This window comes from Strix uralensis, chromosome 3 (genome assembly GCF_047716275.1).
Source record: "Strix uralensis isolate ZFMK-TIS-50842 chromosome 3, bStrUra1, whole genome shotgun sequence".
NCBI classification, from domain to species: domain Eukaryota; kingdom Metazoa; phylum Chordata; class Aves; order Strigiformes; family Strigidae; genus Strix; species Strix uralensis.
This window is the reverse complement of record NC_133974.1, coordinates 72275672-72485020: the sequence shown is the minus strand read 5'-3', so window position 1 is coordinate 72485020 and position 209349 is coordinate 72275672. Positions and strand designations below refer to the sequence as shown.

General features: G+C 37.9%; 1 protein-coding gene across 1 annotated transcript; it reads left to right on the top strand.

The window, feature by feature from the left end:
- Window positions 1-43372: 43372 nt before the first annotated feature.
- On the top strand, window positions 43373-202283 carry ESR1 (estrogen receptor 1). The gene is given in 10 exon segments (XM_074862837.1): window positions 43373-43395; window positions 87379-87883; window positions 119198-119388; window positions 132996-133112; window positions 149461-149796; window positions 173042-173180; window positions 191445-191578; window positions 198312-198495; window positions 199889-200100; window positions 200103-202283. Coding segments are annotated over 9 exon segments (1791 nt in total). The 5' UTR covers window positions 43373-43395; window positions 87379-87446; the 3' UTR covers window positions 200144-202283.
- Window positions 202284-209349: the final 7066 nt, after the last annotated feature.

The window sequence follows — 209349 nt, the reverse complement described above, 5'->3', positions numbered from 1 at the left end:
AGGCATGATGTGTTGGGAATTTAGAGGGTGGAAAAGGATGTAATAATTTTCTAATTCTTCATGAGAGAATACAAGTTTAAAGCTTGTGTTTTGCTGGTTCTATAGGCTCTTCTCTTCTGCTTGAGTTATAACTAAACAACAAAACCAGTTTTCTTCATCCATGTTAATAAATATTATACAAAGCATTTTTTACCATATTTTGCAAGTTAAATAAACTGTATTACAAAATTAGGTCCACTCAGCCCAGATAATACATTCATAACTTTAAGAAATAGTCTCTGAGAGTACCAATTATAAAGTATGCATATTTCATGGTTGTGAGATGATTTCCTAATGTCTGCCAGGAGGCTTAAAATCTCCTGCCATGCTCAGCAGTCCTGTATCCTGCCACCCCGTTGCCAGCAGTGAAGTTCCAGCCCCACAGAAGCCACCAGCAAAGTTCTCCGAATTGCATCAGAGAAGGCAGGCTTTCACATGAAGTTGGTAGTAAAGCCTGATTACTGTCTTGCCTGTTAAGCCAACAGAAAGTAGAATAAATGTTTTCTAATGCCTTTTTTTTTTTTTTTTTTTCCACATGGTGGATCTGTATTTTTTGAAATATTAATGCTAATGTTTATCAAGGAATATGACCTCTTAGCTGATTATTAATATTCTCTGTATTTGCTTTACTTTTGGAAGAGCAGTGACACCTTTGTACGTTTAGCCAAAACAAATGAAAAAAAAAAAGTAAAGAAGTAATTTGACATGAACAAAGTTCAGGTGATTTTTGACGCATGTAATTTTATTAAGCCCTGAACAAAGTTTAAACTGACTTGCAATCTTTTTTTAAGGTTTGTTTCATACAGCATTGAACTTAGTCTTCCTTTTGGGAAAAAAAAATTAGGCTTATGAATGTTTTCAACATTTTTTTCTTTTTTAAACCAAGATGCATTCCACACAAGACAGAGCTGATAGAAACCTGAAAGTGTGTGTTAAAGCTGTGTCAGCAGACACCCCTCTTTCAGCAGATTATTTTTACTAAGGTTTCTATTAATAAAAGATATGGGATTGAGTTTGCTATCTGTTCATAATTACTCTTTTATTGTGGTAAAGGATTCTTGATTTATCAACAGAATACATATTAAAGAGAAAAGTATTGTGAAATCAAAGAATGGTACAGTTACAGGGCTAGATCTTTTTTCTCCAAGTAATAGCTGGACCAGTGCCAATGAAGACAACTTCATTATTTCAGATTGGCAGTGTTAAAAAAGGACAAAACTCAACAAATTAAAATGTTGCAATTGTAGATATTGAAATGACATAATTTACATGCCATAAACATCGTAATAATAAAATCACAAAGCAAATAGAAAAATAAGTGTTATAATGTTAGGAGTGTATTTAAATATATGCAACTGAATTTTTGTCTATACATCATATAATTGATATGTTCTTTGAAACATGGTAGAACTATGATTTCTCAAAGAAATTAAGTACAAAGGCTGAATTAGAATTAGGAAGCATAAAGACAGATCACATTAAATTACTCTTCAACTTATGTAGCTCTAGAGTTTATTATTACTGTATAAAGCAGTTTACTTGCTTTTCTACATTTTTTTTCTGTGTGCATCACCCACATTTTCCTAGGGCTGTTCAGTTACTGGATTATTTTGCACATTATGATGGTGCAAGGGAGGGGAAATATGGATGACTCAAGTCAATAGATTTTAACTAAAAAAAAGCTATGTGGAAAATAAAAAAAAGATAGCTTGCCAGAATAGAAATTGAAAGAATGTTCAAACATAATCCTTTTCAAATGGAAGATTTCAGATTGCTTTGTTCTTCTGTCAAAACAAGGAAGAATCCTCTACAGCAATGTTTTTTTTTCTGGAAGAAAAGGAGGATGAGTTTATTAATTGTACTCATAATTAGTCATGAGTCAGAAATGAAAGATCTACAGAACAAGACAATTTGCTTGAACAAAATAGATGACTCTTCTGACAGTTTTAAAGTCAGCTAATGAGCCGTGAGACAAAGAAGAACACTTCTTTTCAGAAGAGAATAAAGAAAACAGTTGAGATATGCTTTCTTATTTTTTCCCCTGTCACTGCTTACACTTTTGGTAAGTGGGAGAAACAAGAAAAATAAGATTGCAGTGTGGGCAAATGGGGTCCAAACTGTTAACTTCCAAGAGGTTCCAGGTAGAGAAACCAACCGTCAGACAGCTTTTGGTAAAGCTAGGGATGGGACTGGAGTGCAGGAAGTTTAACCAAGCTGGGAGCTGAATAGGATTAGGTCCCTAGATATGTATACATACATAGGTGTTTTCATAAAATGATTATTTGGGCTTTTTTTCCGTAAATGGAATGTTAATGTTTTGGGTGGTGAAGATGTGTGCTTGGTTATAAACCAAACATTCAATTTACTATTAATATTACTTTTAAATAGGCCACTGAATGCAATTTAATGTGGAAAAGGAACCTTGATCTACAAAATATTCCTGCTAGTGACCTTAGTAGTAACAAATGCTCTTTAGGGCGCTGATTGAGAGGGCTGAGTTCATTCCAGAAGAATAAGCTTAGTTTCCCCTTCCAAAATTGGGATGCTGCCTGCTGGGGGCAATTGTTCCTGCCAGGCGGTGCAGGCAACTTCTGACCATGTCCTGTGGGCAGCAGAGCCCACTGCCGAGGGCGGCCTAGGTCTGGGTGTGCTCACGCTGGTGCATGCCATCTGTGTCCCCATCGGTTGCCCAGTCCCCTCCTCAGCCATGACCCTGGCTGGCTGGAATGCTCTACTGCTCATCAGGCTGTGTGCTGGAGTTCTGATTACAAAACAGATGTGCGGTGGTAACTGGGATGCTGGAAGACCTTCCCCAGTGTTACTATGAAGGCAGCAACACACCAGCAGAACTGACTCAGTCCTTTCCCCCTCTGGTCATGTTTTTGTACGGTGAGGAAGAGCATGACCATAGCAGCTCTGTGGGCCATGGCAGGGTGGTAAGGAGAGCCTTGCAAATGGGGCTGTAAATCTGGGCAGATTGAAGAGCCACCTCTGGTCCCAACAGGGAGTGTCTGCAGTCTGACTGATGGTCAGACTCCTTTTGAGCTCAGGCTGGTACAGTGAAGAAGTAAGAAGCACTAAGACAAGTATTTCAAATCATTTCTTCTGTGTATCCTTCATATTGCAGTAACAGTGTAAAAATATGCAGTATAAATTATAAAGTAACAGTATAAATTGGTATGGGCAGCCACTCTGGCTGGCTTCTTGCCCTTAGAGGGGGTCAGAGGCTCACAATTAACAGACATCCCAAAGGACAAGCAGAAATACAGTACTGACAGACAATTCTCAGACCCTTCTTTGTAGTTATTTGTTGTTTTTTCTTAGCCTCCCCATGCTCCATTAAATTTGCTGTCATTAACAATATCTTTCTCACCTTGATCTTTCACAGATCACTTATCTGCAGCAAAATCTCTTTGGCCAGCCCTGTTCTTCATCAAGCGAGGTTTCAAGTCCAGATCCAGTGTCTGCCAGGTTGCGTAGGGCTGCTGGAGAAATCTGTCCATGCTCTTGCTCTGCTGCTGCTTTCTGTCCCTTAGCCCTGGCAGCCTCCTCCTGTGCTACGCACCTCACCTCTAGCCAGGGTGTGATCGGACTTTTGCAGCGTTCCATGCAGTTCAGCAGACACCGAGGAACAGTTCACTTCCTTGTGTAAGACTGCAGAGTCTTTAAGACTGCTGCAGACACTTGAAGATGCTTCATACCCCTTTTAGGTGGTTTTCTGGAGCTGCTGAGGTGGGGGTGGTAAGTATGCTCTTGTGTGGGGAGGAGAAAGAGCAGAAAGGTTTTGGTCACCCTAAAGGGATCCTATGAAATAGCAGCCTATGGCAGGCGTATGACCACAAGGAGACAGATATGTACTGCTGATTCATGGTAGGGGAGGTGGAGCTGCAAGAATAAGAAGGAATAATACAAGGGTAAAATGATGGCAGCAGACAAACAAGACAGGTGCAGGTAGAGATGTTTAAGAAGAAGCCTGCAATAATTTTTAGAGCAGAAGTATATGGCCATCAGCATAGATGAAGGAATCCTGCAGGTTATGGCATAAAAGTCCCCTAGAGCTTTCCTGGGAGATCAGTCCAAGCCACGCTGTGCGGAAAAGTGCTAGACTAGCGCTGAGCTTATCACAATCACAGAATCACAGAATCATCAAGGTTGGAAAAGACCTTGAAGATCGTCTAGTCCAACCATTAACCTAACACTGACTGTTCTCAACTACACCATATCCCTAAGCGCTATGTCAACCCAACTCTTAAACACCTCCAGGGATGGGGACTCCACCACCTCCCTGGGCAGCCCATTCCAGCACCTAACAACCCGTTCTGTAAAGAAATGCTTCCCAATATCCAGTCTAAACCTTCCCTGGTGCAACTTGAGGCCATTACCTCTTGTCCTATTACTTATTACTTGGTTAAAGAGACTCATCCCCAGCTCTCTGCAACCTCCTTTCAGGTAGTTGTAGAGGGCGATGAGGTCTCCCCTCAGCCTCCTCTTCTCCAGACTAAACAACCCCAGTTCCCTCAGCCGTTCCTCGTACGACATGTGCTCCAGACCCTTCACCAGCTTTGTTGCCCTTCTTTGGACACGCTCGAGTAATTCCATGTCCTTTTTGTAGTGAGGGGCCCAAAACTGAACACAGTAATCGAGGTGTGGCCTCACCAGTGCCGAGTACAGGGGCAAGATCACTTCCCTGTCCCTGCTGGCCACGCTATTTCTGATGCAAGCCAGGATGCCATTGGCCTTCTTGGCCACCTGGGCACACTGCTGGCTCATGTTCAGCCGGCTGTCAATCAACACCCCCAGGTCCCTCTCTGACTGGCAGCTCTCCAGCCACTCCTCCCCAAGCCTGTAGCGCTGCTGGGGGTTGTTGTGGCCCAAGTGCAGAACCCGGCATTTGGCCTTATTGAAACTCCTACAGTTGGCCTTAGCCCATCGCTCCAGCCTGTCCAGATCTCTCTGCAGAGCCTCCCTACCCTCGAGCAGATCAACACTCCCACCCAACTTGGTGTCATCTGCAAACTTACTGAGGGTGCACTCGATCCCCTCGTCTAGATCATCAATAAAGATGTTAAACAGGAGTGGCCCCAAAACCGAGCCCTGGGGGACACCACTCGTGACCGGCCGCCCACTGGATTTAACTCCATTCACCACAACTCTTTGGGCCCGGCCATCCAGCCAGTTTTTTACCCAGCGAAGCATGTGCCCATCCAAGCCACGAGCAGCCAGTTTCACCAGGAGAATGCTGTGGGAAACGGTGTCAAAGACCTTACTGAAGTCAAGGTAAACAACATCCACAGCCTTTCCCTCATCCAATAAGCATAATATCCAATAATATCAATGTCTTATCATTTTGATATTGTTTGGTGTTACAGATGTTTAGAGTAATACTTCTATGGTGTCACTTCAGCATGTGACACCACTAGCTAGGTCTCGCTGCCTTTGAGTACATGGATTAAGAACAGTTGAACAGAGAACAGACAACATTGTTGGAGAGTGTCCAGCAGGAATGGAGAAGTAGTGTGGCTCATATAGTATTTAGGGATCCACAGTTGATGGCATTTAGCTGCCTGAGGTTTTGTGGAAGGAGGTGGGGACAGAGAGTATTTGAGATGCATCTCACAAAGTCATGGAGCTAAAATGGATTGATTCAAGTGACTAAAAATATGCTTGAAGATGACTTCCCTTTTTTTTTTATTAACAACTATTCATCTCAACAGTTCAAGACATCAGGCTCTGGAGAGCATAAGGAATCAGAATAAATATTTGAAAAAGCAACCAGTAAACAGAGATGGATTTAGACTAATGACCTAAAGAGAAAATAATATCATGGGTTCAGAGTTGCACAGACTAATTCTTTGCTGATAAATCTTAATTGCTAGGCTTTATAAACTTCTTCTGACTTGTGGATGAGCTTCAGAATAGAAACAAGAGGGGCCATCTGCCCTTGGAAATCTGCCCATGCTGTAGAGGGAAAAAGGGAAGCTGGAGCAAGGGGAAGGGTTGACAAAATGCTTGAGGACTGCTGCCCAGCTGGTTTTAGAATCAAGGTAAGTAAGCTTCCTTTCAGTCTCATGAACCATTACGAATGGCAATGCCTGCGTCAGCAAGTGACAGAGATCCAGAATCCCCCCAGTTAGAATAACATTTTTTTATAACAGCTTTTTTATTCTTAAGCAGTGTGCTTTCAAATACTTCTAATATCGTTCTTTATAGTGGCTTCCTGGCCTGAAAGTCAAAAAAGAGGTTGTATTTCTCCAAAACGTTCCCTCTGTGGTTTTCCTCAGAAATTCTTGACTGTTTTGGGAGTTCAGTTTATATATGTGTCTGTAGCACTAGTATCCTTGCCTGTAATGCAATGTGATGCTTTGCTTTTATTTACAGGAGGAGTGAAGTCTTCTGCGCCAGCTGACAGAATTTATTAATTTGAAAATTCAAGCCAAAATGGTTCAGTCCTTCCTAAGAACAAGACTAATGGAAAATCCATAATTTGCCTATATCCATAAATAAAAATCTGGCAATTTGGAGCAATTCAGGCCAGAGTAAAAAAATGACCTTCTTTATAATGGATGTTCCTGGCTGCTCTGGGCCAGAGGAAAGGTTGACACATCTCTCTGCTCCCAGTGCTCTCTTCACTTGAAACAAGTGGGAGTGGAAGGAGTGGTCCAGCTCAAAGCCACAAAGGAAAAGAGACAGACTTGGGAAAGAGCTAGTTATGGCAGGTTTTACAGAGAAGAGAAATGAAGTGGCATGGGAGAGATACAGAAAAGGTGGGCTGTGAGTTAAAAAAAAAAGGGAGAGGTATGAGTAGCTGGGTAGGGATGTGGGAATGAGCGTTCAGGAGAGTTGAAGCTTGGGAAGTGAGTGGCAGGTAGCAGTGAGGATGGGAGCAGTTTGGAGCTTCCTCGTCATAGACCGGGATGAAGGAAAGGGGGGAAACCAAGGGAGGGAGACTGAGGCTGTTGAGGGTAGTAAGGGGAAAACCCAGGAATGGTGTCAGAAAATCAGCACTCAGATGTCCGAATGAAGAAGGAAGAGTGGGAGGAAGCAAGGTAACACAGGATCGAAAAAAAATGTACAAACCAGTATTTTGCTGTGCAGGCACTCTTGCTTTGTGTGCATCACTGCGGTATCCACAAGTGCCTTCTGAGCAGTGATGCATGCTACCAGACTACTGTTTGGCAAGTGCTGTTTGCTTCCTTGTTCACCTCTCACAGGGACTGTCTTGAGTCAAATCTGTTTGCATGAACAGCACTACTCCCAGCATTTCACAGTGCAGTTCTTCCACTGTGCTTATGGGCATGCATTCTGCATACGGGTAAGACTTTAATATATGATTTTTGGAGGTGCAGAGAACCCAGAATGGCTATTACAGATTAGCTGGAGTTATGAGGGCGAATATCCTCTGAAACTTAGGGATGGGAGTTTGAAAAACAGATACAACCGAAACTAAAATGATCTGCTTTCTGCCTCTGGCAGAGTTCAGCAATACTGTCAAAACGAGCGGGGAAGAAAAAGTATGAAGAAAAAGTTGGTTTGAAAATAGTCTAAATGCAAGGGTGAAAAATAAGTTTTTGAAATATAGCAATTTCTAAGACAGAAATAATTCTATTTCTCTAACCTAGCACTTTTCAGCTTCTTTCTTACTATATTTTGAGAAAGTGAGAAATCAATGGGAAATCCCTCCCATTTCTCACAGACACCATCAGAAGTCTTTCACCCATTAATACTCAACAGGTAACTAAGCTACAGTTTCACCTTGTGGTAGCAGGGCACTGTGGTTTGACTCTCTCCAGCAAGGCTTCTGGTCCCTGCCTGCCCTTCACTGCTTGGCCCTTGCAGGAGATGAGTCTCCCAAGGACACAGCTAAAATACCGATGAATCTATTTGGAAACTGCAAAATGTTCAGAAGGTGGCCTTTTCCATGAAAAAGAGTTACCATAAAGAAAAATCACTTTTTCCTCTGGCAGCACTACTGGCTCTTCCCCGTTCCAGTAGTGAGAGAAGGTGTAGAGAAGCAAGAGTAGAAAGACATCACTTTTGGCTTGTGGCCACTGTCTCAGTAAGTTTGTCTAGCTTCAGAAGAATGAAACCCTTCACTGAAGGATCTCCATTCAGTATGTTATAAAGCCCAGAAGATCGGAGCAACTGCAGCTTTGGTAAGCAGCTGAGAGTCCTGTGTCTCCTCCATACAATAGAGAAATTAGTTTTATGGTTTCTAAATGAGACAGGATTTTAAAAGTCTTTTCTATGTGTATTCAATGAAAGATAATTATACCATCACAAAGACTTTATTCAACAAAGCAAACTAGTAAGTTTAATAAATTAATGCTTATATGAAGAAAAAAGTTGCTGGCAATTACCACACATCCTTAACAGCACCAATGGTGTAGTTCATGCAATATACAATTACTGTTTGCACTACTGTTTTGAAAAGGAAAATTTCATGAATACCAAGTATTTTATTGTTCCATTTTACAAATCCCAGTGCTCTAGTAACTAGGTAGGTCCCCTTTGCGATCTCAAATCCTGCAAGTTTGCCAGCTATTTAGTTATAAACATGTTTTATGACTTAGCACTTGTATAGATCAGATTCTGCAAAACTCTCTGAATATCAGAATTATTTTACATTTAGAATGTGTAAGAATATGGAGTTTTTACGTACTTTGGCCTTTATCCCTGTCATAGTTAAACCCCCAAAATGCATTTGCAAGCTATCTTTTTGCCAGAGAAAAAATGTATATTTTTATAATAGGAAAAAGTTTCTTTCTGCTGAAGGCTCCAGTTCAGGAAAGGTTAAGTACTGAAGTTTTTATTCTCTGTTTAAAAGGAAGGTAATTACAGTAGCCCACCCAACTTTAGAAAGTTCTTCAAAATTTTCATAGATGAAGCACTAGAGTACTATGATTTTATATTTGGTTACATAAAAGACTCTATAGTTTGTTGACTTTTTCTTTAGAAAAATTTTATGTTATTTGCTTCTGGTTTTGCTTTTAGCTTACAATAAACTGTAATGACATTTATTTCTAAGTTGGATTGTAATTTTCACATCCCCAAAATTGCAGTCTTTTAATGTTAAAAGAATCCCTGCTTAAGCTGTTCTGAAAAGTCTCTTATAGATGACGACATATTTTCAGCGGTAAATTGAGCTACCTTGGAGAATAAATTTCTCAACACAGTACACTTTAAATAAGTATTTCACAAATGAGACTATGCTTGTCTTAGAGTTGTAATCAGAAGTTAACACTTTTTTTTTTACCACTCCACTGTTTCTCAGCTAGGCAGAGGTTAGTGACCTTGTTACTCAATGTTAAACAGAAAAAGCTCTCTCATGCTAACATTCATATGTTATCATGTGATTGAACACATGATAGCATGTGTTCGTATGATATCATGTGAGTCAACAACTGTAGCAGTGGTACAACTTCCTAAACTTCTGCCATTCATTCTTGTGCTTTGGGAAGCTGGAATTGTGTTCCTGGAGAAGAATAAAGGTTTACAAGGGACTTGGGTGTGACCCTAGCCAATATTTTCCTTTTAACCACCTTGATTACTTTTTGAGAACCTACTATGAGAGTAGCTCTCTAACTAATGAACACCATGGTAATGCACTCTTTAATCAGTGCCTATCCTGCAGACCTTAAGTGCAGGTTTAGCACCATTGCCCATATGTAAATTAACATTTTTGTAAAGAAAAGTGTCAGAATACAAGAATATGATGATGTGATGAACAGAAAATACACACGTTGTCCATGAAATAATAGTCGTATTGATGATGATAACAAAATGATAATGCTGTCTTATTTCTAATAAACACATTTACTTGCAAATGTTTTGACAATAATTTACTAATAGCTACAAATATAATTAGACTATTAAACTGCAGTAAAATATATCATTACTAATTACTTGTAATTTATTAATTATTAATAATAAGACTATGCTCCAACATAGTACTTTCTATGGCAGGATCTCAGAATGCTTGAGAAAGGACTGCTGGCCCATTGCTTCTGTCTTTACAGACAGAGAAACTACAACAAAGTGAAGTAACTTGGTGGAAAATGCAGCAAAGCGCAAGGCAGACAGATCGCTGCATTCTCTGATTCTGTGCTGGTGCTGAGCCGCACATCTGTGCTGCATCTGGGCCTGATACTTCACTGCTTTTCCTGGGTTCCTTTTTCGGCTGCATTTCCTGACATGGAATTATTACAGAGCACAGATCTTCCTGCAGTACAATTAAACCTCCAATTTAACAATTGCTAAAGGAACTACACATTTGTTTCACTGAAACAAGGTGCATTTCTTGATGAAACATGAAAAGCAGTTCAGCTGAGTTACAGACTGAATGACATCACTTAAATGTCAGTCTGTTTGATAGACCATGTAGAAAGGGGATTGGAATTATGCAGGGATTTCATATAGCAATTTTAATATTGCTTTCACCCTCCCTTGTAAAATAGCTGAAAATTGTTGTCATAAATATTTGTAATTAATCCTAAATAGGTGGTGTTTATCAACATCAGTAGGCCCAGAAGAATTAGAAATATAAACAGGAGATATGATAAAATCCAGTTTATAAAAAAATAGTATTTATGCTTCTGAGAAGAAAACTGAAACAGGATTCACAGTTTAGTGAAAAGAATTTTTTTGTCACAGGCAAGAAATTGGAGACAAAATGATAGATAAATATAATTTCTAAAATAGCAAACAGATATTGGTGAATTTCATACCATGTAAAAAGTGACTCAGTAACCATTGGTAAGTGTAAAGAGTCTGCAATATATCTGAAACAAGTATAAGCTTACATAATGAGATCTCAGACAAATATCAGGAAAAAGTTACAGGCAATCTGAAATTGTCTGCAGAAAATTTTGGAAAGCTTCATATTTATATGCAGAAGCACCCTCAAAGGAAGCAGAAGCAAGTTTACATTTCATAGTGGTTTACAGGCTATGCCCAGCAAAGAAGAGGTTAATTCAGGCAGCAATTAATGACCAGATGATAATGGGCCAAGCAGCTGTGTATAAAAGAACCAGAAGAGGAGAGTGAAGGAATAGAAGCAAAATGCATTAGAAGACATACAAAGCAAGGGGACCTGTTCTTCAGAGGGAAGGGAAAGATGCTCTGTGATGTGAGGAGGGCAGTGGTGGGTCGGACAGTGCAGGTGAGCCTTGCTCCCATGCTGGGATGTGCCACTCCTGGAGCAATCTGCTTATAACCCACATTAGGGGACTTTGAATTTATAATTAAGAGTAGTTAAAATATCACAATCTCAGATCTCCTGATCACCTCAGAATATATTGGGGTTTGCCTTTCCTGGAAGCTTACTGTAATTTTCCAGCTGGGCATGCTGGTTTTCACAGTTTCACATGAGAAACAACATAACTTTAATATATGGGCTCTGAAAAAACTGCAAAAGACCCAGCACGTCCAATTTAAAGAAGAGGTTACATCTTTCACCCCAAAATATGTCTATAAAAAAAAGAAGAGCTGTAAAAGCCCTGAAGTATCAGCAAGCAGGAGGTAAGTGAATACTGATTCCTTTAATAAGCGCTGTGGGGTGGGTGAGGACAGTTAGCTTGAGGGATCAGGACACTGGTGGCATAAAGGTGGGCAATGGGGGAATGGGACCAGACTGCAAAGTGGTCAAAAGTGATGCTGGTGTAGAAGACCCACCCGAATTACTGAAGTCTCCTAATGGATATACTGTATATTCCTTATATACATCCAGTCACGTGATGGTCATTGTTTTCTAATACATAACGATTCCTGGTCATGATACTGTGGTGTGTGCTCATCAAAGAAGATACGGTGATGTTTGCCATACTGAGCTCAGTTACAGTCAATGCACATGTAAAATCAATTATATGGTGTTTTATTATTTTTGAAATCCAGATAAAATGCCTGCTTGAAATAAAAGACATTTTTCAGTGATTTGTGGTGCCTTAAAATGTTTTCATCCTCCCACTGAAGGCAATTCATTCAGTAATGATCAGTTCTTGTTTCTCTTTAAAAGACTAGTAGTAGAGGAATGGCAACAGCTTGCAAAAAGGCTGTTAAAGAGCATACTGGTAGGCCAGTAACAAACAGACAGAAGAGGAGGGGCTTATTTACTGAAATGGTCATTAGGCTGGGAAAATGTGTCACATGAACTCATGCTAGTAGTTGTGATCGAGATGTGACAGGACTATCAGTGGGACAGATATGTACACGCCTGGAGAGAATCTGATCATTCCTGTCACAAGAAAGGGACTGGAGTAAATGGATTTCAGTTTTTTTTCCACCCAGAAGCACATAATTATGTATTAGAGATCTGTCTAAGGTTGGTAATATTTTCAACAATATAAATAGCTATAGCTGCATTTTGCCATATTGTTTCTATCCTCAGCTTTGCAGTTAGAAGCTATAGTTCAGTATTTTATTTATAGTTATTTTTAAAGTCTTACTCATAACAGAGTAACACTTCAGCTTCTTAAAGAGCTACAAGATAAGATGACAAATTAAAAATTAAGGAAAATATATTCTAGCAATAAGAAGTTAAATATCTGGGCTATTGTGGAAATTCTTATTTAACTGCTTCTAAGCATTCTTCCTCCTGCTCAGAAGTCTAGGTAGTGCAAAACAAGTGAAATAAAAAATCCCTTAAGTTTCCAAGTGCAGTTTCTTTAACGCATTATATGTGTACCTCTATGTTTTAGGCTGTTACTAAATACTAGCAGGAAACTAAAATGGGTACTTACTGCAGATGTCATATTTTACCGGCTAGGCTAGTGTGAAGAGCTACTGTGAAACAGGGAGACGTGCTACTAATGTAAGGAATAATGTAGGAAGATGAATGCCAGTGCATAACGCAATTTAGGAGGTGGCTGTGTAGGAAAAAGCCTGAGAACGCTTTTACTGGATATGTTTTCAGAGATGGTGCACACATTTGTGGGAATTTTCAACTCAAATAAACTAGCTCACAGGTACCAAGCCAGCATGATGCTATCATTTGGGAAACAGGCAGCAGCTGTCAGTGACACACACAAATTCAGAACAAGTGATGGGAAAATATTGACTGTATAAATAAAGAACAGCCAAAAGGATTGGGAGACAAAACATTACTGGTGCTGTTGCTATCATGCAACAAGACTTGGGGGCTGTTGCCTGACAGTCTCGTGTTGGTACTCCCGAGGATGCTTGGTGCTTCAGAAGGTTGCTGAACTAATTCAATCAGTTGGTCACTATCACAGAACTGCAGGATCAACATATTTTACATGATATATCAACTAGCTGCTTTTTCCACTGCCATCTGGTTTAGATCATCTATCAGATGCAAAGTAAGTGATCCAGGATTGTTAGCCAGCAGTGGCTGGCCTCTTAATGTGTGTATCTCTGGAAAGAGCAACATCCCAAAGAGCTGAAGGCATTCAATCCCAAGGGTAGCAGAATTTGCCTTGTTAAGGCCAGGTGAGTTTAACTTGATGAAAACATTAAACTATGTTACATATCAACATAAGCATCGCAAAGAATTCAGTTGTGGAGTTTTGTTCCTTGTGCCAAGAAAATGTGGTGATTAATAAGAATAGCCCAGTTATTAGTGGAGTAGAAATTTTATTTGAGCAGACTGCATTTTTTAGCTCCTGTTGGAAATAGCCCGCAGGACTGCGTTCTATTTATAGCTTTGGAATAAATTTTCTGAGTTCAGTTATTGATTTAAATTTAATTTTATTGCCAGCAATTTAGCTAAATACCAAGATAAAGAAACTTGATTCTAGCAACAACCACAAAAGGGTATTGAACTGAAATAGGGCCTGATATATTGTTAAACAATTAACATTTTTATTCTGGGGCCAAGAAATATGCATTTGCCTTTAACAGAATGACCGACCAAATTGCTGTCAGTCAGCCAATCTGATAAAGGTCAACTATTGAAAACCCAGTCTGTCAGTACACAAACTAAGTGACCTGGGTAGTCATAAGTTCATTTGTTGTTTTGAAAGGAAACCACACTATTTTCATAGATGCATCTGTTGTGCATCAATTACAAAACCTTTAATGAAATTTTGTGGTGGAAGTATTAATATCAACTTCCCTAGTGATAATTCTTCTTCACAGGGGGTTCTTCTGGTATCTTGACAGCACAAACCTTGTTTAAATAAAACGATATGCTTTAACCCCTTTAAAATGTTGTTTACTTTTACTTTAGTCAAACAACTCTTCCCAACAGTAAAACTGGCTGAATAAAACTGATAGGGGCAGAAAAGAGGAATATGGAGACTATTTCTAAGATAGGCAATTATTTTATGTGGAGGCTTACACTTCAGATTATAGAATAAAACTTTAACTGATTTTTGTTTACCTAAACTTGGAAAGATTTTAAACTGGTTGAATACTCTATAGAGAGTTGACCTAGGAAACAGAACTGTGGGACCTGCCACAGTGGAGCCGATCGATACTGTCTCATGGCTGGTGCTTACTGAAGGAAAGGGCCAGTGCTGGGCGCCACAGATGGGGAACAGTTGTAGAGTAACTTTCCTACGCAGGGGAGTTTGCACAAGAATAGCTTCTAAGTACAAAGAAATTCCCTCATGTTCTTGGTTAGGAGTTGATTTATTTATCACGGTCTTTTCTTAAAAGGGATATAAGCAAGAATTAAAAAAATGTCATCCTCTAAATGTGATTGCCTGCGATACCATCAGCTGGACACATGTTTAACTCCAGAGTCAGCTTGAATAGTTGCATCACCACGCTGATCCAAATCTCTCCATTCCTTGTCTGCCCTGAGGGAGTATCTTGTGTCTGTTGCTGCGTTCCTCATACCAGGGAACAAATAGTATTTCAAGATGTCTGTAGTTCTTGTTTTTGTAGAAGTTTCAGGAACACAGATCCCAGTAAAACTATTGTGCAAACTAGATGTTCTGTCTTAATAGGTAAATAATGTACTTTTTTTTTTTAACATCCATTTTTCTTTTATCAAGTACCAGAAAAGTACAAAACAGTTATTTGAAAGAGTGAAGCTGTCCCACTACTATGCTGTGGGTGTCTTTAGCCACGTCTTTTTGTCCTCTTTCTTTCCACAGTTCTGTCATCTGTTATCTGCAGTCACTTCTTTTCTAAGGATGATGGTTTTACACCCATGTTCTCCCTTTCAAATATAAGTGAAAACCACTGTCATGATTTACTCTGTCTTTAAGATAGGATATAATAATCTTTTAATAGAGATGGGAATTTTCATGTGTGGCTTCATAGAATAAATTACATAAATGCTGTGTGAAAGCACTGCACAAAAATCCTTATTAGTAATGTTGAATATATCTGCTTACATGATTCTTATAAATAAATATGGTTACTGAAAATGCCTGCTAATTATTCCATTGCTCAAATGGTGCCAGTTTCAGCAGCTTGAAAATACAAGTTTATTCTTGTTTGTTAAATCCTGATTTTGTGCTTTTTTTTAATTTTCTGCTTCTGTTCCCTTATTAAGCTGGAGACCAGCAGAAGTATTTCTGGTTTATGTTCTTGTATACATATGTGTGGCACTGAGAGAATAGTGTGTGTGAAGCTACAGTTTTATCTAAGGAGATGTCAGCTTCTCAAGTGGTTTGACAGAAGTCAAGCTGGCAGTATTTTGGGGCCTTAAGCCTACAGTATTAGCCATCACATCAGTCTCTTCCAATCTCTTTCAATCTCAAAGAGGGCGTTTGTCTGGCAGCTGGCTCTACGCCAGTTTTCTGCCATCTGATAGACCTTTGGGGTTTTGTGGCACCTTTCTTTCCCATCTTGGTCATTAGTGTCACCAAGGTGATATGAGGAGCGAAGCTGAATGTTGGCATCATGATTCCTATCCCACAAGGGCTTGCCCCATGTGGCTGTGAAGGAAGGGCTTAGTTGCACTGATCCATCGAGAATCTGGTTCCTTGGACTAACACATCTTTCCAATTGCAATCATATCTCCCTCACCAATCCCAGAGGTTCAGGAACGTGTGGCCTCCCCAAAATATCCTGAAGAAAAAACAGCAACAGTGCAGAAGCTACTAATGACACATTTTTTTAGTCTGATTTCTGGTTTTCTTCTGAGTGTGAGTGCATGTGTGTGTGTGTAAGAGTGATGATGGCTGTTACACACTTTTTGGAATCTGAAAAGGGACAAGAAGCAGACAATTTTGGCCTGAAATCAGCAAATATTAGTGCCTGCTTATGGTGTGGAGTATGGTCAGTTACAAACCCTGGACTTCAATCCTGTTTTTATGTTTCATGGCCCCTGTATCTTTTGTGCATATACTCTGAGCAGTTTTAAAATGTGTTTTCCATAGCTGATCTATATTTCAGTGTAGTTAGATATGTTAGTCTTCAGTCAGAGCGTAGTTGTTGAAGAGCAGAAAGAACTACAGAAACAATCTAAAAAAGTTCAGAAAGAAGAAACATCAAAAATATATTGCTATACCGTTTGTCTGTGTCCTGCATACTTGGAGAATATTCATATATATATATATATATACACACACATGTATGTGAAACCGTAGAGCAGGGAGACTGATTATCAGCTGCCTGCATGGTGTAGTCACATTTGAAATGGGTCAGGTCTGAATACACTTACCAGTGATGCAAAAAACCAACCAGTTTGGGAAAGATTAAACAGTTTGACAAATATGGCTCTCAACTGTGACTTGGGGCAGGGGATGAAAATTTTTGAAAATGAGAAATGTGGTTTGCAAACTTTCCTACACTTTGAGGAAAATGAAGGTCACTCACAGTGAGGATGTGCAATCAACATATAATTGTAAGCATGCAGCAATTCCACATGATTTGAATTGTGTGAATACAATTTCTGAGTCAGAAATATCTAAGAGAAGAACAACTGCTCAGACAACAGAACCAGAAGAAATGGGATGATACTAAAATTTGAAAATGCATTTTGTATATCGAAACAGTTCATGACAATAAGGAGTCTGACAAAACCTGACAATAATTCTCCAAGAAATGGATGGTTTTTAAGGTGGCTTTAGATGTGATTACACAGTAGAGAGAAATCTGAGGTGGAGAAAATTTCTGAGGAAAAGAAGGCAATAGATTTAAATCCATTTTGATGCTAGGAGACTGCACAGGTTGTATAAAAGATATGAAATACTTGTAACTATTGGATCAAAAAAATTCGTTTAAAAAAATTGGCCTGTGCTTTCTTGCTTGTTTTCATTGTGTCTATATTTAAACAATATAAATATTTTTCTGTGTCCTTTTGTGTATCTAACGCAAAGGCCTCAACTTATGCACGACAAAGTGGTTTCTGTTAATTTCTGTAGGGTTATGCTGGGTGATACCAGCCAAATAGGAAGCCATAACTAATAGTTCTCTTTAAAGAACTCTTTTCTCATCTTTGTTCTGCATCACGTAATGTGCACTTATGTCTCAGTTCTGCCTATTATAAAAATAATTGTAGATGATGCTTTCTTAACCCAAGTAAATTGAGGCTGTGACAGCAAGAAATTGTTTAGGGATTTTCAGATGCTGGGGAACCAGAATCCACACTGGTATGTGGGCTTTAGCCCACCAGGTAGCTTCAGGTATCTGGTTTTCAAAGCTTTTGAATAAGTGTTCTCTTTGTGAGAAGACATGGGAGAGGAAGAAATTAAAGTACAGATTTGCAACAATAATCTTGGGGTAGTGACCCTGTTCTAAATAGTTTTCAGGAAAGAGTTAATAAATGGAGGAAGATATACTTTAGTTTTTCTTCCTCACTACCTTCTGAATTTATCTGATATCTGCTCAATGCAAGGTAATATTATTTTGAGACGGACTAGCTATTTCTTGCTCTTTATCCTTTTCACAGAACTAAATCTAATGATTTTTTTTTTTTTTAATAAGGAAAGGAGGAATGAGAGTAAGGAATTAAAAATGTGACTTTAAAAACTTTGTAAAAGGGACATTTACTAGGTCATTTGGGCCAACAGTAATGTCTTGATAACAGAAAAGTTTATCAACACATTAGTGCAATAGAAACGTTTCTATTAATTGTGTAAAAAAAAAAAAAAATAGTAATTGTAGAGCTATTTTTGTCCCACATTAAAGTATTTTCCCTCCACAGTAGTTTTCCCTTGAAACAGTGAAAGGTTCAGTGCATCCATTTTTATGAATTGATTTGATAATTGTCATCTATAACAGCTACATCTGTTGCTCAAGAGGAGCAAAATGAAACTATCAGACAGCAGAGAAGGCAGAAGCAAATTAGATTTTAAAAGTCTACATCAATTCTGATCTCATTTGCACTTTTCAATACAGGTGTTGAAATCTGTTTCTTAACAAGTATATTTTAAAATCAGACTGTGCTCCTTTAAATTGCTTAAATAAGATTTGTGTTACTTTTCTGCTTCACAGACCTCCTCTGAGAAGCAAACTTAAATTGCTTCAGGAAACAGGAGGCAGAAATGGAAACACCATGTGACAGCAGGGAAGGGCCCCACTGACGGAGGAGAGATCATCCCTTCCAGAGTCACTTCGCAGAAACCCCATATTTCTTAGTGTTGGGATGGCAAGGGGTGAAAATAAAATATGTGTTTTCCAGGGGCATAGTAATTGTCTTAAACTGTTTCAGTCCACCTCTGCCAGCCACTGTATGTTCACTTCCAGTATATGATTAGCTCTCAGTAATATTTTTATCTAACTCGAATAACTAAAAAACCCCCCTTGTATGAAACTGTTTCTACACATGAAGATTTATAGTGCTGGGAATAAAAATCATCATCTGGACTTCATTAAGATTTTCCTGGCAAGTAATTAATGCTGAAAGCATGTTTAGATCAAGCATCTCCAATAGCAGCAATGGTAAGTGAGTTCAAAGCAGCTAGTTTTTTAGAAATAGGTCTACATGGTCTCTTCAAGTTTCTGCTAGTTTTTCCAGCCCTCAGCAAGTGGTGGTGCTAGTACCTTATTTTTCATTCACTGTGTTTTCTCATTTCATGGTCATATCAGCCCCTTGGTGACTGCCAATGAGCAGATCTCATCATAGCTGAAAATTCAGGAACATGTGCAAAGAAGCCACCCAAATGGGCAAGAAATTTGAATATTCTCTCTCCTGGCTTTTTGCTTTAAAATGAGAAGACTGCAGGTATGAATCTGTCAAAGTAGGTAATTAATTATTTTTTTTGGTTTGTTTCTGTTCTGATTCATATCTGTCACGTCTTAATTGCATGTCTATATTTATATGTACAGTAAGTCGATGTATGTTTTTCTGTGCTGCACCTATTGTGCATTTGTGTTCTAGACTATGAGAGCAGAACTCTGTCTCAGCCTGCTTTTAGGAGAATTGGACTCTGGAGCAATAATCAGTAAGATGTAGGGTGCCCTTTTCCCAAAGCAGTAATGAGAGCTTATCTACTGTATTCCAAGAAGAATAAATTGTGTACAGCTCCCTGTGAAGTTCCACGTTGCAGAAATACAGTAATTATCACTGGCACCAAAATAATCTTTTACATTGTGCGCTGGGTTGGGGAAGTACCTATGAGATAACCCTACCCTTAGTAATACATAATAAGTATTGTCTAGATTCAAAGTGTGTTTATTGAGTATATCGGAAAATATCTATCAGCTACAGGTTTAGGTCTGGAGAAATTTCCAGAAATTACTGATGACTTAAAACATGTAATGTAGCAGCAAGTGTACAACTACTGTTAATTTTGCCCATTGAAAATTACAAGCTGGAAAAGCCGTTATGAGTTGTTTTGAGAGGTTCATGTTTTATCATTGGCTTGAAATTGTGCTTCTGGCTGTTAGTCACTGGGCTGCCAAAATTCAAGTGGCTTGAAGTGTGGGAGCTATTGGATCTGTAGGGCAATAACGGGAAGGAGGTTATTTTACGGCTGATCTCCCTGCATATGTAGTGTGTTTCCCTATGATAAAGTGGTTATATCAGCCACACCTATTATTAAAGTGGTCTGACGCTTCCCATTACGGACTTTGTTTTCAGATGCTTATAATGTAGTCAAACTATAACTGGCTGAGTTGAAATCTGACTTCTCCTTATTCTGGGGTACATGACTGATGCAGGTCTTTTGGGAAAATTCTAGCTGAAATGCTTCATGTAGAAATGAATCAAAATTAGTACCCCAATTCTTCTTTTTTTTTAAAGTGCGACTAAGAGAAATTGGTTTGCACAGTGAAGATAATCTCTTCTTTGTGGAACTCTAAATGTAGCTGTGGGATCTTTGATCTGCAGGTCATCATTTCATGATCTCATTAGTGGGAGGAGAGTCAGCGTAGGCTTTATATTAATGTAGAAAATGTGGACCCTAATGGATTTTTTCACGTATACTGTGTGGGCTGACAAAGGTATTTTCAAGTCCTGCTTGGCCCTCATTAAAGGAAACTTTCTTGCCTGAGTGCATCCGTGCTTTCTGAGTAGAGACTTGACACTTGGAAGAGAAGTGGCCGTTGGCTAAAGGACAGCATTCCTCTCTGAAATCAGACCAAAAAAGCTATAAGCTGCTTAAAGAACGCATAATTCAAAAATGCTCATGCTTGCTAGATGTTTTCAGCCTTATTCCCTAAAGTTTATCTCTGTGTGCCCAGGCTGGGACAGTGCAGGGCTGAGCAGACCTCTCCTGTAACTGAAGTTCCTGGAGTGTTGCTGGCTATGCTGGCTCTAGACATCACTATGAAGACCAAGAGCTCTTTCTCTTATGTTTTATAAAATTGAAAAGAATAACACAGGAAAGCCTGACCTTGGCTCAGGGACCAAGGCAAGAGACTAGGACAAGCGATCTTGTTGTACAAGACCATGAAATACAAGGACTGGAGGCTTATGGGGCCATGGAAACTGGGTATTGGGGTTACTCTGCTGGGTAAAAGCCCCCAGTATTTAGCAGTCAGGATCAGTTGGACAAAGAGATTAGGGTAAGGAATGAGGAAGAGAGTTAAGGCATAGATAGCCAGAGGCTATTTTACAAGGCTTGAACAGAAGAAGTGGGACTGGCAGGCCATAGAGCTAAGCAGGTGTTTCCCGTGGGACAGACTGGAAAGATGAAAAAAATGAGATGAACTCTGATCAGGTGACTAATCAGTAAAGATCAAAACTGGCTGAGAAAGGCAAAATGGGAAGAGTTAAGTGTGAGGAAGCAGCAGCCTAAGAAAGTCTGTAAGAGAAGGAACAGAAGATGGTTTTTGCCCTGGATCTGTAGTTCTTCACATGAATTGAGGGTGTCAGAAAGCAGCATGTAATTGAAGTTTTGCAAAAGTAAGGGTATTAGTTTGTTTTTCAAACCAAAAAAACTGTACACAACATCTATTTTAAATGTATTAGCAATTCTGTCATGTCAGAAACTCAGAATGAATAGATTCCAGAGATAAAATATCCTGTGCAGCCTTAATTTTGGGCTTGTTTATTTACATTCTGAAAATATTTCTCTTTGTCTAACACATGCACGAAATAGGGGGATTGAATAGTCTGTGAAAGTTCATGTCACAGTTCTTTTAACGTAATTGTAATGCCAACAGCAAAGGATTTTAATAAATAAATCACACTGGCTGGTATTTTCACTAGAGAATTACCAAATAGGCCACCTATATTTAAAACAGGTGGAGGGAAGAAGGTCACAAAACCTCTCTTGTTCTGACCTAAATAGTAAGTCAGATCTTAGAACAACTTATGAACAAAATAATTCTTAAAAATGAGCTGTTGAGTTGGAACCAAGAGGTAAATGAAATTGATGTTAAAAAGTATGTAACAAAGTGGCAATGCAGATGTACAAATGGAAACAATAAAGACAACTGGTTTTGGCTTTGATGTTCCTCTACTTTGAATGCTGGACTTTGCAACTCTGATAATGTTCTTTTAATTCTTGTCTTGGAGGAAATTAGTTGGTTCTCTCCACAAGACAGTCCAGCAATGTTATAGTATGCATGCAGAGTGGATGACAGTGGATCAGCACCCAAGAGTGAAACCGGCAGTCATTGAACTGTCCCTGTAGACATTACCTAAAGGTGTGTAAAAGCTGTGTATAGCTACCATGAGAATTTGAATTAGTACTGCAATGTCTGATGAGTACTTTTTAACCTCAAGACCAGTATTTAATTAAAGCACATTAAAATATGGTGTGGTTTCTTTTCCTCACAATATTGGCAGGTGTGCATATGGTTTTATTTCTTGAATCTGTTTGGAAGAATGAAACATTTGGTGTATCTAATTTTTTTGTAAGTGTTTACCTAGATCTTTATTCTTATTGTTTCTTACTAGGTGGTTTGCATCTGTTTCTGTTAGAAGATTTTGCCTGCTTAATGAGGAAAAATTGAGCTCCCTGGTAGAACAAAATCCTCTCATGTTATCATCTTTACCTGATGCTGGCAGCTTGCACCCAAAGGAGAAGTTTCATGCTTTCATTAAATTAAAGCACCTAACTTGGGTGCCTGTTAGGAATGGTTGCTAGTTGTCTGCTCAATGGAAAGGGTTTCGTTTGTAGTTTGGGACCCACCTCTTTTCACTAATTATATAGGAAGCTGAAAGGAAGCATGCATATCAAGAATAAAGTTACACTGTCAAATTAAAGATCACCAGTGTGATATCTTTTTGGTAGTCATCTGCTAGTGTCTAGTGAGACAGTCTTGTTCACACTTAGCACTGCAGAGCTGTCATGAGAAGGCCTTAATGATGAGCCTTGTTTTCATTAGATACAGCAGCCAGTGCTCATATACTTCTTGCAAAATCAGAGCAAATTCTGCCACAAGCAAATGGAAGATGTGTAATTATAAAAATATAATTTATGAAGAAGTGGAATGGTTATAATTTTGGAGAATATGATGAAACTTGAGTTCCCATTAGGTCATGGTAATTGTAAGGGTAAGCAGAGAGAAACAACAACCCAAAAATATGTTTTAATTGAAACAAAGTTGCGATTATGCCTATTCCTAAGAGCAAATTCTCTTTGCACTGTGCTAAGAGCCCCTTGATCCACTTAGTGATTTAGAAATTTTGAATTCAGAACAAGAGCTTCAATTATGTTATTTCCCCACTTTGTATGCCTTAGACAGAATCAGCAAAAAGTGAATAGGCAAGATTTAATTTTTTCAAACCAAGTAACATACAAATAAAACCATATGACTATGAACAATAGTTCTTGTGTCCTTTTCCTGCTATTTGCAGGTCCATATATTGGTCCTTTGGCTAGCTACCAGAACTCATAAAATGATTCTAGGCAGCTGTGTCCCATTAAAGCCACATGTTACATCAATAAGAAACCATAGAAGTGCAGAGCTGACAGGGATTTTAGAAGATCACATATTTATCTCCATAGACTGGGAAAGGATCAAGCATGCCACCCTGGAAGATATTAAAAGCCCTCAGGGGAGGAGATTCCAGATCTCTTTAGATAGTCTATTTTGGCATTTCTCTCCTCTGACTGTGAGACCATTCTTTGTAATATCCAGCCTAAGTTATTTTGTAAATTTTCTTTCTTATGGTGGACGTTGTAAGCTATTGATTACTGTCCTTTTATAGTGCTCTATTACTTACTGTAAGATCATTGTCATATCTGTTCCCAGCCTCCACTTCAGAGAAAAGTTACCCAATTAGTACAGTCTTTTTTATCTTTTCACCACCTTTCCTGTTTAAATTCTCTAATACTGTTACAGTCCTCTGGATGATGATTTGTTTACATTTTTCTTGAAATTGGATGAAATTAATTCTTCATCTGAGGATCCATCAGTGACAAATATAGCAAATTAATGGCTTGTACTGATACATGGGATGCTCTGACTGCCTAGCCAAATATTGTCTTGTGTTTGTGCATTTTATTTGGTTATGTTCTACAACTTAGTACCTATTAGCTTAGTTTTCTGTAACATAAAATGAATATAGAAATGAATATCTGCCCCTTGGCTGTGGTCAAAATAAAAGGAACTGTAGAACAAACAGGTCTGACTATTAAAAGATCATCTTTTGTTAACTATTTTTGTTAAACAGAATTATGCACCTGCAGGGAGGAACTTTGTTAACAGTGTCTCTTAAGAGTCACAAATTTCTCAGTTTTGATGGTGCTCTGAGATAAAATGGGGAACAATTAAGTAGGTTAAGACTCATCACCCTGAAAACAGATGAATTAAGGGGTATTTGACAGAAATCTGCAAAGTTGTGAGTGTCATTGACTGTTTATCGTTTCAGTACACAAAAGCTAACAGAAGCCAGGTTCAAAACAAACAAGATTTTTATTTTTTTAATGCAGCAGGTGATAGACTTTGGAAGTTCATTGCAAAACATGTTATGGATAATTCACATGTGTGATAGTTCACGCATATTCAAGGGCAAGTGGATAAGTATGTGGAAAAGATTATGTACATGGTTAGTAAGTGGATAAACCAAGGTCAGTAAGTGGATAAACCAGATCCATTTCAGGAAATACCCTGAGAGGAGAATAGCTTGATGGTAGTAATGTACTCAGAAGTATCATATGTACTTGTTCCCCAAGCATCTGATTCTGATCAGTGCTATAGACGAGACATTAGAATAAATGGATCCTCTGAACCAATGGACCAATTTCAGTGCTGTCAGAAACCAAGGCAGTTTCCTAACAGCACTGCCTTTTCACCAGAGGTTTGAAAGTGACTTTTTTTTTTTTTTTCACTTGAGAGGAGAAATACTATCTCTCTTCCAGTGGCACCTCTGTACATTATTTCATCAGGTTCTCTTTTAACCTTCTTTCAGGAGATATTCCAGGGTGAAAGTGTTTGGGCAAACTATGAGTGACATAGAATGAAATCAAATATATTAAATACCATTATGATTTAGTGGAACAGGAAAGAAAAATGTCCCTCCTTCAGAAACAGAGTTAGTATGGTGGTTTAAGAGGTAACAAGAAGTATACACTAAAATTTAAGAAAAACTGAAGAGGATAAAACCCCAAACATATCAGTTTATTCTGTGCAAGCTTTATTTAAACAAAGGACAGCATTTCAGAGTTAGGTGCAACTGTGATACATATACATGTAGGTCCTAATCTGTTCTCCCGAATTTTCTCTGCAAAATACAGATACAGTGATAAAGGAATGGAAGGGAAAGAAGGGAAGACAAGGGAAAGAACATTCTGCTCGAATCAGGAAACTTAGAAAGATTCAAAACTGAAAAGAAAAATTAATGTTTCCCTCTTCACTAGCTAAGATCCTTTCTAATCTGGCTGTATCTTCGTGTATAAATCACTTGTTGAAAAGTGAAACAATATTAAGATAAACTCTCTAAATGAAGGCTGGAAATTGAAACTAGCTTAAAAAAAAAAGAATAATCACAGAAAAAACCCCTTTACCTAGCAAATCATGTCTGGATGGTGCACCAATGGAAGACATCAAATTTGCAGTGAGATCAGTGGCATGTAGCATTACCAAAAAGAGACAACTATGTTTCAGACCTTGGAAAACAGATAGCACTTTAAAGCATTTGTCTGTGCTCATTAAGCTTGTTCATGGGTATGGAGGAGTTGCATACAGAGATTCTTTAAAAAAAAAAATCCAGAGAAAGTAATTTTTGTGTCAGTGGAAACTCAGAGAGGGCAGTAAATTATTCAAAGGAGAATCCTTTTTTTTTTCTGTCTGGCATAAAGGACTAAGAGATTGGGCCTGCCATACAGCACAAGGTAGAATATCCAGACAGAATTTGTGGAAGAGATTATATTTTTAAATTCAGGACAGAAGGAAGAGCTCAGGGTGCCTATTCCTCGTCAATCAGATAAGGGGAAGATTGTTCATGTTTATACAGAGGTTGTGGAAGCTTTCAAATTTAGAACTTGATGTCTAAGAAATAGCAAAGCTGCTCTAGAGAGCTTCAGTGCAAGTTATGTTTTAATCCTGCCTATAACAGAATTAAAACTATTTAAATTCATAATAAAAGTTTTTCCTAGGCCATTTTTTGGTTAAGGAGGAATGTAGTATTGTTTTGAACAAAAAAAAAAGTTAAGAGATGAAAAGCTATTTCAGATGGCTTTAAGTATCTTCAGGCATGTTTTCCATAGGTTTAACTCTTTTTAAGTGTCTGACCTGCTCGAGAGTTGGAAATTCCAGGACATTAGCTGATGACTGCTTTGGAAGACTTCTTCAGAGTCAGGAATATTTCATTAATCCAGAAAGATGATTCCTACCTTTTCCTTTTAATTTCACTGCACCCTTTATATTTATGCTTCTTTTAATGATGCTAAATACATTTTCTTCTTCCTTGGTACCTTTTAGATTTCTGAAGACCACTGAAGTGGTCTTAAACATCACTTACCAAAATGGATTATGTGACTTTTTGTATGTTTCCTTGTAGGTCACCCACGTCAGCACCTTTTTTTTTTTTTTTCTTTCACTGGGAACTTTTCCTTGTCAACATCTTTATGGTAAAAAGGGTTCCCCCAAATTCATATACTGTCTTGATGTCCCACAGTCCTTAACAGAATGTCGCATTGCAGATATCTGTAATATAATGCAGCATTTCTTCAGTTTGTTGCTATGTGTTTCAAAAGATTGAATCCTTCCCCCTACAAGCTCACAGTTCATAGAGGAGCAATGTTTGAGCTGAAAGAGACCAGCTCAGATCACACAGTGAAAACATCTCTTTATTGTCTGTCTCTTGATTTAGCAATTCTTGAGTTAGCAAATTTCTTATAGGTCTTATAGTAGCATGGACTTTCAATGGGCATTATTCAGCTCGTCCAAAAGATGTACTCTCATCAAGGTATTCCCATTATGCCTCAGTGGGTAGCCCCTATCTCCTCCCACCCCTCCGTGTGCCAGGGCACCCTGTGCAGGGTGCAGCCAATGCTGTCAGGCACGTGCTGTCCCCTCTACAGGTAGTACAGGATGCTGCCCTGTTTTTTTTTCTTCTTTTTTTTCTTTTCCTCCCCTATTATTTTCTACTGGGAACACTGACAGTTTGGGGTGAGCAGGTGGTAACCATGGACAAGCTGGGCTGAGTCATCTTTAAACCAAAGGCAAATGGAAGGTGACTGGTGAATTCAAGATATTTTTACCAGCAAGAGGTTAGTATGTCAAGAGGTTAGCGCATGGCTTGCGGGTCTAAGAAGGAACATCACTATGCAGTGGGAAAACTGCAGTGTGCAATTAAGTTATGTCCATTCACACAGGATTTAAAGAAAAACGTTTCTTTTATAAGGCTGGAAGGGCACTAATGCAATAATTAAACAAGCATGCTGTCTTCTCCATCTTGTGGATGTTAAGTATGACATGTCTTAAAACTTACCCTATTACAGATTGCATTCTCTGTTCTTTTCAAATGTTAAATGGTCATAACAATGTAACTATACATAACCTCACTGAATTTGGCAATGTGGCTATCCAGGTCAGCTGGAATTAAGTTATGGTTTTTATAATATATCGAATGTATTTCTTACTGTCACATGATAATTAATTTCTTTCACTAATTTTATAATTGTATTTTTGGAAAGAGTCATGGATTTCTGGCAAGTTTCTTTCATAATTTAATACTGTCTGATTCATACAAACCTATTGCTAGCCAGTAAATATTTTTTTAGTATTGGTTCCATTTTTTGTTTTACAATAAAGATACATTTACAGGAGGATTACCAGAAACACTCTCTTGCCTTTTTTCTTTTTTTGGAAAGGAGTACTTTACTTCTTTTTATCCCTTCTTCTAGTATCTCCCTAGGTATTAATAACTTTTTGAAAAGATTGTTAGCTCTTCTCTACGAGATAATTCCCAGAATTTGCTGTGGGGTTCATTGTCTGCATTCATGTACAGATGTTATAAAATTTCCACTTACCTCCTACTTTCCGGAGAACAAAGGGTCTGCAGCCTTGGGAAAAAAGTTGTCCTGTGCTCTTGGGGAAGCTGAGATCCAGTGCGAGTTTTAGGATGGATTCAGCTGATTACTGCAGTCTCAGCTAGTTTGCTGGGTAGAGGGTCATTATCCCTGAGATGGTAGCTAAAAGGCCAGAGAATATGTAGTGTATTCAACACTGTTGAGGCAGGGTCAGTTGAAGAGCAAACTTGGCTATGATAGTGAACTCTTTAACACCAGGTACTTAAGTATGACTGGTGAAAGAAGTTATGCAGAGTGACTTGAACCTTTTCAGAGTCATTATTTTAGGGGATAGAGTCCACTCTTCAACCACGGTGATCTGCATTCCTAGATACTTTGCATTGGCTTTCAATAAGCCTAAAGTACTAACATCTGTGTATAATGACCAATCTTTAAATCCTCTGCAAATGTTGTCTTGAGATTTTACTTTCCCATCTCTGATGAATAGGTGTGATCAGGTCACTGTAATGTGCACAGATCACTGTGGAAATTTTCTGAGAAGTGTCAAGAAGTGCCAGGTGTCTCTTGAAACTGCTCAGCTGTTACATTAGCAAACCAAAGATTGCTCTGGCTGGCTCAAACTGTGCCCTAGGGTACAATCTATCAAGTGTTTATCTCTAATAGTTGTTGTTTAACGTTATCCTCAATGACTAATGGATTTAAAAATTCTTTGTTACCAGTTATACAAGAACATCATCCTGCTTTTTCTCCTAAGGTGTTCTTCCTAATTATAAATTTTATAATCTCCAATTACATTTGGAAAGCAAACAAAAAAAGTGTCTTTAAATCTGGCAATAACCCATAGGTTTTCCCCTGAAGTCTTCAACTTTTTTTAGCACTTCACTGCACTTTCCTCTCCATACAATTAATTTGTTCCTCTTTGTCATTATTTTCTAGTGCTCCTGGGAGGAGTGGAAGGAAGGGGAGGAGCACAGAACAAGTACTGACATTTTTTTTTTTTCTATTTCAGCTCTTTCTCCTTTCCGCTTAATCTCAAATCCTGTCACATTTCACACAGATGTTTGACCATTAGCTTAAAGTAAACAGAATTCTTTTCATCGTTTTCATTCTTCTTCCTTTTCCTCTTCCTGGTCCCGTCATCACCCTTAGTTCTTTTTCTGATCATGGTGGAGAAAACTCGCACCCTTCATGTTGCTCAGGCCTGGGTGTCAGCTTTGGTTTGGACATCCCTCCTAATGTGCAGTCTAATTCTGAATCACTAATTAAAATGAAATCCTTTAAAAATAAAATGAATAAAAAGTAATTAAGTACATTTAACTTAATCTCTAATCTTCTCCAGGACCTTATACTAGAACATACTGCACACTTACTAGATTTTCAAGCAGATGATGTTTTGTGCTTTCTCCCCACTGAGGGCATCCCTTCCATGCAGGAGGAGTTCCTTGTTCTCAGTGAAATCCAGAAAAGTACTCTGTTGCAGTGCTTTGGGATCTGCCTTAAAATGCCCTCTCCTCTGGGACATTAACCCAAATGTTAACAGCAAGCAAGCACCATATCACTGTCTGTGTGGTACAGCAATGAGAAGACAAAGCTTCTGGTGGGCATCATGAGTGCAAGGGGTCTGGGCTGTCTGCCTTGCCAAGGGGGCAAGATCATAGAATCATTTAGGTTGGAAATGACCTTTAAGAGCAAGTTCAACCATTAACCTAGTACTGCCAAGTTCACCACTAAACCATGTTCCTAAGTGCCACATTTACACATCTTCTAAATACCTCCAGGGATGGTGACTCAACCACTTCTTTGGGCAGCCTGTTCCAGTGCTTGGTAACCCTTCCAATGAAGAAATATTTCCTAATATCCAATCTAAACCTCTCCTATAATGCAACTTGAGGCCATTTCCTCTTATCCTATCGCTTATTACTTGAAAAAAGAGACTGACACCCACCTCACTTACAACCTCCTTTCAGGTAATTGTAGAGGGCGATGAGGTCTCCCCTCAGCTTCCTTTTCTCCAGACTAAACAGCCCCAGTTGCCTCATCTTCTCCTCATAAGACTTGTGCTCAGACCCTTCACCAGCTCTGTTGCCCTTTGGACATGCTCCAGCACCTCAATGTCCTTCTTGTAGTGAGGGCCCCAAAACTGAACACAGTAATCGAGGTTCAGTCTAACCAGGGGGGATGATCACTTCCCTAGTCCTGCTGGCCATACTATTTCTGGTACAAGCCAGGGTGCTATTGGCCTTCTTGACCACCTGGGCACACTGCTGGCTCATATTCAGCCAGCTGTCAACCAACACCCCCAGGTCCTTTTATGCTGAACAGCTTTCCAGCCACTCTTCCCCAAGTCTGTAGCATTGCATGGGGTTGTTGCAATCCAAGTGCTGGACCCAGTACTTCGCCTTGTTGAACTGCATACAATTGGCCTGAGCCCATCGATCCAGCCTGTCCAGATCCCTCTGTGGATTCTTCCTACCCTCAAGCCGATCAATACTCCTGCCCAACTTGGTGTTGTCTGCAAACTTACTGAGGGTGCCCTCAATCCCCTTGTCCAGATCGTTGATAAAAAGATTAATCAGAACTTGCCCCAATACTGAGCCCTGGGGAACACCACTTATGACCAGCTGCCAACTGGATTTAACTCTATTCACCACCACTCTTTGGGCCTGGCCATCCTGCCGATTTTTTACCCAGTGAAGAGTATGCCTGTCCAGGCCATAAGCAGGCAGATTCTCCAGGAGAATGCTGTGGGAAATGGTGTCAAAGACTAGGCAGACAACATCCACAGCCTTTCCCTCATCCACTAAGCAGGCCACCTTGTCATAGAAGAGATCAGGTTAGTCAAACAGGACCCGCCTTTCATAAACCCATGCTGACTGGGCCTGATCATCTGGTTGTCCTGTATGTGCCATGTGATGGCACTCAAGAGGATCTGCTCCATAATGATCTTGGATGAGCCAGAAACAGCCTCTGCCCTCAGTAAGGCTGGGGATGAGGGGTAGCAAAGAGCTGGGAGGATTTGGGGATGCTGGTCAGAGGGGAGCAGGCAGACATATTGGCCCTGAAGGCAGATGACAAGGACTTATTTGGTGTGCTTTGCCCCCTCTAAGAGGGCGAAGGAGGCAGCTCAGGTCGGGAGAGATGTGTAACTAGCAAAGACTGTTCAGACTGCTGATTCTGCAGAAAAATTGAGCAACAATTGAAGGAAACAAAGAGATAGTGTTGGAAAGGTGAGGAAGAGGAAAGCAAGTGGACAAGGGGTTTGAGGAGTACAGTTTGGGAATGAGCTTGAGATGGGATGTGGAGGGACTGGGAGGAGGATAGGACTTCCGGCAGGTGGCAGACACAGAGAGTGTGCTCTGTGGTGAGCTACCTCGTGGGTTACACAATATGGGAACTTTGCTAATTAAAAAAAAGGCAGAGTTGTGTGATTACATTATGTTCCTCTTTTGTTTAAGATGAGCTTCTGTTCTTCACAAATGCAGAGATGTTAGAAAATTTTGCCCAAAAGGTAAAAAAAGTGAAGATAAGTTAAAAAAAACCCAACACACCCAAACCTAGGCCATACCTTTTTTGAAATAAGGCAAGACTTTTGGATATTTAGGATTGGCAGTGATGTGGAATAACAGTTCTGGGGGAAAAACACCCAAAGATTGGGAACATGGAATAATGAGGAGTTTGTTTTAAGGTAAGAAATATACATGAAAGGAAGGAAACAGGGCATAAGGACAGAGTTACATCATCTAACTGTGCTTGCTGAGATGCATGCATCTTGCTCTTTGTTTAGCTCTTTGACCTGTCTGACATATAAACTATGGTAGTATTGGAGAAAGAGCTTATTACTACTACACTAAGTAAGATTTGAAAGGCAGTATTTATGAATTCTGTATGAGTTAGGTAGTAAGGCTGGGCAGCTTGCTGATCTGTAGAGTAACAATTTAGCTAAATAAGTAAGAAGCTCTGAGTTTATGTCCCAGTAACTGCAGCCTGACTGAACTCTATACCTGAGTTTAACCCATAAGGTTACACTTTAAAAAATTTCACATTAGGGCTAACTTAACAGTTTCCCTTTCCTTTTTTTCTCAGTTTTCCTGTGAGTTTAATTTTTAGGCCTTTCCTACCTTTTAGGTAGAATTTAGCCACAGATTTCAGTGCAAACCTGCAAAGGCAAAAGTGAATTACACTGCTTGCTTTGCCAGTGTAAAGGCAGGGCAGCTGCTGCAGCTGCCACAATCACCCATCCAGAAGGGAGGGAATACCTGAGTGGGCAGAGGCTATTGCTGGAGAAAGATCTTGCAGCTGCTACTGACCAGGCTCACCTGGCTATTTTGGCAGCCAAGAAGCATCAAGGCTGGTTATTTAGGGCTCTACATCAGCCTCTCTCTGCCTTATTCTTTCCTTTCCCTTTCCTCTCCTTGCACTTCTGCCCACACACTTATCCTTCCTCTTGCAGAGCTCATTTGCCTGTGTTTCTGAGAAGTCTTCAGGTGCTCTTGTTACAGGCTTAGGTGCAAAAAGCAGATAACCAAATTTGAGAAAAAATGTTTAAATTAAAGGGCAATGTTATGTTTGAAGTAAACATAAGGGTTCACTACCTCTGATAGATTCCTGTGTAAAGATAAGTGAGTCAGGGTTGGTGCTGATTGAGTAAATTTGCCTGAGTTCTGCTTCATTGGATCAGTTTATCACTCAGCAGCCTGGTGGGATTGCTGCATGGACAGAGATGTGTAACAAACCCAGAGCAAGGTGACTATTATATTCCTGAAGCGTAAATTAAGCTATTGGTATTTAATAAGCTTAATAAACTCTTTTCCTCCTTCAATTCACCTTTATTTCAGACACAGAAGTACAAATGAAGAACAAGAATTGCTGCTTTTCTATCAGCAATGACTACTTAGGGCACAAGATGCAAGGAATGTTCTTTGTTTGAGTGTTAAGCATTCATTTCTTCGTTGCAGTGATTGCTTTCTACCACTTAAAGAGTGCGCAGTACCACAAATTTAGAAATCAGTTTGCATGTCCTTGTAAATTTGTCGTATGTTCCTTTTTATTTTTTTGAAGTCTCAAAATAATTGTTTTGATTCATATTTTTATGGAATCTGAAAATGAGAAGATGGTAATTTTTTTAAAAAAGGAGCAATAATAAAAACTAAAAGCAGGTCCTTTTCTTATATCCTGTTTTATTTACATGGAAGTGTCAGATTTTTTCCCATTGTTAATAGAAGAAATGGTTTAAAGATGTATTAAAACAGAGAGTGTTTTTAAGGATAAAGTTGCAGATATTTTCTGCCAAGTTGTTCTGTAAAGTATGGCTGAGAACAGGACAGAAGATCCTTGTTTTATTTATCTTTCTTGTTTCTTTGTCAGGCTTTGGCTTTTTTTGTAGGTTTTCTCAAGAGTGTGTTTACTGAAAAAATAGCATGTTAAGCTAGAGCTAAGAGGGAAGTCCTTGAGTTCCTGTTCTTTTTCCTTGAATAATCTTTCCCAAAGATATATACATATTCTGCCGTGGTTTACAGAAGCTGTATCTGACTCAGGAAGCCTCCATAGATGAAAATAGCTGGAGACTGGCCAAGTATGGGGAGAAATGTCATGGGTGCTTACCTGTTCCTACTCTTCCCTAGACGTATGCTTATGGATGGTTTTGCAGACTTGCTACTGGGCAGTTGTCTGACCTAGTGTACCCTGCCTTGTCTACTGCCTGATGGCCTTTATTTCTTTCAATATGGAGGACAGGGTTTGCTCTCCAGCACTGCTTCTAGAGATGACTCAGGTGTCAGGGTCACTGCAATGGCACATCCCTGGTGTCAAACTGGAAACTCACTTTCTTAGGAAACAGGCACTAACGGGGTTGTGTGTGTGATGCTCAGTTGTTGGTAAATAATTCTGTCTGATCTTGAAAGGGAAAATGAATTAAATGGCTTCAGTAGCCACAATAGCTTCAGTCTATCAATAGGAAGGGTGTGACTGAAGTATTTCATGGCATCATCTGACTGCCAGTATACTGGGCAAATCTTGTCATTACAAATAGGGTTTGGGTCAGGCAATGAGAACATACTCTTAAGAGTTTATTCTGCAGTCTTCAACTGGCTACGGAGAAACCTGGCCTGTTGTGCTTTTAGTTTTTCTCACCTGCGTCCCAAAAGTTTAGATATTGTTTGATACCCAGGGCACAGAGATCTGGGCCCATGGAAGCTACAGGTAGAGACTTAGAGCTTTATTTATGGTTGTGGTCGCCTGTGCTAGCGAACAGACGTGGTGCAGCTGAAGCTGGCAATGCTGTGTTGTCTGAACATCCACAAACGTGAATGTTTGCTGGTTCCTGGTTACCTATGTGCATTTGGCTCCTCATCCCACTTAAGAGAAAGGTTGTTGTCTCAGCTGTGTTTCTGGGTGATAGTATATGCTTCCTCTGTTTCCTCACAGAAGCCACAGGAATCTCTGTATTCGGGGGCAGGGTGGAGTTTGATTGTTTGGCTTGGCGAGCCACAGATTAACCTGTGTGCTGCACCTGTGTGCGCATCACAGCTCATCCCCTCCTTTTGAAGAGGACATAAGCAAGTAGTGAGAGGCAACAATAAATTAGCTGGTCAAAATTACATTCAGTGAATATGAACAAAGTTTTGGAAGGAGAAGAGTAACAAGAGAAGCATGGGAGCTTTCCTTTTTCACTGTTTTCTCAGTTCCTCCATTGAAAACTCAGGCACCACATTTTTTCCACGAATCCTCTTAATGTTCTTTAGCTGCAGACCCTCTTCTCCTTTAACACCCCACTTCTATAATATAAAAATAATAGGGCTGAAAGGGTGTGGATCTGAAGTGGAAGAGGCAGCACATGCCTCATGCCAATGGAAGGAGGCACAGGTTGCTGTTGAAAACTCAACCTCCCCAGGAATAGAGAAAGGGCCCAGGTGGGTGAGGTGCTGTGTCCTGGCTGCTGCACCCATCCTGCCCTGACTGTAAGGGGAGAAGAGCTGGTAGCACTACCAGTAATGCTGAGAAAGAAAGAAAAGAGTTTGGGGACTCCCATACAACCCATAAGCAGGTAAATAAATGGTTTATAAATGCCTATAATTCTGTGACAATCAAAATAATTAAATCCACAGTTTTTTCTGCTGCTTGTTGAAGGTTATGCTATGTGTTGGAGGCTGTGCTGTGTGTTGGTGTATTTATTTTGATCCAGTTATTTTGGAACCTCAAACTATTGTTCATTTTAAACAGATCCTGTCCTCTAAATATTGACCCTGTAGAAGCTAAGTTAAATAATGGCAATAGTAATAGAAATTCCTTTTGACCTAACTGTTGACATTAATGACTAGTGACAATTTCCTTTTCCTAAATACGCAATCTGAGTTGAATGCACTTTACTACTAATATGCTGCTGTATTTCTGGAGTAATTTGTGTTTGTTTTCTAACTCTGCAAGATAGGCAGCTTCTCAAGGATCATCTTCTTGCTGTACATTGTACTAGGTTAACTGCGTGTGTGTTGTAATAGTGTGCATGTAGTATGAAATATTTTAATTCTGTGCCTGATTTATAGTCACATTGTACCTAGAATTAGCTAGCTACTACATTTAGAGAGGCACGAAGTTCATGGCAAAAAACCCCACTGTATTTCTCAAAAGATATTTATAAAATTAATCCCATTTTCAGCAACATTTTTGGTTAAAATTAAAACATAAAAGTATTATGAAAAATCATTAACTTTCTGTTTTGTTGTTTCCATGATAAAATATTTTGATGTTCTGACAGAAAATCAGTTTTAATTTTGAAATTTCTTTAATGATACATAACAGTAAATGCTTTCATTTTTCAAATATTTGACGGTAGCCACTTCCTTTCTGATAAACAAAATGTTTTTGATAATCTGTTGATAGTTTCTTCTTGCACCCTAATGTTTTCAGCATTTCCATGCAGTGGTCGCATTTAAATGAATGAGGGCAGAAGAGAGAAGGGATGTTACTTTTGCTTTTCTCTAGATTTCTCTAGATTTCTCCTACCAAACATGTGACATAGAAAGAAATAATTACTTCTACAGGTCTGTTTTCCGTTGACTTCATTAAGCCTTTTTCAAGAATTAGCTACAAAATCAAAACTAACTGTTATTAAATTTTGCTACTAATATAAAAAGGCAGGTAATCAAATGTGGTCATTATTTGAGTTCCAACTGAAAAATACTTGTGTTGACAACAAACCTTGGTTTTCCCTTACTAATTCAGTGGATGTGTGGGTTAGTACCCCTATTGTTTAACTGGGAATTCTGATGTCCAGTTTAATTAAGATTTGTTATTGTTATCTCTTATAACATCTTTTTATGATTTTCTTATCACTTTACAAATCTTTCATCTTTTAGGCTCTAATTTCCTCTATTTGATCCCTAGGAACAGATGAATTTATATTTTCTTTCTTCCTTTCTTGTTAGAAAATTAGAGGAAAAATATATTTGTTTATTGTATTTTGTTATGATAGCCAAAAAAAAATATGTATACTTTAATCATAATAAATAGGCCTTCAAATTTTGCCTGCTGTGTCTGAGAGAGAAATTTTTGAAGGTAAAAAATCATGTTCTAATCTCTACCAGTGATATTCTTTGCGTATTCTTTGCACATCAGCTTCGCTTAGGCTGATAGATCTTCGCAAATTGCAGTCACATACACTGGATTTTCCATGGGGGTCTTTCTGTAAAGCTCTTAAGTTCTTCATTAAATATGAATATTCTGTGTGAGTAGCTTCCTTAGGATGCTTCTGCATTGTATGGAAGGTTGGGATTGCAGGCTATGTTGATATAACTGAACTAACTTTAAACTGCTGGACAATGTGCAGCCATGGTAGCATGTAGCCTGCTTGGAATTACATATCTAGCGTATCCAGACCCCAAAGCAGATTTTGTCATTTGTGCTGAGTGTCTTTTGTTACTGTGTCTACACTTCTGTCAACACCTGACCTGAATAGTACTATTTTGAGCATGTCTACACAGGTGTAGTGACCATCAGGAAAACAGCCTAATATAGGAAACATAAAGACTGCCAGAAAGCAGTTTTATTTAAAATTCTTAATACATCCCTGTGAAGTTTTATCTAATCCTTTGCTTCTCTCCTTACATTTTATCTTCTTCCAAGATTTTTTGCTTATACATGTTCTCCAGCTGTACATATGCACCTGTAATATCTCTGTTCTTTAATTTCTGCCAATTCCTTTATTGTATCTACCAGGGAATGTCTGAAAAAATGTTCTTTTGATTAGAGATGGCCCATATTAACATGGAGGTATTGAAACAGCTGAAAAGGCCTCAAATTATTACCAGTCTGTCACTCATAACAACATCTGTTTTTTGCAGGAGGTCAACAATGCAGGTTTGAGCTTCATGACTTCAGACAGTTCCTAATATTAGATAGATGTACACAAAAATGGTAGAGAATTTAAAGAAGGTGGATCATCTTTGTCTAAAATTTTAAACTGGTCAACTGGTCTCTTTTCCTGCAACGGTATGCAGTGTTTTATTAACACATTCTCTATTTTTTTTTAATATCTTTTTGAAATGGAGGAATTCCCTGTTAAATCACATACTTCGTGAATGTTAATGAAGATCTAACTCTGTTCTGTAATGTGTATTTCCAGTGTAACATTTTGCTTGCTCAACTTTGTAGACTTTCCCTCCTGTATGTCTTCCGAAGATTGTATGTTTATAACTGTATGAAAACAAGATCTATTTAATCTGTGCTTGGTTGTGTACTCAGATTTTGAAGTACTAAAAAAATCACAGGTGTCTAGTGGCTAAGTGGATAGGCATTTGGGATTTTTTCTTTAGAGTAAAAGTGATTTCTAGATTTGCTAAATCAAATAGGACTGCATTTCCTGGAACATCAGTTTAACACTAGGAAAAGTTTTCACAATTTATACCTAATTGAGTTTCTATGGAAGATAATAAAGTTGATTCTGGTTTGAATTAAAGTCTTGACGGTAAGGGAAAAAAATACTCTGTAGCTGGGCACTTCAGAAGTGAAACCCATACAATGTAAATCATGCTGATTCACCTACTTCAGATACCTCTGCTAAAACCAATACATATTTCTGATTTGCTATTAGGGACTCACAATCCTAGTGTTAGAGGACAGAAAAAGGCGTGTAGAGAGCTTCTGGATACTTGAGGTCATTATAACGTCTATTGAAGGAGAAGGGAATCTGCCCACTGACTTGAATGGACTTCATCTCTCTTAATGCTCAACAGCTGTAACAAGGAAATTAATTTGTTTAACCTTTTGATTTAAACCATTTCTAATATTATGTTTCTAGGAATTGATTTGTTCATATAAATCCTGACCTTTCTTGAACAGATGGTGATAATGATGACAATGAGACTGTTATTGAACATCATATGGGAAATGTGAAGCCCAAATAATATGTTTGATTGCTGGTGATCAAGCAAGAAGCTAATTTGATCACAACGATGTTTTATTTGAATAAATCTCTTCCAACCTGAAGTTTTCTGTAAAAGTTTCAATACTCTTGACCCGACTAGGCTCTTAGATATGTAGTTGCTTGGTGCATACTCTTCTGACAATATTTTTCTGAACATGTTTTTAATGCTGTATTAAAAGCTAAGTTTCAGTTGTACAGAGTCTAAATTGATTAGTAATATTAAGTGACAGAAAAGAAGTAAGGATCTTCCTTATTAAAGAGACTGAATTTGCATGAGTTACAGCAGCAAAATATCTCATGGAATTTCATTGTATCAGAATAACCTAAAGTTAAAGTCCCAGTTACATTTAAAACACTTATGACATATGCATCTTTTTACTTTGTTTAATTTGTTTAAATTGAAAAATAACCTGGTAGCAATCTTCAAAAATAATATGAATTGTAGATCTCTAGTCTTTGCAACAATTTTGTGGAATAGATTGTAGTTGTGACATACTGATGGCTGACACTGCAGGCAGTGGATAATAAATACTATATAACCTGACATTTCACAGCTTTTTGCTCTTAGCAGAAATAAGGACTCCATAAAACTGGCTCGTCTATTGAGAATACTAACTGAAAGGTGTTGGCAAAGCTATTGTCTTTGATGTGTGAAGTATTATTATGTATGTAAACAGATTAAGAAAGATCTCTTATTTCCATTCTCTTCCTACTTACAGCACAAAATTACTCAATTAGTGTTTGTGTTTCTATTAGGGGTTGTTTTATCTGGTAGGGATGAGAATTTAGAATGAATTTTAAACAAGGAGAGTCTTTAGTAGAAGGGAGGGTTAGGTTTTATTATTTTGTTAGAACAGATTGGATATTTTATATCGCTCCTTGGTATCTTCAATCATAGAAGGTCACTAAATGGGTTTAAATATCTTACATGAGGATGGTGTTTCCCAGGAGAACAGTTTGTGAGTAAGATATGTATGTTAGTGTCTAGATCAGATGTATCACCATGTACTAGTAAACTTGGAGATGTGTGTGGTGAATTTAAATAAATTAGGGGGGCCATCTCTTACAGAGGATTATCATTAGGCTCTTAAAAGCCAATTTTAGCACCATGATTACTACAGTTTGTTCAAATGGCTGTGGATTACAGTTATACGCAGGAGAGATTAAAAAACAGTGATATAATTTACTCCTGTTTGTATGTTAGTTAACACTAAAATGTATAGTAGATTTTTGCTTTTTTTTTTTTTTAAACAAGCAGCTCTAAGTGCATAAGGAAGGATGAATATGTTATTGATCTACTTCTATATATTTGTACTGAAATTTCCCACTAACTTTATGGAAAACCGTCACTTTTAGGATATATGGGAACTTGGTGTTAGTAAGATTTAGATTTTTTGCGGGTAGTGAAGAAAACTTGTTTGAGGATGTATTAGTATTGTGAATAGAAATGAGTCCAAATACTGTGTTTAAAAACAGATGTGGAATAACCTGCTGGCCCTGCTATTTCACTTGTTGAGTATTCTATTAATTTATGAAGAAACTCTCAGAAAAATGGTTCAATATAGTCATACCTCTGGGACATAAGTGAGCACAGCTTGAAAAAAATGACTTGGATTCTTCTGGCTCAAGAATTAAGCTGCCTACCTGGAAAGTAAAATAGGGATATATGTTTCTAGCAATTTAAATTGGTAAAACTGTTCTGCACGCTACTTTTAATAGTATTCTTTAACCTTCTATAAATTGATTTTTTTTTTAAAAAAACATAAAGAACTATCAGGGCAGGTCAACATATTAATGTTTGGCCCTATCATACTTTCAGCAGAAATTTTATAAAGTAACAGATGTATATTGGACAGTATTTGAGTAAATAAGTTGAGTATTGAAGTGCAGTATTTGTCAAATTGCTCATTTGATGAATGTCTATTTAAGCAATGTACTACTAAGTGTCAGATCCTGCCCTTGGGTCACAACAACCCCATGCAAAACTATAGGCTTGGGGAAGAGTGGCTGGAAAGCTGCCTGGTGGAAGAGGACCTGAGGATGTCAGTTGACAGTGGACTGAATATGAGCAGGCAGTGTGCCCAGGTGGCCAAGAAGGCCAACAGCATCCCAGCTTGTATCAGAAAGCGTGACCAGCAGGACCAGGGAAGTGATCATCCCCCTGTACTCGGTACTGGCAAGGCTGCACCTCAAATACCGAGTTCAGGTTTGGGCTTCTCACTACAAGAAAGACATTGAGGTGCTGGAGCATGACCAAAGAAGGGCAACAGAGCTGGTGAGGGTCTGAGCACAAGTCTTATGAGGAACGGCTGAGGGAATTGGTGTTATTTAGCCTGGAGAAAAGGAGGCTGAGGGGAGACCTTATTGCTCTCTACAACTACCTGAAAGGAGGTTGTAAGTGAGGTGGGTGTCAGTCTCAAGCAATAGGGCAAGAGGAAATGGCCTCAAGTTGCACCAGGGGAGGTTTAGATTGGATATTAGGAAAAATTTATTCATTGAAAGGGTTGTCAAACACTGGAACAGGCTGCCCAGGGAAGTGGCTGAGTCACCATCCCTGGAGGTATTTAGAAGATGTGTAGATGTGGCACTTAGGAACATGGTTTAGTGGTGGACATGGCAGCGCTAGGTTAATGGTTGGACTCAATAATCTTAAAGGTTTTTTCCATCCTAAATGATTCTATGATTCTATATACATCAGTGTTAAGAAAAATGGGGGAAGTGGGCGTGTAAAATAACACAGACCTGATGCCCTGGTTTCACCTGTGTAAAGAGATGTTCTACTCTGTTCCAAGTATTTTTCACTCTATATTAAGCTTCAGGATTTATTGACATTCTTTCTGTTTTTACCTAAGGCACTTTAATCTGTCTGGTAGATGGTGTACTTCCTCCTTGCCATGCTTTTCCCCCACAATGGTGTATTTCTTTCCCTACTTTATTGTTCCTCTAGCCACTGTCTTTGCCTGTAGGTTTGTATTCCATACAATTTCCATCCCATTGAGTTATTTACACTGGAATATTGTAGCATAGCCCCCCACCCCGTGTCTTTTGCAGCTTTCATAACATCAAACTGAAAAATGAAATGGGGGAATATATGACACAAAACAAGCTGTGTGTTCAGCCACAGAGGCGTTGCCGAGATGATTTGTATTATGTTTGGGATGTACAGTGAGAATACTCTGAGAAAGATATTAGTACCTATCTAGGCCTTCTCTGAAATATGGTGATGCATGCCATTGTTACATTTAAAATTGATTCAAGAGTTGATTTTTTTATCCAGGCTTCTTAAATCAATGAGCAGGATGTAGCTGAAGCCAATTTTCTTTAGTTATTTTTTAAAGAGCTATGACAGAATCCACTGGTTTGTGTGCTTATTTTAGTGCCCCGGTACATCTCTTATTGTGATCAATGGGAGGCTTCCACTGACTTCAGTTCTGCCACATTATCTGCAAAATGGCACAATTTAAGTGATGCAAAGCTTTTCCTAAGAACTCTGATAAAAATCATGTACCTGGCAGAATACTTGGAAGTATCTACATAGTAATATGCACTATGGATCTCGAAATGTATTTTTTTCCAGAAAAAAATAAGGTCCAAGTATTTCAGATTTAGTAGTTTTGGGAAGATTTCCTTTATATTTAAATAATTTAAGGGAACAGCTCTGGTGTATTCTTCTGTTCTACTACTTTGCCTCGTTCATATTTTCTTTCACAACTGTCAATAAGAACAAGGAAGATACAGAGATATTTTTATGCTACCGTGTGTAAGTACTGGGATATGCTGTAGAATAACATAGATCTTGGTTTTGTAATATCGAAGTGTCTGTCTTGATTGAAGATATTCTCTCATTACATATATATTTTGATACATATGTACATGGGGGGGGAAATTTAATCTGAGATTTTACTATTAAGAAAAATTATGTTTGCATTTTTTTAATGCAAAAATAATTTGGTTTCTTGACTCCTCTTCATATTAATTTAATTTTTCTTGCACAGTGGGAGTCTGCTATACAGGATTTTGCATTGCATTCTCTACTTCTGTGTTTATCCAAAAGCCCTTGTGAGCCATTTGCATTGAAGGTGGGCATTTCAATATTTTGCCGTATAAGTGCAAGGTGAGGGTGATTGAATTTAAGGATTAGAACAAGAAATTATTTCCTGTCCTTGTCCTGTTAACATATGCAGCATATTTCTCTTTTCATTGATCACAGTCTTCATACTGCTCTTTCAGTATCTTTCAGTAAAGCCTCCTTCTACAATAACTGTCCTGATGTTCACTAGAAACAAGGAAATGCCTGATATTTTGTAGAACATAAAACTGTAATAATCTAATTTCAAATAAACTAGTAAATGTTGAAAAATTTAACTGTTACAAATGGTAAAGTGTATTTCCTGTAATCCTAACAACAGTATTTTGCTGGAACTTATTTTCTACAAGCTTTACAAAACTGGAAGAGCTGCTCTTCTAACAGGCATAATTAAACAGCAACCTCGAAATCAGACTATATTTTATTGTTGTATAGATCTTGCATTTGGTCACTAATTCATCTGTTCAGCCTTGGATTCTTTGAACTTTGTCTTTATTTATGATTGCAGATTTATGGTGCATGTTTTACTAGTGTATAGGTCTGCAACCATATTTTTTACTTGTGAAACAATTGAAATCAGTCCTTGAAATGTGTTTACAGCTCTCCCAGTTATCTTAAGAGCATATGCTTTTTTAAAAAAAATTGCTTCCTCTCTAGAAACAAACCACTAAAAACCTTAGCCTGAAGATGAAAATGGTTCCAGCGATGGGAGTTTATTTTTAAACTGTAATAGATTTATTTTTAAATATAATAGATCCTATTTTCTTTTAAGGTCTGGTAATTTGTTGAGATTTGTTAGAGCAGTTGCCAGGTTTAGTTACGTACAGACGCAGACTGAGATTTATAGCAGAGAACATTTCCCATGTGTCAAAAAGGTGGCCAATGCCAGGCTGCAAGGTTCAAGGCATTGCCCATTTTTTCATACAGCCTAGGTTCCCATCTAAATTTATCACCTTTTGCTGCTAAGGGCATGTTATTGTGCCCACGATATGTCTTTTCTTGCAAATGTGCTTCTGGTTCAGCTTCCTTGCTCCCGAGACTTTTCTATTTTGGTTCCCTGTGTCATGTGACCCCCCCAGCCAGTGAGAGCCCCGCAGAGGGAATGGCAACAGCCTGCTGGGATCAATGTAAGTCAGAAAAAACTCGTTTTTTTGCAGTTTCTGTCCCTCACACTCAATTTTAAGTGCTGCTTTTACCCTGAACCTTTGCTGGGCACACCTTGTAACACCTGTGGAAAGGCTTAGAAGTTAGGGGGTTTTTTTGTTTTGATTTATTTTTTACTCTAACTTTACTTTTCTTACTATGTTCCTTTTTTCCTGTGTCCTGCTGTGTAGTTGAGAAGCCTAAAAAAGCAACAGAAACCAAACCAAATGCATTCCAGGTGTTGCCTAAAGTACGTTTTAAGTTTAATAAGAAATATTTCAGGTGTAGTAGTACTTTGTTTAATGTGTGCTATAGGTGGTGTAAAAAATCCTACGCTGCAGTTGAGAGAGAATGATGTGATGACCCCCCCCCCCCCCCACCCCGGCCCCTTAGCCAGAATCGATCATTTAGGTAGAAGGACAATAGTAAACATGATCTGAAATCACATGCTGGTGCCTTGGCCGATTGGCTGAGACATAATGGTGAAAGGACTTAAATCAATTAAAGGCCAGTCATGTACGTGAGGCAGTGTGTCATTTTTCTGGTATGAAGTGAAATACTGTATTTTGATCTCAGTCGATGCTGAGCAATACTTACATTATATGATATTGAAATCAAGTGTTTGGTGAAATTTGTCATTTTATTGTAGAGGCTCTTCCTGGTACAAAGTGAGAGTCTTTCTACTTTTTTAAGACAGGCTCTAAACTCAGTAGATAAAATTTATCTGGTAATTACTACTGAATAGTGGTTTTGTCTAATTTAACTATGTTTTTTTTCTCGGATAAATATGATTTTCCAAAAATCCTTCTCCCCCATAGTAGGATATAGGTATGTTTTACTTCCTTTCTATTTATTTGTTTGTTTGGTTTGGTTTCGTTTGGTTTTCTTCTATTTCTCTTTCTTCCAAATTACATATGCTTTCTTTGCAGTTTACTTTTAAGTTTCAAAGGCTTATTTTAAATTTGAATCCCTAAGTGATATGCCTTGATATCATATAAAAGTTTGAGAACAAGGCTTTGTGAAAAAGACGTAATGAAATAAGCTGGAATCTCCTGATTTCCCTTCATGGCCTGTAGCCTGGACCCTGTATTGAATCACTGGGAGGTGCAGAGGCTATTACTGCACTTTATTTTCTCTGTGTTGCTGATCTATACCTTGATGACCAGGCATTAGATGAAGGACTGTTTGAAATCTTTCTTCCCCCCAAAAAAAATCAATTTTGAACAGACACATTTCACTTAATGATTGCACTGAAGTACAAAGAGCAGTGGTGAGGCATGTTAGTTTTTCAGTGCAGTTCCTCTCATCGCCATAGGTGCTGAAAAAAACCTATGTCCCAAATTCTGTTGGTTGTATTGCTGCAGTGTCAGAAGTGCAACAGCATCTATGTGTGAATACCTGACTCAGAAACTGAAAGCAATTCGAAAAAGCCATCCTTATTATGCAAACATGATGAAATTTATTAGCCAATCTTATAGATATTTTTGTTTAAAAATTTGCATTGTTGGGTTTGTTGATAAAGTGAAGCATGTGCAGGATAGAAGATGGTTTATGCTGCTTTTTAAAAAAAATATGTTTCTTCATTAGATGATAAAACAAATACTAACCCAGTGTTGCCTGTTTGCCTTTGCTTCATGAGTTCGTACAATACCGCCATGCACGTTACAGGAATTTTAAGACCTCACCTCAGAGCTGGATGCCCTGTCGCTTCCCACAACTTAATGATAAGGCTTGTGAACATGAGTCCCCAGTTCAAGAAATGTGCTAATCTCTGTGGTAACCAGAGAAATTGCAAAAGGTAAAATACAATGAGTTAAATTAGAGGATCTGTGTTATCGCCTTTTCTTTTTTGCTTACTGGTTTATTTACTTAACTTCATCTGTGCTGATCTGTCATCTTTGTTTCTGGAAGGGAACATAAGAAAATATTAAAAAAAAAAAGGAAAATATTAAAAAAAGGAAAAAAAACCCCAAACAAACCCAAACAGATTTTTTTCACTGTGAAGACAGGCAAACAGTGGCACAGAAGGCACAAAAAAAGGCCCAGAAAGGTTGTGGAGACTCTGTTCTTAGAGATATTCAGAACCCAACTGGACACAGTCCTGAGCGACCTGCTGTGGGTGACTCTGCTTGAGCAGGGGGATTGCGCTAGATGATGGGGACCCCGAGGTCCTTCCCAGCTGCAGCAACCCTGTGAGTCCCTGAGAATTTCCACACCGCAATTTGGAGAGGTAGACAACACTGTTGCTATGGGGGGAGATCAGAAGTCACGTGTGGATTTTAATCTTAGACTGTCACTATCATATTTTAGACCTTGTCATTTTGCTGCCTCAGTTCGGTGATAAATCATTCCTGTGGAGTGTTGGCCATGTGTGTCTTGCTGGCAGTGCCTAATGCTCGCTACCTGAAATGTCACTGAGGAGCAAGCGGCTGCGGACAGTGAGCAGGGTATCTCTTTCACCTCTTCCTCACAGCTAGAGTTCCTTCTCACAGCAGTTTCTAATCCGATGTCTTTTTTGCACTGCCTCCTCAGGCACCACAGTGTAGCACAGTGAGTGGTGGGGAAAGATACTGATGGAAAGAGAATGAGAAAATGAAGAGTAAAATTAATGAGAGTACTGTGGGAAAAGTGTAAGTAGAAAGTGAAGGGGCAGAGCCAATGTGGACTGGGTTCCTACATGTGTCTTGCTACTCAAATCTCACTGTGGAATCTCCAGAAGTTGAGGAAGGGGTACAGGAGGCCACACCAGGGTGTGTGGAAGGAAGGGAGGAAGAAGCAAACCTCATCGGAGCCCTTGGAGGCTACAGAAAAAAGCTAAGCCCCGGTCCTTTATACTGTATGTGTAGATGTACTCTAGAGACCTGGTGAGTGGTGCAAGGAAACATAAGATCATTTGGTAGTAAATAAAATATAAAAATAATGAAAAGTGAAAACAAAAGTTTATTTTTTTATGTATATAAAACATAAAATGCACTTGCTAAACATTAAAGTGTAGAGAGTTCATTTAATACCTTTCATGCTAACATATGAATATAAATTTTAAATAAAAATGGCAAAAGGTAATAACTTGACTTGTGTCGAGGATGTTTTTCTTTATGCCATAATGCTGTAGGTGATGATTTTGCTGTAATATGTTTATCTTGATGAGACATGAATACTTGTCCTGAAAGCTGTTGCTGACACAAACACAAAGAGTATGACTGTAAATAAATTCAGACCGGAGCTGCAAAGGTAATAGGGTCAGCCTTCCAGGGGCAGGGGAGGGGTAAACTCAGACATGTCCCTGTTTGTAAGAGACAGGGTGAGTTGGCAGCAGGTGGTGAAGGCTTGGTAGGAAGAATTACACTCAGTGACTCAGAAGGCCATTTCCATTTCTGTCTAAATAGTGTAATTGGAATTTAAACACCGTATTTTTTCCTTGAGAAGACACAGTTTAAAAATATGACCGTATATTTTTCTCACCATTTTTTTTTATTTTTTTCCTTGTTGGCGGGCAACAACACTGCAGATGAATGTGGAAGAAATTTGTGCAATGCTTTCTTGTAGATGGATATGAGCATTTGACTTTGCAAGAGTAAAATAATCCTCTTTATTAATTTTAGGAAAAAAAAAACACATTCCAAGGTGCCAGTAGCTGTAGCAGTTCAGTCTGGCAGAATTCAGCTGATGCTTGGTAACTAGTCTGAGAAAGAAGATAAAACTGGAGGAAAAGATTTTTAAATAATTATCTGATATAAAACAATTTGCTAGCTCTACAAGATATATTTATTTCTTTTGATTTTTCAGTGGCTAGAATTTGTGTATTATGACTTTTGGACTTTGCAGATCTCTTTGATGTGAAAAAAGCCCTTTTTCATATTGGATGCTAAAAGTAATTTTATTTATAATTTCCCAGACCTATAATTTGGATTATCTCTGCTATTTCTTTTTTCTTTTTTAATAGTTTCTGTTGTTACCATTACTTACTGCAGAAGTTAGATTAACAAACAAAAGGACAGAATTTTGTCAGTTCACCATTTAAGTATGTTCTAGAATCCAAATGATAAAACTTGTTACTTTTTTAAAGCAAAAATAATCGTTGGGTCTGAAAATATCTTTTTGTGGGACTTTGCACTAAAACAATTAGTTATATTTACACATTAATGAAAATATAGAAAAGCCCTACAGGCAATAAAAATACCATTTTTCTTGTGTTTGATTATCTTAAATGGAATAATTAAAGGAGAGTAATCTACAAAGAAATAAATCTGGAATTCTTCAAGTAGATATAAGCTGGTTGTGTCTTTACAAATAAGATCACTGAGATTTTGTTTTGCAGTGATACTGTAGGAATCATTTCATTGCCGGGTCTCATTTTATTGGCATCACCAGTTCTGAAGCAATCGACTTGAATGATATTTGCGGGCTCATCTTGCTATATTGTTATAAATCAGCAACCTGCTTTATTAATTCCAAAATACCATTAATCTCAGACTGTGCTGCTGCTCAGTATGCAAATACGTCCACAACTGATGCCGAACTGTGTCCCCACCATCCCAAGAAATCATTCAATTTCTGCTTGTATTGACTTCCTCTGGATTTGTCCGAAGGGCACTTTCTGTACAGGCATTGTTATCTTGCCTGGACAGTTCTGGATATGAAAACAACCCTGAACTCTTGATTTCATGTGGTCATTAGAGAGCTGATGACACATTTCACGAAAGTAAAGAGTGATAATATTTCTGTCCCAGCCAATCTGATTGTTCTGTTTTGTCAACCTTAATTTAAACTGGACACATTTCTCATAGATTTGCTTCTTGTCCTAATCTGTCATGTATGTTGCTATACCCTGTTGAGCAGCTGCTTTGCACCAAACATGGCTGCATTTCAGTGATGCTTCTGTATTATGTTGGTGTACTAGACCCACAAGAGCTTACACATGCATACACATGCACAGACTTTAAAGCAGGAGATCAAAGGCACTACTTAAATGAAATTTTGTAATTTTATGACATATGAATTGTATGAGTTCATAATTATTTCCTTAATACCTCGTTTTCTTGGGTAGTCTTCCTCCTTAACAAAGCATTTGCTGTTGCTCACTGGCACAGTTCTGTATGCAAAGTGTCCATCACAATGAAAAAGTAAATTTAGGGAAGAAGGAAGGCTGGCACACATGTAACAGAAGAAGATTACTTTCATACTTCCCTTTGGACTTTTGACAAAGAGCTGTCTTTTTAAAAAAATATTGATTTGTTTTCTTCCTTTATTTCTTTTCTCTTGAAACCTAGCAACATGAAGGATATACTTGTAGAAATGCCTTTAAAAATAAACCAGAAAAAGCTAGAGAAAGCTGAGTCAAGAGAGACTCAAGAAACCTTATGGTTTAGATGGTAAGTCAGTTATGATATTTTATTTTATTTTTTAAAAGGAAGGATAGGCATCAGCAACTAATCTTTTTCCCACAGGGATTAAACTGAGGCAAGTAACACAAACCATTCAGCAAATCTGATCTTTGGTAACTTAAATGATTGAAAACTAGACAAAACACTGGACAACTTATCATGGTCAAGGTAAAATTTTTGTGCTTGGGAAATGTATACATTATGAAGTGAGCTCATATCAGCTGCCTGGTTTTATACAACCCTTCAACCCAACCTGCTACCAGTATAAAACAACCAGGGTCTTCTAGTTCTAGTAAATGCTGGGCTGGCTTAGGTCTTCCCCTCCAGGGTTCGGGTAGGACCATGCCTGTCGCACCCTGCTCTCCTGGCGTGACCTTTCTGGTGAGTTTCCAGCCATTGGAGTCCAACCCTGTGAATGTCTGGCAGTGCTGTGGTGGGACAGTAAGAGCGTGGCATCCCAGATGACATACAATGCCAGACGCATGGCTTGAGACTGCCCAAAGAACCAGTCTTCTGTTCAGATCCTAATGGCCCTGTGAGGGGCCAGGGGTGCGTTTGGCACACTTTTGGAGCAGAGATTTCAGTTCAGTTTACCCCAAAAGGAATCTGTTTTTTGTACACCCCAGCTGCTCGCCAATGCTAGGTTTGCGGAAATCACTTCAAACCCTTGCTACAGCTTTGAACGCAACTGATAACATAGACCTTATTTTTATTAACTAATTGCCTTCCTTGTGCTAACTAACTGACGTATCACTAATTTGTTTCAGTGCTGGATCTGCTCTGGCAAGTCAAATAACTGCTTGCAAAATACTGGACCTTCACACTTAAAGCCACCTCTGCTGTCACAGAAACATAATCAAAGGGTAAAGCAGACATTTTGGATAAAAGTGGAATGTTCTTTCTCTCTCAAAAATACTTTAAATCTAATTATGTCTCTAGTGATAAGAGTCCTGTGCGCGTGACTGAGTTACTGAAGGCTTCTTGCACGCAACTCACCTCTGTTGATCTAAAGAGAAGCAGAATCATACAGTTGCATTAAGCAGAAATTTACATGGGCATAGGTAAGACACTAGGACTTGCTTCTGCATAGACACAAGTCATAGTGCATCTGCTACGTAATGGTAAGTTTTTGGTTTAGTTTCATTTATTGAATCCAGCCTAAGTTGGGTGGCTAACCCAGTACTGAACTGTCATAGCAACCAGATTGTGTAATTTGTTCACAGTGCTTACTCACATTTATCTTAAAACCCAGTTAGGCTGTTTTTCCTCTTGTGGACAGGCTGATACAGAGCTTCACCACTCTGGCAGCTGAGAGGCTTATAATTTCCATACTAAATTTGTTTGCAGTGCCAGCTTTCTTTCTTTGGCTTAAGTACCTTTTAGGTCTTGATGTTCATGCCTAATGTATTTATAGGGCGTAGTCAGATTTCCTCTCATCTTTGTTTTTTTTTTCTAGTCTAAATAAGCCAAATTTTTAGCAATTATTTGTTTAATATACTCTTCAACCTTAAGATCTTTACTGAATTCCAGCTGCCATTTCATCACCTACCTTATGTTGTGAAATCCTTTTCCAACTCATTGCAGTTGGCCCTCACGCTTACTACCCTAACATAGTATCATCAGCAAACTTAGTTATATCACTATTCACCCTCTTTTTCAGGTCTCTTATTAAAATATTAAATAACAGGGGCACTAATAGAAAGACTTCCCTTGTGATCTCCCTCTGTGGAAAAAATCCTAACCAGTAATTTTTTTTTTGTGTCCTACCTTTCACTAATTATTTAGTCCCATGGGGCCTGTCTGCAGCATCTCGGTTTCTCTGAGAGCTCTTGGGAGACAGAGCTTGTTGAATTACTTAATTTCTTTTCACATTTGTACTGACTCCAGAATAAAAATCCATGTAGGGAAGCTCCCATGATGACACTTCTCCAAATACTGTATTTCTGGATGTTCTAATTTCGTTCCTTGTAGCAGTTTCTGTTATTTTACTGGGTAGAGATGTCTGGTCACTTGTTCTCAGCTACCTTAGGTTTACCTCTCTCTTCCTCCTTTCCCAAATCCCTTCAAGATTTGACATCCCATTTTGTCTTTTTTTCTGTCCTTTGGTATGAGAACTTCACCCTTGCATTCCTTTAAACCTCACCAGCTGGTCCTGGTGACTTCTTAGTGTTCTCTGTGGATTATTCTATAGCCCTTTTTACTGACACTTTACCTTTCAGACAGATACTTCAACGACCTCCCCTTAAGAAAGGTTCTGTTATTTGACTTTCTCTGAAGCGCTTTGCTATGAGCATGGATGAAAACAATTTATTTTTTCTGTTATAGCTTTATTTTCTCTCAGTGCTTCTTTTACATCTTTATGTTTCAGACCTCTAGACACTGGCAAGCTTCCCGATCTTGATGTACTTTAAAAAAAAAAACCAACCAACAACACAAAAAAAACCCCTTGTAAGTTACTTCTCAACCCTTTTTGGCTTGTCTTATTGCATTTTTACATTTAGTTTGCTAGAGTTTTATTTTCTCTTTTATTGTCCTCATTAAGACACCAATGAGTTTTTTGAAGAGCTGCTTCAAATAAGCTCTTACATTGGTCGTTAGCTATGTTGGTTTTCCATATGTTTGCTCTGTATCACTCAGTACATTCTTTGTACTACCTACAAACATTTTGCTGCTTAGGTTTTTCACATCACTGTGTCTTGCAGTCCATTATGTTGTTCTCCTCTTGGCTTTGATTGCTCTTGACATGTTGATTCTGTGAAGATTTGTGAGGGGGACCTCAGGGAACACATCTCTCTGCTACAGCATTTGCCTTATGGATAATTCCCACAGTACAATCACACAGGGCCTTTACAGTCCTGTTTTCAGAGTTTGTGTGGCTGAAAAGATCTGCTCAAACCATCCTGGCTGACTTACTGTGTAGCACAACCTATAGGACCTCTCCAAATTATTTTCTTTTCGAAATTATGGATAGTTTAGTAAAGCAACTCTTTGCTTCATTGTAAGATTACTTTAAATCAGTCTGGACAAGCACAGAGTAGTTTTTCAATGGGTAATTATCTGTAGTGTTAAAAAGTCCTGTTAGTTTCTGGCCTGTATATGTGTTATTTCAGCAGATGGTGTGTCAGTGACAAATAGAGGCAAATGTGATTCTTCCTGATATTCCATTTTTCCCTATATTACACGAGGTGTATATTACACGAGGTATATTACACGAGGATTGCTCTAACCCTATGGGCACGTGGTGATATTGGCAGCTCCTGAACAGCTGTCTGCTAGTACTTCACATCGTTGTCAGTCGCTTCTCCTCAGGGCAGAGCACTTTGTCTGGCAAAAGGCTTGTTTCCCTTTCCCGCTGCCATATACATGCCTTTATATTTAGCTATAATGGAAATTACACTGCTTCACTGAAGGAAGGTTATAATACATTCCATGTTGTTTCTCTTCATTAAAAGTAGTATTTTTTTTTATTATTATTCTAAATATTGTATTTTTCATCACATCTGGTTAATAAAGCTATTATTCTTGCATTGAGGAAAATACAAAATATAAAAAAATAGTACAGCTGCCAAACATAACCTATGAATTGCAGTAGGACATGCTTGGTTGTTAGTGTTTCTCCGTTGACCACTGCATTTTTAAAAGTCTAATAGACAGTCTTCTTTCATTTTAATATATGACAATTTGTTTTGTTTCATACCTTTACATTAGTCAAATTGTCACACTGTTGTATCAAATGCCTTACAGTAGGCAAAATACACAGTGCTATTGTTCTCATCAGCCAAATATCTTGAATTAATAGTTATTCAGTTAGTTTGAGAGGAATCACTGTATACTTATGTATAATATACTTGTATAACCTTATTGGTTGATATTAATATATTAGTCTCTAATTCTTAATTAAAACCTTGATTTCCCAAACCAGAACAGACTTACTGAATGCTCCTGTAGTTTTTCTGCATTACTGTTACTGAGAATATCGAAGTTTCATTTTAAGAATTGTCTGATGCCAATATTAGGATTCCTTTTTGTTCCCAAAATATTTTAGAAAACTTCCTTCCTTGCCTGAACTGCTGCCTTATTGTTGTGTCCCTTTCAGTTACTAATTTTCTAGAATTGCTGAAATGCCATCTTTATCTGTTTTCAATTTACGAATATACTCTCTGTACATATTTAAGCTTACCATTATGATTTGAGAATCTAAAGTTTTATTATCCCAGACTATTATTAAATTTATAATTTTTCACTTGTTCATCTTCTAAACCAAAGCTGAACCAAATTTTATTTTCCTTTGTATTTTCTGTACCATTGTATTTTGATGAATTATGGCTTTTCCCAACAGCTAGTAAAGTATGCTTAAAAAGTTTTCCAATACCATTCATATTTTCTAGGCAAATGTTTGCTCTCAACTGATTTTAATCCTCGTTGCTTTCATGTTTGCGAAACTGCCCCTTTAAAATTAGAAAGGGGTTGTGTGTACATATATATAACTGATTTGGACTTGATGTTATTTACACCTCGTTGCAGTCAAACTGTTATCAGTTGCATCTATGTAATTACATTTTTGTTAAATGATTATCTATTTTGTCAAATGATATGTAACTTACCCATGTTTGAGAAATTACCGTGTATGATTTATAGGCTATTCAAAGATTCTTTAACATTGAAAACTCATTAGAAAGCACCCTATGACAAGGATGGCTCACATTCTGTGTTTAGTTTCACTCTAGTCTTCTGCTGACCTTTCTTCTTCTTTCTTTAGATATTATTGCTCTTTGATTTGTTACTTTTCTTTCCTTGATTGTTAATTCCTCTGTCTTGCAATATATATCGTTAACTTTATTTGTACTGTGCTTCATATATTTAATAACATACTTGAAGTTAAGAACATAAGAGCTTTTCTGGATCTAGGCCCTAGTCTCTGTTGCTTTCTTTTTTATGACCACTTTTATCTTGCTTTTCACATTCTTGTCACTCATTCTTCTTTTTATATTGTTTCCTTACCTTGTCTACACATCCCACATCTCTCATGCAATTTCCTTTCTTGGCTTCTCTTCTCCTCAGCCTTCCTTTTTCAGTCTTTTCCATCTCTCCCCACAGTTTATGGCTCTGAGCAATGATTTACATTATCAGAGTTACTATTCTTAGCACTGTATTAATTCACAGTGTCATATTAGTATTAAAACAACCTACCTTGGGAAAATATCTGTACTTTGGAAGTGATATGTACATTTAAAAATATTAGGAATGCTGTCACTAACATGCAATTTTTAGTCTTCCTTGTTCTTATTTCTAGTATAACTTCTGGGTTTAATATTGGAATTAAGAAAACTCTGTGGACACAGTGATTGATAATGTTTTCATGACCTGTTCCCTTTCCCTTCATGGAACTGTTGATACTGCTATCCTAAAAAAGCAGACAGTGTGGACATGAAGAAATACTATGGATGAAATGAAGAACCAATACAAAATGCATTCACTGTTCTGCATTGTCAGCGTTCATAGATTCTTGCTAAATCATTGAGACTCATGAACTTTAAGCCATGAACCTTAGCCCTGTTTGGTAAATGAGACACTGACATTGTTTCCTACTTGATGACAGCTTCTTTTCCTTCCACTTCTCCTTCTCTTCTTCCTCTCTTCCCTCTTAGTTCCTCATCTCTTACTCTTCCCTCTCTTCCTCCTAGCAGAGCTGTTCTGTTCATACTAGAATGGCTGTTGAATTGAAATAGCAAAGTCAGTCATCTCTCTAAGTTGCCTGCTAACTTTGGAGGATGTTAGCCTGTTATGGGAGTCCTTAAGTAAAATAAAATAGTTATAAAAGGACATGGTTGGTTGGTTTCAGCAATTTTCTTCACTTTTGCTTGGCAACCAGAACAGGAAAGTTGATTTTCTGTTCTGTGGATGGTATGTATTTGAGCCAACAACTTTGTTGTCTTAGTTGATCCAGATGTTTCAGCCTGTGAGGTAAAGAAACCTCTCCTCTCTGTGTTAGATTTTGTTTTGGTTTTGACCTGTGGGTCAGTTTATAAGGCAATGTAATGCACAATGTAAATAAGACATATGGGCCTCCTCCATCCCGGTGAAGGATTTCTTGCAGTCTGCTGGCAAGTTCATCCTTTCTGCAGAATGTAACATAGCAAATACTTGTAAAGCAAACTTGAAGTAATGTTGCCTGTCTTTGTAGCCTTCTTTGTCCTGGAAGCAGGGGGAAGTGAAGGAAGAATTCACCACCAGCTCAGCTGAACTGCCCCCAACGCTGCTGTAAAGATCCCCCAGTGGTGCATACTCTGGCTTGGCTTAGGCTAGAAGGCATATTCAGCTTTGCTGTTGCAAGTTGTAATGCAGAGGCTGAAGCATTGTTACTTGTGTATTTCCATACTATTTCTCTTCAGCATAAGGTTGCAGTTACCACTTCATGCCTGATTCAGAAGAAAACTCTTTAGTCCCTTTGCTGATGAACTTTCTACTGGCTGACAGTCACTGCTTTTTTCTTCTTGCTTATTTCCTTCTTGTTGTCACTATCTGTTTTATTTTTTGCTCTCTTCAATAAGGAGAGTAGAGAAAGTATTTCAACAAGGGAACAAAACAGAAGTTGTATTTGGGAAGGAAGACCAAAGCATTGCTGAAAATTTAAAGGACAAAATACTTGTAAAAAGGATTTGGTCTAGGGTAATCTGGACAGTTTGGTTAGTTTGGTTGCAACAAACAATTCATGTGTTATTTTGGCCACATATCATGTGATTGGTCTGGGAATAAAGGCTGCACACTGTGCTTGTCCTGACATATTGTGGATGTGCCCACATTAGCAAGTAGTGCAGCAGGACAGCAACAGGCCCAGAAAGCAAGAGAGCTGGTGCTGAGGAACCTCAGCTCCATACTATATGTGCCTCAGGAGATTTTGCTTTGGAGAAGCTGTAGTCTGGTGCTGTGAACTAAAGCAACCCTTAAACTGTAGGACAGCTCCAGGAGAACATCTGGCTTAGTTTCAACCAAAGGCCATCAGCCTTATAAATGATGATGGTTTATTAACTTCTGTATGTGAATAATAGTTTGATAATAGAAATCTCCTTGAGATAGCAAGTGAAAATATATTAAGGACAAAAGCTTGGAAAAAAGGTGCAAATATTTAAGGAGAGGATAATTAACCATCGGAAAAGATGCGATTCTAACTAATTTTCAAGGCAGAGATTATCTTTTAGAAAATCCATTCAGATACACCAGTCATTGTACTAGATTATAATTTATGAAAGTGAGTCATGTACAGGAAGAAGATGAGTTGTCTGACTGCAGTGCAGGACTCAGAAGTGACTTTTCCTGGCTCTGTTTCACATGCACAGGTTGTGCCTAGGTCTTGTTCTTTACTTCTCCTGACCCATTGTCCCCTCACTGTAATTCTGGCTCTGCTGATAATTTCTTTTGTGACTCCCAGGAGCCTTGCCTATTGCCATTTCTTACTTAGGCAGGTGTAGCACTAGGTGACTGTGATATGCCTTTAATTAATTAATGTAGCCAGATTTCCTGAAATCTTCATGCTGCTAGTGCTATAGTAATGCAAAGTCTTGTTGTCCGAGTATTACTTGGCACAGCTGTTCTATTCGCAAACACATCCTTAAATGTTTCAACGTTATATTTTCAGTTTATTTTTATCTTTAAAAGGCTATCTAGTGCTTAAAAGACTTGTTTGGAAAAGAGCTTCTGTATCAAACCTCTCCTCAGATGAAAGCACCCTCTATACACCTTGTGAATTTTTTTATTTCCAGCCATCATTGCTTGTTTATTTTTTTTTTCTTCCTCTCTTCTCTTGCCTGTTCATTTGTCTGTGTACCCCTAACAACATCTTTTACTAATGGAAAAATAGCAATGCTTTCAATAGTCTCACTGTGCTTGAATCAGAAACAGAATTTACTTGACAAAACATCTAGGTTTTCAGTCCCACCATTCCTTCTGTTATCCTGAACATTTAATATTGTGTGGCAGGGTGATCTACAGATTCTTAATTTGTTGTTTTCATAGTTGCTGTTGCAACCTTATTTGGAATTAAGAAGTGGAAAAACAGTCAACTGTACATAGTAGGATCTCTGTCTCTGGACTGGATGAAGAAAGTCTTCCCCATTATATTTTGTATAATTGCATATTATGGATTGCAGACTTCACAGAAATCACTTTGCAGAGTTCATCTATAGAGGCAAAAGGATCACACAATGAAAATTCACTGTTCTTTCATTTTGTTCCTGAGAAATTCTCTGTAAGAATTGCAGTCTCAATTTTTGCATCAACTCCCTTAATTCTGGAGCCCAGGGGGTGCTATAGGTATATGCATTACGATCTATCTAGATTTGGTAGTCAATATAGAAGGCTCATGAAACCTGTTGTATTTTTTATCTTCTTGATGTTCTGAATTATAAGTGTTTCATTTCTTAAAGAAATTACTTCAGTGGCAGAAGGGGTGTGTATGTGTGTGTGCCCTGATTTGGCTTTAGGCAGGTCCTTGGATTTCTAGTGCAATTTGTATGTATATGTATCTTATCTCAGTGAGGGAATGAATAAATGTGGCTCAGGCCTAGGAGGTCAGCCCTGGGAAATGATGAACCTTATACTGATAATATGATCTCTTTTGTTAAGGGGAGAGAACTTGCAGCATAGAATGAAATGGGAAAGAAATATTTTATTTCCCAGATAAAACCTACATATATAAATATGTGTAAATAAAAGAATATATATACTTATGTGTGTGTTTACATATTTTTTTCAAAATCTCCCAACTGTGAAATCAAATTTCCTTAATCAAATCTTTGCTATTTGAAAATAAATTTTATTACATTTCAATATTAGGTAAGACTAAATTATTTGAATTACATATTCTCAAAAGCAGTTTAGTTAATCAAACATCTGTTATTCCTTTTCTCCTGTTCTAACCATTCAGACACATATAAGCAGCAAGGAAGTGTATGAGTCTAATCAGCTTCCGATGAAGTGATAAGATAGTGTACATGAATGTTCATATAGCCTGAGTGCAAAGGACACATCAGTAAATTCACACAGAGCATGTCATATCTGGTTTTGTTTGTGTGTTAGAGTCTCTGATGAACTAATAATTGATTAGACAAATGGTTTGTAGGTAGTAAGACCTGGACCAAGTTTTTTTCAACACCATGTTTTCACTGAAGTGGTTATTTGAGACTGAACAAATTAAATCCTGGACCTCTAGGTTTAAATTACATTTTTATCATAATTTCTGATTTCCTATTCTAATATGCTAAATTATTTTACTGACTGTTGGAAAGCAATACATCTAATTTGAAAAGGCGTCAGTTAAAATAATAATTTATTTTCCACTGCCAATAGTGCAGGATTAAATGCATATATCATTCCTGTCTTCAAGGTAGCACATGAGCATGTTCTGCAAACATGTATAATACCTGCTAGCTTTCTGTGTATACAGTTGTGCATGTATGTATGTCTTTACACAGAGGTTTTTGCAATGTTTTGTTTTTTTCCCGAGGGATCTTGACTTACATGTCTTTCACATGCATTTCAGAGTAATTTCAGGTGTTAGAGGGGTTTGAAATTGACTTTATATTTAAAAAATAATAAAATTAGTTGCTGATAAGAATATCCTTTCACATACTAAATTTAATTTGTCTATTTAAAAATGAATCAACTGCAACCAAAAAGGCTATGGGCACAGTACATGAATGCTGACATTGCACGAAAATAAGTAAGGTGGTGGTTTCACATTATGGGAGTTTATCAATGCTGACTTGAGATCTTCCTGCCCTGCTGCTAGTGATTCTCAGAGAGTTACTGTTCTACCCCTTCTGCAGAGCAGACTCCACTGCCTACTGGACTATACTGTAACCCAGATCAGGGTACAGATCTAAAAAAAATGAGTTAGTGTGTGAAGTGTATGCATATGTTCATTTTAGTCTTGGATCAGAAAACCATGCAACATGTCAACAGTTCTTCTGGTCCCACTGAAATAGTGGCTTAGGTTTAGGAAGGAGCAACCAGAAAATGAAAGGCCAAGAACCCTGTAAGTCAGAAAATAAGCATAATGAAAAGGAAAAAAATCCCACCTTGTGCTCCGGGTAAGCTGGGCAACCTAAAGTCCCGTTGAAGACAGTGCATTAGAAAGGGCTGACCATGGCATTGCAGGTTTAAAGTAGGCAGCAAGAAGGATATGGTCAGCGTTGCATGCTCGATTTGTAAGTCTAACACACATATTTTCTTCACGTATGGGTTTGTCTTTAGTATACTTTTTTCTTTTTTAACCTTTTCAAAAGAAAAACAAAGGTGTAATAATTTTATGAGTAGAGTCCTAGGCTGACAACTGTAGCAATGACAGAAGAAACGGGTGTGAAAGGATTTTGACATGAAGCCATTACCTAAGGTTAGGGAGATTTCCTCTGTTGATCTGTGTAGAAATGATTTGTGTCTGATTTTGCTGGTCATATTGGTGTAAAAGGGGTTTCCAGTGTGCAAACTCTGACCTGTAATGATTGTGCATGTACTTTTTCCCCGAAGGCAATCAGTATTAACTACATTCAGTGCCACAATTTAGCTATCTTTACTCTGAATGAAAGTTGCTTTTTCTAGATCCTTCGTTAGACAAAATATATTATTGTTAATATATCCAAAATTATTTTTCTTTGAAGGACCAACTTTTAAGTCACCACTATATTATCTAAAAGCTAATGCTTTCCGTTATTTGTTACCGTAAGTATCTGAACACAGTATAAATGCGATACTTTCCTGGAGAACTAAACTGCATCATCTGGATATCTTAGTGTTTTGGAGATGTTTTATTTCCTCCTGGTTTGACCCAGGAAGAGAAGAAACTCGACAGAGCAGTTGAAATAGATGCTTGGTGACTGTAGTTTTTTTTCAACTGCAAGTCAAGAGGAAGTTTGGAAGATATTTTTAAAAGAATAGTGTGTTTGTTGTGGTTATTCTGTAAACATTGCTTGCCTTCCTCTTTTCTCTTTCCATTTATTTTTGGAATGCTGTTTTGTATGAGAATAAGGAAAGATTTTTTTTGTCATCCAGTTTGATATTTAATGGCAGATATCACAACACTCCTTAGTGTGTCAGACACCGTCTGTTGGCACATGTTACATCATGTTGCCTGGGAAACAATGTGTTTTCTCCACTGACATTAAAGTATTCTCTTAGCTTTGAAACTGTATTTTAGGAAATCAAAAGCAAAGTATGCATACATGCTTATACTTGATGTCCTCAAGTAGCCACTTCTAAGGATTTAATTCTCTCAATTCACCCTGTGGGTTTTTAATATGACTCTATTTTTATGTCCTTTTGAGACTGTGGACAATTGTGGGGGGCATTTAGAGTTTCATACCTCTGCAGAGATGTTGAATCTAGGCATGCTGAGGTTGCTGTCATAGAAGTGCTCTTCCACCGTGCAAGATTTTTGAATCAAGTCATGCACTACCTCTTTTATTGTGGACTATCTATTTGCTCCATGAAACAATCATTAATGGTGTCTTTTATTTGGTCATTGTATTATATCCTCATACATTTTATTTACCTACATAGCGATAGTTAAAATCTGACATTATTATCACGATTTCTGCATGTGTTGCCTCAGGTCCCTAAGCATATCAGAAACTGTGATCATTTCAGTTGGTAGACACACATCCCTTCCTGATTAGTCTGGTATTTGAATCCTTATAGAGTCTGTGCTACTTTTTTAGGTACTTAGCTCATCTATTTGTTTTGATTAGGCTCTCTTTAACATACAGAACTAGACATTGCAGTTTCATCATCATATTTCTTACGCCTTCCAGCATTCATGCGTAAGCTCATGTACCAACTTTCTTGTTCTCTTGGCACTCTATTTATAAAGTCACAGCTTGTTTGCTGTTGCCTGTTTGATTGCTTCCATCACCTGATACTAGTTGCACTGAATTTGCTTCATCTGTAACAGAGGTGTTACTTTGTATGATGTAGTCTCTTTTCCCGCATTGGGTCCTTTCTTACTTTTTTTGTTTAAAAGCTTACTCATAATCTTCTTTCTTAGTGTTAAGCACCAGCAACTTGGTTCCTGTTTTCTTCAGCTGAAGGCTTCTTTTTTTGAGGAAGCAGCCCTAATTGCTGATGAATCTGAATCTCTGTTCTTTCTGCCATATTATGAAGTAGGTATAAATCTTGGTACTCTACCCGTCTTTCTGATTCTGAGCAGAATACTGCAAGCATTCAGGGAATGCCACCCCTGAAATCCTGGTCCTCAACTTCTTGTATAGGAACTTATATTTTTCCTCTGTCTCAGTTCAGCCTTTCTTAAGATCGTGCATTCATTATCTGCATTGTTCAGACAATATGACAATATATATATGACATTCAATGAATCAGCTCAGAGATTAAAAATGGGTCAAAATGTGAGGGAAGGTTTATCTGCTCTTAAATCTGGTATTATCTTGGGCATTGTGATCTGGTGAAATGGCATTTCATCATCTTGCATGTGGAAATTGGCAAAAGGAAAAAAGAAAGGATCAAACCCATTATTTTCTAGAAAAACTCTCAGACGTTTAAGGAGAACGATATTTAAGTGCATAAAAATATACGTGTTTCCTAACCACCTGATGTCTCAGAAACACTGTTCTGATTTTCCATGGATCCCTGGCTTAGGAGGGATGTTTTAAAAATGCCCTCCCCTTTTATTTTTTTCCTATACTTTTCTAACATGCAAGAACAGCAAATCTCCAGTCACCTTTTTGTATCTTGCAGATAAGTGATAACATGCTATTCAGCATGGGTCTTCTCATTCTGAAATGATTCATTCTTTTCCTACGTGTGTACTCTTAGAAACTTCTTGTTGGTGACATCATCCTATTGCTGCATGAATGTCTGAGATTTTACTACAGTTCACAAGGGTTTACGATAATTTAGGAAAGAGAATAAGCTGGCAAAAGGCCTGAAGGATAAAGGGAAAGCTTGCTAAGGCAAACACGGTCAGAACACCTACAGAGAGAAAATGGAATTACATCACCAATAGCTAACTTGATTCCTATTTAACTTTTCTTATTTCTTTAATTAATCTTGATCCATTTAAAATCTAGAAATAAAAATACAACTGTCTCTTTCCTTAGGTAAGCTTTAGTAACCAAATAGTGACCATAATCCTGTCAAGTTTCTTCCCAATATTACCAGTTCTGCCTACAGTCTATTCATCTTAATGTTTCAATATCTCCTGATACACAGTGACTGTCTTCTTTTTTCATGACTCTTAGATATCACATGTGAAAATAATTTGCCCAAGCTTCTTTCTGAATTCCAGCCAGTTATACAACTAGATATTCTGCACTGATAGATGGGAAGATGGATATATTTTTATCTCCATTTCTACCACTGTCTTACTCATGCAAATAACATGTGTGCTTTCCTGGTTTTAGGGTAATCTGTAGGACTGCCTGAGTAATGGGAAGGAATCCATGTGGGTTCGTCTTGTAAAAACTTGTGGGATAGTGGAAAGTTTGCTGTGGGCTGCTTGGTGCCCTGAGGAGTTAGCCACCGGCAGGGGTATCTGTGGTCTCATTTTTCTCCATCCAATCCCTCTTCTTTGCTTTAATTTAAGTGATGCACTTACTTCCTATTTTCCAGGGAGAAGGTATAACTCTTCTACTAACTCTTATCCTTTGCTCCCTTTCCCCTTTTTTATTGTGTGTGAGAACATACTGCTGAACACTTGGGGAAAAAAGTGATGTGGAAGACAGTTATCAGACACAGGAAGAGAAATTTAGGACAGAGATTAGGTGAGAGAGAAGTAAAATATGGCTTGGGTCAGCATGGACATTTTAAATGATGTCCAGACATCATGGTAGTGAATATAACATAAAAACTTGTGTAGGTAAGTCCAAAAGGATAAGTAGGTGTGGATTTTGCAGGCGTTTTTTGTGGGCTAGATCAGCCCTTTTATTTGCAAGGTGTTTGTGCTCCTGACTCATGGTATGTTCATGGCTGAGCAGACCCCAGTTTGGATCTGTGGCTGTTCTGTTAGCTGTATAAAGGGAGCTCTTATGATGGGTTGCCATTTTGCTTTTCTGTGCTCAAGGGCTCATACAGCTGTGTATTGTTATGCCCCTGATTTCACTTCTCTTAACTTAGCACTTGCCCTTGTTTAATTTTAATCGTAGTGTTCAGTACTGTTTGCAAACATGAAGCAGTTATGTCTTCTGTCCTGTTGAATGTGAGAATGTCATTACGACCGTGGGTCACTTTGGGCTGCCTGTCACCTGTAGCTGTGGAAATGAGTTACTGTAATCAAGACTGGGTTTAGCTGGGCCCTCAGAAATTGAGTCTGTATTGAGTGATACTCGCTTTTGTGGCGTTATTTCTGCCTTTATGATTGTATGCAAGTTTTGCAAAACTTTTTAGCTCCTGGTAATATTCACTTGGAAGTAGTTTGCAGGTTTTGAAAGTTTCCAGAAGAATTTCTTTACACTTGCTTTAGAGAGGATTCTCTCTAGGAAATGGCTCAGGATCTTGTGTGAACGTGTCTGATTTCTACAAAATAAGAAGCTAGAAGGAAGGGTCTTCCTGTGCTCAGAGGAGAACAGTGGTTATAAGGATATATCTGCAAGATTGTATTCTGTGGATGATACAGAGACTTTATGGCATGTTTCCCTCTAGTTTGAGATTTCTCTGGTTTTGGTAAACTGGTTAAAAATACGTCATATAGACTTGCTAATTCTTGGCCATATACTTGGCTTTGTAATGCTATTCTCCTATGTGTTTTCATCAAACGATGTAGAGCATTTCTAAGCTGATAACTCTTGTCCATATACCTGACTTTTAAAAAAATGCTATTCTCCTATGGAGAATGAAGGTAGAACATTTCTAAACTACTTTTCTCACATATGTAAGATGCAGTCTGCTTATACCTTGCTTTCCTATAATCCATGTGATCAAAGACATTTGATTTCATCTCTGAAGCAGAAATAGTATATTAGGCTAAGCAAACAGTTTGATTTGAATGAACTTCAAGAACAAAAGAATGGCTACATTGGGTCAGATCAGATGTTTATGTAGCACAATGTCCTGTCTCCAGCAGTGGTAAAAGTGGATGCATATTTAAGGATATAAGAATAGAATCAATTTAGGATCATTTTTCTCCAAGAATGCTCCTCCAGTATACATCAGTTTGCAGCTCAGAGGCTTCCTGAGTTAGTGGCAGTATCTTTCTTTTCCAATGTATTACTAACAGTGTTAATAAGGGGTGACCTAGAAGACAAATAGGGTAATGAAAATCTGGATGCCATGTTTTAGTGACTGGTAGTCAAGGAAGGTAGAAGATGACAGAAATACCTAGTTTTGAAATGAAGGAAATGATGGCAGTACACTCTGCTGCCCAAAACATGGTTGCAAGAGAAACAAGTTGTGCTGTCGACTAGACCTCTGTGTAAGCTTCATAATACTGTTCTTAATCTGAAATGCTAGAGCTTTGCAACTGAGAAAAATGGTATTGTTGTGGAAAGATATCTATGTATGCAGACATCTGTGAGTGGAGTACATGTGTGTGGTTTTTTTTTTTTTTTTTAATCCTGCCTTAATAAACCACACTCATGAACTGTGAGAATGAAGGTGGCATCTATTTTCAGAGGAGGGAAGTTCCAGGGTCTCCCATGGCAGTTTCTACCTGAGAGACTGTATTTGTCAGAGGCCAGTTAGGCTAGTACACTTGTGCCCATTATCTTTCTCTTAGAATCCATGGATGGCTACCCTGTTTCACTCTAACCCATGAGATCGACATTTCTGCTGACAACTGTTACTGCTACAGTGCTCCAGAATTAATTCAGACATTTATTTTCTTTAAAGAGGCAGTTTCAAAATGGTGCTCACTGGTAAAAAACACTCTTCCAAGTGATATTATACATGATGTTAATTCAACATTGTCATTGGGCAGAAGTATCTGCCAAAACCCACTCAGTGTGTTGAGTGAGAAAAAAGCACAGGCTTCAGTTAATTTCAGACCAACAGTCATCTAATGCAGAAAACACAAAGCTTTCTAATTTCATTGCTCACTCAACAGCTCTGAATCTGCACAAAGTCTTACTCTTCATTCTTTTTTTCATCTCAGACTCTTGGCACATATCCAAATACATTGTCTGACTACCCACCTCTATGAAGCCTATGTTTTTATGCTTGTTAATTTTTGCTTTCTCTTTTGGAAGCACTGGAAAAGGGTACATTGTATAATGTGTTCACTAAGTTTTTTTTAGTTCAAATTTGCTGTTGCTTCAGACCAATATTCTTAGAGGTTGAAATTTATTTATTCTGTACATAGGAGGTTCCTTTTATTCTGTACATAGGAGGTTCCTTTTACAAACCAGATATGTGGTTAGTGAGTGGTTATCTGTCACTTAGCCCCTCCCTGCTCTGTCCAAATGAAGGTTAACATCTATTGTCACTGGAATATACAACTAGCAGAGCCATAGCAAATAGAGTTTCATAGCTAAGTCCTGAAATGATTTCACAAATTTCACAACATTTTCTGTCCTTATATTGATTTTAAAATACATCTTTATGATGTTCAGATTTCCTGCAATACACTGTGATAACATTATCCTAAAACTAAATACTCCAAGACAGCTTTTTCAGTGGTGAAATCAAAGGTAAGCACAGGTTACTTACATCTACCTATTCCTAATTTGGACAGCTGCCCATTTTCCTATACGAAATAGCTCAGCATATTGCTTTTTTTTTTAAATTTATAACCCTACTGCTCCAGGGAATACCACTTTCTGCTTCATCACTTTCCTACAGTGGATCATCCAGAGAACGGTCTACTGTGTTCTGTTTTATGCAAATTTGTCTCTGCTAGGAAATCTAACTGAAATAGTTGTTGTCTTCAGTCGTTTCGTTAAAGCTTTTTATTGGGTGATCCTCCCCACCCTCGTAAAATTACCTTATTCTAATTTAGCTTAAATAACATGGGATTTTATCCTAGAACAACAGTTCCACAGTTATTCTGAGTGGATAATTAAATGTGTCTGAAGGGTTTTTTGTTTGGTTGGGGTTTGTTTTGTTTTGTTTTTGTTTTTTTTTTTCCCCCCCAGAATTTGTATTTCAAATGGTAGTGATTATGATGTATTTTCAGTGAGTGCCAGCTTTTATCTGCTTTTAGACAAATTCCTCCCTTTTGCAGTTTTTCTAGAGAATGTTTTTTTCTAATTCAGATGGACTACTTTTATAACCAATATCGCTAGCTCCAGAGTTGTTTCCTAGTTTTTATTTTTAAGGTCTTAAAAAGTTTTAATTTAAGTTTGAAGCCAAACTACTACTGTCTTCAAAGGGATCAGAACGAATCAGCTTAAAGCAGTGTGCTGTTTCACATATGCTTTCCATTGTCAACCTTGACTTTTACCACTAGTCATAAGTGCTGATTGCAGGAGCATTGTAGCAGTGGTACACTACTTTGTCTGCTGAAAGCATTAATTCTGGACAAATTTTTACATGTTTCAATTAATTCTCTCCTAGTCACTGAGGTATCAATGTGACAATAATACTTCATCATTGTCTTCAAAGTAAAAGCCTGCAAACCTTTCAAAGATTTAGTGAGTTAAGCTAGGAAAGGAGTGTGGTAATTAATTTGCCTATCTACAGTGACTCATAATCAAGTAGAGGCAAATGTATTTGTAGGGAAGTTTGTTCAGCCTGATTGCAAATTCCTTTTTTGTCCCCTTTTCAGTAGGCATTAATTAGCATGCAAGAAACTTTTCATTTATCTAGAAGTTTTGGAGTAGCAGCAGTATTCTTCCATGCAAATATGTTTATTTGTACTGGACTATAGAGTGATCCATCTCCTCCAAAGTAAATAAGCCCTTAGGTTGTTCTCATATTGTCTGTGTGGACCACACCAATGAACTAACTCAAAGTTAGCCCTCTCTAGAGTTGCTGATTGCATCCATAGCACGTGGTGCTGGGACTCATGACACCCATGCAGCACTGAGGCACAGTTAGTTCTCAGTATATTTTATGTCCTGGATAATGAGACGGTTGTATCAGTGTACCTGAGTGATAAGATGTGCAATTTTTGTACCTAGTTGCAGTTGAAGAAGATGCAAGTCATTCTGGGTTCAGGGGAACAGAGCTGCTCTGGAAGGGGAAAACTGAACTGAGTATGTATACATACTGTATATCTGAAGGGAACCCTATAACAAATGGCATTATCACCTGCGCTTGTGTTTCCAGAAACTCAGCAGAATTTGCAATCCTTGCCTGAGCTTGTTGGATCACTCCAGCAGTGATCCCAGGAGTGAGATTAGAAGTACGACACTGCAGCCAGTCAGGGAAGCAGGACCTTGAGCGTCAATCATAGAATGAGCCAAGCGAACGTTGTATTTGCACATTTATTATAATCTCATTCTGTGCCTCAGGAAACAATGGCTCTGGAAAGAGTATTGAGAGACCAAGCAACCGTGATCTACCTATGCAATATGTGACAAAAAGAGCTAATGTAATCCTCGGATGTTGAAACAAGGATACAATGTTGAAAGATTAGGAGAGTGCTCAAAGTATACCAGCACAGAAAACACTGCTTCATTTGTCTATGATTTTATTAGAATGTTGTAAAGTTGAAAAACAGCGCCAAAAAGGACTTGAAATCTGGAACGTCTAAGAGAGTGCAGGATCTGTGATTTATCAACGTTTCAAACCTTGGTACAGCTTTAAGAATTTTCACAAACATTTTGCACATGCTTAAAGATTTTGCTGAACTGTGTTCATGGTCATTACACGGTAGCAATCTCAACCAGTGTCACAACAGGGTAAGAGAGGAAGAGAGAACAGATGGAGCTTAAAAAGTACAGCCAGATTTTAATTGGCACCTTTGAGTAACCACAATGCTACTAAATTATAATGAACTAGAAGTGGATTTGATCTTGCAATAGGTATATTTTGATGATGAACTGGTATGGTTCTGTCCACATTAAGTTTTCTAAACATTCTATTTTTTGTTCCCAAAGTACTATGGCTGCTGGTATCCTTAGACACACTAGGGAAGGCAAGGGTCCAACATTCTTGATGTTGAATCACTTATTCCAACTAGGATTGTAGAAAATGTTATCTGAAATGGTTGCAGAGCTATTGAACTGCACGATGGCTCCCAACGTGGCTGAATGCTGTGGCAATGGACTGATGTTAGTGATTTGCAGATTTTTAGCATTTCTTTTTTTATATTGAGAAAAGCCAGTTATGATTAATAAGTCAAAAATTGTGTCTGGAGTATAGGCAAAAGATATTTTGTAACAATTGCCAAACAATAAAGTGTTATTCTGAATGTAGTACTTCCCTCCCCCCCTTTTTTTTTTTTCTTTTTTCCACTTGTGCATTCAGAATAATGAATATTGTACATGGTAGTTTGCCTGGGGCTCTTTCAATGTACCGGGAGGATTCCTGTATGGAAAATGACTGCTGTTGCTAAGTAGCCACAGAAGAAAATTGCACAATTGGAAAATATGTCTTAGGGGAGAATATTTTTTATTTATTTATTAAACCACTTAGAGTCGCTCTCAGACTATTTTGACTAATCCTACCCCTTCTCAGTGGAGTTGCATATGGTTCAACTGCAGATCCTCTAGTGAAATGCTGACAGATGACTGGATTATTGTACAACGGTATCTTCTATGCTTTCATTTCTGTTTTACAGGAAGCATTTCCGTTGATATTTACTACCTTTGAGCAGCTAAAATAAGATTGTGCAGTTGGCTGGCACAAATATCAACTCAATAGTTTTTGGTTTTCAAAAGTTGCCTTATTTCAGCTCCAGATTTCTTAGTTTTGTTAGAATTTCTTATCCTGAAAAATTACATTGAATGTAGTAGTGGCCTTTGAGTCATACACTTTATTAATGGATGATATTCAATGAGGAAATGCACGTAGATCAACAAACTATAAACCATTATCTCTTTTCTAGGTTTCAGACTGCTCTGTTACTAAATTGGTACGTGTTGAACAAACCCCGCAACTTCCGTGTGTTGTATGAGGAAAACTATTCCTGACATTTAGTGTTTATAAACAGTTCTGAGAACCCTGTTTAGTGCTAGCGTATAAATCACACTGAGAGATTGGGTGGGTTACTACGCACATACAGGATGTATATGATATTAGGACATAGGAAAGTGAAAAATTTTGGATGTGTCAGGCACAAAAGGGTCATGGATGAACGCTTTTTATGAATTACTGAGCCTACTTTAGTGAGGATAAGTAAACAAACTAGCAGCAAGTTAGTCATTGTTTTTCATGGTATTACAGCACTGGAGTACTGTTTTTATGATGTATCAACCAAGGTCTGCAATTGCATGTACAAATATAAAACTAAGGTAAGCTCTGAGTGATGTGGCAGATTCGCTTGAGAATTCTTTTTTTTATCACTCACCAAAATATTAAAGTTATGCTAGTAGTTTACATGTAAAAATAACCATTAGTTGAAAATTTGGCAGGAAGCTAGTCATTAGTGAGGGTAAATATTCTGGTGAAAAATAGTTTCTGTTTTTCAGTTGGAAACTCGTAATTCATGTAAATGTAATACCTTAATCCCTCCACCCAGAAAATATGAGAACATTTTGTAATTGCTTTCCTATGTTTTGAATGAGTTACATGTGTTTGTATCATTGTCATCTAGGACCATAATGAGAATGTGGAGTGCTTTGTTTCTTTGACTTCACGCTTAGATAAGTGTTCAAGGAAGGATGAGTCCAGAGAGGGTTATCAGAAATACAAATCTTGTTTTGATCTAGTGATCTAATGAGCATTTTCCCAGATTCTGTCTCTTTCACAGGCAGAAACTTTGCCTTAATGGTGGCAAGGGATGGCTACGTACCCTGTCCCTGGTAGGTTTCTGAGCCTGCTTTTCTCTCTTGGTGCTATGGACTCTTGTGCATGTATACTTTGCATGAAGCTGTTTGAGGTTAAATAGACCCCAAGAGGAATTGTTAGTCTTCCTGTATTTTTGAGGTTGTACATTACAGGGTTTGTCTAAAACTTATTTTGTGAGTTTTATATGAAAGCAGACTTTGAATAAAGCACAAATAGTTCTGGGAGCAGGATCAAAACACAAGTTTTCATTTTCCCCTGTGAAATTTCTAACCAGCAGGCTAGTCTTGCTTCTAGTCAAATTTTTACCACTTACTTTTAGTGCATTGCTGTAAGTGTTAGACATGCTCAGAGTGCTCCTAAATTGTCCATAGAGAATTTTAGTGCTGTTCTGCCACTTTTTCAGGTCCCAGCCTGCCTTAGTCATGAAACTGGGCACCCAGCTGCTATGGGAGACTTTCAGATAAAGCAGGGAGATGTTTAATGACTTTAGGTTCCTCCAGGGGTCTTCAGAGGTGGTTTGATGGGTCTTTTTTGATCCCAGTTTTGGATTTAATGATGAGAATGGATAGGGACTGGGTGTTAAGTAGTTTTTCCAAAAAGAGAATGACCCCTAGAGCATGCAGTGAAGCTTCAAGAAAACAGGTTTAGAACAAGCAAGAGGAGGTAATTTCCCACACAGTAGGGATTTATGAGATTCCCTGACAAAGGCTGTTATGGATGCAAACAGTTTGTACAGGTTCAAAGGAGAATGAAAACAACTTTAAAGATAGTTCCATTTAGGATTGTGGAATAGACAACTGGATTAGGCTCAGCAAATCCTGTGAGCAGAAAATAGAAGCTAGGAGACTATATAGGAGAAAGCCCATATACTTGTCCTGTTTTTTCTCTTCTGAGCATCCATTTGTAGCCACTGTTGCTGAAGACAAGACTACAGGGCTGTAGAGATACTCACTCTGAACCAGTGTGGCTATTAGATATTTCACATCTCCTCCAGTCCACTTCCAGTCACTTCAGCCTAGTTAGTTGTGCTCTTGTAATTAGTTCTGCAGAGCTATTCAGACAACATTACTGAGTAAAGGTTTCAAATCTAGGTATCAGTTTTCAGCTAGTCAGTGTTTTACTTTTCCACAAAGTGCTACCTTTGTATATCAGGTATTCACATTCCTTCATATACTGAATTTGAATCATGTAAGTTTAGTAGATCTGAGCCTCCTTGGTATCTCCAACACTATGCTTGTGTTCATTTTGGAGAACTGGTAGAGTTCAAATTTTCTTGTAGTTTGGTTTGAATATCCTATCTTTCAGTCAGTTGTAGATGATCAGTAAGTCTCCAAAGAAAATCTAAATCAATATGAATAATTCAATTCAAATCATTGACAGTAGCATGGAAAAGGAAAATTAATGCTTTTATGCTGCCTTTAATTCATGAAATGAAAAAAGACCACAGAAGATAACTCTATGCCAAATTTCAATTTGAACATTATCAAAATTTGCTATTTTTTAAAGTAAAGTGTGTTGATAATACAAGAAGAAAACAAGTTCTGTTTGGAAAGCTAATAATGGATGTATCTATTTCAGAAACCAAAGCATTTTTGAAAATACCTAAGTGTTACTACTTTTTTTTTTTTTTTTTAAGGTAGATAAATAGTACAATCAATTCATGTTTATAAAAGCTGTCTTTAATTTATATGGCGTAAAATTTATAATATATTCAAATAATATATTTGAAATTTATTTGGAGTTCCATATAGGACGTGGTAGTAAAGCAAATACTAGAAGAGACCTTAATGCCAAATGGAAATGCAATCTACATTGCCTGTGTCAGTTTATGAACAGAGTAGGCCACACCTCACCTGAAACTACAAACATGAAAGATATATGTAATAAAAGACAAAGGAAAGCCTTTTATCATGATGATAGATTTTTTAAGGTGAGTGAACTTCTATGAAAAAGTAACGCCTTTGCCTCTGTTTATGGGTAAGCTATACTGGCAAAATATTCTGACTCACCTTTTGCTGTTTGTTTTATAAGTATAAAAAGGGCACAAGTAGAAAGTTTATAGCTTTTTTCCCCCAAAACAGACCTCTCAGAGATATACACACATATGTATGTATAGCTACGGGCCATTGTGCTACTATTGATATACACATATATATACACATACATATACTATATATATAAAAGTACATATATACACACACATACTGTACATGTATGTATGTATATATGTATATCAATAGAAGCACAATAGCCTGTGAGATATAACTGCCAGTTGCCCACACAAAGTTTCTCCAGAAATCATAGGTCTCTTCTAACTACTTGGCTATAAATGCCAGCCTCATGTAGTGTCTTGGGTATCCTAGAGTGACCCAAATGACATGAAATGGCTACTATTTAGGCTACTGAATTGTGCTCAAAAGGACTGTTGTTGAGTGTTACGTGTAACAGATTGTTAGCTCTATGGATTGTATGGTATTTTTTCATGGGCCTGAAGGAACTTCTGTAGTCCCAAAAGCAAGGATTACTAACTTTCCCACTTACCCAGGGAAAGATATAATTTTGAAGCTTTTGCAAGAATATTTGGAAGTCAGTAAAACAAATGTATTATGGATTGGCTTAGGTATTACTCTAAACAGCTTTGATGAAGCCACCCATGCAGGCTGGCTCTCCTCACTCATTTTGTCAGACTTCTTGTCAGTACAAGTCACTGAAGTAACAAAGCCAAAAAATTTGTAGATTCAGAAGTCTACCCATAATATTCACCCAATTCTCTCAGAATCTCAATTCTCTGAGCCTTTCATCATATGCAGGCTTCCCAGACCTTTGTGGTCCTTCTCTGGACCCTCTCCAGCCTGTCCACATCTTTTTGTATAGCGGGGACTAAAACTGAACACAGTATTCCAGGTGTGGCCTGACAACCGCTGAGTAGAGTGGGATGATGACTTCTTTATCTCTGCTGGTGATGCTCTTTGTTGATGCAACCCAGCATCTTGTTGGCTTCCTTTGCTGCTGCAGCACACTGTTCGCTCATACCGAGCTTGTTGTCCACCAGGACACCCAGGTCCCTTTCCGCAGAGCTGCTCCCCAGCCAAGTAGATCCCAGTCTGTGCTGCACTCCTGGATTATGTTTTCCCAGGTGCAAGACCTTACACTTGTCCTTGTTGAACTTCATAAGATTTTTGTTAGCCCACTATTCCAGACTATCCAGGTCTTCCTGCAGGGTGGCTCTCCCTTCCGAAGTGTTCACTTCCCCACTCAGTTTGGTATCGTCAACAAACTTCCTCAGGGCACACTGCATCCCATCATCCAGATATTTTATGAAGATATTAAACAGTATTGGGCCCAATATTGATCCCTGGGGAACCCCACTTGTGATAGATTTCCAGTTTGAAAAAGAGATATTTACTACCACCCTCTGGGTGCAGCCTGTCAGCCAGTTCCCCACCTGCCACACAGATCACTTGTATAGACTGTAACACATCAGTTTTTCTGGTAGGAGGCTGTAGGGAACCGTATCGAAAGCCTTGGAGAAATCCAGGTAGACAATGTCCACTGCTTGCCCCACATCAACTGAGCAGGTTACTTTGTCATAGAAGGTGATCAGGTTTGTTAAGCATGATTTGTCCTTGGTGAATCCGTGCTGGCTTTTCCCAGTGAAGTGCTTCATTTGACTTGTGATAGCCCCCAGGAGGATTCATTCCATAACTTTTCCAGGGATTGAAGTAAGAGTGATGGGCCTATAATTTCTAGAATCCTCCTTTAAGCCCTTCTTGTAGATGGGCATGACATTAGCCTTCTTCCAGGCTGCTGGGACATCCCCCAATCTCCACGATTTCTCAAAGATTATGGAAAGTGGCCCCATAATGACATCAGTCTGTCGGGTGGATAACATCAGGGCCCATTGATTTGTAGGGGTCAAGCTCCTGTAATAGTTTGCATAGCAACTCATCCTTCACTGACGGTGGGTTTGTGTTTGCATTGACCTAGATTTTTGTTCCCAAGGCCTGGGGCCCAACAGTGCTGGTAAAGACAGAGATGAAGAAAGTGTTGAGAACTTCTGCCTTTTCAGTGTTATTGGTGACTAATTCACCTCTCCTGTTTAACAGTGGGCCAATATCTTCCTTGTTTATGCTTGTTGTTTACATACTGAAAGAACCCTTTCTTGTAGTTTTTGACACCTCTGGCCAATTTCAATTCAAGCTGGGCTTTTGCTTTTCTAACTGCATCTCTGTATGCCCCGGCAGTGCCCTTGTAGTTCTCAAGGGGTGTTCATCTGCTTTTCCATCTCTGATACACTTCTCTTCTCGTTTTGAGCAGACTCAGAAGCTCACAGTTAAGCCAAGGGGTTCTCTTGCTCTCCCTACTTCCCTTACCTTTAAAGTGGATGATCTAGTTTTGTGCTTCCAGGAGAGCATTCTTGAAAAACTCCCAGCACTCACTAGTTCCTTTATCCTCCATGGAAGCTTCCAATGCAATCCCTCCCAACCGAACTCTGAGTGGGCTGAGGTTTGCTCTTCTAAAATCTAAAACCTTTGTCTTGGTACTAACCTTCAACATGCTCAGCAGGATCCCAAACTCCACAATATTGTGATCACTGCAGCCAAAGTTATCACTGAGATATTATAAAGCAGCTTTTCTTGGTTTCTGAGCAGCAAGTCCAGCAGTGCCTCATTCTTGGTTGGCATGTCTAACATTTGTATGAGGAAGCAGTTCTCTACACATTCCAGGAACTTGATGGATTATGTGTAAGATGCTGTATTGTTCTTTCAAAAAATGTCTGGGTAGTTGAAGTCACCCATCAGAATCAGGTTCTGTTGATCCAAAGCTTGCTTAAGTCACCCAAATATTGTTTCATTGGCCTTATCATCTTGGTTTGGAGGTCGGTAGCAGATGCCTATTGTAAGATCCCCCTTGGAGATGACCCCTCTGATCTTAACCCAGAGGCGTTCGATAGGGCTTCCATAATCGCTGTAGTTGACTTCTACACATTCAAGGCTCTTCTTAACATAGAGTGCGACTCCTCCACCTTTTCTTCCCTGCCTGTCTTTACAAAACACCCTATAGGTATCCATTGTGATCCTCCAGTCATGTGAGTTGTCCCACCATGTTTCAGTTATTCCTATGATATCATAGCTTTCTGACTGGGTGTGGAGCTCCAGTTCTTCCTGTTTGTTCCCCAGGCTCTGTGCATTGGTATACATACACTTGAGGTAGCTGGTCTTCTGGTTCACATCTTGGGAGGCAGCTAAGGAACATTTGTTGCTGCTCTGGTTGGCCTGGCTTATTCCCCAGCTGGTTGAAATGGTGTAAGCATCGCCACCTTGGACCCCACTCCTGAGTCCTACAGTTTAAAGCCCACCTCACCAAGTTGGCCAGCCTCCTGACAGATTCCCTCCCTCTTCTAGACAGGTAGATCCCATCCCTCTCTAAACAGGTCACAGTCATTGAAGAATGTCCCATTGTCATAAAAACCAAAGCCCTCATGACAGCACCAGCCACGAAGCTAGAAGTTGATTTGCATTATATGTCTATTTTTGACTGCACCCTTTCCTCTAACTGGTAAAGTGGAAGAAAAGATAACTTGGGCACCAATACTTTTCACTTGCATCCCCAGGGCTTGGCAGTCTTTCTTGATCTGCCCAGGTTCTGGCTAGTGGTGTCATTTGTGCCCACATGAAAGTGGCAATGTACCCTGTGCTCTTGACAAGTTGTGGCACTGTGACGAGTATACGAAACTGTGTATTTCACACACCCTTAGGAGTAGGAAACCTATTGCTCTGATGGGTTTCTGAACTTATAGGAGAGTCTGTATTGTAGAAGAACCATTGCATTAAATTATTGACTGCTCTGTTTCAGGAAGACCTCCATCTTGTTGCACAAAACAATGAAAATGGTGGAAGAACAAATAAAGATAGGGGAATGCTGAAATAATAAATAACTTTGACCTTTTTTTTTTTTTTTTTTTATTCTGTTGGCATCCTGTTACTTCCTTTGATCTTCCCTGCCTTAAACAAGCTAATATCTGCCAAAAGAGCGCAACTGTTACTGAATCACTAAGGTCCTATTTGTTCCGCTTGACAGATGACAATGCATTTTTGTCTTTCTACAGAAGCATAGAAGTGACTTTGAAGGCTTTCACCAACCAGAATCCTAGGTTTTTTCCTACCCTGCTTTTCCTTTTTTTTGGATGGGTTTTGATTCTCATCTCTTTGAGACAGAGTGTATTGCAGATGATTGTGACACCATTTTCTGTTTGATGCTGGTTAGACAACACTGAAGTTGTATGATTTTGTTGTTGTTCGTGATTGTTCTGGCAAGAACTGAGGTCTTCATCAGCTGTAACATATATGGATGCTGCCATTACATTATGGCTAGTTTGTGAGTGTCCTTTGCAATTACTTACTTTGTATCTCCCTGATTTCTTGAATGGTTGCTTTTGGTGCTAATTCTTTAGTTCTGTAGAGCTTTCTTGTATTTGTAGTTGTTGAATTGCTTGATAGCTTGATCAAAAGATTTTATATTTAGAGTTTAGAAAATAGACCAATTTTATTAAACAATGCAACCTCATAATGGAAGCAGGAGATACATTATCAGGTCTATTTGAGTTTTGTGAAGAAATGGAGAAACTTTCTTTAAGGGTGTTATTTTCAGTCACTAGTATAAGCCTGGATATTTAAATCTGGGCTATTGAGTAAACATTCTTTATTCTAAGTATACATTGCACTTAGCACAACAAGAACTTAATTTCTGATGGTGATCTTAGGTGCTCCTGAGAACAAATAACAATCGTTATAGAACTGAGTGTTTCTCATTGCTTTTTGGTTCAGATTCCATTGGCCATGCTTGCAGGCTTGTTAAGTCAGTTTTAAAATTGGACTTCTTCTTTGGAGTAAGGAGTATATGTTATATCACAGAAACAGAATTTTGGAAAGCTTGCAAGTTATTCCCAAAGAATGAGATATAACCTCTGTGGATGTTAATTTTGGACTTCTCTGATGGTTGGAGATGTGTGTGTGAGGATCAGAGATTTAGGCCCTGATCCAGGAAAGCACTTAAACTAATTTTTAACTTAGCTCATCATGATCAGTTCAACTGAAGACAGTGACTGATTCATATTATCACAGAAGATAATATAGCACAACCTTATTTAGGACTATATATTTAATACAGTCCCTATTACTTTTTTCAAATAAAAAAATGTAAATGTATCAGAGAACATCTTATAAGGATTCCTTTCAAGATACTCCTGGTCCTGCATGATTTCACAATAACTGTAGTGGAAGAAGCTGCTAATTAGCTCCAAAATGCATCTTTTAATATAGATGGTACATTTCTGCTACTTAAATGGAATCATATCTTCTGAGCAAACCTCCTATTGAGACTTCTCTTCTAGAAGGGCTGAATTTTTGTTAGAATTGAGAAGTATTTTCTTAACTGGTAATTGAGAATTTTAAGAAGTACACCAGAACAGAAGATACAGCTCCCAGTTACAAAGGCCTGATGGATTGTTCACTCACATCTTTCCCTACAACATCTACCATGCTTTTTCTATCTAGAATATTCAGAAATTTGCTGTTTCACTTGGGGTCTGCACAGGATGACTGCAGCCAGTACCTTCCCTGCTGGACATTATAATTTTTAATGAACATTTGCTGTCTGACCATGCTTTTCTAGAGTATGTGCCAGATGAATTGCTAGTGGCAGCAATGAGCCACTCAGATGTGGCTGTAGTTGTTGCTGGACCAGTGGGGGCAATAACAAGGCAGTTCTTTACATCAAAGAGAGAATACAGGAAAATGTGTAGAACACTGATTAGTTCAACAACTGATACCCCTTGTGGACTTTTCCTTTTGGACTTGAGGTTTGTGAGAATAGGCCCAGAGGTAAATTGACACACCTTCCTTGTGTGGCACTGCAGCAGTCCAGTGGCTCTGTGATAATCTCTAATTGGATAAAGAGTAGCTAAGGTACACAAGAGGACTTGATGTGCTGGCTGCAGATTATTCACAGGTACATGTAGGCATGCTTGCAATAGCAGAGAAGATTGATGGTGATTAGTGGAATAACTAAGGCAAATCTATTTCTCTGAAGATGCTTAGAAAATGAGGGCCTTGTGCTACCAGTAGCTGGTAGACAGGAATGGGATGCTGAAGCACCAAGACTTTTCCAAACCATTTGGGTGAAGAGTTATCTTGGCCTTATGGTCACAGTAAGTATAACTTTGTGAGGTTATAGAGTTAGCCTCACCACAAGGACCTTTCAATTGGAGGATCATCTTCTAGGAAGGAAATGTGAATGTGGAGGTGTTAAAACCAGATGTAGTATATTTGAATACCATTACTGGAGAGAAATAGAGTGAAGAAACTAGGTCATGCCATAAGATTGATTCTACAATCTTCTGGTTTGGGATGAGGCTCTACCTTCTAACACTTGGACACTGATCACTTTACTGTACATGTCCCTGCATCATGTGTATGTATGGAAAAACACTGATAGAGTGAACTAAACAGATGAAGGCAGCCATCTCCATCAAAAGGGGCAGCTGGTTTTATTTTGTGGAGCCACAAAAGATGGCTGACTACTTATCACTTCAGTCTTGGTGGGTATTCAAACATATGGGTGCCATTGACTACTGAGAACAGGTAGGTCCATTACTGGAGCAATGGGCAACAAAGATATTTTGGATAAGGACTGGAGCAGTTTACAGAAATGCTAAGAAGGTACAGCGAGGCCAAGGGATATTTTTTTTCCTCCCTAACTCAGATTATGATAGAACTGAGACTCTAATACATTGATCGGGCCAGTGAGTAGATGAATTGAGGGGAAGGTTGAATTTGCCCATGGAGCTTCCTTAATTCCTATCTCATTTAGAGAAAATAGAAGACCAATTATAAAAGGCAGATGTCTTGATGAAAGAGCACCAGAAGGGTTGAAACCATGAAACAGAATCTTGAAATCAGGCAACTGTGAAGAATGGGGAAATAGACCATCATCAAAGTAACTAATATCTTCTGAGTATTTTGTTGCAGATCTGTGTATTAGATGCATAGAATCATAGAATAAATTGGAAGGTATGTCAAGATGTCATACAGTCCAAACCCCTGCTCAAATAAGGTATTTTTAGATCAAGTTGTTCATGTACTTGTCCACCTGAGTCTTGAACTCAAAGTTGAGTCTCATCCTCAAAGGACAGGCAGTTCCCAGCATCTCTGGACAGCCCGTTCCAGTATTTGACTGCTCTCATGGTAAACATTTGTACTTAGTATCTAACTGAAATTTCCTATAGTCCAACTTGTGACCTGTTGCCTCTTGGACTGTTGCTGTGCACTTCCAAGAAGAGTCTGGCTCTGTGTTTTCTGTATTCTCTGATCAGATGGTTGTAGATAGCAATAAGGTCTCCCTGAGTCTTTTTTCCTACAATCTAAGCAGGCCCTGCTACCCGAGGTTGTGCTTATATATCCTGACCAGCTTAGGGCCTCTGGTTTTACTTCTTGTACTGGGCACCCAAAAGGGAGTAAGGATAACAGGAAGTCTCACATTGATAGGCCTAATTTGAGGCCTCCTCTTTAAGTGTGGAGATTATAAAATGGCCGGGCACTTGTGTTTCTCTTTAGTTCTTCATCTGTTAGCAAATATGTCTTTTGAAAAAATAGAGCTGGACCTACTTTAGGTATCAGTTGCAGTGTAACTTGAAACTACATCAAGAGATATGAAAAAAGTAGTCTTATTAGTGCAGTATTTGAGAGGAGAGAGCCGAGACAGTTTACCTGAGGAGAACGTCATCATGCATATTTTTCACGCCCATGGGTGCACTTGCACAAGAGCACTTGCATGCACATATTTAAACCTGAGGTCTGAGAGGCTCTTGTTGCTCAGTACACAGTCAAGCATTTGGCAGGAAAATGAGCCTTGAGAAATAATTCTGTGAGGCCAATTAATTATGAAATATGACTGGTTAGCAAATGGAGCTGACATCGCTAAGCAAACCTGATGAAACAATGGAAGACCCTGGGGGAAGGGGTGGGGGCAAAATCGGGGAGAAGAAAAATATTTATATGTGTTCCACATGGTCTGCCATTCTTCCATGTCAAAAAGATGGGTTTTTTGATAATCCTAATACCTGAAGGATGTTTTTTTCCACATAGATTCCTGAATTACTAATGTTCAAATTGGGCTGTGTATTTCAACAGAGGTACAACTTATCTTTTAAGTGATCTGAAGAACTGTGTTGTACTATGTGTTATACTAATGGTGCTTCATCAGTTTAGAGGCTTACTCTATAGGGATGTCGTACTGGGGTGTGTGCCAGTTAGTTTGAAATCACCCCGGGGTACTTCAAGATTAAACTAATTAAAGAATTTACAAATGTGGAATACAGGTATCACAGTTACAAATCTATAATGGTACCTGAGAGGCTTCTTCATGCTGTCTTCTAGTTAAGACACATGCTTAACCCATGCCTCAAGGGTCAGTACTTGTGCAAAGCTTATGCTGTCAGGTTGGGGAACTATGCTTGATTTTATAAGCAACCTTTTTTAGGGGTTTCCTAAGAGTTCATTTAGATACAAATCTCTCCCTCTACCCACACCATTGCTACATCTCTCCTACAAGATATCCTGGTCCTTGATTTAAGGAGCTTGTTTCAGCACTGGTTTCCTCATGCTGTCCTCTGGCAACTAAAAATAAGTTGTACAACAATTGTCTTACCTGGCTGGGCAATGATGAAGTTTTGTGCTTGGCTTTCATGCCTCAAATCTCATAAACAAAACTAGTCAGTTTTCTTAATATCACCACATAGATGGGGTTAGGCATGTGGCTCATTTCCGACTGTTTGTGGAAGCACAAACATGGTAATATGTGATATTTTGAAGATGGCTTACCCTTAAGCTAATCTCAATAGATACAAAGCTGTCTTCTGAAGATTTTTCAAAGTTTTCTTGCTAGGCTGTTTTCAGAACAGTAACTCATGGTGATTAGTCACTCCATTCAATTTGTCTTTGATATTAGCAGAACAAATGAATATGAACATGGGATTCTAAGCTCCAGTTTTGCATTTCAGAGCTCATTCTTGGTTTTAGATGAAGCTAGATCCATGAGACATGGTCTGTTAAGATCTTGTGTTTGTTGAGTAAGCAGGGAATGTTGCTTAATGTTAAATCATAGTATTGCTTTTCTACCAGTGAACATCTTTGTTCACAAGTAGTTAACATTTTGTGTAGGAATACAGAGAAATGTCTTTTTTCTTCTGTTTTTCTGCCTCTGCGAAAACATCTGCTAACTCTTTGAAATATCAGTGTTTGTTAATATCTCTTGAGTTTGTCCAGAGTACTCGGGTATTTTGGCCCATTTTATGTATGTAGTAAGTAATTTATTCTGTATGAGTTGGGCACAATTACTTAGTCTTATCTTCTCTCATCTTTCTTAGGTACAAAACACTGAAGAAATGCACAAGCTAGTTATATTACAGCATGTCTTCTACTCTTTAGGAAAGGTACATTTCTACATGTTGGTTTCTAACGGCAAATAGAAAAGGCAGATGGTGCCCCATTTTGGTGTCAGAAAATTCAGTATGTCTGGATACTGAAATTAAGTATTATAACTGACACAGTAATCTGAATTTAAGACCAGGCTCTTACTCTGCCTGAGAAGAGTAATGAAAGGGGCAAACTTTCTGTATCTATACTAGTCTGGATGGTAGCATGTCATTCACTCTTTTGGGAAGTTTTGTGCTCCATCTACTCAGGACTAGGGTCTGAGTGAGGAGTGATCAGGCTCAGTCAGGAGAGAACTTTTAGAAATCTTAATTCTTAAAAACTTGCAATTTTCAAGGGTTTAAAAGTTGGCCAAATGTGGATGGTGTTTCAGAGGAATAGCAAAAGGCAGTTTTGTGACACACAGTTTCAGCTCCCTGCCAGATTCAAAGTTCCTGCTCCAAAACCATCATTTGCTACAGCAAAAAGTGTTTCTTGTTTCAAAAAAGGGTTTCTAGACATCTTAAAGGAGGGAAAAGCAAAAAATTTCTTTCCAGTTGGCTCAGATACGTCCAAATTATTATCTCTGAGCTCATCACTGACATGTAAAATTTCCACCTGAATGGCTAAAATCTGATAGAATCACAAATAGCTGTAAACAAAGTCTTAAAATTTAAAGCATCAGAATCCTTTACCAAAAATCTATGCTGACATCCCAGCCTAATTTTTCTCTTGATTACACAGGTAATTTCAAAGTATGCAATAGATCTTTTCACACAAAGTATAGGTAAAACTGAAGGTATATTTAAATGTTGTAAATTAATAAACATATGTGTGGAATAATTGTATTCCACAGTTCCCTGTTTGGAATAAGAACTATTTTGAGCAAATGTTCTCCAATTCTCTACTTATATTTGATAGCATAAGTTCTCCTTTTAACAGTAAAATCAACCTAAAACATAAATTTCAAATTAAAAATCGTTCGTCCAGCCTTTTGATGCCATGGATGGTTTTGGTAAGTTATTTGGGGTAGGGGAAAAAAAGGTATACATCTTTGTATCAATTTATAAAACTTCAAATGTTAAAACCTCTCAATAACAGCGTGAAGTACTTATCTCTACTAAGAGCCTAAGGAATTTTTAAGCATACCTCTTGCTTTGCCTAGTGGTATCAAGGGCTTTATTTTTTTTTTTTTTTTTTTCCCAGAGAAGATTTATAAAGCAGTGGGGTAGATGGTGCTGTTCTCCAGCTGCCTATCTTGAGGAGTTTCCTCGCTGGACTAAACACAACATAATTTCTCTGTAATGTTACAGTGGAATCTTGGAAAAACATAATGTTCCTCCTGTTATGTGCAATAGATTCTTCTTTAATTGCAGCAGCTAAAAAAAACCTTCTATCTTTATAGCTGTGGAACCAAAGCGACGAAGTTTATGGTCTCTCACTGTCAGCAGGTTTATGGAAAATTTATAGTATATGTTCTAAGTTCTGAGCTTACCATTTTTTGTTGGAATACTTACTAAAACTAGTGCTGAAAAAAGCCCATTATAGGATTAGGAGTTTTGCTATCTGTAAAGATTCCTATATTTTGAATAGTCTTGGTGTAGTGTCTTTACTATCATATCCTTTTCCCTCAAAAAAAGAACAGATTCTTGTTCAGAATCAAGAATCCGTTCAGGCTGTTTCTTCCTCCTTTGTTTTTTCTTTTTCTTTTTTTTTTTTTTTTTCCTGCCTATAAACTGAACTTATTCTATTACCACTTCCTGACTGGCTTTCAGGACTTTTAGTTAATGTAAATTGCCGATGGCACTGGAAATTCCCAAACCTTCTTTTGGTTATTTAAATAAATTAGAGTAATAGTTTCTGTAATTTTTGTTATCTATCCTTTCCCTTTTTCTGTGTCTGAGTCCATTTTGCTGGTGCCACATTATTTGCAATCAGTGGAAGGAGGCTACTTCTCTCTTTTTTTTAAATTTTTTTTTTTAAGCTATGTTCTAGTTTTGAAGTGAAAATACGTTCATGTTGTCTATTATGATAAGAATCCTGAATTTGATTCAGCACCCTCCTGTTTGTCCATTTGAGCCAAACTGCACTATGCATGACTGCTAGCTTAATCTGATCACTCTAGTCATTTGTCAAAAAAAAAAAAAAAAAAAAAACCCAAACTAGAAGCAAACTGTTCATCAGTGAATCAAAATGAGCAGAATTTGCCTTTAGAAACATATCAAAATATTCTTCAGCTGTAAAGGATGCTAATTTAACCACAGAGCCACAGAAATGTGATTTAGTTTTACTGTTACTACTTTGGTATTTTATTAGTGTAATTCAGAGTAAATTCCTTACTCTGGAAAATCTGAGTTGAGCACTGGAACTCTGGCATATCTAGAAAAGGAAAATATAAAGGTTGACATTTTATAAGGAGGAACACAGGATTTAATCAGTCACTTCCATTCATTTAATCAATTAATTTCTCATTTCCATGACAAGGATAGTGTCCGAATCCTCTATGTTTCAGAAACTCATCTCTTGACTCAATCTCCCTAAAAATCACTGTGTATGAAGAAGCAATTTCTGCTTTGACCTTCCTTGCCAACATGTCTGTAGTGCTTTTCAGTCACAGTGGGCTGTCCCCTCCTGTTTCTTCAGTATTTATCAATTGCTATTCTCTCTTTCCTTCCTGTTTCTTTCCTGTTTTAACATACGCATGCATACCGTGTATTCATAAATCTGGATGGATCAAAGCCAGCATTAATTTTATTTGTATATTCCCAAACTTCCAGCAAAAAAAAATCTATACCTGATATAAATTTACCAAATCTTCAGATTTTGTAGAACCAGTTTCCCTCTATTTTTTATGGGTGTCTGAGGAAGACTGGGATAGATGACTTTCTTCTGTAGTATGTGCTTGGTAACTCCAGAACAATATTAGGCCTTCATTAAGCTCAGAGAAATACATAGGGCAGCTTGATTGCAGTTGAATACACATTAGGGGAGAAATTACCAAATCCGAAAAGGTAGATTTCCCGTTGACTAAGTATTTTTTGAGCACTTCTGTCTAGCACTGGGAATGAAGATGCTGCAGCCAATTCATGTTTTTATTTACTCTCTGTTATTACTACATGTGATTTTTTAAAAAAATACACAGTGAATGAGGCAAGACCTTCTGTATGAGATCTGCATATTTTTAAAGGCCTACATGAAGCAGGATTTAGCGGAACCAAATTTTTGCATAGACTTCATGTCCACTGGTAAAAAGTACCAAATGTTATTGCTATATCCTGTGCACATTTCCATATTGTGCTCATAATATGTAAAACCCGACATCTAATAGATCAGAGTGATTAAGCTGGGTGGTGGAGTAAGTCCCGGCCTTTAAGCACAAATACCAGGTTTTAGAAATGTATGTCTCATTTTTCTGGGGCGTGAGCCCACAAACAGATGCATCTAGTGCCATCTCTAAAGCAGAGTGAATTAACAGCATGTGTTAAGTTGGAGCAGGCAGGATAGTCATCACCGTGCAGGACAAGAAAAATACCCTCCTCTGATAATCTGTTGCATTTCATAGTTTTTTTATATCTAAAAATCCCACATATAGTATGCAGAATCAAAAATTCAACTTCTTCGTGGGATTTGGTTTGACTAGCCCTCTGCCACACCCTTGACCTTTCTTCCTCTCTCGATCTTCTTCCACAGAAAAAGTAAGCCAAACATTACCGGATGCTATCACAGGGATTCCCAGCTAGCCCCTAAGATCTTGTTGGTGGCACTCACGTTTTTTCTTCTGAGATCTGTACCAGGCTGTGTGCTGCAGGGATACTGCAGCCGTCATTGCTGAGCCCTTTTATGGGGGCAGGACTGTAACTTTCCACACTGGCTTGTGGAAAGCTGCTCACAGGGTCCTTAGCTGAAATGGTATGGAGCAGAAGTGATGGTGCTTTTATTTAACCCTACAGTGTGTTTTGATGCTGTTTGCTTATGATGGAAATTTTAAATATTTGTCTCCCTGAAAACACAGAACCCTCCCAAAATGATTAATCATGTTTTTAAAAACTACATGTAAGGCATGCAGGATGCATTCAGAAGCCAACTCTCTGTGTGCACACTTATATCTTGGATCTTCTGCATAGCTGTTATGCTGGAGCATTTTATTGCATGTCAATATAGTAATTCTAACATAGCATACATGTTGGATAATGCTTTAAATAAAAATTTAAAGTCCATTTTTTAGAAGTGGGTACTTCTTATGGCAGGCAGATTCACATTAATTCTCAGATTATGCAGTTTAATATGAGATAATGCTTTCTCTATGTATTACCGAAGCATGAAACGAAATCTATGAGTGACTGACCTTAAACTCGTAACTGCCATTCATTTCAGTCTGTGTAGCCCAGCAGACTGGCTGCTGAGAGCTATGCTTGCTTGCTGGTTTGTGAGTCTGCAGATGCATGTTCGCCCACTCTATGCAAACATGCACACTCTCTTTTTTTCTCTCACACTGTCTGGCATATTTTCAGAATAACTCTTCGAAGACTTTCTGAACTGCTGGGTATGATCATCTGATTATTATTTTTTTAACTGGGAACATGTTTAGTCCAGTGTTATTTAAACAAGCTTATCTATTTGATCAAAGTCTACGATCTGAAATTTGAACAGGGTAGGTAGGGTGGCTGGGTGGGTGAGGAAATCTATCAAGTACATATTTATGTGTGTGCTGCTGTCTTAGCTGTGTGCCTGCAGAGGTACAAATTGCTTCAGAATAGTCTTGCAAATATAAATAATTTTGGCTATTTTAGTAGAAGTTCTGAAGATATAGTATTATTACTAAAATAAGACCATTTTTAGTAAACTTTTCTTGAAGCTATTAGTGACCTGCATATTCAGTTTTTCGGTTTCTTGGGTTTTTTGAAGGTTGAGTTGAGTAACTGTGGAGTTGTTTTAAGTATAGCATAGACTTCGCTAGTATTCAGAGCATAGTAGCTGGAGCCCTTATATTAATGCGTTTAGGGTTGGCATTAACCTATTTCACTGACTGAACCACAGCCCACATCAATAAAGCTAGAGAGCTTGAAACAGTTTCTCGGGGTTTTCATTTAGCTGGTTCAGGAGAACTGGTTTGTGCAAAGTTAGAATTATATGGAATGAGATTGCAAGATGAAACATGCATGCCACACCTTTTCATTATGTTCTCTAGCTTCCCTTTTTTTCTAAATATAACTTTGAGAGGCATTTTAGTTTATTTTAAAGCTGATCCCATTTGATTATTTTAGATTACTTGATTTTCTAGTCTGATTTCAGAATTCAAGTTTGCTGACCTTTTGTTCACAGGATTAGGAAAAAGAATTTCCTGTATTCAATTCACGTCTCATGCAATCAAATAATTCTTTCCTAACTTTTAGGATCTTCCTGTAGCAAGGTCTGAATGATGCTTTGTTTCACCATTTTATAGCCTAAAAAGAAGCAGAGAGAAATTTCGAGGCTAATCTAAAGTTTTTCCTTTCTTTTTAATGCTACTATTACACTCTAGTGACTTCAAGTTATTACTGATGAAAGTAATAATAAAGAAATAGCAAATAAAGAAACCTTTTATTCTACATAGATATCATATGCCTTTTAATTTTGTTAGCTAGTTTTATTGACTGAGGCTCATTACACACGCACACACGCACACACACACACAAGCACACTTGCACACACACGTTCTGCTTTGCCCTGTCTGAGTTACAGCATAGTCCTGCCCAGGGTCATTACAATGTACACATTACATATTTCTAGCAAACATGAAAATGAATCAAACAGGAGGAGAGATAAGCACAGATAGATTGGAGCCTGCTGAGGAAATAAAAGGCAGTAATCTGCCTGACCACTGGACTACTCTTCCTGGCTGGATTAAGTGTTCTTTCCCGTTAGTTACTGCGGAGCACTGGCGACCCTGAAGTGAAAAATTAAACAACTAGTAAGAATGAAGTAACATTTAGAGGGACAATTATTTGCTATAACTCCAAAAGTAATTGTTTCTGAAAAGATGTTTAAACCAACGTCGGCACAAGGCAAGAGTTCCTGGCTCATGGCCAGCACCTTGTAATGCATATTAGCACAGATGAGGAGTTCCTAAAAGTTAGAGAGGGAGAGGGAGGGAGGGAGAGAGAGAATGTGCGTTTTCAGTGCTTGCTCTGCTTTTGTTTGTACCCTCCTCCTTGCTGAGATTAGAAGAATACCTGTGTAGTGCTGCTTTATTGTGATTTCTGCTGAGCCTCAGAATAGGTTCTGGTATTTTTTTTTTTAGGTGGACTGCCAGCTGCCGATCTTGCTGTTGACAGTAAAAGCAGATATGTTCCTTGCTCACTGCCATTAATGCTGACCATGACCCTTCACACCAAAACCTCTGGAGTTACCCTGCTGCACCAGATTCAAGGCACCGAACTGGAGACACTGAGCAGACCTCAGCTGAAGATTCCCCTGGAAAGATCGCTCAGCGACATGTACGTGGAGAGCAACAAGACAGGAGTTTTTAACTACCCAGAAGGAGCCACTTACGATTTTGGTACTACGGCTCCAGTGTACAGCTCTACTACTCTCAGTTATGCCCCTACTTCTGAATCTTTTGGGTCTAGCAGTCTGGCAGGATTTCACTCACTGAACAATGTCCCACCAAGTCCAGTGGTGTTCTTGCAAACGGCGCCCCAGCTCTCACCCTTCATCCATCATCACAGCCAGCAGGTACCCTATTACCTTGAAAACGAACAGGGCAGCTTTGGGATGAGGGAAGCTGCTCCTCCAGCCTTTTACAGGTAAATGCTACAGATAATTTTTCTTTCTTCTTTAAGCAGATGAACTCAAAAAATTAGAATGTGGAAATCTGTATGCCCTAATATTTTCTTTTTGTGTAAAGGACTGTGTGTTTTAATTGAATCATCCACGATACCTAGACCATAAAAAATACCTTAGAATAAACCAGAACTGTAATTCATAGCTCACTCTGACTGTAAGCTGTAAATTTTGAAAACTGTACATAAATGAGAAACAAATTGGATAATGAGTATAACTCCTTGTTTCCTGGAAAATGATGATATCATATTTGATTAAAGAATGGCAAACAAACTTCCTGTTGTAATATACTAGTATTACTGTCTGAAGTATACTAAAAAGACTTCCACCGTCACAGATTTCTGGGTGTGAGTGGTTGTTTGTTCAGCTCTTAGGCGGTAGTAAGAGTATTTTTCTCCTCTGGTTTCCTTTACAGTATGAGGAGAGAATATAGGAAGTGGTTCAGAAGCACAATATCCTTCCTAATCAAACTGTTAGAGTTGACTCAGTGACAGTATTTCGGTCAGTAATGATCTTCATGAGCTATCCTAAGAGCTGTGTACATATTAACCTTCATTTTTCATTGGAGGGTGATATGTATTCACCAAAAATATAGCATGCTGCATTTCAAAATAGAAGATTTCGGGGTTTTTTGTATTTTTGTCCCTTAATAGAAGGTTTGTTTTGGTTTGTTTTTTTGGGTTTTTTTTGGTTTTTTTGTCTGGAATAGAAAGATAAAAATATCTTTGAAGGGGGGGAATATTAAATCCTCAGTTTAAATATTTATTGTCAGTTGTGAAAACATTTATGTAATCTTTAAAGTAAGTGGCAGAAATTGATAGAACCATAGCTTCCAAGAAAATATAGTCATACACACCAATACCCACACTGTTAATGTCTGCACAGTGTTAATAGCATAGTTTTGCATCAGCTTGTTATACTGGGCTTCATGAAGTGAATCAAAGGTAAGTTAGATGTAATCTTTTTTTCCTAAACTCTGGCTGTTTATTTGAGAGATACAGGTGAGTTTGCTAGAAATGGAACTGAAAAAATAAAAGCAAGTTATTTTTCCCTGTTGAGGGCCAGACTGTGCCAGACTTATTTGCACAATATAACTTGTTACTGTGAACAGCAACGTATGTTCTTAAAGACAGTGTAAAGACAGCCTGACTAAGAATCTGGTCCAAAAAAACCAGATGATGATTGCACTTTTTAAAAATGATTAATCAATTTTGGGGAGCAGATGGAATAAAGACTGGTGAAATGATAGATAACGGTTATGTCAGACTGTCCAATACAATGATCTGTTAACTGAATTGGTTCAAACAAAATGCATTTTAGTGGAACCGAATACAGTACCTTAGGAAGAGTGAATACATGTCAGAGCATAAAGATTTTGAATGATTACCAGTGACTTGAGAGTGAAACTGCACTTTGCGCTAGATTAAAGGGTTTTTTTACATGAACGTCCAGTGCAAAACTATGGTGAAAAGTGTGTAAGTGACCTTAGATATGTAAACAGTGAGTTTGTGAAATTGAAATACACAAGCAGAAAATGTACTATAGTTGGGGTATTTTACTTCAGGAGGAAACAAACCCAAGAATCACCTGAAAATAGAAGCTGAACTATGGAAATAATGTCCTTTTATTTTTAAACAGTGAATTGACGTCAGACACTTCAAAATAAAATTAATGTATATTTTTGGTTTAACTACTGGAGCAAACATATAAGGCCAGTGCTGGATTCCCCATTTCCTGACACTTCTGATCAAGGATGGGTATCTCCCTTGAAGATGTGTTTTAGCCACATGCAATTGATGAGGCTTAATGCAGCAGTAATTAGGTGAATTTATGATCGTGGATAGGCAGGTGGTTTATCTGCATACAGCGTTATGCAAAGGATTTAATGGCCCCTGCCAGCTATAATTCTGTAAAGCGCATCTTATGTGGTAATAAGAAACATGTATCAAGGGGCTTGCTATGATTATCTTTTGTTAACAGGCATAGTACTGTTGGAATTAAATTGATAAAAGCTTTGCTTTTTTTCCTTTTAATTTTTGCAAGGTTGTATTTACAAAGTTATTACACTCACAACATGAAATATTAGGTCTTTATTCTTGTGTTTTGGCACAAATCCAACCACCAATAGTCTGTTAAAAATAATTTGAATAGGTGTTCAGTGTATGGGAAATATTTAAATATCTAATCTTGGGATTTAAGAACAAGATCTTTAAAAAATATTGTAATGCATGAATTTCCCATTTACTTTATTCATTTGGCTAATCTCATTGGTTTCTATTGGGTTATGGGAGACAGTTATGGGGCAGTGTAATCTGGCAATGAATAAATTGATGTTGGAGATCGGAAGATGTTTAACTACCAAAGTAGTGAGTTTCTGGAACAATCTACCAGTAGGAGTGGTAAAGGCAAAAATTCTCAAACCCAAAGCCCTAACAAAATTTAAAATGGATCATGATCAGTTTATGGTATGGCTGCCTGCTTCTGTAACAAGTAATGTAACCTAAACCCCAGAAAGACTCCTCTGCAATTCTCATTTACCTTCCTATGTAATAGAATTTTGCTGTTTGGCTTGTAAAACAGAAATATTTACATTGCATCATGCTATTATACTCTGGATTTAAGATGCAAATGCTGCATTCAGTAATACAAGTGGCTAGGGCAATAAATAATAATTGTAGGTTGGAGCTGAAATTATATTCTGTTAATACTTGGATAAAATGTTAAAAATAGTCAACTCAAAACACTGTATGGGATAAGGAAAACTTTTAATGACATTTTATTTTGTTAATATGTATTCAAAATCACGTTGACTATATAGACACATGTGTAGCTACATGTGTATTAATTATGAAGTTATATTTTATTTCTTTGAAATAGTTTTTCCTTTTCCAAAAGGCTTTGTCTCTTATTGCAAGAAAATGACAGGCTTCTATATCTAGCTGAAGAACATAACGATACATAAAGAAAATAATGATTTTATAAAGAATACAAAAAATATATACCAATCTCCTCCTTATTGAAATCTCCAAAACGTGGGACATCAGAATTTGAGGGAAAAAAAGGGCTTAATTAATTCAAATTGTGCTGTCTTTAACTTGACCCCTTTTATGTCTGACCTTGTGGCTGTTTTTATAGGGAGCCAAACTAAAATACCTTTCCCTTATCTTACAATGTCTGTATCTTCCAGTAAAAGGGAGAAGACATAGTGCTAGTTATGTTTTTAATTCTCTTCAAATCTCACTTGTATTTTATTTTCTCAGTCATTTTTATAGTAGGTTTTTTATATGAAATGCTGAGTGGTAGTTGATTATTATTAAGGAAAACTTGTACTCATGGATATTACAGTAAACTAATTGAAAGATTTCTTTTGTTCTTAACTATTAAATTTGAGTTCTGGTCATTTCTAGTTACTTCCTTGTGCTATTCAGCAGGTTTTGTTCATTCAGGTAAAAACCAAGAAGCTTTTCAGTAGCTAATTTACCTCAGTAAATTCCTACAAGCAACAACAAAGATGAATCCTTTTTGTTCTGCCAGTGTGTGGTCCTGTGTCATCCCACTGAGTTTGCAGTTCTCAGATCTGAGGTAAAATCGTGTCTGTATTTCAGGCTCTCTGTAGCCTGTGTTTGGTGCTGCTTCCAAATTTGGCCAAAACCCATGTAAAAATGGACTGCACCTACCAGCTACCTGATGAGGGAGTTGTCTGTCAGTCTGTAGTGAGTGAGAGAGGCAGGGAAAATCAGTGTACAAACAGAAACACCAGATGAAAAATCATTCATTGCTCCCTCACTTTTAGTGGCTAGTTTGTAAGTATCTTCTAGTACCTCAGGTTCTAGGTTTAGATTAATATAATATTTATTTAGCTTTAGTCCCAATTATAATACTGAAATTGTCTCTGAATCGTTTTAAAGCTGCTGTTCCAATCAATATGATCACAGCTTTAATTTTTAATGCTTGCTAAAGTTGAGAAAGATTACAAATGTTGATTGATCCTTGTGCTGTAATTCATAAATCCATCAGTCCAAAAAACAGTTACTTAACCTAATGTGTATTTTTTACCTTGTCTGATTTTTATGAATCTTTCTAGCTGTTCATGTTGAGTTCTAAACAAAGAGGATTTTTCCAAATTTAAAATTAAAAGAATGTTAAAATGAATGCAAAATTCAAAGATACTATTTTTTTTTTGAATGTAGTATGAGGTATTCCATAACATAAAGTACTATGTAATGTAGTGTTTTGTTTTGGGTTTTTTTGGGTTTATTTTTCTCTAAAGCATCAATCTGTTCTAAGGTCCTCTCTTGAACAGTTTGAGTGTTCAGGCAGTTTCTTGACCACTCGGAGTGTTCTTGTTTTCAGAGCTTGTACTTATATCTCTGACAATTTTGCAGCAATGAATGACTGTAATGAAAGACATGGGAAGACATGGAGTTCCTATCTCATGGAAATGTTGTAAAGATAAACTCACACATTATAATTATGAGGGACTTGTACAAACCAACTTTGCTGTTCCTGCAGCTCTTAGAGGATGTGCTGATGTGGATCCTGCTGCAAGTGTGTTTGAACCATAAAGTCACCAACCCATATTGTTGAGGGGCACATGTGTTCTGTGCCTCCTTGTGGCCCCGAATAAGGCCAGGCAGCAGTGTAAAGGGCTAAAGGAGTTGTTACGCTTCCTCATTATCCTCCTTTCTGCCAAGGCAGGAAGATCTCACCTCCTCTCTCTGAGATTCCTTTTCAAAGTTTTCTTCTTATTGAAAAAAACTTTCTTCACTTCTTTATCAGATGTACCTTTTGCATAAACCACAGACCCAGGAAGTGCAAGTCCTTTCCATGTAGATTTAAAACTTGTGGCTAAAAAACATGGTTGCTCAGGCAGCCTGTGTGGATGGGGTTCATCTGATTAAATGTAGACACCTAGGGCTTTATTCAGTTTTCCGCTCCTTAGGCATCTGGTGCCATTTGAGAGGCTGTAAGGTCAGATGGGTCTAGCATATATGACGCAGGACCTACTATGTAGCTGTACCTTTTTGGAGTTGGAGGTAAGTGTCAGTGAGGATCATCACCTAAAAGTCCTCAAATGGCATGTGGCATGGACAACAGCATCAAACCTTCACATGGACTCCCTTCTTAGTCTGTGGAGACACAGAGAGAAAGAGGCACTGTGAACACACACATTGTCTCTTTCTAAGGAACCTGATTAAAATAGGCCAGGTGCATTAGGCTGTAAAAGTACAAGTTTCTCTTTCTGTACTATAAAAGATGGCTAAGGTGACTCATTCTGGCACAGATATCTACTAGATGAAGATGGACGCCCAGTGATGTCCAAAGTTACGTGAAATTAATACCACCCATACATCTCCTGTTTCTAAAGAGTCAAAGTGGTCACCATCTGTAATCTCCTCCCTTCAGATAGACACTGCAGTATGTCCCTTGAAAGAAAGATGGGGAATTGACTCTGTGTCATTGGCCTTGATCAGTCTTGCTCTGAGGCTATTGAAACAACAAACACTGCTGGCCATATCTGCTCTGATAGGGAAAGCATTAGTTGCTGGCACCAGTTCCTTCAGCAATTGCAAAGTGAACATCAAATGCCAGCATTTTTTATTAAACCAACAAGAAAGGAACCATAGCTAAGGCATAGTTCCAAACAAACACAGAGTCCTGCAACTGAAGTGCATCCACTTCTTCTAAGGAGTGAAGATTTTAGTAATTTTGGTAATATGATACTGTTGACAACGAAGGACTGAAACTAAACATGAGCTCCCTGGTCTGTCTGCAAGGAGTTTTCTGTTATCTATTCAGACATCAGAACTGAGATTAGAGAGGAGATGCTGTCCTTCAACGTTCTCATTTAAAGTGCTGCTTTCAGTGCATTCATTACAGGGGCTGTTTGTAAAATTTGCTCTTCAGAGAGAAGTCACATATGGGGTTGTACACTATCCCAGTGTATTTCCAGTGGCCTTTCCAGTGAACTGCAAAAGGTCATAATTTATCACAGCTCATTAGGAACCCTGATCAATGTGACACTAGGCAAGGCAAGGCATTTCTGCTTTTCTGCCAAGCTCAGATGCCAGTTGCTGGGAGGGTTCTTACATCATCTGACTGAAGATAGTTCTTCTTCTGGTGCAAGATTATGAACATGTGAGATACTGCTTGCCAGATTTAACCTACCACATACTTACAGTGATACCTGTTAGATACAAGATTATAAATCTGCAGGATAATCTTCCTTGACAAGATATTGGTAACAACACTGGATTCAGGATTGACTTGAGCATTTTATTTTAAACTTTTACTAGAAAAAGGAAATATGGTACTCAGAAAACACAGAACTTAAATATGACTGTCCTAAACATAAATTCAATTTGATAGATGCACATAACAATTGCAGTGGTCTTCTAATCATTGCAGTGACAGTCTTAACTAATGACACAACAGCCAGCACCTATATAAATAAGAAAAGATGAAGGTGTCTCCCTTTCCTCACTGCATGGAAACAGTAAAGGTTGAAAGTCAGAAGTAACTAAGAAGACTTCTTAAGCAGTTGGTGACGAACCATGAACAGCTGTGCATGTAACCACTTCATGTCTAGTGGGTGGAATGTCAGACTACAACGGCTGTTCAAGAGTGCAGTCCACCTTGAATCAGACAACATTCGTAGAATATGTCACATTCTGTTTCCATGTACTGCTGTCTTGCAGTGCTGCCAGCTGTCAAAATCTACCTCCCAAAGACCTTGGCAGCAGCATCTATGCAGAGTAACTGTTGAATGTGGCTTCCTCTCCCTTTGAGGATGACATACCAGTGAACATCTAGGCAGTACTGGGCTGCATTTAATGCCCATGCATTTCACTTCCCATTCATAAACTATATAGTAAGCAGTGTATTTTCCCATCTTGATCATCATATTCAAATAAGGAAACTGCTTTTAACTGCTTTTCTACATGGAAAAGCTGTATTTCTCCTTTGAATATTTTTTCAGTGTCTCATCAATTTGCAGTGCAAATGTCCAATTTGATTGCTACTTCCAGTCTTCCCTCCCTCTTATTTTATTACTTGCTATCATGCAGAAACACTGCTTTGATCACTGCAGCCCACTTCAGTACTGATCTGTGCTACTAAGACATGACTATGGAAAACTTTCTAGGATGCTACAAAAGGGACATCAAAGCTAGGAAGAAAGGGGGTTGGAAATTTACTGCAACACAGGAAAAGGCTCAACTCATGCTAAATAAAAATAGGAAGATGCTGTGCAGAAAGCAGCAGCTGCAGAATATGTGGCATATAATTTAGGTCCAAAATCTTAAATCACAAGACTGGGAAACACATAATATGCTTTCCAGATAGCCTCCACCGTGTTACTTACATATAGCCCTGTTAAAATTGGAATATATAATATCTACTGTTTTCTATTTCCTTTTTTCTTTTATTTTTTTTACTTTAAATGTAATGCAAGTTTGTGAGACAAGATCTATTCATTTATAAATCCATGAAAAATATTCCAGTTTTTAGAAACTTACTTTTTTTCTTCTTCAAGTTGATCTGTAGACAGATGGAAGCTTAGAAGGTGCTAACTCTAAAAATCATCATTTAATTTTACTACTAAAGACAAGTACTATAAAATCTGATCTTTGGCAAGAATAAAATGTCACATAATACCTTGTCATCCATGTTTTCAGTTTATAAAGCTAGTAAACATTCCTAAAACATTTGTTTTGCTGAGCTATCTTGATCAAGCAGTATCTAGTTATTATTCAGTAATATGTATCAGCTGGTGTCTAAAGAAAATTAATTCAAATAAGTGTTGCCTGCTTTGGTTACTGGTTAACACTTGAACTTGACAGTAAGATCCCTGTTTCAAATTACATGTCACAGAATCCCTGTATCCAGGAAACTGTTGTGGTGGCAAAGAATACTATGGCTGAGAGTGTTTGCCAAATCTAGATATCTTTGGGGAGCTAATATGTCAAAGAACAGCTTTGTCTGTTTGCTTCCATTCTGCAGTAAAATGGTACTCCTCCTTCAGCCAAGCTGATAAACACAAGCAAGGAAAAATCTGTATGTTGCCAACATAGAAGCCACTGTAGCACGTTTATTACCTTGCAATAGTTTTGTGTAGTTTGGATTATTTAGAATTTACGGGTTGAGAAGTATTTATAGCTTTGTCTTGCCATACAATGAGAAATATAATCCTAATTTTCATCTACAAGGATATCAATAAGATATAAACCATGCAAGTCCTGGAAATGGTTGTTCAGCAGAATATTAAATATATGAGAGCATTCTAATTAGGTTTATGGAGAAAGGTGATGAGATAGAAACCCATATAAAATAACATAGCTGAAAGTTTTAATGGCAACAATATTAGAACCAGTACAACTGAAAGAGGCATGTAGAAAGAATATCTGCCAGCCATATTGCAGTTTAAGGAGTCAAACATTGCTAAAGCGAGTTGCACATGGATCACTTAAGTTACTATTACTATTTATTCTTGATCCAAGCAATAAAAAAACCAAATGAAGTGGAAATAAATCTGATTCTGTACAGAAATTTTTAAATACCCCAGAGCAAAACTCCACTTTATTTGCAGAGTTCTAGTCTAGTCACTGCTTACTATTGTCTGTATATGTTCCGCTCTTTTTTTGTTTAATTATGTTGTCCAGCTTTGGATCATATTTTCAGTGTTAGATGATTGTCTCAATTATTTTTTTTTACGATGTTGACAAAAAAAGTATCTAAGCATCATGAAGGGAAAAGAAAATCATGCTATACTCATGCAAAAAACCTCAACTTTTTCGTGGGACAGCCTAGTCACCTTTGTATTATAGATATACCTCTCATATTTGGTAGTGTGAGATGCTGTCAAATCAGGGTTGTTTCTGTTTGATTTTCCCCAGAAAACCTACTCATATTTAAGCTACAAACATCTTGCTATTCATAGTGGGAATTTGTTTGCATCTGATAGCTAAATTGTATGAAATTTCATGTGTCATTCATGCTCCATCCTCTCTCAGTGATTATATATTGGCTTGATTGCAAAGGCATCTTTCTCTGACAAAAAGTGTGAGGTTGCTTCATTGCGTAGCTGCATGTCTTTTCAACAGGACTTTCTCTGCAATTATTACTGTGGGCTAAAGCAAGTTACCGAGAGATAAGAATCACAGAGTAATGTAAATTTGCAGGGGCCTCTGGAGATTATCTGGTCAACATCCTGCTCAAAGCAGGGCTAACTTCAAAGTTAGATCAGGTTGCTCAGGCCCTTATCCAGTTGAGTTTTGTAGATACACAGGAATGGAGACTCCACATCCACACAGGACAATCTGTTGCAGTGCTGAATCACTCTTGCTGTGAAAAACTTTTTCCTAATGTATAGTTATAATCTTCTTTGCCCAAAGTTGTGTCAGATGTCTCTTGTCCTTTCACTGTGTGCCTCCAAGGAGAGTCTGGCTGTCTCCTTTGAAGTCTCCCATTATATAGTTGAAGACAGCAATAAAATCCTGCCTTAGCCTTCTCTTTGGAAGATTAAACAGATTCAGTTCTCTCAGCATCTTCTCACATGTCATTCGTTCCAGCCCCCTCCTCATCTTGTGGCTCTCTGCTGGACGTGCTTCAGCTTATCAAAGACTGTCTTCAGCTTGGAAACCCCAATCTGGAAACAGTTTTGCAAGTGCTGAGGGGAACAAGCTTTGCTCTCAATCTCCTGTCTCTGTTTATATTAGTACAGCCCAGGACATGTTTGGCTTTCCTTGCTGCCAGGGCACACTGCTGACTCCTGTTCAACTTATCCACCAGCACCCGCAGGTCAATATCTGCAGAGCTGCTTTCCAGCCCCTTTTGTATTTCTGCAGGGGGTTACTCCATCCCAGGTGCATGGCTCTGCATTTTCCAGTGTTGAATTTCATGACATTCCTGTTGGGCCAATTTCTCTTGAGGTCCCTCTGACGGGCAGCTTTGCTTTGCAGCATATCCACCACTCTGCATGCCCCTTTCCCCTCAGTTTGATATTGGTCATTAACTTGTGAGGGGTGCAATTTCTCCCTTCATCCCTTTTGTTATGAAATATTCACCCCAGTATTGATTGCACAGGAATGCTATAGTATCTGGCCAAATTTGAACTGCTGATAAAAACCTGTTGAGACTAGCAGTCCAGTCATTTTCCACCCACCTCATATTTTGTCTGTGCAGCCCATATCTCACTACACTGGGAATGAGAAAAATGGTCTCTCTTCTGCTTTTAGTGTCCTTCTGCTTCATCTGTGTTAGTTCTAAGGAGTTTGGTAAAAGTCACACCAGAAAAATGCAGTAAAAAATCTAAGCTTGCAGGATGAGAAGGTGGGACAAGGAGTAGATAAAGGTAGTATCACTGAAGAACAGAATGGGGCCAGTGAAGAAATCTGGTGGGTCTGGTAATGTAGAAGCTTTGAATCTCTGGTGAGGTGCTGTAGCCATCTGTTGTGAACTGGTGTACAGAACATGGATGAAGAAGAGAGAGAGTGCTCTAGTAGGAGAAAGTAGATATTGTATAAGGACCTGAAAGAGTTTGGGGTGGGCCAGAAAAGTAAAGTTAAAGGAGAAACCCCAGAAGAAGACTGAGGTGGAGATAAAGAGTGGAATTTAAAGGTAGTCTGGAACTGAGACTTGGACTGGGGGTAGGGGCTATAAACAAGACTGCAACAACTCTGCAAGTGCATGTTGCAGAGTATGGGGAAATAAAAAGGCTGACAGGGAGAAACAGGCATTATGTTGCTGGGCCTTTGTAGAACAATCTTCCTCCCAGCAGATATGTGCAACTCTTGCATTTTATTCCTGTCTATTACAGATTTACCCAGAAGGTAATGGATTAGCCTGGCTGTTGGTTTGTTCAGTCACCCACGTGACAGAGGTTGGTGCTGTAGATACGAGCTTCCATCACTCCTGAAACACCAACTGCCACTCAGAAAGACTCAATGAGATCCCGTTTTGGGTGCTGATTGTTTAATTTCTTTAAAACCTTGGTATTTCTCATGCGCATATAGAAAATATAATAAAATTACATCAGTAATATTGTAACATCAGACTGATGTTACAAAGCTGAAACATGCCAGAACTAAATTTGTGTGCATATATCTTTCTGTCTCTCTGCCTAATGTCCTAACATGTGAAATGAAGATACTACTGTTTACCACACAGGACCCCTATGAATAAACATTCATTGGTGTCTGTGAAGTGCCTAACTGTTATAATGAAGAGTGCTATTGAAAATCACATGTGGAAAATCAACAAGACTGTTTTCAGAGCAGGCTTGAATAAGAAAGAAGACATGACGCTACATATGAGCAAGGGGGAAAACATCCAAAATATTGAGTAGGTGCTCAGTCAGTGACTATGATTTTGGAAAGTAATAATGGTATTACTAAACACAGTATCTGAAATGGAACAAAAATGGTTTACAGGCTTGTTAAACACACATAGGCAACATTTTTCTTGGAAAAAGTACAGCAGAAATAAATTTTCACTTCAATCCTTATATGGAATTGTATGTTCAGCTACCTTGCATTTATTTATTTTGTAGGTAGATAAGGGATGACTGCACAGAAACAAGGAGTTAATGAACTAGTTTTTCATGTTCTCTAATTTGTTTCTGACATGAACTCTGAGATACGACCCTCAGTTCATTGTATTCCTTACTTGAGATGAAAGATTTTGCTGGTTTCATTTCAGCAAAGCACTGAAGATCTAATTCTTCAGAGGGAGAGATACATTTCAGTACAAAAATCAGTACCTAAGCAAATATTAAATGCTCTCTGTACCCTTTTATTTTTTTTCAAAAACATTTAAGAAAATTACCTAGGCCAAGACTGCCTTTTCAAGATCTAAAACTTCTCTGTATGGCTAGCACTAGCTTCTTTATTATTTATTAAATGGCAACATTAGGTATTAATAGCTTCAAGCTGTTTTCATGTATGACCCATTTCCTGACTCATACATGCCTTGTTTTCTTTCTCTCTAATTCACTTTATTGTCAACAAATGTGGATCTGTCTGGAAATGGCAAGCAACCTGAAAGCTGCATTGCCTAAGAGACTGGCCCCACTTCTACGCTGTCCCTCCTGGTTGTTCCAGAACTAAAATCCAGGAGAGCAGAGCAAAATGAGTTGTCTTGTTTATTACAGGGGAGATATGGTAAGGAATAAGTGAGAACAGGTCTCCAACAGCTCTGCTTCATGACTTCTGACGAGAGCCATGTTTAAGTCATGTAGCAGCCTAAAATGAATGGAGCCTGCAGGTGGTCTTTGTAGGGTACACTTGGTACTAGATTACTTGGGGAAAGTCTCCTTGTACCAGAGAAGTTCCTCTGTCTGCCGACTACTTGGTTCTTTTCTGATGATGTCAAGGGGCAAATTTTAAAAAATAAGGCTGTATCCTATGGCCAGTTCTGAATCTCAGATTCCAAATCAGACTTTTCCTTACAACTTTATCTCTCTGAGTGTGAGATAAGACTGTTTTTGTGAGAACTGAGACTTCTTAAAAAGTGTAATGCTAGACATAAGTTAGTCCAACTAAAATATGCTAAGTAGAAATAAAAAAAGAAATATGGATGTAAGGGAAAGGAAGTAAAGTATTTCAGTGCTTAATAAATCTGAAGTCAGTAGCTTTACTGTACACCTCAGTCATTTCAGCATAGTCAAGGAATGGAGGTTTTATTTACTGCATACTGTGAATCATTATGCAGGAATCACTACAGAAATGTTTAGAACAGGTATCTCTGCAACTAGGAAATGATTGAAGTGTGCTGTCCAGGTTTTTTGTCTGTGTTAGACTCTACACTAAAACTGTTATGGGGAATAATCAATTGAAGAGGTACTTTTATTCCATTTTGGTACTATCTGCACTCTCAGGCTATTTTCTTTGCCTGTTTAATCCTTGGATTTTCTGAGGACGTGAAGTGCTGTTTCTACCATGAGACATACACAGCTGCTGTATAGAAGAAACAAGATGTTGTACAAGATGATGTAGTAAAAAAATTAATTTATACTTGCAATTAGAGGTTCTGAGATAAGTTTGAAGTTCGGTACAGATTCAGATACACAGATACAGTTCAGTACAGAAGCTCAGATATTAATTCTCATATTGTTAGCTGAAGTCTATTACTGAACTGAATTAACACTCCACTAGAGAAGAGTAATTTCTATTGAATATGATTTTGCACAGATCTAATCTATAAACCTATTTCAACTGTATTTTCTGACCAAATGAATTTGTAATGATGAGAGCATACTGCATCCATAACAAAAGATTGAACTATTGTGATGAATTAATTCAGCAAGCCCACCTTATTACATCCTTGTAGTTACTAGAGTATGTTTGAGGGGAATTGATGGATTTTAAAGGAGAAATAAAATATTGCATTAGAAATCTTGCTGCTAAACTTGAAATTACTTTTTTTTTTTTTTTTTTCCCAAAATAGTAATAACAATTGCTTAAGCTCTTAGGACAAAATTCAATTCAATTTCTTGTCTGAGAATATGCCCTTTTGCTTTTTGCATCTGCACATATGTATCAAGGGGTTTAGCTGAATTCCATCTGACAAGTTCAGAAAAATATCTCCTGTCTCCTTAAACAAAACAGAACCCAAACCATTTGTTACAAGGTGCTTTGAATATGTATGTATCAAATTTAAACCGAAGCCTACTTACAGGTACCTATTCATACATTGTAAGTTCAACTAAGAGTTGATGCCTGTTGTGTTTGGTGAATTGTTGTGGGTCTGCAGAGCTGCATCATGTCGGGTGGGATGCTCTTTATCTCTCCCTATGTCTTTTTCTTATCTCCTGACTCACTAGCATGTACAGCAGCAAGCCTTCTCTTATGCACCATGATGCAGAGTTATGCGTGCTTAACTTTTCAGAGCGTGCTGCTGTGCATACTCTCACACTGTTGGTCAATTCCTGTGGGATGTGTGCTCCAGAGTGTGGAGCTGGAGAGATGCTGAGCTCTTGGGTAGAAATGCAAAGGGTTGTCCCCATTTTATCAGCAAGTGAGCACAGGAATCAAGAGATGTCTCATGTGGCAGTTCCCACCGGGATTTGTGGAGCAGTGCTGAGGCTGGAGAATGAAGATGCAATTAAGATGTCTTTAGTCAGAATCTCTGCACTGTTGGCTTATCTTTCCATTTTACATACTGTACTTTCCAAGATAACCTAATTGAAACTGGTTTTGGATCCTGGATTTGGCAACAGACTGATGTTGGTTAGAATTATTTAGCTTTGTGATCTATAAATCTATATAAATATGTATGTGAAATCAAGTGACTATGATTCCAAGCTTGGATATCTAATGCTACATGCTTGAATTAAAAAGTAAGTACCTGATATGCTAGATGGAGCCATATGAAGAAAGACGGTACAATTTTAAAACTGTTATTGACGTCTCAAAATATTTTTATTAAGCTTAGAACAAAATTAAAACCAAACCAGAAATGAATCAAAGAACAGAGGCCTTTGGGCAATAATTCAAATATCGATCTATTTGTCTTATAGAATACTTTTGATATACTTTTGAATACATGGACTGTTTGAAAATTAAGCATTAATTTTGGTCATATTTATACCACAATATAAAAAAAGCCTAGGTGAGAGCCTGCTGTTGTGTCCTAACCTGCTGCTTGTTTAGATCATTTTCTGGAAGAGTAATGCCTGAAATGTAGAGTGTTGGAAATTTTTGGGACCATTTTGATGTGAGAAAATGCAAAATCTGTCAGGTTATTTTGAAGAAAGGTGAGTCATAGCTGCTGGCTACTGCTCAGTCATAATGCCATGAGGGGCTGAATGGCTGTGAGCAGATCCTGCCTGCCTTCCCAGAGCAGAGGTGAGGAGGGCTGTGTTGCCGTCAGCCGCCAGCCTCAGCTCCTCTGAGCTGCTGCTTTCCTGGACCACTTTCCTGTGCTCCTTGGGCTGGACCATGGTGGGTTAATAGGTTTGCTGTGATAAGCTTAGTGCAACATCCACTTCCAACATTCAGCTCTATGCAGCAGAGAATGTTTTGGCTAGAAATGAGTAAATAGATGGTTTTTCAGCCATAGGTAGCCATTAAAGAATATTATGCAACAAACAGAAGTTGAAACCCTGGGTGGTTTTTTTCCTTTCATTTATAAGAAGCGTGCCTATCTGGATTGAAAAAAAAAAGGTATGATTCAGCATGGGTTGCATGTGTGTCTCATGTGAACAGGTAATAATATGTTTTTAAATGACAGAAGTGCGGCTGCTGTGTCTGTAATACTGTACATTTAATTCTGTGTGAATTTGTCTATCTAATAGACTTTTTCCTTCCTTTGTAATTTATATGTCAGGGAGCAATTACTGTCTACCAACAATAAAAAGTGAGAAGATTAATGAGGTGCTGTATTGTGGCACCTCTGAAGCATTTGAGTTTGTTCTCTGTTGCTATGAAGAATAAGAAGTGACACAAATAGATTGGCATGGATTTGCCAAAACTTCTTAATGTCTTGAAACAAAAATATCACAACACAAAAAGCAAGTACATGGGTTTGTCACAGACCTAATTTCTCACACATTGCTGCATAAGTTACCTCAAAAATATGTCAACAAGCAGTTTTTCAAACACATATTATGTGCAGTTGGCTACATGAATGTATTTCCTACCTTTCATGAGCCACGTTCTCTTTGCTTACTGTTGACTGAATAGTCAGCATATGCAAATTTATCTGTGGACATTATCTGAATAATATAGCTACTTTGGGATAATTTGGATAACGTAGATAGGTAAAACTTACTATTTACTCTTTGGTTAGTACTGCTGAATGAGACACCTGTACATGAAGAAGAACAGAAAGATTTTCAGTCTACAAGCAGGAAAGAGAAGATTCAGAGGAATGAGGAAAAGAACACAGTCCATTTTTTCAATCTGCTGTTTTAATACTTTATACCATTGTAATCTACCATTAGTCTGATCAACTGAAAGCTGTCACTGAAATAGTTTTTCACCTGTCACATTTCTGGTCATGATTCCTGTGGCTGCATTAGTAAGCCGGTGTGACCACACAGTTGGGATCCTTCCTTCTTCACCCTGTATTTTCTGGCCTCCTCTCTTGCCTCAAGTCTTATGACTGTGTGTTGAACAGCATTAATTTGCTAGTCTGGGCCTAAGTGTCTAGGGCCAGAAATGAAGGGAGAGCAAGACTGCCCGGTCTGGCAGAAGTTTGCAGTTACTACTTCTTGGACAAATAAAAATGACAGTCTTTGTAGCCTTTAACACTAAATTTTCAGAAGTGATATCTAGGGGTTACTTAGAGAGGTGCTGAACGCTTACAGCTCTCCTTGAATGGAAGGAGATCAGTAGGATCTAAGAAATTTAAAATCAGTTTGAAAATCAGTTTGGCAAGGGTGTCTTAAATTGTATCCTTTATATAACAATCTGTTCAGATTCTATTTCTTATTAATTTTATTTTCTATTTCTTACTCTTCCAATTCTATTTTTAGCATATGTAATTTTCTGTTTCTGGAGATCCTCTATGACAAATGTAATAGATGTTATATTTTATTTCACTGTGTGTGAACAGTGCTTGGCCTTATAAAGCTAGCACACACCTATCAACTAGGCGGATGGTGTTGCCAAGACTTCACTGCTCTGTTTCAAACTCCAACATGTTTATCACATGTTTTACTGTTCATTAATATTCAAAGAATAAATTGGCATGCAAAGTTGAATTCAGCACTTTCCAGAGCACAAGTATGAGTTAAGTACCCCAGGTGGAGCAATGTTTCACAACAAAGTACACAAATTTAGTGAGGCATCATATTTCTGTGCAACCATCTTGCCTCCATTTTGACTGGAAGGAAAAACTAAAACATGCTACTTTGAGGTCTGTGTCTTCCCTACTAGAATTCAGACCTCTCAAGACTGAAACTTGACATAATTTGTTATTAGTTTTTCTTAACAGAGGAAGAAGAGTGTATAACAAGCTACAAACCACAGGTATTCTGTTGGTCTGACAGCATCAGTATGCTGTGAACACTTTTAGCAGCCTGACTCTGAAGGTGAAATGCAGCCCTTCTTGTATGCAGTGACTGGTTGGTATGATTTTCAGACCAGCTATTTGTTTGCCTTCTGCACTGCTTTTGCACCTGTTCTTTATCGGTAACACTCAGTGATGTGCTTTTGTCCTATCTGTTACACTTGTTATGTTTTCAAGCATATGACTTTCAAGTCATAGTTTAATTTCTGGGATGCATATTCCTTGTACATGGGCGTCAGCTAGGACTGATGATTCGCTTCGCTGGGTAAAAAACTGGCTGGATGGCCAGGCCCAAGGAGTTGTGGTGAATGGAGTTAAATCCGGTTGGCGGCCGGTCACGAGTGGTGTCCCCCAGGGCTCGGTTTTGGGGCCACTCCTGTTTAACATCTTTATTGATGATCTAGACGAGGGGATCGAGTGCACCCTCAGTAAGTTTGCAGATGACACCAAGTTGGGTGGGAGTGTTGATCTGCTCGAGGGTAGGGAGGCTCTGCAGAGAGACCTGGACAGGCTGGAGCAATGAGCTAAGGCCAACTGTAGGAGTTTCAATAAGGCCAAATGCCGGGTTCTGCACTTGGGCCACAACAACCCCCAGCAGCGCCACAGGCTTGGGGAGGAGTGGCTGGAGAGCTGCCAGTCAGAGAGGGACCTGGGGGTGTTGATTGACAGCCGGCTGAACATGAGCCAGCAGTGTGCCCAGGTGGCCAAGAAGGCCAATGGCATCCTGACCTGTATCAGAAATAGTGTGACCAGCAGGGACAGGGAAGTGATCTTACCCCTGTACTGGGCACTGGTGAGGCTGCACCTCGATTACTGTGTTCAGTTTTGGGCCCCTCACTACCAAAGGACATTGAATTACTGGAGCGTGTCCAGAGAAGGGCAACGAAGCTGGTGAAGGGTCTGGAGCACATGTCGTATGAGGAACGGCTGAGGGAACTGGTGTTGTTTAGTCTGGAGAAGAGGAGGCTGAGGGGAGACCTCATCACCCTCTACAACTACCTGAAAGAAAGGAGGTTGCAGAGAGCTGGGGATGAGTCTCTTTAACAAGCAATAGGACAAGAGGGAATGGCCTCAAGTTGTGCCAGGGAAGGTTTAGACTGGATATTGGGAAGTATTTCTTTACAGAACGGGTTGTTAGGCGTTGGAATGGGCTGCCCAGGGAGGTGGTGGAGTCCCCATCCCTGGAGGTGTTTAAGAGTTAGGTTGACATAGCGCTGAGGGATATGGTGTAGTTGAGAATGGTCAGTGTTAGGTTAATGGTTGGACTAGGTGATCTTCAAGGTCTTTTCCAACCTAGATGGTTCTGTGATGCTTCTGTCTTTTCATCTGTTGATCAAGTGTTTAACCACAACATGAAGTGTACCAGTCTTGGACTGGTACTTGGCTTTCATCTGCTGCTGATACTGCAGTCTAGCTGTGGCCTGCAAGGAAGTTAATCTGTTCATATCACTGGGACTGTGTGGGTCCCAGGTACTAGTAGTTTGGTTTGATGAAACTGGGTTAAGCACAAATAGGTCCGTACATTTAGGAACTCTTTTTTTTTTTTTTTTTTTTTTTCACTGGGCCCTAGACTGTGCACTGTTAGTCTAAGGACTGCAGAGGCTCTGTTTCTAGGGTTTACTGTTTTGGGGCAAGAACAAGGAGCTGCGGATAAACCACATCTTCTGGGGCAAGTACGCAAGCATTTTTACATGCAGGTGTCAGATTTCCCCAAGTGCCTAGTTCCTTCCCAGCTGCCCCTGTCATGTGTTTGGACTTGGCACCTCTGCTTAGTCTTTTTCCTGTATTCTTGATAGCAGCTGGCATAGGGTGGCTTGTAGATGTCCTGGGTGGTAAATTCTATGGAAAAAGATTTTTGTCTCTTCTCTGTGCTTTCTATCAGTTCGTTCAAGAGGTCTGTATGCGCTCTGATGAACTTAAAATCACTACTCTAAGTAGTCTTCTATTTTGCCAGCATTTATTTTCCTGTGGTCTAGAGCCCTCTGATTTCTTTGTTGGAACCATATGTGGCTGTACCAGTGTTTTGTTTCAAAAGTTCATCTTCAAATGCAGCGTAGCCCTTGAAGCTACATTTTCAGTTTAAAATGTCATTTTAAAGAAAAATAGCCGTTTGAAATGATAGTTTAGATTGGAATTTTTGAAACGTTATCTAAATTGTATTACACAATCTGCATTCCTATTTAACATATTTTTTGAGGTTGGTGTAAAGGAGAACATTTATATCTTTCAAGCATTTTACTTTAAAAATGTTCTGTTTAATGTTGGTCATTGAAAGATTTTCCTAGGAATTTAGTGAAGCTTTGGGTAAATGCTTAAATTGCAGTCTTAATGTGTGCATCTGAAACATTCAAAAAGAGGGCTTGCCTAAGAATAAAAGGAACACATGAGCCCATAAAAGTCCTATAAAGGCATAGTGAAGGAAGATTTATGACCGATTCCTGTGTTTCGGCTGGCATTTACCTTTGAAATAGTCTGGAGATAAGTGTAAGAATCTGACAGCACTTCCTGAAACACCCTTTTCCAATATATTGAGTGCATTTTCCTTTCAGATGGTAAGATTGTGCTAGTTTATCTGGATGTTAGAAGAGAAAAAAAAAATAGCCTAGTGGCTGAGTAATTCTGAAGTGTTTGCTAGGAACAGTGAAACCTGGAGAAAAGAATTCTGGATGTGTTTTGTTCCTATATGAAAGACTGAACTTCAACATTTTCACAAAAGTCATATTTTAATACTAAGACTGATATAAGAAATGCTGTGGTACAACTTTTCAGCTTATGCTTTGAGGCTTAGCATAACTTTAATGGACTACATACTTCTAGAAGTGTGAAAGCTTAGAGGATATGCACCGGAGATTGTCAGCTGAAGCTGGCCTTTTGTTTTTTTCATGCTTCTAGATTTTCAAACATATTTTATTCTTCAGATTGTTTACACTGAAGTGAAATGTCCCGTGTCTATGCTTCCAGAGTGTTTGCCCACCAGACCCTCCACTTTGACACACTTGTGGGCACAGCTGATTGCCACACTCAGGCCCCTGTTGCTTCTGTCCCCAGAGCCACACAACCACACACCAACTCAGTATTGCTGCCAGAAAATTGTATCTGTGCAGTGCCCAGAGATGCTTTGTCTGTCAGCAGATTTTTCATCAAATCTGACACACTTTTAGACAATGGATTAAGGTTTTTCCTCAGATTATATGACTCTACATACACCAGAGCCTGTGGGTTTGCCTAACTGAATGAGAGAGATGGTGTCAGAGACAGATAGTGCCTAGACAAAACTGTGCCTGGCAGGAGGTAGAAATGGGCAGAGAAACCCTGAGCAAGTTGACTGCTCATTATTTTAGATCCTGGCAAACTGGATCAAAATATTTCTTTCACTGATGGTGTTCCATAAAGAGTAGGAAGATCATCCAGAGATCAGGGATTCAAAAGATACATCAAAACAATAATTTGCAGAGATTTTACTCCAAAGATAAAAGAGCACCATTAATTTTTAAATAAGCAAATGGTATCTGCCAGTTGTTAAAAGCAGCAGAGATCTGTAAATGGGCCACTTGAAATGTAGGTATATAAGAAGACGTTTTTCTAGTGCTGTTTAGCACAACAGAATCTGAAACATTAAATATTTCTCAAATTCACTAAGGGTCAGTGTGGTGCCCAGCCTTTGGGAAAGAGAAAACTAATGCACAAGTACAATAACTGGGGAATTACTAAGGAGGGAAAAGGAATGCAGAATAAGAAATGGTCTAAGCAGTAGAGAAGATCATAAGCTAAATACAAGCCAACAGAGCAATCTTTTGCAGAAAAGACAAATGTTACTCTGTGAAAAGAAAAACAGATGAACAGGTCAATATGCTGTTGTAGGAGAGACCGGCAAGGCCTCTTTCAGAGTTTTATGCCCACTAAGGGGAAGCAAAGTCTTTATGAGATCAGCAAGAGGATGGGAGAATTAGAGAGGAGACTCTGGAAGGAAGGCTGGAGGCTGAGAGGTGGCGTAGCAGGAGCCTTACAAAGGGAAGATGTGTACTAAGAGGGCAGCAGCTGAATTGTTCTCCGGGCTAACTGGAAAAAGCTGAGAACAAATGAGCTTAATTTCCAGCAGAGAGCACTGAGGCTGGAAATTAGATAGTGAGGCAGCAAACAGTCCATGGAGAGAGGCTTGATCATTGGAAATGTTGTAAGGGCAAGTTAAAACAAGTTCTCATGGGGCAGGTCTAGATATATAATCTTTCAAGCCATACTCTGTCCCTTCTTTACTGAATGCTAGTAGATAGCGATTGCAGAGTATGTAATTTCTGTAGGTCTGTTTCTGTCACTTTCACCTGGAGACTGCAGGGCAGTTTGACTACCGGTGGAGTTAGCAGCAACTTCTGCTCCTGCTTAACACTGCAGAACTGTAGATATGGATGTGTCTGTAGATTCTTTTTGCTTATTATATACATGTTTATTTCTTGGTGTTTGAATATCTTTCTGTCAAAAGTTTTTAAAACTGGGATTTCTGCAAAATGAAAATCCCAGAGAAAATATTTTTTCCCTTGAAAATTAAAATGAGAAATTTTCTTGTATGAACATTTTCTTTGCAGAAACTAAATTTCTGCGCTGATTTCAATAGTCTTCAAAATGTTAAGAGGACAATGTTTTTTTTCTTATTTCAGAAGTGAAATTCTGGCAAGAAATATTATGGCATTTTTCCCATATTCAAGCTTGCATGGCATCTCTCAATTGGTTCTTCAAAGATGTGTTTCTGGCCTCCATTTTATCCCATGGGCAGAGTGTCCTGGCATACAGAACCTCAGGGCTCCAGTGGGAATGGTTACTGTGATGAAGGCTTGCCTTAGAAGAGGTGCAGTCCCAGTCCAGAGGAGAAAAGACAGAAGTGCAAATTATATAAGGCAAGGCCCTATACATAAATGAAATCTCATAGTTTTAAAGGTATTATAAAGAAATATTTGTGTTGGTTTTGTTTCTGTTTGATTTTTTCTTAAACTTTAAATTTTTAAATTCTGTTTGGACTGACTTGCAACATCATAGTTTTTCTTGTTGATACTTCATAGCATTTATAATGAGCTGCTCACCACAGAATTTTAGAAATATTAAGTTTAGCCTTGGTAAGAAATATATAATTTTGTCCTTTTATGATTAACAAGTTATACATAGTCAACAAATGGCAATACTAAGGTCCTTCAATCCTTTAATTACAAATCTCAGTATATGCCTATGGAACTGGTGGGGCAGGTCAAAAAAAAGTAGGATTGTATATTAACAAGAGTAATCATGGCAGACTGGGTTACAGTGGTACAGGGAGAGGCAGAAGAGTGCAGCCTTCCTGCCCAGGACACAAGGAAAATAAGTAGTGGTGTATGGAGAAGGAGCGCTTTGGATGAGGTGCCTGTGGGGAGTCTGGGCATGGGAGAAGTAGCCAGGCAGAGTCAGGCCAGACACTGGAGGAGAGGCGTTTGTCTTTTCTGGACAGGGAGACTGAGACTGGAAGGAAAAACCCAAAGGTGGAGGTAAGTGTAAGGATGGGACAAGAGGATCTGGGTGGGTCAAGAGAGAGCACTTGACAAAGAACACCTGTGGGATGACAGAGCAGACGTTCCCACTGACAGCAGTGGCAGCAGCCTCTGTGTATTTACTAGCTTTTACTTCTGCTAAACTGGTGTAGAATAAAGGACCTGTAATGTCACTATTTACAGCCCTTAGCAGGTATCACTGACATTCTTCCTCTGCTGCTCGGGAATAAGAATGATCTCCTGCCATTGCCTGCTGCATTAAGGCAAGTGAGAGGTGCACCAAGTACCATCCCTGCCATCTGTGACTATAGATATGAGGCAGAAGGATAACATTTTTGATTTTCTAGATGTTCTCTTTAGAAGATGAGAAGCTACATGCAGAAAAAATGTTATTTGCAAACTTGTATTTTTAATAAGCTGAAATCAAGGTGACTTGTGCAAATCTTATTTTGTGCCTTTGTGCCTTTGTGATTATTATTATTATAATAATTAATTTCATAATTATAAGGTAATCCTAAGTGAACTGCTGTTTCAATATATGAAAAGGATGAACTCTGGAACGTGTCATGCTCATATGGTGAAATATGTCATTGTTTGTAAATTCTCTACTCACTTCTCACAAAGACCTAATTAAAAAAAAAAGAACAAGGCAAACATTTCAAGAATATTAGGTGAAGGCAGCTGATTGCTGGCCTGAAGAACTAAATTCTCTCTCTAATTCTGCCACAAATGCTTCTGAGAAGTTCAGAAACCATTTAAATCAAACTCCTCACAAGTATTTTCCTGTTGTGTTGTAATTTTCTTTGTGCTGAATGGAAGTCCTACAGTCTGATTTATTTAAGTGTTGAACATTTACCCTTGCCATTGCAGACAAGGGAAGTAGCACTCTGAACATTCAAAATCCTATTTAATGGTGGGTACTTAAAAAACTGATGTTGCATATAACTCAGTATATACTTTTGACCTTAATCTCTCTCAGGCTCGTTTTTTATCCTTTCAACTCACAAGAATATTGGAAAAATACATTCATTAGCACCTGTTAACTGCTAAAATAGTGGCACAGAAATACTAGAAGGAAATTCTAATGTTATAGCTGAATTCAGATAGTGTGCTGATTGTAAGGCCCCAGATGCTGAACAGTCAGGAAAAAAAAAACCCAAACAACAAAGACAGAATAGCTGCTTATTTAATAAATTATTTTTATTCTGTGCACTGATGAACTCTTGTCCTTGAAAAGTATGGTCATATAATTACAGATAACAGACATATCCACAGGAGGGATAAATGAAGCTTTCAGTTGCATTTGCAAGGTGCAGTACAGCCATGTGCTATATTTAAAATCTTAATCTTCTTTTAATATATATTCATATAAAGCATGTGTGTGGATGTTTCTGCATTCACCTTATGTACAGAAAGAAATTATTAAGCTTCTGTGCATAAATAGAAAACAAAAAAAATGCCATTGCTTCAGAACTGTTTGAATTCTGGGCTACTCTGTGAGGTACAGCTACACCACCACTCTTCACTTAAGATTAATGAAAATGACCCTGTGAATTGTAGTTTCAATTCCAACAGCGCTGAGAAATAGAATGAAACAGAACCAGTTTCTCAGTATTTATTTCGAAGATTTTTCTGTATAAATTTAAATTTCAAACCTGTTGAACTGACAAATAGATTGATCTCTTTCCTCTTTTAAACCCATTCCCCATCCCCCTGCCACCCCTGAGAAAAGCTTCCAATTTTTCAGAAATTTGGGCAAACGTCTATGTTGTCAAGGGGATCAGCTGCAAAATTATTAGCTCACATTTATAAACCATTCAAAACTGATCCCAGGAGTAGAAGTATGTAAGAGGAAAATACTGAAAACATCCAAATTCAGGTATTAATCATGTGAATGAGCAGCCTGGACTCCCTTTCCCTCCCATCAATAGAACCTCCAGGAAATGTGGCTGGAGATGCCATGGACCACATAGTCACTGTGCGTAGACACATCTCTCTAGACTTTAATCCAGTCTGCAAATATTAGTGACAGATCTGAGAAAAAAATTAAATTTGTCAAAAATGACGTTTTAAGGGACTGAAAAGATGTGCAAATTTATACTGACTTTAGCAAATATCTTTAGAGGAGATTTTTCTTCATACATGGCATGGTTTAATTTTGACATATCCAAATGTAGTATTTCAATCACTCATTTTAAAATTAACCAGAGTTAAGGATGAAAAAGTTGATAAAACCAATGTCAAAGGAAATGTTTAATTTCATGTTGAGTAAGAAGTTTTGATGACCTAAGAAGATATGCTTTTGTTTTCATGTTGACACAGCCCGTCCTCAACACTACCATTTCTTGGTCAATACTGAGGTATTTCTCCGAAGTTATTTTACTTTAGTTACCAAATAAAATTGTATTTTATTCTAGTTCTGAAGAAAACATTCCAGTGTCTTCTGACTATAAAATAAATTTTCTGATACATTGTGAAATACTGTCAATATTTCAAGATTATTTTATTATTCATTTTTCATATAACTTGATTTATTTTGTATTTTTTTTTCCTAATTTTCTCTCCTGTCAGTTATCATTATTTTCTTTTTCCTGCACTGAGGTCTATCCTGTTGGTTTCCTTGCCATTTTTTTTCTTAGTTGGCCTTCACATATATCTTCTGTTATTTTTAAAGTAGTTCTTCATATTGTCTCTCCTCAATCCTTTGTGTCAATTATTTCTTCACCTCATCCATTCACTACACTAGCTTAGGGTCTTCTACACAGGTAGTCCTATTTAGGTGTTTCTGCACTCACCCTGAAGGAGGGGAGCAGATATGAGCCAGATCCTTGAAACCAATGAGAGAATCGTAGAATCATAGGATGGTTTGGGTTGGAAGGGACCTTAAAGATCATCTAGTCCCAACCCCCCTGCCATGGGCAGGGACACCTTCCACTAGACCAGATTGCTCAAAGCCCCATCCAGCCTGGCCTTGAACACTTCCAGGGAGGGGGCATCTACAACCTCTCTGTGCAACCAGTTCCAGTGCCTCCCCACCCTCACCATGAAGAACTTCTTCCTTACATCTAATTTAAATCTACCCTCTTTCAGTTTAAAGCCATTACCTTGTTCTATCACTACATACCGTTGTAATGATGAAGCGACCAGAGGAGCTTTTCTCCAGCATGAAGGTCTGCTCCCGCATGGTTGTCACAGGTGGCAGGGGTGCTGCTGTGCAGCTCTGCTCTGGTGGCCATCCTGGTTGCACTCTGGTGAAAAGACTTGTGAAGGCACAGGGGGCTGTGCAAGGCCGTGGGAGACGGAAGAGAAGGGACTGGCCATGCAGTCCATATAGAGATTTGAATTACAGACAGCTCCTTCTCATCCTATAGCTTATTTTTACCCAGGAGTGTCAAACTTTCACAGCTATGTTTATCCCATACAGAAATTGAAGATTAACTGAAATGTCACGTTTAGTGAGGTAGGCACTAAGCTGGAAGGGACATCATCACTGTGAAATGCTTATTGCTCTCATTTTTGATGCTGCAGCCAGAGACATTAACTTCCTGGTGACCAGGGAATAAACTGAAGATAGTGGGGCAAGAAAGGCCTACATATATATTAGCTACCTAAACAAGACCAGGGCATGGGTGCAAACACCAGCATGATGGCTCTCACTGCTTAACAGCTTCACACTCCCAGGCACAGTTTGGCCTGGCTGAGTAATCCTCTTCTAGGACATGATTCAGGCAGGAGCTATGCAAGGGTCCTTCTCCCTTGGTGGCATAGACAAAACCGTCCTGTTTTGAGGAGGAAGAGAGTTTAGCTGTGTGAGTGAAATGTGCTCAGAGCCATGCATCAGGAATCACTCGCAATCAGGCCCTAGGGTGAGCCCCAGCTGATTTTCATCCCTGGTGGAGGATCAGCCAAGGAGTGATGCTGGCTTCTGATCCCGTTGCTGGAACCCACCCTTGTTGCTGTAGCCCATTTTGTGCCAATTCTGGCTCAGCCACCTCCCAAGGTCCCATCTATCCTAAAATACCCTGTGATTCTATCTATTTGATATACAGCGTGGTGTAAGATTTTCTCTCTCCATCGTCAAGTTGTATTTAGCTTAATTACAGCCCTAGGCATTTTGGGATATTTGTTTTAAGCCAGCATTTTCATTTGGATGGCATATGATTTTTTTTCAGCTTCAGTGGAGCTGCTTTCTGAGAGGACAGTTTTGAGGTGTTTAGTGTACTTGGCAATTTTCTGTTTATTTGTATATTTAGTCATTCCTACTGCAGTGCTTCTTGAGATGTCTTTTAAGTATTTTCAAGCACTTATTTCTGTTCAAATAATCTTTCATGAATATTTTGCCCCATATGGAAATTCACATTCTAACAGCAAGTTAATTAATTTCATATTGAATAGCAGAATGGTGTTATAAGAAGTCCAATGTGTGGAAAAGCATTTGTGCTAGACCTTGACTGCATTTGAAATGGCCATTAGTTTTGAGGCTTTTTACACTGGGAACTTCTATCTATTCTAGTAAGAAAGATTTAGCAGTTGTAGATTAAAGTTTCTGATATGAAAGTAAATTCAGAAAACTAGAATTTTGCAAGGTGTCTCCTTTAGCTGCTTAAATAACTTTTCCCTTAAGCCCTCCTACCTATGAAATATCTTTATTTCAGAAAAAGCTGGGATTGTGAATAAATTGGACCTTACCTCGGTGTTGGGTGGATTGTGCACTGTGGGCTATCCTAAATTCATTCTGTGTGCCAGTCAGATTACCGTGATGTAAAAAACTGAGTTTACATTACAAAACTGTAATTCCCTCATATACAAATTCTTTTTACCTTACAGTCAACATGGGGTTAATGATCTCTTGGCTGACTCAGAGTTGCAGACATGAGTGAATGTTTAAAGCAGAGGTGTCTTGTTTGCTAACACATTTATTGAAGAGCAGATTCAGTTCGACATAGGTGGAAAAATACGAAAGTGAGTGTGGAAGACAAGTTTGTCCTGCTCTGTAGGTCCAAAACACTTTCCATTTTATGTCTGCTGTGTTATTACATTTGGAAATGAGCAGTAAATTCTGAGGGTTTTTTGCTTTCTAATCTGTTCTGTTTTGTTGCGGGCCTTGGAGGGAGGGCTTTATCTGGGGTTTTCTTTCTTTTTGATTTGTGTTTCTCTTTGTTAAACATAGTTGACAAGAACTTTTGGTCTTTTTTTGTTATTGTTTGAATAGATGACAAAGGAAATTGTTGAAAGGTTCTGCTGTTGTATTTTGGGAACGATGATCTTGCCAAAGTTATTAAAGTTGGGTTAGGTTGTTGCACTATGTTCTCCAGAAGGCTAACCCTTGAAACGTCACTGAAAACTGGATGAAGAGCAGACTTATTTTTTGTCAGGACACAGCATCAGTGGTCTGTGATGTGCACTAACTATCAGCTGATTTCTGGATGAAATTTGAGATGTTATTTTGATTTAGCAAGCTCTGTGTTAATGGGATGCTCTTTTCCCAAAAAGATTTCCTCCCCATCTCCTCTAGTAAGTACTAGACTTTATTTATTACCAGCTTTCATTTCCATTGTATAAATGGAAATGGGAGGCAGGATGCTATTTCTGGGGAGGATGGGGCTAGGGGTATGTTAGTGTGCTTCCTGCTGTGGTTCACAAGAGCCTGAATATGATGACTCTGCAAGACCAGTTTGCAAAACCTTGCTCAAGTGGTGCTCGAGTGGCACTGATTTTTTTGGGGAAGACAGCAAGGCCATTTTAGACTCATCTTGCTTTGTGAAGGTCTGCATTAACAGATTTATAGTGCTTTTTCAATGTAACAAGTTTGTGTGCAGGAAGGCAATGGAGGTCTAAGTCAAGTACAAGATGCATGGGCATTATAAGCAGGTGAGAGTGGTGGCATTGCTCCCCTCTGTCTGCTATCCCTTGTGCCACAGATCACAGGGAGCATATTGTCTCATAGCTTCTGCCCACAGCCTCCCTCTGAAAATGTGGCCTCCTTGTGTGACTGAGGATGGACAGAACCTGTGGGACAGACTCCCCACAAGCAGCGTGGCAAAATATGTCTGTGTTTACTGCATCTTCCTTGTTGGTGTTTATGCATCTTATTTTCTTCAGAGTGTACATTATTTATGAATTTTCTTATATGTTCTAGATAGAAAAAGCTTTTTTTTTTTTGTTTCAGGCTATTTTTCAGTAATTTTTTAGTGTTCTTAAATATAATTTTAATAAAAATGTGTTTGTGAGCCTAGTCTTGATCTGAATGAAGATAAATATTCTGAAAAGATAAAAATTTAAATTATCTGGACTGAGTGATGACTGATACTTTTTTGTATTTCTTTACTCTGTTGTGGTTTTTTACCTGTTAGTTGCAGTGTTTTCTTTTGTATCCAACTAGGAACCTAGGATCGCTTTAGTAAGTCTGTGTGTCTGTGTGTGTGGTGTTGGAAAATTACTATACACCTGCAAAAATATGTCATTGTTTTGGAACTTGAAATTTTTTTCCTTTTACTGTTTTTTAAAGTGCTTTTTTAAAAAGACAACTTAAAAGTTAGACTTTATAAAACTGTAATTTATTTGCAGTTCTTACTGATATGAAAATAATTTTGGGAACCTATTCTTGTATAACATGCATATTTGTAACAGTTTGGAAAAAGAAATAAGATCAAAAAATTATTAATATCTACCAGGTGGTCATGTATACCTAACAGACTAGTTTATTGCTGTTAAAATGATACTGACAGTTATTTGCTTGCTTAATATTTAACTTCAAATATTTAAAACATTGTTGTAGTTATATACACCTAAAAGAATATTTTTTTAAAAAGCCACATCATGGTTAATTTAAAGTTATACTGAGAGGATGAATTAGGTGATCGAGCTACAGGCAGAGGAGAATGGGGTGGAGAAGATAAGAAACAACAGCTTTGATGAGTGCTCAGTAGAAAAAAAATAAGTCAATTAAATGAGGCACCGGGATAAAGCAAATTCAAAGGAAGATTCAGGAACTGGAGAAGAATTAAAAAACTACCTAGGTTTGGTGGGCTAGAAAAGATAGTTACACGAACAATGTATGTCTTGTATCCATAACAATTTATTAATGATATTATTTCCACCTTTTCACATTTTAACACCTAAAATATGCAAGGATTTTTTTTTCCTTGCCTACTTTGTTAAACTCATGTTGTCAGAATTATGACATTCTTGTTTTCCTATCTCACTAAAAAGCCAGAGTTGTGCCATGTCAGCACTTCATCATTTGCAGTTTCTTCTGTCTTGCACAAGCCCAAAGGAAACAAAAATTATTTAAATAAATGTTCAAAATTAGCTGGTATATAAGGCTTGGTAAAGAACTTCAGGTTTAAAGAATGCAGTTTTCCTGAATGATGGTTGTAGCAGTTTCTGCTGTCTAACATGGTGAAGCCCCATGTTTCTGTAATAACAGAATGAAAATATCGTATTTGAGTACAGAAATTATATATAAAAAGTCTCAAGGGGGTGGCTGGCAGGACGTGTGAGAGCGTGCAGGTGGCTTTGGCTGGTTGAAAGCTTTTGGGCATTGAGATGGACTGTAGCAGGAAATGTCAGGGATCTTTGGCTAGATGAAAGAGAATAGTTGAGCATACATAGAGTAATCAGAAAGCTGCTGGGGAGTATTGGTTTGGAGCAGGAAGATGCTGTTGGTGCCAGATGCCTCAGTTCATCAAAACAAAGGAAGTTTTGCTGTGCTGAAGAGAATAAGGCAAAATTAGGTCTGTAGGAAGAAACCTGAAAGAGAGTCTCAGAGGCTCAAAACTGGGATATATTTGTCTGACAAAATGCTGGGACTCTGGGGAGGTAAGAACCACCTGTTCACTAACCAGCCATTAAAGCATGGTAAGTGGATAATTACTGTGAACAGTAGGAATCTTCATGCTTTAGCTTGTCTGATGCTGTCACTCCCAACTGTATCTCTGGGACAAAGCATGTTTTTCGAGAGCTGTTTGCCTTCCAGGAGCAATCCCAGAGTTCGTTGCTGGTTCCCTTGGTAATTTCACATCCTCTCATCTTTTTGAATATTGTTTACCATGTCTGCAGCAGCTACCCATAATAACCTCTTACCAGATTCTCTAGATGTGAATTCATTGCCATTTACACTATAGATTTGTTTGGTTTTCATTCAGCAGCATACTGCACATGTGGGTCATGCGGATTTCGAGTCTGTCTAGTACATGTCTAGTAACATGTACGTTACTAGAACGAAAATTCTTTGGCAACAATTTTTAATACCATCTGACTTTTCTTGTTGTGCTAAAAGCATATCTTAACTTTTAAGAAAATGGTATTGTAATGAGAATAGGGACTGTTTTATGCAGTATTATATATTTGACAATGTAAGGAAAGTTCGCATCTCTAATTGGGCAATAATACTTGAAAATAGCCTGATTAATAATTTAAGTGACTTGCAAATTCAGGTGCAAGTCATGCTGAACCCTTTGGACAGGAGCAGGTACACAAGAATAATGTTGATATTTTTGTATTCCTTTGTAATGTCTTGAGAAAAATTGATTAATTTATCAAATAGCTTTTTAATTTTTTCAAGGTACAATGCCTAATAACATCAGATTGATTTGTGAGAAATTCCGCTGTATCTTACTGGTTCTACACCTTTCCAACTAGAACAGGACAGAGAGGGATAAAAGATTTTTTTTTTTTGGTCCATCTGTCGTTTCAAAACTTTCTTTCTCACAGTCTGCAGGAGAAAGAATTATGCTTGTTTTTTGCTATTAACAGGCCAAGCTCTGATAACAGGCGCCACAGCATCCGGGAGAGGATGTCCAGTACCAATGAGAAAGGGAGCCTGTCCATGGAGTCCACCAAGGAGACCCGGTACTGTGCTGTCTGTAACGACTACGCTTCAGGCTACCATTATGGGGTCTGGTCTTGTGAGGGCTGCAAAGCTTTTTTCAAAAGGAGTATTCAAGGTAATAAACTGTTCAAGTGAATCACCTTTACTCTTGAGGAAACTGTGAAGCTACTTGAGATTGCAGCCTGAGCCCAGGACAATGACATTTATTGGGTTTTCATTAGCAGCTGCTGTGCTCTTCCATATATTTTTAGGTCTGTATTTGGTGAATGCTTCTAGCAGGTATATAATATGTTGTTATTTAGTCCAAGATTAATGAAGGAAAGAAAATCTGCTCTATGTTGTCCTTGTGTTAGGTATGTCTGACTGTGGAGGCAGTGAGAAATCTATTAAAAAACCCGTATTGGATCAAGATGACCACTCTTTCAGGCTATGTGTGATTAAGTTCTCATCCAAAGCAATTTTTTTTTGTTTTTTTTAGAATTCCCTGTCAGATGAAGATTATTCATGTTGATTGATTTACTAATCTTAATTTAGTGCTCCATTAACAAAATGGTTCTATCCAAACCTCAACTCCTTGAAGATGTGAGATGTCTTTTGAGAACAAATACTGAAAGGAATGTTTCCTTGATTAAATAGAACTTGTATCTGTCAGCAAAGCAGAGCTTTGAACTATACACAGAATGGTTTAGTTCAGAGTCTTGCCATGGCTAAAAGTATACTGTGCAAAGTGTCCAGTGGAGTAAAGGGCATCTAACAGAAACAGTGCTAATTACTGTGACCGAGATAATTCTTGATTTAAATACCTGTCACTCTGTGGAATTGATACTTTTTTGCTTTGTTCAACATCAAAACTAAGTAAGAAGTTAAGTATGATTCTAGTGAAAATATGGGTACTGTTCAGTATCTAAGTCTTATTTTGGAGAAGAAAATAAAACATATTTCTTCCTTTCCAAACAGAAAACTAGTAAAGCACTATGCTTTAGTTAGGTTTCTATAGTTTTTTAAATCTCCGGGTGATATATAGGCACAAAAATTCCTGTCGCTCCTTTTTTGAAGTAAACATACTGAGAAACAGTTTTTACCTCATATCACAAGGTGTGATTATTGCCTGTTTTGTTGTATGACTACCACTGAGGTGAATTCAGTAAGACTTCCAGCATTCAGCTCAGAATTTTCCTCTCCTTAAAGAAAAAAGTGAAAGATTGTCTGTGGGGTAGACATTGATGAAATGATTTGAATGTCAGTGATTAGTTAATAGTTACTTATATTTCTGCTTTTCCAGACTCTTCAGAATGATTTTTAGAAAAGAGAATGGTTACAGCCAGAGGTCAATAATAAGCAACTCTGGTGGGAGAAAGGGTGAAATGCTTTTCTTTTGATATGAGAATGATTTACTTAAACTTGTGATGTATGGAGAACAGCTACCTTATTGAGTGTTTTTCACTGTTTTTGATTTTGAGTTTCCCTGACCAAATCAGAATTATTCTTAGAATTTTGAAATTCTGTCCTCGTACTTGAACTGAACTAAGTCAGCAACAAAGTGAAAATTGAAATATTCTTAAGCAAAAGTAAGAGTTAGTTATCAAGTACTTGTACAGCACTGATCTTCAGCTTTTGGCCATTATGGAAGAAATTAATCTGACTGTTTCATTAAGTTCCATGGTTCTGTGTCAGCACTTGGGTGATTTGGCCATAGTGTCCATGTGGACAAATGTTGTGGTCTTTCACAATGCATCTGTTTTCTATTTGTGCTGCAGTACATGCTAATTAGTAAATTTAGTTCTTGCTACATTTATATACTCAACATAATTTTTATGTAGGTAAGCTTTAAAAATTTAAAGCTTAAGTTTCCAGTGTTCCGTAAAATGCCTTTCTTGATCTTTAAGTCATGTTTGCTCTAATTTAAGCTCATTGCTTCTTGCCCTATCCCCTGTGGGTATGAGGAAGGCTTATTACAACAACCTTTTACATAGTTGAAAACTGTTATCATAGCTTTCCTCAGTCTTCTCTTTTTTAGACTAAACAAATCTACTTCTTTCAGTAGAACATGCTTTCTAGACTTCTGATCCCATTTGTTAAACTCCTCTGTACTTTCTCCAGCTGATGCTCCTCTTTTGTTGTTAAAAGCTATTGTAAAAAATGACATCCACTAATATAAAAAAGTAATTAAAAATATGAATTCTTATGAGAGAATTGTGATCCCTTGATCACACTTGGTATGAGAAGTCCTTTAAAGCACTTTTAAAGTCATAGGTACCCAATCATGATGAACTAAGGGATTTCTTGAATTTCCTGCTGGATCTGGAAGAGATCTCTACCTCTACCGCTTCTTTTTGGACATGTGTTCAGTTTATGGAAATGACAGTAATTTTTAGATTGATATTACATGAGAAAACATGCCATTTACATTGCAGATGGTAATAGTTTTAAATAGGTTGTGATTGGATATCTAGGAATGAATACTACTACTGTGTAGGTGTATGTGTAGAAGAATATGTGAACTAAATATTATTATATCTACATTGTATATATATATATATATGCATTCCTAAAAAAGGGACAAAAATTTCCTGGGAATCACGATTAAACTGTACTGAGGTACACAGGACTTGTATAAAGAAAAGTAATACATAATGTTTTCAGCAAAGATTTTTGTTGTTGTTTGTAGTGTGTCTTTCTTTAAATGCAAGATAACCACGCAAATTTTGTGCTTTGCTGTCCTGTATTTCTCAATACATATATAGATGCAGAGATGATTGGTCATTTTAATACTTCTCATCAGAGATTTCATAGGAGAACTGCTATAGTGAAGTTTGATATTCTTAATACACTACAGTCAAACATTTTATATGGTTCTTAATAGAACCACAGGAAAAAGTAAGTACAGACATGAACAATGAACAAGCTGTATGGGATAATCTGTTTCCTCTCTGTGGATCCATTATTCTCAGTGATATCTGACATATCTATGCTTACTTGCATAACTATATACTTAAATTTTCTGAAAACTTACATCTGTGTTGGACCTTACCTGTGGTGGAGATGGATAGCTTCATTTTTATCCAGGGGAGCTGGAATGGTTCTAGAAATATTTTTTAAATTTTAAATTCTTTGCTGTCAAACAGTTAAAGTTTAAAAGGCCACCTGAATTAGTAACTGTCTCTCAATCTATGCAACTGCTCAATTTTGTTTAAACAACAGATGGTTGGTGGAAAATCTCAACTGCCTTCTGAAACTGCCCATGTCATCTATTTTGTTAGTTTATTAGTTTGTTAGTTAATCCCAAAAGTGATTTGGGACCTTGTTTTGAGAAAGCTCTGTGCAGACTGTTATTAATATATAACGGAGAGAAAAATCATATGACACCAAGAACACTGTGTTGCTTGGTGATAGAAGAGTGCCTTATTCTTCGCCCAGCATATGTAGCCTTCAGGAGTGTACTTGGTCAACTGACTTGAATCCAGAAGCATAACAAGTAGTCACATCACAGCACACTGTACTTCTCTACTAAAATATTTATAGATTTTAAGACCAAGAAGAGCCATTAGATCATTGTCTGGTCTTCTCTCAGTATAACTTTATATGCTATCCATGTACAAAGCCCAGTAACTTGATGGCTCGAGCATTCTTACAATGATTGCTTATTCTAATGATTTGTCCTCCCATCTGCTAAAAAATTACCTTTCTAATTTGAATTACTTTGGCTTTTACATCACATCCTAGATAGACTTAGTACCTAGTACCCCTCTCCTGTGGGAAGTTCTTATAACATAAGTCATTTCAATCAAATCACCTTGATATCTTAAGTGATCTAAAATGCTTCAATCTCCTGCTGTACATCTTTCTATCTCCTGAGTCCTTTGTCTTCACACCTTTTCTGATACCTCCACACCTGTAATAATTTCTTTAAAATTTGGATGTCAGAATTGGATGAAATATTTCAACATCAGCCTTATAAATGCCATTTACAAATTAAAAATCCCATTGTGACTCACACATTCTTTCCCCCTCCTTCTAATTCTCTTGGTTTTTGGATAGCTACCAAAGGGTACAGGACAGGAAGGAATTACTCTTACCGTCTCTGACAAGCATTCAACAAGTACCTACATATGTGGGGCTGAAAACCCCCTGTGGGAGCACAAGAGATTCAGACGAACAAGGGGTAGGTAACTCCTTACACTGGAGGGTATCTTGATCTCAGAACTGCTGAAGTATTTTAGAAATCCCCAGTTCTGTTTCCCTGCCTCCTTCATATGCACTTCTGATGTTTTCAGGTGCAACTCTCTGCTTTTTCTCACAGATGTATACTTAGACAAAAATCTGGGATATTTCAGAAATATTCGGTTAAGAATTACTGCATGATGGGAGGCAGTACTGATCCAGCAAGAACAGGTTGGCAATGGATGAAGAGCTGTGCTGAGGGATTCCAGAGGCCTGCCGTTAATGTCTTAATCACAGAGATATAGTGATCTCCAAAGTGCAGGAATTCTTAAAGCTGGGAAGTATTTAGTTGTGTGTCTTGAACATGGATTTTATTTAACAGTTATGCCTTCTGACCATCAAGTAGGAGAGTTTTGGCAGTAGACTTTGAGTGTTATCAATTGTTTTAATTTCACAGTGATCGAGCTGTACTTAGTTGGAAGTATGTAGTTTAAACTTTAATACTAGGAGTAGTGGTAATATACACCTATTGTCATCTGAGTTGGAGAGAATTTCACTGGTAAAACATGCCTAATAAGTGGGTGTTTAGGTAATGCTGCAGTGCAGCAATTGCAATATTGTCAATTTGGGAGGTTTCTGAGATCTTCGCTTTAACTTTCCGTTATTGTCTTTGTTTTCATGGTATTTTTGTAATCTGTTTAATAACGGCTGTAGATGCTGCACAGATCCTGCAGCCAAGATGACAGAAATTCCCTAATAAGACTGCTTGAACACCGATTTTATGAGTTGTCAGCAGAAAGAGCAAAACTACAAAACATGAACCTAAGTGAGACTAGCAGAGGTAATCACAGCCAGTAAACAGGTGGCTGCAGACGGGTATCTAGTCTCAGGGTGGAAAACACATGGTTCCAGTTTGAGGGGTAGGTGACTGCTAGAAGTTCGAAGGCTAGAAAATGTGTGTTTGAAAAGTTCACCAAGGTTTAGCCATCACTGGGACTGCTCTAACAGTCTGTGGCCAGCTAGGTTCTTCTGAAACTTCTTTTGATTTATTTTTGGTTTGGTAGTTTTTCTCTAGAGCCCCTTGAGTTAAACACGTGCTCTGATTGTTGTCCCCTAAAGTGCATTTTTAATATCAGCAGTCTAATTGATGGTGATCTTGTTTCAGAAACTTGGGTGTTATTGAAAGGCAAGAGTCAATACCTCTTTTCTCCTAGTAAGGCAATTTTGAGTGTGGTATTTTTCCAGCGTGTTTTAAGTGCTGCATTCAGCATGTATGTGGCAGTGACTTAAGATGTTCACATCCAAGATACTTCTTTTTCATGGTCTAAGCAAATCATAGGGCTGCAGTGGACCTTGAGCCCTAGTCCATCTTTCTGTCCTGTAATAGGATCAGCTGATGCCAATTGCTTACATATGTTTATTGAACTGCTTCTTAAAAACCTGTGGCCTGATCCAATGTTTTATTCTCCTTATCTTTGAAGGCTAATATGAAATTTGAATCTTCCTTCCTGCAGGTTAAGCCCATCAGTTATTTTACTGTCTGTCATGCCACAGAAAAGAAATTGTTCTCTTTCCTTCTGCAACAGCCTTTAAAGCATGGAAGATTACTATCACACTTAAAAAAAATTTAATTATTCTGTTTTACCTAACCTGAAGAAATACAGTTAATTCTATTCAACGTTTACATTTTGTTTTCTAGACTTCTAATCTTCTACTTGCTCTACTTTGGAGATTCTCCATTTCGTCCTGTTTTCTTTTTTTCTTGAAGCATGATTTCCTTCTATATGATGCTTTACAAGCACTGAACAGAGCAATACGATTACTTTATAAGCCCAGCCAGTGGTATTTGTCTACATCCTTCACACTGTAATGTTTGCCTTATTTACAAAAACATGACACTGTTCGCTCAGTCACTGTGTAACGCAGAATAAACTCAAGCATACTTTTGTACTTCTTTCCCATCTTGTTTTGTACATCTGATTTATACTGATTTGTAGTGATCCTTACTTTTGCTCTGTTTTTTTCCCATGTGCTATCTCCAGTTTGCCAAGATAATTTAGAATTCTTGTCCTGTAGACTCTTGTAATTTATTTCAGATTTATTCCTGTCTGACTAACAGAATAGTCTGGTCTTTTCTCTGTTCTTCTAACACATATAAATGTCATCTACAAATGAATAACATTTAATAAAATAAATACTTCAGTCTGTTACCCATCAGTGAGGAAAATACTGTATAGAATTGGATCCAGGACAGACATTATGGAGCCTCATTCAATACCAGCTTCCATTGTAACAGTGAACGCTGATATTCTTTTCTGAGATTGGTTTTCTGAAATCATCTAAGCTACATTTTCCTAGCTGACATATGAAATGTCACCCCAGGTAATGTTGAAAGCCTTTCTGAAGTTGGGCAACACACTTTACCAGAAAGTAGAGAACACTCACTGTTATCTGATTTTATAAATGCTCACTGGTTCTTCCTCTGTCAAGTCCAAAGCTTTTCTCACCTCCTAGACAAAATTCCTAGCCCTTAGAGGCTGTGCTTAATGTATCCTGTATTATTAGCTTTAATGGTGATATACTTTCTCTGGAATATGATTGTTGTGCCATATCAAGCAACAAAAAAACTTAAACAGTATTTCATTTTGCAAGTATTTAATGAATATATCATTTGGAAACTCACATTATTTCTATCTCAGGACTGAGCCTGTCAGCAGTTCAGAATATTCACATGGGGAAAAAAAAAAGAGCTTTACATTTACAAACTACAAGAGAACATGTTTGTTTGTCCAGCAGGAAAGTGCTTGACTGTTCCACTTGGTTTTAGAGAGTGTGAAGGGAAATATGTTTTTGTAACTGCATTTAACTCAGGTGGGCTTATTGATTTAAACTGGCTTCATAAGTTTCACTCGCACAAACTTTCAAACTTTCTGTAGGTTAAGTTGTCCTTTGCAGTCACTTTTGAAAAACGGAAATCAAACTAGAGAGAACTGTGTAAGATGACTAAAATGATGAATATACTGGAAGTGCATGAAGTGATCTTTGACATAATTTATTTCCAAAAGGAGACTATTAACAAACTTTATTGAAGTATGTGTACTAGTTCAGAGTTACCATAAAAGAACCAGCATGGCAATTAACTGCTGGCACAATTTAGTAATAGATGTAGTAAATATCTCATTGTCTGAATTCTTTGAATAAGATTATATATTTCTCTCACAGATTTGATTTAATTTAGTCACAAATTGTTGAAATAGTTGGACTTTCTTTGTTATAAATAACACAGTTATTCCCCACTCTAAAATGTGGTTAGAGATGTGCAGGACAACAGACTAAGTTATCTTTGTTGACCCTTCTGATTATAAAATGAATGAATCTTCTATAGAGCATGGATGACGTTAGGGTATAAGTGAGCAAACCAAGGAGCACAGATATATATTAGTAAGTGAAAGAAGAACATAACTGGGTTTTACTTTGTATGAGAAAGTAGTACACAGGCAGAAAAGGGGCTTTCTGGTCAAAATACTGATACTAGGAACCACTCGGTTACCAAAGATCCAAGTATAATATAAGACTAGCTAAACTTATTCAGTAGGTCCCATCAGAATCCAACACCTGATGTTGTACCAGGAATAAAAATAGAGTTATATTAATTTTTTTTGTTGCTAACAATTGATTGGATTTTCAGTGCACAAGAGTAATTTGTAATAATTTTAACTTTTTGTCCTTTTGATATTAGTTGTGGGAGTTTTCAGTAGTAGAATTCCACCCCTTCCCATTTTAGCTCAAATAAACTGGGAGCTAAAAATACAAGAGATTTCATTCAAAGTCTATGGGAATAAGACAGCCACGGCTTGCGTATGACTCTCTCTGAAAATGCTTTTTGTCTCTGGAGGGATCATATTGAGATGGTTGTGAGTAATACATTGTGGGAGCTTTTCCTTTAATACAGCTGTTGGTTTACTTATGTGCCAAGAATTTAAAGCAATTGTGATTTATCAGATAAGGAAACAAAAACTAGAATGTCACACTCCTTGCCAGATTTTGTAAAGATTGGGATCTGGATTGGTGTCTTTTTTTTTATTTTTCCTGAGGAAAAAATATACTTCCTATTTTGTTACCTTTCTAAAATTAAAAAGGTGGGAATGGAATTGGGGTAGAAGTAGACTTTGCACGTGATATCATAATCCTGAAATAGTAGATGAAACACCAACTGAAATTTTAGGACTAAGGCCAATAATAACAACTTTGAAATTATCTGCTGGGGTAGAAAGTATAATTTTATATTTATATACCTATAAAGTTAAAAAGTGTTTTACTTTTTATATGTCACTCTTTCTCAATGTGTATGTTCATGCATTATTAAACTGTGGAGATGGCAGCAGGTTTGTCATCCTCATGCAATATCCATTCTCATTCTTTTTCTTCATTTTTCCTGTTAGCTGAAGTAGTATATGGAAAAGTTAAAGTAAAACCTAGTATCATAATCATTTGGCTTGAATTGACTGCTCATGTGAACAGTGCTATACATACCTGAAGGCTAGAAGATTCCACTAGTATGTGAACACTCAGTGTGGCAACTACATGACACAGCTGGAGGACTTAATACAGAGCACATATATTTTAACCTTTCCTCCTTTCTCATTTTTCAGTGGTTCTGTGATCTTTCTTTCCGAGGTACGCATAGAAGGAGGACTTCCTCACTGGATGCAAAGAAAGTGTGTTTTACAATCTTCTAGGCCCTTTTCCTTACTGTGACATGTAGTAATGTCTTGCTAGTTTAAAAACAGAAAATGATTAAACTTCTCAGCAGTGCTGGGTAGTTGCTAAGAGAACCCAAGTTCCAAATCCAAAGACCTTGTCTGAGGGTAATTAAGCTGTGAACTTGAGTGTCTGTGCATATAAAAGGAATTAGACATAACCTTCTGTTCTTTTGTGAAACCTGTTAGGAAAGAGTGAGATTTGAAATCAATCAGTGCAATTTTATTGGGCACTTTAACTTAAAATTGGTATAAATTTTATTTTACGTTTAATATTTGTTCATACTTTGTTAGCATATGCAGTGTCCAGGTGCTGTTTTTTTTCTTTTTACTGTTTATGAAAACTCTCCACTTGCTGTTGAGGCTATTCTTTTCAAGATTTTGCTTTTCATCTGCAGTCTTCCCACTCATCACTTGCTTGGCACCTTAAGTTGGGGATAAAGTCTACACTCTAGCCTTGCCTTCACCTACATGTATGAAATTCTGCGGATTTCACTGTCAAAATAAGATCATAGAAGACCTGGTGCTTCCTCAGGAAACAGCTAATCTGGCAAATGCCTTATGCAGATAGATAATCGTTTAAGAAATTTGTGTGACATGATGATGGAAAATAAAAGAATAATTAAAGGCAAAGCACATATTAGTAAAAGGATAATAGTTATTACTATCTTTGTTTGAAATGTATGATGAGTCAATTCAACTACATCAGTTTACGTGTCATACAAAATTCACCTAACAAAAATGTTCCTTTATTGGCTTTGTAGAATTGTCATTAAGCATTCTTAAACTGGCATGCTAACGTGTTGGTTTCTTTAGTTAATTTTTTTGTACAACTTTTGTACTGTTTAAACTAATGATTCTCTCAGGCTAATCTCGATGGTTATTGAAATATAATATGGCAACTGTTTACACATTTAAGCAAAAAAAATCTGTGTTATGTTAATTGCTGTTGATCTATTAATATGATGCCAATTTTCATCCTTGCTGGTCAAAGACAAAGTGAACTCAGATTTTCGAAGCTGCAATTCAGTGAAACACTCAAGCATGTACTTAACTTTAACCATATACACTGTGCTGTGACTACTTGTTAGAAGTACACAGATGCTTAAAAGTTCTGCTGAATGTAGAGACACTTAACTTTAAAGAAATATGGAGTGTTTTGCTGACTGAAGCCCTCCCAGAGAAATCATCTGGCCACTCCATTTCAAGCATGTGCTGCTGTTGCTTACACCACAGCTATCTTGAGAACCCTTAGACAGACAGCAATGAGTGTCTGAACATAAATACTAGACACATGATTCATGGAGACAAGAGAAAGTCAGACTGCATGTGCAGTAAGAAAAAGCTCTGATTATGACCGACTGGGTTAGAATAAACTGAAAGCCTTCCCAATTTCAGCCATTATCTTCCTGTTGATACTTTGCTTCCTTATTCTTTCCCCCTCCACTGTTGGTCATTATACAGATTGTCAAATCTAAAATTAGTGCTTTGAGAAAAGAGCCAGATCTTTGCACCCTGTTCTGGAAAGACCTTAGCATATAATAAAATGCTATGAAAATACTTAAAGTTATTTTTACTTTTTTTTTTTAAAATGTACAACGTGTGAGATCTCATAAGAAAAATAGACCATCCCTTTTCAAGCTCCTCCAATAGCTCCCTTAAACTCTTCCTTTGTAGCTCATCACAGTTCAAGTCATACATATGGGGGGATTAAAACTAGGGGTTCTACCATACTAAACTCACTGCCTTTAATATTATGCCAGTTATCCGGTAATTTATTTAAAAAAACCCCAGTAAGACCACAGAGTCTAACTGGCATCTGCTTCCCTTTATGAGTATCAGTGATCACCGAAGACATTTCTTCCTCTCGGTATTCCTGTGATACCAACTATCCAAATGGACTAATTAGCCTGTCTTCTAGCATGTATTACTGTTTGGATACCATGATAATGAAGTACAGGGCAGCTGGGCACCTGATGATGTGTCCCACTTTCACGTTGATAATTCCCACCAGTGAGAAATCCCTTCTAGTAAGTCAGATTGTTTAGAATCAACTTTGTCGAGAGATGAGCATTAAGGATAAAATAGAAGGTAGAATAGTTAAAAGACAATTCACCTTACAGCAGAGTTATTGAGTTATACTATTTCACTTTAAAATAATACTTGTCTTTGCATGTTAGCTATTCCTTAATTGTGTTCTTCTACCTTTGTCCCTTCTGTGCCACCCCAAGCTAGACTCCCCTAGTCTGTGTCTGTGCCTTGCAAAGGAAACTTCCTCAGTTCCTGTGACTGAATACTTGAAATCAGATGGTATTTTGGAGAAGAAGGAAAGGTTCCTGCCTTCCTTCCATTTGTTTCTTTCTTCTTACCTGATTAATTTGATAATAATTTCTACTGTATAATATCAAACATTTTCTTCTGGTTGCTTACATCTTTTCCAATGTTCTGAAGGAATGTTGGTTAAACTATACCAAAAATTATGAGAAATATTAAATTATCTTCTTCCTAGGTTTACAACAAATATGAAGTCTAAACTATGGCACTCATAATCTGAAGAAGTATGCCTCTCACACAGATCTTTCTTTTTTTTGCATTCAAAATTTTACAGGTTTTATTCTGTGAAGTCTGTCAAACGTTTTGAAAGAAGAGTGGATTGGCTAAGGTGCAGGTCACATGCATGAAAACAGACATTATGCTAACCTTTAAAGCATGTATTTAAGATAAAACTTTTCAGTGTAAAAATATGATAATACAAATCATGTTAATTTTAGTAGGGACTGTAGCTCTATCACAAATAGGATTATTTTATGTGTTATTCTACAAACCAAATGCCGATTCCCAAACGTATGCAGTTTGCATAAGGAAATCTAGGTTCAGAGCAAAAGAAAAGGTTACCACCCATGTAAGCACTATGAAAAAGAATGTCTGCCCTGCTGATATTGATTCCACTTGATTTTTGATTTTTGCATACTGTCATTGAGAGTTGAACCTTATGAGCATCAGCCAGTCCAGCAAAGGTGGTAAACAAGTGTTCAGCTTTGACCGAAGTGGGAACATTGATCTGCTTATTTTACAGGGAGCTAAATGGTGTTCTGAATTATTTGCTGACTTCAGAACCTGTGCTTGTTCCCCTTGTGAATTTACCTTTTAACTTCACTAGGAAGAAGATCAGATACTCTATCAAAGTCTTTTTTTGTTTTTAAAAAGAGTAATGAGAGTTTTCCATTTTCCTCTCATGCTATTTCAGAGCTTGGTTTATAAAGACTGGTGATTGAGGTCAGGTGCTACAATCTTTTGCTGCTGATTAGTGTGACCTAATAAAAGTGCATTATCTTAAAAACATGGCTTTCCCTTTTTGTTCCTTTTCCTTGTAGATATTACATTTTTGTATGGTTGAGGCTGTTTTCTTTCTGACTTGATTTTTTTTTCCTTACATGTGAAATGTTTTGAATCAGATATAGAACAATCTGTGTCCTACCAGAGGAACTGAAAATTAAAATGGTCTTTCATGCTGAGTTTGAGGTAGTGTTTCTGTTCTACCTCTTTACCTCAGTCCTGGAGCAAAGCCTGTGGATTCAGATTTTTCCAGTATTATACTGTTCTGTCAAGTAGAGCTAAAAAATAATAATTCTGTCTATTTGAGACAGTGTGTAGTCAACTGTCACCATATTAACAAGTTTACAGTTTGGCTGCTTATTTTGATTGGATCCCAGTTATGTAGCATTAGAGAGCAGATGTTCCTGCTGTAATCTGATAGTAATTTTTTACTCTATTTTCTAATTTCTAGTCAAGGATAGATGATTTGATGAGACCAAGGCCTCTGTCAAACCTCCACCCTACTCTACCTCAAGCTGATCCCTTGACCTGAAAGAAAGAACAAACAGTTCTGCAGTAAAATTGTTTCATTGTGTACTGTACCTTAGTTGTGTTTAGATGAATACAGAGCACCATTAAGATCATTTTGGATAGTCTTTTTTGTCCTTGCTAAATCTTGTCTGTGGTTGGAAAAAAATTTTATAGCCAGTTTAAGCACTCATTTTTTAAGAGAATATTGGAATAGAGGCTTGTTGACAGTAACAAATTATGGTACGCTGGAAATGTTTGTAACGAGAATTGAGATGTAGACGGTAATAAAAGAGGAAGTGGAGCTCTGGAGGAAAAGGTACCAGTACCAAACTTGATTGCAGCATATGGTAATTTAAGAAATCGTCATGACAAAAAGTTTTTGCATATATCAGTAGACATGCAATTGGAATTAGAGACTGATTTATCCCGAGATACAATTAATTAATTGTTGTTGCTTCTATTTTATATTGTTTTTTGTTTCTCAACTGCCCTAGATTGTGGTAGGTATCAGAAAGTGTTCTGTGCATAGGCCTTTTTAATTCTATAAACGTCTAACCATTTTGTGCAGTCTGTTGGTTAGACATCAACACAGGCACACGGACCAGATGACACTGTATTTCTCAGGCTAAGAGCAAGGAAGTCAAGGGACATGTTCATGTTAATCTATCCTCTTTTGTGACTGCTTTAATTGTTCATTATTTTAATTAGTCTACAGAAGTTATAATTTGTGTTTTTAATAGTACTTTTAAAGAACTTGTGAATAAATGCATTGTGAATAGATGTTAGTTTCACTACCCATATCAATACTTTTATAATAGATTATGATGGTAACCCTACCTTCTTCCTGAGATGTTAGATGCTGTACTAAATACTCGATGAAAACTAAGAGAGTGTTATAGGCAGTTTTGTTATGTCTGTGTATAACTGTGTCCTTACTTTCCCTCTGGTTTTACAGGGCACAATGACTACATGTGTCCTGCTACTAACCAGTGCACCATTGACAAGAACAGAAGAAAGAGTTGCCAGGCTTGCCGACTAAGAAAATGCTATGAAGTGGGAATGATGAAAGGTGGTATGTACACAGCAATCAACAAATCCTCAGCATTGGTGTCTGCTTTCCTGTCTTTTAACTTCATTGGACAGCTGATATGGCTCCTAAAGGAGGAAGCAACTAATTTTATTGACCTGAAGTGTATTAAATCAAAGAGCAATTAAATAAAAAATAAAAACCTCCCAAATACCATGTTATTAGTCTTGCCCAAATCTGCATCAAAATTAATAGGAACATTGACTTCAATGGAATTAGGATTCTTCTGTTAATATTTTTAATTCATTATTTTTTTGGTCTCTCATGGTAGACTTCAGATCGTGATGAATGAAACTTAACCCAAGATTTTGTAGCATTTTGCAGTTCGGGGTGAAAAGTACTGGTAGTCTCAGATCAGTCCATATTCATTAAAATACACTTCTGAATGTGTAATACTTGTTCTGTGAATTCTGGAAGGGAAAGTAAATTCCTCTATTCCAGTACTGTACACATATTTTATATGTGAATTAATTTCACCCAAGAATATTAAAGGCTGAGATAACTGCCACTTTCTTGGAACATACTTATGTAATAATGATGTCAGAGAGGAAGAATCAGATATTGAATGCTTAGACTGAAGTGAAATATCACTAAATTATTTATATAAACAGTGTTTAACTTTAGGAGGCAAAATTAGAAATACATGACAATACTGAACAATTGCTACAGTGTGTTCTTAGATGGAAGAATTCTTTTGTAACATAGTTTTGGATTGATCATGATACCTGCCTTTCTCCTCTATGTTACAGTACCTTATGTTTGTCAAAAGCAGACAGAACTTGGCTATTTTTAATCCTTTTGAAAATGCCAAGCTCCCAAGAATTAAGAATATTTAAGAACGGGAAATCATAAACTTTGATATTTGCTCTAAAGCAGAGGAAAACCTTGTTGTAGCCTTCTAAAAATTTCAGATTGCTTTTATTAATGAATAGTAATCACTAACTATTGAAACCTATTTCTATGGGAAAATTTAGCAGTACATACTCAGAAGGGAAAGGATCAGAACCCTTGTTTTATGTGTGAAAGGAGCTAATTGCTAAATTACAGATTGGCTCTCCCTTTCTCTGGCATACTTAATGCTTACTTATTCCACAAAAAATCTGAGGGAAGAGAGAGGAGTGGCTCATCATGTTTATCCTTACCACAACAAAGGCTTTTTAATAAGTCCAGTCTGTGCAGTCAAGGTAGGCCAAGTCTGAGAATCTTGGGACAAAGAGTAAAGGGGAAAGAGTAAAGGAAAACTAGTCTGCTGTTGCTGCACTTTGAGGTTGAATCTGCATTTTTCTTAACTCAAGGATTAGGCAAGAGCTGAGACTGATTTTGTTAATCTCAGTTTTGGGATGCAAGCAGGAGAAAGGTGTCAAATCTCTTTTTAGTTCTAACCCTAGGCGGTAGTTGATTTTTTTTCATAAGATTTAGTTTATAGATCCACAGGGTTTTTTGTTTCTGTCTTAACATCCTGGTGTACATGGCTAGAACTCTTTAAAGGAAAATATATGTAATTAGTATCACAGCTATGGTCCAGAGAAGTTAAAGTTTCAGGTAAGGCCAGCCAAAATCAGAAAATCCCATACATAAATTTGCCATGCAGCTTTAGTTGTGACCCTTGTCCATGAGGCAGTTCGTAGTTAAGATACATCATTATGTTTTATGTTCATGATATTACAACTTTCATTTGGCACATTTCCATCCATTAATACTCTTATGTATTTAATTAATGATCCACTGCACCAGTTTGATGTTTTTCATGTCTCTTCTCTAAGATACATGTTGTAAAAGGTTTTTCACTGTTCCATACATAATTGTTTCAATCACATAAACATTGTACAGAATTCTCAACTAGCATTCTGTAGATTAAAGAAGTCCAATAAAAGACTACAATTTTGAGCAAATTTTCTTTCTAATATAGATGTTCTGGAATTTTTGTTTCATACAGTGGCCCTCCCTTGAGTAAAGTCCTGAGGATTTCATTCTTTTCTTTTACGATGCTGTAAGAATTCTATAGCAACTATAGCAACTGGTAGTTAAAAAATAGTTAATGTTGTGACTTTTTGGTTGTGTTTGGGTTTTTTTTAAAACTAAGCTCACAGTTTACAAACAAGGAGATTAGGTACATAAATTCTGCCTGCTCCTATAGGACCACTAATAATGCACTGAAGTCCATCACTGGTTCATAGGCAAGAGTTTAAGAATATTTATTTTATGAAGTCTGGGAAAAATTTCTCTAGATCCCTCAGTTGCATGTTATAAATCTGGCATGCCTGCAGATGTAGTATTCAAGAAAGGTAAAGTTAATGTAGGATGAAGTAAAGCATTCAAGATTCTGCTGGATTCATTACCAATCCCATATTGTCCATGTAGCTGTGGGAGAAAGAACCCTTTTCTTTATGTAGTACTTGATAATTGTCACATTTCTCTCAGATGAAGATAAAGGTTAAGTGAATATTCTTTTATGCCATCTTGTTAACTTTTAAAGTGTTAATTTTTGAATGTTTTTAGATATTTTTGGGTGCTTTTTTGTTTTCTCTGAGTAGCTCTCTTAAGCTTTTCTCTTTTAACAGATCTCATAATAACATTTTTCTTCAACTTTTTGCATCATCTAGTGCTGTGGTTAAATCAAGGCCCACATTTTCTCTAATAATTCATAGTATTCTCGATTGAATTTTTAAATTTAATTAACATCCTTTTTTTCATATTGAAGTTTTTGCCTCGTTTAAAGGCATTAATTCTATCATGCATGTAAAATATACTCAGTTGTGTCATATTGCACTTCTATAGCTATCTCCACAATTTGCTTATGAAGATCTACCTTTTGGGCGTAGTGGAAAACACCTGTAATATTTCTTTTCTCTAAATGTAATCTCAGTTTTCCATCTGCACTGAATTAGCTGAGGTTTCTTAAAAGATTGTCAAACCTGCTAACTTGTGACTTTTATCTATCATTTAACTTCTGAGTAATGGCTGATATTAATTACCGAGTTTCAGTAAATATGGGGGAAGCTAAATAAAATCTTGTTTAAATGTCTCTGGTTAATTTTAAACATAGGTTATAAGCTATGGTTGCTGAGGTTTTTCTCATAGAAGGTCACGTAACGCAGCATAAAAATTTCATATTATACTATTGTTAATAGAGTGGACACAACCGAAATATGTTTTTGGGGCTTCATTCAGAAAAAATGCAGGCTTCAAGTGGCTCATGGGCTATGCTGTAGGAACATTTATTTATGAGTTTCTGTGGAAATTCTATAGTGTTTTTCATCCTGCTGTTCTTTCATCTTTTAAAAATTTCTTTCAGTACTGAAGAGTGGTTTCTTTCTCTCCTCTTATGTTTGCAAGTGTTTTCTTCTGCATCTGTTACTGTGCTGCTTCAAGAGACGATTAAGTTGCCAGAATCTCTGCTGATGTAGTCAACATCTGAGGCAGAATTTATAGCTGTTATATTTTGTCCAAATGCTTCAGTCTCTCTTTTTGAATAAGCCAAAAAGACCTTAAAATTATATGTTATTAATTAGTCTGTGCACCCCTTTTTGTACATGAGGATAAAGAGGTCACATAGAATAACCTCCTTGTCATGTCCCTCTTTCTTCTGGTTGGGTACCTGGGAAGAGTAGATTAATTTCTGTTTATGATCCACTGATGCTTTCTTGAAGATTGTTTCTGTTCTAGTTTGGAGAAGTATATTCTGACTTACTATTTCATGTGATGGGGAGTCCCAGCTTCCAAATCGAGTTTTTAAAACACTTACAATCCTGAAGCTCCAATCATATGTATGGTCCAGGTGATCTCTGTTCCAATACAGATTCAGTTTTCCATTTCTTTATTGTTTCAATGGCTTTCTGATGACTTGTCTCTGAAGGACCTCACTCTCTGAAATCAAAAGCACCTTATTTTTACTGTTATTCGTTAATCAAGTATTTTTATAGTGTGGTAAATGAATGTGAATTTCTAGTTATTAGCATGCTACATTCTTCCCCTCCTTTCATGTGTGACAAGGTAGCTTTAACATCGAGTGTTCTGTGGGATCAAAGCAGCAGAATGCTAGTGGAATTAGTGGCTATGAGAAAAATTTGTCATATCTTTAAATGTTAGATCCTTAATGAAAATTCAGTTATTTGCCTGGTAGTCCATTTTTAGCACCCTGAGACCTATGTAATTCTGTCAGTTGTTGAATGCTGATGGATTCCCAAACTCAAGTCATGTAAAATGTGGTAATCAAGGATCTGAGTGCTCATGTGCTAGATCCAGATGGTGATCATGTATGTGACCAGGGCTATTTACTGTCTTTGAACAGCCTGAAATTTCATGTTGTAGAGAGAAGATTCTGAGTGTTGTGGTAATGAAATTACAATGTTACAGCACTTTTGAAGCCTACATCCTTCAGGCTTGCCCTCACAAAGTATCTGAGAACCCTTCAGAGATTACTGCAGTACAGACCAGGGAATAAAAGTCTGTGTTTTCTGTAACAGTGTGCTATAACCACATGCCAGGTGCCTGTAGAAACATTCATTAACTTCTACAAACTGGAGTGTAGAGACTGAAGGCTTTCAGTTTTTCTCTTATATTGTCTTGAAATAGTTACCCACCTGTAACCACATGGGAATTCAGTTGGTTCAGTGTGATAATGTAGCTGAAGTTTAAGACAAACTTTTACAGGGAAAAGAAAAAAACATCTGGAAAAGTTGCCATCCTCTCAGAGAAGAACCTTGCTGATTTTTGTCTTTAAACAGAGAGCTATGCTTCCTTGATGAATGCTATATTTGTTCATGCTAAAAGGCTAGAGAGTTATTAAAATAATTCTCAAAAGCAGAGGTAAATCGATGTCTGATGCAACCGCTGGAAGGGCTCCAGACTTTCTAATTTTCAATGTCATTAACTTTTAATGAAATATTATATTAAAAATAGAAATTAGTGAATGAAGGAAAATGGATTAACAATGTGAAACTATTTTGATTTGTCTGAGAAGAACCTTTATGATATTTATTAGACATACTGTTCTGCACTCAGCCAAATAACTGTGTAGGTGGGGCCTGATAAATGTATGACAAAATGTACATTTTTAAGATGTAATTGATGGGCTGAAAGCATGTACTCGAGCAGCATTTGAAACAAAGTCTTGTCAGTTTAGAACAGTCTCCTGGAAAGAAGATGGATTTGAAACCAGACTTTTTAATGAAATATTTCTTTTTTCCCTTTGTACATATGCAAAGTGGATTGTTGCCATTGAATTGTCCCAAAACATAATATTCCACTGTTCTGCCCTCTGAATAAGAGAGACTGTTGTTGGAAACACTTTTGCCAAAAACACTTTATCTTACTATTCCACTTCACAGAATGAACACTTGTTTGAGACAGTAAAGCTAAGTATATCTGCATATTTGTTTACATTTGCTTTTTGGCCTTTACATACTTAAAAGTTCCCAATTAGGAATTATTTTAGTTGTAATATTACTTGGGAATAGATGTAGCAATGAGACAGTCTCCATTTAAATTGCTGATTAATTTTAAATTAAGTCTAGGATCCTTGCTGTGTCTCCACCTCTTTCTGCCACTTGTTCATACTGCAGGTACCTCAGGGTGTCACTGTGCATTCACTGGTTTTGAGCAAGCCTATGCAGATTGGAACAGCTGGTGTCTTCTCCTTACTGAGCTTGAGAAATTCCCAGAGTACTAGAGCTTCTGGTTCTTCACTTGGTTAGGCATTTACAGTTCAGTTCTAGCACCATCAGTCCTGATATATCAGGCCAAGTAGCTTCAATACCCTAATTAATTTATCTAGTTTCTAAAATGTAGCAGTTACAATTTCTCACTGTCTTTGAGAGTTATACTAATGAACTCATACTCCTAGAACTACTTGGCTTTTCCAAATCATGGTTGATGTATGGTTCCTGTAAAGGCTTTATTGTGACCCCTGAAATGTCTATGGCTTCGCTGTAAATATTGCCTAGAAATGGGGCTGTTGCCATACTTACTGTAGCCAAATCTTAATATGATTTGTGCAGGAGTGTCAGCACTGAAAGGGATTCAGTTGAATGGTGGATAAATTGAACTTCTCTTGCTTCTCTTCTACATATCCTCTGATGCTCTTTAAAACATGTGCTATGAATGCCAAAGATGGAATGTCAAAATACATATTAGGATGAATTCTGTCTTGCACCTTCATCTGTAATTAGTAGACCATTGGTTCTTGAACTGTGAGTTATGAATAGTCATTAGAGACGCAAATTACATTTGCCTGCTTGCTAACAGCTTTTTTTGTTACCAGGTCTTCAAAAACTTTACGTGGAAGACCAGTTTTATGATCTGCATTATAGCTGATAGGAATACTGGGGCACTGTGATATGTAATATGACTTGATCACTGAGCAAACTGTTGAGAGAGCCAGGAGCTGAACCAGAATATCTGAGTGCGAACCCTGGGCCCCGCATTCCCCCACTGCAGCTTCTCTCTCCCTTTTTAATAGAAGGTAGTTCTGATAGAGGAGGAAAAAAGCCCCAGTTTGGAAAAGGTTGAGAGACATTTTTTGAAAAAGACACCCACATAAACAGACATACAGCATTCATCAACCACTTAGGAGTAGAAAAAAATTGCAATATCCAGGTGCACAGCCCAAACTCATATCTCTTATTTATTTATACTACTGAGTGTCTGGATATCCTTGTCCGAAACCAGGCTATTAAGCACTGTCACTTGAGGCAGGCCTGTTCAGGATTAGACATTAAATTCTGATTTATTTTTTTAGAAGATTTCTGACAATGTTTCTCATTTAAAGTAATTGTCAACCCACCTGGGTTTTCAGCACAATTTACATTTCTGTTTGATTTTCTAAAAGAGAAATAGATATGAAATAAAGGGGCTGATTGTCTGAATCATGTTCAAGAGAAGTAATTTATTAAGCTTATAAAATTTGAATTTGGAAAGTGGTGTTACTTTCCTGTGACTAAATAATGTATTTATGTAGACAGAACCAAGCAGAAAAGCTCTCAAAATCTCAAAGCTCTCAAAACCACCTTGGGAAGACCATCATGCTGAGATACATTACAATATTAAGACCTACACTGCAGTCATAGCTTCAGCAATCTCTATCTGTTATAAATCAAGAATGTAATTTTACTCCTGCCCCCTACTTACGTACAGCAGCTACAGTGACGTTATGTTTTAGAGGAGGCTGTAGGATTTTATTTTATTTGCAACGAGCATTAAAAAAATTGAATTCAGTGGAGGTGTGCCTAATGACATCTAAGAGCAAAATTACTGTAAGAGGTCATTAAGAGACAGCTACCTTGCTTGCATCCACCTTTTAGACTCTAAAGTCAGTTGTGCTTAGATGATGGGTTTGTGCCTGTAAGGGAACTGTTGGCTTGTTCACACTGTTTTCCTTTTGCACTTAACTTTTGCCAGTGGCAGCAATGACGCCAAAGTGAGTCTGGACTGAGTCCCAGAGGTCTTCTGCAGCAGTTTAGTAAATCTCTCCTGCATTAGGACATTTGAGAGAGGCTTTTGGATTTCTAGCCTCTTCAACTTTCACTTCAGTTTCAGAAAGGTTCCCCTACTCCCTATAAAGGGTTTCTGACATAGAGAAATCTGGTTTTTCCTTTGTGATCACTGATGTAAAGGATTCATGTGTCTTCCATGCCATGGCCTGTTCTTCTCTGCATGCTCCTTCAATACTCTGATCATCAACTGGGCTATAGACTCTGGCTTTCTGAAGGGTACCTTTTTATTTATAATCTCCTTTACTTACCACATATGTTTAGTCTTTTATTGTCAAGCAGGGTTTGTTTTACAAAACACCAGATATTCCTTCTCTCTGTCAATTTTCAACATAATTCTGATGAGGTAGATCAGTCTTGAAGAGTAACAAAATTGTTTAGACGAGAAGGTGTTTCCAAGCACTTTTGAGATCCTCCTTTGACAAACTGACAAAATTATAGGCTGTTAATGCTGCAAGACTGTGCATGTATGTAGAAGTGTCAAATGTCTCTTATCATCTGGGGTCTGCTGACGAGGAGCAGAACTGTGGACAAAGAGCCTCAGGTTCAAAGGTTGCTTCAGACTGGGAGGTTAGCTGGTAAACCATTTACCAATCACTGTTTCCAAAACCAGTCATAGGTCCATATTTTTGTGGTCCTCCTAGAAAAAAAAGCAAAAGTCATTCCTTTTCCTGCCTGCCGTGATTATTTCACCCTCAGAGCATGGCCACAAATTGTTGATTGCTACAGGGGGGTTCAGCATGGTTCCCACACCATCCTCACACTCATTATCCCCACTCTTGACTTTTTCCTCCAATTTATTTGTGAGCCAGATATCTTAATTTTGTAATCCTGATTAACCTAGTTGTTACAGTCTTTTCCTGTGCATAAGGATGTCCTTTCCCATAATTTTTCTACCAGCCCTGTTCTGAACCTGTTCCTCCTAGGAGCTGCAGGAGCTGTGTTGCTGTGAAATGGAAAGGAAGCAGTAGAGGGAAGATTCACAAATAAGGAGGGAAAAGCCACAAATAAGGAGGAACATCTTCAAAGCTAAAAACTCATTTCTGAGCAAACAGTTTTTAAGTAGGAGCTTCTTCCCTGGATTAAAAGTCACTTATTTTGCAAAATAGTTCCAGTAAGACATGAAACAACGCTGATAAGAATGAGAAGCTATTGCTTATATGCTTGCTGCCTAGAAACTGAACTCTGGTTCTCCAGTCTGACACTTGACTTTATGTTTTGATTTGTCAAGTTACCAAATCTACTTTATTTCCACTGGTTTAAATGCTTGAAATGCCATCTGAATGTCTGTCAAGTATAAAGTGGAGGTTAATTTGTAGAGCCCTGATTATTGCAAGGATTCGCAGAGTGCTGCCCATATACCATTAGTGGTACAGCTCAAAGTTATGTGCCAATGACTTTTGAGCAGTAATTGCATTCTTGTGCCCATGGCTGGGATGGTGACTGATGCCGTTATCAGCACCTGAGTGAACTGAGTGTGGGAACTGTAGAATGGCAAGGCACTGGTAGTAATGGAAAGATAGTGAAGAGTGGTGAAACATTTTCCATGTCATTTATGGGGTTTCTGAGCAGTTAGGGGACAAGTAAAGCCAGATATTGTTATAGAGATTATTTTTGTCTATGATTTGAAATATTCTGACTAATTAATATTTAGTCCAACAGCATGCTGCTTCTCTGATGGTACTTTGTCAAAAGTCGGTACAGGATTTAACAGTTCATGGATTTGCTATTTCCCTGGACTTCCTCTCTAAACCTGGTATCTTCTGGTAACCTGATGAAGTAGAGAATCTAAAATGCAATTGGAGTGAATATAAGTTTTCTTTGCAGCAGTAGAAAACTACTGTGCCACTACTCGAATTGTGACTATATGTAAACATCAACATTAAAGCCATCTGCTGTTCTTTTGTTAAAGGGCCTTTCTATTGTCACTGAATCACAATGTGGGAGCCAAGAGAATATCTACAGACATCCCAGTTGTTTGCATACATCAGGGCTAACACATGCTAGAAAACTGAAAAATTTTATGTGCCTAAGATTTTAGATTGAAATATTTGTTAAGTAACACACACATGCATACCAAAGTAAGATGGGTAAGGTTTACTAATGGTGGCTGAGATGTTGCTTTTAATTTTCTTACTTGTTCACTGTGTGATTTTAACCTTTTGGGTTTTTGAGAAGTTAAAACCATTATTAGTAAAAGACTCCTTGAAATCTTCAGGTGAAAGATATTAAGATGTGTTCTAACAATAGAGTATCTGAGATCTCACAGCTTTCTCAAGGCTACAACCTATGACCAGTTACCCTTTTTTCTACCCATATAATGTTTATGATGATATATGTTACGGCAACTACAGAAACTACTAAAAGCAGAATTTTACTGTAGATCATATGGGAAAATAAAAAAGCTCCAGATAAACAATATGCCCCTAATCTGTGTTTCTATAAAGAGGGACAAGTGACTAGTTCTTTCTGTCGAGGCATTGCTCGTAGAAGGAGGTAAGGATTAGAAAGTTATTCTTTTAGTACTTTAAAAATCTGTAGTGCAGTATAAACTCAGCAAGTGCAAGGAGAGGGTGCAGTTAAATTTTTTGGAGGGAAGAACCACATGGATGTACTGACTGCAATGTTCTAAAGCAAGTATTTTATGAAGATAGACTTGTTTCAGTCATTGCATAGAAAGAAAATACAATATCATGTCTTCCTTCTGAAACAAGAAAGATACACACACACACAAAAAATATTTAATAATTAACCTGAATGGAGTACATCACCTCTCTAAGTGTATAAAATGATGAAAAATTATGTAGGTAGCAATTCGATTTACTTCCTAATTCAGTAATTATGTCCTGGTGATTTAATATACTCTAAAAGCATTAATTAATTCTATTCCCCCCATCAGTTTGGTTGTCTTGCCCCTTCAGATCTCCATCGATTATCTTTCTAGCCATTTCAGTTTTTCTTTCTATCTGTTCTGCTTTTCCTGTGAATTCTTAGGTGGTACAGCCCTATCTTCCAGGGCTAGAAGGAGAAGCAGCAGAGAAGTTCCTTAAAAGCTGAGTGTCAAAATAAGGAAGAGTATCAAAGAAGAGCTTTTCTTCTTCTCCCTCATTCTCCTGCAAATATCAGCTCCTGAGGTGGGGTGAGAGCTCTCACCAGTCAACTTTCTTCTCCCAAATATTCCCTCAGGAGGCAAACCAAAATCTTACTTAATTATACACATAGAAAGCTTATGGAATAAGGTAAAATTCTTTGTTTATAAAATGTGAAATAAAATCTCCTATTTCTAATAGACATTATATAGCAGTTTCTAGGATAAAATACTATCTCATCCCACTGTATGGACCTAGAATTCTGAAGTCAAATGTGCTGCCACTGCTGGTTGTGCAAAATGTGCTTCCTGAACCTGTCTTGGAGAGATCGCTGTGCTTTTGCATGTTCACTGGCAGAGAGTTAAAAAAAGAAATTGCTTCAGAAGTGAATATATTTTTATGGCCCGACTACACAATGATAATGAACTTCTAGATTTCTTGAAAGAAGGTGGTGATTTTAAATTATCTTAATATCATGTTGCTGTAAGGTTCTTGTAAGATAAACAGCATTGGACTGACCCAGTTTTACTGAATGGGATATTCTGAGGAAAATACCGCAGCTGCAACATCCTTATCACTTACCGCAAGACCAGAGATATTGATCCTGCCTAAAGTCACAATTTGTGTAATTGCATTCTGCCTACTTATATTTTTCTATAAAATAAAATATTTATGTCCTCTCTCAAACTAGAACAGTGTTGTCAGGTGACTTGTATGTGTCACACAATGACAGCTACAATTAAATTGTTGGAAAATCAGTTTCTATATATGATATGTACAGTCATGATGTATATTAATAAGGTATATTAATGGTTGATTAAAATTGCAAAGCTAAATTCTCAAATGTTAGAAAATACAGAAATTATCCGTCTGACCAATTTGAACCACCTTATGATATGATCTTATTAGTATCCTTTGCCCTCCAGAAAATTGCAAAATTTTGGTTTTGTTGCCGCTGCTAAATATGTATTGCGATACTAGTAACTGATTTTGCACATTGTTTGTGAGATGAAGCACACAGATGTATTCGAAACAGAAACCTAAAGAATGTCCAAAGTTTTCTGGGTTGTGGACATTTCTCAGGGCTGACGTCTCACCTTTTCTGAGGTCATCCAGGAGAATGCAGATCTAGGAGTTTGTGTTCATGAGGCTGGGCTCCGCCTGTAAAGTGCCTGGAGCCTTCTCAGTGATTGATGACCACTGATACAGACAGTCAGATTTACTGAAAATCTGTATACTAAAACACAGTTAGAGGACTAGACCTCTGTAGACTTTGGGCTAGGTTTCATTCCAAAAGTGTTGGGGAATTTTTTTTTTTTTCCCGCATTTACAAGTAAACAAGATAAGGTTAAACATACAATTCACCAGAGGGTTTTAGCCTTCAAAGACAGGTACTATTTGTAGAAAATAATAACATTATTGTAGTTTTTGCTTGCAGCTATTGGAAAGCTGTTCAGAACTCCAGAAAAACTGAAATGGAGCATGAAGAGAGGGGTTAATAAATAGGCTGCAAGTGAGTAGGCTTTAAACTCACAGGCAGATGCAGTTTCCGTATCAATACCCACCCCTCATGTGAACAAGCAGAGTGGATGTTGTGCATATGGGGGAAAGAGAAGATGAAGCTCTTTTGCATTTTTTGTATCGTGTTAATGAAAATAACACAATAAGTTTTCCAGGAAGCAAGTGAGTGTTCCTAAGAAGACAAAAACCAATAGCTATTGTGTTTAGGATTTCCAGAATAGTGAGCAATAGGAAGAACATAAAAGTACCTTGGCTGTTTCAGTTTTATCAAATAACCAGTGTTTTTTCAGTCTTAGTGCCAAGAAAAGTATATTGGGTTTTATCAAATCTGTTCCCATTTATTGCAAACAATAAACATTCTTTACTTGACAAATATTCCTACTAAATTTCTAATAATAAAGGAATTGAAGAATATTATATAAAGCAGTTAATAGGAAATATATTTAAGTAGAATAGGATTTGAGATTATATGTGTATCTTTAAATCTAGAATGCATAGTTCTATGGTTCACACAGAGCAAAGCAAATTTTATTCTATTTGATCTCTTCCTCTTCTTCCTGTAAATATTCTTGAATATTTTATGTAATACTGAAGATATAAAGGTGAAGTTTTGTTCTTAGCAATAAGTAAGAAGCAGCTGGCTGTTGGATGGCTAAGATTCAATATTCATCCAATATATTCCTAATTTAGGATTTTTAAAAAATAATCTGGAATTTATTTTTCGTTTTAATTGCATGTTGGAAAACACTAGTAAAGTGTTTCATTTGGTTAACATTGACTCCATGGTCCTTATGCAATTTTACTGCTGATCGGCTTCTCCTGACTGGAGTCTGTTATTACTCGGCAGTTTTGAAACCTGCCTCCATATCTAAAAGGCTGACTGAATTTACATATGAAGTTTTATAAACCTGCCTTTGAAGATCTTGGCTCTTGTAGCTTTTAAACTCAAATGGAAATTGTTTTAGTGCTTTTGCAAGATACATAGTACTTCCATTTTTGGTAGAATATTCTTTTTCATAACATTTGGAAATTCAGGTTCCTTTATTGGCTGAACTGTGGAATCAAAATTAATGCATTCTTATATTTAAAAAAACCCTTACAAGATCATTGCACTTTTGGCAATGAAATTGTTGCTTGATAGACTTGTCTTTTCTGGAATTAGTGACTGTGCATCACTATTATCTCTTTTAAACAGAGATAAAATTTGATTAAGATGAAGGAGATTTGGAAGCATTTGCATTTTTCAGAGAGATACTCACTCCTATTTGGTCCAAGATAATGAATAATAAAATCACTATGTTGCTTGTCCATCTAGGGGTTAGGTGAAGAGTTATTAGCAATTTCTATAAATCTCTGATGAGTATGATGCTCATACAGATTCAAAGACCTTTCTCTGTAATAATAAAAGCTGCTGATGTGATGCAGAAGGCATGCATACTCTTGCTGACGGTTTTTCAGATCTGATCTCTACAAAATCCAGTGTAGGCTTAGTATGTTTGTTTGGTTGTTTTTTGAAAATCCTGAAATAAAAATGTAAAAATAGATTTGTGTGGGGCAGCTCTTCCAAACTGGTGATGTTAGCTTTACTCAACGAACCATTCTCTCTGATATTCCAGTAATCTATGCCATGGAGACTTAGGCCAAAGGTATCTTATTTTGTGTTTATTAACCCTTAATGGATTATTTTCTCCATCAAATTTGGCCTACAGCTTTCTAACATATACCAACTTCTAATGTATTCACACTTTCAGCTTTGTTTCTGCATGGTGTGAAAGAGAACCTCTTCTTGTCTGTCCTGAACCTTGCATGGGGTAGTTTCATTTGATACCATCTTGTATTAGAAAAGCGTCAGTGTTCATAGCTTATTCATCTTCTTGCTACTCCTGATTTTGTAGCCAAGCAGACCTAGTTAGCGTAGCTGTTTCTTGTACCAAACTTGTTTCACAGTTTGGATCATCTTCCTTGTCTTTCTCTTACCCCTTTTTCATTTATTTTATATCTCTTTTTAAAATTGAAAGAACAGAATGGCACACAGTATTCACTGTAGTGTGCCTCATGAGTTAATAAAATGTGTGATTTATGAAGATGCTTTGTCCTCCTTTCCTCTCCTAGTAATTTCTAGCATTTTATTTACTTTCTAAACTAGCTTATCTGATGTTTTTATAGTATTATTCTAACCCTAAGATCTTGTTTCTGAATTATGTCAGTTCTGAGTCCATCTATTTATGAGTATGTTGAACAGTACAGGCCCCAAGCATACTTTTGAATCTTCAAAAAGAAAGTGCTAGATGAGCAGCTGTAGAATTTGGGATGTGAGAAAGTTAACAAATGCTTTAGTGTGCATGAACCATGTGGTTTTGTTTGATTATGTCTGCATGTTTCACAGGGCAATTTTAATTCAAAAACATTACATTGATATAAAGCATATAACAAAAATATCTGTTACAGATAGAGCATGCATTCTACTGAGTAGTCCAATGAAGTAAGCCACCAATGAGAGTAACTCCAGGATGACGTTTTGCCAAATAAGTCTTGCATTTTTTCTTAATAGCAAGAATCTTCCCCTCCTCTCCTAAACAGAAGCAGTTTAGTAGTAGGAAAAATTGGTGTTGCTGAATGAAAAATGGGAGCAGCAATGCACCGGAGACTTTTGGCTTAGAAATGTAGAGGGGTTAAGTAGTAGGAGCGATGAAAGATTTATTGAACTCTCTATCTGGAAAGATTAATGGAACAGAATCAGGAGGCCTACTAGATTTTGAATGAATTAGACTTAAAGTGCTTAATCTTCAAGTACAAATTCAGTGAAAATATCACCATATTAAAAAAAAAAAGAGTCACAGATCTAAAGATCCTCTCTGTTCCTTTGAGACTGGGAAAGGACACCTGCTGATACGATCCAACATTTATATTGAAGATGCTGCTAACAAAAACTGGGAATCTAAAGTTTTAAATTTTTTGGTGTGAAAAAAGCTGAGCAAAGGCTGTGTTTCCCACTCCCCCAATCATCAGAAAGACCTGTACTGACTGCTTGCAAATGCCGGCAGTTCTCAAAGCTGTTTTTGTATTTGTTTTGTTTGGTGGTTTGGTTTGGTTTGTGTTTTTTTTTTTTTTTTTCTTTTAATTGTTCTCTCTGTTATTTGAATAGTTTGCTTCCTCCTTCTCTGTATATCTTCTTTTCATTTTCAAACTGGGACTAGTGCTGCTTTTCCATATTGCATGAGGACTCCAGAGTAAGCCCCATCAGAAGCTGCCTTCTCCTCATAGCTCAATTCCTTGTGTGCTTTCCTTATTACTTGTTTATCCCTAGCCTCCATTTCATGATATAAGGTTTTAACTCAGCCTCAAGATGCCTGTGCTTCCTCCAGTCAGAGCCAGACTTAATCTTCCCTTTATGGTTGGAGTCCACGTGGGCTTTATCATTATATTTTTCTTGTAACCTTTCCACAAAGGAAGATTTTGTTCCACTGTAAGGTCTTATGTTGTAGTTCTAATTGGTATGGCTGATTTGATAATATCCCAGGGTTCAGGGTCATACAGTGCTAAGCACGTTGCAGAAACGTGCAGTAATGACAAAGATGGTTTCTGTTGCAATTATTACAGCCTTTCAACAGTAGGTCTCCCATATTAGGTTGAAGTTGCAATTATCTTCCCTTTTCTTACTTTTGTTTATCTAGTTATATGTCATTATTTATTGCTGTTTTGGGATGGTTTTGTGTAATTGTGAAGATCACAGGCTCAGTAATAGGATGATGTTTAATTAAAATAATTGGTGAACTTGAGCAAAACTTCCTTGGATGGTTTTTGAGAGCTACTTCTGTGATCCATCCGGCCCACCCAAATCATTAAGTTATCATTGATCATTTACAGAATGGTTGTCTACTAGAGTTTGGGACATACTTTGAAGTTTGTACTGTAAAGAAATATTTATTCCCAATTACTGACTTTTGTGGGGCACAGCAGCTATACAGTGTCACTAGTCCAGAGTTCTGTGTAAGCCCAACTGATCTGAATTTTAGGAAGGAGTGCGCTATTCCTGACACTATACTTTTAAAAATAGTTTTTCTCTCCAACTACTGATGTAAGATTCCAGATATAGGAAGAAGTCTTCAGAAAATAAACCAAGAGTTAATGCTACCTGGGTCTATCAACAGCAGCTGCTGATTGGCTGAAGTCATGTGTATGTAATACATACATTCAAGAAAAGGAGTTCACGATGTTCTTGTGTGTCTCTAGGAATCCGGAAAGACCGCAGAGGTGGGCGAATGATGAAACAAAAACGTCAAAGAGAGGAGCAGGATTCCAGGAACGGGGAAGCTTCTTCTACAGAGCTGCGAGCTCCCACCCTTTGGACAAGTCCACTGGTGGTGAAACATAGCAAGAAGAACAGTCCAGCCCTGTCCCTGACGGCAGAACAGATGGTCAGTGCCTTGCTGGAAGCTGAGCCACCTATAGTTTATTCTGAATATGACCCAAATAGACCATTCAACGAAGCCTCTATGATGACCCTGTTGACCAACCTTGCAGACAGAGAATTAGTGCACATGATCAACTGGGCAAAGAGAGTTCCAGGTAAGAAAAAAAAAAGCCCCAGTGGACTATAAAAGCCTCTATATGACAAATGAATAGAAAAAAGACACACCATTTTCACACTACATATTCCAATATCATGCAAATTTTTCACTTAAGTATAAATACATTTAAAAAAATCACAAATTTTATGTTATCTTGGTTGATAAAAAAACTATGGTGCAATGTAGTAAGTGATTTTGAAGAAAGATTTACTCAAGAAGATATATTTCCTCACACTATAGAATGTTGGACAGTTTTTTAATTGCAAATTTTTCAGATAAAACTCAGCAAAATTAAAGGTAAAAACAGATTACCAAAAGCCAAATCTAATCAATTTGATCTAATCAAATTATGTTAATTATTTAGAGCCCTTTTAAAAAAAGGGTTACTCTCATGTCTGTAATGTAAGCCATAAGTCAGCATCACTACTGATCCCATAAGTATTAGCATTGTTTATTTAATTTCCAGGTTATATTTTTGACATAAATTACAGCTCTTGCATGAGTTTTGGGTTTGAAAAACAGAGCCAGAATAACATTTTTTAATGAGAATTTTTTCCTACTGGCACTAGGAAGTTTTTACCTTTATGATTTTGGTGCATCATAGTTGCTGAGTTATGACCCCTCTTTTCTGTAAGGGAGTTCCAGAATTGTGGGAAGTATGTAACATTTTTGATTGAATATAGGTTACACATTTATTCGTGGGGTTTAATTAATTTATATCAATGAAATGAGAGAGTAGTTTTGTAATTAAAGTTCCTAATATTTTAAAATTCCAGTCTACAAGACTACTTTTCATAAGTTAACATTTAAATGTTTATTAGAAACGTATTGCACATGCTGTACTTTTAGGTTGGTAAAAATACCCGCATACACATCAATTTATATTTTATAATTCAGTGGGATTCTGATCTCTTAAATTTTTACTGTAGCCATTTATTTCATTAAAACAATGTAGCTGCTTTATGAAGGGATGTTAGAGAGCACTACCACAACTCTCACATAGTGCGTTACCTCAACAACATCACACCCGGGTTATGCCATTTTTCTGTTTTCCTTCATTTAAACTTGGCAAGACTCTTCCTGGTAAATCAATAACCCATAAAATCTGAGTCTTTTCCAGTCCTCATGGGTTCCCTTTTTACCACTTTTCACATGTCACTTTGTGGGCTCCAGCTATGATCAATGAGAACCTGTGTGTGTTTCATTTCTCATCGTATCTTATAAGAAATCACCTGAGAATTTTATTCTTGACAAAGTCACAGTGGTTAAGGCCTGATCCACAGTCTGTTCAAGTGAAGGGTAGGTTCTTCTGTTAATTTAGGTATGATTCGATTCATGACTTTACAAAATGCTTTTGAAAAATGAACATATGTCCATCGTGTTAAAGCTATTCACAAAGTAGATAAATTCAAATGACTTTTCTACTGATTTTAGTGATATAATTAGTCTAACTCTGTTAAAATCCATTAATTTACATTTAACATGAATATACCACATTCTAAATTCATTATGTTGTCTAACTGGAAACATTTGTCTTCTATCACATTTGATTTTGATAGTTAATGGAATTAATGAAAATGTGTTTAGATACAAAACAACACTGTTAGGGAACTAAGATCTGGTTTTTATTCCAAAATCTCTCTAAAACTGCTTGTCACAAGATGATTACATGTGGTGAAGATAAAAAAACTGCCTGGTTTACAAATATACCCTTTATTTCAGACACAAGCTTCTGAAATTTGAAAATTAAATGAATAAGGTTATCAAGTATTTGTGTATATCCAATGTATTTTACATTTAAATAAATGTGTGTTAGCAGCCAAAATAGCTCCTAAGGAGAAACTAAGCCAAATCAACTCTATGTATCTGCATTAATAAATACTCTTTATTTATTTTTGAATAAGGTTTGATATAAAACTGATGAACTTTGGTTAAAAACACCCCCAAAAGTTCCTTCCCAGTCATAGTTTGATCTCTTAGGCACTGTACAAACAATTATACCAAAGGAAAGTCCTAAAGCAGGAGATATACAATATGAATAGTCTGGGGATTCTGAAAGTGCTGGACACCTAGCTGGTTCTTGGTGTTGTGACTTGAAGGATGGTATGCATGACCAAAAGCAAAAATTAAAGTATTTTAGAAAGTTGATTTAAAAGAATTCAGGCCCAGTTGTTTACCTACCTCTAAAATTAGGTCCTCTGAGAGTAAGATTTTTAAATCTTTTGGATCTCTCATCTGGTCCCTAGAAAAGGTTGAGTGTTCTTAGCTGCTGATATTAAATCTTAGAAGTACTGATCACCTTTCAAATTTAGGGCCTTTGCTTGGACTATATGACTAAGTTTCCTTCTGCTGAAATGTACTGGCAATAAATGTACATTAAGAGAAATGTGTCTGGCAATATAAGTTGTATTTTCACCTCCACCACATGTTGCCTTTGAATGCTCCATTATTACTAGGAATTATGTAATACTGCTTAATTAGAGAGGATTTCTGTATACTTTATGCATAAGCAGAGAAACTGAATAACTTTTTTCTGTTAGATGAAGTATTTTGTGCAACAGCATTGTGGGATTCCACTCAGTTATTTTCTCATCTAATTTACTAAGGTTTCAAGCTTCAGAATCAGGAGTAAAAAAATCTTTTTCTAAAAAGCGAATGTGCCTTTTACTAGTAGCCAAAAGCAGCTGCAGGAAACAGCCTCCCCTATGCACACCTCTCAAGCCTTGGGAGAATTGCACAGGTTCATTTAGCTAAATGCAGGCACTTAGCTGACAGAAAGCAAGGAGTGAAGTCAATACAAGTGACTGGGTTGAAAGCATATTTGTTGAAGAAGGAAGAAATTGATATTAACAGAGAAGAAATGCAATGAAGATGCAGCTTACAAATAAGTGTAAGGACTTTCAGGGACATGTTTGGAGTTTATTTTGCTGTGTAGGCTTTAAAGAAGAGGGAGTGTGTCAAAGCAACTAGTAAAGGCATTGCTTTGGTCAGCCAGTCTTTTTGATGATGTAAATGGCATGGAAGAAGAAACAGCAGATTAGAAGATGTGCTGGATAGAAATGAATCTATTCAACAAACAGGAGCAATGAAAATTAATTTATGATGAACTGTGTAGTATAATGTAGGCAGAGATTTGTTACAAAGACATGCTGAGAACAATCTCCAAAATGAGGTATTTTTGCAGGCATGCCCTGATTCAGAAGGTGAGAACTGGTCTAAATGTTTATTGCAACTTGTTCAGCATTATTTCAGACTTGCTTAAATTGACTCTGCGGTCTTGGTGGTGTTAACAAGTCCCTGGGGAAAAGAGAATTTGTGGCAGCTTCTTGTGTATAACCTTTAAAAATGATCTTCAATATTTAAGTACAACATTATTGTTAACTGAGGTCATAACAAAGTTCTCCCATGACAATGCAATTCATAAGATGCCAAGTGCATAAAAGCTTGTTTTATTTCCTTTGAAACCTTGGCCACTGATACAAGTGGGTTTGCCAGATTACATGAACAAAAATCTTGTACAGTGTCCTATGACATATACAAAAAATTCAGATGCCCCACAGGACTTGCTCTTTCCATGGCCTAATGGGAATTTTGGCTTATCCCATCCTCCCAGATGGCCTCTCTAAGACACCAGTGGTGCCTTCTGATTATCCCAGACAGCTGGAATAGCAAGCAGCTGCACAGAAGGCGGGTGCAAACTTTACATACGCATTGAGTCTTTTACCATCTAATTGGGACAAACCACTAAAAATCACATGTAGGTAAGGTATCAGCACAAATGGATAAATGTTACGCTCATTTCTGAATCACATATTCCTGAAAGATATGCCTTTCTCTTTTTACGTAACATCTTGGGGATATAGTACTACCTTCAGTCTCGTAGAATGAGGTTTTATAGTTTAATGAATTTTCATCATGGTCTTTGATGCAATTAGCAAAACCATTACTTTGTTTTCCTACAGAAATACTAATATGTCAAAGGAATCAACTTATTGTATTTCATTATTCACTTACTACGTATATCATTTAACATCTATATTTGGAGTACTGTATTCTCCAAAGGAAGTTGGTACTTTCAGTGTAGTCGTCAATAATATTTTTGTGCAGAAGTTTTTGAGATGGTAAGAGACATTTTGAGTTTATACAGTGAGCTCATGGTAGAGAGTGTAGCTTTAAGGAAATTTTGTCTCAAGGGTGAAATCTTTGGCACTGCTGCTACAATCTTGTATAACTATTTACTACAAGTACAGTAGCTGTACAACTTAATAGCCCTAAAATGGTATGCTGGGCATACAAGCTTTGAAGTTTTGAGGTGATTCACGGTGCTGTACTTATTTTATGGCTTCATGAACCGAGGAGATAAACATTTTGGCTCTGATTTTTTTTATTTCAAAGCCATAGAAGTTGCTATTTTCTTAAGATATTGTTTTCCTATTTGACCTTCTAAACCGCTCTGTTTGTTAAATTAGGAACAGTGTGTAAAGAGGCCAACAATAGCCACAGTTTTCAGTGACACCAAACCTTGGAAAAAAAAAAAGTCATCTTGCAGTGGAAGGAAAGAAGTCTTATACAAGAGCAGTGTGTATTCATAACCCTTTAGGTGCAGGACAGTTTACAGAGATTCTAAATCTAGTGATCCTCCTGGCAATAATTTACACAGCTTAGAAAAAAGGAATGGCTTGAAATTCCTGTAATAATTTTCAATAAACCTTCCAAAATACCTGCTCTAGAGTTTCTCCTCCCTTGACTAATGGGCTTGCTGTGGAGATTTGTAAAATGTTATTAAAAAAACCACCCCTCTGCTTATCTGTTTAATCTGTTGAAGTGATACTCTGACTTCTCCCCTGACTTCATAGAGGGAAAACAGAGAAAGCAAATAGATCTGTAACCAAAAAAGAAATTATAACAAGCATCTGGATCTTACTCTGACTCAGTCTTGGGGCTCTTACTCATTCCCAGGGCTCATGCTGGAGGACAGTAATTTGTTGAGGGGCTCTTTGAAGCACAAGGGTCTGGTTGTTGCCTGTTCCCACTGCCACAGCAAGAGCCTTGGGGTGTTGTCTACTCGCTATCCCTGTCCCATTTCCTCTTCCAAGCCATAGTCTTTGAGCTTCATGCCCCACTCTTTCCCCAGGAATTTCCTGGCAGTGGGGATTACAAGAATATACTCAAACTGCGTCGCTTCATCTGCATAAATTTTCAAATAAGGAAAACAGTTAGGAAAGGAAAAGTAGTTAGAGAACCACTTTGAATCTTTCTTTAGAGAACCTTTGAATGAGCTCAGATATATACCCTGGCAACATTTCCTTTTTTATTTTTTTCATTTTTACTAGTTTGGGTTTTTTTACAAACTTGTAATTCTGTAGCTTTCCAGATTTTATTTCTTTGTCCAGAAGAAAGAGATTCTGAAGAACAAGTCAGGTGTTGATGCTGTTATGTGAGTGCATCTGCTTGTATCTCTTTTTAGCAACATTCTGTGGCCAGAATTAAAAGCTCTACTTCATATGTGAGATGATACTTCATTCAAAAACATGATAAATGTCAGTAATTCTTTCTAATATCACAAAAATCCAGTGTTAGAGTAATTCATAGAGAACGCTATATTGTCTTCTCATTCTCAGAGGTAGTTACTTTGCGTAGAGAGGTGACTGCCAAAAGCTATTGAATCAAGCATGTTATCCAACCGTCTAGCCTCCTTGAATTTAGGAAAGCTGCAGTAAGATACAAATTTATAAACAAATATAGAATGAAAGTGACTGTCTTTTACTTATGTTGCATAACTGCAGTTGTTTTCTGTGCACAGAACCAAAAAATGGCTGTGCCTTTTTTTTAAGCAAATGAGTTTCTGTTAAATTGGAGGTGAATGTGTGTAACATGCTGTGAAAATTCACTTTTTTTTTCTTCAGATAAAGTGTGTTTTGTATATTTAGAAAAAAGGAAATATAGCTAACAACATTCTTCATAACGCTTGTCCAATAAATCATTAACAGTTTTGTTTTCCCAGAGAGCTCTTAGTTCTGTTCTGTGTTTGTGGAAGTGAATAGTTTGAAAAACAATTAATACAGACATCCAAAGCCATCCATTTATTATCTCAGCACAATGATTATCTTCTTCTCTACATGATTTTTTAAAGTAACCTTCTTTAGAGCTGTGAACCTCAAATACATCTCTCCATCTAAATATCCCTGAAGAGAGTATGTGCTGAAATTTAAGTTTAAATCCGAAGACAAACTTAGCCTGTAAATCTCTGTTTCTACAAGTATGTACATATCCAAATACATTCATTAAGATTATGGAACTGCTCCACATATGTAAAGTTTCTTATGTACACAGTGGTTTTAAAATCAAGACCCAAAGTGCTATTACAAGGCCGACTCTGTTCAGAACTTCCCAGAGTAAGAAATATTTGAATTCCAACATTTTGAATTTTGGGGCTTTGCAGCAAGCTGTCTCAAAGAACAAATATCTTCAGTAACCAAAACTGACTTACTCTAAGTAATCTTGTTTATCTGTTTGTCATAAGATGACAGATGAGAAATAACACCCAACAGGTAAGGAAATAACATTCTTTTAGCAAGAACTGCTTACATATTGGAGTTCATTGGGCAGTCAGTAACTCAAGATCATTTGATAATAAATGTTTGAAGATTAAATTCTAAAGATTAAATTTGGTCTTGGCAAACAAAGAGGCAAAAATGAGCATCCACAGTAATAATTTTTATACTTTTAGCCAAAGCTTAAGGAAATTAAATACTTAAACTGTAATATTTTATTTCTAAAAGAAATGATCCTTCCATGAAAATATTTCACGCTATTTTTCTTTGGCTGATAAGTAATTTACACTCTTGGATGAACATATCTATCTTAGAGTCTTCAGCTATGCTGAACCCTGGAGCTTTCCAAGAAACGCTCGTTAATTTCCACTCTAAGTAAACAGTAAGTAATGATCCCTCCTGATTTATTTATTTCTTAAAATAATTTACAAAAAGAATATGTGATTGTTGGAAAGCACTGATGCGATATGTATGTGCATGCACACATATCCATTGTTCCCTGTTCACATAATTCACATAAATTGGCCCTTTTTACTTGATGTTTAATAACTTCAGCCCAATTCTTTTAGTTTCTCTCCAGTACTACATCTGTGAGCACAATCAGCTGTAATTCCAGTTTAGAGGTTATTTTAATATCATCTGTATTAGTTTTCTGTTCAAGTGAGTCATTCACTAAAGTCTCACATTAGATATATAGGAGTTTTTAAGATACATAGAAATAATTAGGAAAGATATATTGCAGATTCTTCTGGATAGACTCTTATCCTGTCTGTATCACTGCAGTGGTGCATTATATGACACATCTGTTACGCAGCTCATTTATTTTCTTTGATTATCTCTCCAGGAAATGAACTATGTGTATAAAGAGTATGTTGTTTTGTCTGTGTTAGATATGGACTGCTGCGAATTTAAGCTAGTGAAAGCAAGTTAAAGCATATGAGAAATCTGCGATTACCTTGTGCCTCCGGAAGTTCGTTGTCAGCTAAGAGTGGCCATAAGAAAATACTGTCTCCTGTCTTCCTTATGGAAAGTTCTGTTCCTTCTAAGAAGCATAGCTGTCCACCATGGTCTTCAAGCAGGGAGATAGAAATGCATTATTTATCAGTGCAGATCAGTGCAGACTCTGGGTCTAGACCTAAAGTTTCTTAAGCCTCTTGAAAAGAGGAGTTCTGGAAACGGGAGGGAGGAATCAAGATCTTGACTTTGACTCAGAGTCCTGCTCCCTTTCCCCACCTGAGAGGGGCACTGCTCAGGATGTTGGGGGTACCCAGCAGTTCTCCCGGGTATCTGGTATTCCCTGTGAGCAGACTGACCTCAGAAAAAGAAAATGCATGTTGGCAGAAATTTCTGTGATTTTTGTCTCTGCAGCTTGAGATTTTTGGTTTGGAGTTTGTCAGTTAATCCAGTAGGAAGTCATGAGACCCAGAATCAAGGATAATATATAGACAAGGGGACAAGTACCGTTCAAAATCTCACTTAGACTCTAAAAAAAATATGTTGTGTTCCCTGTTAAATTACATTCTGGAGTGTCTGAGGTGATTTAGAGAATTAAAATTAAAGAAATCTCGTTTTACTTGATTCACAAAAATAGGGAATGTGGCATACTAGGTTAATTAAAAATTTTCCAGACAATATTGAATCTTATCAATAGCCTAATAATGAAGTACCTTCTGCAACAGCTGCTGTCCCTCAGAAAACATGGCTGCAAATAAAGAAGTGGCTATACAGGGTGCTGACAAGTGAGCCAAGTATTTACTATAACATTGAAGAGCCTCTTACTGGGTATGTTCATTGTATTAGAAATGACTGACCAGAATAAAGCTAAAATCAGAATATTGCCGTAGTAATATAAATTAATATAGTAGTATTGCATGTCTGACCTATTTCAGAAATCTCTTTTGATTGCTACAAAGGTAGTATTTGTAGCAATACGTGAGTTTCACATACATTTGTAGGACATACCTTTTGGGGTTGTAGTTTCACAAGTATTTCTTCCAGTTGTAATGCCAGCTAGAGCAGTACCTACCTTTCTGCTTCCCCCTGGGTTGGGGCAGCTGTGCAAGTAGCAGGATTGATCTGGGTTAAAAATAAAACCTTTTTGTATGTGTGTTTTGTGTTGGCTATGACTTGTGTGAGTTCCCTAGTCCAGTTCACTGCAATAGTTGAACCAGCTGAAATGTAAGGGTGACAGTATACTGGGAATGAACAGCTGAGTATAAATATGAGAGTGCTAGAAAGAAATACTCGTGTATCTGTACTGTCAATAGTAACATACAGCTCTAACTCAAACCTTTTTCTAATTTAATTTCTCTTTATTTCTACTTCAACAGAGAGGTCTTTTCCAATCTCTCCTGTACAAAAGGCACAAATCTTCTAGTTACTGGTGCCATTTACAGCCTTTATTCTCTTTTCTGAAGTAGATGTTGTACAGCTTCTACTTTGTATATTTCTGCTTGATCTGTAATATGTTCTGTAATGTTATGCCAGAGCTGTGAGGGGCTGGAGAGTCAAAGGGCAGAGGAAGCATTGTAATTTCCCCCTCACTCAAGATGCAGCCTAGTTCATAGAGGGTCTGTAGTTTGCTTCCATCCCTGGGGTACAAGAGACTTTACTGCCCAAGGAGGCAAAGCTTGGCTGTTCATTTACCTGTGCTATTCAGAAGATAGAGGAACCCTGAGGCTTTCTTTTTGCTGAGTTAGCTTGTGATTGGTTGATTATTCTAGTGCATATTTTTCAGAAGTTCTGTCTATGTCTTTCAGGAAGGCAGCAGATTCTTTGGGGAATTCTTTGGGCCATGTTTGCACTTTACAGGTAGTAAATAGACCTGAAGCAACAGAAGCATGTGGCAGACTTTTTGGAATCAGCAGCTGATTTTTATTATTCTTCTGCAGGGTGGGATTTTGCAAGGTCTGTGGAAAAGGAAAGCTCTAGTATATTTTATTCAGCAATGTTGGAATTAAACACTGGTATTAAGGGGTTAATGTCTCACACATTTTAAAAGCAGTATATATTGATAGGTTCTCAGCTGACAGAGAAGAGCTGCCCATGAAAACCTAGCATATTTATCAATGCTACCTGTGACTTCATTTTTTTTCCTACTTGGTATTCATATAAATACAGCTATGGAGAATCATTGGCTCTGATATGAATACCAAATACACTGTTTTTCCCCTCGGGTATATATGTAGGATTATGTCCTTTTACACTGGGCCTTTTGGGAAGAATGTTGCTTTACCACTGGGAAACGCTAATTTTGCTCCTGGCTATGCCAATGCCTGCCTGTGTTAGTTTTGTATAACTCTCTTATAATGTGCTACAGTGTATCCATCCCTAAAGTGCTATCTCAGGACTTTATCTGCTTCATGGGAAAGCTGTGAAGCACGCTAAATATCCCTGTTGTGAAACAAAAAAACCCTAATTTGAAGATAATATGAATTAAATCTGCTATTTTTTAAATAATGCTCATATGCTCCTGTTTTATGCCTCTCTTCCCAAAAATGTGGCTTATATCTTGCAGAAGTTTTACATGCTACTTTGTCCAAGTGTTATGCAAAGCTATCCTGAGAAGTGATCTTTGGTACTGCTAAGTATGTCTAAGGAAAAACTAATTATAACTAAGTCTGCAATAATGTAGTATATTAAAATACATAATTTATTTGAAATCAATTATGTTTCTCAACTCTCTCTCTTTATTTTTGTACCTTTGTTCCACTCCATGCATTTTTTTTTTTTGTTTGAAGGGGCCACTTCTAATCAAGTGTTCGAGAAAGATCCTGACACTTGAATGAGACACTGCCAAGCTGCATAAATGCATTTCCCTTACTGTCTTATTTCAGCAGACAGTTCAGTCAGAGTGCTCTTTTCTTTAAACTCCAGATGAGGCTTTTTGTACCTTCTTTATCAGTACTAGGGCTTCTGAGAGATTTTGGTAAAACTCCATCACTGCAGTCTGATGAATTCTGATCTGCTCTTCTTCAGCTGACAGTGAATAATTGTTATCAGCTTTCCTAGGAGATATTTATTTCCAAGTAATTTGTGGAGTAACTTTTAAGTGCTGATTTCAAGTAGGTGGGAGACAGAGGAACCAGCTTGTCAGAAACTGATCTCAAATAATTCAGTAATGGGATGTCAAAAGTAGTTCAATATAATACTGATGAACTGATTTCCCCCTTCTTAGCAAGCTGCCAGCCTGACACTGTGTCTCTTGGCTTCTGAGTCTCTCAGCAGATAGATAATACCTGATGTTGGTAGGGGTAGGACTATATGTAGGTGTGCTTGTAGATGCTTTTAAACATACATTGAGCTGTAGAAATATATAACAAGAACACAAGAACCTTCTGGATATCATCAAATGTGGGTAACATCATTTGGGTAGCAGTAAGATGATATTTGCTGCCTCAGGGCTTCTACACCAAACACAATTGTTCTACCTCTGAGGACAGGACCCTTCAGCCTGGAAGTCTTCTATATATGAACCAAATTGTGCCTTGAGGGTCAGTATGGTGATGCTATTCATAAAATGGTCTCCTAGTCTATGTCTGAACTGTGTGAAGTAGCTCTATTTCCTGATCCAAGCTAAAGGTTTAATTCTCATCCATGAGGAGTCTGTCAAAATCGCATTTGCTATACAGGTGAAAGAAAAAAGAAAAACAAAATCAAATTTTCTCTGTAAATGACAAAGATCAAAACTAATACTTTTTTACCATTTTGAAAAAATACCAATTTATAATTCCAGGGGAAATTTGCTGAATTTTAAGTTACACATTTTTCTTCTAATCTTTAATTTCTGCTGTTGTACTTATTAGAAGATGTTACTATGATTTTTTTAATGCAATGGAATCCCATGCAACTTTCCGGTCCTGATGAAAGATGACAGATAGGTTTTATACATCCAGATACTTTGTATGAGCTTGTACACTGTTCCAAAGCTTTTCCAGATGTCTCCATCAGAGTTGTGTGAATAATTAATTTTTTCGTTTCGTGGCAGATCCAAACATTAAAAAATCATTTTCACTTAATACAAAATGACACTTTTGGAACTTTTTGACTGATAATAACTTTTTCAGGTGAAATGAAACATTTTATTCAATATCAAAGAATAGACCAGTAAGATTTCGTATATTTTAGTCATCTGTTTAAAATGAAAAGACGACAAATTTGGAAAAAAGAGTCCTAGATTTCTAGAAGTTTAGGTACCTTTTACAATGCTGAGTAGGAATAGGTGCCTGGTGGAGTGCTGAAAAGCTGAAAGATGAGGTAGCTGAGAGGGACACTCTGTGTTCCCTGATAGAAACCAGCCTGGTTTTATTTGTTTATATTCATTTTGTGAAATCTGACATGTTCTCCAGAGTGTTTTATACTCATCGACCTGTCACTTTCCAATATCAAATGCTTTGTCAGAGGGCTTTCAACCAGCTCTAGCGTCAGCATATGTCTCAGCAGGTGGTATAGGAGCTTCAGTACAAGGTGGTGGTTCTCCAAGTGCAACACCCATGTTTTGTATGCACATCTGAGCCTGGTCCATGCAACGTGAAACAGTTTCCTGAGGTGCCGGAGGCTTTGCAGATGCAAGGTGCCTTGGATTTGTTATCCATTGAAGGAGAGTGTGCAAGAAAAGGGGCTTAAGTGAATGATGTGTTTTCTGGAAACATGCTGCTTGCTAACTTACTAGGTTTCCCTGGACAAGAAAATGAATATAAATGGACAGCTGCATTCCAGTGTCTTGCTTTCCCTGTAATGTATTCCTTTGCTCTGTCATATGATGACACTCCCACACAGCTGCTAAAATGCTCTTGTTGTCGTAGTGGTTAAAGGAAATTGCTGCAATTAATTTTGCTGTCTTTCTTCCCTTTGATGTATTATTACAATTTCTTGGATAATTTTTCAGAGATTGGGTTCTGTTCAAGACTAGTCATGTAGGAGTGAAAAGAATAGGAGGGAAAATAAATATTTGAGCCTTATATATATATGCTTATTCTTCTGTTTTGGTATAGGTACATACATATACAACACACAAAACAATACATATACATACATAGTTTCTGTTACTCACATACAAGTGCAATAGACAAAAATAAGACTTCTCCAAAAGTGAATAATATGAAGAAATAAAATGGATGCAGGTGCCTTAGTCAAGCTAGTTTTATGTCCTAATGACTATAATGAATGACCAGACCATGAACTCTGAGGTTTTGCTTCATTTCTTGGGTACAGCACATTATGTTCTAAGCAATTTCTATTTGTAATGTTGAAGCAGTTTTAATCTTCAAGTTCACTACAGGATTGACAGTTTTTCCCTCATCTCCTTGGGTTGCAAAATCCTCTTTTCTGTTAGTTCCAGATGCTGCTGAAGTGAATGTTAATTGGTTCAGTGGTGAGTACAGTAGATCCTGGGATGGAATAGACTGTGGAGCAGAAAGCTTAGTGCTTTGTTCACTGGATTTTATGAATGAAGAAGAGGAGAGGGTAGCCCTCCCAATTTCATCACATGGAAGTTGTTACAGTCAAAAAAGGTGTTAAATTCAAAAGTGACATTTCTCAAGCTTCCAGGCATGGGTGGAGACATAAATTGAAGTGGTGAAACTTTAATTCTTAAAGACTTAAATAAAATTATTGGAAATAATCAGAAGTATAAACCCAGGATTTTAGGGACATTCAGAAAGAATAGGGTTAATAATCATTAATTTCAGCCTCTAATTACTTCAATAAATAAAAAATGTTAGTTGAGAAGAGTGACTGAAGCTGGTCACTATCTGAATTACCTTGCAAAGGTAATTATATCTGTTTTCCAAAATGTTCTTGTCTGTGTTATGACAACCTTCAGGTCTTTCATATAGCTCTTATAATTAATGGAACAAAAAGGATAAAAAATGGAACAATGGAGATATTTTTATACCATAACATTTGTGGAAAAAATGAGGTGCAGAGAAGTAGAAGTGAGCTCCCTGTGGTAGAGTAGGGCTTCAGGCTCACTTCAATCGAGTTTTGTTTGCTTGCCACTCCTATCCTGCCACCCCTATGGCCATTAGGCCATGCGACTTATCTGCATTGTCTTTGTCCATCCACCCTGAGGTTTTTCAGAGCCCTCCTGCTCTGGCACTGTCTGTCTCCTGGGGCTACAGCGAAGGCCAAGCTGCCCAAGCCAGCTTTGAGCAGGTTTGCAGAGACCTGCGCAAAACACCCCCCACCTTGCTGCTCTCACCGATACCATTAAATACTGCCCAATCCAAAGTGCCTTTGCCAACCCAAATGCTGATGAAAATAGTAAAAGGATGTAGTAAATGCATGTAGATGCACTCTGTAAAAGAGGAAAACAACTGGGTAGTCTCATAGGTTGATCTTAGGCTTTAAAATTATTTTTAATTGTGTATAATTGTGTATTGAAGCGACCGTTTGAAACCTCACCCGGACATGCTGGGGTCATTTAAAAAGCTGTGAAAGAGTCTACTTCAGTCTACTTCCTTTTTCCCCCTCGAGTGACTATGTTTGCTTAAAAAATGTGATTGCTTAAAGAGATTGCTTAAAGAGTGATTGCTTAAAGAGACCTTTTGCCTCAAATGATTTTTCTCAACAGCCACAAAACCATCACTTATTTACATTTGATTTAGGCTGTGATTGGAGCACAGCCTGGTACTTTAGTAAGGAGGTCAAACAAATGCTGAAAACCTCATGCTCCCTTGGATGCAGCTGAACATACAAAAAAATCCAAGTCATGCTGGACATGACCTCAAGTCTTGGCACAGGTTTACACAAAGTGTAAACCATCCAAGGTGGTTGGTGCACCCTAGCTGCCTGTCACTCTCCTTTCAAGCTCTTCCTTCTTGCTGGGTTATTTCATCAGTTGGCTGCACACTTAAACCAGCAGAACAGACCAGGAGAGTAGCAGGCCTGGTTGGGTGGGAAGGGAAAGGAGGGGGAAGAATGAGGTAGAGAGGACAACTTGTATTTATGAGCATGTCTTCTGAGTTTGTAAAAGTCAGGCAAGAATGCATAACCAGCCCCACAAATGATTTTTGGTTGGATCTGCTTTTGATGGAAAATGTTTTGCATAGCAGTGACCTCTTACAAAAATGACAAATTAAAAAAAACCCCTTCAAACCTACTTGCAGCTGGCCTGAGTACTGGTATAAATTTAGCATAATGTAATTAACTGTTGTAGAGACAATAAAGAAATGTTGTATTACTTCATACTGTGCGTTTTAGTTAGCAGCTAACATATTTTGCATAGTATCCTTCTTCACCTGTGCCGTGAAAGTTTCAGAGGACACCCTTCAAAAGAAAAGCCCTCACATGCAGCTGACGGTCTGTTCCTACACTTAAAGTCACTGGGAACAGCTGCCATTGTCCTGTTCTCAGTACACAGACAATGTCCTGTGCATTTTATTTGCAAGTCTGAACTCCCTGAGAAATAGCACAGCTCTCGGTGGTCAAAGAACCATAAAGTAGCATCTTACTGTTGCAAAAGCATAGCCTGAGTCTCAGATGTCTGGATTACAGTCAAGAGATGAATGATAATTAACGTGCTTTAAATACCTGCTATATAGTGCTGCAGGAATTTGTCATGTAATAATGACATCGCTTTTTGTTGATCATTTGAAGTGCTTGGGTTTTGTACAGAAAAAAATACATGTCTCCGTTTTTAAAAAAAAAAAAAGATAAACTTTCACTAGCAAACTGGCGGGCAGCCTTCACTAGCAATAATCTTATACAGTAGTTGTTATAATTAGTAGTAAGATTTGTTGTTATTTTAATAACTTTCAAAACTGCTTGTTTAAAGGGGGAAGAAAGTTTAGGCTTAGGATTTTTTTATATAGGCAGTTACCTTGCCTAGATTAGTGAGTGTTTTGAAACTAGTTAAGAATTAATGCTAGTTTAGTTCTCTGCATCCAGGTTTTCTGCTCACACTCTAAACAATTCCACCCCCCCCACCCCCCCCCACCCCCCCAATTTAGTAAAGCTTTCTTTCCTTTTTCTCTTTGAGAAAAGTTCAGTTGCTTCTGTTTTTTTTTTTACCTTTTTACTGATTTGCAAGAAACAGAGCTTGCACTTTGAGTTCAAGGAGGCTTCTCCGCCCCAGAGATCTTTGTGGCTGAAAGGACTAGAGAGTGTGCTGAGAGCCTGCCACACCTCCATCCTAATCCTGCCTCCTCCTGGATGAGGCACTTAACCTCTCTGTGTTCTATCTATAAAATACATTTAATAATACTTAATGGCTTTACTGCCCTTTGAAAATGTAAAGTGCTATGTGAGTGCCGATTACTTTTATTATGTTCCCTGATGGAAGCCCTCAATGTATTTGTGTTAACTGGTACTGCTAATGCACTTTCTGGAATAATCTTTGGTTAACAAAGTGAAACAGTTTCAAAATAAAAATTGTGTTTTAGTCAAGGCAGACACAGTGACATGCAAGGAAAGTCAGGACATGAAAGCACTTAGCTTCATTGGGTAAGTCTGTACTGTGTGACAGCCACAGGCTTAGGCCATAACACAGCCCAGCTTATCTTCTCCAAGCTGCGTCTGTGCCAGGGAGAGCACAGTGAGGAAGAAACCTTGAGCTTTGGACACACGGCCTGACCATCCACCAGCATAGGACAGATTTTTCCCAGGCACTCAAACTCTGCACAATAATTTGCTCGGGCTGCTGTTCAGTGAGAACTCACTGTCCCAAAAACTCACAGGAGCACTCCAAAGTGAGGGGCTGGCTCCTGGGCTGGCTGTTCCCACAGCCCCCCTGGGCCAGCATGTGGTCCATCTCCCCAGGAGCAGTGCCAGTCAAGCTGGTGCTGGACTGTGGGCTTCTGGTGTTTCTCTCGGGCAAGACAGCAGTATTTCATAAAAATGTGGCAAGGGATTGTCAGGAGAAAAGAATGTGTGTCTGACCAGTGACGATTATCTGTCACTCCCCCTGAAGTGTTTCCAACAGCCTTAAATCCAGATTGTGCTTGGTGCAAAGTATTGACTTTTGAGTAGATCAACTTCCACTTGGATAACTTCTTTACAAGCTTGCTTGGCATAGGAAATTTGAAATAAGACAGTATTTATTAGGTCTGATGTATGCAGGGTACATCCAGTTGAGGTTTAGACTGGTGTGTACCTGAAGAGGGAAGGAGAGATTCCTGTCCTGAACAAGGCATTGGCTATTTGGTCCAGAAATGGCCTCAGGAACTTTTTAGTCTCCTCATCCTGAAAAGGTATGAACTGGACAGCCTGAAAAAGTATGCACTTTTTGTGCGAGCAGAAAGCTTTGAGTGAAGTCATGATAACTACACATTCCTGAAAAACAGTTGAAACGGTTGTCTTTTACCTGAGAAATGCATTTTGGAATCATCACAGTGCAGCTTCTAGGTGGAAGCTGAACCGACCAGCTCCTAGAGATGGGATCTGAAAGAAAAGCAACAAATGTGACATCCCTGCAGCATCCCGCTCTGGGGACAGCATCAGGTGGGGAGTTTGGCTGGGGCAGTACACCCATCAAAGCATAAGACAGGAGTCCTGAGGCTAGCTCAGGGAGGATGGAAACTTCCCATGGAGGTGAAGGGCGAAAGCTTGCTTGATCTTGACTTTTGGTACGAATACAGATCATCAAAGCAGGGCCTCATGATCTTTTTGAGTTTTTGGGTCTTGACCAAAACCCCAAACATCCCTAACCTGTGTTATGTTTACGCCTGTAAATTATAATTGTTATTTTTCAGGAAGAGGTTTAGAAACATTAGAGCTGAAAAGGGCAAATGTGAAGTAAAATTGTTAAAAGGAATTAACAGTAATTAAAAGCAGATGCTACTCTCTCTGATCTCATCCCATTTAATTTCTGACAGACTGTTTAGGCTTAGAGGAGACAGTGTGTAAGTCTGGATTGGTATTCTGCTATATTATAATTATACATGCAGTGAAAATAGAGAATTCTGAAGAGCAGAAAGTATTTAGAGGCTCTTACAATTGTGCCACTTGCTCTGCGTTTGCCTTTCAGACTTTCCTCCCTCAAACTCAGCAAATCGTAGCTAAATTTTTTCTCACCCCATTTACAGACACAAAAGTAATATCTCTTTAAAAAAAAAAAGAAATATTGAGACTACATTTTTAGCAAAATATTTGGATTGAAAATGTTAGATTTTAGAGATTTTTGATCTTCAGTCTTCAAAATAGGTCTTGATTTAAAACACTGGAGTTGTGTAAACAATTAAGCCAATATGTCGATGTCATACTTTAAATGCCCTCAGGAGGGAGAACTTAATAAAAGTTTCTTATAATTTTGGCCTGAAGATCTGTGGAAAGAAGTAGGAATAAATGGCATTATAGAGATAGCTGTGTTAATACCGAGACTTATGAAAAACAGTGTTTGTGGTTCTCCGATTCACTTGTCCTTGGACTCTGTTTTGCCCTGCTGTTATTGTGTACAGACAAGGCTATAGTCAAGGTGCAATTAATTTTTAGCCACTTCTTAGCTTCTAGCCACCTTTTAACTAAGAGATTTCAGGGCTCAGCCTTAAGGGTTGAAGAGTTTGAGTGATCCATGCAAGTTCAGATCAAAATGACATCTTATGTGTTAGATAAATGCGTAGATGCAGTCTCACCTCTCTGCTTGAAGTGAAGAGGTTGGGCACTGAGCTCGTGGGACTACAGCAAGCACAGATTTCCCATCTTGATCAAACAGTGGTGACTGAGCTATTGGTCCTCCAATGTGTTTTAGGTTAGGAGAAACAGATGCTGTTTTTCCTCTTCCTGGCTGTTTCTTGAGAACAGAACTTCCTGTAGGAATTATTTTTCTGTTTGTCTGTTTCATCTACATAGACATTTTTGTCTATATAAACCTCTCTTAATGGTTGCTAGCTATTAGATTGCAGCACTCATCATTACTTCCCTGCTGTCTTTGCCAACCTAATTAGTGTTTTGTTCCAAATGTGGTCTATTACATGACCATTGCATAGCTGAGATACTGTATTGAATTGTAAATAACAGCCTTTTCCTGTGGTTGTTGCCACTTTTAAAAATACTGCATTAAGGTAGAAAAAATAGTGGTTCATCTGTGCAAATTTAAGGCACACAATGTAGGAATGTTCTGATTTCCCACAATATTTTTATATAGTATAATATCCTATATTTTTTGCTATAGGAGATATTATAAAAATTCCTGTTGCTATCAAGTAAAAGACTTTCCAGACAAACAGGCAGGACATTTAGGAAAGACATAACCTTTGGAGATCAATAAGTTAGGCCTATGTTGTTCAGCATATTCAGAAATTAGCTGAAAAAAAAGGTGTGAATAACGGTGATAAACATTATGGATGATATTGACTGAGGTGATGAAGACAAGAGTAGACTGAAAGACTGTGTAGTCCTAGTCTCACTGTCCCTGAAAGAATATAGTTGAACGGAAAATGCTCTGAGAAGGACAAGATGAGTTCAAAGATGAACAGGAAAACTTTCACATGAGGAATGACTGAATATACTAAAAATGTTTGGAAAAGAGAAGATTAGCAGTGAGATGATGACCTAGGGAATGACGGTATTTCCAATAAAATAATTAGATGCATCAAATGAAAGTAAGAGATATTTTTTTCAGAACAACAGGAGATTTTTTTTTTCCTAGTGTTAATTTAGAGTGTGAAACTCCTTACTCAAGTGTACTATTTCCAGAGTTTATAAAAAATCTGAAGCAGATTAAATGCCTAAGTGGGTTCAAAAAGCATCTGGACAAACTTGGACGAAAAAATGTTAAAGGACATTAAGCACAAAAAGACCATCTTTGGCTCTGGAAGTCCCTGAGCCGCATACCACTGGAGCCTGAGAAAGCTTTCTGTAGAAGCATATGTTTGTCCTGCTGTATGTTTTGCCATAAGCATCTGGTATCAATTGCTGTTGTAAATAGGATAGTTTGCTAGATGGACCTTTGCTATTGCTTTCAAAACTTTTTACTGCCTTTGCTCTATTTTCCTTCAAAGCACCTGGAGACAGTCATTCTTTATGGCACAACGTTGTTTATTATCTTGCAAAAATTGACTGAAATTCATGTCTCAGATATATACCATGGTAATTAAGACATATGGTATAAACATACAGATAGGATTACAGTTGGATCAGATTTAAAAAGAAGATTGCTTTATCATCTGTTGTGTAAAGAGAAATAGTCTGGACACCTTGTAGTTGTGTTTTACGAATATTAGTAGAACCTACAAAATTATGATAATAAAATGACCCCCAAATGATAGTAAGTACCCACTGGAGGACTTACTGTTGTAGGATTAAATCTGCTATGACACTGGATATTGGGTCTCAGACAATGTTAATTGCTAGAGAAATTGTTTTTGATAAAATGGAAAGCTACTTATTAGGTCAAAATCACTAAGGAAAATGATGAATTTATTAGTTTCAAAATATTTGATTGGTAAAATTTGACATACATATGTATATGTTGTTGGTCATTTCAGAGGACTGCAGGGTTCACAACGTATGTTACAGTAGCAATAAATGAAAGCCATCTGAGCTTTATGTTGTTCCTTACTGCGACCAACCAATCTTCTGCATAAGCCAGTTCTCTGTTGTTGGGGATATATGTTTTACGTAATACTACTTCCAGCAGCCCTTGTGTTCTTTCACGGCAACCATTTCCCTTTGGGCAACTGCCCAAACTCCTGGTTTACAAAGAGATTTGCTCATACCTGTTGTAGGTGTTTGCTGCCTTCCTTTTTTAGGATGGTAGGGTCATACAGTTTTGGATTCCCAGGTCTAATGTCACCTCTAGAGAGTCATGCTTGCCAAAAATAGGGCTTTTTATAGCTTTTTATCCATGGACTCACTGCTGCTTCATGGTGTCTTATTGTCTGAGAGAGAGAGATTTGTATCATATTGTCATGGATGCAGCCCATACTGCTGCTTTATATTAGAAACGATAATCAGTTTAGTTTGAACATTACCCTTTTGTGTTCTACACATAACATAAATTTATTTGCCACCTACTCTTAGCTGAGTGCTCAGAAGACCTTTCTAGCTTTTCAGAAGTTCAGATTTCCATATTTATACAAGAGTTTGTGGAACGATTATTGTGTTCTGTGTTGGCAGTCACTCAAAAATACTGTTAACTTACCTGTATATGAAAAAGGGATATCTCATAAGGTCATGCAATTGGCCAATATGGTGTATGGAGTCAGATGTAGGTTATATCCGTAAGCTGCAATTAACTTAGCAACAGTGAATTGAAGGTCTTTTTTCTTAAAGCACAGTAACCAAGAGTTTAGAATTCAAAAATACTTTTTCTTTCAAAACTTGCCAGCATTAAAAGAACACTGATATTTGAGAATGCGGTGCACATCTACATATAATTTTAGTGACATTAAAGTACAGCATGCTCTGAGTGATGAGGTGACTGATGATTTATTCATCATTTAATTTAACCTTCTGTAACATTATTCTGAATTAGCTTGCTTGAGCAAGAGTATGTCTTAAAAATAATAATTAAATCTTGATTAATGTTTCTAATGATAGCAAATTCATGGAAACTTAGTATGTTGCTTAGATGATAACAACTTTTGTTGTTAACAATGGCCCCTCATTTGCAGTCTGACTTGGAGCAGGTTTAGCTTCCAGCATGGGCTTCTGTATGTTTTGGAGCAGGTTTAGCTTCCAGCATGGGCCTCTGTATGTTAGGGCATTACCTTTTGTAATGCTGTTCTCTTTTTCTTTAGATATTTACCTATTACAGAATCACAGAATCACAGAATCACTATTGCAGCCCTTTAACCCCTTTAGTCTATTTAGCTTCACAGAGTAACTAAATTCCTCTTACTCCTCACTAAAGGGCATGTTTTTCAATGCTTTATTTATTTTGACATTCCTCTATCATTCTGTTCAACTTCTCATCCCACTTGAAGAAGGGTTATCAGATTCAGGTAACACAGAGGTAATTTAATTTCCTTACTCTCTCAGAGTTTCCCTGGCTTTTTATGAAGTTCCTCATCTTTACTAGATGTAGCTTCCCAAACTGGGCTGATTTTTCTCCATTTTCAAGTCCTCTTCATAGCTGCTACTGTTTCCATCTTGTATATATGCTTAATGTTCTTGGTTTTAAACTTATATCTAGATTTTTTATGATGAAGCTAGTGAGTGATTTAGATTGCTTACATTACCAACCTGCTTTTTGCATTATTTCCCACATGCCATCATGATGTCTAGGGTAAAGAAGTAAACTGTATGGCATTCCTTTAGAAATACGTCAGTGCAGTTCAGTTCATTACTCTTTTGCCGTTACATATGGAGATGTGTCATTTAAAATATTTTACTTCAGTTAATCATCTGTTACATGTTTTTATGAAATCAAATGTCTTGTAGAACTCTGTTTCTATTATTTTTATCAACTAAACTTATAATGTCACCTAAAAAACCATCGAGGTAATTTGATAAGTTTTTTTATGAATTACAGTTGATGTGTATTATTACATTACAGACTTCTAAACCTGGATTAATCAAGGTTTGTGTTAGCTGTTTTGTTATAGAACCCAAAGTAGATGTCAGGCTGACAATAGAAATATACTGCCCAACAATGCTAACACCTCTTAAACTATGGACTCAAAACCAGTTTTCTTTTTCATCCTAGTTTTTTGAAACTTCCTTAACTTCACTGAAATTAGAGTTAATATTCCAGACAGCAATGACAGACAGACAGTTGGCCAATCCTTTTAGGGCTTTTTAATGCAAAGTATTGATGTTCAGGTACTTTAAAAGATGTTAGCATTGTTGGGCAGTATATTTCTATTCTCAGAGCAGGCTAACAAAATATCCCTCCTCTACAATACTAGTAAGGTAATTTATGAGATTTCTTTTTTACTTTCTCTCTTTAATTTTGTGCAAACCAAAGCATTTTGGCATCCAGAATATTGTAGAATGAGCAGAGTTTTACAAGAAAGTGAATTGTCATAGTTGTAACAAGTTCAGTTTTACTGCAACAGTCAAAGCAATCTGCTGCAGAAGATGTGCAGCCACGTGAAACAATGGCACTATAACTGACTGCACTGATTGCAGACTTCAGACACCACATGGGGACTTGTGCCCCTGCATTGCTGTTGTATTCTTCAAGCATAGATAAAACCACTGTATTTTTATGTGTTGTCATACTAAGGCAATACTTAACAGGAAACATGTTTATTGTTTGTTCTCCATATATAGTCAACAGTTTCTGCCAATTTTATTCTTGAGTGCTGTAATCAATGCTTTGTAGTTAAGAATGTTGCTCTTTTAAGTTTCAGCTCTATTGTTTCAGGCTGTTCAGTGACTCAGGCAAATGCCATTGCATCAGTCTGTGAATTCTGAAAGTAATTTTTGCATTTGGTAATAATGGAAAAATACAGGAAAAGACAAACTTTTTTTTTCCCCTCAATAGTTACCACTTTTGTAAAGTAGCAGGTACTGAAACTGTCTAAATTCTAAATTGTCTAGAGGTCTTGCCCTCTCTTGGGGCAGGGTACAGCCAGGACACAGCCAGGGGGCTAGAAAGTGCTCACTGTTCTGTAGAATGGAACCACAGTGGACATCATTATAGGCAAAGCTCAGCCCCAAATGTAAAGAGAACAAATGTCTGTTTTATTGCTTTTTCTTTTTTGTTATCCAGCTCCAATGCACTTTTTAACCTGATTCTCTGAATAATGTTGTTCCACTTACAAAACTGGAGTGTTTTTTACTGTCTCCTATTTATTCTTTCAGGATTTGTGGATTTAACACTCCATGATCAGGTCCACCTGCTGGAATGTGCCTGGTTAGAAATACTGATGATTGGCTTAGTCTGGCGCTCCATGGAACACCCAGGAAAGCTTTTATTTGCACCTAACCTATTACTGGACAGGTCAGTCTGCATGTTGCTGTGGATTATGTTATTTTATTTCTACTGCAATGAGATTAATATCTAGCCAATTAATAGTCACCACACTGATACTACAATTTGACAGTACTTCATAAGTTAAGCAGGGTTATAGTAGGTGAGACTCAATTGCAATCTTCTTTATTTGTAGAGAAGACATTGTTTTTTTTTTCTCCTGAAAACTGGAGTCAAATATGTAAAACACACACCTGCTTGCAGCCCTAAACCTTCTTTAGCCAGTCTTGCTCATACGCTATAGGTGTTTCTAAGTGAGAGGGAAAAATATGCATCTGTGCCATACAACATCCTGGATTTTAACTGGCAATCTTCACAAATAAAAGCAGGAAGATTGATAGATTTTTAATGTGCATTCTAGCTATCTTAATGCAAACTCAAGTTCTCTTTTTTTCCTAGTCATGAAAAACTTCAGCCTTGGGGAAGAGTGCTAAAAGAGAATAACCAGTGAGCAGGGGTTTTGGCAAATGACTGGCAAATCTAGAATAAGTTAGGATAGATTCATCCTACCTATTGGTAGTCCTCTTTAGTTGAAGACTACCACCCACATAGCAGAGTTGGCAGGAGAGAGCTTAGATGTGCACACTGGTCACTTCAGTGCAGAGTTTGACATCTTGGTCTAAATTGAAGGTGGAGGAAGAGCTGAACTGAGGAGACAGAGTATGTGGTGTGGCAGCTAAGAGCTGGGCAAGCTTCTGATCTCATCACGTAGCTGCATGGGCAGTGAGCTACAGAGGGATGGCAAGAAAAAGTCAAGGGCAGTGCCTTCAACTACTGCAACCATTAGCTGGGTGAATGAATCAAAACTCTTAGTAATAGAAAGATGTCTTTTGAGCAGGTTGCTCTGTTAACTGTAGGATACTGAGTTTTCATGTTTGCATTTGTAAAGTGTTAATCCTTTGATTCTCCTGCACTCTATTTGCAAAAAAGTAAGGTTTATTTTTTGTATTTTAATAAAATACAAACAATAATGCCTAACAGTATAAAATACATTATTTCACAGGAATAGAGGGGTATTTATGGCCTTAGGAGAAACCCTATTCCACTTGTGTAAGCACATGATCTGTTAGCTATGGAATAATATGTATGAAATGCATTCTCATTTTGTGTACAGAAAAATATCTGCTTGCCTAAATGTAAGTATAGTCTTCTCAAGAAAACACAATGGTTTTAAAATAATTTCTTAATGCACATTTACTACTGTAGGAAAGTAAGTATAGCATATTATTGAAAACTACTATAAATTGGAATATAGCTTCCGAAGACCTACCCATCTGTTTCACATTCCATAATACAGGTTATGAGAAAAAATTAAAAATGGAAGAGCAGAGTCAGAGTAACATTTTATTTCCTCTTAGCTAAGAAAAACAGCTAGGGAGACATCTGAAACTTTGGTCTTTCTCAACTAAAAATCCCCCTGCTCTGAATAAAATGAAGGCTGAGCAGTTGATTCACACAGTTTAAGCCAAGCCTGCTGGATTAAAGAAAACAATTGCATGCAACTGGAACCACATATTACTTTAGGGCTCAAAAATCAATTAACTTCATATTCAAAATAGACTCTTTGTTTTCTGATTTTCAAGCAAGACTATTTCTAAAAATGTAGATCTATCACATCTCATTTTCAAATAATAAACATGTTTCTAAGGCATCGTATACTTGCCTAGGGGTATTTGCTGAAACTAAAATAATAAATTACTTGACTCTGGGGAGCACTGGTATGCTAATTAGTTAATTGACTGCTGATTTACTAGTTAATTAGTGCTAACAATAGTTTGATGTGCTAATTTGATTTAGGCAAGTTGCCTGTTGAGAATGCTGTAGGGCAAAAGTATATTGTTATATTTGAGAGGGCAGGACAGAGACTGATTTAACTCAATGGAGTCCCTCCGCTGCATCAAGTATTTGGACAAATATCATAAGAGTGCAAAAATTGTTTGATGCATTATTGTTGTTGATCTAAATAATGAAATCATCTGATTGAATGGCTAAAATAATGGAAAAGATGGATGCTGTAGTACCATTTCCTTTCATTTGTTCTTCTCTCCTTACCCTTCAGTGTGTTCTTTACAGGATGCTCCTTTTCAGTGTTTTCATCTGCAGCATTCTGTCCTGAATCCCAATCATGCCTTCCCTGTTACTTGATCTATGGGGTTAACAGCATTTGCAAATATTAATTTAGCTACTGTCTATAATCCAGAGTCACCACCTACAGATTGTAAAACCTAGTTGTGTCTCTAACCTGTGTTCTTCTGGACTTAGTGCAAATCTACTATTGTTAATATGGAGCTTTACCACATTTTGTGTATGCCTCTAGCTCTCTCTGATCATTCTGTGGCAGACACCCTCTCTGATTTGCACACCCCTTTCATTTTTCACATTCAGGCTTCTCTGGTCTCTAACAGATTCTTTTTGTCTAGAATCTTGGAGATAGTTGTTTGTATACATCTGTACAGAAAGCATCAGGTCATGTCAAGTTTTATTATGCAAGTTTTTTACCTTTTGGCTAGATAAATACAGTCTTTTCTTGTTCATATCTGTCTGAAATGCCATCAAAATAACATTGTGACTTCGCTCTTTTTTTGAACAAATCTGATTTTTCTTCTCTCAGCTCACTCCTCTTACTTGGGTCATATTAAACATGATCTTGTCCTGTCTCTGAAGTTCTTTTTGAGACTGTCTTTTCTTATTCAGTGAGAGTCTACTTGTTACATTTTCAAATAAATACCTCTATAATTTTCTATGTAACAATTCACACTTGGAAGACTCCTTGAAAATATCTGTAAAGCAGCCCTTTGTTACTAATTTTAAGTTCCTTCTTAAAATTTTGCTTTGCCTATAAAAAAAAATTATACGACAATTAAGCTGCCAGTATGTGTAGACTACTGCCTTTTGTATGGATGACTGTCATCACATTATCCCTTTCTATTCCCACTCTGCTGTGTAATTAGAAAGGGTATTCTGTGGGGTAATGCACCCTTTCTTATTCTGTTAATGCACTGCCTGAACACTTGAGTCTTGGTTCAAAATCAGGACTTCTAGCAGTCTGCCAGTTGCATATAACTGATACATTTTTACATTGTATAATCGATGCTATTAAAAAAGCTCAAATGACAATAATTATAGATTAGAAAAATAGGCCTAATCAGGAAGTACAATGACACACTCACAGTGCTTGCAATTAATATACAGTACCTGATACAATCAAAGAAATCCCCGGGCAAATCTTTTGTATTTTGTTTCTGAAAATTAGTATCTTGTATAAGGCAAATCTAGAAGTAAAGGCTTAAGTTTCTAATGGGACAAACCAGATGTTTCCTGTTTGGAGGGTTCCCAAGAAACTAGACCTTAAAAATGTCATTAGACCAGGGCTGAAATTTGTCAGGCCTGACAATAGGCTGTTTATAATTTTGAAGAAAATGTAATGTTTCTTCAGGAATAAGGAAGTCATATTTTATTATATTTTTGAAGGATTTGTTGCATTCAAATATAATGTTGATCAGATATTAGTCAAGGGTTTGAAACATAGTTGTAAAAAACTTATGGTAGAAATAACTGAACTGCTGATTGCGATGGATGACTTCTCACCTGAAATATCCTCAGTATCAAAATGGGAAATGCAGTGCTGTATTTTAAAAAGGTGGGTGGAATGTCTGCCCAGGAAGGCTGGTGACCATTATAAGGAAACTGATGGGATACCGTCTAAAGAGAATTGGCTGAGGTGTGAATAAACACAACATGGTGGTAAAGAGTCACCATGCATTTTGTAATGGGAAGCTGTGTGTCGTGAATATACTGGAGTTCTTTGAAGAAATTAAAAAGTGGATGAGGGAAAACTTGTTTGATTTCCAAAAAGTATTAAACAAGATCCAAATTTATGTAGACAAATGTAAATTGATGCATATAGGAGAAGAATAATACTAATTCATAAACTGCATTCTGAGTTGAGCTTTCCATCTCACTGTTAACAGTAGTCAGTTCTATGGAACCAGCAGTTCTTTGTTCACCAGCAGTTGTAAATAGACTGCAGCTTTCCCCCCAAGAATCATTACAACATGAAAAAGAAGTAGTACAGATCATTCTTATTCCACTGTGTAAATCTGTGCTGCATTGGTGCTTGGAAAACCATGCTTTTCTGATTTTCCTTATCTTAATAGGACTATTGAAAAAACAGGAAAGGTACCCTGAGGGATTGCATAGGCAATCAAAGAGAGAGATGAGCTTTGGTACAGAGAATAACTAAATAGACTGACTTCTCTTCCTGTGATGCTCAGTAGAAGAAGGGAAACCAAATAGAGATTATAAGAATTGTGTAAAGTCATAAGCATGTCGAGAAGATGTATGGTAATCCACAAATTATTATCTTTTCCAATCTAGCACTAGAGGTAATTACTTGAAATAATCAGATCCAAATGCCTATATGCTTAGCCCAGGGCTAAATATACCTTTGATATGACCCAGTATGGCTGTTCTCATGTTATTTTCTAATGTTTTCTTATCGTGATTTCAAAAAATGTCTAGCAGCAAAAATTCAGTGTAGAGGTGTACAAAATTTCAGTTAAATGTAGTCAGTATTTCCATGTTTCTACTAGGTTATTTCCTTCTTTCTATGGAGAAATCTAGTCTGCTGTTCAGTATTTTTTATCTGGAAACTCTTGTTCACTTCCTCTTTCAGGGCTCGATGGAGCTTTTTCATTCTTTCGGAATAAATGGAAGAATTTTCCCTTTACTGACTTGCATATTGAGCAGTGGCAGGAGGCCATGGATCTCTAAACTGCAGCTAGCACGAATAGCATGAAGACTTACAGCATTCACTGTATGACTGGGCAGCTGAATGATTTGCTGCTTTCATGGCTTTGGTCTGAAAGTTTCCTACCACATCTGAAAAGAATCTTTTAAGCTTTCTGTGCAGATAGTGCTTTCCAAAGTTTTAATAGACAGAAGATTAGATACAATGAAAGAGTGTCAGGATGAAATCTGAGTATGTTTTGCTAGTCCCTCACCTTGTAAAATATTCCAAATGCCTTAGCACATTACACTTGTCTACCATTTGAGTAAATGCACAGCATTTTTTTTGGCACTGTGTAATTGTGGATGCATTAATTACCATTGACTTATTAGAAAAATGGAAGCAAAGTGGTCACAGATGTTTGATTAAGAATGCTTCATTAGTGACCTGCTGCTCTTATTTATTTCAAAAGGAAAAAGCCCATAGACAACAAGTATATCAAAATTTGCACTTCAAAATAAATTTGAAAAACAATTGTACATTTGATTTTCATCCCATCTTTAATAGAAATAGATTTTGTGCTGGAAACCCAACTCAAACAATCATCCTGTCATCAGGCTACTTGTCTGATAGAGCTGATAGAGCTGAATGGATCAACTTGTAGACAGTTAAGGAATCTCTTGAAATAATTAAATTTCTCTTTCATCCTTCACTGTATTGTTGGATTTTCACATGTGTTATTATATTGTAGACCCCAGAGAATGAAAAAAATATTACAAGAGACAGAATTATACATCTTAAAACAATGCAAAAGGAATAATTTCTATTTATTGTAAATCAGTCTTTACTGTGCCTTGGAGCAAAATTCAACTACCCAATATTGTAATTCAAACGACCTAAATATAAATCAGGAGGACTCTTCCATAATTTGGGGAGGTGCTGTGTAAGGCTCAAAGTGATGAACTTTTTTTTAAAAAAAAAAAAGAAAAGAAAAACCCCTCTCTATGATCTTCCCAATTTTCAGCTGTTAGAAAAAGAGGTTCTCTGGCTGGGTTTGTAGGCACATAATGGAAGTTTTCAGAGATAATGAAATAATTTCTGGATTTAAGATAGCCCCTACACAAATTCTAAGATTGCTTGTTCATCCTGGAAGCTCAGGCCTCAGTTCTAGGTCATGTGATGCTGATCCTTCCAAAATTAAACTTTCTTTGCATTTCTGATATGAAGAGAATTTTGAAATGTTTTTGGCTTTAAAGTGATTCAGACTGAATGTAAATTAAACTGTAAAAGGCCTTCCTGTCAACAAGAATAAAATTTGTTCAGCCAATTATTGTAACTTTATTGTTCCCAAATGGAAAGCTTTCATAATAATTTTCTAATCTAAATGTTTAAAATATGACAAAAATTTAATTAGTTTTCTTAGAATTATAACAGCATTTTAGAGATTTTTCCTATCTGACATATTTGTGGATCCATTTCACATCATATTTTACCAAGAAAAAATAATTTAAAAGGCACTTAGTAGTTAATTTTCTATTTGTTTCAGACCTTATTCACCACTGCTGAAATGTATAGTCTACTCTTACTTCATATGCCTAGGTAGATGATCCTCTGTTGATCTAGTCAGGAGAGACACTTAGTCATGACTACATGGCTCTGAGGGCAAGGGTCAAGGGCACGGGAACCCAGGTGGTCAATCCACTGGGGCGGCTGAGGAGAAGGGGTTTGAGGAAGAGTGGACAGATCCTGCGGGTCAACAACTGGTTGCATAACTGGTGTCAACAACAGGGATTCAACTTTTTTGATCATGGAACCTGATCTGAGGATTGAGGATGGCTAGGAAGAGATGGGATCAACCGCATCAAGTGGGGCAAAAACATAATTTCCACAGGCTGGCCAACCTGGTGAGGGAGCTTTAAGCCAGGAATGACACAGGAGAGAGGTGATGACCCACAATCATTTGAGGAAGGTGGTAGACTGGACTGGCAAGAAAAGGGTTCAGGATGATGTGGACAGGAGAGATGCAATCAACAAAATGTAGTAGCAGGAGACCCCACTCAGTGTGTGCGTGCACGTAAGTACGGAAATGCCTACAGGACAGCATAATGGTGGAAGCTCCATACATTTTCTGGGAAATCAGCACAACTGGGTGCTCTCTGAGCCAGTTGTGCTCCCTCATGACAAAGAAGGCCGATAGCCGCCTGGGCTGCATCAGGAAAAGCATTACCAGCAGCTAGAGGTAGATGATCCTTTCTCACTACTTAGCCATGCTGAGGCAAATCTGGAGTTGTGTCCAGTTCTAAGCTCCCCAGTACAAAATAGACATGTACATTATGGAGTGGGTCCAGTGAAGGGCCACAAAGGTGATTAATGGACTGGAGCATCTCTCATACAAGGAGAGGCTGAGAAGACTCAGATCTAATCAATGTATATAAATATCTGATGGTGGGGGGGAAGTAAAGAAGACAGAGCAAGATTCTTAGTCACAGGACAAGAGGTTGTGGAGTTGCAATGCTGGAGATACTGAAAACCCAACAAAATACGGTCCTGAGCACCTGCTGCAGGTGGCCCTGCTCTGAGAAGAAGCATTGAACTTGATGATCTCCTCAGCAATTCTGGTATTCTGTGACTAACTGTAGGTGAAAACCACTTTGAACTAGATTTTTGTTTCTTTTTTAATTTATAAATGTGCCACTCCATATTTATTGCAAATATTTGTCAATAATGCCTTTCAAATCTTGGACTTACTTTAAAACTTTTGAATACATTTTAGCCAGCAATTGACCCAAACCTCTGTTCTAGTAAGTTTATATAGAAAAAAAAATGAAGGGCTTTTAGTAGTACACTCCAGGAACAGCAGGATGTAATATCACCCATCGACTGTAGCCTATAAAGTTCTTCAGGTTGTGTCATTTGAAAGCCAGTGTTCAGGGAGAAATGGGATGAGTGAAAGATGTTGCTACCTCTGAATTACTTTGCTACTACCTTTAGTAATAAAGGCTCATGAACAAGTTGATTTTAAAAAAAAGCCACACAGAAAACAGAACCACTACAGAGCAAGTCTTGTATCTTTAATTTCTCTCTTTTTGAAGCTCTCTTTACGCCCACCTACCACTTACTGGTCGATTTGTGCAAGGGTACAAGCCTAATTGTTGTGACCAAACTGCCATTTTTTAAAGCAAAATGCTATTTAACCTCATGAGTACTGACACAGAACAATAAATAAGGTAGGCATTTATCTTCATCAGCAGGTCTTGGATTTGATACTGTGATTTAGTTTACTCATGGTAGTGTCTGTTTTATTCTTTGCCTCCTGTTCTTTGGATATTACTGTTTTGTTCTAGAGCTTTGGGGGCTGTTTCCTGCTTACTTTTCCCCTAACCACAGTCTCCAGAGTTACTGGTTAAATGCAGGATGGTCTGAAGTAAAATTTCACAGCTGATAACAATTTCCTCATCTTTTAATTATTGATAAAACATAACATTGTAGAAAAAGGGGAATCCTCAGTTAGTTAAGTAGCCCTCAAATGCCTGTCTGGCAGTATTTAAGGCATCCTGATGGATGTTCCTGATTTGGTCTTAAAACCTTGGAAATGGAGCTTTCCTGACACCCTGCTTCCTTAAGCTGCTTTAGTACATCACTTTACAGAAAGTGTTTATCAATGTCTGTTAATAGAACTTATGTATATAGAGCACATTAATGTATATAAAATAGCTTCTTATCTTGAAGACAGGCACCACTTATGTAATAATATTTGTAATATAATATTTAATAATATTAATAATAATAAATAATATTTGTAATAATATGTAATAATTATGCAATAATATTCTAATGGATAGAACATAAAAAAATGTTAAGTATTTTGCCAATTCTTTAGTGCTTCAGAAATAACACAGGTATAATGGTTCTGATCTGTCTTTTATGTGTTCCAAGTCTTCCTGAATTTCCTCTCTCATTTGCCTTTATTTAACATCTCTCATTTGGTGTGTGAATTAGCCACCACTTTTGGTTCAGAGCTAGCTCAAGGAGCAACCAAAAGAGACATCTTGAAAGACTAGCAAACCTCAGAGGATGGTGGGCTGGTAATTTTTCAGTACTGGAAGAGGTAGGAATTGCCTATTTGAACCTCAGCTGTTGTTTTGTTGCTGTGGAAGAGAGAGACCTGTGCTGGGTGAAAACTGCTGCTGTGCATGGGCAACCAATTTTTTCAACCTGTTTTGGGGAAGTGATGATGCCAACAGGATAACTTGAAGGGAGGGATGTGTGAAAAGATATAACCATCCAGCTCAGTGAAGGAAAAGAGAGCCTTGATCTTAGGGGTCCCTTCTGCCTACCTGCCTCTTCTTCTCCCTCAAAATTATGTTTGGAACTGATATCTCAGTTTTTTATCTTATTTGGCAAATGTCTGTTTCAAGAAACTCTCGAAGGGAAAAAAACTTGATTCTGTATAGAATTATGGTAATTCCAGTCCAGTATCTCCAATTTCCCAGCTGCAAGTGATTCTCAGACTGTGATTCATGCATTGACACTAATGACACATATTTTTGAGTAAGTAGCCAAAAATACTGTATTTGTTTAAACAAGAAATAGTTACTGCAACAGTGTTGTAAATCAACTGAAAAAGATTTTAGTGAACTACCCCCACCCCAAAAAAAGAAGATAAAAAAGAAAACAAAATTAATACTTGAAGGTAACTTTCTGAAAAATGTACATGCTCTCACTTTAGGTTTCCTCCCTCTGATTTTTGTCCTTGCCTGTGGACAGATAGGCATTCTTCCTTGCCTAAGCCATGACTGAATAAATTAATGAATTAGAAACAAATCCTACCCAAATATAATAGAAGTATGAGAATGAGATGCAAGGAGGATAAAATGCCAAGAAGATATGCATTGAAAATGAATGGACTATAATGAATAGAAAGGATTGTACTCCTTCCCAACCTTTTTGCAAAGTACAATCCAGGCTTAAACTGATGAAGAGGTTTGGAAGTATAAGAAAGTTGGGTTAACTTTTAAATTTTATGTTTTCTTTTCTGTTTTATATTCTGCTTCAGATTTATGCATAAACTGAACCCAAAGGGCTGTAATGTGGTGATGGATTTTTTTTTACCACTGCATTAGTACATCAAACCTTATTCATATAATTTAAGGATTGCTTTTATTCCTTACTCAGGTGCTGACTGGATGTTTGGATTCTTGGTTAAAAAGCTCCACACCAGTAATAAATCCTTGCTTTTACCCTCTGAAACTAAACTCTGTCAGGAACTTCTCCAACAATTTACTTTAGAAACAAAAACTTTAGTTGCAGATCATTTTGTTCAACCTGCTTCTTGAAGCAAGACCATTGCCAACGCCAGCTTAGGCCAGCTGTGACTTTGTCTAGCTTTCTTGAAAGTCTCTAAGGATGATGAACACACAGCCTCTCTGGGTACCTGTGTCAGGGTTGCACCACCCTCCTATAATCCAGCCCGAACCTTCCAAACTGTAGTTTACAGCAGTTAGTTGCCTTTTGATTTAGCATTCACTGCTCCTGAGAAGACCTCGTAATGCCCCTTCAAGCAGTTGTAGTCTGCAGTTTTGTCTGTCCCCTCCCCTACATACTTTGCTTCCTTCCCACTCAACCCCTCCTTGTAGGCCATGTGCTGCATGCCTCTAATGATCTCCACAACAGGAGGAGACATCCATCATCCTTCATGAGCTGAGGGGCCTGAAACTTGACACAGGCACAGCCTCAGCAGGACCAAGTAGAGGTGGGGAGAAAATAATTTCTCTTGTTCTTCTGGCCACATTCTTCCTAAAATAATTTGCATACAATTTGCATTATCCACAAAGAGAGAATGCTGTTCGTTTATATTTTATTTGGTTTCCATTTTCCAGGAAGGCTGTTGCTCAGCCCAGTGTTTTTCCAGCCTGTATTGATGCATGGGTTTATTTGGCCCTGGGTGCAGAATTTTGTACTTCTTGTTGATCTTTGTGAGGTGTCTGTTGGTTCAGTCCTCCAGGGTCCCTCTAGCACTGAGGCTGTGGTATCAACCTCCCTCCAGCCCCAATTTAGTATCATCCACAAATTTGAAGATGAACTTTTTATCATCATCCAGATTATTGATAAATATATTAAACAGCATTGGCTCCAGAGTCGATGTCTGGAGTACTTATTACCTACCACAAACTAGGTGTTGAGCCATTGCTGCTACACTTTGAGTCTCGTTATCCAGCCTATTTTCCACCCATGTATCTGTCTGTCTGCTCAGCCTGTACTTCCCTGGTTTACAGATAAGAATACTGTAAATCAAAAGGCTTACTACTGTTGAATTATACTGCACCCACCTTCTTCCCTTTCATCATTTAGCTAATTATTTCATCATAGAGTCAATCAGGTTGGTCAAGCACAATCTGGTTTCCTGGTCCTCCTTGATTTTGTGAAAGTGGAGTTAGCCTTCTACTGTTTGTCAGAGACCTCTTTCAATCTCCGTGATTTTTTCTAAGTGATAGATAGTAGCATAGTGAATACATTGACCAACTATTTCAGCACCCTGGAATGAACCCTGAATGGCTTCAAAGATTGGAATTACTGTTTAGAGTAATTATTAATTCTCTAAGTAATTCCCTAACCTGTCAATATGCTTCTGTTGGCTTTGCCAGTGAAATCTGACACAAAATAAAAGGCTGTTGAGTGTTTCAGTCTATTCCATTTAGTCAGTCACCAGGTTTTCTCCCCCATTTGTCAACTCTTCATTCTCACTGAAATTCCAATTGTTGCTGCCATAGTTGTAAAATCCTTTCTTGTTACCTTCTGTGTCTCTCACTAGTTTTAGGCATAAATGTTCAAACAGTGCTTTGGTACTCCTCCTTTGATGCCTGCTTTTATTTCTATTTCTTATATGTTCTTTTGCCATTTAGTTCAAGGGGCTCCTTGCTTAGCCAAGTGGATCTTCTGTTGAAATACCTGGTCTTCCTCTATGATGGGATGGGCTTGCTCCTGAGCTCTCAGCAAGATTTCCTTAAAATATTGTCTAATTCTCTTGACACTTTTCCCCATCATGTCTCCAAGAATGTTTTGCCTAGCAATTCCCTAAATGCAGTTTATTCCTCTGAAACCCAGAGTCATAGTTCCACTGTTTGCATTCCCAGCCTACCTCTGGATCCTGAGCTCAATCACATCTCATGGTTGCTGCAGCCAAATTTCCTATCTGTGGTCACATTCACCAGCAATTTCTCATTGTTTGTGAGGAGTGGGTCAATAGAGCATTGCCCTTGGTTGGCCACTGTGCTGTTTGTATTGGGAAGTTATCATGAACACAGTCCAGAAACTCCCTGGATTACTTGCACAATGCTATGTTGACCTTGCAGTCTATCCATGTAGAAATCCTCCACAAGACTGTAGCCCAGTGATAGGGTAACTTCTATGAGTTATTTATAGAAAGATTATCCACTTATACTCTTGGTCAGAAAGTTTGTAACAATCCCCCCCAAATCATCAGTGTTAATTTCTCCTCTGACCTATACACAGAATCTCCTGACATAAGTGGGTTTTGGTTTCATATGGTCTGTGCAGTCAAGGTTTCCCTTTATGTAGAGCTCAAGTTCTTCCCCTCTTCTTCCATACTTGCCCTTCCTAATCAAGTTGTACCCGTCCATGACCATTCTCCAATCGGATGTGCTGTCTCATCTCATCTGTGCACTATCCCACCAAGCCTCTGTGTTTCCAGTTATCATAGCTGTCTCACAGTGTATGGACTTCCAATTCTCCTTCTGTGTTAGAACACAAGCATTTGAATTAAGTATGTGAATACCCTCCCTTCAAACTAGGGATGTAAATGTTGTCCCTGCAGCTCTCTCTCAATCATACCTCCCCTGTTTCCTAACCTACCTGTAGGCTTAGGAACACATCCTGTGACAAGCCTTGTTTAGAGGCTTCCTCACCAAGTTATTAAGTCAGTTTGTGAAGATGACCTTCCCCCTTCTAGCCTGGTAGATTCCATCTGTTCTTGAAAGTCCCTTGTCATCAAATTAAGTAGCATGCTCAAAGAAGCCAGAGAGACAACAAATGCGCAGTCAGGCTTTGGTTTGATGGGTGCATCTATGCCTACTTGGCCTTTTCCCTTTGAATGGAAAGTTTGATGAGAACATCCCCGAGTCCTGCTTCACCTCACCTAAACACCCTTCACTGTTAATGTTTACTTGTCTGTTGCTTGATCCTGTAAAAGACATTCCTGACATCTATGGTTTTTCCAAGACTTAAATAAAATCTAGGTTCTTATTCCTACATACAGGGTTCAAGGAGTAGAGGATTGAGTTAGTAAAAGAGGACAGAGTCATGAATCTCTTAAGAAAAGGCATCCAAGAGTGTTGGATGATGTCATTGTGAGGCTGTTCTTTATCATCTTTGAAAGGCTATGGAGACCAGGATTGCTCCTTAATTACTGGAGAAAGGCATATGTTGCACCTGTCTCCAAAAGAAGGAAGACAGTTTGGAAACTACAAGTTGGGCAGTCAGCATCAATGCTATCCCAAGAAACATCATAGAGCAATTTCTCTTGGATGTTGTTTATGTGAGCAGGAAGGAGAAGATGGTGAGTGTGAATTAGCACAGATTTAGGGTATTTTGTGCTTGACCAACCTGATTGCCTTCTGTGACAAAATGACTAGGTCTCTTGTTAATGGTTCACACTCTACCTTGATACTGGTTACAGTTGGAGTTCCTCAGGGGTCTGTCCTAGGACATGTCCAGTTAAATGTCTTTGTCAGTGACCTGGAAGAGAGGGTGGAGTGCATTGTCTTCAAATCTGCAGATGACACCAAAGTAGGGGGTGGAGTTGATATGCTCCAGGGCAGAGCTGCCATACAGATGGACCTAGACAGGCAGGAGGAATGGGCTGACAGAAATCTCAAGAAATTCAGTCAGGAGAAATGCAAAGTCACGCACATGTGATGGTCTTAATCCACTGCTACTGTTAAGCTGGGGCCTAACTAGCTGGGGAACAGCTCTACTGGTAAGGACCTGGGGCGCTGGTGAACAGCAATCTGTGTGTGTGCCAGTACTGCAACATGGCAGCAATGAAGGCCAGTGGTATCCGGGGCTCTATCAGTGGTACTGTAGGCAGTAGAGCAAGGGAAGTGATTATTCCACTTTTATTTGGCACTCATTAGACCACATCAGGAATACCACATCCAGCTTTGCACCCCTTATTACAGGAAAGATGTTAATAAACTTCAGTAAAACTAGTGGAGAGCCACCAAGGTAGGAGAGTACATGCCTTATGGCTGAGAAGTGGATTTGTTCAGCATGGAGAAGAGATGGCTTTTGAGCATGGCTGACCTAAAATCTACAAAGAGGTTATCAAGGCTCTTTATTAAGATGCCTGATGGGAGACTGATTAACAGGAGTCATAAATTGAAGCAGAGGAAGTTCTGACTGGATATAGGGGAGAAAAAAACCCATGGTGATAAAAATAATTAAGATGAGAGAAGTTGTGCAATCTCCATCCTTGGAAGTTTTCAAGACCAGGCTTGCATAAAACCTTGAGTGAGCTGACCCTGCTTTGAGTGTGGGATTGGACTAAAGACATCCGGCGTTGCCTTTCAGCCTGGATGATGCTGTGATTCTGTAGACTTACAAAAGTTAATACACATAGTACTTTTATGCAGTAACTTAAGACCTTTAATTCACATGCTTTCACTTTCCCAAACAGTTTCCAATAGCCAAGTGTTAAGGATTCTTGTGAGAATACACTCTGATGCCTTGCAGTAAACAAGATTTTATTGTTTTGTTTTCACTAAGCTGAGAGCACACAAAGACAACAGCATGATGGTGGGGTAAAGATAATTTTCAAATCTATTGCTTAATTTGTCCTCCAGAAAAGTTATCTAGGCCTTTCTAGATAGGCTTTCCTATCAACGGGACATATAGCTGTGAAGATGTGATAACATTATCAGTTTATGTTAGAAAGTTAGAAGGCAATTCAGGAGACCTGGAGATTCCTATTTCAGATAGTTTTTGTTGGTTAACAAAGAACATCAGTGTTGTAGCCTAGATAATAAAAACATTTGATTAGAAGCCTGCATTTCAAAGATACTAAGTGATTTCAGTGGAGCTGGATCTGCTGCCTAACTCTGAAAGTAAAGCAGAAATTTCTAAATTGTTGCTTGCACACATGAATACCTAAAGCTAGGTATCTAACTTCTTCTGAAGTACTTAACTCTACCTAAAGAGATACTCTTTCTTACGGAGTAGCCTGGTATTTCACACACAGCAGGTAGCAAAGCAAATGAGATTAACAAGTATTTAGAATCTCTTAAATGTACATAATTTTTATTTATCCTTTACCATATGAGTTCAGTTGTAGGAAACAGACACACATGGAGGTTTAGGCACATGGACTGTGTGTTGCAGGACTAGAAATTTTTGTCCAGAGGTTGTACTTGCCAGCAAGAGGTTCTTGATTGGAATATTGATCTTGTAAACTACAGTCCATTGAACTGTTTTTGTAAAAAGCACCTAGGAATACTTCTTACTTGTCATCAGAATGTTTTTTCCATCTTATGAGTCGCCATAAGGCATTTTTAAAGGTCTCATTTTACAAATAACTATTTCTTTTTGAATTGTGGTCTTGGCTATGCAAATTTTGCAGTTTGTTCAGATTGTGTAATATTTTGAATTGTTCTGAATACTGGCTGGAAGTAGTTTGTTGGGTTTTAGGAAACAAGTAAATGTCTTAGCCAGACGTGGTGTTTTTTAGTATGTGTTGTTTGCCATATGATCCACTGGAACTTTTAGTTTCTGTGTAATCCTGAAATTCAAAATTCTTAAACTAACTTTTATTGGGGCATTATTTTAAGTTTATGCAAAACTATTAAAGGCTTTCAGTCCTCTGAAACTGTGCTTAACTCTACATATGCAAAGTTAAACTTTCTCTAGTTATAGGCAAAAATATTGTATCAAAAGCAGTGGAACTTGTCCCTCTGGAAAAATTCATGATTGTTTTACTTCCATAGGATTTAAATTTTAGCACACAAAAGAGATTTTAAGGTAATAGTAATTGTTCATATTCTCATGCCTTGTTTTGAGTGCCTGATTTCTGTTTGTTTTTTATTTGACAGTGATGCTATTAAATACTACTTTGTTTATTTTATTGATGTCCAGTCAGAGGAGGAATATACTTGATTGCAACCAGTTCAGTTTTTCAGCTTTATTCTGCCCAGACAGAATTCATCAGGGCAGCAAAATGGTCCTTGCTGAAGAGCTCTCCACATCCAGCTCTGAACAGTGTAACTGATTTGTCATCAAACCATTGAAAACTCCTCGTCTGAGTTCAGATTCAGCCTTCAAGCAAAAGAGACAGAATTGTGAATTTCAGTAAAGCCATGTTCACATATACTAGGCTGAGATCAGTCCTTTAGTTCAGCGCATCTGCCAGGGCATTGTAAATGAGACTGCAAAAGGCATCACACACTTTACGTAGAACATAGCATTGAGTCTGTCTGCCTGTTAATCTTAAGACTTAGACTTTTTTTGTCCACAGCCTGTTACACTGCGCTTGTTATCACTGTCTGTGGGAATCTAATATGTGAAATTATCAATGTTGCTGGTTGTACCTGAAAAGCTGCTATAGTTTAAGCCACTGTTTCTTCAGCAAAATTTTTAAGAGCCAGAAATGGCCATAAAAGTTGCATTGCCAGATGTTGCAGCTTGTGACCACGTGCCTGCCATTCAATGGAAATCAAGTTCTGAGCTAAGTGCTAGTGAAATGTTTGAGGAGAACTAGGCACTTCTCAGGAGTGCTCAGCGTGCAGCTGCCTGGTAGCCCACAGGGACCCAAGGCAAGAAGGAGCAAGCCATCCTCATTAAACATACTTTCCTACTATTTCCATTCCCAAGACTGGATCATCTCTTTCTCACAGAAAAGTAACAGTGGTTGGAAAACTTGCTTGGGACCCCATGTTTTCAAATATTACTGTATTTTAACCAACAGCCTACTGGCTGTTTTAAGGGAATATCTCTCACTTTGTCTTCTTGATATTGTCCTGCTTTGTTTAAATATCTCTGAAAGCAGATGTAATAGCTTCTGTCATATGCCATAGTCACTGGCTCGTAGACACTGCTTTGGGATAAGGGAGATGCAGATTTAAGTTCTAGCACCAAATTAAGCTGAATATGGATTTGAACTTGAAAGGAGATTGGTGCACAGGTGATCACAGAGGTTCCCTCTCATTCTTTGGCTCAGTTTTAGGTCTAAGACATGATTGAGACGTGCAAAGAATTTTCCCAGGCTGTAAACAAAAAGGAAGATGATTGCTTTGTCTGAGGGTCTGGTGTGGGCTTAGACATTAGCTACAGAGTCTCAACAGCATGGCTGTATCTGGACTGAGGCAGGTGTGTCTATGCTGGTAGTCAGCGTTACTTTAGTCACGAGATTGGGAGATGCTCAACATGTGTTCGCTTTACAAATTGTAGTGGAATAACCATCTGATCATTTGAAAATTCTTTTGCATTTTCCTATAGCAATGATCTTCAAAATTTTCTTCATAAAAGTTGTGTCTAAAATCCAGTATATTTTTAAACAGCAGATCTAATCACTCATTAAGTCTTACATGTTAAAATTTCACTCAGGAAGTCCTAATAAAAGTAAAAGTAGGTAGCTTTTGGTAAAAGGTAGAAATGCAAATGATCTAAAATTCCATGACCAGTAAATATGCAACTAAATTTTTATAAAATGTAATTACAATCTGCGTTAATTCTTGAACTGCAGATTGGATGTGCAAGATGAAAATTAGTGAGTGAGAATACCTAGTATTGTGAGTAGAGGGAGGTGGTTAATTGCCATTACTAATGAACACTTCGAGATTTCCCAAACTTTAGCTTTGTTTAATGCTCCAATGTAAAAAGTTATCTGATCTGTGGAGTGATAGTTTTAATCAGACTCAGTCATGCAGACAAGATTTTGGCCTCATAAGTCCTTCTTGAACTCATGAATAAGCTTATTCTTTAAGGAGGCATTATGTTGATGTAAGAAAAATGGGAGAAGTTTGTTGGAGCATTACAGATTGCAAGGCCAGGTAGAAACATGTACAAAACATTAGGGCAGAAATGCAAAGAATTGGGACTATTTCAGTTAAAGGAAAAGAAAAGAAAGAGACGACAAAGTAAGACAGAACACACACACACACAAAAATCAAAATGTAGTCTTAAACAAATCTTTTCCTCAATGTAAAGGTTTGGTTGAGTCAATCTTATATGTTCCACCACAGTAATGCCTAGGTAATGAGTTTATGAAATTGACATTTTTGGGGGGAATATAGTATTTAATTATTTATTCATGGGGGATACTGAGAACTATGCTTCTGTAATCACACATACACCAATTAAGCATAGAGTAGGAAGTCACATGCTATCTAGTGAACTGATGAAATAAAATTGAAGGGGAATGATCCAGGGGGATGGAAAGCTCATGCTGCCACCAGGTTAAAGCTGTGAATATCTTCCCCTTGATGGTATTCACACAGGAATCAAGGGAAATGTGTAGAGGGCATGGTGGAAATCTTTGACATGCTGCTGGCTACTGCTGCTCGGTTTCGCATGATGAACCTTCAAGGGGAGGAATTTGTGTGCCTTAAGTCCATCATCCTGCTCAATTCTGGTAAGTGGTGTGCTTTGCTGTCACTTGGGTAATTATGGTTGCTTTTGCATGTGGTTGAATGCTGCTTGTTGTCCCTGATGATGTTTTCATTTTAAGACAGCAGCAATCGAAAGGGGGCTGTTAACATAGATGCAGGCAGAGCCACCTGCAGATGCAGGCAGGGATGGAAGCAGTCAAACCTATTCAGTGGTGTAGGTGGGACCCAGCAAATTAACACAGTAAGTAGTCGATACATTGCGTACAGCTGATATGAAGGGCGATCAGAGCGGTGTTTTGAACTAAGTGCTGGCAGGTCTTAAAGCTCTGATTGCAAGACACTGACGTAGCTGGAGCCACACTAAGTGCATCCAAAGGCAATGCTTAGTTGTAAATCTACACCTTTTTTGGTGATGGCAAAATAAAGGCAAATAATGGCAAAAAAGTGGCTGAGTTTGTCATGGTTTATATTAAAATACAGGCACCTAAAACAGATGTCATCACCTCCCACTTCCTTTATAGGTGATGAGATAAGTATTTTTGGGTTGTAAATCTCATTCTGAAGTACAGTTCAAAAATAGGTGACTAGATAACAATTATAGGTATAGATATAGATATATAAGGTTAGCTGACTTGAATTCTGCATGAGATGATTGAAATAGGCAAATATCTGTTGCACATCTTTTGAAATGAGAGACAACTCCAGACAATTTATTTTTAAATGCAGAAATGAGGCCCACAGTGTTCTCACAGATAGAGGTCTAAAATAATAACATAGACACCAAAGTCAAAATTTTAGACTCAATTCTCTGCTAAGTTGTTACCTAATGATTAAAGATGATAGAATTTCCCAACCCTGAGGATTTACCCACTTGTTCACCCCTTTTCCTGTTGGGTTTGAACTCATAGATGGTATCAACCTCTAGATAAAACACATGTGGAGGGCTGTATGTCCTTTTTATCTGGTGGTCTAACAGATCACTTGCCCTGGTTGCATGAAATACAAATTCAGGTAATTCCCAGGCTAACTCTACCAAAGGCTAACTCTAAACACAGCAGAGTTTGCTTTATTGATCAGGCACTTCTTCCTTTATGGAAACTTGGACCTGGTCTACTCAAAAAAAAAAAAAAAAATCAAGAAAAATTATATATTTATACAATCAAATCTAAAATATTTCATTTATGTTCTGTGAGATATTAATGTGGTTCAGGTTTTGTTGTGATTGTCACCATTTACCAAAAAATGACATCTGAGGCAAACACCTGTCATATTAGCAATGAAGGGCTATTGTTTTTATCTTCCATGCCAGCAGAGTATGACAATGGTAATTACTGTTTGACATTTTATTTTCCTTTTATTGTTCTGATAATTGTAACAGAATATTTTCTAGAGTTAAATGTTCTTCCTGAAAAGTGATGCTCCTCCAGATTTTTAGCTAATATGTTCAAATGTAATTATCCTCTGAAATAAATCTAGAATACATAATTGATTTATAGAAATATTGAATTAAAATTAGAAAAAAGAAATTGGAAGTTTGAATAAAAGACATTAGATGTTTGTGTCTTGAACGTGAAGACTTCAAGCCATGTTGTTGAGTTTTTGTCCCACTGCTGTATTTACCATTGATCCAGAAAACTAAATTTGTTGTTTAGACAAAGCTCTGCCTGACATCACCAGCTATCCTTCCTAAGTACATCTCACTTTGTTAATCATATTTTTTGTTTCAAGATTCCTCTAAGGAAAAATTGTAAAAAAAAAAAAAAAGTATAGCAAGTGAAGTCAGTTGTAATCAGAGGCAGATTTCCTTCTGCACGTAAGAGAGATGGGACCACTGTGTGAGGCTAGGAGATACTAGATCTTCATTCCTTCAAGGTTCATATTCAGCAGGTTTGAATCAGTAGTGCTCTGTGTGGTAGAAGGTCAGAGTTGATACCATGATCTGATGAACGATCTGATTTTGGATGTGCGGGTTTTTTTACATTAAATGAAAGTTAATAGCTGCTCTGAAGTCTGGCATTTTTACGTGACTTGATGGCGATAGATCAAATGGCATGGTTCAGGTTGAGCTGCTACAGGTTCATGATGAAAGCAATTTATACCATTGTTATGCAGAGCATCATGCACTTATTGCAGTATATCTGAGTACACTGTAAACTGAATGTGTATGTATATATGGCCACAGAATGTATGTGTCTATTGCTTGTAATTGCCTTATGCATAAAGGTAATTAATTTTACATTTCAGTTTTTGCATTCCTATAACCAACTGATTTTATAACTGAGAAGTTAACTACTAGGTGGTGGGAACATGGACACAAGTTTCCAACTGTCAGATCCTTTAGATGACCAAATTAGGAGTCTAGACTGCACTACAGAGATAACTAAGTAGCATAATTTGGAGTATGTGTAATAGCTGTGTAAGTGTTGTTTGGCATAGATACTCTAAAATGTCTTCTGTAGATGCTTTTCTTCACAGAATATAGCCAGCCTCCTTTAGGTAAGTTGTTGAACACACATGAAATATTATGAGCTCTGAAGCACACGATGTACATGATGTATGAGGAGAGGCTGTGAGATTTATTTGTTCATCCTGGAAAAGGGAAGGCTAAGGGAGGGTTTAACTGCAGTCTTCAGATAGCTGATGAACAGATTATGGAGAAGCCAGGGCCAGACTCTTCTCAGAGGTGCAAGAGGAAAGCTGCAGCAGAGACAAACCACAGCAAGGAAGATCTTGATTAGCTGAACAGAACCAAAAATCTTCCCACTGAAACAGTTTGGCCAGAAAGATGGTAGAATCTCCATCCTCAGAGATACTCAAAACTCAGCTGGACAAAGCTCTGGACAGCTTGACCTAACCCTGAAGTTACCGCTACTTGAGCAGAAGGTTGAGCTAGATGACCTCTAAGCCTCCCTTAACCTGAATTTTTTTCTATGATTGCACATACACAAATCTTCTATTAGAGAAACAGCAGATAAACACACAATGAATTTTTGATCCTTACGCTATCTGTATTATATATGCATACGATTAAACTAGCTCATCTCAAAATGATTTAAACAAGTGAACTAGTAAAGAAATTGCACTAATTATGCTACATTTCATATTTAAAAGTAGCCTGCATTTGCATTCTGAAGCTTTGTGTGGATTTAATTCACTGAGTGTACACAAACATTTCTTTATTAAATCCTTGGACATCTGTTAGTCTCTTCACATGTGGTAATGCTGTTTATTACTTTTGTTGGACATTTATTTTCTCTGTCTTTTGCAACATCTTTCAAGGCTGTTTAATATCTTTACACTCCTTTTCCATCTTGGGCAAAATGCAAGCAAATTTTTTTAGTTTCACTCAGTGCGTGTGGAAAAGATGGAAGGTTGTGTTTATAAAGCAAAATACACTTTTACGCTACTTCCAAATTTTTCCTGAGATATCAAGGCGACAGCATGTCTGTAACAACAAGGGCAGCATTGTCTCTAGCTAAACAACAAACCAGAAGATGCCCCTCTAAAGCTTCAGCAATAAATCTTTTGACTAAAAAGCAAAATTGTATTTTTGAAAAACACCTTCAGCTCAGCAATAAAGAACTGTTTCTTAACACTGGAAAATAAGTATTAGAAGCACGAAAGGGCAACATGATGCCAGATGTTTTACTTTTGAGTGTATCTGAAAAGAAGAGTGGCAAAGGAACAGGCTTTCATTTTGGAGATGAAGGTATAGGCCATATCTGCTTTAGCAGCTGATATACCCAATTAGGTAGCTGGTTAATCCATAGAGATGAAAGATTTACCTGATTTTATGCATCCTCTTGATACATTGTTCCATGTGACTGTTTGTTATTCTTTTCTCCTGATTTTTCCAGCTCCTGTTAAATTGTGCTTTTTATTTATTTCTTTATTTTGGGGACTGGATGATTGCATGAGTGCATGGTACAGAGCTGATTTTGCTCATAGCTCAGCCTGGCTTGCTACAGATCCAGAGCAACAGGGCATGGTGGAAGGGAAAGAAGAGCCTTGGATATTGTTTTGTGAGCCTGAACTCTAAATGCAAAGATAATTTAAACTGGGGTTTATTGTGACAGAAAAGATGTAGAGGGTGTTCTCCTCTACTGTAATATGCAAAAATATGCCACTAGATATAGTGACACATATAAAATTATATCACCATATGCCAACAGTTGGCACGGTAGTGCTGCAGTCCCTGAGGGACCCTGTTCTGTGCATAGCTTTGTGCTATCGGCACAGACCAAGAGGCTTTACTTGTTTACAGGGTGATGCTTTCTCTGTTCTTGCTCCTGTTATGTTTTACAATACTGACCTACAGAAAGAGCTGGAAAAAACCTGGTAGCTATTCAATTTAGGCTTGCTTTTAGCTTCAGAGGTTGGAAAGACCTTTGAGACTGTTAAATTTCACTTTGCTAAGACAATTTTCTGCACTCTTGTTCCAAAACTCTGCTTGTGTGTCTATGTGTTTGATGGATAGCTGGAATTTCTTTTGGGGAAATTTCTGGTCATTGGCCTGGGGCAGGAGCAATCACTAGGGGGGGCAGAAAGGAAAACCAAATATCATTTTTCTTGGTGGTTATCGACTGGCAACTGCCTGAAGTCTATACATTTTGGGGGGAGTGGGTTTTTCTGATTTATACTTTTTAATAGCTCTGGACTAGACCTAGGTGAAAAACAATTCTTCCTAACAGATTTTTTTTTTTTTAATGTTGCTGGTTTCAAAGTTATGAAACTAAGGGGTATTGCTACAAGGGCTCAATAGCATCCTCTGGCTGAAGTAGGCTGCTCTGGAGGCACTGTGGGTTTATGAGACTAATGTTTCCTTCTAATGGACTGTGTTTTGTCAGTAATATTTAAGAATATTGCCCCTACAGCTACCTGCTAAGCTATAAAGCTTGATATTGTCAGTAGGCATATGTAAGGATGGTTAAGAGTCACTCAGCTGAGAAAAGCCCCAGGAGCTGTTTCTCTTTGGTGAATTCATTTCAAGTAAAAATAATAATAATCATAAAAAGCTCTGTGAGAAAAGAGGCTGTTGTACTATCCATCGATATCCAATTTGAAGCAATATTCATTACCAAAATTAAGAGCTCTGACTGATGATTTTCAGAAGTTGTGCTGTGTTTGAGTTATCCTTTTGGTTTTTTAAAGCAGTCTCTCTCTCTCACTCACACACTCTCTCTCTGAGACACTCACACTGACATTCAAAACCACAAATTTATATTTCTTTTTAGTACAGAAGACCCAAAACCTTCTGTAACCTACTTGCAGATTACAATAGTTTCAGGTGTCGGGTCCTTGAAGTACTAAAATGATGCAGAGGATGTGAGGTATGCCAAGAAGATGGTACAAAAATCTCAATTTCCCTGACTGTTCAGATGCATGGCAAAATATTCTCATCTTCAAATCTAATGGTTCTCCATCCCCAGGCTAAAACAATACAAACAACCTACAGTATATATGTCTGTGTATGTGTACATGTTAGTGTATGTGTCTTTTTTTCTTAATATCACTAACTGCATTGTGCTATAAATAATGCTTTAAAGAAAAGCAAAATGAAAAGTAATTCCAGAAACCAATTTTTTCCGAGGACAAAATCCACATTTCTTCTTGGCTCTGTGAGCTGATGCAGAAGGGCTAAAGCACAGGATTTGTCAAGTAGATTATAGACACAGGGAATGAACACACCATGATCAAGCCAGTTTGACTGTAGTACCATCCATACATCTTAAGGTTTGGCTGCCTCAGGACTGGGTTATAGTAATTGGACCTGTTTAGAGTTAATGGCTTAATCCAGAAGATTAAAAATTTGGTGCCGAATGCAACAGCTGCCTTTTGGAAGCACACTGCTGTTGTGACCTGATTCACATTGACTGTGTGTTGCTGTCCAAAGCAAATTCAAGATAAAAAAATGCAAAATAGTTCAGAATTTCCAATTTAGAAAGCTGATTTTCTTCATGTACTCCAGAATTACTACTGGCAAAAGCTCTTATGGCTGGGTTACAGTGCTTTATAGGAGATGTAGAGGGGCTGTTGGAGGGGGGGTTTGAAGGTGTCTTGATTTCTGGAAAAATTTCCTTCTGATCAAAATCTTCAGGCTGCTGACTTTCATCAGTAAGCAATATGTCATATGGCTAAATTTACACAGGTTGCTTTGGTCATAGTTTTTAAAGGAGAGTTGGGTTTGCAGGAGAAGGAACACACCCTTCAAGGCTCTTTGCTTGGTTGGGAGGGTTTTGTTGAGGCAAGTGTGCATAAACAAACACTGATTTTGTTTACATGTTTTGTGGTAGCATATCATTCAGTTGTAGATTGACTAGCAAATCACCAAAAATCAAACATTATGCAGCAGACAAAATGGCAAAAACTGCTGAAAGTCAGTAAGTATTGCAGAACTCTCAAGGCATCTCCTCAAGGTTTTGAAGCCAAGTGACTGAGAGAATAGTGCAGCCTGCAGGTGGGTCTAGCTGCAGGCTGCAGGTGTTGTCCACCACCTGGCTCAGAACTTGGATGGACCCATATGGGGAAGAGGCATTGTCTTCCTCCTGCTGCTTTGCCTACAGTGATCAAATCCAAGCTCCAGGGATATTCAAACCAGTGACCTGGCTGGCAAGCAAGAAGGTTCACACACTATCAGCTCCCATGGTTCAACACAGCTGAAGAGGCAAGACACAAGGTGTACCTTGGGCAAGTCTGACTCCATCAAAGTAATTTTTGTCTGCCGTTTGTTTGTTTTCTTTCTCCTTCCTACTCCAGGTGTGTACACTTTTCTTTCCAGCACCTTGAAATCTCTGGAAGAGAGAGACTATATTCACCGTATTCTGGACAAAATCACAGACACTCTGATACACTTAATGGCTAAATCAGGTCTTTCTCTGCAGCAGCAACACAGACGACTGGCTCAGCTCCTCCTCATCCTCTCTCACATCAGACACATGAGGTGAGAGCAAGCACGCAGTCAGCCCTTCTGCGCTGGTCCATGCAAGGGAGGTTTCACAATGTGCATGCACATTTTTCCTTCACTGGTGGGAGGGCAAACTGTATGGAGAGCTGCTACAAAAAAAAATTATATATGTCTACTTTCAATAAAGATATATGGAACACGTGTGCAAAATAGTACATTGGATTATGGTGTGAAAGGAGTAAATGTTTTCCCCATTTGTTTTTTCTAGTTCTCTTTTCCTTTGCTTCATGTTTTGATAGTGCTGTAAGCAGTATCTACTTTTAATGTTATGTGCATCTTGTATTCTGTTTGAAAACTATCAAGTAGAATGCTAATGTAGCAGTAACCTAATTCTGCAAGCTTTAGTCTCCTATAAGATAATATTTAATAAAACTAACACTTTTATGTAGCCACTTTTCACAAGTGGCTTGATTGCAAGTCACTTTAGAAAAGAGATTAGGATCATTATGTGTATTTTATTGGTGAGAATAAATGCAGATCTATTGAATCCCAATTGAGAGGACCATGCCCTTTGCTAATTAGAGGTGAGGTGTCTGAGGCACTCTGTTAGTAGTCCCAGCAATGATTCTCCCAGACATAATTACCTCTTAAGGTAGCTGCTCAGTGGCTGGAGTGTTAACAACATGACGAGTCTATAAAAAGATACAGTATAGATTTTATTTTTATGAAGGGACAAGAGATTTGTTACACAGATTTTAATTTTCATTATTTTGGTTAATAAAATGAAAATTAGAGCAAGCACCACATCATAGCTACTAAAGCTGAAACATGCAGATTTTACCTCCTGGACTGATATACAGGTCTTCAGAAAAAAGTCAAGGGGTCTGTGCATGTGGTTTTTTTACTTGTGTCTTTTTGTGGAGTTTCTTTGTCTTCATGTTAATCATCCCTTATTTATTTAATTTTTTCCTTAAGAAGAATTTGTACAATTAAGGAAGTTCCAGATGCACAGTGAAGTTAATTATTGTTTCCATAGTTTTGTGACTGGATAAGAGTGAGCATTTGCTAACAAATTGGCTGAGGTTGTTTTCTTGAAAAAAAAATCTGATATTTTAGGTTTTATTATGGGCAAACCAAGATTCATCCCATCGACTTAGAGTGTGTAAATTCAGAGTCCATGTGCTCTAGGCTACCTTTTAGGCAGAGGAGAGCAAAAGAGCCACCTTTAGAAAGCAACTTGCTCATTGGCAGTCTGAAGTGTTCTTTGAGGATGCCTTCTGCTAACTGTAGAAGGGGTGTACAGCAACTACACCATTAAGTTTTTTTGTACAAGGTAGAATTTATATGAACCTAACAAATATTATGAGCTGATAGCTTTTTTTTTCCATAGCATATTTGGAAAGTAACCATTGTTTCGTTACAACTGCAGCAACAAAGGAATGGAGCACCTGTACAATATGAAGTGTAAAAACGTGGTCCCACTCTATGATCTCTTGCTGGAGATGCTGGACGCTCACCGACTGCATGCCCCAGCAGCCAGGAGTGCTGCACCGATGGAAGAGGAGAACCGGAGCCAGCTGACAACTGCATCAGCTTCATCTCATTCCTTGCAGCCTTTTTATATAAACAGCAAAGAAGAGGACAATATGCAGAATACAATATAAACAAAAGTCAGCAGATATAATGGTATGAGAAACCCAGCAGCGTACTACCTAGTTCACGCTTTCTTTCGTCTATAGTCCCACCTAAGTAAACACTCCAGTGACAAGTCACCTGCATTTTCCATTTGAGTGTTTGTCAAGCGCTTGCCTAAATTGATTGCTTATCCTCAATGGAAGACATTTTATTGCTGTGGACAGCCAGCAAGGATTGTCAGGCTGACTTGATTTAAAATTTGCAGGTTTTTATTTAATTTTGCATGTATGTTGAGTAAGTCACTTTCCTATAAATTCATAGGCCATATCACCCATGTGTACTGGCATCTTCATGAGTGGTAGCCTTTGTTGATACCACCCCAAATTCTGAGCTTGCTTAATCCTTGTTTGAAACTTTGAAGCAGTTCGGTAGAGATTCTGGATGACTATTTTTGAGGGGTAAATGGAAAGCTGATTGGCAACTTAGTGTGCCCTAGTGAAACTGCACTGCTAGTGACTACCTTGTTAGTTTAGGTAGATTCCCACCTTTCTTCCTACAGTAGAAAGGAATCCCTGTCTGAGAATAATACTGTTTTACCTTGCTGGCTTACATCCCTATCAAGATCATACAGACCAAACTTTTAGATCCTCTTACCATATCCTCTAGCTGTGCGTTGTGTGCATCCTATCTTGTCTGATCCTACAAAGCTAAATTGTTCTGTAGCTTGGCAGTGTGTAAATCAAGGGCAACACGACAAACAGTGATAACATAGATAATTACGCTTAAATCAGACCAGATGATTACAAAAATCATCAGGTCTTAAAAAAAAATAAAAATCTTCACATACATACATTATCCATCACTATTTTATTAAAAAACCTCCCCCATGGTTTGCTTTGTTCTGCTACCAACCAAGGGGTGAGGATGCTAGTGAAAGACTGGCAGTGCAGGGTGGGATGGTCCCATCCCATTCAGTAGAGTGTGGCCTAGCTGTGTCTGGGAGGGCTGGCATCACCGCCAGAGCAGTAGGCTTTGCATTGCCTTGGCTTGCTTTGGCTCTTGTTGGGGCATGCTCAGAAATCACTGTTAAGAGCCAGCTCACCTGTGACACCGGAACTGGGCAGTGAGCCTCAGACATGGTGAAGACTCTGGGACTGCATGTCTGGGAAGATAAATCTGGCTTTCTCCATGCGTGCGTGTAACTGTTTTTCATTAAGGGTTAGTCACATTTTTCAGTCCAATTGTAAATATATCAAGAGCTTCAGCAAGACATGAAGGAGAGAGACTGAAGAAATCCATACTATGTGCTATTCAAAGTAGGAGTCAGTGCTGCTCTTTGACTGCATCTATGCTAGAAAATTAAATGTGTCAGGGAGCGTTGCTGGGTACTAGAATGCGATTATTACATATGCTAGGGATATTTTATTAATCTAATGATAAACTTTGGCTGTCCTATCTGCACTTCTGGTTTACAGGCACAGTTTGGGAGTTAGCATGGACCAGGGACTATTCCAATAGCTGGTTGGAAGTGACCACCCTGCCAGTAAGGATGTTTCATAGCACATGCGTAGGCTGCTCCACAGCAGCTGGCCACAGTGCTAGAGAAGGGTTCAGGAATGCTTCTTTTACTGCTATAGTGAAACCTTTATGTTAGATTATGTTGATTGGAATATCCTGTAGTAACTAAATGTAGGAAATAGTGCAACTAATGCCATACAGGAGTGCCTATGTCTAATTACGCTCCCTGTTACACAAGCAGAATCTGTGTGCAGTGAGATCGAGTTACATAGCAATTGTGAAGGCAGCAAGGCATAGGACGAGTTTGTGCTCCAAGTCAAGGATTTGATTCTTTAGTGAATGTACATAATGATGTCTATAACAGTTTCATGTACATATCCGAGGATGTGCGCAGTTTAAAAGTCTAAAGCTAGATGCTACCTATGTGTAAGAAGAGTCCTCAAAAACTGTGCAAGCCTACACATGTGAAGCAGTCACTGTAAGTTAATAGGCCTTTTACTGATGCATATTATAGTGTCATTTTTTTTCTGAATGTGCTGAAGGATTTGTCTTTTTGTGTATTCAGTAAGAGAGTATGTGTGTGTGCGTGTGTGTGTGCAAATTTGGTACCTAAGGGCTTTTGGAGGGCTCTTAAATGCTTTGAAAGAAAATGCACGTTTTGTTGTGGTTAGTAGCTGGTTTTCAAATGTGTTAGAAAAATCATGAATGCCCTGAAATGAGTGCAGGCTAAGATCTGAATGGAGCACAGGAATCCCTGTAGTTACACTTACGTGCTTACACCACCATCATTCACTTGTAGCCCAGTGTGAATTAGAGTGGCTCTTTAAATACTGTATGTGCAACTTGGAGTTGTCTATGACAGAACACATGGATCAAGCTCCTAAGCTTCAAGGCAAATTGGTTTAAATGAATGTCTCGCTTCCTACATCTCAGAACAGTTCATTACATTGATTCAAGTGTAAATTAGGCCTAGAGGAAAAAAAATGTAGTTAGTGGAGAGCAATTCATAAGAGAGGGTCAGATTCTGATGGTACTTATATAGGGCAAGCACCACTACACTCTACAGATTCTCCCAGTGAAGCTGGATAAGCATGATTTGAAGTGGTATGCAGCAGACAGAAGGGTATCATAATGTGTCTTGGAACATAAGGAACAATCAGTCAGCTCACAATCTTAATTATGAATGCTTTCCTAGGCTCAGCCCTTGCAAGGAAGTAGTTTAGATTTAACCAGTCCTCCCATGTTTGTGGTGACAACAGTGAAAGGCACCCAAGAAAGAAAACCAGTGATTCCCAGTAATACATTAATTTACCTTCAGGCAGTTTCAGGATCTGTGTCATTAACTTGTTCATGAGATTTTAACTGAAGCAGCACCTTAATGAATATAGTAACCTTCCCATAGTTATCTATAAAGATGATTGTCCACATATCAGACAGCTGAATGTAGCTATTCAATTGATTAAACAAAGTCTATGATACAAAAATGGTATCTTTTTTCATATGTAATTCTGAATTATGCTCTCATGTATGCAAACAATTGTGCCTGACATTTGGTAATTGTTATTTCACAGGATGCTATTTTATGTGTGTGTGTATATATATATACATATATACTTTATACTTGCAGCTGACAAACCAGTACTACCTGAATATCTGGTGCTGGATATTAAATAAAAATATATAGCATGTAAAAAAAAAAAAAGAATTGAAAGAAAACTATTTAAGGCAGCTAATTATGCTTTTACCAAAACATTCATAGTAATGTCTCTGGACAGCTAATGAAAGAATTATTTTATAATGTTTATACATGATTTTTTTAAAAAACAAAACAAAAGAAAAAAACCCCTAGAAACATAGGCAATGTAATACCAGCACAAGCCAAACAGAAATAGACCAGATGAACTGACTTTGCTTGAGAATGTGGTTGTTACTGAATTATTACAAAAGGCTAGGGAGGCAGGAGAGGGGATAGGGTGATGTGTAGCACTTAGTGATGTCTGAGTTTCCAACATGTGAAAGCTACTCTGGTTTGTAGTGGTTCGAGCCATGTCTCGACGTTGCAGACTTTGTCTCAGGTAAAACTCCCAGTTGGGGCAGTAGGATTTGTACTGGGGTAAAATAATTTAATGAGAGTTTCTTGGTGTGTGTTTATGGTAAATTTACTATTATGTTTCAGTGGTATCTCTTGATGATTTTTCTCCTTTTGTACACTAAGGGGTTTAATAATTTTAAAATATGATTAAAGAAATAATCTGAACTGAGCTCCCAAGGATATTGCAAGGACTGTCAGCATATCACTGGACTTTAAATTGAGGAAAAAAAAAAGAAAACAAAACAAAACCCAAATCACCTCCTTCATCCAAGCCAGGGCTTGTATTGGAGCCTCCATCTATGCCAGTTGATGCCAACTGATTTGTTAAGAGTTGTGCCAAATGTTTAAAATTAAACAAACTATCAGCAAAGTAAAAATTCTGGCTCAGTAGGGCCTTAGTCTTATCACAGGCTTTGGTAGGAACACAGTATGCCTCTCTTGTGTATATAATATCCTGCGTTAAAATTAGAATGCAACTCAACCTAAAGGTAATGGGATTTTGTATATAAGGTATTCTCAGCTGAATTTATAAGTGCATTTCTTACTTGGAATAAAGAGATGGCTATTTTCAATGCTATCTACAACCGTAATATAGCTTTACAGATAGAAATTCAACACATGTAAAAGAAGGGTCATGTTAACAATGGTATCATAATACAAACCAGTCTTTGCTGTCACCTGCAGCTATAGCATAATCTCAAATTGATCTGAGAATTTTAAATTACTATTTCCCTAATATTAATGTCCTACCCTTTCTACTCACAGTTCCCTTTTGTCTTTTGAATGAAAGTTCTTTTCAAAGTGATTGTTGCCCATAAGGGTATTCAGTTTTGCACTGTGTTAAAAAAAAATCTAAAAAAAATATTTTGCATTCAAATGTGCCTAAAGAAACAAACAAAAAGTTTAAAAAAATGTATATGCTGCCATCTTGCAAATTAGTATGCTTTGTACTCCTGTGTGCCTATAATTAGAATGTTTCTTCAGAAAGTGTCCATCGGAAAATGAAAGGATAGACTGCTGGTCACGAGACTCACATTAACAAGCCACTTTATGTATCACCTTATTGTATATACTATAAAACTAATGCTTTTGTGTGCACTATGTAGTCTGTCAATGGAAAGTCCTTTCTTTGGTATAGGCTTAGCTGCCATGATGCATTGGTTGAAGTATTCTGTTCTTTCACTGATGCATATAAAATTACTGATGTCTTTGTTTTGGTGAGCTTTTTTTTTTTTTTTTTCCTTTGTTTTGCACCTAAAAATGTTCTAAAAAAGTCTAAATGAAAAATCCAGTAGGCTATCTGATTGGTGCAAGATTTTTATCAATGTATTTGATGTTGAAAATAAAGAATTAACCAGAGCACTTCGTTTCATTAGTTATGCATAGTTTTAAAAATACGCTTCTCTGCTTATTGTTTTCCAGAAGCCTCTGAAATGGTACACTATTTTTTACAGAAACAGAATGTGTCTGTTTCTGTGTATCTAAGTGAAAACTGTTTCTTAATTGGTTTCTTCACCTTTCCCAAAAAGCATCAGAGAGTGACCATATCTGGAGTTGACAATGTGTTAGGTCTAGTCTCTAGTATTCCTAATGACATCAGGGAATTCACCTAAGTACTTAGTACTTCATATGCTTTAATGTGCTTAGTATTTTATATGCTTTACGTTCCTTATTTTGGCTTGTGAAACAGATTATGGTGGAAGAGATTGTGTGAATTTAGACTTCTGTAGCTGACTGCCACTTACCATGAGTTAGCTAATATCAAATAAATAGCACTTCATTCCCAAGTGAAAGCTAGTCCTCAGGGAGAAAAGTTATCTTGACTAAGCTGTCAGGAAGGGGATGAAAAGAAATGAAAGATACTTTTATTGATGTAAAACCACTTTGAACTTAACCCTATCCTGTAAAATACTCTCAAAATTATATTTGGTCTTTGCAAAGAGTCGAACCAGTAATCTACAGCATTTACATACATATTTCAATACTTGTAGATCTAGATCAGTAATAGTGATAGTCCCTATATTGATTTTTTTAATCTATTTTCCGTGCTGTGCTGGTTCTATGTGGGACTATTGGCTCATAGGTTCTTCTCTTTTCCTACATGAATATATATCACAGAATCACAGAATCATTCAGGTTGGAAAAGACCCTTGGGATCATCGAGTCCAACCATCAGCCCTACTCTACAAAGTTCTCCCCTCCACCGTATTCCCCAACATCTCATCCAAACAACCCTTAAACACATCCAGGGATGGTGACTCCACCACCTCCCTGGGCAGCCTATTCCACTGTCTGACCACTCTTTCTGTGAAAAATTTTTTCCTAATGTCCAGTCTAAACCTCCCCTGTTGCAGTTTAAAGCCATTCCCTCTTGTTCTATTGCTAATTACATGTGAGAAGAGACCAGCACCAACCTCTCTACAATGTCCTTTCAGGTAGTTGTAGAGAGTTGTACTGGGTCTGGCTGAGCCGGAATTGGTTTTCCCCTATAGCAGCCCTCATGGTGCTGTGTTTTATGTTGGGAGCTGGCAGGGTGTCGATAGCACACTGGTGTGGCTACTGCTGAGTAGTGCTTACACAGCACCAAGGCTCTTTCTGACATTCCCCCCCCACAGTGGGACGGAGTGGGCAAGATCTTGGAAGGGGACACAACCAGGACAGCTGACCCGAACTGACCAAAGGGATATTCCATACCATATGACGTCTGCTCAGTATAAAGCTGGGAGAAAGGAGGAAGGGGGTGGGGTCACCCTTGGTCCTCCGAGGCAACCACTACGCGTATCGGAGCCCTGCTTCCTGAGAAGGCCCGACATCGCCTGTTAATGGGAAGTAGAGAATAAATCTGTTTTCTTTTTTTTGCTTCCACGCACGGACCTTTGCTTCGCTTTGCTTATATTAAAACTGCTTTTGTTTTACCCACAAGGGTTATTTTTTTTCCTGTCTTATTTTCTTTCCCCTCTTTGCCCTGTTGAGAAAAAAAGGGGAAAGGGGGGGAAGTGATAGAGTGACTTGGTGGGTACCTGGCATTTAGCCAAGGTCAAACCACCACAAGAGTGATGAGGTCTCCCCTTAGCCTTTTCCTCCTCAAACTGAACAGTCCCAGCTCCTTCAATTGCTCCTCATAGGATTTATTCTCCAGGCCCTTCTCCAGCTTCGTTGCCCTCCTCTGCACTCACTCCAGCACCTCGATATCTCTCTCGTATTGAGGTGCCTGATATGTAAAAGCGCTTTTTGGTTTTTTTTTTTTTTTTTTTTTGGTGATGTTTCACTGTACATAACTGATAAGGAAAAAATAGTAAGATTATTACCTTAATTCTAACTATCATCTCAATGATTAAGACAAGCCAGGCAATATACTTTATCCATGTGAAACCTCACCCTATATCTTGTCAAACATGAAAGCAAATAGCTTATTCAGACTCCAAAAGAAATTTAGGGACTGTTGGGATTTGTAAGTGCAGAGTAGAACTGAGCAATGGTTCCAAATCATATTACTGTTTTGCAGCATGCTTTCATGACAAAGAGCTTGACTGAGAGTTGCTACTTTGGCCATGAATGTTGAACCACAGTAATAAGAATCATAGAATCATAGAATCATGGAGTGGTTTGTGTTGGAAGTGACTTTAAAGATCATCTAGTTCCAATCCCCCTGTCACAGGCAGGGACACCTTCTACTAGACCAGGTTCCTCAGAGCCCTGTCCAACCTAACCTTGAATGTTTTCAGGGATGGGGCATTTACCACCTCTCTGGGCAACCTGTTCCAGTGTCTCACCGCCCTCACAGTAAAGAATTTCTTCCTAATATCTAATCTAAATCTACCCTCTTTCAGTTTAAATTCGTTACTCCTCATTCTGTCACTACACTCCCTGATAAAGAGTCCCTCCCCATCTTTCCTATAGCCCCTTTAAGTACTGGAAGCCACTATAAGGTCTCCCCAGAGCCTTCTCTTCTCCAGGCTGAACAACCCCAACTCTCTCAGCCGGTCCTCATAGGGGAGGTGCGCCAGCCCCGATCATCCTTGTGGACTCCTCTGGACTTGCTGAGCGTGCACCTAGTCCCACTGTCCATGTCACCAACAAAGATGTTAAACAGCGCTGGCCCCAACACTGACCCCTGAGGAACGCCACTCGTCACTGCTCTCCACTTGGACATTGAGCTGTTGACTGCAACTCTTTGAGTTCCTTAGCCATGGAGTGGTCCATCCATTGAATCCATGTGTCTCCAATTTAGAGACAAGGATGTCATGTGGGAACTAACTGCACATGTATATGTGCTTAAAATAATATATCGTTTTCAATGCTGACTCAAAATCTGACAACATTCAATGGCTTTATACAATTTGTTATCCACAGGACCAAATAAGCACTGAGGTCAAATGCTCTTATGGTTCATGGAGAACTGGCTTAAGATGACAGCTGCTACATGATACTAACTCACAGGGTTAATCCAAAAAAGCAAATAGACAGCAGAGTAATCCTGCAAAATCAAAGGCCTGACACTCCTAAATTAAAAACCAAACAGCTAAAGTCTGAACATACTTATATCTGCAAGAATTGTGACAATTTTAATGGGCAAAGGATTGCCACAATACCTGAGATTAGGCAATCTTTTGCCCATCTCTTTCTGGAGCACAACGTGACCACACAGTAGCACAGTACAGCTGAGCTGGGAAAGGCACCTCTGGAGATTGTCTAGTCCAATTCCTGGGTCAGACCTGGGACACCTACAACACATTGCTCAGGGCCGTTTCCAGTCGAGTTTTGAATAGCCACACAAGGAGACTCTACTACCTCTCTGGGCAACCTGTTCCAGGGTTTGACCAGCCTCACATTGAAAAATGTTTTCCTGTGCTCAGATGGAATTTCATGTGGTTTAATTTGTGCCCATTGCCTCTTGCCTTATCAGCAGGCACAACTGAAAGGAGTCTGTCTCCTCTTCTTCATTCCCTCCCATTATGTGTCTTCTGTGATGGGAGAAGGTGTCACCTTGCTCAGACCCCCAGAGGAGGAACCCACCAGGAAAAGGGCCTCTGCACTCAGGCACTGGGCACATTTCCACAGCCAGGAGCCAGCTAGGACTCCAGCTTGATTCCTCATTTCTTATGTGTGTTGGCTGATACAATTCAAGAAATCATACAGCAAGGATATATCTTTCTATTTCACTGCAGAGCACTTCCAGTTGAAACTCCTGGCTCACCTTTACTGTGCCTATCACTCTTGCTTCCCTCACTGCATAGACAGCACATTGCAGAGCAGCTGCCTACTCCCCTGAGAGAGCCCAGGTACATGCACATAGCTGTATGCATTGGACTCCCCCCCACAACCCCGCTTTCTCTCTTTCCTAACATGTAAGCGATGCATGTCTTTTTCCAGCATATTTTATTCTATTTAACTAATTAGAAAGTTATGACATAGTTAAGGCATTGTTGAACAACATATGACTGCTTTAACTTTTCTGTTAATTAAGGCAATCCCCTTGTTATGTAATGACAACAGCTTCTTCATGAGCTGCAACTTGGTGTTTTCAGTCAGTGGGGAACCCACCTTCTTTAAATGTCTTGTAGCCATGCTTATTCTTCAAAATTAAACGATAGATTTTTCTTTTTCATCCACATACTGCCACATTAAAAGCTCCAGGAAGCAGC